General features: G+C 37.3%; 14 protein-coding genes across 31 annotated transcripts; 7 read left to right on the forward strand and 7 right to left on the reverse strand.

The window, feature by feature from the left end:
- Positions 1–3,476: 3,476 nt before the first annotated feature.
- On the reverse strand, positions 3,477–40,731 carry LOC131438460 (uncharacterized). The gene is made up of 2 exons (XM_058608512.1): positions 37,926–40,731; positions 3,477–3,634 (listed from the first exon to the last, which is right to left on the reverse strand). The coding sequence occupies exons 1-2, from the start codon at positions 40,729–40,731 to the stop codon at positions 3,477–3,479; spliced, it is 2,964 nt and encodes a 987-aa protein (XP_058464495.1).
- Positions 40,732–41,109: 378 nt separating this feature from the next.
- LOC131438467 (uncharacterized) lies at positions 41,110–43,167 on the reverse strand. The gene has a single exon (XM_058608521.1). It carries the CDS (start codon positions 43,165–43,167, stop codon positions 41,110–41,112), a length of 2,058 nt encoding a protein of 685 aa, XP_058464504.1.
- A 5,263-nt stretch (positions 43,168–48,430) lies between these two features.
- Positions 48,431–51,282, forward strand: LOC131436707 (uncharacterized). Its single transcript, XM_058605574.1, has 3 exons — positions 48,431–48,772; positions 50,642–50,971; positions 51,038–51,282. The coding sequence occupies exons 1-3, from the start codon at positions 48,716–48,718 to the stop codon at positions 51,209–51,211; spliced, it is 561 nt and encodes a 186-aa protein (XP_058461557.1). The 5' UTR covers positions 48,431–48,715; the 3' UTR covers positions 51,212–51,282.
- A 5,347-nt stretch (positions 51,283–56,629) lies between these two features.
- On the reverse strand, positions 56,630–142,143 carry LOC131434429 (putative leucine-rich repeat-containing protein DDB_G0290503). Its single transcript, XM_058601130.1, has 16 exons — positions 141,855–142,143; positions 141,541–141,799; positions 141,282–141,475; positions 106,463–107,875; positions 106,275–106,390; positions 77,326–77,451; positions 62,993–63,146; positions 62,789–62,895; positions 61,666–62,265; positions 60,857–61,464; positions 60,656–60,766; positions 58,396–58,470; positions 58,143–58,340; positions 57,846–58,088; positions 57,149–57,655; positions 56,630–56,955 (listed from the first exon to the last, which is right to left on the reverse strand). Exons 1-16 carry the CDS (start codon positions 142,023–142,025, stop codon positions 56,711–56,713), a joined length of 5,127 nt encoding a protein of 1,708 aa, XP_058457113.1. The 5' UTR covers positions 142,026–142,143; the 3' UTR covers positions 56,630–56,710.
- Positions 65,210–106,262, forward strand: LOC131434432 (uncharacterized). 8 transcript variants are annotated; one of them, XM_058601135.1, is made up of 5 exons: positions 65,210–65,738; positions 73,077–73,727; positions 104,216–104,608; positions 104,675–104,834; positions 104,897–106,262. In XM_058601135.1, the coding sequence occupies exons 3-5, from the start codon at positions 104,223–104,225 to the stop codon at positions 105,773–105,775; spliced, it is 1,425 nt and encodes a 474-aa protein (XP_058457118.1). In that variant the 5' UTR covers positions 65,210–65,738; positions 73,077–73,727; positions 104,216–104,222; the 3' UTR covers positions 105,776–106,262. The 8 variants fall into 8 exon arrangements, 7 of the variants coding, with proteins under 7 accessions (XP_058457118.1, XP_058457120.1, XP_058457123.1 ...); XR_009230332.1 differs by lacking the exons at positions 65,210–65,738; positions 73,077–73,727 and adding an exon at positions 82,554–83,089 and having other exon boundaries at positions 104,897–105,855; positions 105,926–106,262; XM_058601137.1 differs by lacking the exons at positions 65,210–65,738; positions 73,077–73,727 and adding an exon at positions 82,554–83,089 and having other exon boundaries at positions 104,897–105,705; positions 105,908–106,262.
- LOC131434431 (uncharacterized protein K02A2.6-like) lies at positions 108,174–113,492 on the forward strand. Of its 2 annotated transcripts, XM_058601132.1 has the most exons (3): positions 108,174–108,541; positions 108,757–108,788; positions 108,854–113,492. In XM_058601132.1, the coding sequence occupies exon 3, from the start codon at positions 109,026–109,028 to the stop codon at positions 113,175–113,177; it is 4,152 nt and encodes a 1,383-aa protein (XP_058457115.1). In that variant the 5' UTR covers positions 108,174–108,541; positions 108,757–108,788; positions 108,854–109,025; the 3' UTR covers positions 113,178–113,492. The 2 variants fall into 2 exon arrangements, with proteins under 2 accessions (XP_058457115.1, XP_058457114.1); XM_058601131.1 differs by having other exon boundaries at positions 108,757–113,492.
- On the forward strand, positions 116,189–123,883 carry LOC131434433 (luciferin sulfotransferase-like). The gene is made up of 4 exons (XM_058601141.1): positions 116,189–116,552; positions 116,615–117,069; positions 123,451–123,544; positions 123,604–123,883. Exons 1-4 carry the CDS (start codon positions 116,215–116,217, stop codon positions 123,722–123,724), a joined length of 1,008 nt encoding a protein of 335 aa, XP_058457124.1. The 5' UTR covers positions 116,189–116,214; the 3' UTR covers positions 123,725–123,883.
- Positions 135,105–136,747, forward strand: LOC131434434 (luciferin sulfotransferase-like). Its single transcript, XM_058601142.1, has 5 exons — positions 135,105–135,398; positions 135,524–135,703; positions 135,764–136,109; positions 136,164–136,357; positions 136,427–136,747. The coding sequence occupies exons 1-5, from the start codon at positions 135,241–135,243 to the stop codon at positions 136,548–136,550; spliced, it is 1,002 nt and encodes a 333-aa protein (XP_058457125.1). The 5' UTR covers positions 135,105–135,240; the 3' UTR covers positions 136,551–136,747.
- A 1,749-nt stretch (positions 142,144–143,892) lies between the features above and the next one.
- LOC131436926 (exosome complex component RRP43-like) lies at positions 143,893–144,911 on the reverse strand. The gene is made up of 2 exons (XM_058605922.1): positions 144,791–144,911; positions 143,893–144,732 (listed from the first exon to the last, which is right to left on the reverse strand). Exons 1-2 carry the CDS (start codon positions 144,808–144,810, stop codon positions 143,922–143,924), a joined length of 831 nt encoding a protein of 276 aa, XP_058461905.1. The 5' UTR covers positions 144,811–144,911; the 3' UTR covers positions 143,893–143,921.
- A 5,226-nt stretch (positions 144,912–150,137) lies between these two features.
- On the forward strand, positions 150,138–152,534 carry LOC131436925 (G2/mitotic-specific cyclin-A). Of its 2 annotated transcripts, XM_058605921.1 has the most exons (6): positions 150,138–150,372; positions 150,437–150,711; positions 150,767–151,392; positions 151,478–151,682; positions 151,748–151,995; positions 152,051–152,534. In XM_058605921.1, exons 2-6 carry the CDS (start codon positions 150,526–150,528, stop codon positions 152,244–152,246), a joined length of 1,461 nt encoding a protein of 486 aa, XP_058461904.1. In that variant the 5' UTR covers positions 150,138–150,372; positions 150,437–150,525; the 3' UTR covers positions 152,247–152,534. The 2 variants fall into 2 exon arrangements, with proteins under 2 accessions (XP_058461904.1, XP_058461903.1); XM_058605920.1 differs by having other exon boundaries at positions 150,138–150,711.
- A 31,700-nt stretch (positions 152,535–184,234) lies between these two features.
- Positions 184,235–202,819, reverse strand: LOC131439608 (uncharacterized). The gene is given in 8 exon segments (XM_058610846.1): positions 184,235–192,743; positions 192,804–193,464; positions 193,527–196,934; positions 198,610–198,903; positions 198,965–199,114; positions 199,175–199,924; positions 199,985–200,133; positions 200,638–202,819. Coding segments are annotated over 7 exon segments (5,718 nt in total). The 5' UTR covers positions 200,024–200,133; positions 200,638–202,819; the 3' UTR covers positions 184,235–192,327.
- An 11,653-nt stretch (positions 202,820–214,472) lies between these two features.
- On the forward strand, positions 214,473–229,767 carry LOC131434719 (alanine--glyoxylate aminotransferase 2, mitochondrial). Of its 8 annotated transcripts, XM_058601763.1 has the most exons (9): positions 214,482–214,591; positions 214,651–214,702; positions 220,272–220,388; positions 220,453–220,566; positions 220,623–221,451; positions 221,581–221,694; positions 224,986–225,120; positions 225,965–226,080; positions 226,150–229,767. In XM_058601763.1, exons 3-9 carry the CDS (start codon positions 220,300–220,302, stop codon positions 226,181–226,183), a joined length of 1,431 nt encoding a protein of 476 aa, XP_058457746.1. In that variant the 5' UTR covers positions 214,482–214,591; positions 214,651–214,702; positions 220,272–220,299; the 3' UTR covers positions 226,184–229,767. The 8 variants fall into 8 exon arrangements, 7 of the variants coding, with proteins under 7 accessions (XP_058457741.1, XP_058457745.1, XP_058457740.1 ...); XM_058601758.1 differs by having other exon boundaries at positions 214,473–214,591; positions 220,272–220,566; XM_058601762.1 differs by having other exon boundaries at positions 214,477–214,702.
- On the reverse strand, positions 221,689–223,273 carry LOC131434720 (protein amnionless). Its single transcript, XM_058601765.1, has 2 exons — positions 222,299–223,273; positions 221,689–222,126 (listed from the first exon to the last, which is right to left on the reverse strand). Exons 1-2 carry the CDS (start codon positions 223,269–223,271, stop codon positions 221,729–221,731), a joined length of 1,371 nt encoding a protein of 456 aa, XP_058457748.1. The 5' UTR covers positions 223,272–223,273; the 3' UTR covers positions 221,689–221,728.
- Positions 229,768–250,944: 21,177 nt separating the features above from the next.
- On the reverse strand, positions 250,945–265,184 carry LOC131437631 (transmembrane protein 64). Of its 2 annotated transcripts, none has more exons than XM_058607104.1 (5): positions 264,673–265,184; positions 263,207–263,970; positions 254,830–254,953; positions 252,008–252,175; positions 250,945–251,903 (listed from the first exon to the last, which is right to left on the reverse strand). In XM_058607104.1, exons 2-5 carry the CDS (start codon positions 263,914–263,916, stop codon positions 251,784–251,786), a joined length of 1,122 nt encoding a protein of 373 aa, XP_058463087.1. In that variant the 5' UTR covers positions 263,917–263,970; positions 264,673–265,184; the 3' UTR covers positions 250,945–251,783. The 2 variants fall into 2 exon arrangements, with proteins under 2 accessions (XP_058463087.1, XP_058463086.1); XM_058607103.1 differs by having other exon boundaries at positions 264,505–265,184.
- Positions 265,185–269,647: the final 4,463 nt, after the last annotated feature.

The raw sequence follows: 269,647 nt of genomic DNA on the forward strand, positions 1-269,647 counted from the left end.
TAGCCGAAAATATTTTTTTCGTTCGGCACGTCAGCAAACTTTACGTCTGCTTAGCGGTTGAACTGTTTAAGTTTGCAATAAGCAGTTCAATTTGAACTGCTCTGCACTGACGAGTCTAAGACGAAACGTAAAGAAAAGTATCTTTGAGAAGTTTAGTGATGGGTGATAAGGAATATTAAAGGAATTTGTAAATAAATGATATTTATCAATTTATATGCATGAGGTGCTAAAATTGAGGAGAATGGTCAATTTATAACTTTCAGGAATGCTCCTTTAACAGTATTTATCGCCAGAGTTGGGAAAAATACCGGTTTCGTTACGGTACGGTTTACGAAGTTTCAACACATGTTCTCTTTTGATACAAACCGTATTCGATTTCGCAACCTGTTGTTTAATTGCAATAAAATGAATACCAGATGAATGGTTTTATGAAAATAATCAGATTGGATCGTTATCCAATTGATAATGTTAATTTTACAGTTTTCGCTGTGCAATATCAATACGCAATGCAAAATTAGTAAAAAAAAATATAGCACACCAAATAGTTATCCTAGCGACAAAAGATTTTATTTTACTTCCAGCTGGTTGATATTGATGATGATGTTTATGCATTATCTAGATTAAACCCAATAAAACGCTATTTGACATGAATTTGATTTAAAGAAGTAACTGGATTCAATGGTGTGTTTGGATTGGCGTAGTCAAATCCTGCACCCCTGTTACTTCTGTGTATGATATTCAAGCTAAATAGGCTAATATTAATTAACTGCATAGCACGCTTTGTGATTGGTTCTTATCGTTATAATTGTTATTTATCGCAGCATATATGTTAATATTATTAGCAGATTTTATGGATGATATTATTCCACCACTGAATAAATTTTAAATACATCACGAAACATGGATTTTCGATGCGACCGACGAGATAAACTCACCTAACACTTAAAATTATTGATATCGGAAAATCCATATCCGAGAAAATTGAGCGGTAATCAGTTTTGACGTTAACGTCACTTATACCATTACATCACCGGAACTGTAAGTGACAGCCATTAGAACTTCAAACCTGTTTAATGAACACAGAGCAGCATCAAAACGAACCGATCTTTGTTGAACTGTTGATTCCGAATCAGATAGTAATACGTATAATTTATAAAGACATTTATAAATTCTATCTAAAATCAAAATTTATCTTATCAAAAATCATTCATTGCAGAGTTCATTATAATATCTACAAAAATATGTGATATGAAAAGATTATACTAACTATTTTTATTTACTGTGAATCAAAAACTAGGCTTATTTCGACCCCTGGTTTGTAGTTATCTTGAATTCATACACTCCATTTACTAACTTCAAATAAACTATTAGTTTAGTTTTCTAATTCATATCCTAAGCCGTCGGGATGGTGATGAGTCATTTTTTTCCGCATCTCTTGTCTTCTATTATGGCGATTCGTTAACAATAAAATTGTTACTCTAGAATAATGTGCGTTGTTTTATTGTTCGAGAACACATATCTTCTTACTAAACAAGCTGATTTAATGCTTTGTTTGGTGTTTGTACTACAAACTAGGAGAAATACGAATCATACAGTCTGAGTTGGTCTCGGATGCTTCGAATGACCAAGTCCGAATTCATATTGATTGGTTGTCTTAGATATTTCTAGTTAAAATAGCTTAACTGTCCGGGCGTTTACTGTGACAGCCGGGTATGAGGTAGGAGATCAGGGCAGGACAAGTTCAACATTTGTCTTGGAACAGCTAGGATAGAAGTAGTTACAGAGCATAAAGTTTCACTGGGAGACAAACCGAGGATCACTCAACTAGAGCGATAGTTATTCGTACGAATCGGTTGATTCGAAAATAAACAAATTGTCAAAAGTAAATTCAAGCTAACTATCGTTTTCTTTTATCATTATCATAGCACCTAAGTTTCGAACCTAATAACCGTCAAATATAGTAACTCGACATTGCTCCTCCGGTAACCGACTGCCTAGCGATAGAGGGAAAAAACTATAAGATTTAAAAACAACATTTTGTTAGAAATTTACCTTTTCATATGGATTCTTTCGGAACGGATGTGAACATGAGGTGCCGAAAAATGATGTTTGAGGTTGTCTTCAATTTAATCCGAAATGTTGGCAGTTTCACTACCTTTACATTGTATTTGACAGGTCGTTTACCTGATAGGAACAAATCTGTCATTCCAAACGAACAGCTGTCGTGTAGGCCAGAAATCTTGATTACACCCAAATGTCTAGCGAGTATAGTCAGTGCTACACTACACTGGTGCAGCGCTAAAAACAAAAACGCAAACATTCCTTCTCTTCCTACGTTGACCTACATGGGCGTGGCCACTTACTGTACCAGTCGAAGACCACGCGAGTCTCTGCTGTATACAGGAAACGTCTCCATTCAACTCGATTCATGGCTGTTCGCCGCCAGCCCCAGTAGCTGCGAAGGGTCCGCAGGTCATCCTCAATTTGATCGATCCATCTTGCCCGCTGTGCGCCTTCTCTTCTTATACCGGTCGGATCATTATCGAGGATCATTTTAACCGGGTTGTTCTGTTGTTAATTCGCCTTCTCCACGTACCGTCTTCCATCCGCACTCCGCCGAAGATGGTTCGCAACACCTTCCGTTCAAAAACACCTAGTGCGCGTTGATCCTCCGCAAGCACTGTCTAGGACTCGTGCCCGTAGAGGATAACTTGCGGGTGGTCAACTAAGCTAAGCTAACGATATTCAACATCGAAGCACTCAAACGGTCCTTTTTATTCGTAATCACGTCATCCGGTTGTATCTCCGACATTATCCATCTGCTTTTTCCATTGAAGAAGGGATGTTGACTTCGGAGAAAACTGAAATATTTGAAAAACGAACAAGTCACCACACTTGTGATTATCGATATGAATCGTAATGCACAGCATCCTCGATTCATTGGTGAGGAAGTAATTGACTTAAATTGCATAAAAAAGCTGAAAAGGATAATCTGACAAATTGTTTCACTATTTAAAATCAGGATCAGTTGAAATGAAATGGTTCTCCATTTCCATCTGATATATGAAGTGTGCATAATTTGTACTCGTATTCGATGCATTCAAATCAACGAGAGGATGATGGTATCACCACTTCATTCCATTTGGAGGAAAAAGGATAGCTCAGTGCACCAGATTACACTCTTATTTTTATTGATTGGGTGTCATTATCGTTGAAATTGATGCTAAATTGATGGGATTGGATGAAGCCGTTCGGACTAGTGGGGTAGAAACGGGGGTCATGTTTTTATATATCCGTTCTCGTTCCACCAGGTTATTCTGATAGACATCACAGTTTTTTATGTGGCAAACTGCGCTTCAACAAATTGACAAAATCGTTTTTCCGTTTTAATTTATCGGTTTTTGAATTTCTCCAATAAGCAAAAAAAAAGAGGGATTGACCGCCACCTCGAATGACAGGAGGATAAATCAATTAATTTAGGCTTCGACGGCATTCGACTGACTGGGGCGTGAAATGTGGTGTCCTTTCTGCTGGGCTTTGTCCGTGTCATGCAGCTCGTTGTCCACAGAAGAACGATCAAATCGGTGGTGATGGGATCGGTTTGACTCGAACACGACATTCATCACATCACAGGCTATAAAAATTTGCATCGTCATTCAATTTTAGATCCGGAGAATTTTCGAACAACGGTATCACTTATAAAAAAAAAAGCTCGGAAATGCAATTTTACAGTAAATGAATGCTAGGATTAACTTAAGAGGTTTAATTTGTCAGAAAATTACTATTATGACAGGCTCGAACCATTTTTAGTTAAGAGAAAAAAATAGCAAAATCCGGGAGGGTTTTACGTACTTCTCATTTTCAACTTGCTATCAACACGAGATTTCTATCCAATTAAATTCAACAGTATAATGTGTAACCTGAATTTGTTCCTGGCTTATGAACATACCGGTATTCGATTAATCGTTCATTTTGATAACAACACTTACCGGTATAATCTTTATTCGACTGTTGTCTTTTGTCTGCTCTTGCTCTAGTCGACTTTTTTTGGGCGAGGAGACAGAGAGTCAGAATTTAATTAAACACGGTGCTTGAAACTATGCTAGAAACCTTTGAGAAACAGTTTTCGCTCTTCGTGTTTCATTTGGCCCCTCCATTGACAGTCAATTCAGGTTGGAAGCGTGCCATCGAGTTTAAAATTGAGAGCAAAAAAAAACGAATGTTCAAATCCAATTAATTCAGTAAAGCCGTCGTCGTTTGCCAATAATCCAAGAAAGTATGCTTTATAGATATCGGCACCATAGAAAGCAATAGTTTTTCTTCGAACCGAAAATTCAATTCATTGTTTGCCTTCGACAAAGCAATCGAGAGGAAGAGCGAAAAAAGACCTCTCAAAGTAGAAGCAAACTTTCCGATATTGTTCAGACTACTTACCGCTGCTACCGGCTGTTACTGTCCCTAGGATCGTCCTTAATAGCCTCTCATCCCGTACGAATAACGCGCAGCAATCAATGGATTTTCGATCTCTAATTGTATGTACCACCTTCTCAACCCACACTACCCACACCAGTTGGCAGACGACCGTTCGCACCTGAAGTTTCGTATTCCAACGATTTTTAATTCTACTCGGAAAATCTTCTGGTGTACGCAAGCGTGTGGTGTTGCGAGCGGTTGAGAATTTCAGCAATGCGAATGTTTTCCGGCACGATCCGTTAATCGGTGTGAAAGCAATTAGGTAAGTTCACTAAATGCTTGCTAAGAAGCGAAAGCGTTGTTTGACTTCTATATGCTTTTCAACAGGGGAATTCTAGATAACAGTTTTGCTTTAGTTTTTCGAATTGATTAGCTCGATGCTCACTCAATAAGTACTTATCCAAAACTTCTAAATTACTAATAATACTAACAATCATAAGATATTATTGTTATTATCATTGTTGATTTTCCTATATTTTGAATTCGTGACAGAACTTTCAATACTAATTATGAAGTAAAAATAATATGTAGTATAATGTATAGTTCCGATGTAAAGTATATCATATTTAATACCAAACTTATGAAGTTAGGATTAGCGTGTAGGATGTGCCGTTATGTTACCTGTTTGAAATGTTTGAAAATTTCAAATGAAAGGTCTCATAATCCCATAGCCTGCTATTGAATTTCATTCCGATCCGACTTCCGGTTCCGGAGATATAGGATGATATGTAATAAAAAAGTGAAAAAAATATGCACCTACTTTTTTCAGAGATGGCTGAACCGATTTTCACAAACTAAGATTCAAATAAAAGGTATTATGGTCCCATAGCTTGCTATTGAATTTTATTTGAATGTGACTTCCAGTTCCGGAGTTATATGGTGATATGTGAAAATTTGAGAAAAAGTTTACACTCAACCTAAAAATTTGTGGAACATTTTCTCAGGATCCGACTTCCGGTTTCGAAACTAAAGCGTGATAAGTGGAAAATTACCAATTTTATTAGTATTTTTCCACGAACGATGGTTAAAAACAGGTACAAATCCAATAAAACTGTCCGATAAATTCTTCTAGTTTACAGAGCTTGTTAGTTTGTGGGCATATACACTTAATTCGGCACAACTGGTCCCCTCTTTTCCTGTTCCGAGAGCACCGAAAGTGGAGAAGAAAAACTCCTAAAACTAAATTCACTTCGATTTCTCTGCGATGCTTGAACCGATTTTCACAAACCTTGATTTGAATTAAAGTTCATACTGTCTTCAAACCTACTGTGAAATTTCATCCGGATCCGACTTCCGGTTCCGCAGTTGCAAGGCGATGAGTGTCAAAGTTTTCAAATCGCCATATAGAGTGACAATATGTACAACACCGAAAGAAGAAAACACAAAAACGAACAAGGCGTGCTTTGTTCTATTTCGTACACGTTGTGTAGTGATGTCAATAATAATAATAATAATAATAATAATAAAAATAATAATCCTATTACATATTTTATGCTGTTTAGCTTGACTTACATATGCAGAAGTAACAGAAACGCAGGTTCGTTTCGTTTGTTAGATTTCGTTTAATTGGTTTAATCGGAATAGAGCATGAGATAGTAAGTACAGGTATAACTACATTCAAAACTGTTAAAATTTGTAGGCCATATTTGTTGGTAGTAAACGAACCAACTTCGGCTATTCCGTTTATCTGAATCCTGTTTCGGAAGAATTGGAAATAGTGATCAAAAACTTTAAGAAGGATCTTACTTACTTTTCTTGAAGATGGCTAAATCGATTTTCACAAACTTATAGGTTCAAAAGAAAAGTCTTACAGTTTCACACGGAATTCCTTAATTTGTTGTAGATACTACTTTCGGTTCCGGAACTACAGAAAAAAACAGGCTTTATAGAGTTTGTGAGATTAGATCCGAACAAATTATCCTATTTCTATTCAATAAACAGTTGTTTTTGCGAATTTCATGATTATATTTATGATGTAATGAGTAATATGAGAAAGGCATCATTACACCACTAGGTAAATTAAAATAGGTTTTTATGGTAGTTTTCACACTGACGCTCTGTATTTCAAAAATGCGCTTTTATAGTTCAGTCTAGGTAATCGTTCATACCATAGCACTATGGTTTGAAACGGGAAATTAGCGTGACAAAAATATTTTCACTATTAAATATTTGTTTTTTGTAGTTGGTGTCTTCACAGAAGTTGTTTGTTATCAAATGGCGCTCCTTTTGATATAAAATATTACTAGGGTGGTCCTTATTTAGATTGAAATCAAAATCTAACTTTCTTAATTGAGCTCAAAAATGATTTTATTGTACAATAAAGTTGTAGGAAATTTTATTTTGAGCAACTTTGCTGAAAAAAGCACCTCTCTAGCTTTTCATTTGACCGAGTTACATCAATTGTCCCGGGTATGAGTAGGGTGGCTCTCGAAAAATCGATTTTTTTGTTCTAACTTTTTTGTGAAACGTTCTATGGAAAAGTTGTCTTCAGAAGAGTTGTAGAAATAAATATTGCGCATAATTTTGCTGAGTAAAGCTTTTTCATATGAGCTACCAGTAAAAAGTTATGATTGTTTTTTCATCAAAAACTAGTCAACCTTCAAATATCAAAATTCATTAGATGCCAGATCGATAAAAATATATCCTATGCGGCTACTGAAAGTTCATAATATAAGTAAACATTAAGGAGAAAATTGGGAGGGTGTTTTTCTTTTAACTCATTTAAATTAGTCTTAAAAATACCTTGAAAAAATTCAAAAACATTGCATAACTCTTAAACGCCTTAACGTATCAACATACTTCCTTCAGCAAAATAATAGTATCAAGTTAGCCCTACAAGTATTTCATATATTGTCTATTCGAGAAATGAGACACACAAAAACTACAGCCGAAAATAGATGTTTTGCTGAACAATTTTAATTAATTTATTACCAAAATAAATTTCGATTGATTACCTACCACTTCTTCTTAAATACGATTTCCGTAGAAACTATAGATTGCGAGTTATAATTGTTTAAAAATAATGTGGCTCAAAACATATACGCCCTTTTGCAAAATTAATCTTGTGTGAAAATAATCTCTAAATCAGCGAAAAGTACTTTATTTACTATACCGAACACACCTGCAAAGTTTCCTGCAAATTGAAGGGGGTCATGCCAACAGCCAGCCGATTCCGCATGGAATTGTTCTGTAGGGTGTAACGTTTAAAGTTCAATTTTTAAATTCATTCTCAAACTTCGAGTTTTTATCCGATTATCACCAAATAAGCAAAGTTTTGGTATTATTCATTGAATTTATTCCGCCTTTATATCCGAATTCGCGAACCATAGTCTTAAGCCCAGCCATAAGGATCTGCGTGATGTCAGAATAAATTTTCTGCATAATAACCCATACTTTCTTATACAGTTTTTCATTGAAAAACACTGGTGGCGTGGATTGCTTTGGTTTAGCACTTTCGATCAGAATTGACAATAAAACATCGTCAAAAAATTGCACTTCTGCTCGAAAGTTCAAAACCAGAGCAATCCTCGCCACCAATGTTTTTCAATGAAAAACGGCATTAGTTTCTTCTACATTCATCACTACTTTAGGTTGTTTTAGAAGATGCTCATTAATAATATCCCAGTATTTTTTGGTTGGGTGCAATTTCGAAGTGCTTGGGGTTCTGATCTTTCGACACGAAATCGAAACCATTCGCCTTCGTGAAGTGGCATGATGCCAAAATTAAGAACTTCTTGGCGAACTTTAACATATTTTATGTCCGGAGGCTGTCGGGAACATCACACTTATCCTTGGCAGTCACATACAGGTTTTCAGGAATCTGATTGAAGTCCGCCTTCGCATATGTTTCGTCATCCATTACGTAACAGTGTTGTTTCGAACAGCTGCCGGACACGTCTTTTTGAAACTGTATTCTTTTTCTCGTCATGGTTCGGTTTTCTCGTTTCACATGAAATGAAATGAAATGAAATTTCTACATAGGTAATACCATCGTTTTGTAGGTAGTTGACCTTATTAATAATAAAGTACTTCGTCTTTGTCTGGAAAATGGTTTACTAATTCTCGATTGCGAAAACATCAATAAGTTCACGAACAATCCTAAAAATGATTAGCGGATTCACGAAGGCAATTTATATTTTTTCATTATCCGCTCATCAATTATCACATCATTGCACAGGCGGCATTCCTTTCTGGTTGTATTACACCTCCAATTTCCTACTTCCTTTATTTCTACACATTCTAGAAGCCAATAATCCAACAGATTTATCTATCGTCCAGTCCTTCCACGGCAGACAGTCAGCCGAGTAAATGAAGCGAAAACTAATGAGAATAAGATTGCCCAGCTAGGTGAGACCTCCTCCACAATTGTCTGCTATGGTCTATCAATGATTCCGGATTTCCTTTTTTTTCGCTTTCCTGCCAATGGCGCGATGTGGAAACGAAGCCAGTTGTTGAAGATTACTGTATGTCAGTAAAAAATCTAATTAAGACCTCGCTTCTTCCCCTTAGACTGTGCCGGAGCGACCATTGTTTTACCATAGGTCTTCCTGATTTGTACAGGAGGAAGTGCATATGAAGTTTCATTTTGACGTGATCAGTGCATTCTAGAGTGTTTTTCTTCTGAAAATAAGAATTATGATTATTATTATTAAATTCTTTTCATACGCCAACGCGTCTTATTCACCCAGACTACCGTAGGAAAGTTAGTTTTTGGTTAGGTGTAGGATTTGAAGGCAAGTACGGAAGAATTTACTTTTAATTTAACACGCCCCACAGCATGAATTAAAAGTGTTTTCAATTTTTATACCATACAAATTATAGACTCTTCTAATTATACAAACAAACCGGAGTGCGTTTTCTCCCGGTGGTAAGCATCTGAGTCTACATGTTGATTACGTTCTAACCGAAAACGAGGCTTGGCTCTCGCTTTATGAAGAAACGAAACGAATGTGAGAATTTTTAAGACCAGCTTAACAATACCAGAAAAGTGTAAAAAGAAGATCTCTATTCATTATGATTGATAAGTATCAATAAAACATATTACATATTGTTTTTTTGAATGGGCAAATTTTGAATACGAATGACACATTAGAACGAATAACAAATTAATGATTATAATGATAGCGCAGATCACAACTCAGGTAGTTTCTTTAGACTTCGACGACTGGTGTCCGAGCACACCTCACTTTACGGTGATTCATACTCAGAAAGCATTCGAAATTACTACAAATGCTTGGACGTTAGTTATAAAGTCTAGAAACCAACTAGAGGCATCATGGGATTTTTTCTCCGCCTAAAGCACGTATATGTACATTCTCGTCTGCCTATTTTTACTATGATGGGATTTAGGAAGTGAAACGCTGTAACATGAAAGAGGAAAAATATACGGTATCTGGCTCTAATGAGATACCTGGTCATGTAGATATCTTACGTTACCGTACCGACGCCAAATCTGTCATGTTGTAATATGATTTTTTTGAAGCATTATAACTCACCGTCGCTCCTATAATCTATCTCCGACGGTATCATTAGAGTAATACAGTTTCATCCATTCTTACTCGTGCTGAAAAGCTCACACTTTCTCGAGCACTGAACATGTTCCCGACCCGAAATCCTTCTATAGGATAGAAGAAATGCTAATAAATCTGTCTGAAGTACTTTCTCATTATTTCTCCAATACTGAATCCGTACCATTTCGTTCGCCTTGTGAAACGAAGCGTTACTAAAGGTATAAAAAGTCAAATTGGTTTTCTTACAAGTCAACTCGTTATCCGTTTTCCATTCCTTAAATAGTAATTGGAAGAAATTAATACAAATCTTATTCCTTTGCCTGCCTTCGGTGGGTGGGTACACAATCATTTGCGCGTGAACGTTTCTCGTTATATGCGCTACCACATTTTTAATGATGACGTTACTTTTGTAGGCACCATTCACCTTCCGTTCGTTTTTGTATTCACTGCTTCTAGTCACTAGGTACAGGATGGCCATCAAGATAGGGAATCAACCACTCGGGAGATATAATCGTTCGCAACAGACGACCTGGTGCTGCGATGAATGAGCATCTCCCGACATCCCGCTATCAATTGTCACACCAACGATGCTGCTGTTGATGATTATTATAATTTTGTCAGATCCATACTCCATTCAGAAACGATACCCTCAAAAAACAATGGGAATATAATTATAACAATTATTCAAATTTATTCTTGTATATTAATCAATCTACTTTTTACCCAAATTACTAGCTTTGAACTGTTTTTTTAAGTCTTAAAATTAGAAACTCATGTTTTTTTTTGGACTCAAATCATCCTGATATGTAAAATAACTTTTACTGCAGAGCAATGTTTCTAGTTTGTGGCAAACTCGTTTAAAAATGTCCCAAACTCACTTACCAACTGCTTCAAGTTTCCACCGTCACAGGTACACGGTATTGCATTATCATTCACCATCTTCACACCGACAGTGCAATTTACGTAACTGTCTCCCGAGAAAAAAACAATTTCTCGCTGCAGTTCATTATTCCAAACTCCACATGTGGCAAACTACTAGCGAAAACAAACTGAATTTCAAAGTAGTTTAGCAGAAAAAAATCCCAATTTTCGAACCTTCAAATTTCCATACCGTGTGAATTGCTCTGTTGAGGAAAATGGTAAAATAAAAACCAAACACCAGACACCGCTATCGCAAGTGCAAACCTGTCACCCGCCACGTGGTGGAAAGGCAAAACAACCTGACACCCGACCAAGTTACACCGCTTGCTATGGTCTGATTTTTTTTCCCTTCATGCATTGTCGGAGCGCATCTCGGTTTTCCCACAGCGCTACCAGCTTTTGTCAAATAATAAAAACCCAACTAATTTTTTCTGAACTCTTGACAGTTTCCCCCGGTTACAGGTCATTTCGAAAGCTGACTGGATGTGTGGGTGATGGTGCCGAAGCTACTTCCACCATTCGCGAAGTGCTTCCGATTTCGTTTGAATGGTTTGTTCTTTTATATATATATTCTGTTCGGTCACATTTGCCATTTTTTATTTATATCTTTAGTTTTGCATATAAATCATTTGTATTTTGATAAATCCTTCGCACACCCTGGAAACGGTGTTCTAGCATCGAACCTCTGAACCGTTTAATCGAAACAAGGTTTCACTAAAGTACACTACAAAAACTTTCAGTAGCTTTTTTTCGAGATAGGTTGTGATTCGTTTACATTTACTTTCCTTTGATTGTAAGTACAACCAAATTCAAACTGCAAAGAAAACAAAAATTAAATGAATAATAGCTTTCAATTAGTCTAACAAATGTGAAAATGATTTTTTTTTCATAAATTATAAGCACCGAATAGTGAAATTTTCATTATGCTTGTGGATTTTTTTATCGAAACATGAGGATTGTAACGACAAAACGACCAGACACTCCGAAGAAAAATCAGCATTAAAACTGTTCGCTAACGATTTACCGCCAGTTACCACAAATCTAGGGACCCCTTGTAAATGATAAAAATAATCTTCTCGAGCAACACTGTTTAAGTTGCTATGGACTAGTTACCAAGGAACCCTAAAACAAATAAACATGTTTTGAAATCGGTGGAATAGTTCTATTATTGTTAAACTTTGTCCAAATTAAGCAGAAATGCATGCAACTCGATTTTCGGAATTTAATCGAAACTATGGATGAAACATCATAAATATGCATTTATTGATTAAACTATATGTATAAATACTCAGAATCCAAAGTAATCGGATAGGGAGATACAGAATTGTTGTCGTGATGTTAGGATTCATAACAAATGGTCAATAAATTGCCTGCACCAAATTTCACTTGTAGATCCTCCGTAGTTTCATCAAAAACCACTATTCGATCTTACTTTTCCTCCAGTAACGGAAAACTTGCTGAGATGCAGTTTTTCTCGCTCTTGTGGCCGGTATATGTATGTATTGAAACAATTACCATTACAGTAGTATCGCCCCGATTGAAATGGACGACAGACACTTCTTATGGCCGATGAATCAGATCGGTCGTTTGATCGTTTCCCAACGAACGAGGACAATGAACTGCTTCCAGCGATTCATCCGTACACTTCAACTGCTAGCTTTGCTGGGCAGTAGGATTCGGTGTAATATGCAGGTGTCAAAATTGTTTTGTGTCGGTTGATTGCGCAGCAGTGGAAACAGTATTTTACCTTGTTGGCCACAATTCGAGGATTACTAGTGGAATTCCACAAAGAAATCATTTTACCGTACGTTATGTAGATACCGCAAAGCACTAGCCTCGCACAGCTCGTTGTCGGTCATTTCCATGTCTTCCTCGTTGGTTTGCGCTAACTGTTATCACACAACGGTTTCAAGTCAGCAGTGAGTTATGCATCCCAATGTCCCTAAGACCTTAATTTTGAACTTGGCTTTATTGAAGACATAACTCATACTCCTCAATTTTTACATTCCGCTCGAGGCAGGTAAATCCATGAAAATGTTCCGTAATATAATAACCGATCTGAAATTAATTTTGTTTACATTCATCTTGCAGTAACCAAGGTTATGGTGACTGTTATTCAAAATCAATAATATATCAACTTGTGCTGCCAGTTTAAAAAAATTCACTAGCTTTTTCGATTTAACATTTCCAGTTACTGAGGGGTAGTTAAATTTACGATACAGTTTTGATAGACGAGTGGCAGGTCGTGTCGTCGATTGTAAGGTCCCCACCTCGTTTGCGGAGAGAGTGACAAAAACCAACAGGTGAGTAATTATCAATAAATTTTTTATACTAAAGTTGTAGTCTAACATGTTCTAAAATATTGTCTTAATTGTGTAAGACACAATACCTTATGATCAAAAAAGAACCGGAATTTTCATTTTAAAATTGCCGCGCTTGTCCAATCGGTAAACTTTTATTCTCTCAACGTTGGCAACACTTTTATACACATTCTGTCAAATTTTGACGCATATCGTACGATTAGTTATTGTTTGGCGTCTATACAAAGAAGTTGAAAAATTTTCGTGTGGCGATTTTTATAATGGATGAAAATTTAGAACAACGTGCGTGCATCAAATTTTGTGTTGCAAATGGATTTAAGTGTTCCGAAACGTTGAAAATGTTAGAAAAGGCCTTTGGTGAATCGTTTCTAGGAAAAACACAGGCATACGAGTGGTATAAACGCTTCAAAGGTAGTCGTACAAGCTTGGATCATGATGAGATCCCTGGCCGCCCAACAACATCTGTTACTGAAGAAAACATTGAATCGGCGAAGCAAATCGTGTTGCAAAATCGTTCTGTACCGATTAGAGAGATTTCTGTGTTGTTGGGCATCTCTTATGGATCAGTCGAACACATTTTAACTGATGTTTTGGGTTTGAAACGCGTCGCTTCTCGGCTGGTGCCAAAAAAGCTGAATTTCACGATAATGCTCACACAGCGTTGGTTGTGTCGCAGTTTTTGGCCAAAAACTCAACCAATATCATCAACCAAGCACCGTACTTTCCAGATATGGCCCCGTGTGACTTTTTCCTCGTCTCCAGACTCAAATTGCCATTGCGGGGAACGCGTTTTGAGACCATAGAGACCATAAAAGAGAATTCGCTGCGTGAACTAAAGGCCATACCTTCGACGGCCTATAAAACTTGTATGGAAAATTGGATCAAGCGTTGGCATGCATGTATTGCCGCAGGAGGAGGGTACTTTGAAGGCGATAATAAAGAAATTAATTAAAAATTGAAATTTTGCGTTTTTAATAAAATTCCGGTTCTTTTTGATCATAAGGTATATGTCGAAATTACTTAAAAATGTTTCAGGAAAAAAAATAAACGTAATCATGCTCTCCACAAAAAAAATAAAAAACAAAAAGTCATTTTACGGGGTCAATTATCGAATTGTCATTTTTTTTTAAATAATGAGCCGTTAATTTCAAAACACGGAAAAATCAACATTTGTATTTAAGCATATATTGTAACCCAATCACTAAATTGATTGAATTTGATAGTAAATTTCGGTTTCTTTTTGTCCGAAGTTCAGCGGGTCGGCGGGTCAGAGTATAACAAGTCAGAAATTGTACGTCGAGTCCTGAGTAGAAAAAGCTCTTAGTATTCGTAAGATCGTAGCACCGGTCAAGAACATTCTTTTACACTAACGAGTCGGCTGCAAAGTCTGTTGAACAAAAAGTTCCGCATCGGATTAAGATTAAAACCTCGAGGTGGACGACACTGCCAAAATGTGTTTCAGATTGAACAGGATCACTCGATTTTCACCGTAACACTAGTTCATGCACGCTTTTGTCTGATTTTATCGGTTTGAAATAGATTGACTGTCTTCTGTAGAGTTTTTTTGCTTACTATGAATTTTACTATTTTTTGCATGGTGATATGATGCTTCAATAATATCAATACAAACTGAAACTCAGTTTTCAGAGATGACAAGTAAACAAAAGCTTCGAAATGTTCTTAATTATTTGATACGGAAGACTTTGTGTTCTTTGAAAATTCATCATCATTGTATCTGAGTGATATTTAAAAACCAATAATTTTCAGGAACATCTTTAGGTTGGAATAGAGAAGGAGTTTAAAAAGATTCCATAAAATATTTGGCTGTGCGTACGGTACTGTCAATCAGCCATCTTTCATTGGATAAGAATACTTATTGTCGTCTGATGACATTTGATTATTTGATTGATAATCTCTTTTAGTTTTTGTTGGAGTGAAGATGCAACCAGGATAACGAGAGGAAAAGAAAATCAGTTTTGATAATGGTATTTGTTAATTTGATAACAAACACACAGCTAAAACCTGCCAATTTTTACTAGTCGGGTTTTCAAGTGATTGCATAACCTTTCTATATGAGAAAGGCAAACAAAGAGTCATCTACGGATTCTTTCCGACTTCCGGTTCCGGAACTAAAGCGTGATAAGTGTAAAATTACCAAATTCTATAGTATTGTCGTGAATACGACTTACTTTACTATGGGGTGCCTTTTCAAAAATTAACCTCTGAGAGAGTGATAAGTTTTTGATCGTGAATATCTCTTGTTGTATCTAACGAATCAACATAATTTTTGATACACGCCATCGGAAATATAATCACAATTTTATGATAAAATTATCAGTTGTGTGACATAATCTCAAATAATTCAAAATTAAACTTTTCTGAAATGTTTGGTATAAACGAGTATCAAAGATGATAACTCATAAGGCGCGTTTGCCTTTCTCGTATTTTTAAAGCTCATAGCTCAGTGATCTGTAAAAGGATTTATATAATCTAACTACTAATAGAATCGAAATTTTTTAACTTAAGCGTGTATAGAAAAAGCATTGAAGTATTTCAATAGTACACTATTGAAAAACCTGTCTCATTTGACCCATGTCAACACCAGCCAATCAGAACGCGTTCTGAGGAAGAGAACAAAATATCTGCTGCTGTACAACAAATCGTTCGAGAAAAATGTTCCGAACAGTGTTTAATATAGTAGTGAGTTTCACAATTTGGTCCTTCTGAAAGGCAGGAATGAATCCCGTACAGCATCCGGATAGTTTCTTTCACTGAAATGCAAATCCGAAATGAAATAATCGAAATTAAAATTCTATATGCTGCTATTTTTATAGCCGTTAGGACCGCCCATTAGTGAAAAAGCTACAAACGAAATCAGGTAAAAACACACCTCTCAGCAAAAATTGGATCAGTTTGGATTCTATCGTCACTGCGAGCAGATGTATTTTGTGTCGTTTGCAAAGCTAGTTTCGCTTCCGACAAGAGCGATTACGTCACAGTTGCCAGTCATTTGCATTGGTGAAAAAGCAACGATGGAGAGCATTACACAAAATCAGCCGTTCTAATGGCTCTAAAAGTTTTCTAAAGAACTATTAGGATTTCTTGCTCGCAAATCGAAGGGAAATATCCTCAGTTTAGTGCAAATCTAGAACTGTTTGATTTGATTTTTGCACTTTTTGCTGTGTGAAAGTCACAGTAATCGAGATCAAGTATAGCCTTCTTTGTTTTTGCGAAATATATGGCAAAGGAGAATGCTTGCATAATTCATACAATTGATCAACTAATTGATATTCGGAAGTGTTAAGGAACATGTCAATTGTTTTTGTATTCCTGGTCCCCACTTTTCCTGCTCCGGAAGCACCGAAAGTGGTGAAGAAAAACTCCAAAAATAGAATTCACTTCGAATTCGCTGCGATGCTTAAACCGGTTTTTCACCAATCATGATTTGAATTGAAGCTCATATTATCTTTGAAAATACTGTGAAATTTCATCCGGATCCGACTTCCAGTTCCGCAGCTACAGGGCCATGAGTGTCAAATTTTTCAGATCGTCATATAGAATGACAATATGTACAACACAGAAAGAAGTAGAAAACACAAACTCACTTTCAAGGATCACATTGAATGAATCCAGGCAAAGTGTAATAATTATATTAAATGATTATATCCCCTTATAAACAGAAATTCTAAGCTCTGTCTAAAAAACAAATTGTTAATTTATAAACAAATTTTCAGACCAGCCTTGTTTTATGCAGTACCAATTTGGTCAAGTTGTTGTTCCACTAGGAAGAAAACGCTTCAAAGGATTCAGAATAAAATTCTGAAAATGATTTTGAAGCGTCCTCCCTGGTTTAGTACAAATGAGTTACATAGACTCACAAATATCGAACCATTAGATGTAATGTCACATAATATTATAAGCGAATTCCGACAAAAATCGATGCAATCTTCAATTGAATCGATTCGCTCTCTGTATTAGTTAGTAAGTTAGTATATAAGTTCTTTTTCCCCATTACATAACACAAGTAGGTTTAGAATTTTCCCTATACAAAAATCTCAGAATTGCGGAAGCAAATGATGTCCTCATGGTAATAACCAAATCTTATATATAATAGGGCTGAAAAGTCACCACTTGTGGCTGAACACCCAATTTAAATCCTAATAATTTAATTTTAACTCATATTCCAATTAATAGTAGAAAACACAAAGCGAACGATGCGTGCTTTGTTCTATTTCGTACACGCTATAAAGAAATCGAAACGGCTACGGATGTCTGCTATTGGTGTGTAATATTGGCAAAAGACGATGATGCGGTTGATACAAATTTGAGCTATTCTAAGATAAGAGCGACCGAAAGAATAAACGAATGTCATTGAATTCAAATTGAATTGTGTACAAATGGTGCACAGAACGCGGACTGTCACTGAGAAAGATAGCAAAAAATGGAAGGAGTAAGTGATAAAGTCGTGCGAAATGCAATCAGGAAGTTCGGTGAGGATATACCGAAAACGGGTCGAAAAAAAGGTCCTGCTAACCCTCAGTTGGATAAACGTATAGTGAAGGCGTTCGAGCAAAAGAAGGAGGTTTCAGTTCGGGATGTGGCCAAAAAAGTGGGCACTTCGATGTCAAATGCTCTTCGTGCTAAAGAACGTTTGAATCTTCGAATTTATAAGAACAACCAAAACGTAGTCCGAAACAAGAAGCATCGATCAGGCCGAGGGTTCGAAAGCTGTACAATATGATTCTTGCTGGAAATTTGAACTGCATAATCATGGACGACAAAACCTACGCGAAACTCAATTACAAATCCTTGCCGTGACCACAATATTATACGGTGCGAGAAAGGCAAGTGTTAAACCAGTCCGAGACATCGATTGAAGTCGAAAAATTTGATAACAAAGCTATGGTCTGACAAGCAATTTGTAGCTGCGGTAAGATTTCGAAACCCTTCATCACGACTGCTTCAATGAACTGCGAAATATACATCAAGGAATGTTTACAGAAACGACTTCTACCCATGATTTGAAGCCACAAGGATCCTGTTGTCTTCTGGCCAGAACGGTAGAATGGTATACTACCAAAAATGTCACTTTCGTCCCAAAAGACATGAGTCCACCAAATTGCCTCGGCAGCCGAAACCATTCAACAGTTCGAAAAAGATTGGAAAAAAGTATCGAAACTTGTCGCCAAGAAGTCTGTACGGAATTTAATGAGGAACGTTCGCAAGAAGGTGCGCCAGCTAGTCTACAATGGCTAAGTAGCAAATGTTGAGAATAACATTCTGTTGTTGTAGTCTAATATTATAAGCATATCGAAAAAAAATTTAAATATATAACACTTGTGAATTATTTACAGCGAAATCAAAGTGCGTCCATACTTTCTGGGACAGTCTTTAGTAGAGTTTGTACACCATGTTAATTGGTGGTCGTACGAACCGATTTCGATTATACCGGTACTCGGGTTCCGGTGCTGGAAGTACCTATAACAGTGTTGTTTTCCCACTTTGTCTTCTAATGAATGGCCTAACCGATCAGAGAACTGTTTCATTCTTCATGTTATACTAGTTAATGCACAAACAATCCCTTGGTGTCTTTTAAAAATCGAAGAGAAACATTTTGATTAGAATACCACAATATTATATGTAAATGAGAAAGGCATCATTACACCACTAGGTGGATTAAAGGGCGGGTAGGGTCTAACACTTTTGAAAAATCATTTATTATCTTTTTTGTATTTTCTCATAGTAAAACATCTCAAGAATATTCTGTGAAATTTTCAAGCCTATCGGAGAAAAACTCGGCAAGTTATAGGCCTTTATCTTTGCTTATCTCATACTGCGAAGAAGTAAGAGCTCGGCATACAGATCCAAGATTTCTGCTTCGATCGACTTAAAAACTTGACAAAACATTCTTGAAATGCTTCATTATAAAAGCATACAAAAGAAAAAATATGATTTTGTGAAAATGTTAGACCCTACGGGCTCCCTTGACTAATAAATTGTTTCCATTGATTTTATAGACAAAAAACTTTGAACGCGTTTTTCTCGAAAGCAGGTTTTGAAAGTCCGTGTCCATCGTCATTCAAAAACTACTGAACCAATTTCTTTTTTAAATTTTGCACACACTTTCTACATATGAAAAACCAGACCCCAACGTTTTCCTTTTCCTTGTTTGTTACTTTGGGGAGGTTTTACAGCTACAAAATCGCGAATTTTGAACAACCACCTAAAATTCAAAAAAAAAATTTCAAAAATCGAACAGAAACGTTGGAGCTCAAGAGCTTCAGTCAAAAAACCGGACATTTGGCCGGATAAACTCTTCAGTCACTTCAGTTAATCGTTCAGTCATGACGTCACACACGGGAAACTGTCCAGAAAACTGAACGTGTATGGGCCACTCTACAGTGAACGCCTACTTCGCCAGCATAATAAAACGTCATATCAGATGCAGCAGTTCGAAGCGTACAATTCACCAGGATGAAATCGTTAAACTTCTACCGATCATTAAACGTTTAGCGGTTCATTTCACATTCGCGATTGATTGAAAGCACTTTTCCATTTGGAGTTCAAAAAAGAGCTCCGCTTATGTTGCTGTGGATGTAGGAAATAATTTCCAATTGATGCTGATTTTGTATATTACGTTTTTTGTTGCATGTTCGACAGATTTTGAACGTGTTTGAAAATCAATGGAGGGTAACAATCGAAAACTGGATGAGCTTTTCTCTGATGGAATTGATCGGATCGGCTCGAAACAGTCTGTATTTATGATAATATCAGCGTCAATATATTTTTTGAAACTAACGATTCGATTTAAATAAACTGGAAAATGTTTATCAGCCGGTTCTAAATGTTGAATACTCGTAAAGAAGATCGCATAATTGTAGAGTAGATCCCATTGCATAGGGCATTGCATACGACAAACCAGTGTCGTATGGTCTAGCCCCGACCTAGAAGGATTCTTAGTATTAGTAGACTCGTAGCACCAGCCATGCTATGGTTCTTCTGTATGCTGTGAATCGGCTGCGAAGTCTGTTGAAACAGAAGGTCAAATTCCACAAAAGGATTGTAATACCAAGACTTTGCATTGCTTTGTAACGGTGGTTTTGGCGAATTACCTACTGATTTCTGGTGACTAACTAATAACAGATACTTGGGAGATAGTATTGGAAATTGATACCATTCCAACGCAAACTGAGCATCTCAACAGTATGATAGCCACCATTGCCGGTCGCTCCCTACTCCTTCACCAGAAAGGATAAAAGATAAGACGCAGAGAAAATGTTGATACTTCAGTTGCTTTACGGGACGACGAGTCATCATTTTCTCACATTGGTGTTTGGAGACTAGGGTAGGTATGGGGTCTAGGATTTGCTCTAAGCAAGCTATAGAACCATCAGATAAGATGAAACCAACAATGGAATGTTGGTTTCTATCATAAAGTGCTATAAAATTAAATAAAAATTAGAACAATCTCATGGACTACACCATTACTGTTAAACCGGGAATCTAATCTCCATCATCACTAGTAATCACCAATTTGACACACAGAAAAAAATTCAAAAGCGAATCACCACAACATCACTGTCATGAAGACTTTATTCTTTACATTTTCTATTATGTTTTGCATTGTCCCAGCAAATCTCAAAACCGCATTTTTTTTATATTTCAGCAGAACTGAATCCCCGTTAACCTTTTCCATTTTTCTGAAAACTGCTAATGAAAAATAATTTGGTTTCAGTTTCCTTGCACTACCACACATTCCATCAGTAACTAACACATTTCTATATTTAGAGTAAGTGAAAAAATTTGCAGTTGAAAGTTCTTCTGATTTCGAAACAAATGTATTTAAAAGTATAAGCTTTTGAAATAAAAGTGATGTAACTTTTGAACGAACAAGCAATACTGAATAGTGTGTATTTACACAAAAGTGACTAAATGCCTTTATGCGTACCTTTCGATGTGAAATAATTAGCAAAAAGCGCCTACGGGATTATTATTACTGTCTGTTGAGTGTTTTTGTAATTTCTTGTAGTTAAATAATTATTGATAAGTTATTATTTTTAGTTTTCTATTTCTTCAAGTATTCGATGGAAAATAAATAATATGCAAATAAAGAAGCTTCCAAAACATTCACCATTTTCATTATAAATATTTTGTTTTTATTTGAAATAAAAAAAACTGTTATTTATAAAGCTTTTCAATTTGAAACAAATACAGGTAGCTTTTGTATTAATATGAGAACACTATCATTCTAACAGAAACATTCTCTCAATTGAAAAGAATAGTGTTTCATACTCAATGAAGAACCACTTTCGAAATTTCCTGGCTCTTAAATTGATTAACTCTCTGCAAAAAAAAAACAACGAAAGCTCTCAAATTTACCAACGATTACGAGAGTTTGTGTCCCAGCTCAGGTCTGCGAGAATATGCATCATCTAAAACTTTATTTTGTTTCTTTCTTATGTCAAATCCGGGACCAATATCAGAGGGAGACTCCGCAAAGGAATCACGATCAGATTCAACTGTGATTCATCAAACCAGAGGTGGAAATAAGCCCATTTTGCTCACGAAAATGTGAATCAAGATTTCCTATTGTGAATAAAAAAACCGAACACCGTGAATTAAAAAACAAAACTAAAATTGCGATTTTTTTTAAATGTGGGAACTCTATATTACACCAAAGACATCATATTAAAAAGATATCCAGCTCTCACATTTCCCGAACAAATCATTGGCAACATCCTTTTTTGCGAGCATGTCGCCCCCAGACGAGCCCGCATCGAATCCTATACATAGAAGTAGGGAAGAAAAATGTCAAATTCGTGCGCGCCAAAATAGCAGGGTTGTGCACCCATGCAATTGACATGATATGTTGAATGTGATGCCGGGCGATGGCGTTGCTGAACTGAAGATTGACTTCGCTCCAAGCTGACAGGGTCTGATTACACAGAGTAGCAGCAGACCTTATGCATACGCGCTCTTTTTATTGCGCTGAGACAAATTTGTTCTTATTCTCAGAAGATAACCATGCGCAGGCGAAGAGCTTTAGTTGCTCTCACAAAAACTCGTTCGCGCATTTATGTACCTCTGCATAAATGAATGTACAGCGCTTCGTACGTTCTCAGCTCATTTATCCACGGAACGACCGAAATTAACTCTGCGCCTAATTCGTATTACTGTTTTTGAATTAGTTGATTTTAAGAATTTCCAAAATAACTATAAAATTAGTTAAAATTGAGAATTTACTCTGCTGAAAAAAACTCTTATTTTTAGAGAATGTGTTTAGTTGGCGAATACCCTTGACACAAACCAGCAATATTTCAATCCAACACGAAGTTCTCATTGACAACTAATTTTGTTATTAAAATCAGAAAATTTGTTTTTATTTATCTGTTACCATCATTACTGAAGGACAGCACAAGGAAAACAAAAATGATATGGGTTTTATTAACAAGTTTATTAGCCAAAAACTCATGAGAAGTGTCAAAGCAAAACAATCCATTAAAAAGCTAAAAAGGACAGCCTTGTTGAAACTGCTTGCAAATTGTTAAGATGTTTTTCGCATGTGTTACGATATATCCATATATAAATTCCTAAACCGATATGTAAAAATGACTTAAACTCTCAGTGGAAAGTGTATTTATTCAGAATTTGTGCGCATTTAAAGCGATTGTGCGAAATAATGTTTTTACACGGAGCAGTGAAGTGAGTTTCGAATGTTGCACTCTAATTGTATATGTCAAATGATGTTTTTTGTATCTTCCAACCTTTTCGGCTACGCTGTCCGGTGTACTACTTGTATTCGGTTTTTGTTTCCGAGTGCTCAAAGTTTTCAGTGAGAGAGTCGATTTTACGAAGTCGAATGAAGAAAACAGAGATTTAGAACAAAAATTTTCAAAAAGAAGTTTATGTTTCGCTTATGTCTTTTTCTCCAATACAACATCGTATTTATACCTGCCAATATAGAAAAGATAACCGCGACAGAAAATTTTTTCGGTAGTAGTGTGCCATCTAGTGGCTAGTAGTCATTACGGTGTTAACGTTTTTTCGGTGACAGAGCGCCATATAGCTGCAAATTGCAGAAGCCAATTCAACCATTCACGTTGGTTGAAAACAACGGTTTATTTCTCTAATTCAACTAAAAAATTAGTTGAATGGAAATGAAGTGTGCCATAGCTTAGAAATGACAGCACGTTCAATTGGTGAATTCAACTAAAAAAAATAGCCATTTTAACTTCTCATGAGTTTTTGACTAACAAACTTGTTAATAAAATAAATTTCATTTTTGTTTTCTTTGTGCTGTCCTTCAGTAATGATGGTGATAGATAAATAGAAACAAATGTTCTGATTTTAATAACGAAATTAGTTGTCAATGAGAATTTCGTGTTGGATTGAAATATTGATTTTTAAGAAGTGTCCTCAAAAATACCTCTTCACCGTCTTATTTCTCAATTTTTTTCCACGAAAAACTCACAAAATGGTGTTTGAAGGATGCTTTTTAACATGCAAAACATTTGAATTTATTTTGTTGAACGATAATTCTGCGATGCGATACTTTGTAAAAGTGATGATTTTTTTCATCGTTTAGACCCTACCTAAGTTTTTATCCGGTTATTCAAAGCTTTTTGCCCGGTTCTTGCACTAAAAATGGCTCTAAACGTTTTCTACTCTGGAAAGTTCCAGTCCGATTTTGACACACGAAGTATTAATTTGGTTTCAACGATAAGTTGCACTTATCAGCCGTTCATATAACGCTCAATCATTGTTATGTTTCAAATAGTACCACACGCAGAGATTTTGGTAATAAAAAGTTTGGAAATCAATGTTCCATTCATGTTAACTTGAACATGTGGCCGCAGATTTTTTTCTGAATTAAAAACAAAGTTATTATGAATTGAATTTTATTCAGATTCAACTTCCGATTATGCAATTACAAAATTAGAAGTTACATAACCTCATGGTTATTTAACTCTTCGGATCAGAAACACTCCACACAAAATAATAAAACTGGCATATAAATGAACACAAAAAGGTTATAAATCTTCAAAAGTTTGATTTTTATGCTCATTTGCTAGAACGTTTTGCTAAGAATCTACGAATAGTTTAGGCATCATTTTTTCAAATTTTCGCATCTAGTTAGAATGCGATACCCATATGTAAAAGATCCTGCAGTTGAATTCTTGAACTTTACACGCAGTGAAACTGTTGACTTCGAAGATACTCTTGAATCTGATCTGGAAAAATCAAGATCAAAAAATCATCAAACCATAATCACTAGCGCTTGTGATCTTTCCCAATAAATCTAATCCTTTTAAGATCAGTTGATCAGTGATCTTTGAATCACATCGATCTTCCGTCACACATAATCGATAGTGATTTTGAGCTGCTATTTCACTGATTCCTGTAAGCTCAAAGCCAGTTGTCGTATGTTCAAGCCTCGACTTGGAAGGATTCTTAGTGTCAGTAGCATCGTAGAACTAGCAATGCAATGATTCTGTACGCTATGAGTCGGCTACGAAGTCTGTTGAAACAGAAAGGCTAAATTCCACGGAGGAATGTAATGCCAGGACTTTGATTTTCGATCAGCTTTGAGCATTGTAGAAAATCACATATGAGCAAGATCAGACATGAGTGCCGATTGATTTACGTCTAAAATCCATTTTTAGTCCTTTTTTAGTGGGCGTAGCAAAATCCTGCCCTTCTGTTACTTCTGTGTATGATATTCAAGCTTCAAGCGCTCTGTGATTGGACATGTTTTTCTTATCATAATAATTATTATTCATCGCAGCATGTATGTTAAAATTATTAGCTGCTTTTATTGATGATATAACTCCACCACGACGGTATCACTGAGTAAATTTCAAATACATCATCAATTTCAAATATACACACCGACGAAACAAACTCATCTAACGAGCCTAAAACTATTAATATCGGATAATCCATATCCGAGAAAATTGAGCGGTAATCAGTTTTGACGTTTACGTCACTTATACCATTATATCACCGGAACCGTAAGTGATAGCCATTTGAACTTCAAACCTGTTTAATGAACACAGAGTAGCATTAAACGAGCCTAACTTTGTTGAAATGTTGATTCCGGTTATCAGACAGTGATACCAAAACCAAACTTTATCTTATCAAAAATCATTCGTTTCAAATTCATTATAATATCTACAATAAATGTGTGATATGAAAAGATAATACTGACTTTTTTTATTTACTGTGAATCAAAAAAACTGCTTATTTCCACCCCTGCATCAAACCCTGATTATACAATTGAAAATCAAACAGGAGTCGCGGTGCTTTCCAGTTACAGTCACATTTAATAAACTATCATAACATAAAATAAAGAAAAGTCAGAACCACTTCATTGAGTCTAAGCTATATCAACCAGCTTATCAGCCAGTTTACCACAATTAAATCCCTATCCCTTCCGGACTAGACAATACGGTGTCAAACTCGAAAACAACTCAAAATCAACCCCACTTCGGAAACCGATTTTGCTTACTTCGGTTAAAGTGCGGTTCGTTCCGGTCGGAACGACGCAAAACAAAATTGACCACCGAGAGGGAACCCCTACTAGGCAACGCCTCCAGATCGAACATCCGTGTATAAATAAATATATCACTCATTCTGGAAACTTGCTAACCCAAAATGTGTCCAGTTCATCCTGGAGCCACATGGTGTCCATTCGTTTGGGTTCAAGCCTGCCTGGAGTTGCCAGTAAATTTAACAAGTATAGCTTATTCCAGCCCCCTGCTATGACGTCATGAAACTGTGGCCAGCATCATTCTGCAAAAACCAAAACAATGAAGAAGAATGGCTAACAAAAAATTGGATATTACCAACTACTTGTTTATTCAGTACCCTTTACCGCACTTCCCCGCGAATTATCGATCAGAATATCATCACTACGATAAGGAAATTAAGATTTTACTCGATTTGAAATGCTCGAATGTTTGTTTACCATACTCTGAGCGCTCTGATTGCCCACCAAATGCCCCAGATGTTGGCAACGATAGCACTTGCTGGAGCGCCCTATCCTTGCCACCGGGCTGGCTTATTCTGTGTATTGTTCTGTATCGGTCGGAATGGTTGTCCGACAATGCTTCAATCCGCTGGAGGTGCGGTTTTCAACCGTTTTTACTCGTCGAATGAGAACAAAATTATTTAGATAAATATAATGTAACATCTGGTTCGGCAGGCAATTCTAATTGAAAATTTCACAATTTATTGTTTAGGAAATTTAATTTATTCTCTGGTGAAGCTCGTTATCAACTTGCTCACTGTTGCATGTCTTCTGACTGACGGCGAGACCACATTTCGACTTTTCAGCTAGTCAATATTGGAGATGGCGAGGGAAGCTTATTCGGATTCGACACAATAGAGAGTGGTCCTGTTCGCTTTGAATGTATCCAAACTAAGTCGACTGATTGAGAGTTTACTTCTCGTTTTCCCTGAGGTTTCAAACAAAAGTTTCCCTATTGGGTGATACTCTGCCAGTAGAGCTTCGTATACAACAACCGATGTGCATTTATTAACACCGTTCTGTAGCTAGCAGCGAGTCTCAACTGCAAATGCCAAGTTCGCTGGAAAACCGCAGATCAAGCGGACTTTCATTCATCCCACTTAGTTGTAAATTCCCGCTGGGAGTGTGGTAACGAAAATGTTCAATTGTCTCATTTTCAATTGCGAAATGCTGATCTATTGAATTGTCTAACTGCGCAACCACTCGCAATCTTCAAAGTCCTCGGAAGCAAACGGTGGGGACGCTCGGTCCCTATCTCCATCCAATTGATGATACGGAAGTGGTCTTGCTCGTTTGTCATGGAACAGTTAGTTATAAGGTCGATTCCATACTGCTGCTGCTTGAGTGCAATTTATATGCATTAGAGCGTTAAATTCCGCAAAGTGGTTCCGTGCTCCGTTTCTCTCTTGATTTAATCAGACTCGATCATAAATTGGGTTCCAAAGGGCGCTGAAATGTGCAATTTAATAGGGTCTGCAAAGCGATGTGTGAATGAAGTCACATGTAGTTAGGTACAAACAGTGTCCCCGCGGAGATGAAGGGCTATAATTGAGCAAATTGGCGAAGCAGTTCGTTTGGCTTACTGCACTCCAACCGAAATCCCTTTCATCGGTGAAATTTTGCCTTAATAGGCTTCTTGATTTGACATATGATTATTATTTACATAATGATTTCTTCGAATGTGTTTTTCAATGATTGATTGTTGAAGCCCTAATTACAAATTGAACTACCTTGACGAAACAGCACCAGACTACCATTAAAACCCAATTCAATCAACTTCTCATCCTAAAATAATTAGCAACACTAGAACCAAAGTGAAGAAAAACTCGTCACTGGCACCATACGCTACGATATTAATGGAGGATGGTGACTACACTTACCAAAAGGAGTAAATTAAAATTTCCCTATTATGGAAAGGCGCTACTGTGAAACGGACTGAGAAGGGTGCAAATGGAATTTGGTAATCAAGTAGCGCTGTCCTAAGGGTAAAATATCCGTAATGAAAACAGTTGGCCATGCAGTGTCCGAATATTCAAGCTGTCACCTGACCGCAGTAATATATCATGCGATACTTATTTAATTTTTGAGCCATTTATCAAACCGTTTCACAAAAAAATATTGTCAGAGAAAAATGCGCGACAAGTGCTCGCTACAGGCTGACGGCGTATTTCAAATGAAATATACAAGTGATTTACCAACCGCTCAAGTTACTATTAGCCAGACGACACAAGTTTTCATGATACTCAATTAATCAGAACTATTCACTATATATGACTGGTATTTTATCGACTATACATTCCACCAAAAGAGCGTGCTTAATTTGCATACAACGATTTAATTAGAAGACAAAATAAATTACTTTCCTTCCAATAACATGTTGATATAGCCCTTCATCGTAGAATCCCTCAGTTGCTCCGTTATTAGCTTGCATTCATTGTACAAATCACTTTTAAAAAATACATCACTTCTTTATTTGTTCCACCGCTCTCTATCTGAAAACTAAACCTGGTTGAAATTAATACACTCTTGCAGAGAAATAATTGAATGTCTGGCTGTCCAGGATGAAGTCTCCAAAGAGCCGTAGTTTTTTTTTAACAGCATTCAAAATGTGTATTAATTTTCAGTTAAAAAAAGTAAAAATTCAGATTTAGTCTCAGTAGGCCGCCATGAAAACGCATTTAACCCGTTTCAATCTTCGTTCGTCTGAATATATTGCAAATCCAGCAAATTAAACGGCCACCCTCGTTAGCCGATCCCTGTAGGACCGCACGCACAATGTGCAACATTTTTCACGGTTCAACTAATTTTAATAATAACCGACAAATTGCTGACCATCCCAAAATAAAGGCCATAGCATCACAATGAATTTAAAATAATGCCTCTCGTGCGGAAGCATCGAACTTATCTGGGCAGAAACACAGTAAAGCTATCCCTTCTATGTGTGTTGTGCACGACCGGCACTGGAATCCACGTAGTGATGACCAAAATTACATGCACAAAAACCCTTTTTAATCCACCTAGTGGTGTGATAATGCCTTCCTCTTTCTTCAAAATAGTCTCATGATTTTTTTATCTTTTTATAAAATATTTTCTGACACTAATTTGGGCTCATTTTTGTTTTGATTTTTTACTTCGAGAAAAGTGATACTAATCTAAAAAAATCCCTTCTTTGTCCACTTAGTGGAATTTTCATAGATCTTGAAAAATCACCATAGGGAGGCACATGAAATTTCCGAAACCGAAAAAAAATGTTGATGCCAAAAATCTTAGAATTGCATGAAACATCGAGAGTTAGTGTCATCTTGAAAAAAAAAATTCCGGAAAATTGACTTTCTGGGACTTGAGATTTTTGAGATGACACTAAATCTCGACGTTTCATGCAATTTCAAGACGTTTGACATCAAAAAAAAATTTTTAATTTCGGAAATCTCATGTACTCCCCCTATGGTAATTTTTCAAGATCGAAAATTTTCAAACCTTAAGGATCAAGAGTAAACCAAGTTAACTTGTGTTGGTAATTTGTGTATTACGTACATTTTATTTGGTGCGTATGTCATGAATCTATGTATTCATATATGCAGTGCAACCAGTTTATCAAAGTGGCTTGCACGATTGAGTTTCAAACAATCCTTTTAGCAATGATTTATTCTCAAACGAACGTTAATCCAGACTTTTTGGATGAAATATCAGTTTTGATTAATTTTTTACCAACGTTTGATGGAAAATTGCTTACATTTTATGAATGTAGATTTCAATTCCCTAATAAAAAAGTTAGTAACACTGCTTCAATGGGTTTGTATTAGATTGCGCTGCACAAAATAAACAAAACTAAATATTTTCTGTTACAAAAGCAGTTTTCCGGAAAAATTAATAGTTTTACGACAACATTCCATATCCATTACCTTTCGCGTATTAAATTAAAGGTTCCTTTTTTGCCGGATTACTAATAGAAGGTACGTAAATCGTTATATCGAAATAATTTCTGCAAGAGGAAATCCATATAGGAATGTATTTGTTGCTAATCAAGTGTGTCAGTGGAAGTAAGCTGAAACTGAAATAATTTTTCTCGAGCAGTTTTAAGGAAAACGGAAGAGTTTTAGACTGAGATTTTCGCTTTTCTTGAATTGCAATTTTAAGCAGTTTGAACCGATTGGTTTATTTTTCAACCATATGGAAAATTTATTGAGCAAAATCAAGAAAAGAAGCGCCGGAATTTGTTTTTACGCACACATTGTTGGCATTACTCATACGCTTGCAAAGAGTCTTGCTCCTTAACCGCTGGGTAGCACTTTTTACCTATGTACGATTTAGCCTCAAATTCTGCATGGGGACTTTTTTCGAGGTACTTAAACTTTTGAACAATAGCGCTTAACTAAATTAGAGGTGATCCCAAAATATTGGCACCCTTCTCAAGTAACAATTTTTGTTACGCTAGCTTGTTTGTGACTAGTTTGCAACCAGATATTTGAGTGATTGTTACTAACATCTAACCAGTTGCATGACTCAAAAAGCGCAGTTTCTACTAGTTTTTAAATCGGCTTTTAAAACATTGCTGTCATCATCTTTTAACCAGTATAACATATGTCGTTTTCGTTTTTAAATTGCACTACACTGGTGTAGCGTAAGCTGCACTGAAACCGTTCGTTTTTACCAATTGCACTACACCAGTGCTACACTTTTTCTGCACCGATACCACTGGTGTAGCACTCATCAAAAGTTTGGTGTAGCTCTGTGCAATGGAATCGTTTATTGTAGTCAATGGTTACTGTTTATGTTTTCATCATTTTTGTTCGTTTATTCATGCCATGGTGTAGCACTGCACCGGTGTAGTGCAAATTAAAAACGAAAACGCCAATAAAAAACATATTCGTGCTCTTGTTGCAACATAGTTTGGACTTTGTCGTATTAGAACTAGTTGCGGATTGCTGCTTGGGTTATATACATTAGAGCGATAAAAAACAACGTGTTTTGTCGGTTACGTCACTTATACCATTATATCTCCGGAGAGAAAAGTCACAGCCATTTGATATTCGAACTTGATCAATGGTCTAGTAGTAGCCTTCAAACGAGCCTAAGCGTGTAAAAATCGGTTCAGCCATCTCTAAGAAAATTGAGCGGTAAACATATTTTCGAAAAGTGCATACACATACACATACACACACCGACATTTTCCGATCTCGTTGAACTGAGCTGAATGGCATAGAACACTATGGATCTCCAATGCTCCGTTCGAAATTCGGGTTTTCCAGCAATTCTAATACTTTTCTATAGAGAAAGACAAATGATTCGAGGAAATGCCAAAAGCGATTATCGGCTAGAATACTCCTCTTCGGACACAGCCGAGGTCTACACGCAGTATGCCATGATGCAAATCCATTTTTCCATTCATTTATCAGAGTTGTATGTTTTTTTTATTCACTCGCATTTTCGGATCACCGCCTACTACTGTATACATTTGCTGTGCTGGATCAGAGCAATCGGCGAAGTACACGCAATTTGGGGTTAACTGGGCGTCGTTCATCATCCTCTATCAGATGTCCTGACTGGGCGATGCGCATCCAATCGACTTGGATTAGAAAAGCGAACCAAGAAGCATTTGAATGCAGTTTGATCCGAGTCGGAAGGATGAGCCTATGATGCAACACGCACATATTCTGGAGTAGGAGCAGAAGCTGCTCGCTCGCATTATTCAATTAATATGTAAATTTTTGCCAACGTTTTCAAATTAATACCCCGTCCGTAGGTTTCGATAGGAGTGGGTCCTCAGCGAGATAAAATTTTGATGGCCGTAGTTAAGACTTTAGCTGCTTCAGCAATTGCTTTGATAATTTTTTAATCATAGCATGTAGCGGACTGTACAGATGTACTCGGAATTACCAACGCGGAACCACCGATGCTACAAACGGACAACGGAAATTTATGAAAAAACCCGTAGTATCACAAAACACGTTTTATTCGAATTGCGTCTCAGTTCTAACTATTGCGTAGTTACATTTTTCTCTCAACTGTCAAATCCACGGTGAATAATAAATGGTAGAAAGATTTACATGATGTAATATATGCAAACATCCTCCCCCGCCTTGAGGCAACACGCCTCAATCGACTGGTAACAAACATATCTTCTTTTTTTTTATTCAATATTATAATACAATTTTAAGGCACACTGCTTAAGCTCTAAGATGCCAAGGGTATTTACTAATCTTAATTACGACTATATTAAAACTAGAATAGTATCATTATGTAATGCCGGTGAATTGGATATTGCATGAGGGTCTCCCATATGGCGTTTGCAAATGTCCATGTTGGCCGCATCCTTCGGTCCGTGTGGGTCCGCGGGAAACACCCCCAGGCTACGAAGGCCCGGCGGGTGGCCCGCATGCTGGTCATCGTCTGGAGCGTAGGACCGTAGGCGGTGATGGTGATGTTACGAAGAGATGAGAAAATAAAAAAAGTAAATATTGTGAAAACCGAGGTAAATAGGGGGTATGGAAACAAAATGTCTGAAAACTACAGAGATCTAATTAGTTGCCATCGAGATGGTGAAGAGACATGGAAGGGGGGAACGAAAAGTTAATGACAAAAAAAGATCTTGTTAGTTACAATGAAGATGGTGGACAGGGACGGTGATCGAGAGAATCGAGCGGATGTTAGTGTCGAACCTGTAGGTGGAGATTATACTTTCTGAGCGAGGTATAACAGATTACACTTGGATATTAATGTGTTTGAGGTACTGGTATATAAGAAGCATATAAGAGATATCCCGACTAGCCAACACATCTCGGACCGGAACTTCAGGTGGTCTACCTCGGGCCCTTAGGGAGTCCTTTAATAAAGACCTGGCGTCACGATACTCCGTACACGTCCATACGACATGCTCGATGTCCTGATAACCGTCACCACAAGCGCAGAGACCGCTCTCCACGATTCCAATACGCCGGAGATGCGCGTTAAAGGTGTAATGGTTTGACATGAGCCGAGACATCACACGAATGAAGTCACGACTCACGTTCATCCCCCTGAACCAAGGTTTCGTCGATACCCTAGGGATAATGGAATGCAGCCATCGTCCCAGTTCGCCATTGCTCCATGAAGTTTGCCAACTTTCGAGAGTTTTCTGACGAGAGATACTGAAAAATTCATTGAAGCAGATTGGTCTTTCATAAATATCACCTTCTAATGCGCCCACCTTAGCCAATGAGTCTGCCTTTTCATTGCCCGGAATGGAACAATGCGAAGGGACCCAGACTAACGATATTAAATAAGACCGTTCAGATAAAGTTCTCAAATGTTCCCGTATTTTCCCCAGGAAATATGGGGGATACTTTCCTGGCTTCACTGCGCGGAGAGCTTCTATTGAACTTAGACTGTCCGTGACAATGAAGTAATGGTCTTTGGGCAAGGTTTCAATGATCTCGAGGGTGTACTGAATAGCAGCTAATTCTGCGACGTAGACTGAAGCCGGATCACTGAGTTTGTACGAAGCGGTGATGTTCTGATTGAAGATTCCGAAGCCTGTGGACCTGTTGATGTTTGATCCGTCAGTGTAAAACACCTTTTCACAGTTGACTGTTCTAAATTTATTATAAAAAATATTCGGGGCCACTTGAGGGCGCACGTGATCCGGAATTCCACGAATTTCTTCTCTCATGGATGTGTCGAAAAACACAGTAGAATTAGTAGTATCCAAGAAATGAGCACGGTTGGAAACAAACGAAGAAGGATTAATATTCTGAGCCATGTAATCAAAATACAAGGACATAAAACGGGTCTGAGAATTGAGTTCGACAAGCCTTTCGAAGTTTTCAATCACCATCGGATTCAAGATATCGCATCGGATTAGCAATCGATATGAGAGATCCCAGAATCGGTTTTTCAACGGTAAGACGCCCGCGAGCACTTCGAGACTCATCGTATGAGTCGACTGCATGCAACCTAAGGCAATACGCAAACAACGATACTGAATTCTTTCCAGTTTAATGAAATGGGTGTTCGCGACGGATCGGAAGCAGAAGCATCCATATTCCATTACGGACAATATCGTTGTTTGGTACTGCCTGATCAGGTCTCCTGGGTTTGCACCCCACCAAGTTCCGGTTATTGTGCGAAGAAAATTGATTCTCTGCTGGCATTTTTGTTTCAGATATCTAATGTGACATCCCCAGGTGCCTTTGGAGTCGAACCAGACCCCGAGATATTTAAATGTGAAGGCCTGAGCTATGGTTTCACCCCCTAGTTGAAGCTGTAATTGTGCTGGTTCTCGCTTTCTTGAAAATACGACCAGCTCAGTTTTCTCCGTAGAGAACTCGATACCCATTTGAAGAGCCCATGTCGACAAGTTGTCGAGGGTATCTTGTAATGGTCCTTGGAGATCGGCAGCTTTGGGTCCTATAATGGACACAACGCTGTCGTCGGCAAGTTGTCTTAGCGTGCAAGATGTGTTGATACATTCATCAATGTTGTTTACGTAAAAGTTGTATAAAAGGGGGCTTAAGCATGAGCCCTGAGGAAGACCCATGTAACTGAATCGTATTGTCGACAAATCACCATGTGCAAAATACATGTGTTTCTCGGACAATAGATTATGTAAAAAGGTGTTCAAAACCGGCGAAAGACCATGCTGGTGCAGCTTCTTAGATAGGATATTTATAGAAACTGAATCAAAAGCCCCCTTGATATCTAGAAATACTGATGCCATTTGTTCTTTACGAGCAAATGCCATTTGAATTTCGGTTGAGAGCAACGCAAGACAATCGTTCGTTCCTTTACCCCTGCGGAAGCCGAATTGTGTATCTGAAAGTAAACCATTAGTCTCGACCCAATTGTCTAGACGGAAGAGAATCATTTTTTCGAACAACTTCCGGATACAGGAAAGCATAGCAATCGGCCGATACGAATTGTGATCGGAGGCTGGTTTCCCAGGTTTTTGAATGGCGATAACTCTCACTTGTCTCCAGTCGTGTGGAACAATATTACCCTCGAGGAACTTGTTAAACAAATTCAGCAAGCGCCTTTTGGCAGAGTCAGGAAGATTTTTCAACAAGTTGAATTTAATTCTGTCTAACCCCGGGGCCTTATTGTTACACGACAAGAGCGCAAGTGAGAACTCTACCATCGAAAACGGTGTTTCGTTTGTATTCGAAGTCGCGGCGCGGGATATCTTCTGTTCCGGAACAGAATCAGGACATACTTTTTTAGCGAAATCGAATATCCAGCGGTTAGAATATTCCTCGCTTTCGTTCGTTGTGTTTTGGTTGCGCATTCGTCGGGCTGTGTTCCAAAGAGTGCTCATCGATGTTTCTTTTGTTAATCCGTCAACAAACCGTCGCCAGTAACCTAGTTTCTTTGCTTTAACTAAGTTCTTCATTTGCTTATCAAGCGCTGCGTAATTTCTATAATTATCGGTTGTTCCATATTTTCTGAACTTTTTGAATGCTAAAGATCTTTCCGCGTTCAGTGATGAGCACTCTTTGTCCCACCACGGGTTGGGAGGACGAATGTTAGTATTCGCGCCGGGTATACGTTTCGTCTGAGCTTGAATCGCAGTGTCGAGAATCAAGCCAGCCATAAACGTATACTCTTCCTCCGGAGGAAGTTCTTGTGTTGTTTGTAGTTTCTCAGATATCGATATTGCGTAGCATTTCCAATCAATATTTCGTGTGAGGTCATACAAAACATTGATTGTTTCCGATGGTCTTAATCCGCTGGCGATTGAAATTACGATAGGCAGATGATCGCTACCGTGGGGATCAGGGATTACCTTCCACGTGCAATCCAACCGTAGCGATGTCGAGCAGAGGGATAAGTCCAGCGCACTTGGTCTTGCTGGTGGTGCGGGAATTCGTGTCATTTCTCCCGTATTCAAGATTGTCATATTGAAGTTGTCGCAAATATCATGGATCATAGCTGATCTGTTATCATCATGAAGACAACCCCATCCCGTACCGTGAGAGTTAAAGTCTCCTAAAACTAACGTCGGTGCGGGAAGAAGTTGCATGATACTGCTGAGCCAGTGGTACCCAACTGAGGCTCTAGGGGGAATATAGATGGAAGCAATACAAAGGTCCTTGCCTTTAATTGTGACATGACATGCGACAACTTCAATACCTGATATCGAGGGGAGGTTAATTCGAAAGAAGGAATAGCACTTTTTGATCCCCAAAAGTACTCCTCCGTAGGGATTATCTCGATCCAGGCGAATAATGTTAAAATCGTGGAAGTTTAGTGATACATCAAAAGTTAACCAAGTTTCGCACAATGCAAATGCGTCACATTTCAGATTATTTACTAAGTATTTAAAAGGATCTATTTTCGGGATGATACTTCTACAGTTCCACTGTAAAACAGTGATCGAATCCTTGACCTCGTTCGAAAAATTAGCCATCGAAGGAAACGATTGCTGAGAGGAGGGGCCATTTTGCAGTCAGCTGCATCAAAAACATTTTAACTTTTGGCAGGAAAGTCATCAAAATACCTTTTAGGGGGTCAGAAATGTTGAAGACGGAAAATATAAAGTCCACAATGTCACTGAATTTTACAAGTCCAGCACTTGATGTGTTTTCTGGTTCCTTGGGGACTTTCGGGGTTTTGGGTGTCCCCGGAAGTGTTGGATATTCTTTCTCCGATTTCAAGTCTCCGGAACTAGGAGCTTTTGGCTTCTTCTTTTCGTTTTTTTTACCAACACTTCCTTCTGCTGTTACTTTTGGAGGGCCTTCAAGAGATATCTTCGAACCCTTTCTAGGGAGTTTAGGAGATGATATATTTTTCCTCTTCCTAAAACTACGAGGGACAGTTGAAGATGTACCTTCTTGAGGATCGTCAGAGTCGCAATCGTCCGCAGACAAACAGGTGTAGGGGTTCTGTTCAGGTGGTGTGGCGATTTTCAGCATTTCTGCGAACGAGCGGTTTGATCGTTGCTTGAGAGATCGTTTCAAATGATCTCCACGCAATTTATACGCAGAACATGCTGTGAGGTCATGCGGGGCCGCCCCACAGTAAAGACACTTTTCAATGTCTCTGTCGCAAACGCCATCCGCATGACTCTCTCCACACTTCGAGCAGCGGGGCCGATTTCCACAATGGGAAGCTGTGTGTCCTAGTTGTTGACAACTAGTGCAATTCATTACCCGTGGTACGAAAAGTCGTACAGGTAGACGAACCCTGGCCAGGAGAACGAATTTCGGCAAAGCCGAGCCGGAGAAGGTCACCCGATACGAGTCCGAGTGGGGATAAGACTTTGTCCCATCCGCGGCGATCGATACTGAATGCAAACGTTTGCAGTCCAGTATCTTGACATTCTTAAGCAAGGGATCTTTAAAACATCCGACCCCATGTTTGAGAATGTCCTCGCATGTCAGACTTGGATCCGTGATCACTCCGTCTATCTCGACTTCGCGAGCTGGTATGTAATCGCGGTAGTCCTGCGTAAAGTGGTCGTTTTGAGCGATCTCATTAGCATGTTTCAGACTGGTCAACGAGACCCTGAGCTTATCGGGACGAATTTTTGAAATAAATTTCAATGTTGCATATTTCGACTCCAAGTCTTTAGATATTTTCAGAATATTAAGCGGTTTATTCTTCTCTTTGGTCCGAAAATAAACCACATAAAGGCCGGCCGAGGGTGAAGGCTCTTCGGGATACTGTTTAACCCGGTGAGTCTTACTATTTGGAGCAGATTTAAAATCTGTTTCCATTTTATCTTCGGGGGGCAGGGGAGGATTTAATGGACTTGCCATAGCGCGGTTGAGGTTCCGCGCAAATTATAGGGGGAGTCAAAATATAAGACGATAAAGGGACACGAAGGAAAAAAATATAATACTTAGCTAATGATCCGTAGCAACTCGGCCGCTGAGGCCAAGCGTTAGTTACAACGGCCTCTGAGAATTAATATGCACAGAGCACCGGTTCACGGCACCACACTGAACGTCGGTTCACTGATCTTATTGTTTTAACACAATAGCACCCGGCACTGTCTAACGGTATTTATTGTTTATACTGTATTGATCTACTGCACAAGCTCACGAACAAAAGATCTGATATTAAATGACCTTGAAACGGATTAGAATGGATTAACGCACAGCTGCTCTAATGCAAACTACCATCCGATCGATACGACGGTCACGAAAGGAATGGAACATATCTTCTGAATGGGGCGAAGATACTCCGTCTGATTACGTCGCAAAGTAACTGTCCGAACGACTCCAGTTGAATCCGGATGTACCTTGACGATACGCGCCATCTCCCATTGGGTAGGAGGTGTGTTTTCATTCTTCACAAGCACGAGTTGATTTTCTCTTACGTTCTCTTCTGTTACACGCCATTTCGTCCTGGGCTGTAAACTAGTTAAATATTCGTCTTGCCATCGCCTCCAAATTTCAGCTGTATGTTGCATAAGCTGCCATTGATCTAAACGGTTTGTAGGAACCTTCCGGACATCAGGTTCGGGAATAAGATTCATCGGATGACCAACAATAAAATGCCCGGGAGTCAGTGCTTCGTAACTGTCAGGATCACTAGAAAGCGGACAAAGAGGCCTGGAATTTAGACAGGCTTCTACTTGCGTCAAAATCGTTGCTAACTCTTCGTAAGTCATCGCTGATGTTCCTAGAACTGCCACCAGATGTTTCTTGGCGCTCTTGACCGCCGCCTCCCAAATTCCTCCACGGTGCGGTGATGATGGAGGGTTGAATATCCATTTGATGCCCAAATTTGACAAAAAATGACTAACCCTTGACGTTCCAGACGAAAGTGCAGCAGACATCTCCTGGAGCCAACGGTCAGCACCAACAAAATTTGTGCCATTATCCGACCAAATCTCATTTGGATATCCACGTCGTGAAATAAATCGCCTTAGTGCTGCAATGAACACACTTGTAGATAAATCACTAGCTGCCTCCAGATGAATGGCTTTTGTTGATAAGCACACGAATACCGCTAAATATCCCTTTGTCGTTTTGACACCACGAACGCACGAAGCATGGATCTTCAACGGCCCTGCGTAGTCTACGCCAACATGAGTGAAAGCACGAGTTGCAATCACACGAGGAACTGGTAAGCTTCCCATCAATTGATTCGCTGTTTTCCCTTTCAACCTTACACAGCGAGCACAACGCTTAACAATTCGTCGAACAGCTGTGTTGTGTCCGACTACCCAATATTGTTGATTTATCGTAGATGTTAGTAAGTTTGATCCTGCATGCATGTTGCGGAGGTGAAGATCTCGCAATAGCAATTCCGTTACACGGCTATCACGTGGAAGTATGATAGGGTGCTTAATATCATAGGAGTAAGGTGCCAGTTGCAGACGACCGCCTACTCGCATCGTTCCAGTTCCATCCAGAAAGGGATGCAAACCAGCCAGTGGTTTGAATGACACTTCCTGGCCGTTTCGAATCAATCGTAGTTCCCGTTCAAAAGATACGTGTTGAGCTGCTTGAGCTAGTTGTACCTTGGCTTGATAGAGTTCACTTGGAGTCAACAATGGTTCTAAGACCGCTCCTTGAAGCGCCCGAATAAAACGATTCACGTACGCCAACACGCGGACAATAAACGTGTAACTTGATCGTCGGTTGATCAACCACCACTCGATGTCAAAGTTGTCTCGTGCGATGCCGACTGCTGCGTGCATTATCTTGATCTTACGAGCTTCCATTAATTGTTCGTCGTCGATAGTCTCTATTGCTGTTACCTTCCAAAGTTCAGGTTCCGTGTTCAACCATCCAGGTCCTTGAAACCAAAGGTTATGTGAGACAAGTTCTTCTGGAGTAAGACCGCGTGATGCACAGTCCGCTGGATTATCATGAGTAGCCACATGATTCCACCGTTCGCGTGGCAGAATGTTCAAAATCAACGAAGTGCGATTTGCTACGTACGTTTTCCATTTTCGTGGATGAGCGGATAACCATTGAAGTACAATGGAACTGTCCGTCCACGCCCACATTTCAACCTCCAGATGTGACAATGCTATTGATATTCGTTCCATCAGTTCAGCTAATAGTACCGCCGCATTCAACTCAAGTCGTGGAAGAGACACCTGTTTAATTGGTGCCACCCTTGTTTTTGCTGCCAAAAGATTGATCACAATATTTCCTTCTGCATCCCTTGCACGTGTGTATACCACTGCGCCGTACGCCACTTCCGACGCATCTGAAAACCCATGTAGTTCCATCTTCCCGTTGTAATTCGATGCGAAACGAGGAACGCGAATGAGCTCAACTTGCCGAAGTTGCCCTTTAATGTCCATCCACTCTGCCTCTATGGCAGGAGGCAGTGGGTCATCCCAGCTGATATCACTAAGCCATAGCTGTTGGAATAAGATTTTGATACGTATAATGACTGGTGCTAGCCAACCGAATGGATCAAATAGCTTCGACGAGTCCGATAGTAACTGCCGTTTTGTATTCACGCTCTCTAACGGAAGGCACACCTTAAACGAAAAGGCGTCTTCCTTTGGTTGCCATTGTATGCCTAATGCCTTCACTGTGTTCGGTTGATCTGTCCATTTTACATCAACAGGAAGCTGTTCGTCAACAGCTAGAGTTTCAAACAGTTCCGGGACGTTTGTAGTCCATTTCCTTAAATTAAATCCTGCCGAATTCATGATTTCCGTAATTTGTCCTATCAGCCTTTTCGCTTCGTGTACATCGCGTGCACCGGAAAGCAAATCGTCGACATATGTGTCGAGTTTGATAATCTCCGCTGCCTCAGGGTAAACTGATTCGTAATTTCGTGCTGCTTGTTTCATCGCTTCAATGGCCAAGAAAGGCGCGGATTTAGTCCCGTACGTCACTGTACACAAACGATAATGTTTAATTGGTTGTTCCAAGCTACTTCGCCACACTATCCGCTGAAAGTCTCTATCCGCCGGGTGTACCAAAACCTGACGGTACATTTTCTCCACATCTGCTGCGTATGCAACCTGGTTCGAACGAAACCGCAGAAACACCGTGAAGAGATCTCGATTAACATTTGGCCCTGCCATTAATCGATCGTTGAGGGATAGACCGTTCGATGACGCGCATGAAGCGTCAAAAACGACCCTTAATTTCGTTGTTGTACTTTCTGCTTTCAATACCGAATGATGAGGAAGGTAAAAACATTTACTACAATCGACGTCAATCTGGTGGTCGGGAACTTGCTCCATATGTCCCAACGCTAAATATTCATCAAGAAAGTCCGAATATTGCCTAGCGAGCTCGAGGTTTTGTTGAAAGCGTCTCTCCAACGATCGCAATCGTTTAATGGCTGAAGTAACTGATTCACCCAGCGCTGGTTTCGAATCGTCGAAAGGAAGTCGAACGATGAAACGTCCCGTTTTGTCGCGTGTAAGCGTCGATCTAAAGAAGTCTAAAGTTGCTTGCTATGTAGTGGTGAGTTCCGGCTGCTTCGGAACCTCCTCCACTTCCCAAAATTGCCGCAAAGTGCGGTTGATATCCACATCGCAATGCAGGTTGATGATTGAATGGTTACTGCGAACTTCCGAAGTATAAATAGCATGATTTCCCGAAATAATCCATCCAAATATGGTGTTCTGGGCCACAGGAATGCCCAAGTTGTCCTTGACTTGCCCCGCTACCAGGAGAGCAAGAAAGACATCCGAACCTAGAATGATGTCGATGTGACCCGGTTGATTGAAGTTTGGATCTGCCAGACACATCCGCACTTGCTCAATATTCGCATTCATTTTGAAATTCTGTGTAGGCAACGTTGAGGTTAGTTTGCCCATCACGAAGGCCTTCGTTTGCAGAAGAATCGTATCACTGAATCGATTAGCTAAAGCAAGACGAACAAGCCCTCGAGTCGTTCCAGCTTGTTGCTGGCCTAACCCAGAAACCAAAAATTTGCCACTGCTGCGCGATAAACCGAGTTTATTGGCGCATGATTCCGAAATTAACGATGCTTCAGAACCAGAATCGAGTAACGCACGTGCATGCTGTAAGTTTCCGTCACTCCCTTGTACACGGACAATGGCAGTCGGAAGTATTGGAACGAACTGTTGCGGTTCCTTTGGCACTTGAGTAACATGCACGTTGATGACTGGTTCAGTAACTTCTGGAGGATTGTTACTCGTTTCACTCTTCTCCGTATGTTTATCTCTCGAACCATCCACTAACGGACATAGTAGTGTATGATGCCGTTTTTTACAATCTGTCGTACGGCACGAAGATTTCGACGAGCAATCTTTAACGATATGCGAAGAACGCAAACAATTATAACACAACTTTGCTTTCTGCACTAAATCACGTTTAGATTGAATGTCTAACTTTTTAAATTCAGAACACTGATAAACGGGATGCTCACTGGAGCATTTCGCGCACTTTTCTACTGCTTTTGCAGTATGCAAAGACTGCAATTTCTTCTCCATCGGCGGCTGCTTTTTTGCTAACTCCTTTCCCCCATCTGGTTTCTTAGAAAACGCAGTACACGTTTCCAAAGCATCACATCGATCATCCAAGAATTTCAAAAACTCTTCGAACGTCGGATTCTCCATGTCAATAATTCTTTGCGCCCACAGCGAACGAGTTTCCTTGTCTATTTTTTCCAATAATAGGTGGATCAGCCACGGATCGCGAGTGTTGAATTCATCTCCAAGCGCGTTAAGTTGACGGACTACGTCATCAGATGTCGTAACTAACCTTCGCAGATTGCTCGAACTGGCAGTATTTATCGCCGATTGATCCACGAACTCTCGCACCAAAGCAAACACAGTGTACTTTTTCTTGTCGTAAAAATTTGTAAGAGTTGAACATGCTTCTCTGTAGTTGGCATCCGAAATCGGGAACGAACTGACCAGTCGCCTCGCGTCGCCTTCCAAATATGACACCAAATACTGCATTTTCATCGAATCTTTCAAATCCATTCGATTATGAATTGTTGTCTCATAGATGTCTTTGAATGACCTCCAATGTTTTCTTTCGCCACTAAACGTTGGTACATTTATCGGGGGAAGTCTAACTACTGACTGGGGTGAACGATTCGATACCTGTTCTCCTCCTGCTGAATCGACATTTCCTCCAAGCTGGTTTGCTAGCATCATCGTTCGCTGAGATTCTAGCAGCATTTTCATCGCTTCCTTCAGGTCCTGGCATGTATTGACAACCGTGTTTTCACTAGTTATGGAAGCTGTGTCTATACTATCCTCCTTCAATTGTGTTAAATAATGCTCCAAACAATCTTTTGCGCGATAATAGTTAGCAGTAAATTCCTCTCGATAATTGTGCACTGACGCAATCGCCTCTGCATCAGGTTGATTTTCTTCTATTTCTCGTTGCGTTTTCCGAAAGTTATCAGCAATCTCTTTCAACTGGTCAAGCCGATCAACTGCTTCACCGATCCGGTCATGAATTTTGTCTGCTTCCGAGCGCTCCCATTTCAACTGCATTAGCAATGCATTTCGTCGGGATACCAGCTTATCCATCGCTGTTTACTGTTTTTATCCGGTGTAGAAGGACCAACTAATGTAGCGGACTGTAAAGATGTACTCGGAATTACCAACGCGGAACCACCGATGCTACAAACGGACAACGGAAATTTATGAAAAAACCCGTAGTATCACAAAACACGTTTTATTCGAATTGCGTCTCAGTTCTAACTATTGCGTAGTTACATTTTTCTCTCAACTGTCAAATCCACGGTGAATAATAAATGGTAGAAAGATTTACATGATGTAATATATGCAAACATAGCATATTATCAGAACTGTATACATTACTAGCATTACTACCCATCTTTGTTATTCGCATTTTCGGTTCGATGAAACTCATATTTTCAAAAGTTGATGAAATGTTGGCTTATAGGACAGATTCCCTTTGCACCGCAATTCATTGAATGTTTGGCATCAGGCGTGACCTGTGGTTGCATGGATCTGAAATTCGAAATGCTTTGAGCCAGGCTCGTGCGCAGAGGGGGTTTTTAGCACCCCCCCCCCCCCCCCCTTCTCTTTCCATGGAAAATGTTTCAACATTAAGTTCCATGAAAGATAGAGTTATATAAAAGTACAGATAACTTGACAATTCATACTTCGTTCTTAGAATTTATTTCACAGTGTCAGTATTGTGGATTTTCCTTCAAATTTTGCGCTTTTCCCACCTTTTGAATTCCCCTCCCTTGAACCCCTCCCTCCCTCCTTAAAGACTCCTGTGTACGGGGCTGCTTTGAGACTGATTTTTTCTGATTTAGGTTATCGCTAAAATTTTGGTTGTCGTCTTGCTCAAGATTAAAATGTCAAAAAAATAGTGACAGACAAAAAAAGCAGTCTAGTTCGCCGAAGAGACAGACAGTTGGTGCTGGATTAACAATTCGTTCGAAGGAAGGAAGAAAACATGACTCCGAATAATCGACAACAGTTTAGGGGACGAAAAAAGGACTAAAATTCAATACTCGGCACATAGAACTGCATATCACTTAGCTTTCCATGCTTGCTATTGTATGCTGTACAAAGAGCTTCAATTTTATTGGGTCTGCACAGTTCAATAGATAGAAATAAGCAAATGAGCTTAACTAACGGATTGTCTTTATTTTGTCCACACACGAGGTTTACATTTATAGATTGATATTGAGAATGAGAAAAAGGAAATGGTCGCATTGGCAACTTGCGAACAATAAAATAAAAGAACATCAAGCAAGAATCAAATGATGAGGGGTTAGACTGTCGTTGTTCACTTCAATAAATTTATCATTTTCGATGTTGTAGCATTGTAGAAACTTTGTTTCACTGGACTGAGAGATATGAGAAATATACACGGTATGACTGATAATTTCTATAAAACAGTTCAATCAGTCGTTATAATACTCAATTATCGATATTTATATTTACTATAAACAATTGCATGCCAGCAAAGCTTGATGGCAAATTTAAATACCCAAATCCAAATGCAAAAGTGTAGATTGCGAATACGAAAAACAGCGGTCACGCGCACCAAGAAAATACACTTGACCATATGTAGTTTGTATTCGTTTTGTATACGATGAAATTATTTCAGCAGCCGAAATGTATGCAACTATATTTATACATAGTGCTTGCGTAAGTGCATGGGATTTGGGTATTTAATTACAACAAATTCGTATTCAAGCTTTGCTGGCATGCATTTATTTTTGAAGCGATGAGTTTAGATTGAGAATGCGATATGCAGTAATTCGAACTCGCACTATGGCTTTATCAGTCTGCGATTTTGATTAAAGCTAGTAAAATATTTCACCAATAAAAGTAAAGTAAAAAAATGGGAACTAATCTTGAGTATTGAAGAGCTATTTCATATTCTTCCAATTCCCAAGCTTATCAAAGTCAACAATCGAATGCGAGTAAATTATGCTTATTTTCGTTTACTAGTACAACGTTTAGAACGACACCAACGCTTTTGTAATATTACATCAAAATTACTGCACACCACTACGCACTACTGATGTGCAGTGATTACGATATAATATCACAGCTCATAATCATATACAGTATTCAATTAAGGTGATTTATTGTACATAATACGTTGTTTCGATGTAATGACCTGTGGTTTATCTGCAATATTTCTAGAAAACAGATATTGCATTTGATGTTTACTACGTCTAAATTTTTCTCACATCGATTGAAAATCACTTCGTGGTTATTACAGTTCTTTTTTGCTGTATATGTACAAGGAAATATGTGACTTTATCCATTTAAATCGATGCATAGAAATTTTCCAATCGGTAGATGAAATAATATTACAAATCGAAACAGTATTGACTGACCTGTAAGTATTTAAAACCGGACAAATTTTCTGTATGTACAGTCTATTACATAAGAGCGCGGTCACTGTTGTGAGAAAATGAAAAGACTCAACACGAAAATACTTGTGAATATTGTTTTATTAGATCAAAAACTTTCATGCAAATACATCAATAGCAAGTCCAATCCACTTCAGTGTTAATGATGGTATGAAACCTTCGAAACATTCTTTGAGCGCATATTCTTCTGAAAACGACGTCCAAATTTTGTGAAGTCGGCGAACTAACCGCTTCAAATTGTGTGGTCGGTTCTTTCCAAAGTCCAAACGTTCTCAATTAGATTGGCATCGGGCGACTGAGAGGGCCAATCCAAGGTCAAGACACCATTTTTATCTCTGGCCCATTCAAGGCGTTTTTGCACATGCTTTTCACTCAACATCGGTTTTCTGCAAAGTACTTCGAAATTTCAAATTATATGCGATCAAATGTCTGCGATGTTGGTCAATTTTGAAACACCTTCGCGCAAAGTTGATGTCGGATTCTTCAACAACAGGTCACAAGTCACTTTTTCGTCTTTTTCCGACAAAACTCCGACAGAAAAGCGATTTGGAAAGTCATTGACATTTTTCACCTCTTTAAAACGATTCACCCACTTACTCACAAACTGTTTCGACTTTTGTATGTATTTCGCCGCGGCAGCTTGGGTCATTTTGGGACCTTTCGGGTGCGAGCACAAAAAACTCATTTTAGACAAATGTGAGATCGAATTGTAAACAATAGTCAGCGGATTTGTTCTCGCATTGCATGAAGGACACTACTGCCTTCTGTGTTAATAAAAAAACACACCATTCCACTTTACTTTTTGAGTTTCTTGCACCCTATATAGAAAACAAAGATGTGTACCACATCAATAAGTATTCAGAAATAAGTGTTATACTAGCGAACCCCTGCACACTTCGTAGCGCAATAATATTAGATTAGATTCAAATGAAACAAAACTGCTTTCAATGATTTTTTTTAAATATTGGATAATAATAACAGAGCTGTATGCAAGACAAAACCGAGCACAATTACATTAAAAATGTAATAATTCAAAGGTTCCCATAATAAATACGTACACACTTAAAACCAACTCTCGAGCTCGGGAAAGTAAAATGCCGAGACAGATCGGCAACACACAATTTTGCTTATTGTTCAGTAATCAATATTATGTTTTCCTAGATTCGTTTAGTAGGTTTACTGATTTTTCGGCAATGTGCATTTTTTCGCCTAAATTTGGAAAAATCTTTTGCTCATTGGTGATTAACAATTGTCCCGAAATCAGCAAATGTGTTTGCGGAAATTTCGAAATATGTGTTAGCTTTTGCCGAAATTTTTGGCAAGGCAACTGTAATTTGCGTTTTATAGTTTTGCTTGGTACTACGAAGTTAATTTTTGACGAAATATTTCGGAGATAGTTTCCAGAATTACTCCAAAAGGAAGGCGTGAGAATCTACGATCTATCCAGTTAGTAAAATAACTACAAATTATTGTTGATTATTTATAGAAAACGAATCCTGCGATCGAAGGCATACACTTATCAATATAGTCGTTCCCTCGCTGGACGAGCTACCAGGTTTGTTCATGCACCGCAGGCAGGCACCGACTGATCATAAAAATGTGACATAGCATATATTTTCCACTTTGTGCTAAGGTTCATACAGCGCAAAACGATGCGTTATTTTTTCATGCATAACACGAAACTCTCCTATATTATCCAAAGCAGAACTGCCACTGAATGAAATGCGAGGTGTGAAGCAACGATCAAAACCGTCCACCATGCTAGCAAATCTAGTGGATGACATCATTATGGCATGCTCCGATTAGTTCGTGAACAACATAGGTCGATTCAAACCATTGAAAAATGGTGTGCTATCGAAATACTGAAACGAGATTGCCGTACATGTTTAAGTTGAATGTTTCCGAATCGATTGATTCTAAATTATCACCCCTATTCTGTACGTCGATCGATTCCAAATATTCCGATCGAATGTGCAATTTCCATTCTGCATTCCGTTCAAGTTGGGTATGAACTCGAATATCATTCGTTCGAGTTGTTAAATTTTGGAACATTACTCGATCAACTTGCGTACGTATTACTTCTGTTCGGTTTAGAATCGTTATAATTTGTTTATACAAGTGTGACGGTTTCGTTTACCAAAAAATGAATAATATAAATAATATAGAACGTGTAAGTAGTGTTCCCGAACGAGAGTCGATCGAATCATACAAGTCGAACGGAATAAAGAATGCAAAATTCGAACTCGAACGAAAGTGTAGATTCGTTCGTATCACAAATCCATCGGATTGCAAAGTCGGGGTGTATATAAATCTGTCAACAAATGACTGCGTTATTATCGTTAAAAATTATGACAGAAAAATATTACGCATTTTTCATTGAGACTCGACCCCGTATGGTAAAGAGTAAAACATTTTTAATGCCAAAATTATTGTAATGTTCTATGATAAACAATATTTTTAGTATGTGTTCTATTTTCGTTAAAAAGTAACCTTCACATATTTGTTAGTTGGTAGGATCAGTTTCCACTAAAATTTTCTTGAGAATGTTTTTAAACAGTTGAATCATGAATGTTCGTTAAGTCTGGGCTCGATTTCCAATCCCGCACACAGTGTCATAAAGTTTTTCTGGCCCAAAGAGGCGTATGAAGTGATGTTGAATTTGGTAATCATTCGTACTACACCTGTGTTGTTTTGTTTCCGATGTAAGAGAAAAATTTCGCAACTATTTATTTATTCCATAACGAAAGTATTTTTCCTCGTCTGAACTATATTTCGATAAGATCTAATATAATAATAATTTATAAATAAATATATAAATAAAGAACAGCACTTTTAAACAAACGATTAGAAAAACATTAAAATTTAAAACACCGATACGATACATTAATACGTGGCATTTAAAAGCCAAGGTTGACATATGACTTATTTTACAGTTCACGAAAACGAAGACTAATCTTTCCATTTTAACTCAAAAATACACTTCAACTGGAATATCCAACTGTTGCGTTTCGGTAGACGCCTGTTACCCGAAAATTTCAGCATGCAATCCTACTTAAACTATTATTTCAAAATATCACTAAACGCTGATAGCTGATAGTCGATCTCAAATAATTTCTCCCAATTACAAAACTCATACAGCGTGAAAAATCTCATCTATAAAAGCCAACGTTTTGTTGGGATTACGAAAGTCCACTTCGCTCATCACAATGACCAACCAGAATCATTTCGGCAGTTTCGTGCTTCTGCTATTCTCGCTTACATTGGTAAGTACCCAAATCTTCGGTTTCTGCTAATTATTCTACACCAACAGGTTGGAAATCTTTCCCAGCGGGAGATGTTTGGTCACATCATTAAACTCATTCACGTCACATGCGTACGAATATCCACCGGGGATGTAGTCTCGTTTCCATTTCAGCCAGTTTATTTTATCGGAAACGTCATCACAAAAGATATAATCGTTCTTAATTTCATCTATCGTTGCATGCGGGTTGTTCACACCAATCAGCGCAATTCCAGCATCATTCTGTTCATCGTGCAGAATTTTGTAGTACACTTTCGGAACGGGAACCCGCCCTCCGTTATTGGGATCTACGTCCATATATATCTTTTGCATATCACCATTTGCATCAGGTAGCTCCAGAATCCCATATGTACCGGTGTACACCGTCACGGGGGTTTTTCGACGAGCAATGAATTCTTTCACACCTGTTTCTATGCGCTGCCAATTGTAGCCGTTAAATTTTTGCCATTGTGGTGCAACGTTAACGAACCAAAAGGTAGCTCTCTGATGAGGACTAAAAACAAAGTCTGCTTTTGCAGCCAGATGACCGCGGGCTAAAAATAGATCCTTCTTTTTGTCCAACACGGCGTCAGCACGATCAGAGGATCCGAGAATTTTTTCAAGATTTTTCCTTTGCGATTCGAAGCTGTAAAGTTTGGACATCTTCAATCCAGGGTAAAAATCTCCCTGAATGAAGGGAGGTCGCTTCGTAGGTTGATGTTTGATATTCCAGGGTGATAGGCTGTGTTTAACGAAATAAGGTTCGAGTGTCTGCTCGTCGAAGCAAACTTCATACATTTGTAGAAACCTAGGTTCCATTTCAAATCCGACCTTTACCAAAGTAGCATTGTTGAAGCAGCGATCTTCGGTTCGTCGGGCTACATGGAACAATGGACCTTTACAGGTAATCTGTGAGATGTCATGAGCTTCGTCGTTGTGAATGAACCCAAGCTTTCCGTCGCACGATGTTATAATTGACTTTTCTTCCGTATCGGCAAACCCTCGAGTACAGAACAGTTCCACCTGTTCACCTTGACGGAACAGTAGGTCTGTAGAGTTCGGCGTAGGTATGTAAAACTTATCCGTTCCCGGAATTAGATACAGTGGCTGCTTAAGATTGAGAGCTTTGTTTAAAGATATCTTGCATTCTGTAAAATATTTCACATTATCGACATTTCACTGATTCGAATAATTTCTCCAGTTCTTACCGCCAGTTCTCATTGTTTGCTCATCCGGAATATAATCGAAATCCACAGTCGAAGACTCAATAACCATTCTAGAGACATATTGCTCAAACTGAGAGAGCACCAGCAGCGGCACTAGAAGATGTTTCCACATTTTTTGACGATCACACTACTGCTTTTTACTTTCACTCTGCGTAAACGAGTCAGGTTCCACCAACGAACCGAAACCCAATGAATATCTTAGCAATAGGTGTGCGCATCTCAACCACGTTTCTTTCTCTTGGCCGTTATTAACAAAGCGCTCCGAACGAGGTGAATAAACGGTACATCGCTGAGCCACTCTGAGAGAATTGATAAGAAAACTTCACCGCTAGACGAGGCTTGGAAATTATGTTTTCGTAGAAAAATCTTATTCTAATAGGAAAGATATGATGAACACGATTAGCTCATTTCATGTGATTAAAATTGAACCAGATGAGATTTAAATGCCAAAAGAAAATTTCCATTCTAAGAACAACTAATTCTCAATCCACATACAATTTTTATGCCGCTATAGCCCATCTTAAGTTTGCCTGGCTGAACGACTTCGTTCATGAATGAATTCAACAAACCTTCTCACCACTGAACGCTAATGGCTAATTTATAAGTCACGTTTTATTCTTCGCCAGCTGGACGCCACGGACATTCTCATTCGTGAGGTAGGCTGCAACAGCAACGCCGACTATGTGAAGGTCTTCATCAAGATCCATAACGGAACCGATAAGGTGCGTAGTTCCGCGGTTGATATAGACGCAACAGTGTTTCAGGATGTTCCCGATAACGTGCTGGTAAGTTTAGATCTAGCGTCGAAAATGGGCAACGAATATCGAACCCTACTCAGCTCAACCGTGGATATGTGCAGCTTGAACGTATCGAAATCGAATGATCCATTGATGCGATTGTTAGTTTCTGAAATGAACAAGTACGGCAATTTGACCGTGGACTGTCCACTTCACTCGGTGAGTTAAGCTTCAGCTGACGCTACAGCCGAACAAAACAAATTAACGCAGATCTTAATCTTACAGGGCAATTATGTAGTGCGCAATTTCCGCATCAATCGTGAGAACTTGCTGATAAAAATGGCGCCACCTGGCCAGTATCGCGTGGGCATCGACGTGAAACATAAAAAGGTTCCAAGCAATCCCGCGATTCCGATCTTTGATATTGAGTTTTATGCCGATTTAATTGCTAATAAATAATAATTATATTTTTGAGTTGTTTCAACAATGTTTTGAAATAATTGTCATAGATGTGAAATATTTTTTTTAATGCTGACAGGAAATAAAATAAAAGTTTTATGAGGTTTACAGTTATATCTTCATACAACATTACCCGTATCCTCCATCCGTTGCACAGCATAATCAACGAACACAAAAATTTACAGGTGATGATATTTTATATGCGACGCAAACATGGATTTTACAAGAATTCTTATACAAATCTCAGCATTCACAATTTGTTTTGTTTGGCTGGATATGTCTTCCACAGTTTTAAGTCACTTTCATAAGATAACCGGCCGGGCAGCTGAAAAGTATAATATTCTGAACTGGGCCCGTTGCGGTATCAATTCTATTCGAGACGAACTAGCCCGTGTCGACCAAATGAACACTGGCTACGTAAAATCAGCCTATCATCAATATGATAGATTCCACGTAAAAATTGTGCATTTCACTTCACCATAAAATTGAGGGCACGTGTATGGATGTATTAGTATTTAAAAGAATGTTTTATGTTGTTGAACGTGTGTATTACTGAAAATATTAAGATTTAATTATTTCTTACACGAGTCCACGTTAAATTTCGGAAACGTTTCTTTCTGATTTCGAAATATTTCGCGGATAACTGAAATGTTTCACTTATATGACAGTTGAAACTCTTCAAATTATTCCGTGGTACAACGTTTTCACATTCTTATTACATTCAGTAAAACGATGTTGAATCAAGTGGACGTGCGCAAACGTATATTGTACGCACGGTAGCAAAATTCGAATTTAACGGTACACGATCTGGGCATAAACCTAATACTACCGAAATGTACCGTGTTTAGTGTTTGCAAATCATTTTACCAGCGCTTAGCAGTGCGAAATGTAGCTTGCAAAGTTGGGAAGTCAAAATCATATATACGGATTGGACGGTGTTATTTAAGAGCTCGAAAACTTTAACATCGTTCGGATCTGGCTTTTTATATCACAATGCAAAGAAACGCTATTACTAAAAGTTTTCTTTCTACCGGAACTATCAACAAAGATGTTTATGAGATTTTTCTGTATGTGAAAGCAGTTGCTACCATTTATCAGTAGCCACGACCAGAGCTGCAAATTGTCAGTCATGTCAAATGACCTTGACAGACTGACTAAAATCATCGTCAACTGTAATCGGTACGGTCAAAGTGTCTGTCAAATGAGATACTCGATAGTTCAATGACCAAGTAGAAGTATACTCAGTCAAAGACAGGTGACGCATTTTGTTCTTTCTCTCATTCTCCTATTCCCTGTTGAAGTAAAAAAAAATCCATGAGAGTACTAACATAAACATAAATTGATTAAGGTAATTGTTATTTGTAAAAAGTCATCGGATTTCGGAGTTTATTGATGTACATGAATTTAATTCAATGTTTATGCTGCTTGATTAATATTTAGTCACATCGTAATCAAGCAGTGACAGGAGAAATGAAGATAATATCAATCGCATCGGCAATCAATGAGCGTCCTGATGAGTATAATATCAAGAGAATTTAAGTTATGACAGATCGGCTCTCAGACACTCAATAAATGATGATTGGTAAAGCCTGGTTGGCAGCAGTCCAGTGACATAAACTTTCCAATCTTCGTCGTGCAAAGTTGCTCGTTGATAGTGACATTTAGCAGCTCTGGCCACGACTCTCCTGCTATGTTTTGGCCTCTTGACACTATGCGAAATTAGGCTCTCTGACAGCTCACTTACATCCACAAATGCTAATGAGATTGGTTTGTTTTCATCAGGAAACGCATGCATTAAACACGATTCAGACGATCAATCAACTTCGATCGACGTCCAGATTAATTTATTAATTTTTTTTAGCCGAATATTGCTCATGTACCCGTACGTTAAAATGTTCCGTGAACTGGACGTAGTGTAGTTTCATATGAATAGCTTATAATTAATGTTGTTGTTCCGTAATCGTTCCATGCAGATGATACTCGCTTGATGCTACGTGTGAATCGCTTTTACTTATTGTTTTGTTTTCATCAGGAAACGTGCTGGCCACCCATTTTACAGTAGGGCTGCCTTTCATTTTTCACCGGGCATAGAAATCTCAATAGTGGATAATGGATTGATTTAAGGTACAATAGATCAAATACATACCAGAAACAGCAAATCCACTAAACTGTCCAGAACATCGCTCAATAGAAAAGTACTATGCTCGAGATAAGCGGAAACTAATAAGAAAGCAAATGGTAGCAAATGATCTCAAACACAACCATTTGTCAGTAGTATCATAAATCAAATAAACATAGATTTCCCATTGTGCGGAGACACTAACAGCGCTTCTAGTGAGAAACGGGTGTAGTTTTACTGCCATGAATATTTATAAAAAAAGTAAAACATCATGTTATTCGTAAAAATGAACAAAATATAATGATGTTTTTGCGTTTTACCTTTTTTTATAAATATAAAAAACAGGTATAGAATTCGCTCAAACTTAAGAAAAATTTTCCGAGGCCCGGAGGGCCGAATGACATATACCAATCGATTCCGCTCGACGAACTAAGAAAATGTCCGTGTGTGTGTGTGTGTGTGTCTCTGTATGTGTGTTGTCAACTAAGAGGTCGAGATCTCAGAGATGGCTGGACCGATTTTGATCAAACTAGTCGCAAATGAAATGTCTCCCCGTCACCCTGAACGCTATTGAATGGTTTTGAGATCGGATGTTTACTTTTTGAGTTATACGAAGTTTTATGTCAAAATTTTCAGTTTTTTGACAGTATCTGTCACAATTGACCTTGAAAACAGAATATGTTTTCAGACTTAGATTCCACATGATAATAGCTATCCAACAAGCCATAGATTGTTGAAATCCGTCCATTTTTAACGGAGATATCGAAATTTTTGTGTAAACGACTTTTTCGCCTATTCCAGCAGTAGAAGTTTTGAGCGCTGTATGACAAAGAAATGCTTGGGAGCAACGGAAAACACGATTTTTTATACTGTGACATACAATTGTTTCTAAGTACCAAAAATACTGTGTACAGCATTCTTTTTCATGACAATTTGCCTTGGACCGATTTTAGCACGGTTCGTTTTTGGCAACATAATCGTTCGAATATGGCATATGTAAACCAGATGATATCAGCATTTTCAAGTTGAAAGTAATTCCATAATTATATTGATTCAAACTACTTACAGCAATAAAAGCTGGAAGAACATAACTTCCATATACCATACGACTCAGTTCGTCGAGATCAGCAAATGCGTGTGTGACAAAAAATTCACTCAATTTTCTCGGAGATGGCTAAACTGTTTTCTACAAACTCAGAACTACACATGAAAAGTAGTATACTCCCAAACAAGGTTCCTGAATTACGTTTGGATCCGACTTCTGATAGCGGAACCACAGGATGATATATGAAACGAAATTAAAATAATGCAATTCATTTTTCTCGTAGATGGCTGAACCGAACTAAGATTCAAATGAAATCTAAGAATCATCTATGATTCAAATAAGAGGTCTTAAAATCCTATAAAATTTAGTCAGATCCGATTTCTGGTTTAGGAGATAGAGGGTGATTAGTATAAAAATGTTCATTTCACATAAATTAATCAGATTTATCGGGTTTGATGATTTGGATAGTCGATTACGAAATAAATTTATTTCAGTTTAAGCGGTATTCGTTTTTGGATTCGGAATGCAAAAATTCAAATTAAAGGACTTAAGGTCCCATACAAAATGAGTGAATTTTATCCGATTCTGGAATTACAGATGATGAGTTTTCAAAATTCATACCGATATAGAAGACGTAAATTGTTTGGCGTATTAATTTATGGCCATTTGAATCATTTTGGTTTATGCTAGTTCCTGAATACCGGCTCTGGAAGTACCATAAATAATGATGAAAAACTCTAAAGTGGAACTTACTTCGACATCTCATGGAATGTTCAATCGATTGTCACACGTTAAGATTGAAATTCGATACGATTTGCAGTTTCGACATTACAGGGTAATGAGTGATTAAAATCTCAATTTGCCGTTTAAAACGACGATAATTATAATAATGTCATGAGAACTAAAACACCTAAGAATATCCATGCAAAAAAACACATGCGGATTGATAAAAAAAAGGTATCATCTCACTGCTAGGTGGATTAATCACGTTTTTCAACAATAACCAGCTGGTTTTCCGAAGATTGTGGATTAGATTAGATGTCGTTTATTTTACCCCGATTAGAAGGATTGTAAATTGGCCCTTAGGGCATGTTCAGGAGTATTCTAGTTCTAGATGCATAATTTATGTCAGTTTTAAAATTTAAATCCGGAAATTAAAACGAAAGAAACTTACAGCCCCCGGAGCGTTTTATTCGTGTTTCAAATAAAGAAAAAATAGAACCGCATCGAATACCAGTTTTAAATTTGACAGTAGAACTATTCGAATAAATAACGTTTGTTTCACTTTACCCTATAACTCCGGAACCGGAAGTCGGCTCCGGATGAAATTCAGGAATTATATATGGGACCACGAGACCTTTCATTTGAATCTAAGTTTGTCAAAATCGGTTCAGCCATTTGCGAGATTGACACATTCGCACACACACACACACACACACACACACACACACACACACACACACACACACACACACACACACACACACACACACACACACACACACACACACACACACACACACACACACACACACACACACACACACACACACACACACACACACACACACACACACACACACACACACACACACACACACACACACACACACACACACACACACACACACACACACACACACACACACACACACACACACACACACACACACACACACACACACACACACACACACACACACACACACACACACACACACACACACACACACACACACACACACACACACACACACACACACACACACACAGACATTGCTCAGCTCGATGAACTGAGTCGAATTGTATATGACACTTTCACTTTCACTAGTCGGTTTTTCAAGTGATTGCATTACCTTTCTATATGAGAAAGGCAAAACGTGCACAATTCTACCAACTTGTTGAATAGATATAATAATTGCATTTCTAATGTTTTGTTAAAAGAGTCAGAATAACCACAATTGGTTCTACGTGTCTAGATGACGAAAAAGTTGTATCTACTTCGGAAAGTGTAAAGAATATTTGGAAATTTCCCATAGCACAGTTTGAGTCAACAAGAGAAAAAACAATAATTACAGGACGTTTCATGTCCAGATTATAATTAGCTGCTCATTGGTAATTTCTTTCGGATCAAATTGTTTCGCAGAATATGACCAACATTCACTAGACTTAGACTCGCTCTCGTTCTTGGAAACATATGTGCCTTGTAACCAAAACTGAATAAAACAAGTGTATAGTATAATGAATAGCAAGTATAAAAATATATTCATTGATGTGAATATGTGCTGTACCTGGGAACCTCTTCGCGAAAGCTTTGTGCGACATAAGCTTAAAATTACCGATTAGGTGCAATTTTCGCTCGTATTTTTTCCTTTCCGTCGTTGTTAGCCGGTACCTTAATCTTAAAGTTGAGCACGTACATCTTGGAATCACCATTGAGCAGTACCTCCGGCGCCAAACCGGCGCCTCCATCGGTAGACGTAATTGGTTGCAACTTGGGAGGCATTCGCCCATTTTGAATCACTTCAACTGCTTCCACGCTACCACTACTGCGCTCCCCGTTTGCGTTAAGTATTTCATCTGAAATTCATTAAATTACATCAACGCACGTGCATACTTTCTGGATCAGAATCAAGGGCGCTGCATAAGAGACGGAATAAAACTGAAGGTTCGCGAAATAATGCAGTCAAGTAGCTTTCCAGGTGAGCTAGAGCTGAGCTACGTGTTATTAGCATCATTTGCACGCTTTCGGCTTTGCAATCATTTAACTTACAATTTATCGTCGTTATCCGGTCGTTAGTTTTTTCCGATAGAAGCGAGAGACGTCTCTCGTTTGTCTCTTTCGTGCTTGAGGGGCTTGGTTTGTGTTGTAAGATTTCTCCCCACTTTCTTTGCTCACACCTACTACTGCTGCTTAGTATAGTTTTGCTGCTCTTATTGTTGCGTCTCCCGACGGGGTTCTGTTGGTTATCCGTTCTCATTCTGGATGCAGAGGATATAGCTTTTCTGCCTGACACTTCGGGTGTCCTAATTGGCGTTTTAGGTCGGCGCAAATCGTCAATTACTATTATACTGCTTCGAGCAGTCCTACAATTATGTCCATTGTCCTGCTGCTGGTGCTGCTGCCACTGATGTTTGTCGTCGGCTAGAATTAACCCATCGTCCAGTGCATTTTTGTAAATGGTAGCTTTTGACCCGCTTCCAACAATTTTACTTGTGGAACTAATGGCCGACTGCTCAGATTTATTCAGCTTTTTTCTTGCTATGCGTGTGCTTGAAGCTAATAAAGACAAAAATATTAGCATCAGATATTAATGGCATCGAATGGTAAGAACTTAGTGCTATTCCACAAGGAAGCAGACACCAGTATATTTCAGTACCTAATTACATTGTACCTAATTACATCGATTACATTGTTAGAAATTTAAATTTATGTATGAAATTTCTTCTAGAATGATTCGTGTTTGTACCTCTATCGATTGGGATTTCACTTCGATGTTCTAAAAACTCTGGTTCAGACTCTGGAAGCAGACCTTGATGATCCGAAAAAGTAGTTACTTGTGATAAGCCTGCTTTAGCATGTTGTCTTTTTTCAAAGAAGCTTCGTCTAAACTCTTCATAACTCTTCTCGCGAGGATTCGACACTAGAGATATCGATGGCTTGTCGGGTTTTTCCAATGTCATGGATGAGTTTAAATTTATCCTCGAATCATCTGCCAAAAAGAGAAATGCAAAAATGGTACGAAACTATTAAATGATAGACATACTCCTACGCATCATAGACCCCGGTTCTATGATTGACAGTAACTCGTCATTTGTACCGTTCTGATGACTGTTTTCGCGCATCACTAAATCGGACGACGTAACATTCATAACACTCACTACACTGGGAACTCTTGACGGCGATGAGATGTGTGAGTTTCTGAATGACCTTTTCTCTCGCTGAACAAATGATGCCTTGAGTTCTAAAAATACAATTGCGATCGATAAATGCTTATGATTTTACCATAAAATCGTTACCCTGCGTTCGTATCGGCCTTTTTGATTCAGAAGTGGGATTGTCAGGCGAACCTTGTACATATTCATAAGATTTTTCTGTGAATGGAAATTAATTTTGTCTTATTATTACATTTGTTCTACAGCGTAATTGTAAAATTACTCATCGAATACTTATACCATGGTTTGGACGTGCATTCAGACCAGTGCCAACCATCTCACTTATCAATATTGTATTGAAATTGTAAAATTTTCTTTTTTAAGTTTGACTATTATTAAACATATTAGTGATGTCAACAATTCTATTACATTTATATTATTATCATTATTATTATTATTATTATAAGATAAAGTAATTTGATAACAATATTTTTGTGAACATATAAGTAGGGGAGAGTGTTCGGTTACCGGCACCCTTTTCTTTTAAGCTTATAACTTCTGACTAAGTGCACATTATGCGGACATATATACATCAATGGAAAGCTAAAGTCCCTAGCTAACAACTGAATAAGAAACTAGGTTGATTCAATCGATTGAAAAAAAATATTATCAATTTAGTGAAGTGATGAATTTTGGCCATTTCAAAAAATGGCGTTCGGTTACTGGCACCGCAAGAAATTTCGCTAAAAATGGAAAAAAAAAATGGTTCAGAATCTGTCAATTTTTATGGCTGCGTCCTGCTGTTTACACTCTTCTTTAACCACTTGTGCTGTTGTTTACTCGTTTGTTTCGAAATGCGTGGACTTTCAGTAGAACAACGTCGAAAAATTGTGTACAAATGGTGCACAGAACGCGGACTGTCACTGAGAAATATAACAAAAATGGAAGGAGTAAGTGAAAAAGCCGTGCGAAATGCAATCAGAAAGTTCGGTGAGGATGACACCTTTGAGGATAAACCGAAAACGGGTCGAAAAAAAGGTTCTGCTAACCCTCAGTTGGATAAACGTATACTGAAGGCGTTCGAGCAAAAGAAGGAGGTTTCAGTTCGGGATGTGGCAAAAAAAGTGGGCACTTCGATGTCAAATATTCTTCGTGCTAAAGAACGTTTGAATCTTCGAACCTATAAGAAGCAGAAACAACCAAAACGTAGTCCGAAACAAGAAGCATCGATCAGGCCGAGGGTTCGAAAGATGAACAATACGATTCTTGCTGGAAATTTGAACTGCATAATCATGGACGACGAAACGTACGTGAAACTCGATTACAAATCCTTGCCGGGACCACAATATTATACGGTGCGAGAAGGGCAAGTGTTAAACCAGTCCGAAACATCGATTGGAGTCGAAAAATTTGGTAAGAAAGCTATGGTCTGGCAAGCAATTTGTAGCTGCGGTAAGATTTCGAAACCCTCCTTCACCACTGCTTCAATGAACAGCGAAATATACATCAAGGAATGTTTACAAAAACGACTTCTACCCATGATTCGAAGCCACAAGGATCCTGTTGTCTTCTGGCCAGATCTTGCTTCTTGCCACTACTCGAAATCAACGGTAGAATGGTATACTACCAAAAATGTCACTTTCGTCCCAAAAGACATGAATCCACCAAATTTCCCACAACTTCGACCAATTGAGGAATTTTGGGCATTAACGAAGGCACATCTTAGGAAACATATCTCGGCAACCGAAACCATTCAACAGTTCGAAAAAGATTGGAAAAAAGTGTCAAAAGTTTTCGCCAAGAAGTCTGTACGGAATTTAATGAGGAACGTTCGCAAGAAGGTACACCAGCCAGTCTACAATGGTTAAGTAGCAAATGTGAAAAATTGTCTGTTGTTGTAGTATAATATTATCAGTATAACGAATAAAATTTGAATATATAACACTTGTGAATTATTTACAGCGAAATCAAAGTGCGTCCATACTTTCTGGGACAGTCTTTATTTCAGGAGTTGTATTGATCCAGTAGTCGATCTGTGCGTACAGTGAACAATGTCCGTAATAATCGTTGCTTGCGTTAAGTGTGATTAAATTTGTGTGTGCATCTTTTACTGAAATTCATCGAGAGTTATACCGAATGTGTGCAAAAGCACATACTGTCATGAATGAAGGAAATATTATGTCATGATCTCAAAATGGAACGAACAAATAATCATTACGAGTTGCGACGTGGTAGAATAAATAATAAATTTCCTCACCTAGAAAAACTTGGGTAACAAATTGGAATTTTGTGCAAGGTGTGCATAAAAAATGCTCATCAACCAGTACAAAAAGAATAGAATGTCTAGTAGACAACTTACCGATAATTTCACCAGACAATTTTACTATTCGCACTATGAACTTACTTCTTAGAGAAACACTTTCCCCGTTATTGCAAAATTCTTGAGCACGTATGGAAGATCTTTTTTTTGTTGGGTACTGTGAAATTTTCCAGCCAACTGGGGCTTTGGATTGCTCTGGAATTATGGGACAATCTCTTAATGGTTAGAAGGATATGTAAAACAACCATATTTCGGCATGAACACAAATAACTTTGAACATCTTACCTTCTGAGTGTTGTGTATGATTATCCTGAGTTTGTTTCGTTTGTATATTCTGTAGTTCTGAGCTAACATCTTTCACCATATCCACAGATGATACTATTTTTTTACGTTCGCTATCTTTTATAGACTTGGTCTCAGTATCAACATTCAAATCCAATTTTATACTTTCAAATGAATGATTGAAATTTGATGTATTGTTTGCAAAAACATTTTTCTCGGATCCATCCACAGGTTTTTCACAGATCACAACAGGGTACAGAACAGATTCCCCTTTATTGGTATGCTCATTTGCCGAAAGTTTTAATTTCACTTCATCGGGAATCACAGTCGGGCTTCCTCGGTAACCTATCTGATATTTATTCTGTATCTCGGTTGTCTCAGGTTCGGAAAAGTATTTACGATCTTGTTTCACAGACTCCCTGTGATTCGGCCTCAAACTTTTCATGCTATTACTTCGATTATTCAGACAAACTGGCTGCATCGTCTTATGACGGTCAGGAGTTTCGGATACAATTGAATTAGAGAAAATTTCAGTAGAAAAATTTTCATCAGTCTTCGACATACTATCAATCTTCAAATTGCTTTCCGTAGAGTCCAAGTAGATCTTGATTCTGATAAAAGAAAATTTATTCATAAACTTATATAAACTAAATATTAGGCAGCAAAATCTATTGTCAAATTTAACCAAGCATAAGCTGAATATTTTTACTACATTCTCACTGTTCGTGTTTCATAAATACTGTACTTTACATCAAACACATATCTAAATGAGTGGTAACTTCAAAAATGACCATCCTTAAAACGTAGAATACCTATTATAGTCGTTGTCCTCCCTTGATTGCACCTGCGCAAAGCGATCATCAGTGATCATACGTCTCATTTCTTGTAGTTGAACGCTGTACTCATTCGCCAGTGCTTCACTTCTCACGGCATTTTCACGTTCTATTGCTAAATTTTTCGTTATATCTTCTAGTCGTCCTTTCAGAGATTTCAGCTCCTGATTCAGTTGACCAATTACCATACGCTGCTGTTCGACTTCAGATCGACTGGCCACTAATAATTCTTGTAACCCATCGACAGCCGCTTTGTCGCCAGTTTTAGCCAACGAAAGTTGTCGTTTCAATGTGTCATTTTCCTTATTCAACTGTTCGCGTATACTCGAATGCTCATTCAGCTCTTCTTGCAATTTTTCTTTCTGGACATCCAATTTACTACAGAGATCCTTAGTGGCATGCAAGTCTTCCCGAATGTTGGCATTTTCTTCCCTAACACATTCGATCTCTTCCTCGAGTGAAACTATGCTCGCCGACAGTTCATTAATCTGTCTCTCACATTTCCTAATTTCAGACTGTCGAAGTTCAAGCTGCTCTTGTAGAGCAGAAATTCGGTCTTCCGCTTCCTGCAGCAGTTTTCTTTATAGTTCAAGTAACGATACAGGAATCCCAGAGGAAATTCGATTCAGTTATTTGTTCGTCAATCATGTGAAATCACATAAAGAAATTTATAGGAGAAAAAGAAAATGAGTATAAAAATAAATTGGCAATAAAACAATAAACGTTGGAAAAACCAATTATCATCAATATCTATTTTTATACCTACAAACATGAGAGGTAACCGTGTGATACGTGGGCGATTCATAACAAACACACGTACGGATCGACCATGCACATGCATTATTAGAGTTGGATGGAGAACGTGTTAAGAACAAATCCAGACAGAAAAGCGAAGAGTGTAAAAGGAAAATGGCAAGGATATTACAACCGAGGGCAAAAGCTAATTTCAGTTATTTTCTAATTTATGGTACTAGAGTGTAAAGTGGAAAACAGTGTATCTAACTATGAGACCAACTATACGTAAGAGAAAATTGATATCATTATATGCACCTTCCCATAGGAAATACTGGGTGTTCAGTGGGATAAGAAAACCGGTACTCACTTGGCTTCTACACTCTCAGCTTCCAAAGTATGGTTGCTAACCTCGAGCATGTTGACCCCCTCAGAAAGTGATTTGTAATGCTCCAGCATTTCTTCACGCTCCCGTTCCTGAGAAGCAAAAGAAAATAATCATTAGTTTAATTTACGACATATTCAACTCTCTATCAAAAGGAGAATTGAAATTTGAATGCAAAACTCTGATTACCTTTACACACAGCAATTCCTCGGCACGTTGAATTTCTTGAACATATTCACGTAATTGAGACTTCATTCGGTCCACCTCATCCTGACAGTCGGCAAGTTTCCGTTTTGTTAGTGTTAGTTCCGAGGCGGCATCGCTCAACTCATTCGACAATCGACTTTGGTTAATGAATCGAAAACAAAATAATAAAAACCTAGTGGTGTAATGATGCCTTGCTCATGTATATTATTGTGGTATTCTATTCAACAAATTTCTCTTGGATTTTTGAAAGAAACCAAGGGATTGCTTGTGCATTAACTAGTATAACATACAGAATGAAACAGTGCTTTGCTCGCACAGGTCATCCTTAAGAAAACAAAGTGGGTTCATTATTATATGCACTTCCGGCACCGGAACCCGTGAACCGGTATGATTGAAGTCGGTTTGTACGACCACCAATTAACATGACGTACAAACTCTACTAGTTTTTATTCAAATTATGAAGATTTTATACAATATTGCCATCGCACTCTAAATGACCATTTTAAATGTTCGTTGTATCCGAAAATATGCAGTAATTTTTGGTAGGACCATAAGACCTTTCATTTGAGCCTAAGATTGGGAATAACGGTTTTGAGTCCAGTTTACAACATTTTTTACGGTTTTTGTTCCGCCGGTTTAAGTGACGGTGTACAATATTCAACACACTTTACCCTATAACTATGAAACCGGAAGTCAGATCTGGATGAAATATAGGAATTCAGTATGGGATCGAAAGACCTTTCATTTGATTCTTAGTTTGTGGAAATCGGTCAAACCATCGCTGAAAAAAGTGAGTGAGATCCATTTTGGTATATATGACCACTATTTCCGGTGCTTCCGGAACCCTATACCGGGAACCAGCATAGCCGGAATCGGTTTGTTTAGTTGCCTACTGATAATGACTATCGATTTGTGTAGTTTAGAGACCAGTTTAGAAATTTTTTTACGTTTTGTGTTTCGCCGGTTTAAGTGACGGTGTACAATATTCAACACACTCTACCCTATAACTCCAGAGCCGGAAGTCAGACCCGGAAGAAATTTAGAAATTCTGTGATCCCAACATGAGACCTTTTATTTGATTCTTAGTTTGTTTAAATCGGTCAAACCATCGCTGAGAAAAGTGAGTGAGATCCATTTTTGTATATATGACCACTATTTCCGGTGCTTCCGGAACCTTATACCGGCAACCAGCATAGCCGGAATCGGTTTGTTTAGTTGCCTACTGATAATGACTATCGATTTGTGTAGTTTAGAGACCAGTTTAGAAATTTTTTTACGTTTTGTGTTTCGCCGGTTTAAGTGACGGTGTACAATATTCAACACACTCTACCCTATAACTCCGGAACCGGAAGTCGGATCCGGATGAAATTCAGGAATTCCGTATGGGACCATGAGACCTTTCATTTGAATCTAATTTTGTCAAAAAATTTCACACACACAAATATCTGTTGATGGTGTTTCATTGTTTATTTGAATTTGTAAAAGAACCCGAGAGTTGGATAACAGACCTCTTAATCACTTCATGTCTATATTTTTAAGCGAATGAGAGATCTGATGAAATAATCATTATTTAATTTAAATAGTTCGATAATAACATTCTGATAATGTTCTTGAAAGCTATATCGAAAAAAATAACGAGTGCTGAGAAAGTCATCTTCTTAATGTTTAATAAACTGTGTTGAGTTGGCGCAAAATAGCAATGTGTAATATTGTTTACGAACATCAGATTCTTTAGATAATTCACATATCCATAGAAAATGCTCTCGTGGGGTACATCTGTTTTATTACAAGCAATTTAATTTAATTGACCAAATTCAAATATTATAGAAAGTCTTTGCGATAGGATTTGGAAAGAAACTATTCTGGTTTTTGTAAATACAGTCTGTTACATAAGAGCGTGGTCACTGTGGCGAGAAAATAAATGAAAAGACTCAACATGAAAATACTTTTAAATATTGTTTTATTAGATAAAAAACTTGAATGCAAGTGCATTAATAGCAAGTCCAATCCCCTTCAGCGTTAATAATGACTTGACACTGTAACGTTTAATTCAATTTAATGAGTAAATTTAAAATCAGTGCGAACGGAGAGGGCTGCAATTAGTGTGTATACAGAAAACTGAGCCAAATGGGCGCACTGCCGTATGAGCGGTTTTGACAGACCGTTTTGATTTCCGGAAAAAAAAGAGAAAAAGTCAGAAGAAAAGTGGAGGTGGACGTGGTTGGTTCGGCGATCGCTTCGCTGACCTCGCGGTGCGGTTTTGGCGTGGAAAAGGTGGCCGAGAAGCCGAAGAAAAGCAAAATATCGGCTACCTTCTCGAGTACGACGGAGCCAAACAAGGCTGGACCGGAACAATCGGCTTTTGGTATCAATTCGACGGCCGGATTTCTACGTCGACAATCACTGGGACAATCTTCCACCATCGTGGAGGCAATGCTTCAAGTGTCTGGAAGTGCATCAGCTGAAACATTTACTGTCGGAAGAATCAGAAGTGCAGGAACGAACTGTGCGGCCTCCATCAGGGTACGCTCTTCGAGCACTGTTCCGGAAATTTTGCTATCACGAAAATTGGAGCTAGGCCGGAAGGAATCTGAAACACGAGACGTGCAAAACGAGGCTCAGCGAAAACCATATGACAAATCGGCTAAGTTGAAAAGGCGACAGGAGATTGAACAATTCAGCGAAGTCCGCCCGCGAACGGCCACGCAGATCTCCAAGTTCAAGTTCGGTAAGTCTGCACAATTAATGCATGCCTTTTCACACCTCCATCGCACTTGTTTGCTCATGTGGTGACGCGAAAGTTATTTAACAATGGCGCCCAACCAAAAAACCCATTTGTTCGGGTTATGAAAATGTACTCTTTTGGCTAGCGTACGTTTTCGGTTAAGCGATACGACGCATGACACACACCCCTTTTTAGACTCAGTTGGCAAAATTAAAAAATAAATAAATCCATATAAAGTAAAGATATTACTAGTTTGCGTTTTGATTTGTTAGTTAGGTTAAATTCTGTTGATTGGCTTTAGTTTAGTTCACTATCTAACGATGGAGATAGATCCATTACATTTAAGTGAAGAGGAGTTAAATTATGAACTCGCTCTTCGTAGTATCACTGGCCTTGGGCAAATCACCCGTAGGGGTAAATGTGCTCGTTTATTGAAGGCTTTTGAAGAAGATTTAAGGCGGAAGCGTTTTTATACGACTTCTAGTCACGTTATGAGTGATGAAAGCAACATTAATGCTTGCGCATCACGTCTGAAATTATTGCTGGCACCAATAGACTCAGCAATCAAGAAACACGACATTGGTTTCTTAGAACATATAAAATCGCGATTACGTCACTATCGAAATCGTTTAATTCGTATCGATCCGCCTCCGGTCGCGCTTCGGGAAGAATTTGCTAGTGTTCAAGCGTTGATAGTCGCTTTATTGGAAGAAGTTTACACCGCGTTAAACATGTCAGACTTGTGTCAAGTGAGTGATCGAAACTGCAGTTCCAAAGAATCAAATAACTCAGTGCACATAATGCAAGGGGCATTTGGCGTAGCGGAAAATCATCAGAGTTCGCAAGCAACGCACGGACAGGAAGGAGGTGCAGGCGCCCTCGCGAAGAAGAAAGCAGAGCAAGTTGCTAGCAACAAGGAAACACAAATGGCTACGTTTGCATGGCAGCAAACGGAAAGTAACGAAGCTACTGGCTCACCCAGAGTATCATCACCTATCGGAAGAGGACGAGGTCGTGGACGTAATTTCGGAAATTGGCAACCGGTGTGGCCTTCAACTCCACACAAGGAAGCGGATAACTTCAATCCAATATCCAATCAAGACCAATATCACCACTACGGAAGAACGGGAAGCACACCGCCATCCCCTCATAGAGAGTATCCGTCACAGGAAGAAAACAGAAGGGACGACTCAGCAGACTACAACCGCATACGAGACGAGCTGCTGACACACCTATTACGGAGAGACAGGCAAGAGAGGCAGGATACTCACAGAAACCCTAAAGCCATTCACAATTGGCCATTCAAGTTTCGCGGTGAGAAAGATACAACATCGCTCAACACATTCTTAGATCGCGTAGAGTGTTTCGCTCGGTCCGAAGACGTTTCGGATGAACTGTTATTGCGATCCATCAAACATCTACTTCTGGATGACGCACTCGATTGGTACGGGCGAGCTTTTGCGGAAGGAACGTTGCATACGTGGCGTGGCTTCAAGGAGCAAATACGACGAGAGTTCCTGCCCAGCAGTTATGCGCAGATTCTGAGAAATGAAGCAAATTCTCGGTATCAAGGTGCAAATGAATCGTTTGCGAAATTCTTCAGGGATATATCAGCACTATTTCGGTTCGTCCAGCCAGCGATGTCACCAGAGGAGAAATTCTTCATCGTGAAGAAGAACATGAATACGGAGTACGCATCGATTGTTGCAGCTGCGAGACCTCAGTCGTTAACCGAAATGGCGGAAGTCTGTAACGAGTTCGACGAGACGCGCATTCTGCTGAGCCGTCATCGCAGGACACCGATCCCACACTACGCGCTGCTTGAGCCGAGCCTAGCAACGCCAACACCTTCACAAAGAGAGAGAACATACGGGAATACAGGACAGTTGCAAAGGTTCAACAGAGTACACGCAGTGGAGTCAGCCGAATTTCGAGAACAACAACTGTATGATGAGCCGTACGACTCGATGTCAGCAGCTGGAGAAGAACAAGATTGGACACAACAACTGGAGATGATATGCCAGCAAGTAAACGCATTAAAGGCTCGCTTTGAGAGGAGAGACCATCGTCAAAAGGCGACGCAAGGGTTTCGTGTACAACAGCCACAACCGTCGAGACAATCTAATCGGTCGGAAGCGAACAATAATCGTAGAGAGCAACAGTCAGCGATCTGCTCCCAAGAAGCACAGGACGAGAACAGATCAGCCCTGCTTCGCTGCTGGAATTGTGATACGGAAGGACACAGATTTATGGACTGTCCAAAACCACAAGCCATACTGTTTTGTTATCGATGTGGTCAGAAGGGCTATTCACTTCGCAGCTGTCCTAGTTGTTCATCGGCAACGGGAAACGAGCAAGCGAGGAGTCAGTAACCGAGGGAATCGCATCCTCGCAAGAATTCTACAGTCCCTCATCATTTCCCGAGCTTCGGCACATCAACTCCATCAGAATCAACACAAACGGAGACAACCGGCCACATGCCGACTTCACAGTTCTTGGCAAACAGTTAACAGGTTTGTTGGATAGCGGAGCAAACTGTACTCTAATCGGAGGAGCCGCGATAAAGATCATCGACGAGCTGAACTTGAAGCGAGGTCGACTGAAAGACGGTATCCAGACAGCAGACGGCACAAAACACACCATATCCGAGTTCGTTTAGCTGCCTATAGCATACAACGGCCGTCATGAAACAATTCCGGTGCTACTAATACCTTCACTGCCCGAGTGTATTATACTCGGCATGAATTTTTGGGAGAAGTTTGGAGTTCGAGCGGTGTGCAACAAGATAGACATGTCATCCGATGAGCAGAATAACAATGATGAGCCCATGAGAAAGCTGTCAGACATGCAGAAAAGACAATTAGACACGGTAATAGGAACGTTTCCAGTGAGTGAAAAGGGACGAATTGGCCGTACAGATAGGTACACGCATCGCATCGACATCGGAGATGCCAAACCGAAGAAGCAGCGCTGTTATCACATGTCGAAGTATGTCTTAGACGAAGTGAACAAGGAAATTGATCGGATGATAGCGTTAGATGTCATCGAGGAGGCAGTGTTTTCGCCATGGAACAATCCGCTCGTTGCCGTAAAGAAAAAGACAGGACAGTACAGAGTATGTCTAGATGCTCGCCACTTGAACTCGATCATGGTTAATGAAGGACATCCGATTCCGCAGATCGCCTCAATCGTCAGCAACCTCAGTGGATGTTTCTACATATCGTCGATTGACTTAAAAGATGCTTTTTGGCAGCTACCGCTGGAAAAAGAATCTCGTCCGTTAACTGCATTCACTGTTCCCGGTCGGGGCCACTTTCAGTTCAAAGTTGTACCATTTGGTCTGTGCACGGCGAGTCAAGCACTAGCACGGTTGATGACACATCTTTTTGCTGATCTGGAACCGCAGGTTTTTCACTATTTGGATGACATTATCATCTGTTCGCGCAGCTTCGAAGAACATCTGGTAACACTGAGGAAGGTAGCAGACAGACTGCGACAGGCAAATCTCACGATATCCCCGGACAAATCCAAATTCTGCCGTCAGGAGCTGAAATATTTAGGCTACGTCTTGAATGAAGACGGATGGAAGGTAGACAACGAAAAGATCAATTGCATCGTGAATTTTCCCTCACCGCAAAGCAGGAAAGAAGTTCAGCGCTTTCTTGGATTGTGCAACTGGTATAGAAGGTTCATCGAGGATTTCGCTCGCATTGCTGTACCACTGACCGAGTTAACGAAAGCTAAAATCAAGTTCCGATGGACACCAGTAGCTGAAGACGCTTTTGTGAAGCTAAAATCGATGCTAGTGTCAGCACCAGTCCTGGCGATGCCCGATTATGCCAGACCGTTCAACATAGCCTGCGACGCCAGTGACGTCGCCATTGGAGCCGTCCTAACGCAAGAAACAGATGGAATCGAACACCCGATAGCGTACTTTTCTCAGAAACTGTCATCCTCCGAACGAAACTACTCGGTTACGGAAAGAGAATGCCTAGCGGTCATTCGAGCAATTGAAAAGTTTCGTGGATACGTGGAAGGCGTCAAGTTCACGGTATTCTGCGATCACGCTGCGTTGTGTTTCTTGAAGTCAATAAAGAACCCTACGGCGTTAATGTGCAGATGGATCCTTCGGTTGAACGCGTTTGATTTCGACATCAAATATCGTAAAGGATCGTGCAATGTAGTTCCGGACGCATTGTCAAGGATAGTAGCAACGATTACGTTCTCCACCAACACTAGTGACGACAATTGGTACATCCGTCTCGCAACAGGCGTAACAAAGCAACCGGAGAAGTTCCCAGACTTCTGTATCATGTCCAACGAACTCTTCAAGAATTGTCGTTACAGGGATGAGCTGGGGCAGATCACGCACAAATGGAAGAAGGTAGTTCCGAGGGACGAACGAGCGGAAATACTAAGAAAATTTCACGACTCGGTCACAGGAGCGCATTTAGGATTCCAGAAGACGCTACAAAAAATCCAGACAAACTTCTATTGGCCGAAGATGCAAGAGGACATCGCTCGTTACGTGCGTAGCTGCAAGGTGTGCAAGGCCAGCAAAGCGCCGAATTATCGCATGATGCCAAATATGGGAAAATTGAAACCTGCTAGAATCCCATGGGAGTTAATTTCTTTAGATTTTGTCGGTCCATTCACCAGATCGAAGAAAGGAAACACAATCATCTTGGTAGTAGTGGATTGGATAACAAAATACGTGATCGCGCACCCCATGCGCAGCGCAGACACTGAGGCAATGATTAACTTTCTGGAGAAGGAAATCTTTCTGCGATTTTCACGTCCAAGGATTGTTCTGACGGACAACGGGAAACAGTTCACATCGTTGGCATTTCGCTCTTTGCTCAAGCGGCACAACACTGAGCACATGACCACAGCGTATTATTGTCCGATGGTGAATAACGCAGAACGCGTGAACCGTGTTTTGATAACCTGCATTAGAGCACTCTTGAACGAAGATCACCGGACATGGGATGAGAATCTGCCTTCAATCGTGGCAGCAATCAACAGTGCAAAGCATGAAGTCACAGGAGTAAGTCCACACTTCGCCAACTTCGGCAGAGAGCTGATTCTACACACCGATCTCTACAGACAGCAGGACCTCAACACCCCGGAGGACTTGAAGCTGGCACAAGATCTTCGGTTATCGAATCTCAAGCGGATCCAAGAATTCATGCTTCAACGAATTAGAAACTCACACGAAAAGGCAAAGCAACGGTACAATTTGCGCACAAGAACGGTGTCGTTCAAAGTCGGCGACTTAGTTTGGAGAAGATCGTTCGGATTATCATCTAAGGCAGACCACATCAATCAGAAGCTAAACCCGAAATTTGTACCAGCAATCATTCGTAAAGTTCTAGGCACCAACCTATACGAACTAGAAGACGTTCCATCCGGCAAGGCAGGGAGATTTCACGCGAAAGACATCAAATCAGATTAAAAGCGATTAGCACAGCTATGTCCACAGGCTACGCCTGTCAACGATGAGCTCTACTCACAAAACACCGTTAACGATCGGGATAAATCGTAGACTGTCAGGGTGTGGTGAACAACAACTCATAGAACTACTTCCCCACCTCGGCACGAACAGGAGACAGCCTTCAGCAGGCTTGCCGTTAGCGAATCGGGAGAAAACGCAGATGAAGTCGCAAACAAAAACCAGCCTTCAGCAGGCTTGCCGTTAGCGAATCGGGAGAAAACGCAGATGAAGTCGCAAACAAAAAACAGCCTTCAGCAGGCTTGCCGTTAGCGAATCGGGAGAAAACGCAGATGAAGTCGCAAACAAAAAACAGCCTTCAGCAGGCTTGCCGTTAGCGAATCGGGAGAAAAACGCAGATGAAGTCGCAAACAAAAACCAGCCTTCAGTAGGCTTACCGTTGGCGTACCGTGAGAAAACGCACCCAAGTCGAGAAAACTTCAGAGCAAAATGCCTTCCACAGGCGCGCCGGTAGCGGACCGTGAGAAAAACGCACAGGGACAGTTCGAGGAGCCGGAAAGCCTTCAGCAGGCCAGCCGTTACCGTATCGAGAGAAAACGGACAGTCGAAACATAGGCTCGCGATTCTGATCAATCCAAACAACAGGATAGAAGAAAGCGAGCCATAAGACGGACAAATTGGTCGAGGAAGGCCCATGACAACTGGCAGTCGCAGCAAGTTGCTGTCGAGACGTCAGGGACGGGATCGGACTTCCTCCTAGAAAAGGCCGAGGATGTCTGTACGTTACCGTTCAGCGAGAAAACGGACTCAAGCTAAGTAATGGCATGAGTTATGTCGACAACACATCTTCAAAACCCATAAAGTACAACGATTGAACAAGGAATTCAAGGGCACGAAACGGGTCGTAAGATCGAGAAACAAGCGAAAATCGCGTTCAACAACTGCGAGTTCCAGGGAATAAGCCTTCTGCAGGCCTGCCGGTAGCGACCCGTGAGAAAAACGCACCCAAGTATCCCGGCTGGTCAGGAAACTAGCCTCCCACGGGCGTGCCGTTGCCGTAGCGAGAGAAAACGGATGAATGAAGGACCGAATCATCTCACCGACGCGACCGGAGTGCATTGAATCGTAGTCGCCTACAAGGATCGAGTAAACCGAGCTATGAGCAGCACCAGCTCCCAGAAAAACAGGTTCACAAAATACCCAAGCGGTAGAAGTTCCCCTAAAAGCCTGAACAGGTGTACAAGGTTCAGTGATACAATAATAGTCTTGTTGGTCGGAGGCGTCACTACGAAGGTCGTCAACCCGAAGGAACGCGAATCAAGGGCGCGGTTATAACCCTTGCTTGGGCTCGTGGTGATAGGAGAGACTAAATCCTCTCAAACCTCAAATTAAACCAACTTCCCTAAGACTGTAAATTCTGTAGTTAAGCCAATCAATTATTTTGCATGCTGCATGCTGTTTTTCTTTGTTATTCGTTGATCTTCTAGTTTAATTTAGCCATTAAGACTAGATAAGATCACTGACTGTTAATACTCAGTGGAAGTTTGAGGAATGCATGCAAGAACTGTGCCGGAGACGTTTTAGCCATATATTGTTGGCGTACGATTACCATTTTGTGCAGAAAAGTTCTGCAGTTTAGTTAATGTTGCGATATAGTAGAAGAGAAGTTTGTATTGAGCTCAAGATTTGAAGAGCAACCGTTAGGCTCTTGTTCATTGGTGTTAGGTTGTGTTGAAGTTTGTAATCGGCACAGTCTCCGGCACACTTCTTAAAGAAGTGAAGATTTTAGAAATTTTTCGTGAACCACTTTCGTGCTTCACGAAAAATTTTTGCCACTGGGTAGGGTTGTGTAACGTTTAATTCAATTTAATGAGTAAATTTAAAATCAGTGCGAACGGAGAGGGCTGCAATTAGTGTGTATACAGAAAACTGAGCCAAATGGGCGCACTGCCGTATGAGCGGTTTTGACAGACCGTTTTGATTTCCGGAAAAAAAAAGAGAAAAAGTCAGAAGAAAAGTGGAGGTGGACGTGGTTGGTTCGGCGATCGCTTCGCTGACCTCGCGGTGCGGTTTTGGCGTGGAAAAGGTGGCCGAGAAGCCGAAGAAAAGCAAAATATCGGCTACCTTCTCGAGTACGACGGAGCCAAACAAGGCTGGACCGGAACAATCGGCTTTTGGTATCAATTCGACGGCCGGATTTCTACGTCGACAATCACTGGGACAATCTTCCACCATCGTGGAGGCAATGCTTCAAGTGTCTGGAAGTGCATCAGCTGAAACATTTACTGTCGGAAGAATCAGAAGTGCAGGAACGAACTGTGCGGCCTCCATCAGGGTACGCTCTTCGAGCACTGTTCCGGAAATTTTGCTATCACGAAAATTGGAGCTAGGCCGGAAGGAATCTGAAACACGAGACGTGCAAAACGAGGCTCAGCGAAAACCATATGACAAATCGGCTAAGTTGAAAAGGCGACAGGAGATTGAACAATTCAGCGAAGTCCGCCCGCGAACGGCCACGCAGATCTCCAAGTTCAAGTTCGGTAAGTCTGCACAATTAATGCATGCCTTTTCACACCTCCATCGCACTTGTTTGCTCATGTGGTGACGCGAAAGTTATTTAACAACACTTCGAGGCATACTTTGAGCGAGATTTTGCGCGTAGGATTATATAACCATCAGATGGAAAAACAACTTATTAAACATCAAATTTATTATTTGTTTATTTGTTTGCTTGTTCCATCTGACAATAAAAGTCTTAATGAATATAAAGTTAAGTTATAAAATCGAGGATTGCGACACTTTCTGAACAAACTTATGCGATGATTCACCAAAATCGAATAAATTTTCAACTAGGGAGAAAGTTCGAACACACGCTGCAATAGGTTCGTTGGCTCCAAACGATGTCCGATGGAATCTTCGTTGTAGCAAACCTGTTGATCGTAGAGTTCGTTGTGAAACCCGGAAGTCGATGAGAGACAGGATTTTTGGAGAGTCGATTTCGCCGTTGATAATCTTCGCCACAAACGCAGCTTGTTGAATCTTCCTTCGTCGTTCCAGTGTCTCAAGACCTAACAGGCGACATCGATCAGGGTACGGTGGCAGATCCAAGGGATTTCGCCAGGGAAGGTCTCTTAGCGCAAGCCGAATAAATCTTTTCTGAACACGCTCAATCCGCAAGTTCCAAACGAGTTGATATGGACTCCATACCAAACTGGCATTTTCCAGCAATGGTCGTACTAAGGAACAGTATAACGCCTTCAAACAATGTGGATCCTTAAAATCTCTGCTGATTTTAGCTACGAATCCGAGTTGTTTCGTTGCCTTAGATATTAAAGCAGAGCGATGCTGATTAAATGTGAGTTTTGCATCCAATACAACACCAAGGTCATTAACACGGTCGACTCTTGTAAGTGTTTGTCCATCAATTTTGTAGTCGAAGATTAATGGACGAAGTATTCGGTGAAATGTAATTACTTGACATTTGGCAATGCTGATCACAAGATGGTTTCGTCGACACCATGCGACAAATTCATCTAGCAGTTCTTGAAGATGGACGCAGTCCTCATAATTACGAATTACTAAGTACAGCTTCAAATCGTCAGCGTAGATCAGCTTGCATCCATAACCAAGCAGCAAAGCGGCATCGTTGAAAAATAGTGCAAACAAAAGGGGACCCATATTACTGCCCTGTGGAACTCCTGATTTATTCGTAAACGGGGATGAAACTGAGGTTCCCAATTGTACGCGTAGGACTCTACCACACAAATAGGAACTCAACCATTCAACGAACTTGTGTGATGCACCAAGTCGCATCAGTTTACATAATAGAATTCGGTGGTCTATACGATCAAAAGCCGCTTTTAGATCGGTGTATACTGCATCAATTTGTACCCTTTCCTCCATACGCGAAAAGCAGGTCGAGGTAAAATCGAGCAAATTTGTACTAACGGATCGTCCTGGCATAAATCCATGCTGATCGGTTGATATATAACTTTTTGTACGAGAAAGAACAACAGAGCTGACAACTATTTCGAATAGCTTGGAGGCAGCAGATAGGCTCGTAATACCACGATAATTTCTCACATCCTTTCGATCACCGTTTTTGTAGACTGGAAACATGAACGACTGCTTCCATATCGTTGGAAATATACCATGCTCGAACGATTTGTTGAACACGTAACATAATGGTTCGAGCAGAGCAGTTGCACAGCGAGTATAAACGACAGAAGGAATTCCATCAGGTCCAGCCGAGTACGAACTCTTCAGTTTCTTTGCTGCAGCACTGATCATTTCGGGAGTGATTATAAATGTACGCAAATCCACCAAGTTTTCAGGAACATATGATGCGGCGACTTCAGCTTCGATGTTGGAGGCCACTTTCTCAGTAAACACGGAAGCGAAGAATTTAGCAAACAACTCACATGAGTCTGATGTTGATGCAGACGTCACACCGTCAAAACAAACGTTCTGAGGAATGATTGAACATTTTCGCTTCGAATTCACAAAGTTCCAAAAATTCCTGGGGTTCCTACGTAGATCCGTTTGAACTCGCATGACGTAAGCTCTATATAAACCGGCATTCATTTTGCGGTACTCATCACTCGATTTTTTGAAATTTTGTTTTGTTTCTAAGCTCCGCCAACGACTGTGTCTGCGCTGCCAAGCATTGCGCTTTCGCTTTAAATCATGTAAACGTGATGTGGCCCACGGGGGAGAAATAGGTCGTTTAACAAATGGTAAATTTGTACTGAGCCAACGGGAGATAGTACTACAAAACGACGATGCCATCTCATCAACATTATCCGTTTCGCGCAGAGTTGTCCAACTATAATTCTGCAAATATTCCATCAGAGCTGAGAAGTCAATTTTTCTATAATTTAACCGTAAATGTGTGTCTCCCGAACTTGCTGCGTGTCGTGAATTATTGTCTTCAATGGGCAACGAAATTACTAAAGGTGGATGGTGCGGGTCAACGGGTAGGAGCGAAGCTACACACTCGTCAACAAACAATGAGCGGTCACAGGAACAAAACACTAGATCGAGTACCCGTCCGAGATGATTTTTATTTTGGTTCGACTGGTGAAGATTCAATAAATCCATGCCATCGATCAGCGCCGTACTCGCAGCGGGCAGCGAAGAAGAGTTAAAACAATGCGTGGTATCCAGTCCATAATCCCATACAATTCGAGGCTGATTAAAATCACCACAAACAAGAATAGTTTCATCAGCAGATGCCTTACAGTTTAGTTCAATAAAAAAATAAATAAAAAAATTCAGATGATTCAAAATATTTTTACATTGAAATTAGAATATCAGGAAACTAAAAAAATCTTTTAACTACTCAGACCCTTCTCAGATTCCTACATTTCCAAGACTTCAAATGAGCAACATTTCAAAAGTACTTAGCAAGATTATTGGCCAAATATATTCTTTCAGTTGAACTTTTCACAACTATTTGGCAGTTTAAGTAGAGCTGTTGTGATGCACTACCAGTTTAGTTTGAACTGCTTGACAATGACGAAACGGAATGCAACCCAGAACTTCAAATGTCTCTTCACGTATGTCACTGTATCATATGTAAATGTGTATATGATTGTTTAATGAATAAAAAAAACTGAAAGAATAAGACACAGAGAAGACTTTGAAAAGATATGCAGGGTGGCAAATGAATTAGCGATCTCATTTTCCCGTTTTTTCGGTTTTCCCGGTGCGCGAGATAAATATTCGCGGTTTTTAGAACTGGCCTACGTTCAGTATTTCCTAAAATATTTCTCTCATTCAAGCTTTAAGTAGAAATCCCATGTCCAAAAAAATGTCGAGAGTTGAGAAATCAAGTATTTTTCGGGTATTTCCTTGAAACTACGTTTAAAATCGCATCCACAGTTTGTCCAAACGTTCATCTTTTGAACTGACAGCAGCACTCAGCTCAATGTATTCCATCTTTATTTTGTCTTTTACTTTGCCAGTAACTTCGATGTAACAATATGATAAAAACAATACTACAATAAAATCCAGATTCACTGGGTTATCCTACTAACAATTCCAATTCCGGGGCTATCTACTACATATTCCAAACTAGAGCTTATGCACACAGATCACGTTAAAATCATGAGTTTGGCATCAGTGAAAAGTACTTACCCATTTTCGGTAACAGCGTTATCATGCGAACGCTTCAGTGTCGCCACCTGTTTTTTCAACGTGTCACTTTCGGAAGTAACGTTTCGCAGTGTGCTCTCTTTTTGGATGTTGTCCACACTAGCATTTCTGCGACAGTCAAACATGAAATGAAAAAATATATTTATAATAAGGGAGCGATAGTTGCGAAAAAAGCTTAATAAACATTAAAATTTTGCATGAATTTTTACAATGATAAAATTCGATTCTATTACAGAATTAACTTTAAACGGCCATAATTAATTTAATTTAGTTTCTAAGGTTTGATTTTGTGCTTGTTTCTCGCAAAGCGAAACACCATGTCTGGTATTTGATTTCAACGAAATTCCATTCCCATGTATATTCCATGTTACAATTAATTTACATGTCGTGTAAATTTCATTATTTCTTTCTGTGTATGGGACAGAAAAAAACCAAAAGATCAAAGTATGGTGTTATCTCGAAAATGTCTCAACATTTAATGAATTTTTAGGACATCCGATGACACTTTTCCAGTTTTGCGTTTTAAAGCGAATTTTCAAAGTTATGCTGTTTTTCATGCAAATTTGCGAAGTAATACGTTTTTTTATCCGGTGCGCATCCCCCTTAATAAGAAATTTAAAGATTTATCATTAAGTATTGAAAATGTCATCTTATAGGATTCGAATCAAGTGTTTGGGAAGAACTGTTTCGTAAAAGTAAAAAAAAACCTCTCATGTGCGATGGCGGTTAGTTAGTTTATTTATTAAAATGATCATAGTCAAAATGAGTAATCTAAATATCCTGAAACACAATTTACAACCTTGGCCATCGTCCAAGTACCATGCGCGCGGGTGGTTTTAGGAAATTTTCGATGGAAATTTTGAACAATTTTCCAAAACCAAAAACATACAGACCTTTGAAATGCTTTTATCTATCTGCAGGGCAAAAATGGTTGAAAAATTCGGAGGATTTTTCGAGTCTTATCAAAAATAGCTCTGGAAAATGAGTGTTTTTGTGATCTTTCACAATTATCTGGAAAAATAATGCGATGACATTTTTTTTTTCAAATAAACCTTATGATGGCTACAAAGATTACATTTGGACACATTTTTGGAAAACCTTTTCACGCTTTTCATAAAAAAATTCACGAATTTCAAAAATTTCAACGAAATCGGTTATATGAAATTCGTTGATTTTCCATGAAAAGCGTGAAAAGGTTGTCTAAAAATGTGTCTGAATGTGATCCTTGTTGCCAGCATAAGGGTCTTTTTGAAATAAAAAAAAAATTTCATGCCATCGAATTATTTTTTCAAATAATTGTGAAAGATCACAAAAAAGCTCATTTTTTCAGTGCTATTTTTGATAAGACTCGGAAAATCCTCCGAATTTTTCAGCCATTTTTGCCCTGCAGATAGATAAAAGCATTTCAAAGGTCTAATTGTTTTTGGGTTTGGCCAATTTTTCAAAATTTCCATCGAAAATTTCCTAAAACCACCCGCGCGCATGGTAATTGGACGATGGCCTTAAGTGCAAAAATGTTGATTACCACGGGATCACTACTTCTAACGAGATTATTTTAACAGCTGATTGAAGTTTTGACCATAAGACATGGAAGAATTTTCTTTCATGAGCTTTTATATTTTTGTCAATCAAAAAATTGAAAAGACTGAAGATAGAAACGCCACAGAGCTCCATAAAATCATCTCCATTTTTATTGCTGTTATAGTTACAGTTTCAAGTGGTTTGGAAACATGACAACCACCACAGCGGTACCCATCATTGAAATTTTATCTGGCAAAAAAGTGATTCGACAATTTACGAAACATGTAAATTTACAAGCCTGCTTGGAAAGCCAAGTATGTTTGACACGCTTGACATATATTTAAGCTATTCTTGTAAAATTAGGTCATTTTACGGTATACGTTCTCTTGATTTGAGTCATATGTGGATTTGCGTCACCTGTAAATTTCCTAATTTTTGATGTTTTAAGACTTATCTCACGCCTAGTATATTTTGTAAAGCTTCCACTTCAGTGGAGAATCAGATCTTACGATTCGAGAGCCATAAATCTTCTCTAATAAGCAGATTATACATAGGCAAAAACATTGTTGTTAATCAAAAAATCATCTCACTTAGACAAAACAATGCGCATCTCCCATTCATTGTTAAATTTCTAGTAATTAGATCTATAGTTAGTTATATACACTTCAAACAAACTGAGAATAATACAGTAATGTAATAAGACGCAAGTATTGCATGATTTCATAAGCCGAAAAATCAAATGAATAAAGAGAGTTCAAGGTGTATTTTTTTTTTCAAATAAGTTGCTACCGGGCATTGGATATATCCGAGATGATAACCGAATGCGTGACAGGTTTCCCTATCATGTCTAACCAAGTGAAGAACATGCCGTTACGTCGTTTGATAGCTAATTTAAAATGCTGCAATTGAGAATGTAAACAAAGACATTTTCATTCTAAATTCATTCATCCCAATGGAATTCATAAAAAATTAAAATTAAAAGGGGAAAATATCAAAGTAGTCATCGTTCCGAATATCTCGAACTTGTTTCTGAATTTTATGAAGTTTTTGCTTTTTAAACACACAGAAAAAAATAATAAAATTTACACGACATGTAAATCAATAGTAACATGTAATAGACATGAGTTGTACCGAAATTTGGATTGAAAACCTTCATCGATGCAAAACTAAATTGGATTGCATTGAATTTCCAATAAATTAACGCTTAGTTTGCCATTAAATTCTATTGAAACCTACAGAATTGTAAAGTAACTATATTTTTAGTTACCTGCTCCAAACATGTGCATGAAAATAGATGTAAATTCACAAAATATTTTTATCTGTGCAGCGCGCTTTTAAGACTAAGGCTACACTAAATTTTTGATGGGTCAGTACCCATGCGAGTATAGGCAGTACACATCGGTGGTATCGGCAAAGATAAACTCAAGATTACAGATGTCCCATACGATTAATCGAAAAATATCGTATCAGTAATCGCGAACCAGTGAACTTAGTAATAGTATAATTTTATTAACCCTTCGTTAGTAAGCAACGATAAACATTTGAAAATGTCGGTAAAACACCATAGCAACAATACAAGTTTGGAAGGAAGTAAACCTATGTAAATATATCACACAAAATATGTTGTTGCTTCCATTCACTTTAATGCTTCGTAAGATAAGAATATGACATTTTAAATATATTCCTAGTAATAATTCAAGATTTTTCAAGTTTCAAGATCTACTCGATATGCAGAAAAATACCGCGATTTCTTTCATATTGCAGCTTAGGAATAATTCTACATAAACAAACATTGTCATTGTTACGATGCATGTAGCGATTCGACGTTTGTTGTTTTGTTTCAAATAATACGGGTAAAGTCGCTAATAATTTTAAACAAACAAACAAACGAAACAAATATATGGAAATTGGTTTTGAATCGTCTTTTTCAACACGACGATTTATCATATGGGACTGATATACTAGTATGGGCAGTATAGTGCAATGTAAAAACGAACGGTTTTAGTACGACCTCTGGTTCATCGATCTAGTGCTATGCGAAAACAAAAACGCCATTAGTGTGTTTGTTTGAAATACCCCCATGAACCATGTATCCAGGATTGTGTATTCTGCACGACACAAAAAATACTACAGTATTTCTCTAACTTATTGATTCTCGGGACTACTAACCTTGATACAGGTCATAAAGAAATCAACGAATAACATTGGAAGACACAAGTAATCGCTACACCCAATTATGGCATGCGTGGAGCCCAAAAGTTCAATATCACTGCCACGACCATCTATTGCGAAACTACTATGAGTAGGAACTCGCTGCCCCGACCTTCAACGGACGCCAACTAGCCAGTATACTCTAACCCACGCGGAATTAACCGGCTAATGACGAATCATCCTACTCGTTGTACAAAGCATACAAATTCATTGAAAAACAACAAAAACAAAATAGTGGCATGTACGATCAAATACGAGGCACCGCACAAAACAGAAATGGGAAATCCAACGAGCTGACGACTATTAGCTGATAGGCACGAATTTGATTTCGCACGAAACATACCGACTAAAATACGAATTGTCACGGCGTCGAAGACATTGTGTCGAGGGCTCATCGATAGTAACGAGCATAACTGATTAAATAATGCAATAAAAAGCATCAGTAGATTGAGTAGAAATATTAGAAAAGTTGAAATCAAACACATCGGTTGTTACTTAGAAGGCCCTTAGAAACTTTGTAGAGAGTTGAACTAGAAACTTTCTAGATAGATTGTAGATGGTAGTATTTATTTCTCTTGACCCTGTAACATAAAACTCCATCATCTTGCTAACGTATCGATATAAATCTTCCGTTACTTCCGAACATAATTGATTACTACTAGTTATTATTTAATAGTATTAAACACATCTCATAACACGGCATCAATATCAGCACAAATATAGCATATGCAATAGCTGTAAAAACTTATTAAAACCCACTAAACGGAAGGAAGCAACAAAAATTAAACGCTTTTAGTCAATATGATTGAAAAAGTTAAAAATGAAAAAAAAACATGAAAGCCGCACGTAAGAAAACTTTAATCGGCAAGTGATGAAATCAAAGCACAGTCAAAACATAAAATGGGACAGAGCATGAATTTACACGATTTGCATCACTGCTATGCCGATGCCGTGAAGGAACTCTGATTGTATGCCATCATCTCACCTAACGCCCCAAATGTTTCAAGGTTTTCATTCCAATCAGTTACTACGTGGTTGTATTGATTACTAAACGCTATATGTTAGTAGTTTCTAACGAAACGCTGAAAACTTCGACTGCTGGGCACCACTCGGCTAGCGTCTAGCGTTCGAAAAGCACCGATCGACAATGCAATATTATACATTATGTAATGGTGCCGTACAAATGCAACTTACTGATGCCTACTACAAGGACATACAGCAGGCCATGACCACAGCGGGCTTTAACCGTAAAACCATCGGAAAGAACCTTCTGAACTTCACCAGGCGGTGCTCATGCTCCGGAATATGTGTAAACAATTTCCAACAAAGGTAGATTATTCGAACTCCTACTCGCAGCAAAGCATTCAGTGTCGTTACCTCTCTATTTTCTCTTTTTTTTCATTTTTCAAACTTGATCAAGTATGAAACTGCCGGTCGACTCACAACAGAGCATTCAGTTTCTTTTCATCGATCGACGCGTTCACAACTTAAGCTCGATGAGGTGCGACTTCGTTCAATTACCGTTCGCTACTACCTGAACATTTCCCAGTCGAATATTCAATATCTAGAAAAGGTCAACGGAGTGAGGCCAGGTGTGAAAGAATTCATTTCAAAGTGTCAAAAATCACTAATCAACTACGATCATTCAATACTGATTGACGAAATACAAAAACTGGTTTTCTTTGTCCGTTCTTTATGCCTTTGCGTCTGGTCTGGGGTACCGAGATCGGTCATTAAAATTGACTATGTATGAGTGAACAAGAAACTGAAGAACCCTGGACTGCTTGATTCTTGGCGCCAAAGTGCATACCCGGATTACTAGCAACACATTGACAGCAACGAAGAAGAATAGTTATGGTGTTGATGCATCGTTGTATGCACTTGCACGGCACTGTACATACTTGGATGGATTAGCAACATAAGCCGGAAACCACAACTCTCATCATAGCACAATTCCGACCCCCAAAACGACGGCAGACTTCTTTTCGTGGAAAATTTATGGTTATTCAAATTGGTAGGTAGCAAGTATAATCAGGAAGAAACTGGAATATTTCCGCGATCTCACGCCATCTAATTAACACAGAATGCTTGATTAATATATAAAAGGGGCATCATCCTTGAAGTTGCGAGAACATCCGGTGGCCTTCATCGTTTTCCGATCGTTGATGAGAACTGTGCGAGACAATGGGATCTAGAATTGCAGAAGCATGCCCCGGTGGTTTGAGCGGTTGTGTTTTGATTTCAATAATCGTGAATATCATGTCGCACTTCCATTTGATTGAAGTAATAGTTTGATCTTAATTCTTCAATATTTCAAATTATCATGACTCTGATGTATAAACACTGCATACCTTCCAAAGAGACTTCCATGCATGTAAAGTGAGGAACGCCCGTCTCTTAGAAATTTGTACGAATTGAGAATGTATTGAGTTGACCCATTTCGCGGAACTGATTTGATCACGAATAAATATCCCTGATTTTTCATAGAAAAAATACTGATCAAGTCCAACGCGAAATTTAATTTGTCCTTGATTTAGCGTTGTGTGAGGTCACTCATAAAATCTTTCACCACGAAAATTGCGCTGCTTTTCACAACTTTCCATTCTGATAAATTTGTGTTTTTAATGCATGTAGCTAATAATGTTAACAAGTTATTTTGGGAATTCCGTTCTGAGGATCACTTTTCAATCTCAAAAAAATATTCAAGAGAGTAATTATGCTGGATTAAACACTAAAAAATGAATTTATCCGTTATTTATGAGATATTTTAGAAATACGATTGTAGGTCAACTAAAGCGGCGTAAACATTATCATCTTTCATTTGTCTTTATTTTGAATCAATTCCAATTACTATATTAAGACAATTCAAGGATTCGGCGAAATGACCCTTTTGGTGATGTGGCTTTCGGCGAAGTGGCTCTCGGCGAAATGGCATTCGACGGAATGACCGTTTCAGCGAAATGACCCTGATCCTGACCCATATGCAATTCTAACAGTACTAACTTTTTAATTCAGTTGTTACTAAGTTTCTGAAAATTTTGACTACAAAAAGTGCACCATATTTTTCGCAGATGCTATTGACCTTACTTCGTCGAGTACGCAAAATGTCTGTGTGTATGTGTGTGTAACAAAAATGTGCACTCTATTCTCTTGCAGATGGTTGGGCAGATTTTCACAAACTTAGATTTTAATGGAAGGTTTCTTAATCACATAGCCTGCAATAGAATTTTAACCGGATCGAACTTCCGGTTCGGGAGTTACGGGGTAGAATGTGCATCAACATAGAACAAATTTAAAAATTAAAGGATTTATACTCCCATAACCTGCTATTGAGTTTTATCTGGACCCGACTTCCGATTCTGGTGGTTCGGGGTAGAATGTGAGAAATGAATTAAAAAGTGCACTCGATTATATCTGAGCCCGCTGATGCAATTTTCACTAGCTTAGGTTCAAATGAAAAGTCTTACAATCCCTTATAACCCTGCCGAATGTCATTCGGATACGACTTCGACGACGATACAATTTCGAAATTAAAGATAAGTATGAAAATTCAATTGTCAGAAACGTGCTTTTATGATTGACACTAAAAAATCGAGCCAAATACTTTCAACTAGTCGATTAATTGTTCAATAGGACAAGCCTGGTTAATTTTTTTTTTTTTTTTTTTTTTTTTTTTTTCCTTTATGGGCTGCTCTGGCCGAGGGGGGTGGTTACAACGATCCACACTTTCCATACCAGACGAACTAGGCTATGGTGCCCAAATGAACACTAGTAACGAAGGAGGAAATCCTCCAGCATGTAACCCAAGCGACAGATTCCTTTGCGGCTATCAATTTGCAACGAAAGATACGAGTATCTTCTATTGCAAGTTCGCCAGAGAATTTGTCACTTGAGCAGGAAGTGTGTGCTTCACCCTGTAACCATTCAATCATTGAGTCGTGCGTCTCTGTCGTATTCGTATTTTGTCATCCTACCAGCTGCTTCTGTGTCTTAAATGTCCTCGTCGATGAAACTTTGCAAATTTCGCATTGTATCCGCTTCGGTCTTGTCCCTGCTTTCCTAAATAGTCTTATATGTCTGAAGCGGTACAAACGATTATTACTTTAAAGTTCCTAAACAGATGTAGATATGTTTGATCTACTAACACTATCCATTCTAATCTGCTCTGATTAATTCTATCTTTGTCGAAGTTACGTTACATTTCCTTTTCCCCATTGCATCGCTTTTTTATTATGCCGGAGAAACCTGTTAATATCTCAATGTGATAATTTATCAAGAATAAAGAAATAAATATTTATAATATTACAATAACAACAACAATAATAATAATGATAATAATAAAAGTAATAATAAAAATAGAAATATTGTGACTTACCAAAAGTTAATATGTCATCACAAGATTTATTACAATAACATACCAATGTTTCGTCGTTTCACTGGGGCTCTTGATTTGTTTTCAATTTCCTTTTGGTATTCCTGTAGCATCCTAGTATATCCATATCGTTTTTGTCTATAATCTTTTATTTTGATATTTTCTCGTGATAAGAATAAAAGAAAATTAGGTGTTAGTAAGCTTGCTAAATTATATAATGTAAGGATGCGCATTTAACACTAGATTGCCCAGGAAAGTCACAATATGTAAACAATGGAAGGACCGCGTGAAATTCTGTGAACTTTTTTAATTCTTTATTTACCGATATATGCACTTAGGAATACTGCACTAGCTTTTATTTATTCTGTCACAGTTTATATTATTGACTTTCTCTCTTTCCATCATTCTGACTGCCTTTGAGCAGTCTAGGTCTAAACTAAGTGTTGGGCCTTCTAGTGTTGAGCACGCATCCAGGAAACAAGAACTACATGTATTTCGTGAAGAAATACTAGGTGTGATTGGATGAAATGGTCCACGTGAACCGCTCTCTTCCAGAAACACACATCTCACACTCTTAGTTAGAAGGTGACATCTGTGTCCAAGTTTGAGAAATCTAAGTACATTCAAACCTTTCCCGATATGAGAGTGTATTCACACTTGATTAATCAGTTTCGTCATCATTGCAATTTGTGAACATTACCGATACCGAGCCGGATCGGAAAGGTTTGAAAGTTCTTAAACGGTTCATAGGATATCAATTTACTCCTATTCCTGATAACAATAGTCCTCCTTTTAGAATTAAATTCACCAAGCTCAGGACGAATATGATATATTAATATTCATCCCAACTGGATCAAAATAATTCAAATTGGTGACCAATTCCAGGCATAAGAATGCTCGAAACCACCTAATGACCTATTGTCAATTTCAAGCATTATTAGTCCTGTCCACTCCGTGATCGATTCAGACAACACAATAATTTTCATCTTTTAAATTTATAAGCTAACGATCGATCTCGGTATGGTCAGACTTTGTAAATACGCGAAGTGTAAATTGACTCCCACCCCCATCCACCAAGCGGGGGTACGCACCCTGTAGCTCATCATCCAAAGCCTAGGGTACTAGTCGATTAATTGTTCAATAGGACAAGCCTGGTTAATTGATGACTAAATACGTTGATTTCGGGTATACTGGATAATCGTTCCTAGTTGCGGCAGTACCGGAAAAGTGGTCGTGTGCTCCAAACTGGAAATCACTCCAATTTCTCACAAACGGCTAGACCAATCTACGAAAACTCAGATTTAAATGAAAAGCATTATGTTTCCATAAGTTGGTCTAGCATTTTATCCAGACTCGGCTTCTCGTTCCGAAAATACAAGGTAGTGTATATGAAATTGCAACCTGTCATATAGAGTGCAAAAAACGTAAGAATTCTTATAAATTTGGCTCAAAGTTGTTTCAATTTATAGGTTATGCTAGTTGCTGGCCAAACGAACCGATTTTAACTATACCGGTTCCAAGCTCCCGGTTCCGGAAGTAGCGGAAATAGTGGTCAAAAACTCTAGACTCAAATAAAAGGGTCTACGTCTATAAAAATAGACTGCTTTTGACTTTTGTTCGGATCTGACTACCGGTTCCTGAGCAACAGGGTAAGATGTGTTTGAAATTTTAAACCCTCATTTAGAGCGAAAATGCAAAAAAAACCTGTTTTAATCCACCTAGTGGTGTAATGATACCTTTCTCATATAGAATACTGTGGTATTCTATTCAAAATGTTTCTGTTCGATTCTTGGAAGAATCCAAGGTTTGTGCATTAACTAGTATAACATATAAAATGAAACAGTTCTCTGATGGATTAGGCCAACTAACATGACGTACTAGTTTTTATTCAAATTTTTAAATCTACTAGTTTTTATTCAAATTTTGAAGATTTTATACGATTTTGTCATCGTACTCTAAACGACGATTTAAATTTTTGTTGTATCCTAAAATATGCAGTAATTTTTGGTAGGACCATAAGGCCTTTCATTTGACCTTAAGATTGGTATTAACGGTTTTGAGTCCAGTTTAGAAAATTTACGGTGACGGTGTGAAATATTGAATACACTTTACACACAACTCCGCAACCTCCCAAGACCTCCTGCACGTCCAAGTGCATTAGATTTATCTCTTTGCTCGACTTCAATTCGACTAGAACCTGCACCTGGAAAGTATTTCCTGATTTCCAGGGTAGTGATCAATTACCAATCATCATCTCAATTAGCAGTAACAAAGGCATTGCTAATTCAGTTAATATTCCATATGATTTGACAAAAAATGTTGACTGGATAAAATACCAAAGTAGTATCTCAAGTACCTTGAACTCAATGGAAGAGCTCCCCGCACTTGAAGAATATGACTTCCTCGTTTGTTCGATTCTGGAGGCCGCAAAACAAACCCAAACCAAACGTTTTCTTGATCCATCGTCTAACAGAAGGCCTCAAAACTTTTTGTGGGACAAAGAGTGCTCAAATGCTAAACACGCGAAACAAAATGCTTTCAAGACGTTTTTAAAACGAGGAGGAGGAACTCCTCAGAATTTTGAAAAATTCTTAATTTTAGAAACCAAGTACAAGAGCATACTTCAGGCCAAGAAATGTAGCTCTAGGGGACATTTTGTCGAAGGTTTGTCATGAGAAACCTCATTGAGCACTCTTTGGAATACGACCAGACGAATGAGAAATCGTAACGTAGGAAATGAGAGTGAGGAATACTCGAACCGATGGATATTTGATTGTGCGAGAAAAGTTTGTCCAGATTCTGTTCCTACGCATAGCATTATTAATGAGTCTTCTTCAAATAATGGTATCCATTTTCAATGATGGAATTTTCCATAGCACTCATGTCTTGTAACAATAACGCTCCTGGGTTGGACAGAATTAAATTCAACTTGGTGAATAATCTGTCCGACCTTGTAAAAAGGCGATTGATGGTATTGTTCAACAAGTTTCTTGAGCAAAATATTGTTCCACCTGACTGGAGGCAAGTGAAAGTTCTCGTCATTCAAAAGCCGGGGAAACCAGCTTCCAATCACAACTCATATAGACCCATTGTTGTTCTACATCAGAAAATTGTTCGAAAAAATTATTCTTCGACATCTCGACACTTGGGTCGAGACGAACGGTTTGTTGTCAGATACTCAGTTTGGCTTCCGTAGAAATAAAGGGACGAATGATTTCCTTGCATTACTTTCGTCTGACATCCAAATCGCCTTCGCTCAAAAACAACAAATGGCATCTGTATTTTTAGACATTAAAGGAACATTTGATTCAGTTTCCATTGACGTTCTTTCAGACAAGCTCCATCAACATGGACTTCCAGCGATTATAAATAATTATTTGCACCTTTTGTCAGAGAAATGCATGTGTTTTTCACATGGCGATTTGGCAACATTCAGAATTAGCTACATGGGTCTCCCGCAAGGCTCATGCCTCAGTCCACTCCTCTATAATTTTTACGTGAATGACATTGACAGCTGTCTAATATCCCCATGTACACTAAGACAATTGGCAGATGATGGCGTGGTTTCAGCTACTGGGCCCAAAGCTATTGATCTGAAAAAAAACCATTGCAAGACACCTTATATAACTTATCCAGGTGGATTTAAACCGCTCAGGTGGCATGATTGTCATCTGCATACAATTGGCTTGAAGCCGAAATTTTTGGTTCTTTGGTTCTAGTTTGCTGTCAAATGCTGTGTTTAAGCAGTGTTCACATCTTTTTTCATACGGTTGCACCAACATCAGGAAACGATTTCGATGGAATATCATTAAACTATAATAAACCATAAATTTCTTTTCTTATTCAAAAAGAATTCAAATTAGTGAAGTGAAAATCAATGATAAAGAAAAAAGTATTGCTGTAAATGACAGTTCAAATAATTTCTAAATTGAAATGTGTTATTGCCTGCTGCGATGCAAATTTTTCGAAACCTGAGTCAAAAGGTGGCGTTTCCAGCCACAGGTAAATATAAACAAACCATTTCTGCTAGCAGAGCGAGTTGGAAAAATGGTTAATCGCCATTCAAATATTTACGGGTCAAACAATACAAAATGTTTCAAAACGAAGGATTTGTGAGAGTCATTTCAGTTCGGGAGAAATAAATGTAGTTGGAAATCAACTACGTTTGGTCATGGTTCCATACCAGTATTTTTTTCTAAAACGAACCCTTGTGAAACATAAGGCGCTTGCTAATCGTTAGAGAACATTTAGGGGAAGATGGGGTAAAATGCACCCCCGAGGCATAATGCACCTTATGCTTTCCTCAAAAGTTACCAATGTTTTTGACTGAAATTTTAATAAAACTGAAAGTCCGCCATAACAACAGATTACTATGAAATTTTGGTAGCGATGGTTCAATCATATCTGGAAAAAATTAAAAAAAAACCAATTATGTCTCTGTTATAAGTAATTTTTGATGTTTGTTCCATAGTAATTTTCTAGGGTAAGGAAGACGATTTTTATTATGTAACCAATGAACTTCTTTGCCAATCATTCGGGTTTTTAAAATTAGTTCTAATACAGACGATGTATTTGCAATTTTATATAAAAATCGTCAAATTTATCGTCTCATATTTTTGGGGGCAAAACGACCCGAATTGTGTGAGGCAAAATGCTCAAGTATTCGCTTACAGAAATTATCCATAAGCTATCAATTTAATCAATAATAGTGAACAATCTTCCACCTGGCAAATATTTCGTCAACGAAAAGTCTAAAGCTTTAAAGAAGAAGAAGAAGATTTATGAGGGTGCACATTGCCCCGTGGTTGTCATAAGCTTTAATCCGTTGTTTTAAGAGATGTTCACCCGTTATTTAAGATCATCCTGCCTCTATGTTCAGATAATCGTCACTTCGTGTAATTTAAAATGTATATTTTTCATGTTTTCCACGATCGGGCGTCATGCCCCGCATATTTTTTTGAATAAACAATTTTTAAAGGTTTTGTAAAATAAGATATTTTATGTATTTTTCAATGCATTCAGTGAGTATTTGTACGTAATTTTGAGAAATAATGATTACGGAAGATAGTCATGCATGAAACTCTTCCATGTTATTCTCTATAGTTAGGATATAACTACATTTCCTTAGGGGGTACGTTTTACCCCATCTACCCCTACAGAGAACAACTCGAGCTTTTATTCCTTAGCTACGGTGATAGTTGCGAAACCGGGTCTCAAGGCTTCAAATAGTTCACATTTTTTGTAAAGTATTGTTTGAAATTAAAATCTCAACAAAATAATCTTTTGAAGGTTTCGTGAAGATGCAAAATTAAAAGATTTGATTCAATGTGCGAACGATGTGAGTCATTTGCCCACACTGATCGTAACTATTTCATCTTGAATCTCTTAAACCATTCTGAGCAACAATAACACAATCCATCTCAGCTTCACTTACCATCTCATCTGTCTCTGTTCAATCCATTGGAGTCAAGAGAAGGATGAAAATAGATGCGTTCGCTTCGAGTTTTTGCAATGCTATAACAGTAGTATTGTACAATTATCGAATTATTTTTGCTATAGTATTATTTCCTAATATTCTTTCCATTCTTTCTATATTTACTTATACTTAATAAAAATACAAACGAAGAACAGCATGAACTTTATTGGAATGGCCGATGATATGAGACATAATTTACTTTATACGATATAAGTGCAACTAAACACTTATTTTTACAACATGTACTAGACAATAAAATAATATGACACAACGGTTGCCGATAACAATTCTTCGACTTTTGATTACTCTGCTCCGTATTGAAAATTTTATGATTTTCAGTATAAGACCGAGTTTCTATAACTATATTCTGAACGCATCAAAATGGTATGAACGTTGCTTAACATATTGTTGACAACAACGCCGTCCCTTCTTTGAAGCTTAGAATCTTTCAAATCTACGATGCCAGTACAGTAAAAAGAATAATGGCTTATTCGAATACGTTGGAAAGTATGTGCTCATACGATTGTTCGATGCGGACGTAACAGTTTCAGAGATATAATCGTATAATCGTGTATTCGACAAACCTTTTAGCGTTTCGCTCATTTTTTCGGATATGACTGATGGCTAGTTCGGATGGCTCATAGCGAACACTTCCGGTTCCGGAGATATAATCCGCCTAATCATTCTGGGTGATTTGAACGAATCCTCCATTTAGAAATTATTGGATGTTATAATGAGACTATTTGAATGACAATAGGAAGACATTTTCACACGGTTTTTATATTCGTCATAATATATTTTGCAATATATTATACTGATTATCGGTGGTGTAAACGAACTATTCATGAGAACAAATTTTCAACTCTGAAATAAATTTATGGAACAGGCGGATGCAAAACACATTTCAAGCGAATTGTGGGAGAATTTCAAATTTCAACGAAAGAGATCCATCTATGCGTAAAGTTAGTGTTAATCTCATTTCCAGTTCAGTTAAAGTTTGTCTTATTTTCAGTTCATCTATTTGGTTAGAGAGTAGATATCGAGCCGAGTTTCGGAAGGAATCTTGTATTTTAGTTGAAAACACATATTAATATAAACACCCAGAGCAATGAACACACGAGAATATTATTCTAAAATTTACTAACAAACAACCCCTTCCAGTGATGCATGTGGAAATGCAGCGGATTCCTCGATTGCTAGTAGCTACATGCATTGAACTAACAATCCTACCTTTCCAAGTAAATCTGCATTCCGTTGTGGCCGGTGTCGGTATTGATCAGCATGCAGGGATCAATGCAGTTTACACAATGTGAAATATCGTGCTATTCCAAAACAAATTGTTTCAGAAAAACATTCTGCAAACTTATTTGGTTCTGATCAATAACGGAGTAGCAACACACTGGCGGTCTCTAATGCTAATGCTTTTCAGTTCATCTACGGCTATTGTACCAATAGTCATCTCATTAGTAGAGTCGCCATATTATTTTGCCGATTAATCGACTTCCAATCAACGGATTCTGACATAATCGGAAACAATAACTCGGCTCTTAGCAGTAATACCGCAATAAAAATTTGAAAGTTATTCAATACTGCTTCTGTAGCGACGCCAAAACTTGAAGCGAATGTACTTATTTTCATCATACCCTTAAAGACAATCTATCGAACAGAGACAGCAGATCTCACTCTAACTAATGGAACTAATGGCCGTTACCCTAATTCTGAGTTTGGTTTAAGAACTTTTTATATAAGTAGCTGAGGTTAGCTACGTGAGCTTTTTTGTTTGCTGTTCATCTAGCTTATACTTGAATGTTATGACTACATCTTTTCACAATATTTCACTACTATTATTACCTAACTGCTTTTATAAAGTTAGAATTTTATCGTGATTGCGCAATGTATTTGAGTTTGTTTAATTTTATTTAGACTATTGATCTCAGACAACCATAGCTGCAACTAGATTTCAACTAGACTCGTTTCGAGATACATAATGTCTCGTGGTTCAAACAAATCAAAAGATTTTCTCCAAACGTATGATAACTTTCTCATTGCGATTTAACATTTAAGCGGATAAATAATTTCGAATTGCCAAGGGTTTGAAAAAAAAATCACGATGTCACAAGCATTAACTTACAAATATAAAATTCGCGAAAAACGACTGGTACTTTGGCCTATTACAAATAGGCCCGGATGGTGGCTTTATTATTCAATCGCTCGCCGAGTGCAACGCCAAAAGAGGCGCGCTGAAAGTAAACTTGCTAACCTACATTTAGATCTTTGGTTTGCTCGCCTGCACGACTAAAATCAGCAGAAAACGAAAGGTATTCAACCACTCTGGTTCATTCACATGTCGACGGATATTGTATATCGTCAGTGATATGTTCTTTTGTTCCATCTCTGTTTGTTGGGCACTGAGCGTGGACCTAAGATGCACAATAACTTAAACAGCACGGATTTTTCGATCACCTCATTGCATCTTATCTAATTTCATCTCGGCCACTGCACCAGCAGAGAACACATTTCAAATATCTCCCACCTCGGTTATCAATTGTGATTCCACTTAATCAATGCGATTAAAACTGCACTTGGTTCGATGCATACCGTTTTTCTGTTACTAAATATTCCTTACGATTGCCAAGACGAGAGTTCTCCGTCAAAGTGAAACCTTTCGTTCAACTCATCGTGGTCACCTGTAGCCTAAACATGATTGTGTATTTTTTCTGTATATTAAAGGTGTCACATTATGAGGAATGAAGCAGGGAAAGAGGCAATTTATTATAAATGTAATTGCATAACAACCTACTTTAGTATCGTTCCTGATGATAGGTCAAAGAACTGTACATAACCTTAATAACATATACGGAACATCGCCACATATCTGGTAAGTGTTCAAGTTACATTAAAGAATCAAGTAGTAGACGAAGAAAAGCGAAAAGGTTAGCACGGTGTAGAATAAATTTCCATTTAATTTGCACGACTCTGATTCATCGGTTAGGCTTGCTAAGTGCTAACGGTAGATTGCGGTGGAATAGCATGTTAGTTCTGCGTGAGTTATCCGAAGGTGCCAATAAACGATTCATTCAACTTTTCGTATGGCCTTTTTTATGATTGGCCAGAGGCGATGGAGAACGTATTGCATTAGTCTCGCAAGACTGTTGTCGTATGTTCGAGGCCCGAAGTAAAGATTTTTCAGTGTCGCAGTAGAATCGTGGCACAAGTCATGCAATTGTGGCCTTCACAACTTCTGATTCGGCTGCGAAGGTTAGGTTCCACTTGGGAATGTAGTACCCTGTTTTTACTTTGCTACAAACTGCAACTCTACACAATGAAAGAAGTATTGAATCAAAGTTTTCACATTTTGTATCTCATTATTCTGTTTCGCTGAAGAGCATTGAGATAAAAAGATAAGTTACACCCACAACAGTTATATTCTTGAAAAGATGAAATTGAAATTGGAATCGCTTACCAGTTCGTACTGATGTTTAGTGTTTTTTTTTTTTTCGCTAAACGATCAATTTCATCGGATTTTCTACCGCTCGGATGAGCAGTTTTACTTTCATCATTTTGCCAACCAACGAAAGCGGTTAGCCTTCTGCTCCGTTAAGCTTTGCAAACAACATGCACACTTCACTAAACACAACGTATTTGAAGATTTAAACTGTGGCGGCTGACATGAGCTCGACTGATGCTGTTTCTTCTCGCCGTGTTCATATTTCTCGGATCTCACTCAAAACCAAAACGCCCATAAACGAGTAATTGGACAGACTTCAGTGCTTATTTTTACTATTAGATGTTTCGCAATTATTTGGTAATACAATGCAAAAGACTAGGCTTTGAAGCGAGAAGCAGTGCTTCGACTACCGAAAACCATTCCCAACACTCGCCGCAGATCGGAGAGTGTTAATGAATTTGACCATCTCAAAACCCCACGGAGATCCATGTTTTGACGGCATACAGCGCAAATATAGCGTTAAAAACCAACCAATGTTAAATGAGCGGTTGGTACTTGGAATTGAGTAATCGGTACAGCGTAACAAACGATTCTGGAAAAGCAAGATGGAAAAATAAAAACAAATACAAATTACTTGGATGGATGCAGTTTGTTATCACAAACAAAGCATTATGTTTCCTATATATTTTTTGCGAATTTTAAACATTATTTGAAAGCAAATTTCAAGATCTCACAATTGCCGATACAAAAAGCAAAAAAATATCGTTCGGAACGTCAGTTTTGATACTACACTTAGGTGTAATATCAAAGAAGTGTTTTGCAAATACCATTAACTTTACGTCTGCCTAGCGGTTTATATTGAACCGTCAGGTCGGAGGTAGCACTACGCACGCACTGATGAGTCTAAGATGAAACGTAAAATCACATGAAAAAAATATCACTTCCTTAACATAAGAGCCGACACTTAGCAGAACTTAGCGAATGAAGTCAGGTAAGACAAACAGACTTCATTCGCTTCATTGGGTGTGTTTACACTAGTAGTTTAGACTTTTGAGTATTCACTTCATGTGAATTTTCTTAGTAACGATATGATAATGGTAATTAATTGATAGCCAATTATCAGACTATTCGAGAAAGTTAATATACTGATTAGAATACAACTTTTTTCGTATACGATTTCGGTTTCAGACTTTTATTAGTCATTGTAGACAAAATTCCTTGCTAGATCATCAGTTTAACGTCAAACGTATCATTTGTCCGAAAATCTGCCCGAAAGACATCTTGACGTACACTATTTTAGTTGGTTGTTACTTTCGGTTCCGAAGATAGATGGTATGATAGGGGGTATTTGAAAAGTCTACGAGTGAGGACGGGAGGAATAAAAAGTACCAGATTTTGGTCTACATGAGTTATGAGACCACAAGACTTCATTTGAATTTAAGATTGTAAAAATAACATAGCCTTTCTACATGATAAAGGCAAAAATAGATAATCAAAGTCTCACTGCAACCGAACTTCTGAAATTCGAATAACGCAATATGCTAACTAACCGCTTAATGTAATGAATTCCACCATCAAATTGGTCACTCCTAATTTATTATTTGTTACAGTACTCAACGTTACTAATAATACGGCCATTCCGCATTTCAGATAAAAACAAAAACTCAGAGGTTCAAATTTCTATTATTATTACTATTTTACCCTGTTGTATATTGTTCGTGGGCACCCAGTGGCGCATATAAAGAAGGGTGGGGGCATTCACCTCGAGCGCAACGTTTTTGGGGCGGAAAATTGATCTTTGGGACCTCTTCTTGTTTTGCTCTCCAAATCAATCCCTTCAGAGCAGAAATTCATGAAATGTATTATTTTGCTCACAAAACCACCGAGGTACGGCAAAGCAAATTTTACCCAAACGCGCAAATTTTGCTAAGCACACCACTGTGGACACCGGTAGCCAACTTAGTAATGGTTTCACTTCATTTTTGACGTAATCGTTTGACAAACATGTTTCGATGATAGATCATGAACTGATCATTTGGATATTTTCAATTGTTCACTTTTCTCTACATTCCGTCATAGGCCAGAATTCAATTGTTGTCGTTACACGACTCTCTCCATTCTGATTTGTTTTTGGCAAACAGTTTCTTACTTCGCACGTCCATATTGTCATGCATACCTACTTACACTGCGGCGGTAAGCCATGAAAATTTACACAGTCAAGTAGCATGACACGTAAAAATTAAACCTTTTGTTGTACAAATAGTTGAATAGAAGAGGTATGTTTGATAGAAACAGCAAGCTGCTACTGCCTATGTAATTTTTAGTCGCAATTGGTATACCTCGGGAGAATTAATTATTTTTCCTTTACTTCTCCAGCTTTAGTGGATCCAACGTAATAATTTATCGCGTGAGCAGTTAGTTCCATAAGCAATTTTCAAGGTTGCTGGCCGCACATGCCGTCGTTGATGAAGTGCAGTAACCTCCGTGCCTCAATAGTTTGTGAGATATCTTATACCGGTATTAGATGATCCCCGAATCGATAAAGTTTCATAAACTTGTCAAACGTGTTTCTTGACACGCTGACCCACTCATCAATCCGACACCCACCCGTCGGAATCACTTGGCGAGCATCATGTAAAACATTTCAACATTAGTCTGGTTTCTCGAAACCTTTTTTCCCTTTTTTGTTATCAAGGTGCATGCTAACATATGTTTTTGAACAGTAAGCTATGCGTGTTCGATTTCATTTAATTGTGTACACCTTTCCTCGGTACAATTTTCATAGTACGCAATTTCATGAATTCGCCAATGACCAGAACATTTCAACTAAGCAAACAAACAAACAAACCAGCAACAATGAGACGCACTTCACCCTGGGTATTTAACGCCAACATTTCAACATTGTACAAACGACGGTTGTTACTCTGTTCCACCATCCGTGAACGAATAAACGCAAAATAAAGCACGAGTCTACCATGCGAAAAACAAAACCTCCAGATGAGGCATCTTCATCAGGCTATGCTTCCACAATCAATTTTCTCATATAATTATCATTAGGGCAGTTCAAACAACTTTGTTCTGCGATTGAGAAATTTGCATCTAATCGTTTGCTGGAGAATGATCCTGCAACGCAGTAATTTGAAGTTCAACCAATTTCCTCCCAACAGTTGCTACAATGAACACATCCAACACAATTACCGCCACCTTCACGCTTGTTTTGGTTGTGGAACCGGTTTTCGCGTTTACTACGTTTAGCTTGCACCACGTGAAATAAGTATTTCATGTATACTTTTGCTCGTCATCTTACTCTATCGCGTGTCGTGTAGCAGATCATTTCGGATTCCGTAATAAGGGGCTCAAACGTCTCCGATTAGCGCTCTCTCGAATGCTAGTGATGTTTTAGCCAGAGTTACAGTGTATTACTGGCACTGATTCAGAAAATTGTGCAATTGAATCTGGTTTAGTGGAAGCTAACTTGAAAAATGGGCTCTATTTTAGTTTTTTTCGTGTGTGTAGTACCAACGACGGTATGTTTCGTAGATGTTCAACCGGTTTCACTGTGAAATTTACTGCTGTTGCTCAGTCATTACGAGAAACACCATTAATTCAATGAAACAGATGTCAAATAAAACATTGAAAGCCGGCCAGGAGGTCGAAACCAAACATCAGAAGCCGATATCTGTTGTTCAAGGACATTTTGTTTTTGTGTAAATTTTTCAAAGTTCATCAATTTTTCAAGGCAGTCTAGATTTACGATTCTGCAGCATTCGCCTCCGATAACTCGGTATGTGCATCAATGCTTCTTCACTCATCTTTCACCACCCTAGTCACCGGATTGACTGGAAGAATTTTATAGTCCAGATAATTTCAAAGAGTCTAAAGTAAACACGAATTTTGGTCACCATATGTCTCTGCTGCATATTGATGGTATCATTGTCGATAGAAAACTCAAATAAACAAAACAAATTCGTCGATCACCTCGATGTCGTTGTCATGTAACGATATTCGTAGTGGAAAGCGGTATGTTATTCATATGAAGTCTCTCCTCTCCTCTCATACATCTATTTTGCATTCGATGTATTAATAGCAAATACGAAACACCGAGTTTAGGTTTTCAGTCCGATGTATGCTTCCACGTCTCAAAGTTACAAGTAAGAATAATGAATAATCTTCGACGAAGCGAAATAGTTAAACAAAATTTCCCGTGACAATACTCGCCATTTCAAATAAATCTTCCAAAGCAATAATAAACAGTTGACTGTTGATTGTAAACAAATTAAACGGAACGTTTACATTCATCTCTCCACGAGACCTTATGAACCTTAAGTTTGACTAAGAAAATCTTCGAACGAAACACATATCAAAACTCCATTTGGATGTGTTTTTCAACATCAACTAATACAACATAAATTATTTTATATCATTTACATTATTAATGGGCCGTAAATAAGACACAAAGACTCTTTAGGAGGAGAAGAGGATTTCATGAAAGTCAATTTTTGTATATAAGGTAAAAAGATGAACGCTAGAACGTAAAACCGTAATCAGTTTAGTTCTACCCACCGAAAAAAGGTAAATTGAATTCGTAGATTAAAATCGCAAAAATAAAAATTTGAGAAATAATACACTCCAGAAGCTTAACTCGAACCTGCAAACATTCTCCACGCCATACAATAGTTTATTTGTAGCTATTTGCTGCTTGTATCTTGAATAACTGAAATAGTGAATTTATCATTATTCCAAAAAATATAGCACAATTTTGGAATTCTCTAAGGATAAATAACATTTAAAAATGCGAAAAGTCTCCTTTCTCAACACAAGTTTTCGGAATTTCAAATTGTCTAATTCAAATCCGTGTAACTTTTAGTTGACTTTGCCATGGCACTTGATTTCAGAATTATGTAGCTTGTACTTCAAACATAACATGACGTTCAAATGAAGTTCTACTTATCAATTAAATTCTCAAAAGTAAACTATACACCATCAATACTGTCCAAACTCGCATATCACTCCCATATCGATTTTCGCCAATTTTGAGTTAGCATGAGAAATGAATATCCTCAATATAGTTTCAGAAATTGTAATAAAAGTTGAGGGTTTGTTCAGTAAAATGTGGAAAAAATATCAACTTATGTCTGTCCCATAAGCAAAGTACCCACATGTCAGCCTCATTCAGTGCAAATTTCAATAATTTCATTTGTTACAATATTGAAATAGCAAAGGTGTATTATCGATATTTTATATAATAATACAATGATTTAGCATTAGACAGCACAATAAGTCAAAAAATTCGAAAATAAAATTTTAATCGTCTTTTTCTCGACATGCCGATTTTCCATATGGGACTGATATGGAAGTATGGTCAGAATACGAAAACTGCATAACCTGAGAATGCACACTTCCCCTTCTGGGACACTGGATGTTATTAACGACACTCAGTAAAGAAGCAGCTTTTTGCTTATTATATTAAACTAATTCAATCGAAAACTCATCGAAGCTGTTTCTTTTGATTGTCCAAGATACAGATCTTCCAAGCTAGGAAGGCGCGTAGGACTCTCAAATAAGTAGTCCATTTATTACAGATATAATATATTTTATTAAAAATATTTATCTCATAATATTCATACCATTCAAAACAGTGTAATTCAGTTGGATTGTCCGCTATTTTTCTTCTCTCGGATTTGGACATTTTTGGATACGTTCAGGCCTGACAGTTTTGTTGGAAATCTCTGAGAACGATAACTGGGTATATTTCCGTTGAATATCTGATAAGCATAAATTTACAGTTATCCTTATTAAGTAAACCTTAGATCCTAGATGTAGCGGTAATATAATCACAAATTCCCTGTAACAGTTGAATCAAATCGGTAGAATTGAACTATGTATGCCACTCGCGGTGATTTAACTAAAAACCTATATTTTCATCACTCAAGCCTCACTTCCACAGATGATGCAACTTTATAATTTTCGTAATTATACCCATCGCCCGCTAGCCCAACACTTAACGCATCTCACGAAGATAGTAGAGCATCAATTGACTCCATTTCCAAATACATTTTGCCCTGCACTTTCAATGTCTGATTCATTGGGCGTATGAGTTATTCATTCGTTTTAATATTTCTCACACCCAAGGCAAGCCTTTTTCGACTAAGCTTGGATAAACATTCGATAAAGTTGATGTCATGTATCTACCAAAATTTATTACTCAAAGTTTTTGCAGAGTAGTCTATACCCGAGGCACAAAATAAAATAACCTTGTATAGTAAGATGCCAGTTGACTGTTTAGAAAGCTGAACAGACACTCCTGTAAACAAAATGAGATGCTACCGAATACATCGAACAATCATGCTATTATATAGTACATAAGGTTAAACTGTGACGATTATTCCACTAATGACGTCTCTTACATTTCAAGCGCTCTATTCCAACCGAATATTTTCAACCGTACTTAATTAAAACAGATGATTAATTTCGAATCCAGAAGAAACGATGATGTGAATGCACATAGAAGTCTTGTTAGTAATCCTTCTTTAGCTTTGTATCCGAAGCTTCGAAGTTAAACTCCGAAGCTTTCCGGAGTTTAACTCCACCCCCCCCGAAGCTTCGAAGTTTAACTCCACCTCCCAGTTCACAATCAATCACTGTCCTGTCGAGTTAAGAGGGTCTCTTTCAGTCGGATAGTTTTTGCATAACATTCGGTTTGGGTGCCTTCTCAGTTTAATAGTTTTTGTTTGTGTAGTGAAAAAAGTATAGTACTGTAATAAGCAAAAAACCAGTTTAAATCCACCTAGTAGTGTAATTATACCTTTACAGAACCGAAGCAAGTTTGTTTGATCCACACTTCAATTGGATTACCGATATCAGCAGTTCAAACCTCGGTAGCTGATTTTTTTAGTAAAAATAACATTTCATCACAACGGTACCATCAGGTACTGCTGTAAACTGTTTATTTGTGCTGATATATCAGTAGAATGAAAATGTTCCGTAGTTCGGCTGTTATAAACTTGTCAAAAGATTAAAAAAATCCGAGCAAAGCTTAGTGTGTTTACAACTACAAGTTGTTCATCAACTATCAAGACCAACATAGTACTAAACTTCACTGACCGGTTTTAAGGAATTTGTTCTATTTCACATCCTCACTCATAAAACTATACTCCAAAAATTAATTTTTATTTCATATATCATCCTGTAATTCCGGTATCCGGATAAAACTCGTGGATTGTTTGTGGAGTCGTTCGAACTTCTATTTGATTTTAGGTTTGCTGAAATCCCATAGAAAAATTAGTGACATAGTTTTCGATTGCATTCAATTACTGTTGACAAAGTCGCTCTTTATTTCCTATAGGTACCATCCCACCTGCTTTCATCGAATAAATATAGAATCTATATTAACTGTAGATTTCCTACATTAGTTTATGATATTCACGATTCCTATACTCTGTCGTTTACTGAGCGCAAGTCGCTCTGATCTCAATAAGTTTCGTATAACAACCACTTTGGATAGGAATATATATTTATCATTAAACAAAATTATTGAAGACAGTACGTACAGATTTGCTGTTATTTGCCGTTGAAGTGAAATAAAAAGAGTGTAGTCATATAAGTGCCAAAAGCATCCTCTCGATTGCTGGTTTCAGATATTTGGATTATGTTTTTGCATAATCCGCGCTTCATATGGAGCATAGTTTGAAGGCCAAGTCCAGTGTTCATGAATAAATATATGAACCGAAACGGGTTGCTTGACATCGGTCTGGTACTTAAGTTTAAGGTGGACGAATGTTGCGAAAAGAAAGAAGCTAATATTTACCGGTTGCCAAAATATCACTGCTGTTACTGCGACGTTGATTGACCCAAACTTTGTCTGCCACTCTGTGTGGTAGACCGGCTTCACAATAGTTTACTGACCTATATTATTTCTCGGCCGAACCAACTGACCGTGACTGGTTGATTACGTAATCGTTTTATGTTGTTTTATTGTAGTAATTTCTATAATATCAACAATTAGTACTATGTTTTCGATTATCACACGAACATTATTAAATTCACAGTACATCTAAAGCAAAATTCCGATTTTCAATTTTGAAATACCATTTACACTAAGGTCTTTTTTATGCGTTTTTTTATGTGATTTTTTTTATGCGAAGTTTCAGAATTACGCGTTTTGTATGCGAATTTTCAGAGTTATGCGGTTTTTTTATGTGTATTTTCAGATTTATGCGGTTTTTTCAGAGCTATGGAAGTTTTGTTAGTTTTTCATGCTAATTTTTAAAGTCATGTGATTTTTAAAGCAAATTATCAGTCTATGACTTTTTAAGTGATTTTCTGAATAACTTTTTTTTCATGCGAAGTTTCAGAGTTATGCGGTTTTTTATGCGAATTTTCAGAGTTATGCGGTTTTTTATGCGGTACGTAAACTCGGATAAAAAAAGACTTCAGTGTACTTTCCTAGTTAAGCTATAAAATAGTTTACAAAAAGTAAAAATTTAAGCCTCGTAGAATCGGTTATTATTCTTTCGACACACCAATTTATATGACGTGCTTAGATGCTAACATTACCGAGCGACATTCTTACACAATTAACGCACACACTACACATTAACGAGTCACATTCATACACAATTGATTGAAAACCTCGCATTCTTACACAATTGATTGAAAACCTACCTACTGATAAACTGAAAGCAACATATCAAACAAATATATCAACACAAAGCAATCGAAATGAGGAACAGATTTGAAAAAAAAATATGGAAAAAATAATAAACGATACAGTGAAAAATTAGTCGGATGACCCTAGATGTCTGTTTGAGCTATTAGAGAATATTTTCACTAATAGTACTGTTGTTGTACCGTTTAATTCTACTATATCACGTCATTACACTCTCACAAAGTCACTATTTTCACAAAAGTGTATCAAACGTTATAATACAAATACGTATTTCGGAATGCTATTTACATCCTTCTTCAGTGTATCGGTTTTATAAGTTTAAGTTCAATAAACATAGTAGACTTAAACGGTACAACAACAGTACTATTAGTAGTCGGATGATTTTTAAAATTATACTGGCATTCGATCGAAGCAATAGCCACACATTGGTTCTATACACTAAGAATCGGCTGGCAAGTCTGTTAAAACAGAAAGATTGACTTTCACAAAAGGTCTTCAAGGTTGTAACTTGGGAAATGGTTTATAGGAAATCAAGAATACACAATGCAAAAAATGGGTTCTTTCCAAGAACTAGAAAATAATCCAAACAAACTAAAGTATGGTACTAAAAAGCAACCGTGTGGGAAAGTTTCAACCAAATCGGACCGAGTCAATCTTAACGATTTTACTACTGTTAATAATGTCAGGGTTTCTACAATTCTGAGACTCTTATAATATTTGGTACATGAGCATTATCACAAGTAGCACAGTCTCTTAATTTAAACACAATTTTTTTGATGTGAGTTATCCAAAAATGATACCTGACCCATTTCTCACCACCGATAATCACCACCCAAAATAATTAGCGAAGCAGCCACAAAATAACGAATGCATTTTTACGTGCAAACTTTAACGACTTTTCTTTTGAAACCCAGCTGCTATACATATTTTAGTCGTTTTGAACGGCAAAGATGAGAAGCGAGGCGCAAAACAATTTGACTTTGTGTTACGCATTCTACGAGATCAAAGTAACAGAGCCGATCACTAGGCCATTCAGTGAAGATATTTCGGCGATATTTCTTCTAAGCCTTTTTTTTTGTTTTACTATGTTCTCAATTTGGAATGAAACTCATAGAAATGTATATTCTTCTATTCGATGACAATTAAAACTTTAACTGTATTTACTCTACTTTACAGATCTGTGATGAGGCATGCATCCGTATGGGTGTGCATCCTGACCTTCTACAATCTACAGCCAACCTCGCTTGCCGCTATAGTTCCCCCACCATGGAGTGATCCAAACAAAAACCCATGCGCCAATCAACCAGGCGGTTGGCAATTGCTGTACTGGCCACCACTGAAAAAATGCTTCAAGATTTTTCAGATGGGATATCCCTGTCCAGACACGATGGAACTAAGCCCAGTCGGAGTGGGTGCCACAAGTACGGGAGCCTCAGCCGAATGCCGTTGTCCCCCTGGAACAGCACAACATCCTCTAACAAGACGGTGTCACCGATTATTTGAACGAGGCCCGTGTGATTTTGGCCAGTATTTCGCTCCGTTTGCGGATTCCGAAGTGAAAAGTGCCATGTAAAATATAGCATCTCGACACAAATGCCGATTATAGCAACCAAAATAATTATTTTTCATTTTTAGTCCAAAACAACGCTGGGGAACTTGTAAGTCAACCGAAATTTGCGATAGCGGTATGATATTTTGGCCACAAGAGAATAAATGCTATCCGTTACACACGAAAGGACCATGCCCAAAAGGAAAATTAGTCAGCCTGGATAACGACGGAATAGCGAAATGCAAGGCAAGATTAGACAATGTCGAAATAACTTACTACAAAGCTTTACAAACTGTATGTCATTTTAGTGCGAAAAAGATGGAGAGGTCGGTAACTACTACTACAATGAAACGGAAACATGCCACGAATTTTTCACGAAAGGACCTTGTCAGCGAACGGGAGAATTATTTTTACCCTCGAAAAAATGCGCGTGTCATCATCGGTTGCCTCATTTTCATAATGAAACAAATCAATGTTACGAGCTAGATACGATAGGGCCTTGCCCTATCGGTCACACGTTTATCATAGCTGACAAACGAGCTCAAAATGAAGTCACTACTATGCGAGCTGAGTGTCGCTGCAAGGAAAACTATGTTCCGTGGAAAGACGGATATTGTTACAAATTGTACACACAGGGACCTTGCGAGTTAGGATCGTTTGTGATAGACACTAACAGTTGTATACCAAATCCTTGCGAAAAGGGACGATTGTACTTTTCTAAAGAAAAAACTTGCTATCGAATAGGATCTCAAGGTCCTTGCACCATAAATCAGGTAGTCATATTTGACTTCACCACAAGACCCTCACTTGACGGTATTTCCTACAATGGGATTTGTGGATGTCCCGGGGTGATTCATAATCTTGACCAAACCTGCTCCGAAGATGATGTTCCTAAGAGTGCTTGTGATAGCACTCCTGACATGATAGAGATAAATAAGCAATGTTTTAAGCTTTACACTCGCGGTCCGTGTGGTCCAGGACAATGGCTTGAACCGAGAAAATCTTCAGCCAAACTACGAACAGCCGCGTGTGTTTGCCGTCCGGGACACACGCCTTACGATGCACCTCTTCAGAACGGGATAATCGGTTGTCAGCCGCCGGCCGTTGGACTTGCAAGGTATTTGAACGGAAAACGACTACTATCCCTTAGGATTGGAAACTTCTCCCTTACCATCCCTCAAGTTTAAATTAGAATAAATAGAAAACCACTAACAACATCCGCTCAGCATGGCATCCGGTTTTAATAGCATGTACCTTTAATATCAATGTTGGTATTTAAATATGACAATTCCGCCAATTTCAGTAATACAACCGGACAGATTTTTTCCTTTTTACAGGTGGTTCATGAGTTTATTAGGATTTGGACCGGCTGAGACCACAGAATATTAGGTTACCAAAAATGAAATTTCAAAATACAAGCAGTCTTATCCTCGTGGCACTCCTCTACAGAACTAAGGTAACACTTATTATTTTCAGTCAAAGAGTTCGTAAAGTTTGTCAACTGCCAAGAAGCGCAAGCAAATAGATAATAAGCACGTTGTATGTATTGTAATTGTGCCATAGTTGTAAAAATGGTTTAGAATGTATGTAGAAGTAAGAAAACTTCGTAAATACCAACGCCGACTGAATAGATTTATGGATTGCAATAAAACCAAACTGATCAAGATAATAAAACATTGTACTTACTCGAACTTTTTCTGAAGTCTTTCGATGGTATCTCGCAGTTCGGATGTGTTTGATTTTACTTTACTTAGTTCTGTTTCCGCCAGATACAGTTTCTCGGTCTTCTTATCCAGCTCCATCTTAGTAAACACAAAAATGATTCGCATTAGTATTTTACTAAAGCAAAAACGTAATAAATGATTTCAACTTACCAGCAGCTTATCCTTCTCTCGTTGCAAAGATGCATTGGAGGCCTTCAAAACACTGATATCGCCTTTTAGTTTCCCAATATCTTTAGTAGCATTTTCGATGGTACCATCAACCTGACTTAATCTTGCTTCAGCACAGTCAAGCTGACTTTCCGAACACATCAATCTATTTTGCTGTTGTGACAGTGTTTTTTCCGTTTGTTCATGTAGCAGCTTCAGTTGTGAATGTGAAATCCTAAGTTTGCTGAAGCCATCTTCTACACCCTTCAACCGGTCCTGTAGTTCTTGGTTCTCCTCGCGCAGCAAATGCAAAGTGGCCTGAGAAGAACTTTGTCCACATAGCAAATCTCGTTTTTCCGTTTCTAATTTAGCAATCTGAGTACTATAACCGATGAGTTTCTCCTCGTGTTTGGTTCGTTCGTCCATCTGACTCTTGGTGGCTAGTTGCAATTTGTTTCTCAAAGAATCCCTTTCGATTTCCAACTGCTGAATTTCTCTCTTAGTTGCATCTCTCTCGCGTTCCACCCGATGGAACGCAGATTGAACCGAAAGTGAAGATTGAGCGGATAGTGCCGAGTCAGACGTCTTTATGCGTCCTGCCGTGGCGATACCAGTTTTTTTGAGCAGATGAATTTCACTTTCCAATTGTGCTAGACGAATATCTTTCTCCGTCGCATCAGATTTCATTTTTGCAATCGTGTCACGTAGCAACGTAAGCTCATTGGTAAGCTGATCTCGTTCAGTTTTTACACTATTGAGAGATTCTTCCAATTTCTGTTTCATTTCCACGAGTTCAGTGTAAGTTTGATTGTTTTCTTGATTCAAAAATTTTAATTTTAATTTAGAATATTTGGTTTTTATCTTCTCGTAGTCATCCAGGAAGGTTTGTTCCCGTTGTTTTAGTTCATTCAACTGCTTATACAATGCGCGCTTTTCCTCACTTGCTTGTCTTAGTGCGTTCTGCAACGTTGAATCGATCGAATTGGCAGAGGCCGTAGAACTACTTGATGTTATTGCTACAGACTTCGCTTCAAGTATCGTTTCCAACTCTTTAACGCGCATATTAGACTGATGTAATTTGATCTGCAAATCGGAATTCTGCCTATTCTTATCCAAAATATGCAAATTTGCTTCAGATTCCACATTCAGGGCCACGTTTTCAATTTCCTTCAACTCCTGTTCAAGTTGCTTATTGCGTTCGGATAGTTTCTGGATTTTCTTACTAGCATTTTGTTGACTTTCCATCGCATCAGTCAACTTGTTTTGTATCGACAACTTCTCCTCCTGTAACTTATCAACATCTTCGGCTAGTGAGTTGACACTTCGGTAACAGCAGTCCTTTGCCAGTGCAGTAGATGGACGACCACCTGCAAACAATGCCCCCAGTCGCTGAATTTCTCGATCCCGACAGTCAATCTGGAATGATAGATAAAATAGCAGGGAAATGAAAGTGTTCGCCATGGATTGTAGAAACTAAGCATACCCAATATGTGTATCATTTATTTAGATACCCAAGAGTATATCACAAAGGCAGAGATCGAATGTGCAAAGTCCAGAGTCTATTGAGTCTTTGCTATTGAGTTTCCTCGGAGATGCGCGGAAACCAATCTACGTATTCTGACTCGCGTACTGCGTGGCATCATATCGCAAATCAATGTGTACACAGCCACCAACCCATTTTTATCTCTATCATTCGTTGGTTAGAGACATTTGAGATTTATATTATTCTACTGTTATATACACAACATGGACTATTTTATGAGTTGATACCCTAATTAATGCGACATAGCTGTAAGAGTAGTTGAACATGAATATACAATATAGACTGACTGGCTCAGTGTTTATAGAACTACCGTAGTTGACGTGTGCTTATGTTTGCAAGAAAAGAACATTCCTTTTAAAAGTGAACATTTAACAGTTGGCGACGAGGATTAAAAACCCTTTGAAAATTTAAAATTATATTGTGAAAATTAATAATTGTGAATACAGTGGTGATATAAGTGGTTATATATTTTGTTGCAAGGATTTGTACAGACTGAAAAGGAGGAGCAACAGTTTTGCTTAGAGGAATCATCAAAATACGTAAGGCACAGCAGTGGTAATTTGTTTACAATTTGATAATTGGTCGCGGTTGGTTAATTTCGCGACAATATTGTGTATATTAATTACATTGTTTAATTTTTAGTGCGTGGATGGGTGAATAATTCACCATTTTGTGAGGTCGATAGCGTGGAGTTTTCTTTGCTTCGCCGTCATTAACGGTGTTTTGTTGTCTGATTCTTTCTCTTTCCCTCTAGATTCAGTGTTCATTCCGCAGTGGTGTATGTTGGTGAGTTCTCTATTCTCTAATTATATTTGGACTCCAACATAAATTAATTAGCACAGTGCTGCCAGTTTTACATTTTTGTATTTTGGGCTGAATAGTTTGCTGAATTCGGATTGCGTTTTGGATTATATTGACGAATATTTGAGTACGGTAAGAAAAACGTATAATTGTTAGAGAGCGTTGAAATATAAAGGTTTTGTTTTGTTTTTGTTTCCATTGCTCTATATAGTATAAAATAATATGGCTGAGGGTAGCATTAACAAGGCTAATGTACTGATTGGTACGATTGAGCCATATGTGGTAGGTACTCCGTTTACTAATTATTCGGAACGTTTGGAGTACTTATTTCAAGTTAATGGAATTGATGATCCAGCAAAACAGAAAGCGCTTTTTGTTACGTTGAGTGGACCAGCAGTTTATGAGGAGCTTAAGCTGTTGTATCCTTCGAAAGATGATTTAAAAAACGTTTCTTATGGAGATATTTCTCAAAAGTTGCGCGAGCGCTTTGACAAAGTCGATTCGGACTTAATTCAGCGCTATAAATTTTATAATCGGGTGCAAGGACCAAATGAGAAGGCAGAAGATTTCGTGCTAGCTGTCAAGTTACAGGCCGAATTCTGCGCATTTGGTGAATTTCGTGAGACGGCCATCCGAGATAAATTAGTGATGGGTGTTTCCGATAAAGCCTTGCAGGAGAAGCTACTAAATGAAGAAAATCCTAGTTTGGCGACTGTGGAAAGGTTTATTGTGAACTGGGAGTTGGCTGGGTCACGGGCTCGAATGATCGGCGATCGACAAAGCAGCCAAGTAGCTTCTGTAAGGCAACGTTTGGGCAGAAGAGAAACGTATGAAAAAAAAATCATTCGTAACAAGAGCAGAAGCAGAAGTCGTAGTGCTGTTTATAAGCAAGGACGAAATAAGAATGATGAGTTTAAGCGACATGGAAGGTATGCGGACAAGATTTGTGACTTTTGTGGAATCAAGGGTCATATCAAACGTACCTGCTATAAGCGCATGAGGCAAGAGCGCCATTCGGTTAAATTTATAGATGAGAGGAACGATTTGAGCTTTGGTGATGAACAAATTGGCGAGCTATTCAACCGATTGGGAACGGATTTGAACAAATCTGAAAGTGATAGCGGTTCAGGTGATTTTTTGTGTATGAAAGTGTCGTCTATAAATAGAATAAGTGAACCATGCTTTTTGAAAATAAAGGTTCAAGATCAGCTGGTTAAAATGGAGGTTGATTGTGGTTCGGCTGTTTCAGTTATTGGTTCTAATTTATATGACAAATTATTTGATTTGCCTTTACAGAGAACTGATAAGGAGTTGATGGTAGTGAATGGTTCAAAGCTTAATATATTGGGTAAAGTTGACGTAATGGTACGTTTTAGGACCATTGATATTTTATTACCTTTGTTTGTATTGAACTGTGATTATGATTTTGTTCCTTTGATGGGTCGCAAATGGCTTGACGTATTTTACCCTGATTGGAAGGAATATTTTACAGGTGTTAATCAAATCAATACTTTGCGTTTACCGAATTCAGCTGAGAGTATCTTATTGGAAATGAAACAGAAGTATTCTCAAGTTTTTTCAAAAGATCTTTCTTCTCCAATTATTGGGTTTGAGGCAGATCTGGTGTTGAAGGACGATACTCCTATCTTCAAACGAGCTTATGAAGTTCCATTTCGCTTAAGGGAAAAGGTAGTAGAGCATTTGAGTAAACTTGAGAAAGAGAATATTATTACTCCTATTAAAACCAGTGAGTGGGCCTCTCCAGTTGTTGTAGTTCCCAAAAAGAATGGTGAGATTAGGTTAGTGATAGACTGCAAGGTGTCAATCAATAAACTAATTATTCCCAATAGTTATCCTTTACCTTTAGCTCAGGATATTTTTGCAGATCTGGCGGGGTGTAAAATCTTTTGTGCCCTTGATTTAGAAGGAGCGTACACACAACTTTTGCTATCAGATAAATCTAGAAAGTTTGTGGTTATAAATACGATTAAGGGACTCTACACTTACAATAGATTACCACAGGGAGCTTCGTCGAGTGCAGCAATATTTCAACAAGTGATGGAACAAGTTTTATCAGGTTTGAAACATATACGCTGTTACTTGGATGATGTGCTTATTGCTGGGAGAGATCTAGAAGACTGTAGTAGGAAAGTTTTTGCTGTTTTAGATAGATTAGCTAAGGTTAACATCAAGGTGAATTGGAGTAAATGTAAGTTCTTTGTATCATCCTTACCTTACTTGGGACATGTTATTTCGGAAAATGGACTGCTCCCTTGCCCTGATAAGTTAGCTACAATTAGGGAGGCTGCTGTTCCGAAGAATGTAACTGAACTGAAGTCATTTCTAGGGCTTGTAAATTATTATGGAAAATTTATTCCCCACTTATCTTCAAAGATTAGTTATTTATATAGATTATTGAAGAAGGACGTGAAGTATGTGTGGGATGAGAATAGTGACAAAGCTTTTGTTAGATGTAAAAATGAGCTGCTAAATGCTAATATTCTTGAATTTTATGACCCTATGAAACCGATTGTTGTTGTTTCGGATGCTTCAGGTATTGGCTTGGGAGGAGTGATTGCACATGAAATTGATGGAGTAGAAAAACCTATTTCATTTACTTCCTTTTCTTTAAACAAAGCTCAAATGAAATATCCAATACTTCATTTAGAGGCTTTAGCACTAGTCTGTACAGTAAAAAAATTTCACAAGTTTTTATATGGTCAAAAATTTGTAATTTACACGGACCATAAACCTTTGGTAGGAATTTTCGGGAAAACTGAAAAAAATGCTATTTTTGTGACTAGGTTACAAAGATATGTTTTGGAAATGGCAATTTATGACTTTGATATAATATATAGGCCATCAGAAAAGATGGGAAACGCTGATTTTTGTTCGCGGTTTCCTTTGAAACAGATAGTTCCGGAACAGCTGGACAAGGATACTATCAAAAGCATCAACTTTAGTCAAGAATTTCCTGTAGATTTTTCTCAAGTAGCAAATGAGACGCGGCTAGACGAATTTTTACAACAAGTTGTTCATTTTATACAGAATGGTTGGCCAGCAAGAATAGACAAACGTTATGCGCACATATTCTCAAATCGTATAGATTTAGAATTTGTTGGAAATTGCTTATTATTTCAGGACAGGGTGTTGATTCCAAAATCCATGCATAGCGGGATTTTGAAATTATTACACGCCAATCATTCTGGAGTTGTAAAAATGAAACAATTAGCGCGGAGGTCAGTATTTTGGTTTGGAATTAACTCAGACATTGAGAAATATGTCGGTGTTTGCGAATCTTGCAGGAGAATGGCTGTTGTTCCCAAACCAAAAGTAGTTTCTGCGTGGATTCCTACTAAAAGACCTTTCAGCAGAATTCATGCCGATTTCTTCCATTTTGAGCACAAAGTATTTTTACTTATAGTTGACAGTTACTCGAAGTGGATAGAAATTGAATGGATGAAACATGGTACAGATTCTAGGAAAGTTTTAAAGAAATTTGTGGGAGTATTTGCTAGATTTGGTTTACCGGATGTAGTTGTTACTGATGGTGGTCCTCCGTTCAATTCCTGCGATTTTATAACTTTTCTAGAGAGGCAAGGAGTTAAGGTTTTGAAAAGTCCTCCATATAATCCGCCTAGCAATGGACAAGCAGAGCGATCTGTCAGGATTGTAAAGGATGTTTTGAAACGGTTCATGTTGGATTACTCAGTTAAGAAATTAGAAATTGAGGACCAAATAAATTTATTTCTTATTAACTATAGAAATACTTGTTTGTCCTTAGATGGCAAATTTCCATCAGAGAATATTTTTTCTTTTAAACCAAAAATGTTGATTGATTTGGTAAACCCTAAGAATCACTACAAACAATATTTAGCTGAACCAAAACTACCAAACAATAGACCAAATATTACTGAACAGTTTCAACCCATTGAACCGATAGATAAATGTAATATGGGAGATTGGATTTTTTATAAAAATCATAACTCACAAGATTTCTCCAGATGGATAAAGGCTCAATTTATAAAAAAATTATCCAACAATTTATTTCAGATTGTGATTGGAAACGTTCGGCTCACAGCTCATCGAAATCAACTAAAGGTGCCCCATAACAAAACAGCTAAGGCGCGTGGAATTTTGATTCCTTACGCTAGCAGAGGTAGGAGAGATGGCGGTACGGAATGTAAAAGCGCCAGTCGGAAGCGAAACTTTCGTGGAACGACGAGCGATGATGAGGAGATTTTCCGTGGTTTTCCAGAAGAGATCATTAAACGTCGGCGGTTATCGTCAGAAATTCAAACTCCCACCCTAAGAAAGTCAAACAGATTAAGAAGAGCAAAAATTGAAAAGAATTTTATATATTCTAAAAGCTAACGTTTTGATCTTTATTGAAATCTTTTATTATATTCAAATTTAATTTTCTGAGTTTATTTTTTCTTGTAAATTAAGGTAAATAAAATGAACTAAATTGTAAAAATAAAAAAATAAATAAAAATAAAAACTAAAAGGGGAAGAATTGTTATATACACAACATGGACTATTTTATGAGTTGATACCCTAATTAATGCGACATAGCTGTAAGAGTAGTTGAACATGAATATACAATATAGACTGACTGGCTCAGTGTTTATAGAACTACCGTAGTTGACGTGTGCTTATGTTTGCAAGAAAAGAACATTCCTTTTAAAAGTGAACATTTAACATCTACCTTTTTCCAAACAAAAGAACTACGTTAAGGACAACATCTATCTTTTATATATATAAAATAAAAGCGGAAAAGTGTGTGTAGCTAATGTTCTCTGGTATGTGTGGACCGATCTACAAATGATTTTTTTTTAGTTTGAAATGTGAGGAATATAAGCAGTTCTCTGGTACTTTGAGAAATATATTGAAATATATTGAGACAATATTACAATCTGTAGAAATGCTAGGTGTTATTCCCAAGTAACAATTTTTGTTACGCTAGCTTGTTTGTGACTAGTTTGCAACCAGATATTTGAGTGATTGTTACTAACATCTAACCACTTGCATGACTCAAAAAGCGCAGTTTCTACTAGTTGTTAAGTTGGCTAAAAATATGTTGTCGTTACGTTGTTATGCCATACTGAAATAACTTATCTTTTCATAACTTGAAAATAACTTGTTTCCAAGTAAACTAGTTGAAACTTAGTCACCATCGACATTATAAACATTGAATGAATCCAGAATACTTTTCTATCATCAACAAAAAAGCAGAAGAGTACTTTAAGTCACAAGCTTGATACAAGGTACAAATTTCACAACGATCCAAAAATTGTCGAGCGGAATTCAATTTTACTTAACTGTTTTTTATGCGCCTTCAATCAAAATCTGTTTATGAAGATATAAAAAATAAACAACAAAATAACCCTATGTTCAGAATGCTCAAAATTATTCCAAGTAGAGTGATTTCTCATCATTTAAAATTCATATATCATGAGAACTATAATATTATCACATTCGATGTTCAATCCCTATATTATTTTCTTCGTGTTTATGACAGTGCATAGAACAAAAATGACTATTCTGCCTTTCACTATTTTCGGCAAAAAGTAGTTTTGAAGAAAGTAATATCCTGGTTTTATTTACGTTTCATACACTTCTTGAGACTTCATATTGTGTTCGCCATATTCAAGCCAACAAAGGCGGTTTTGTTTGCATTTTAGTTATCATAACGTTGGGAAAACTTAACGATAACTACTTGAATTAATGAAGAAATTATATGTTATAATCTTATAATATCTAAGTTATTGCTATATCAATTCACAGTAACGATTCACATATACGTTAACGTATTTATGATGGTTTCGCAACGGAAAATAAACCTTTTTTCAACTAGTAGCTAAAAACATAGCTGTGATTAAATATATGTTAGAATCAAGTAACGATAACTTACAAATGATAGTTAGTTTAATGTTTACGTTATAAAGAAACACTGCTGTCACCTTGTTTTAACCAGTATAACATAAAAAACATGTTCGTGCTCTTGTTGCAACACAGTTGGATTAAGTGGTATCGGGTTGCTACTATTGAAGTCAAATAAACTTATTTTCAACTAGTGGCTAGAAGCATTGTTGTGATTGAAAATATGTTTGGATTAAGTAACGAAAGCTTATAAATTATATTTAATTCAATATGACACAAAGATGTTATGATTGGAAACCTAAATAACTATTTCGTAACTAGTCATGTTATGATGAAACATTGCTGTCACCATGTTTTAACCAGTATAACATAAAACACATATTCGTGCTCTTGTTGCAACATAGTTTGGACTTTGTCGTATCAGAACTAGTTGCGGATTGCTACTTGGGTTGGATGAAATGGTACATGTGAAACATACTATTCCAGAAACATACATCTAGGACTTTCAGTTAGAAGGTAACATCTGTGTCAAAGTTGGATGAATTTAGGTCCATTCAAACTTCCCCCGATCCGAGAGTGCATTTACATCTGCCCGAATCAGTTTCGTCGTCATTGCAATGTGCATAATATCAGTTTTGTTACCGAACGTTTGAAAGTACCTTCACGGTTCATAAGATATCAATTTACTCTTATCCCTGATAATAACAGTCATCCTTTTCGAATTCAATTCACCAGTTCAGGACAAATGTGATATATTCTTATTCATCCCAAATCCATCACGTTAATTTAAATTGGTGACCAATTCCCGGCATAAAACGCGAAAAGCCAAGAGATGAACCAAGAATAGTTCAACGGAAGAAAAACGAAAACAGTTCAATATAGTTTAGTGATACGATACCTCAAAAGGAAACTCGAAAATGCAGATAATAAAAACTATTATGATATTATCTCAAATAATCTTTAAGATAAATCAAATTGAGATCAAAATGATGTACTAACAAATTCGTTTTCGTATTTATTTAAATCAATAGCATCAACGATCTGTTATAAGAATAATAAACTACATGTAATATTGTTAATATAAGTTGAACTAATGACATCGGCCAAAGCACCCGCATTAACTATTCTGTCAGTCCACTCGTTCGTAAACAACGGCGATAAACGAATGACCGATAACCATAACCAATCAATAGAAATCGAACTACTCGATATAGTTTTAACATTGTTTCAGCATACAACCGTTCATTTCCAAGCGGGATTGAATAATACGACGGTCATGGAATGTTGAAATCCTTCACTTCTCATTCTTCAACGATTAGATACTGCGCAGACTTCATCTGCGGATGGGTACAATTGTATATGAAATCAAATGCAGTCATTGCACTTATTATCTGTCCCGGAACGTAACTTTCTAAAGTGCGTCAACGCTTCGACTTACATGTTCATTACAACCGACTATTTTGCAGTTAGTTCGTCAACGTCTGTTGGTGAATGAAAAACGACAGAAACAGAGTCTGACTTCAGAGCGATGTTCCAATTCGAAAAAATTTCAAATGAACTTCTACGCCGAATAGAGTGTCCCGGAACAGAAAAGCATTATAAAGTAACATTGTGCAATGGTTTGCCAAAATTTACCCCAGAAGTTTTGAAAGATAATTCCAGTAGATTCAGTGTAATGATCGAAACCTTTTTACCGATTGCTGAGAGAATAAAAAAAATGGAAGTGTTTAAGGATGATGTGTGGGTTATTACTTTCCCCAAATGTGGTACAACATGGACACAAGAAATGGTTTGGTTGCTAAATAACGAAATGAACTTTGAGCGTGCCAGAAAGTTATCATTGGAAGAAAGATTTCCATTTGTAGAGTAAGTGCACAAATGCTGCAAATTTTACCTCGGTCAGTACATATTGATATTGGCTGTTCCAGGTTAACCGGAGCCTTAAGTTTGATAGGCGGAGATTCCGTAAGCGATATCGTACGCCTGCCCAAACCTCGACATATTAAATCGCATCTACCGGTCATGCTATTGCCAGATCAAATCTGGACTGTGAAACCGAAAATTATTTATGTCTCGCGTAATACAAAGGATGCTGCCACTTCGTTCTATCATCACTACTGTAATATTGTCGGTTATGACGGACCCAAGGAGCACTTTTATGAGGCATTCCTGAGTGATAACCTAATCTATGCACCGTTCAGTGAGCATGTGCTGGACTACTGGAAGCTACGGAACGAAGATAATGTGTTGTTTATAACGTACGAACAAATGAAACGAAATTTAAGACAAGTGATATTAACAGTTTCATCGTTTCTGGAAAAATCGTACAATGATCAAGAAATTGATGCACTGGTAGGGCACTTGTCGGTGGATTCAATGAGAGGTAATCGAGATATTTTTAATCAGAAGAAACTGTACAAAATATGTTTGTTTATACACCTGCTCAGAAGGGGAACACTAAAATATCTAGTCTAAGACGAAACGTAAAGATAGTGAAATTGGTTATGTGCCCTAGCACAAAATAAGGTTAATCCCTAAATGACCATCTGAATCGGCCAGTATTAGTCGAAACTTGTTTTCGTTCGGTACGTCAGGAAAGACTTAGCACTTCTGTGCTTTTACAAGTGTGTTACAAATAGCAATAACTTTACGTCTGCTTAGCGGTTCAAATTGAACTGTTTAAGTTTGTAGTAAGCAGTTCAATTTGAACTGCTCTGCACTGACGAGTCTAAGACGAAACGTAAATATACTAAAATATAAATTGAGATATTTATTCAAAGAAATAGTTAAAAACAATTTTGTTGGTATATTCGTGATAATATGAATATAGTTACAACATTGCATTATTCACTCATGTCACATCTGCAGTGGATATTCTGAATACCTCAAACCACTATTGAAATATTTCTTGCCTTTTTCTATAGAAAGGATATAGAATTGCTGGGAAACCCGCCTTTTGATCAAAACCTCGGAGACCCCTAGTGTTATGTACTATTCGACTCAGATTGACATGATCGGAAAATGTCTTTATGTGTTTCTTTCAACGATTTTGCTCGGAGATTTAAAAAAAATAAAAAAATTAAGGTTTGAAAGAAAAATCAGTTTCGTTCAAACCGGGTAAACTCAAATGCATTATTAAATGAAAATGCTGCTTAATTCAGCAGTGGAGCATTGAATTTCAAGTCATTGTTACTAGATTTAAATACTCATGTTTAGTCTCTTTCGCTGATCCTTTCTGCTTCTACAACATAAAAGGAGATTTCCCGATTTAAATTTTGTAAAATTGCTTATTTTTTACCCGTGTTTTTTAATGAAAAACGTCAATAGATAATGAACTAAAGCACATCAGTTGAATTCCGGTCACAAAATTTCCATTTTTTAACCTAGAGGAAACTATCAAAGCTATCCAGTGGAAAGTCATCGAGCTACATTTTCTCATCGCTCTCAAATATTTTTATCTTTTCTCGTTGATTCCTCGGTATTCGCCAAGTAGAAAAGACAATTTAGTAAAGACTGTTACAGATACAAAAATGAATGCAAGTGACGAAACAACAAAATTTTCTCTTCTGGCGGTACCACTGTTTTTGCCTTTTCTATAGAAAGGTATTAGAATTTCGGAAAAAACGACTATCGAACGGAGCCTCGGGATCCATAGTGTTATGTACCATTCGACTAGTGAAAAAAAAATGCTCTATATCATTCGACACAGTTTATTGAGCTGAGCAATGTCTGTGTGTGTATGTATGTGTGAAATAATGTCACTCATAAAATAAAAAATCTCGTAGTCCCATAGGTTGTTATTGAATTTCATCATGCTTCCATAGGGTAAAATGTGTTTAAAATTAATTGCACATTGGTAAAAAGTGATTTAATGTGTAGGCTATATTAATTACTTACTAACACACCGTCATTTAGAGCGATGATGCAAAAATGTATAAACTGATTTAATTTGTAGGCTTTCTAATTACTCCCTTAACGAATCAACTTCGGCTATACTAGTTCCAATTTCCCGATTCCAGAAGTACCGGAAATAGTGATCAAAAACTCTAAAACGAGACTCACTCAATTTTCTCAGAGATGATTTGATCGATTTCCACAAACTTAGGCCTAAAAAAGTTCCTACAGTCTCATAGATTGCATTAATGTTTAAGCAAGCTTTCGTAAACTACTCGAATCAATCTCAATTAATTGGTATCAAAAAAGAGCCATAATTAGTGTCAGAAATTATTTAATAAAGAAAAAAAAATGCATGATACTGTTTTGAAGAAAGAGAAAGGAATCATCACACCAGTAGGTGGATTGAGAAGGGTTTTGCAGATTATATTGCACAAATAATGCCTCCACCGCTCCTCTGTGTTATTTTTTTTAATACTTTGTTGAATTTTATCACCAAAAGAGTTGTCTTTCTGAATTTCTTTCGTAGAAATGAAGAAAAAACATTTATTTTGTTATCCAAGTGCCGTACAATTTCTTCCTACACTTGACGAGGATTCCCTATTAAGAAAATAAGCGAAATTTATTTGCATTTTCTTTCCTTTCTCAAAATGTTGTGCTGCTGAATTCGCTAAGAGAAAAGACAATCTTATGAAGAGAAAGACGTTTTAAAACTTTCCTCTCAAAAACTTTTAAAAAAGTCAAAGGAATGCTTGAATTTGTACAGCGCTCACACTTCAGTTCTATCTTAGGAGTTTGAACGAAGCATTGATCGGCAAAACTAACTTTTGAGTATTCATACCTCATTTAAACACTGCTGACTATGAATGTAACCAAATGTTCATATTTAGATGTGTAGGTCTGACATCATTATTTGACTCTTCCAAAGCAAACCAGACATAACACTGTCGATAGTAAATACTGATTGTCGTGGAAACTAACTGTGAAAAATAAGAGCTACTCAAATCTTTTTGTTCACTTATAGGCAGAAAAAAATTTCATATCAATTGTCCACTTGCTACCAACACATATCGTTTGAGGTCAATTTCTGGTAGACTCGACGGATTGTAGTGTTCTGGAAGGCGCTCATAATTCCGGTCAACCGAGACGTTTTTACTCAACTATCGCCACGACTGATTCGATTTTTTTTTCATTCGTTTCTGTGAAAAAAACATCCAAATCCGAAAAATCAAATCGTAAGTTGGAAATTAGTGTTGTTTTTTGAAAGAAAACAAGCACACAAAATAATTACCAAACCATTCTATTTACGGTAGTTGTTTGACAATTCAGAAATTACCAAATGATCGGCAATCAATTCAGTTACCGAACTGATTACCGAACGTTCAGCTGTTGAAAATTCGATAAAAAATTGCCGGATTCTGCGAAGTTTTCTAGGTGTGTACCAACTGATTCTGTACATTCGTATTGTATCCGCTTCGATCTTGGCCCTGTTTTGTTATACGAGGTCTGTTCAAAAAGTACCCCGAATTCTCATTTTTCTAAAAAAATATTTATTTATTCGTCTACATCTATATGGTCCCCTTCAAAGTAATCCCCCCTAGATATAATACACTTATGCCAGTGTTTTTTCCAGTCTTCGAAACACCCCTGATAGTCACTTTTTGTAATGCTCTGTAGCACTCTCAGCGATTCTGCCTTTATCTCTTCAATCGATGAAAAACGCTTTTGTTTCGACATCATAACCGTACACCCATGTTTCATCACCAGTTATGACCCTTTCAAGTAAATTTGGATCGTCGTTGACGTCGTTTAACAGCTCCTGAGCGATGTTTCTTTTATCAAAATTCAGCAGTTTTGGAACGAATTTTGCTGCCACTCGTTTCATGCCCAAAACATTTGAAAAAATATGATGGCATGAGCCAACTGATATGCCAACTTCAACAGCAACTTCTCTAATAGTGATTCGGCGATCATCCATAATCATTTTTTCCACTTTTCCCACATTTTCATCGATTATTGACGTGCTGGGTCGACCGGAGCGTTCGTCGTCTTTAACGTCTTCGCGGCCATCTTGGAAACGCTCATACCACTCGTAAACACTTGTTTTTTTCATAGCAGACTCACCGTAGGCTCTCTGTAACATTTCGCACACTTGATTACACTTTATTTCATTTTTCACGCAAAATTTAATACAAATTCTTTGACTCTTCAATTCTTCCATTGTTTAAACTAACAAAAATCGCCGAGCTCAAAAAAACACGTCTACACCAGCCGCTACAAGACAGAATGTAAACAATGAATACAGCTGAAAATTTCACCATACATTAGGGACATATGTACCAACACAATAAAAAAAAAAATTGACCACCGGACTCTCCAGACGCGCACAATTAAAAAATTCCGTGAACTTTTTGAACAGACCTCGTATAGTATTTTATGTCCGAAGCGGTACATATGGATATTACTTTGATTATCAAGAAATGACATCAAAATGATTGGTCTCCTTACACTAACTTTTCTAATTTGCTCTGATTGTTTCTATCTTCGTCGATGTATTTTGTTGTATTTTATTGCATCCGCATAGCGAGATATGAATTATGATTGATGAGTGAGTGTAGCATTATTGAAGAACTGGGTGAAAATAGCGTATGTCAGAGAAACTACCAAGCTTTCTACAACGCAATCTAAGAGATATTTAACATGCAATCAAACTACTAGGTTTGCAGACTTTGGACTATTTTGTCGCACTGTTTGCGGCCCCCAGAGGACATGATTCTATTCTTCTTTCTGAGTGAAAGGACAAGGGAAACAGAAATATTGAGTTAATAGACATTTCAACCTATGTACACATACATACCATCAATCAAATGAGTGGAAGTATTTGTTCTGTCATAATCATTGCAATATGCGGAGGAATATACGCATTTTTTGGTCCTTTGAGAAATATATTGAGTACTTTATTAATCGTAGTTCCGTACTGAGAGTAATGAAGTTAAAATAAGAAAGAAACAAAATATTGTGGAAAGGGAATTATTCGGTAATCTGTAACAAGAATTACATGTATTCTGCATGGAAATACTAGGTGTTATTGGATGAAATGGTCCACAAGAACCGTATTATTCCACAAACACATATCTCACATCGTGTCAAAGTTGGTAAAATTGCTTCAGTTCTACACTGGACACTTGATAAGATTTGCTTCTATGAGCTTCTATTTTAAATTAACACACGGACATTCCTAGGCTATGGTGCCCACATGATCACTGTTTTAGTTCTATAGAACTGTTGTTAGAATTTGTGTCTTACGGATTTAGTTGTAGTTTTTTATGCAATGAAAATTATACATACATACATGTATACATAAACGCATACACACATATACACACACATACATACATTGATACATACATACATACATACACTCCACAAGCAAACATCGTAATTTTAAGTTACTATTTCTATACTAATAGATTTTAACTAGGGAGAATGTACCAATAGCCATCTCATTAGTAGAGTCACCATGTTATTTCACCGATTACTCGATTTTCAATCAATTAATTGTGATAAAATTACAATGTGAAGCAATACTGCAGAAAAAGTCAATATATCGAACATAAACAACAGATTTCACTCTAACTAATGATTTTCGTATATGAGATGACCAATTGAGGTGAGATGAAGGGGGTACCGTTACTTTTATCTCTATTATTAGTCGATCGTTGGTCCTGAGTTGAAACGGTGGCCTTTATTACTGTTCTTGCATGCACTTCCTCTTACACTTCACTCACAGATCATCTCACACATCAGGTCCCACACGAAAACGAAACAACTTCCCAAAATAAACTGAATGAACATCGTTTGGCGGCTATCAGTGGTAAGTTTAAGAGGTAAAGGATTTTTACCCCCTAATTTATACTCGGTGCACTTTTGCAAAACACTTCTTTGATATTACACCTAAGTGTAATATCAAAACTGACCTTCCGAACGAAACGAGTTTCGGCAAAATAGCATTAACTTTATGTCTGTCTAGGGTTTATGTTGAACCGTCAGGTCGGAGGTAGCAGTTCAACGTAAACTGCTACGCACTGATGAGTCCAAGACGAAACGTAAAATCAAGAGCTATCAGTGGTTTGCTCATATGTTCAGTCTTTATTATTTTGGTCTATTCTACAATATTTCATCTCATTCCACAGTATTCCATGGTACACAAACCACCAATAAACGTCAGAGATGAACTTGATTTACCGTTTATTTATTGTCATCGTGTCAAACGATACGTACGTAGGATACATTCACTTCACGTAATTTCCACTTCATTCTGGTAATAAGGGTCGGTAGTATGAAAATGAAACATAAAACAGAGCTCAGTTAAGCCATACTGGCCTCTCCAACCCCGGATGTGTGAGTGTAATGCAATCAACATCTTATTCAAGTCGTTCCATATCTCATTAATTGAATTCAATAATGAAGCTAAAAGCTGTTTATATTAAATTGTAACTATCGGCCATTCGAGTACATCATCTACCGATTTCAAATGTACAGCAGAATTTTTTGCTTCAATTCCACAATACAGTTCAAAACGGATGTGTCTTCAAAGGTACATTGCTTTCAAAGAGAAAAAAACTAACGCTGAGATGACAATGCCGAATTCGTGACGCTATGAAACTAAATTATGCACACTTTATTCAAAATAACTCAATCCCTATTTAAAACCAACTCAACAATTTTTGTGCGACCAAAATGTTACTCTTGCTCATCGCAAAATAGTTTGATATAATTTAAGACTAAGTCAAAATCAAAGGTTATAAAAAATCGAATATCGTAGACTAATGCAGTATAATTTTTATTACACTTGATCTATTCCATTTAGCAAATAAGTCATGCAACATGGATGCATTGGTCGAATGGGCAAGAAACACTAACTATAGCGATGCAAGAAAAAAGAACGACTCGAACGAATTTCGGTTGTTTAAGCTGAAGTGCAATAATAGCTTGAAGGAAACTAAAACGTTGTTTTTTGCAGATTCATTAGAAGTGGAAAAGTTGGATCATACAGGGACGAAATGAACCAGGAATACGTCACACGTTTTGACGATTACGAGAGAAAAATGACCATCGGATATAGTTTTGATTTTAACTTTTAACAACCCACGAGATTTATACTACCATCATGTTCCAGATTCACATAAGTTAATTGTACGAAATAATGTCGAGAAAAGATAAACTAACATATTTTATGAAGCATCAATTAAAAACTGCCTACCTTAGGACGTTGAAAGCAGCCCAATTCGAAAAAAATACTGTAGTGGTTTAATTTAAACATAACATATAAAATAAACAGACTCTTTTTATCCTTAAAGGGGGGTAGAGTCTAAATGATTTTCATTTCAAAATATATACATCATATTTTTTCTTTTATAATTTGTTATAATGAAACTTTTTCAAGAATGTTTTGTTAAGTTTTTATGTCAACCGAAGCAGAAATTTTGGGCCTGTGCGCCAAGCTCTTACTTCTTCGCAGTATGTGATAGGCAAAGGTAAAGGCCAATAACTTGCTGAGTTTTGTTTCGATAGGCTTGAAAATTTCACAGAGTATTGTTGAAATGTTTTACTATAAGAAAATACCAAGAAAAAAATAATTGATTTTTCAAATGTATTAGACCCTACCCGTCCCTTAAACATCCTGAGTGATATCAGATGAATTATCCAGGTATTATCCAGCCCAAGTAACAATTTTTGTTACGCTAGCTTGTTTGTGACTAGTTTGCAACCAGATATTTGAGTGATTGTTACTAACATCTAACCAATTGCATGACTCAAAAAGCGCAGTTTCTGCTAGTTGTTAAGTCAGCTAAAAATAAGTTGTCGTTACGTTGTAATGCCATACTGAAATAACTTATCTTTTCATAACTTGAAAATAACTTGTTTCCAAGTAAACTAGTTGAAACTTAGTCACCATCTACAGTATAAACATTGAATGAATCCAGAATACTTTTCTATCATCAATAAAAAAGCAGAAGAGTACTTTAAATCACAAACTTGATACAAGGTACAAATTTCACAACGATTTTAAAACTGTCGAGCAGAATTCAATTTTACTTAACTGTTTTTCATGCGCCTTCAATCAAAATCTGTTTATAAATATATGTAAAATAAACAACAAAACAACACTTTGTTCAGAATGCTCAAAATTATTCCAAGTAGAGTGATTTCTCATCATTTTAAATTCATAAATCATGAGAATTATTGAATTATCACAATCGATGTTCAATCCCTATATTATTTTCTTCGTGTTTATGAAAGTGCATAGAACAAAAATGACTATTCTGCCTTTCACAATTTTATGCAAAAAGTAGTTTTGAAAAAAGTAATATCCTGGTTTTATTTATGTTTCATACACTTCTTGAGACTCCATATTGTGTTCGCCATATTCAAGCCAACAAAGGTTGTTTTGTTTGCATTTTCGTTATCATAACGTTGGGAAAACCTACCGATAACTATCTGAATCAATGAAGAAATTATATGTTATAATATCATAAAATCTAAGTTATTACTACATCAATTCACATAGTAACGATTTACATATACGCTTACGTATTTATAATGGTTTCGCAACCTTTTTTCAACTAGTAGCTAAAACCAAAACTGTGATTAAAGATATGTTAGAATCAAGTAACGATAACTTACAAATGATAGCTAGTTCAATGTTTATGTTATAATGAAACACTACCGTCACCTTGTTTTAACCAGCATAACGTAAAAAACATGTTCGTGCTCTTGTTGCAACATAGTTTGGCTAAGTGGTATCAGAACTAGTTACGGGATGTCAATATTGGAGTCAAATGAACTTATTTTCAACTAGTAGCTAGAAATAAAGTTGTGATTAAAGATATGTTTGGATTAAGTTACGATAGCTTAAAATTTATATTTAATTCAATATGACCAAAAGATGTGGTGATTTGAAACCTAAATAACTATTTCGTAACTGGTTGTGTTATGAAGAAACATTGCTGTCACCTTGTTTTAGCCAATATAACATAAAAAACATATTCGTGCTCTTGTTGCAACATAGTTTGGACTTAGTCGCATCAGAACTAGTTGCGGATTGCTACTTGGGAGGTAACGTGCCACTTGAGCCAATTAGTTCTGATGTCCAGGTATGAAGTCATTCAAACGCCACGTAGACTCATTAGGAGAATAAAGTCTTGAATTTACATGTTTTTGCCATTCTCATAAAGAAAGGCTATGCAATCGCCCGGAGTGCCGAAAATCAAAATCATATAGCATTCGATTCATGTGCTCATCCGGAAGATCTAATAAAATTGTATCAGACAACGATACTTTCAGTGATGGAATATGGATGCGTTTGCTTTCGTTCCGCTGCAAATTCTCATATTATCAAATTAGAGCGAATTCAATATCGTTGTTTGCGAATTGCTTTAGGCTGCATGCATTCGACACATACAATGAGTCTTGAAGTTCTGGCGGGAGTTCTTCCATTGAAGGATCGTTTTTGGGAGCTTTCGTCGCGACTACTAATAAGATGCGAGGTACTGAATCCCCTAGTTATTAATAACTTCGAAAGGCTAGTTGAGCTTCAATCTCAAACAAGATTCATGACTGTATATTTTAACCATATGTCACAGGAAATCAACCCTTCAAGATATATTCCTATCCGTGTCAGCCTCCTAAATGTCCCTGACTCAACTTTATTTTTCGACACATCCATGCAGCGCGAAGTGCGTGGAATTCCGGAACACCTACGCTCGTTGGAAATCCCAAAAATATTTACAAGTAAGTTCAGGCATATCGACTCTGAGAAAATGTTTTACACGGACGGATCGCGAATTGAAGAAGCGACAGGGTTTGGTATGTTCAACAATAATGTTTCGGTCTCCTTTAGGCTTCAAGAACCTGCATCTGTTTATATAGCAGAGTTAGCAGCAGTTCATTATAGTTTGAGTGTAATCGTCACATTATCTCCAAACCATTATTTTCTTTTCACAGATAGTCTGAGTGCAATTGAAGCCATTCGCTCAAAGGCTGCTGGCAAAAATGAACCTTTTTTCTTGGGCAAAATAAAACAGTGCCTGAACGTCATATTGAATAATAATTATCAAATCACAATAGTTTGGGTCCCGGCTCATTGCTCCATTCCAGGCAATGAAAGAGCCGATATTTTAGCCAAACGTGGTGCTATTGAGGGTGAAATTTATGAGAGTCCGATTGCTTTCAATGAATTCTATAGCGCGTCTCGCCAAAGAACACTTGCCAGCTGGCAAGCTTCTTGGGATAAAGATGATCTGGGTCGGTGGATGCACTCAATTATTCCTAAAATATCGACAAAGGCATGGTTCAGGGGATTGGATGTGAGTAGAGATTTCATTCGTGTGATGTCCAGACTCATGTCCAATCACTACACGTTAGATGCACATCTCCTTCGAATTGGACTTTCCGAGACTAATCATTGTGCTTGTGGCGAAGGTTACCGCGATATTGACCATGTTGTTTGGACATGCGTGGAGTATCGTGATGTCAGATCTCAACTAATAAATTCCTTGCGTACCCAAGGTAGACTATCCAATGTCCCAGTTCGCGACATTCTTGCTTGTCGTGACGTTCCTTACATGAAACTTCTTTATTATTTCATTAAGTCCATTGGAGTTCCAATTTAAATTTTATTTTATGTTAGATTGTTTTCTCTTCCATGAGTTCAACCAATAGCCAGCTATCTTATATTAAATAAAAGTGATGAACTGATACAAACAAACCTGAAATAGTTATAAGATCATGTACAAAATAAATGTATTTCATTTAATGTAATTTATAATAGCAACTCGCTTGATAGAAACAGTGTTTAGATTAACTAATGAATACCAACATACTAATAGGATATTCGAAATGTATTAGGTTTAAAGTACTATGTATTGTAGATGCCACGGCGAAGAAAAACTTATGTATATTGCCTATGAAATAAACGTATTTATGAAAAAAAAAAAAGCATTCGATTCAGTTCGACGAACTGAGCAAATGTCTGTGTGTTTCTGTGAGTATTCTTTCACAAACGATGGTAAAAACAGCTACAAATCCCATAAAGCTGACTGATAAATTCGTCCAGTGTTCGATTTCTGTTCCGGGTGCACCGGAAGTAGTGAAGAAAAGCTCCAAAAGTAAAACTCACTTCGATTTCTCAGCGATGGTTGAAGCGTTTTCCACAAATCTTAATTTAAATTGGAGCTCAAATGTTCTCCAAATCTACTGTTAAATTCCATCTGGAACAGACTTCCAGTTCCGCAACTACAATGCGATGAGTGTCAAAACTTTCAAACCGTCGTCTAAATTGACGACACAAAACCGGTACGCACCGATACGTGCTGGTAAGGAAGAAAACGAAAAGCAACACCGAAGTTAGGATTTGAAAACACAACCGAGTGTTGCGGCTGAGAAAAATTTATTTTACGTTCAGTGTCCGAAATAATAGTAGAATGTCGATGAATTGGTCGAGGCCCTGAGGGCCGAGTGTCACATACCATTCTAATCAGTTCGTTGAGTACGCAAAATATCTGTGTGTATATGTGTATGTTTCGGAAGTATTGGAAATAGTAGATAAAAACTGTAAAACCGATCTCTAGCTTTTTTTTCATGATGGCCAAATCTATTTTCACATACTTATAAATAGAATGGAAAAGTCTTACAGTTTTCCGAAACTTTTAGATTTGGCTAGATTACGCCCGAACAAACTTTCCTGTTTCTATTCAATAAACCGTTTTTCAGAACTCAACAGTAATATTGATGATTGTATGAGTAATAAGAGAAAGGCATCATTACACTACTAGGATTAAATTATTAAAATTGTTATAAAAAGAAAATTAGAAAAGGTTTTTTCAACTTTCAAATGACATTTAACGTTGAGTCCCAATCAAACCAGCTTGATTATTTATGCAGTTTGTGTGTTATTACGAATAACCTGAGTAAAAATTTATCAATAACCTACGACAGAGCGTCCGTATCGACTGTACGACGAACACTTGCTTTCGAACGAATGCGAACAAGCCATTCTTGTTTTCACTCGAATGTGTACGAACGCGATTCCTGTGCAAAAGAAGGATCGGAGCGCAGGTAGTTTTTTTTAGGAAGATTCCAAGCATCAAGGAAGTGACGAATGTTACATAATAAATACATATCGTACTCAGGACCAATTTTATTCAAGTCGGTAAATGAAATTTTAAATTAAACTTCGTGCAAAGTAAGAAAAAGCATTTAAAATAGCAGTCCGATCAGTAGTATCTGCGAAAATTATGTTCCCTTTTGCTTGCAATTTTGTCATGTTTTCGATAGTCTACATATTTATTACATTGGTAAAATCATGCATTCAATATAAAATAAAGCATGTTTACTAATGACGTATTTTCCATAAAGCACCGCGCATACATTCGAAGGCTCGCCAGAAAAAAAACAGCATTTTACTACTTACCTTTATATATATATATATATATATATATATATATATATATATATATATATATATATATATATATATATATATATATATATATATATATATATATATATATATATATATATATATATATATATATATATATATATATATATATATATATATATATATATATATATATATATATATATCTATATATATATATATATATATATATATATATATATATATATATATATATATATCACAGATCGGCTGAAAAGTTCGTATCGTTTCTATGAGAGGTCGCCACAAGAATTAAATCCATACCATTTTCAGTTAGTACCAACCTTCAAAAGATACGTGTATAAATTTGACAGCTGTCTGATTATTAGTTTGTGAGATATTGCATTTTGAGTGAAGCTACTTTTGTTATTGTGAAGAAAATGGAAAAAAGGAATTTCGTGTGTTGATGAAACACTACTTTTTGATGAAAAAAAGTGCCGCCGATACCAAAAAATGGCTTGATGAGTGTTATCCAGACTCTGCACCGGGCGAAGCAACAATTCGTAAGTGGTTTGCAAAATTTCGTACTGGTCATATGAGCACCGAAGACGATGAACGCAGTGGACATCCAAAAGAGGCTGTTACCGATGAAAACGTGAAAAAAATCCACAAAATGATTTTCAATGACCGTAAAGAGAAGTTGATCGAGATAGCTGACACCCTAAAGATATCAAAGGAACGTGTTGGACATTTTATTCACGAATATTTGGATATGAGAAAGCTTTGTGCAAAATGGGTGCCGCGTGAGCTCACAATCGATCAAAAACAACAACGAATTGATGATTCTGAGCAGTGTTTTAAGCTGTTATATCGAAATAAAACCGATTTTTTTTCGTCTATATATAACAATGGACGAAACATGGCTCCATCACTTCACTCTGGAGTCCAATCGACAGCCAGCTGAGTGGACTGCACGCGATGAACCGAACCCAAAGCGTGGAAAGACTCAACAATCGGCCGGTAAGGTTATGGCGTCTGTATTTTGGGATTCGCATGGTATAATTTTCATCGACTACCTTGAAAAGGGAAAAACCATCAACAGTGACTATTATATAGCGTTATTAGAGCGTTTGAAGGACGAAATTTCAAAAAAGGGCCTCATTTGAAGAAGAAAAAAGTTTTGTTTCATCAAGACAATGCACCGTGTCACAAGTCGATGAAAACCATGCTGAGATTGAACGAATTGGGCTTCGAATTGCTCCCTCATCCACCGTATTCTCCAGATTTGGCCCCCAGTGACTTTTTCCTGTTCTCAGACCTCAAGAGAATGCTCGCTGGTAAAAAATTTAGAAGCAATGAAGAGGTAATCGCTGAAACTGAGGCCTATTTTGAGGCAAAGGACAAATCGTACTACAAAAATGGTATCGAAAAGTTGGAAGATCGCTATAATCGCTGTATCGCCTCTGATGGCAATTATGTTGAATAATAAAAACGAATTTTGGCAAAAAATGTGTGTTTCTATTAAACGATTCGAACTTTTCAGCCGAACTGTTATATATATATATATATATATATATATATATATATATATATATATATATATATATATATATATATATATATATATATATATATATATATATATATATATATATATATATATATATATATATATATATATATATATATATATATATATATATATATATATATATATATATATATATATATATATATACACGGAACGACCGAAATCAGTATTTTCGCGAAAAATTTAGTTGATTTGCTGATTTTAGTTAGTTATTTTTTGAGACAACTAAAAAAATCTGACTTTTGCTGATTTAGATTTTTTATTCTCAATCCCTTAATAATAATAAAATATTTGTTGAAATGACTATTTTTTTTAGTTGAATTCACAAACTAAACGTACTGTCATTTCTTAGCTAAGGCACACTTCATATCCAGTCAACTAATTTTTTAGTTGAATTGAAGAAATATAATGTTGCTTTCAACCAATATGAATGGTTGAATTGGCTTCTGCAATCTGCAGCTATATGGCGCCCTGTCACCGAAACGGTAACACCTTAATGACTACTAGCCACTAGATGGCACACTACTGCCGAAAAAAATTCAGACGCGGTTGTCTTTTCTATATTGGCAGGTATAAATACGATGTTGTGTTGGAGAAAAAGACATAAACGAAACGTAAACATCTTTTTGAATTTTTTTTTTCTTCTAAATCACTGTTTTCTTCATTCTCACTGAAAACTTTGAGCACTCGGAAAACAAAAACCGAATACAAGTAGTACACCGGACGGCGCAGCTCGGAAGGTTTGAAGATACAAAAAAACTTCATCACAATTAGAGTGAAACATTCGAAATTCACTTCACTGTTCTGCGTAAAAACATTATTACGCACAATCGCTTCAAGTGCGCACAAATTCTGAATAAATACGATTTCCACTAACAGTTTACGACATTTTTACATATCGGTTTAGAAATTTAAATAAAGATATATCGAACACATGCGAAAAACATCAAAACAATGTTCAAGTAGTTTCAATAAGACTGTCCTTTTTAGCTTTTTAATGGATTGTTTTGCTTTGACACTTCTCATGAGTTTTTGGCTAATAAAGTTGTTAATAATACCCATTTCAGTTTTGGTTTTTTGTGCTGTCCTTCAGTAATGATGGTGATAGATAAATAGAAACAAATTTTCTGATTTTAATAACAAAATTAGTTGTCAATGAGAATTTCGTGTTGGATTGAAATATTGCTGGTTTGAGTCCAGGATATTCACCAACTAAACACATTCTCTACAACTAAGAGTTTTTTCAGCAAAGTAAATTCTCAATTTTAACTAATTTTATAGTTATTTTGGAAATTTTGTTGTTAAAATCAACTAATTCAAAAACAGTAATACGAATTAGGCGCAGAGCTAATTTCGGTCGTTCCGTGTAGGTATAGAATTCGCTCAAACTTTAGAAATTTTTTCCGAGGCCCGGAGGGCCGAATGACATATACCAATCGATTCAGCTCGACGAACTGAGCAAATGTCCGTGTATGTGTGTGTGTGTGTGTGTCTGTATGTGTGTTGTCAACTGAGAGGTCGAGATCTCAGAGATGGCTGGACCGATTTTGATCAAACTAGTCGCAAATGAAAGGTCTCCCCGTCACCCAAAACGCTATTGAATGGTTTTGAGATCGGATGTTTACTTTTTGAGTTATACGAAGTTTTATGTCAAAATTTTCAGTTTTTTGACAGTATCTGTCACAATTGACCTTGAAAACGGAATATGAACTTAGATTCCGCACGGTAATATCTATCCAACAAGCCATAGATTGTTAAAATCCGTCCATTTTTAACGGAGATATCGAAATTTTTGTGTAAACGACTTTTCCCCATATTTCAGCAGTAGGAGTTTTGAGCGCTGTATGACAAAGAAATGCTTGGGAGCAACGGAAAACACGATTTTTTATACTGTTACATACAATTGTTTCTAAGTACCAAAAAGACTGCGTACAGCATCCTTTTTCATGACATTTAGCCTCGGACCGATTTTAGCACGGCTCGTTTTTGGCAACATAATCGTTCGAATATGACATATAAACCAGATGATGGTAGATTTTTTTTAATTATATTGTTTTAAACTACTTACAGCAAAAAAAGCTGGAAGAACATAACATCCATATACCATTCGAATTAGTTCGTCGAGATCAGCAAATGCGTGTGTGACAAATAATTTCACTCAATTTTCTCGAAAAATTTCTTTTCTACAAATTCAGATTCATGCGAAAAGTCGTATGCTCCCAAAAACAAAGTTCCTTAATTATGTTTGGTTCCTACCTCTGGTTCCGGAACTACAGGATGATATTTGAAACGAAATCAAAATTGTGTCTTCTCGTAGATGGCTGAACCGATCTAAGATTCAAATGAAAAGTTTCAAGATTCTATAAAACATCTTGCTCTTCAGTCAGATCCAACGTCCGGTTTCTGGGATACAGGGTGATTGGTATGAAAATATCTATTCCACATAAATTAATCAGGTTTATCGTGTTAGCAGATTTGTATAGTCGATAAAAAAAATAACTTTTTTCAGTTTTAGTGGTATTCAGTTTTCGATTCAGAAGGCACCTAAAAATTGAATTCGTGCTATGATTTCTCAAAGATGTCTTCACTGATTTTCAAATACAAATGTAAACTATGCAGCTACTCAGGTGAATTTATCTAACTTCGGCCATACCGATTTTAGAATTTCGGTTCCAGTATAAAATCGTTTCTTAAAGCTCAATCGTTTTCTCAAGAAAAGCCTAATCAAATTTCAGCAACCAAAATTCAAATTAAAATAAACTTATATATAAAATAATTAATTTTATACATACATACAAAAATTAATTAATTTTATCCAATTATGACTTCCGATTCTAGAATTGTAAGATGATGAATTTTTAAAATTCAAAGCGATATAGACAATGACAATCCCGAAAAGCTTTAAAGTTGGACTCAAAAATATTGCAATTTATTCGTCATATGGCCATATGAATCGGTTTGGGTTACGCTGGTTCCTGAATACCGGCTCTGGAATTACCTTAAATTACACTAAACTCTAAAGTGAAAATTACTTCGACATGTCATGGAATGTTTATCGATTGTTACACTTTTAGATTCAAATTCGATCCGATTTGCAGTTTCGACATTACAGAGTAATGAGTGATTAAAATCTCAAATTGTCGCTTAAAACGACTGTCATTAAAATAATGTCATGAAAACTTAAACACCGAAGAATATTCATACAAAAAACACATGCGGATTGATAAAAAAAAAGGTATCATCTAACTGCTAGGTGGATTAAACACGTTTTTTTATCGAAACCACGGCATTTCGTCTATTCGTCCGTATACGAGAATGGGACTCTTCGTTCGTACGAATGATGTTCGAATACTTGTACCGTTTGAAGCTAAACTGGCATACATTCTAGCGTTTCGCATATGGTTAACTTGGAATTTAGGACTGATTTCATCAAGGCTTAGCATTTATTTAAAGAAGTTTACTGATATTTGAATACTTTGTGGCAAACGAGTCGCGTTTGAATTCATTCGAGTGAATACAAGAATGGCTTATTCGTATTCGTTCCAAAGTACCCATTCGTCGTATGGTCGATACGGACGTAAACAAGAATAATGGTGAATACTTTGTATACTCCAGAAACAGAACTCAAAATGGCATGCTTTCATTATTAATGAAAATGTTCTGAAAATGTATATTTATAATTTCACTTTTATTCAATTATACTACCACTTTTTGTAAATCGATAAGTAGGGTAACGGCACAACCATTCATCTCAGTTCCACTATTCATCTTGTATACTAAAACCATAAGTTGTTGTCCCTGTTCGATCCATTGACTCTGTGAGTAAGATGAAAATAGATGCAATCGCTGCAAGTTTTCGCGTTGCAATAACAGCAGTATAGTGCACAATTGTCAAGATATTATTTCTGCGGTATTGCTTCTTAGAACCAAAGCGAAAATATTGTATAAATATTATATTGTGTGTTGGATATTCCGACAGTAATTCATATACCGAATTTCGACCAAGTTTCACCATAAGATTGTGCTCAAGTGTATTTGTGCATTTGTATATACGAGAGCAATACACACATTTTATTCACAAAATAAGTCCCATTCATTTTATTTTTTTAATGATGACTTGCGACGTATCGACAGGACAACTTAATATAAATTTGCAAATTCCAGCCGTTCCAAGAAATATGATGGAGATAATAATGACATGATTTACGCCATGGAATTATTTCATATAATACACTTTATCCGCTATGAAAATAACAATTTCAAAAATTCTTAAAGCTTTATTGAAATGGCCATGATAACATTTCGATCCAAGAATGAAAATTTTATATCAGCTGCCTAAATATTAGCGATATCTTGTTCGACTAAAATTAAAACTCTCGTTCTTCAAAGTAGTATAGATAACCTTCGAAATCATTCAGTTTACCTAGTCATTTCACTGAATAGAGCTGAACAATGTGCCACCATACCAAGCTGTGGAAATATTCTAATCTAAGATATTGCTTCAATCGTACCCACAATTTTGCTTATCTCTACGATGAAAACATCTATTCATATTGAGATATTACTCAAGCCATGGGGTGTGCCGCATATCTCAATTGCTGGTCGACATCGCACAACGTGAGACAATGAATGTGAATTATTACGAAATTACTGATCCTGTATATAGAACCACTTGGAAAAAACGGAACCAACCAGGGTACGTTTTGGTAGAACCGACGCAATATTGGAAAATTCCAATCCGTGAACAAGGATGGAAACCAACACCATGCTGTCTGACTACGAGGTATCACTATTAAGCATTTACTATATTGTCCCATTTGAATAATAACTTCAATATAAAATGAGATAACCATTCGAGGATGGACAGAAAAACGTGTTTGTTTTTTATTCGTAATCCTATGAACATAGATTCAAGGTAATGGACAACGAATTCAGAAATATGGAAATACACAAAGATGATATATGGTTGGGGTCCTTCCCGAAAAGTGGCACTACGTGGAGCCAGGAAATGGTTTGGCTGATATGCAACAATCTCGATTATGAACAAGCGCGAAAAAACAAACTTATTATGCGTTTCCCATTTGTTGAGTAAGCATACATTTTATTATACACAATCAATATCTTATCATTTTTTTAATTTGAAAACAGAATCAACAGTATCGCGAATGTTCCCTCGGACTTCTTCAAGTTAGCTCGAGAAATGCCGTCTCCGAGATTCATTAAAACTCATTTACCAGTCTCTCTTCTACCGGATCAAATATGGACCGTCAAACCAAAAATTGTGTATGTCTACAGAAAACCCAAATCGGTGATCGTATCTTACTATCATCATTGTGTGACTTTGGCTAACTACAACGGAACCTTGGAAGAATTTACTCGTTCGTTTATGCGAGACTTGCAAGTATACACGCCTTATCATAATCATGTCATAGAGTATCACAAAATTGACCACCTCGATAACGTGCTACTGTTGAACTACGAAGACATGAAAACGGTGCGGTTGAAAGAAGACACACTTTTCAAATCTAACGAATTCGATTACTTTTAGGATCTGGTTGAAGTAATAAGGCGGGTATGCGTTTTCTTCAACAAAAGCTACACCGATGAGCAGATAACGGAATTATGTAACCACCTATCATTTGAATCGATGAAAAACAATCCATCGGTAAATGCACAAGAAATGGTTGATATGGTTTTGGCACAAACTAATCGACTGCAAGAGAAGGACAATATGAATAGACAGTAATTTCTATGGAAATGCATATGTGTTGGTGAATTCTAATTTCTTTGTAAACTTTCAAAACTTCACAGATTTATCCGCAAAGGACAGATTGATGGTTGGAAAACTGATTTGTCTCCAGAACTAGCTGAAGAAATTGACGACTGGACAAGAAGCAACGTAAAAACCGCTACATATCAGAAGCTGTTCCTCTAGGTTAATATATTGAATTACAATAACTTGGTAATGGGCATTTCATTGAATCAAAATAGATACACAACATTTAAGCATGGCTTTGAAGCCTTTTCTTTTTCAAAAGAATACGTTTATTCAGTCGACAACGATTAGGGTGACGGTACCCCCATTCAGTTCAGCTCCAGTCCTCATATCATATACGAAAACTATTAGTTAGAGTGGGATCTAAATAAACTTTCGGTTATTTAAAACATCAAAACGACTCGTTGCAAAATAAACCAAAAAATCAGTTTCACTATGCCAAAGGCAAAACCAAAAACCTATTCTTAATTAACCTACTGGTTTGATAATGCCAAAAAAATTTCGAGATGATACTAAATCTCGACGTTTCATGAAATTCATTTTGCATCCAAATTTTTTTTTCGATTTTGGAAATCTCGAATCCCCGTCCCAGAAAGTCGATTTGGAAAAAAAATTCGAGATGACACTAAATCTCGACCTTTCATTTAATTCTAAGACATTCGGCATCAAAAAGATCTCGATTTCGGAATTTTCATGTACTATGGTTATTTTTCAAGATCGAAAATTTATAGGAGGCGCACCCCTTACCCATATCCGACTTAGCTCAACTTTTGCTTTTGATTTTAAAAAAATCGCAAAAAGGTGCACGCATATACACACACAGACATTTTCCAAACTCGTCGAGCTGAGTCGATTGGTATATGACATTATGGGTCTCCGAAGCTCCATTCTTAAGTCGATTTTTTCAGCAATTCTAATACCTTTCTACAGAGAAAGGTAAAAATAGTTGTTTCAGTGGTTTTCTAGATAAATTTAATGCACTAACATATCAAGTACGCCCATTTGTACTTTAAAAGAGTTTCTTCATATGGCAAGTGTGAGTATCGTCACATTTGATTCTTAAGTGTGGATATGTTGATATCGAATGCTTTGAACATAAGATTAAAGTGTGTAACTTTATGACATAAATCAATGTCATAACAAGTCAATTTGAAGCTATGCATATTTTCTCAATAATCTTTAAATTCTCTGACAATTGCGGGAATATGAACTACATATGTATAAAATGTTTCGAACATAACGGATGCACAAATCTTCGTTGTCGTGATCTGATTGCAACTAATTTCATATGAATTCGAACTACAAATTTTTCGAGACAGTGAAAAGTAAGCATTTTTATAAAACTTCTCGATGGTTTTTTCGAAACCGTATCAGCAAGTGATGGTTTTTTTCTCCATTTACTTATTTCGACGTGAACATTTCAAAAGGGCCTTAAAACAATTGACAGATTCTCTTTGTTTACTTTCTCTTTCGATTATATCTGCGTTATTACGCAATTGTTCGTTACATGTATGATACTATTACAAAGCTGGAGATATTTTTTTTTCATTCTATAAGCAAATTTGGTAAGTGAACGTGAAAATTTAGGTGTTATTAAAAGAAGAGAAAGTAAACAAAGAGAATCTCTCATTGGCTTATGTGCCCTTATGAAATGTTCACGTCGATTTTTGTTTAATTACTAAACATTTTGCACGATCACCTCTCAACTATTCGCAAAAGAAACGAAAATTGAAATTATGGAATATCGATGTTTGTGATCGCATTCTAGCAACGCTGCGGGATAGCGGTTCAATGCATCTTCAAGGGAAATAAAGCCGTCTGTACATTACAACGACAGAGACATGATTGATACCGGTCGAGGAAGGGTCATTTGAAATAGCACCGAGTCAGAATGAAACATTCGAACTAGCCAAGACATACAGTGTAAAATCAGTTGCTATTCTACTCCGCCTCTCAGCAAGAAAGTGGAAGAGAATTCCGAAAAGAATAACCAATCGGCACTACTTTGGGGAATGGAGCTTTGAAAGATAGAACAACCGAGGAAAAACACATCATCGCGTGAGAAAAATTTGCATTCTGCCAAAAAAACTAGAACATCGAATAGAGCTGCAGCAATTGACACTACAATATGCAGATGGCTTAAATAAGAGTGGATCTAGTCAAGATGATTTCGTTTGTTTTTGATCAGAATTTTTTTTTTCAATAAATATGAACAGAAATTAATTATATTGTTTTGTTACTGCTGTACAAATTAACATACTTTGACCTTAGAGTAAAGCCAGAGAGAAAGTAACACGCGACGCGATGTGAAACTTGACAGATCTCCCGGAGTCGCAGGAACAAGCACCGTTCGTTTGATTCTTGAAGTAAAATTACAAGTATGTCCGAGTGAACTTGATGCGTTGCGTAGCGACTAGTAACAGAACGCATCACGACATACATGTCATTTTTCTGCTGAGCTTAAATATATGGTCTGTAAAGTTTCGCTTCGCGTCGTGTGTCACTTTTTTTTTTGGCTTCATCCTTAGAATTAAGCGCTATTCACACTAGGCCGTGACGTACCCGAAACGGGACTGGACCGGATCCCGTCCGGGTTACGCTTCTAATTTGTTTAATGCAGCTCCATGTAAATATTCTCACTAGACCGTGTCGTACCCGTGTCTGTATCGACACACGTCCGAAGCACGGTCAAAGCATGCGTTGACTCAAAATTACTTTTGGCAGGTACTTGAGTTGTCACATGCTTTCCATCCAAGGCTCCAAGACACAGCGGGAAATTCCACAAAATCGTTAGCAATCTTCTTTCACATATCTTCTGTTGGTTTCGGCATCGGCATCGGCATCGTCGATTAATTTTTCGGTGATTACACGACATATCTCGTGAGCAATCTGGTAGACAACCCCAAGTCTGTAACTAAATGCTGTGGTTTTTTGCGTGTCTCCTGTTGCTAAATATCTGAAATCATGAGACGAACACAAACTATAAGCCATCTCAAAGATCGTTATAAAATTTTTAGTTGGAGTTTTCTTGACATTTACAAAGAAATCTTGTTAAAAAATCAATGAAAATATCAACAAACTGCCAGCCTCTCCTGGAGAGTCACTTCTAATCGGAATGTAGTGTCATGCTTTTCAAGACACGGATGAATTTTACTCAACAGCGAGTTGAAACAGGCTTCTGACATTCTGACATATTCCTTGATCTCGTCATTCACAAGCTGCTTAAAACAGCTGGTGAATTCACCCTCAGCTGCTCTTTTTCGCCAAAGCTCGTGACTCTAAATCTTCTTTCTTTTTTTTTTTAACTGCTGATTTTCTTCGTCATTCAGAGCAAATCGAAAATAGATGCATTCGCTTCAAGTTTTCACGTCGTCGTTAACAGCAGTATTGTACAATTTTCGAACTGTTTTTGACATTAAAAATGCTTCACTCTTCACTATACGGGGCCGAGTGTCAATTAAGTTTCAAATCGTTGGTCTACACTTCGAATTTCATTTAGTAGCAGATCTTCTTCGTTCGGCATAGGAAGGCTTTGCGTCATACATAAGAAAATACCGCATCATTCTGCGTAATATAAAGTTTGGTACAAAGAGGAATATATACATTAGAGTGGGACAAAAAATTGATATCAGCTCCACCAAACTTTTCGTGTTCCTTTTGGGTCCCATAAGCATCATGCAAAATTTTAGCCCGATCGGATAAACTATATTTTCGCGCCCACGGTTTAAAGTTTGTATGGGATTTAGTATGGAGAAATTCACTTTTAACAAAAAAAATCGGCTGTTGCATGGTGCTTTAGGGACCCAAAAGGAAAACGAAAAGTTTGGTGGAGCGAGAAAATGAACATTTTCATCTTTTTCCCATACAACCTTGTCCCACCCTAATATACATATATGTCACACAGTCGCTGCTGATTGCTTGTAAAGGAAACACGTAGCTTGTGTAGTGAGTGGATGACAAAATTTAGTTACGTCCATTCGCTAGCTGAAGACTCGCTTTTGTGCTTTGTGTGGATGACGAAAGTCTGCTGCACACCGTGTTCGCTTGAGTATATTGAATACCGATCAGCTGTTGATTTTACGAGAACTAGCCGGCCATGTGATCAGTCTTCAATGTGGCACTGTATGCGAGTATGCCAAATATGTGTTCGTTTATGTGGGTGTTCACTGCACTGCAATTCGCTATTAATTGCAGAAAACGCTGTACTTACTATGTAGAATTACCATAATTTTGAACGCTTCTAACTAGCTGATTTATAGATTAGATGAATTTCTAGTTTTTTTTTAAATATAAATCTGTATTGTATCTGTACTACGACTATTATTCAACGTTACCCAATAACATGCATCAAACATGGCAAAAAAAATCACCGGTGGCACTGGCGGAAGTGCGCAAAGAAACTTTTGTTTTGAATATCATCACAAATACTTTTTCAACGCACTTGACTATGACATATTAGTAATAGAAAGTTCCAACTTCCTAAAAATAGCTTTAGAATCCAAGATAGTGTTTCATAATTATTTGCCTATTTTTCAAATTTAAATCTGTCGATTAGAGAGTTTGAAAATTACAATTTTAATGTCACTGTGATCGATCGTGTCTCGTACACTACACAACCCAGTAATTTTTTTCTGCGATATTGCTTCTTAGAGCCAAAGAGTAAATATCGTATCCAATTTTATCGCGATTCGTTGATTGAAAGTCGAGTAATCCAAAAAATATCATGGGACTCTACTAATGAGATGACTATTGGTACAATATCTTTAATTGTGATAATTATCCTTCGATCCGGAACTAGTAGTATCTATTACTATCTCAATAAAACTCGATTTACAAGTCACTTAAATTAACATCAATCAATACTATTTTTTCATAACAATGAAGTCTTACCTGTTTCTTGTATGCATCAATAACCTCTGTTTGATTTTTTGTTTCAACTTGTAGTCGTTCAATCTCATTCATGATATCCGTCTTACGAGGTTGATTGCAGGGACATTCACATCTAGTTTTAGGCTGCTGAGAATCGCAGCATTTGGGAGTCTGATAATAACCAGGCCTTACCGTTGATATGAATGGCTTCCGCTCTAAAACCACCAAAAATTACAACTCAAGGCAGGCCAACTGAATTAAATTAGAAGCTAACACTTACGCATATTTACACCATCCTTTTTCAATTTACAGTCAGAACTTTGAAGCTCTCGAATTTTCGTCTCAATCTGCAAACATCGTTCCTGCAATTGTTTCTTGTCGGTTTGCAAATTGCGTAATCTACACTTCAGTTCCGTGTTGGCCAGCACAAATTTATCCCGCTGCTTCACTAGTTCCAAATGCAGTCCGTTACATTCAGCCAACAAACGGGAATTGTCGCACTTGTACGGTTCCACTCCGAGCTCCCAGGCAACTTTTTCCTGTGATAAAAATAAACAACTGAAGTTAAAACTCACCGATTGCTATGATTTGTACCTGTTGCAGCTGATAGATTTGATGACGAGCTCCATTTAATTTTTCAGATGTTCTAATTAAGTCGTCGAGAATAGCGGACACGATCCCGATCGCACCTAACGGTAGAGGATGATTAAATCCTAGTACATGCAAACGTTTGCTCAAATCAGAATGTAGCGCATCCAGTTCCATCTCAGCGCAAAATTTACTTTAAGCTATTGTCTCTGAACAATATTTATAAAAATCTCCAGAACATATTTTATTTTTTGCTCCGAAAGTTGCGAGTGAGCGACTAGCAACGGTTTTTTGAATTTGTGTACAAATTTTGACAGAAGGGCGTAAACAAACGGAAAATACACGCCACTTCTGTGAAGTTACCGAACAAAACTCTTCTCTTCTTCAAAAATTATCTTGCAGCGAAAAGCTTAGAGAAAAAGCTCATCTCCATACAAAACACAGACAAACATTAGAAATGGTCCCAAGAGCAAATTACAGTTTCTCTTTGTTTACTTTCTCTTTCGGTTATTTCCAGCTCGGTGACAAGGTTACGGCGCTGCAACAAGTGCTACATTTAAATAAAAATTCACGGTCTATTCACTTGGAAAATTACTTAAAGTGATTTCAAATGTCAAATTGAATATTTCACGTGACGAAAATGAATGTTATACGAACATCCCCTAAAATGAATAGAGTCATCACATAAGGTTTATGTGAATTGACCAAACGTCAAACAATCTACGTGAATTTCCAGTGTGAAAAACTCGATTTTGAAAATGGCGAACAGTGGCCCTCAAAGTGTAAGTAGTGTAAATATTTGCGAGAAATGTTAATTAGTTACAATTTTTCACTACATCGTCCGGACCATTCCAGTATGAAAGTTTCCATGTGTTCAACTGGACCTAGTGCCTGCGTGAGTCCGTAAGTTTGCCCGCTCCTGCCAAATGCTTCAAGCAAGCTATTGGTCCACCGAAAAACGAGTTCAAAATCGGTATGAAACTAGAGACACTGGAACCATGTAATGCGACTTCAACCTGCATCGGTAGTGTTGTGGGAGTTCTCGAATCTCTATGCTAATTTTCTGAAATAAATGTTTTATTTTTCATGGAATTTTTCATTTCATAGATTTATATAAAAATCTGAAATCTCCCTTTTGACTTCAACCAATATATAAAATAGTAATTCTCTGGTATCTAAATTTAATATGAACTGATAGGTAAATGTGATATGAGCAATACATCACATTTTACCTATGAAACACGTAACTTTTACTGGATTATGCATTAAACAGCTTTTAAATACCAGTCCATTAAAACCTACGTGACAAGTAAGGTGGAAAATATTCACATAACTTTTCACGTAACTATAACATGATTATCATTTTGAGTGCACTGAAAAAACAATCATGTAATAGTTGTATATATATGTAGGTGAGCTTTTTCTCACTAAGGTTTGATAAAATTAATCCTATCCAATGATAATAACGAAGCTTAATATGATCACTGTTCTCTCTCTCTTGATTAGTTCGAACTCAGTAACGAATCATGAACTCTATATAAAATGTTCAAAACGACGAATGTAACAATGAGAGATTCTCTTTGTTTACTCTTTCGATTATTACGAAATATTCCTGCTTTTTGGCGCGCACGAATTAGCCATTTATCTCCTCTACTTCAAGTACGAGATTCGATGCGGCCTGACGGCGCCATGCTCGCAAAAAAGGATGTTGCCAATGATTTGTTCGGGAAATGTGAGAGCTGGATATCTTGTTAATATGATGTCTTTGACCCAACGCAATTTCGACCTAACTGTTTAGCAGCATTTCAAATGGGAACTACACTTCGGATTTTAGGCGAAAACGACGTTAGATATAATTCAGGGTTAAGTGCATACAACATACGTTGGTGTGGCAAGGTTAGGAACCCTTGTAAACATACTTCGTACTCATTGGCTTAACCAGAGTTAAATAAATACATATAGTAATAAATATACTTGTCAAACAACGTACACAACCCGATTAGAGATGTATTGTTCATTCAAAATGAAATTGCTTCTCAATAGTTAATTAATGTCGATCAACAACACTCATCACTATATATACGATTTATTTTTCAACATTTTCCGAATCAGAGACCGGACAGATTTTTCTCGTTTCATTGCGTTTTCAATGCACTCATCAAGTAGGTCCTGTTCGAGTGGATCTCCACCGCTCTTGTTAATATAACTCAACGTCGAATCACAAATTGTAATCGTTATAGTGGACGTGGCTAGCTCCTCTTCTTCTGCTGTTGGATCGGCTATGATTGTCCCACGAAACACAGCGAATGTTGTGGTTACCGGTATCGTTTTCAATGTCAGTAGCTTCCGTTCTTCATCGTCCAAAACCTCCCGTTCATCCGTGTCTGGATTGTGATTAATGTTTGGCAATCTTAGGGTGTGTAAAGCAGCCACCAAAGCTATCACTGCAGCATCAAAAACACATCCATCATGATCCAAACAAATCAAATCACAATACAGTGCCCACACAAGCTTTTCTTTAGTAATGCATAGATCCCTTAGATTAACGCATCCGGAATTCAAAATTGCATCAGCAAGCGAACATGTGTACACTTGTGCTTCTTCGCATGGTGGCCCCGGCCGATACTTGGGCGAAGAGAGTGGTGAAATCTCAATGTTCGGTATAAGGAATCCAGTTTCTGGTTCTATTGGTTTTGGTGGAGCTAGTTCTGCCTTTATACCGCACACAACAGTTGTGTTGCCAATTTTTACGATAGCAGAACCATCAGCTGTTTTTATCGAAGCAAAGTTTATTGCCAGAGGGCGTAGGTCACCAATTTCTCGTCCGTCCGGTCGTATTTTGTTTTCCAAATGATCCTTGTAATATTTGACCGGATGAATTTTTCTACGAATATATGAGATTCTTACATTACATCAACAAGAAATCTTTTTTCTTCACTTACTTGTATGTTTTGAGATCCATAGTATTCGGCCTAACTAATCTATTACGAAAACCAGCTCAAAAACGTAGAACGTGTGGAATCGATAGCGGGTAATAAATCTTGTTTATATTTTGATTATAGGTTATGGTTGGGACGGGTTGAATTGTCAAATCTTGTACTAAAATTTAAAAATTTCAAAGAGTTTAGGGCATGCTCAGGAGTGTTCCAGTTCTAGATGCATAATTTACGTTAGTTTTAAAATTTGAATCTGAAGTTTATAAGAGCAAATTCAGCAGATGGAAGTTTTATATGGGCGATCTATAATAGAACTAAAACTGAAACAATTGTATCCCCAACCAGCCGTTCTACTTTTATTTATTCGAACAGTTCTACTGTCAAACTTAAAACTGTTATACATTGCCGTTTAATTTTTTGTATTTTTGAAACACGAGTAAAACGCTGCCGGGCTGCCAGTTTTTCTTGATTCCTCGTAAAGACCGTCTCCGTCGCAGAATAATCAAAAAGAAACGAAAAGTGTTGACTCTGAACCGAAGCAAATTCCACCAGGTTTGGGAAACTATAATAAGGAGTATCCAGCACTTCCAGGGACATCGAAACGCCCTGATAACCCCAAATCACAGTAAGAAAATCAGACAAAATCTGGATAGCTGAGATTCTCTGATATCGTGGACTGGATACTAACAGCCTTCAATATTACTGATCCTCTTAGAAATCTTTTAACTGCTTTGATACCAACAGTAAGAACATTTTTAAAACAGTTGTCTGAACAATGACCCATCCTCTCAGCGATCGTATCATTCGAAGGCTAATTTATCATTAGAAATCGAGGATATTATCACTGTACTCCAGTGGAATTGCAGAAGTATCATTCCGAAACTTGATTCTCTCAAATACCTGCTAAATACTCGTAACTGCGATGCATTTTGCCTGTGTGAAACATGGCTTACTTCTAACATTACCTTAGACTTCCACAATTACAATATTATTCGCCTGGATCGGGACGACTTTTATGGGGGGGGACTTTTAGGAAACAAAATTCTCATTTTATAGAATTAATCTCTCCTCGATACCAGGAATTGAAGTTGTTGCTTGCCAAATCAATATTAAAGGTAAAGATCTATGTATAGCTTCCATCTACATTCCTCCCAGAGTCTCGATAGGGCATCGACTACTCGCAGACATCATGGAACTTCTTCCCAGACCACGGTTAGTTTTAGGAGACTTTAACTCCCATGGTACGAAATGGGGCTGCCTATATGATGATAATCGTTCTTCGTTAATCCAAGATCTGTGTGACAACTTCAATATGACCATTCTTAACACGGGAGAATGACACGGTATCCTAAACCTTCTTACTGCGCAAGCGCGTTGGATTTATCCCTGTGCTCGATTTCGCTACAGTTAGATTGTAAATGGAAGGTAATCTATGATCCTCACGGTAGTGATCACTTACCGATCATGGTTTCAGTCACCAGTGGTCTAAGACCATCGGAGACAATCAATGTTTCGTATGATCTCACGCGAAACACTGATTGGAAAAGTTACGCGAGCTCGATATCTGAGAAACTAGATATAACACATGGATCAATAAGTCCTGAGACTAACAATGGAAAGAACATTTTTTTGCAAAATTTTTTTTATTCATCAACATAATCACCTTTAAGGGTGATACAATGGTTCCAACGTTTTTCCAATTTTTCAATACCATGTTTATAAAAAAATTTATCTTTCGCTTCAAAATAAGCTTCAGTTTCAGCGATGACCTCCTCATTTGAGCCAAATCTTTTTCCCTGGAGCATTTTTTTAAGATCAGCAAAGAGCCAGTAGTCACTGGGGGCTAAATCTGGCGAGTATGGGGGGTGGGGAAGCAGATCAAAGCCCAATTCGTTCAATTTCGCCATTGTTTTCATCGACTTGTGGTAGGGTGTTTTTGTTCCATCGAAAGCAATCGCGGCACCCACTTGGAAAAAAAACCTTTTTCATGCTCAATTTTTCATGAAGGATAGTAAATACACTTCCATATGATATCTGTGTCATCTCAGCAATCTCACGGAGCTTCACTTTACGATCTTTCATTATAATTTTTGGCACTTCACTCACATTTTCCGGTGTAACTACTTCCACAGGTCTACCCGAGCGTTCCGCGTCATTTGTGTCGGTACGACCACGTTTAAACTCGGCGAACCACCGACAAATCGTTGCTTTTGATGGGCAAGAGTCCGGATAACATTTTTCAATCCATTGTTTCGCTTGCACGGTGTTTTTACCCATTAAAAAACAATGTTTTATCAAAACACGAAACTCGGTTTTCTCCATTTTTTAAACAAACTTCAAAACGACTTTACTCCAACCTCGATAACTCAGCTGTTTCTGGTCGAATCGACTTAAAATTTTGACCCGTTTCAAGCAAAGGTTAGTACTCTAGAAAAACGTGGTTACTGGTTTACTACAAGCGCCATCTCTGCTTTAGTCTCGGGACTTATTGATCCATGTGTTATCATAGGAGTTTCCTCCGGAGGAAGAATATACATTTTTGGTTGGTTTGATTCTCGACACCGCAATTCAAGCGCAGACGAAACGTATAATCGGTGCGATAACTAACATTCGTTCTCCCAACCTGTGGGGGGACAAAGAGTGTTCAGAGCTGAGAGAGAAAAAAGCATCAGCTTTCATCGCGTTTAGAACCAACGGAACACCTGAAAATTACAAGAAATACGCAGCGTTAGAACTCAAAGTGTAAAGTTTGTTTAAAACTAAGAAACGCGGTTATTGGCGACGGTTTGTTGACGGATTAACGAGAGAAACAGCAATGAGCACTCTTTGAAATACGGTACGACGCATGCGCAATCGTAATCACGCGAACGTAAGTGAGTAATATTCAAATCTCTGGAATTCGCCAAGAAGGTGTGCCCTGACTCTGTCCCGCAACAGAAGGTATACCAAATCCCGACCACAATTCGTATAGGCCGATTGCTATGCTCTCATGTATTCGGAAATTGATTGAGAAAATGATTCTCTTTCGTCTAGACAATTGAGTCGAAACTAATGGCTTGCTTTCAAATACACAATTTGGGTTCCAAATTGGGGGCAAATGAACGAACGATTGTCTTGCGTTGTTCTCAACAGAAGCTCAAATGGCATTTGCTCTTAAAGAACAAATGGCATCAGTTTTCCTCGACGTCAAGGGAGCATTTGATTCAGTTTCCATTGATATTCTATCTGAGAAGTTGCATCAGCATGGTCTTTCACCTGTCCTAAACAACTTTTTATCTAATCTATTGTCTGAGAAACACATGCATTTCGAGCATGGTGATAAGACAACATTACGATTTAGTTACATGGGTTTTCCACAGGGCTCATGCTTAAGCCCCCTTTTATACAATTTCCACGTAAACAATATTGATGAATGTATCAACACATCCTGCGCGCTAAGACAATTTACCGACGACAGCGTTGTGTCCATTATAGAACCCTCTATGCAAGGGCCGTTACAAGATACTCTTACCAACTTATCAAAATGGGCTCTTCAAATGGGTATCGAGTTCTCTACGGAGAAAACTGAGCTGGTTGTATTTTCAAGGAAGCGAGAACCAGCACAACTACAGCTTCAACTAGGGGGTGAAACCATAGCTCAGGTCTTCACGTTTAAATATCTCGGGGTCTGGTTCGACTCCAAAGGCACCTGGGGATGTCATGTTAGGTATCTGAAACAAAAATGCCAACAGAGAACTAACTTTCTTCGTACAATAACCGGAACTTGGTGGGGTGCCCACCCTGGATCAGGCTGTAACAAACAACGATATTGTCCGTAATGGAATATGGATGCTTCTGCTTCCGATCCGCCGCGAACACCCATTTCATTAAGGTGGAAAGAATTCAGTATCGTTGTTGGCGCGTTGCCTTTGGGATGCATGCAATCAACTCATACGATCAGTAGATGTAGTGCCGCATAATATTATAAGCAAATTTCGACAAAAATCAATGCGATCTTCAATTGAATCGATTCGCTCTCTGTATTAGTTAGTAAGTTAGTATATAAGTTCCTTTCCCCATTACACAATACAGGTTTAGAATTTAGGTTTAGAATTTTCCCTGCTCAAAAATCACAGAATTGCAGAAGCAAATGATGTCTTCATGGTTATAACCAAATCATGTATATAATAGGGCTGAAAAGTCACCACTTGTGGCTGAACACCCAATTTAAATCTTAATAACTGAATGTTAACTCATATTCCAATAAATAGTAATTTAAAAAACAAAAAAAGTGCTTGTGGATGTTTTTCCGTTGAAAAACCGGTTCTGTGATCTCTCATATCGTTTGCTCATCCGATGCGACATCTTGAATCCAATGGTGATTGAAAACTTCGATAGGCTTGTCGAGCTTAATTCTCAAACCCGTTTTATGTCCTTGTATTTTGATTACATGACTCAGAACATAAATCCTTCTTCATTTGTTTTCAACCGTGTTCAACTCTTAGATACTTCTAATCCTACTGTATTTTTCGATACATCCATGAAAGAAGAGATTCGTGAAATTTCGGATCCCATACGCCCTCAAGTGATCCCAAAATTGTTTTACAATAAATTTAGACGACGGATCAAAACTCGATGGGTCCACTGCAGGGTTTGGAATATTCATTCACCGGTGATGAATATATAGTTTCCATTGAATTATGAACGAACAATTCCACCGCTCACAATGAAGATGTCTATCCAGCCAAAAAGTATCACACAAACAAAACGCTAATGGAAGCAAATATATTCCACATATGCACAGATGGTACAGTGTGCTGGTATTAGAGTCTTCGTGAAGCACAGAAGCCGTGAACAGAATTTCAATTACCTAATTTTGGGTGACTTATAGAAGAGCTCGACAATGAGTGGTTTCTCCTCAAAAAATAGGTAAAATTGATTTTCAGTGTAGGGTTGAAACTGAGTTCGGGTTGGCATCAAGCGAAAACGACATAAATTTTCTTCATCATTGTGAAGAGTTTTAGCAGTGTAACCATCCTTCGACATGGTACTAAAAGCCATCGCTGCCAGCTATACCGATTTATCGGTATTTATACCGATTTTTGTACACGATGCCGTAATACAGATGTGTTTTCTCAAGATACCGAGAATACAATTTTTATTCAGATAAATTCCGATTTTCAACTTTTTGTTAAATGGCATAGTGTGGAGTGGTTCTTTTTTTGCTCTCAATACCGGCCTGTCCACTATAGATTTTTATCATATACGTAGTACATTTTGATATTTTCGGCAAATACAAATTAAAAAAAAAATAGGCAGCTCTGCCAAAAGTATTCAAATTTAGTACAATACTCGCCGCAGCGGGCGCTTTCCAGTGCAGCTGTTGGTCTTGAATCCCTCCATTTGAAGTGAAATTGTTCCAACAGAAGGAGCATCGTCTGGTACCGTAAAACATTTTTGGAAATTCGAGTTGCAATAAATTACAATATTTGATGTAGTGCGCACAAAACACCGCATACCAGACCGAGGATGTTGAAGTGATATAAATTGATCTGCATAAGGTAGCGGAATTTGATAAAATATTTGATTGAAAGGATTCGTAACATAAAGTAAGTATTAGAAAGAGACATCTTGTTGGAGCGAGACCCAAAAACTGGTAAAATTCAACGGCAGCACAAACAACGAATTCAATCAAATAGAAGCCAACTGCAGTAGGCTGATAACAATAGATACCTAGCACCAGTGTTAACAGAAATCGAAATATGGCTACCTTTCGGATTCACGAGGATTTGGAGAAGGAGAACCGCATTTTAGCGTCCAAGAATGTTGAAACTGGCGCCGGTGGGCCTAAACAACAGACGCAGCAAATTCAACGTTCCACGTTTAGTGTGTTAAATAATTTGGTCGGCAACAAAAGAACTGAGGGATTAGTAGCTGGAGAAAAAGCAGTAAGATTACAAGGTTTTCAGATACGATCGTTTAATTTCTTATGAATTTTTTCAGATTCTGAAAGATCCTAAACTCAAAATTAAGCATACTGTAAATACCAAAACTAAACCAGATGAAAATTCTATACCCGTGAATCAGGCAAAAATCGTATTCAAACCAGTTGAACCGTTCAAAACGTTCCAAGTGTTTGATGACTCGAAAGAAAACTCAAAAACATCGACGTCGAATAAAGATGACTCAATCATAGAAAATAAACGCGAGCCACTACAAGAGCTGAAAAATGCTGAACTACTGGAAACGCCGATGTCCGTCAGTGAAAACATGTCACCGATGTCGGTTGACAAATCTGTTACCCTTTTGGAGGATTCATCAATGGTCCCTCGGAACGATCGCGAGCGCTTTTTTGAAGTAGAAGAATATCAGTCGGACATTCTGACATATCTTAAGGAAGCGGAAAAACGGCATCGTCCAAAACCAGCTTATATGAAAAAACAACCGGACATAAATCACTCAATGCGTACTATTCTTGTGGATTGGCTCGTCGAAGTTTGCGAAGAGTACCGTCTACAAAGTGAAACACTCTGTCTGGCCATCTCGTACATCGATCGGTTTCTGAGTTTCATGTCGGTCGTCCGTGCCAAACTTCAGCTAGTCGGCACAGCTGCCATGTTCATTGCTGCGTAAGTCATCCGATGCAGTTAATTTCATTGTACTGATCCTTTTTTATCATTTCTTTTTACACACATTCGATTTGACACCCTTCAGCAAGTACGAGGAAATCTACCCACCAGATGTAGGTGAGTTTGTGTACATTACCGATGATACGTACACGAAAACGCAAGTATTGCGCATGGAGCAGCTTATTCTTAAAGTGCTCGGTTTTGATCTATCCGTACCAACCACGTTGGTATTTACTACTGTCTATTGCGTAATGAACGATGTACCAGACAAAGTGAAATACATGTGCATGGTGAGTGTACTTTGTATTAGTGTAGTATATATATAAAAGGTTTAAAATATTTTTTATCATTTTAGTATCTCTGTGAACTCTCACTACTGGACGCTGATCCTTATCTCACGTATTTGCCGTCGAAAATTGCGGCTGGTGCATTAGCTCTTTCTCGCTATGTGCTTGATTTACCCATCTGGTCGCGCATGCTAGAAACGAACACCGATTACCGATTGGAAGATCTTAAGGACATCATTCTCGATCTGAGTAAAACACATCATAAAGCCGAATCACTAGGTCAGCAAGCGATCCAAGAGAAATTTAAAAGCAATAAGTAAGTTTATTTCAGCAGGTTGATGTTCGCATATTGAAGATTGTTTTATTTTTAGATACATGCAAGTTGCTACAATTCCCGCAACGGATCTGTCTGAGGACACTTTTGACAAAATGTGCAAATCGTTGGCAACGATAGTATCTGCTGCTTCAGAAACAGAACCCTCTTCCACAGGACCAATATCGATGAATGCGCCACTGAGCCACAATGATTCAATGCGGGAAATGATGTCATCTTTGTTGTTTGTCTGATAGACACCTCCAGCCTCATTCCTATATTCACCCGCTTTTCTTCCGTAGTACCGTAGAAGTAACGTCTCACTGCAAATGTGGTTTTTGTGTTTTTATAAGTTTATCGTTTCTTTTTTAATTATTTAATCGACGTTTAGATATACTTATTTTTAATTTATTCCTGTCACTCCTGTCGGTCTTCTTGTCCATCCCCATGCCGAAGAAATTTTTATGTTTTTTAATGTATTTTTATAAGCCGAATCAGAAGTAACATAATCGAATTATATGACGACAATATTCATGATAAAACTTTTTTCAATGGCTTACAAGAACTTCATGACCAAAGCTGACCGTCTACGAAGCATACTTTACTTTATTATACTAACCAATATCTGAACAATGGAAAAGACATATTTTTAACCGAAATGTTCATATAAGTAGATAATGTAGCCATTGACGTAATTTAACATAGTATTTACTCAAGTATATGAAAACCGAAAGGCAATAGGATAGGATTCTCGTGGAACTAAGCTGAGAATTGGAATTGAAATCAAAGGAATTTTTAATTGAATAGTTTTCCGCTAACGATTTTCCCTTTCAATTGCCGCTTTGAACACAATTTATTTTTATTCTCTATCCCGTGTGGCATCTCATGTTAGCTTCTTCGCAAACCATCAAATCAAATTCTCGTATATGAGTTTCTCATCCAATTCTCATGTCATGAAAAATGTGAACATTGAATAGAACAGTTTTGTATATTCATTTTTTTATCTATACGTTATTGCGTGAATTTGAACAGTGTTCTCATCATCTTTTATCAACCACCTTAATTTCTTCGGACACTCGATTATAGAATCCACCACTGGACATATATACTATCAATTTTCAGTACGTTGTTCAGAAGGTCGTATCATCAAGTAAGAGCTTCTCTTTTACATTCTCTTCTGTTGATTAAATTAATGTGAAAAATTCTATGTTTAATGATCCGCAACAATGAAAATCAAAACAAAAAAGAACATAAGCTCTTACTTGCTAATATGACTCACTGAGTGGTTTTATAATTCTTATTGACAATAATTCGGCAATTCAAAGAGAACAGCATTTTTGTTCTGAAGATTCTAGGGAAAATGAAAAATCGTGCAAAACCGCAAACCCTTATTTATTTTGTCTTATGTTTTCTCATGTAATTGTTTACAAGAAAAATCTTACAGTTTTCAGCATTACACCAAGAAAGAAGTATTGAGTTTCACAGTTATGTTGGGTGACAACGACGTTTCAGAGAGAAATACGCTTAAACGATTTTACAAGTGATTTTTAACACAAATACCGTATTTACATTGTAAACATTCTTGAGAAATAAAATAGTATGCCGCAAGACCTAAACCATAAGCACCTAGAGCAATTTAGGGTTTTAATAATAAACTTTCACTATACCTTCTCGAACAATGAAGGTTATATCAATAGTTTTTTTACAAATCATGCATTTCAATAAAAATAAATAAACATCTTAACCGTGTAATGTCATCTCCTCTATTCATTCAAGATTTGCTATATATTTAATGTTTTTGTTTAAAATATGGGACCACAAACGGTGCAGTTTTTGCTGCTCCTCTATGAGCCAAATGTGCAATATTGACATGCATACAAACTAGCTCTTATGTATTTATTATCTGTGCGATTACAGTGTTTATATAATAAGTACTCAATAGTTCAAGGAACTTAATGTTAAAAAATCTTCCACGAAAGATGAAAGATGGGGGGGGTGGTACTTTAAATTCGAAGACCCCCCCCCCCCCTCCCCTGCGCACGTGCCTCCATTCTCCTTACGAATTTTAGGCTATGGGAAGCTACAGTTATAATGTAACTGATGTCATCAAAAACTTGTTTTATTAGATTGGACGTTTCAGTAACAAAACGACATGCTTATCGACTCAGTGAAAACGTCACCTTGCCTCACAGGTTCATTGCTCTCTATGTTCACCTACTCACCACTGACTATTGGTTATATTTGATCGTAAAAACTAGCTTAAGAACTATTAGATTTTAACATGAAGTTCAAAAAATTTGCTCTAAGGTTTACATTACATCCTGCATTTTGCTGAGGTACAAATCTACACCAAAGAGCATTCTAGGGTTAAAAAACTAAAACATCCAAGTTCGGTTTCATACTCAAAACATCAATCCGAAAAAATAGTAATAGATTTTATCCGGATTTAGTATATTGCATCTATTTCATTTATACATGAAGTGGGTTGAGAAGAAATAAAGCGTGATAAAAATCGAAATAATAAAATCACTGATGAAAATAATGTTTTACATCCGCACGATCAAATAAATCGATGCTATCTGCATGTTATCGGAAATAAAAAGTTAATGATGCAATTTTCAATAGTATGAAATAACACGAAACTAAAATTTTCTAAAATGTTTTGTTTCAACGAGTTCAAGAGAGAGAAAAACTAATGACGCTTGTTTACCTTTCTCGTGCTCGGACGACGGTTTTAATGCAGTAAGCGACATTGCATTCTCGCGTTACCAACTGGGTAGGTAGGGTAACAGAGGTATTTTGGCCCACCTAACAAACTTTATGGATTTAATCGATGTTAAGTATCTCATGTTACATCAATTTGAAGCTAATCACATTAAATTACCTATTGCGGAAAGGGTTTTCAAAGATATTACAACATTTGGTGTATATTTTTACAAAGTGGGTCAAAATAAAATCAATCCCAAAGATGACCAAAATACCTCTGTTACCTTATAAGATGTAAAAATTTATACGTTTCATTTATTCAAGCCTGTGCATTTGACTTTTGATATCAGTAAACTAACTATGAAAGAGGTTTTAGATATTTTCTTCCATTGAAATTATTCACCTTCTTTTTACGGCCGTATGCGATACGTTCGACAGTGTGTAAAATTCGTATTACCGTTTACAGTCGAATCATTCACACTTTCAAACATCGTACATGCATAAGAACAACGCTAATCCAACTTTAAACTATCAGTTCTGGTACAGACTTAAGTTGTAATGAAAAATGTTTGATATCATTTGTTTGACTTGCTTTTTCGCTACTTTTTTATCACCATGCTTGTTCACGTTCGATTCGACTATTCGACAAACATATACTTTCGGATGTGTACGAACTCGAATGTGTACGAACGCGATACCTGTGCAAAAGGAGGATCGGCATCCCAGGTAGTTTTTAAGGAAGATTTCAAGCATCAAAGAAGTTACGAGTGCTATATAATAATTAGATATCGTGCTCAAGATAATTTTTATTAAAGTCGGTAATTAATTCATGCAGAGTAAATAAAGCATTGAAAATAGCATTCCGATCTGCAGTATCTGCGAAAAATATGTAGCATTTTTGTAAATATTTATTACGTTGCATATATGTCTACATATTTATTACGTTGGTAAAATAATGCATTTTATTTAAAAAAAAGAAAGTTTACCCGTAGCGTACTTTCCATAAAGTACCTAATAAATATGGTAGAATTTGATGTGTAAAAACTTGAAACCGTGCATATATACGATGGCTCTCCAGAAAAAAGCAAGCATTTTACTGCCAGTGCTATACTTTCTAAATGTTTCATTCAAAAAATCAAATTTGTCATTTGATTGCAAATCATCTTTACATTCGTAAAGAAATTTGTTGTAAATCGGTTAAACAATGTATTCGAACGGTTGGTTCGCAACATTTTACTGACAAATCTAAACCACGGCATTTCGTCTATTCGTCTGTACACGAGAATATGACTTTTCGTTTGTACGAATGACGTCCGAATACTAAAACTGTTGAAATCTAAACTGGCATACATTCTAGCGTTTCGCATTCATTCATAAGAATTGGGGTGATTTCATCATGGCTTAGGGCATGTTCAGGAGTGTTTTAGTTCTAGATGCACAATTTATGTCAGTTACAAAATTTAAATCAGAATTTTATAACAAGAAAAACTCGTGTGTTTTACTCGTGTTTCAATATACAAAAAATAGAACGGCATCGTAGACCAGTTTTAAATTTGACAGAAGAACTGGTCGAATAAATAAAATTAGAACGGCTTGCTGGGGAATTATGGATTGGCCAATGAACGTGATAAAAACGACTATCGCTGGCTTCGTTTTTCAGACCTCAACTGCAGTGACAATATCAACTTATGATAACGATTTTAGATATTCAGAAGTGTGAAATTTTATTCGTATTCACGTCAACACATTAACAAGATATCAGACCCTGTCAGCTTGGAGCAAAATCAATCTTCAGTTCAGCAACGACATCGCACGGCACATATCATGTCAATTGTATAGGTGCGCAGCCCTGCTATTTTGGCGCGCACGAATTTGACATTTCTCTCTCCTACTTCTATGTATGAGATTCGATGTGGACTCACCTGAGGGGCGATATGCTCGCAAAAAAGGATGTTGCCAATGATTTGTTCGGTAAATGTGAGAGCTGGATATCTTGTTAATATGATGTTTTTGCAAGATATCCAGCTCTCACATTTCCCGAACAAATCATTGGCAACATCCTTTTTTGCGAACATGGCGCCCTCAGGCGAGTCCGCATCGAATCTCGCACATAAAAGAACACGCTTAAAAAAGTTACTCAGAGTTTGAGTACTAGTTACTCATTTTCAAATAATATATGAAAACGTCAATCAATGATATTGAGTAACTTCTACTCAAATTTTGAGTTTAACTCGTTTTTATGAGATCAGTCAAGATCAGTCAAAAAGTTATAATAACCATTTGTAGCAACATTGTCTATTTTTTGTTAGTGAGGTGGCGAATTCAAGGGTGAGTCGCTTAACACAAACGGTGTTGTGTGTGCAAAAACAGGAATGATAAACTGTGCTCTGTCAATGCAGATATTGTGTCCAGGAGTGCTCCGTATTGTGCTTCAGAATGAAAACGAATTTGTCCAAATGTTATTTATGAGGAATAAGTGTCTGATTGGTGCCTGAGCATTACACGTATGTTAATGTGCGATTGACACACTACTACAAGCGACCGCCACTTGATATGATGTCTCGAAGGTAGAAATCAATTGTAAATGGAATAATAAATAAACACAGTAGTGTTATTTTAAGTATTGAGTGTCAATTACTTAATATTTTAATACAATACACTCAGAAAAGGAGCAACTTTTATGCAAATTTGGTATATCTATCTAACAGATCGGCTGAAAAGTTCGTATCGTTTCTATAATAGGGCGACACTAGAATTAAATCCATACCATTTTCAGTTAGTACCAACCTTCAAAAGATACGTGTATAAATTTGACAGCTGTCTGATTATTAGTTTGTGAGATATTGCATTTTGAGTGAAGCTACTTTTGTTATTGTGAAAAAAATGGAAAAAATGGAATTTCGTGTGTTGATGAAACACTACTTTTTGATGAAAAAAAGTGCCGCCGATACCAAAAAATGGCTTGATGAGTGTTATCCAGACTCTGCACCGGGCGAAGCAACAATTCGTAAGTGGTTTGCAAAATTTCGTACTGGTCATATGAGCACCGAAGACGATGAACGCAATGGACGTCCAAAAGAGGCTGTTGCCGATGAAAACGTGAAAAAAATCCACAAAATGATTTTCAATGACCGTAAAGTGAAGTTGATCGAGATAGCTGACACCCTAAAGATATCAAAGGAACGTGTTGGACATATTATTCACGAATATTTGGATATGAGAAAGCTTTGTGCAAAATGGGTGCCGCGTGAGCTCACAATCGATCAGAAACAACAACGAAAAACCAAGCAGAAATTGAACGAATTGGGCTTCGAATTGTTCCCTCATCCACCGTATTCTCCAGATTTGGCCCCCAGTGACTTTTTCCTGTTCTCAGACCTCAAGAGAATGCTCGCTGGTAAAAAATTTAGAAGCAATGAAGAGGTAATCGTTGAAACTGAGGCCTATTTGGAGGCAAAGGACAAATCGTACTACGAAAATGGTATCGAAAAGTTGGAAGATCGCTATAATCGCTGTATCGCCTCTGATGGCAATTATGTTGAATAAAAAAAACGAATTTTGGCAAAAAAATGTGTGTTTCTATTAAATGATACGAACTTTTCAGCCGAACTGTTATCTATCTATATATATAAAAATGCAAAGATCATTCTTTGTAATCGCATCACGTAAGAACGGATGGACGGATTGAGATGATTTTTTTTGTTTGATCATTTTTTTACCCCCACCGGGTTCGTACATCAAAAAAATTAGGAAAACTTACCGGAAAAGTGGGAAAAACCAATAAAGTTATTTTGTATGGACAATGGAATTTTCCGTTGAAAAGGTTGCCTATGCTTGCTAGATCTACAATTGATGTTTGGCGCGCAAGGAGATGCTCAGTATTTCGCCGTTGAAGAAAAGAATACTAGATCGTTGGAAAATCGTTTGGCGCGCAACGAGTAGTATTGGGTGGAGATTTTACATGCATGATTGATTCGTCATTTGGAAACACGTGCCTAAAAGGGTATCAAAATCATTACTTGCTAAATGACCTTATGGTAGAATACACATGACTGTTTTAGCTATACCATAAAAAGAAGCAAAAGTTCTAATATCTTTTACCAGTAGATGTAGTTAGATGAATAATGTTGGCCATCGTGGGCGTGAGTTGAACAAATCAAATAATGTAACGATTTTTTTACGTATCATTGATAGGATTCTGCTGTTGAAATAATGAATTCTGATGAAAATATTTTCCTAGCATTTAGCATGCTGAAGTTTGTTCAGCCGATTCGGGTAAATTTTCAAGAGTGGTTTACTTCAAAACGGTCTGCTTAGGATGCTATTCATGACATTTCTGTATGAAATGTTCAAAACGACGAGAGATTCTCTTTGTTTACTTTCTCTTTCGATTATTGCGAAACATTCCTGCTTTTTGTCGGCAATTTATTCAGTGCAGATTCAAAGATGATAACTTTAGTTATTATTATCGGTAAACAATTGGAGTGAAGGATTGCTAAAAGTACCGTAATAATCCAAAGATGGTATAATCACTCCACATGTTCACTCCGCTATAACAGAATATTGATTCTCAGGACTGATTACTAAGCAAAACGATGTGATGGCTCAACGAATGAGAGGCCTTTTGATACAATTCTTGAACAAATCCAGCGTTCATGTAAAAGTTAATGGACACAATATTTATTAAAAGGGTAATTTGAACTTTCGAATGTCCAAGAATTTTTCATTTTATTGCTAATTCGTTAATCGAAAATTGATCCTGTCATGCTACGAACATTCATCAAACACGACTAAGTAATATCACTAGCGGTGAAGCAAGTTATGGACAACCTTCAAAACCAATTTATTACTTTCGATAATCCCTAAGCTTTTGCTATTAACTTTAAAAAAATTTAAAGTATTTATCTTGGTCATCTCTTTTCCATCCATCTGTTTATTTATTTAAGAGCAAGGGAAAAGCCCGCTGCAGCTGAGATTTTTATTCTCCTTCTCCAGCAGGCATAAAACATTCTCATCTTTTGTATGAACAGATAACATTTGTCCACATGATACATAACGAAATCTTAGATTACCCTTATTTAAACTACAAAGCTAACTAACAACTATTGATATCGTCTAATTATCCTAATAAATCTAGCGGGAAAAGATTCGAAGAAAACGGGTTTTAATGGAGTTACGAGATAAATTGAAATCAAATTCATCAGAGCAAGTATTGAATACGCGAAACATACTCGAAAACGGTTCATTAAAGCCATAGTTAGTTCAAGCACGAGGAATTCTGAGAGAGGGAATAAACCCCAAATTACGCTGATGAATGTCAAAACTTAGCTGTTGTAGGAGATCTGAACAATCAATTCGAGATTGGATAAGGTCCGCGACAAAAACAGCTTTCAGTGTATCACAGCGGACAGTTAGCAAATCGAGGTGTACGAGTCTACATCGATTTTCATAGCTTGAAAGATTCAATTGATCTCTCCAGGGCTGGTGACGCAAAGCAAAACGAATGAACTTGCGCTGGACAGCTTCAATGCGCAGCTTATCAGTTTGGTAATATGGTGCACAAACAACAACAGAATACTCCAGTGTAGAACGAACTAGAGCGCAATATAACGATTTCAGGCAGTATATGTAATTGAAATTTTTTGAGATGCGAAAGATGAAACCTAGCATCTCTCATGCCTTAGAGAGGGTATATTCTATGTGATCTTTGAAACTAAGTTTTGAATCCAATAACACTCCTAGATCCTAAATTGATGTCTCCCGTTTTAGTACAGCTTGCGAAATAGTGTAATCATATATGGTCGTGGTTCGTTTACGAGAGAAGGAGATAACGGAGCATTTGAAGGCATTCATAACCATTCTGTTGACGTTGCACCAGTTAGAAAATACATTCAACTGTGACTTCAAGAAATTTGAGTCTATCAGATCTTTGATGAGATGAAACAGCTTGAAATCGTCGACGAATGATAGCTTCATACATTGCAATGCGAAATTCAGATAATTTAGACATAGCAGAAATATGAATGGTCCTAGATGGCTTCCCTGAGGAACGCCAGAGCTCACGATGAATGATGGAGTAACGCAGTCGCCAATTTTCACGGTCGCACTGATCTGATTCAATCCAATCCATCATCCCATATGTCAAGCCTTTAGTTTGAGATAGATCTGCAATCTCTGTTCAATACACTGACTCGAAGGATGAGATGGTAATCGGTGCATTTGTTTAGTTTTTGCGTAACAAAAGCATTGAACATATCCACAATAATTCTTGATAATATTTCTTCTCCGGGACGAAGTTAATGTGTTGGATATGAATTTGTCGTAATTCGTTTATAGTAAGTTTTTGCAATGACTGAGCGGAAATATATATTGGAGAAGCCAAGTGAAAGAAAAACTAACAGACAAGATGAATTTTTGGAAAAAGATACGCTCAGAGACAGGACTCGAACCTGCGTTCTTATGCATTCCGTGCATACGCGCTACCATTTCGCCACTCTGATCTTGTTTTAGCCACTGCAAAACTCGAAACAGACACAGTAGTAACGTACATCGAACATGGTCTACATCCTGGCCGTCTCACCCGACCGATATCTCACATCCAAACATCTCCTCTGTTCATCAAACACTAGTCCTCTCGCTTTATACCTATTTCTCCGATCAAGCATTGAGTAGGAGAGTGTATTTATAATCGCTTGTCACCTTCTTAATGGTGCCAGTCGCTGGCTGGACATCGTCAGCGACAGACCCCTATGAAGGTTGTATTGATTGTCTGCCCTTTCCTACCAGAAGCAGATTGTTACGGATTGCTACTCAATGCTTGATCGGAGAAATAGGTATAAAGCGAGAGGACTAGTGTTTGATGAACAGAGGAGATGTTTGGATGTGAGATATCGGTCGGGTGAGACGGCCAGGATGTAGACCATGTTCGATGTACGTTGCTACTGTGTCTGTTTCGAGTTTTGCAGTGGCTAAAACAAGATCAGAGTGGCGAAATGGTAGCGCGTATGCACGGAATGCATAAGAACGCAGGTTCGAGTCCTGTCTCTGAGCGTATCTTTTTCCAAAAATTCATCTTGTCTGTTAGTTTTTCTTTCACTTGGCTTCTCCAATATATATTTCCGCTCAGTCATTGCAAAAACTGAACATAGTCATGGCGGCTTTACGTCAAACTAAAAATTAATAAATCGTTAAAAACAATTGCGGTTTTGTTTTTCCGTAACAATCTGCTTCTGGTAGGAAAGGGCAGACAATCAATACAACCTTCATAGGGGTCTGTCGCTGACGATGTCCAGCCAGCGACTGGCACCATTAAGAAGGTGACAAGCGATTATAAATACACTCTCCTACTCAATGCTTGATCGGAGAAATAGGTATAAAGCGAGAGGACTAGTGTTTGATGAACAGAGGAGATGTTTGGATGTGAGATATCGGTCGAGTGAGACGGCCAGGATGTAGACCATGTTCGATGTACGTTGCTACTGTGTCTGTTTCGAGTTTTGCAGTGGCTAAAACAAGATCAGAGTGGCGAAATGGTAGCGCGTATGCACGGAATGCATAAGAACGCAGGTTCGAGTCCTGTCTCTGAGCGTATCTTTTTCCAAAAATTCATCTTGTCTGTTAGTTTTTCTTTCACTTGGCTTCTCCAATATATATTTCCGCTCAGTCATTGCAAAAACTGAACATAGTCATGGCGGCTTTACGTCAAACTAAAAATTAATAAATCGTTTATAGTAAGCCAAGTAATCAGTAAAATAATAGAAAGAAACATTAACGTTTGACAACTCTGCTGTCCGAAAACATAAATTTAAAAAAACAATTTCAGGCGAGACGAAGTTCGACGGGTCCGCTAGTCTATATATATATAAAAATGCAGAGATCATTCTTTGTAATCGCATCACGTAAGAACGGATGGACGGATTGAGATGCTTTTTTTTTTTTGTTTGATCAATTTTTACCCCCACCGGGTTCGTACATAAAAAAAAATTGGAAAACTTACCGGAAAAGTGGGAAAAACCAATAAAGTTATTTTGTATGAACAATGGAATTTTCCACTGAAAAAGTCGCCAATGATTGCTATATCTACAATTGGTGTTTGGCGCGCAACGAGTTGCATAAGTGTTTGGCCGTCGAAAGAAAGGAATACTAGATCGTTGAAAGAATCTTTTGGCGCGCACCGAGTAGTTTTGTGTGGTGATCTCACATGCATATTTTATTGATGTGATTCGTCATTCCGAGCCACGTGCTTAATTGGGTATCAACATTATTGTTTGAAAAATTATTTAATGATGGAACGCATATGAGTGTTCTAGCTATATCGCAAACAGGATCAAAAGTTCTGATACTGTTTACCAGAAAATGCATTGTGTGTAATGTAATCAGTTAGATGATTAATGTTGGCCATCGTAGTCGTGAGTGGAACAAATCACATTATAGAAAGATTTTCGTACGAATCAATGAAAGAATGCTACTGTTTAAATAATGAGGTTTACCTTGCATTTAGCATGCTGAAGTTCGTTCAATCGCATCGGATAAATTCTGGTGGATTGAAAACCGGGTCAATTCTGGTGGATTGAGAAGCTGAATACTGATACAATCACTCCTCATATTCACTCTGCTATAACAGAAGAATTGCACATTTTTTTCATATAAAACTTTCTGATATAGAGTCTCAGTACCGAACTCCAACATTCGTTAATCGTAGGTGGGGTACTAAACAAAATGATGTGGTGTCGACTATTGATAAAACTATTAAACGAATGTTCATGTAAAAGTTAATGGACACAATATTTAAAAGAAAGCTAACTTGAACTGTCCATGAATTACTCATTTTATCTTTCGGTTTTTTAACAATATCAAACTAACTAGAGATTGTGAGAGAAGAAAGAATATGAAACATGTAGAGCCATAGTACTCAAGGAAGAGTAGGGATTTGCAGATAAAGTGTGGAAAAAATCGATGTAACAAGGTTCATTTAAGTAAGGAGAAGGTTTCTCGCATCTAAACTTTTACCTTCTACCAGAGGAGTCGAACTTAGCGATGCGAATCATCCGAGTCTCTGTTATGTGAAAAATTTACTAAATAATTACTGACCGATCAAACGTCATAAATGAAAACTAAAAATAAAGTTTTATCGCTAAATTGTTAATCGAAATTTTTTCCTGTGATTGTCACGTTACGAACATTCATCAAACACGATTAAATAATATCATTAGACTAGCGAGAAGTGACGAACTACAAGTCGCGAGGGCAGCTTTTGTAAATTTGTGGAATCAATTTAAAGTAGTCATCTTAGTTATTTTTGCTTCACATTTTATTCCATATGTCGAAACCATAGTCTGAGAGAGATCAACAATCGCTATTCGATGCACTGACTCAAAAGATGATTCGCGGTACATTCGCTTTATTTTTGCGTAACAAAAGCTTTTAACATATTCACTTTTTTTGATGAATTCATCGCAGCCAAATAATCAGTAAAATAATGGAAAGATACATTAACAGCATAAGACGATTGACAATTCTACTGTCTGAAAACATAAATTCAAAAAGAACGGGCGAGACGAAGTTCGATGGGTCAGCTAGTATATATATAAAAATGCAGAGATCATTCTTTGTAATCGTATCACGTAAGAACGGATGGACGGATTTACATGATTCTTTTTTTGTTTGATCAGTTTCTACCCCCACCGGGTTCGTACATCAAAAAAATTAGAAAAACTTGCCGGTAAAGTTGGAAAAATCCATGAAGTTGTTTTGTATGGACAATGGAATTTACCGTTGAAAAAGTCCTCTATGCTTGCTAGATCTACGATTGATGTTTGGCGCGCAACGGGTTGCATAAGTGCTTGGCCGTCGACGGAAAGAATACTAGATCGTCGAATAATTTTTTTGGCGCGAAACGAGATGTTTTGTGTGGAGAATTCTCATGCATACATGATTAATTGGGTATCAAAATTATTGCTTGGTAAATAAATTAATGACAGAATGCATATGACTGTATGACCGCTGCAGGTAGAATAAAAATTCTGATATCCAGTTGAAGAACAATGGAAAGATTGTGGTCAAACTAAGCGCTAAGGTCAAACTAAGAGTTTCGAATGTTTTGGATTACACTAAGCACACATAATAAGTGGCGATTAGATCAATGTTCAAGGTGTTTACCATAATGGATTGAGACTGCCATTTTCTGTTTCATATTCTGTGAAGAATGTTGAAATTGGTAAGATCGATATCAAATTAATATTTAAGCGTCTCTCCAAGCAACCAAAAGTTCCACAGTACCTGAAAAGTATCGACTTTATTAGAGCTTTAATCTACGCGTGGTACTTTTTAGCAACTAGAACGTACAGAAAATGTTCCCAGAAAACTTTCTCGCTGCTTTAAAGCTGTACAAGCAAACTTCTGCAAAGTTTGTTCTGTTGCGTCGGGTGAACATTCAAGTTTGAGTAATTCCTTAAAAACGGACTGTTGGGAATGCTTTGTATGCTACTTAAGCCAAATCCTTTTTTACGAACTTTTGGTTACTTGGGCTAAAAACAAATTGTAAATATATCTTACTCTACCGAATGAACAACTCTAGAAGAGAAGCTCTGCAACATTGTGTTAAGTCTATCAATCCAACATTATGGTTATAATCGCATCACGTAAGAACGGATTTACATGATTCTTTTTTTGTTTGATCAGTTTTTACCCCCACCGGGTTCGTACATCAAAAAAATTAGGAAAACTTGCCGGAAAAGTGGGAAAAATCCATAAAGTTGTTTTGTATGGATAATGGAATTTTCCACTGAAAAAGTCGCCAATGACTGCTAGATCGACGAATGATGTTTGGCGCGCAACGAGTTGCATAAGAGCTTGGCCTTCGAAAAAAAGAATACTAGATCGTACACCTTGAATTTTTTGGCGCGCAACGAGTTGTTTTGTGTGAAGTTTTCAAATGCGTACGTGATTCATGTGATTCGTCATTCTGAGCCACGTGCTAAATTGGGTATCAAAATTATTACTTGATTGCTTGCCAAATGATGGCGAAATGCATATGTCTGTTCTAGCTATATAAGCGGCATAAGTTCTGATATCGTTTACCAGTAGATGGATTATGTGCAATGAAGTCAGATGAATAATATATAGAAATTACCTTGAATTTTGCTTTCAAATGATTTAGATTATATTAAGCGAACATAATAAGTGGCAATTTGGTTTAAGATGATAACCATAATGGATAGAGACTGGCATTTTATATTGTATATACTGTGAAGAATGTTCGAATCGATAAGATCAATATCAAATTAAAATTTAAACGAAGTCTCTCCAACCAACCAAAAGTTGAACAGTATCTGAAAAATATTAATTTTCTAACTGCTTTAAAGTACACGTGGCACTTTTTGGCAACTTGAACGTACAGAACAAGTTCTGGGCGAACTCACTACTGAACAATGTGAACAACTCTTTAAAAAAGGGCTGTTTACGATGCTATTCATTAGCTTTGTAAGCTGCTTAAGCCAAATTATTTTCTCTTTACGAGCTTTTGGCTACTTGGGCTGAATATAGAGTGTAAATATAACATACTCTTCTTAACGAGGAACTTTTTCAATAATAAATTTTGGTTGGTGAGCATTTTATCGGTTTGAAGAATCATTCCTGAAAGAGAAAACGTGACACCTTATAGTCATTATGTCGCATTAGAGACTCATATGTTGAAACTATTAGAGAGGGATCTCTGAACAGTGCATTGACTCAAAGGATGAGATGACAATATGTTCATTCGCTTCATTTTAACGTTGCAGAAGTATAGCACATTGTAATTTATTAATTATTGGTGATATTTCTTTTTCGGGTCAAAGCGAATGTGTGTCACATTCCATTGATTGTAGGATAAGTAATCAGTAAAATAATGGTACGAAACATTAACCACATAGTCGTTTGATAATTCTGCCGTCGGAAAACATAAATTTGAACAAATATATTTGGGCGAGACGAGTTGAGTACTAGTTACTCTATTTTTAGCACATGTACAAAACAGCATTACTCAGTAAATACTATTTTTAAGCATGTAGGGGAAAGAAATGTCAAATTCGTGCGCGCCAAAATAGCAGCACTGCGTACCCATACAATTGACATGAGATGTTGAATGTGATGCAGTGCGATGGCGTTGCTGAACTGAAGATTGATTTCGCTCCAAGCTGACAGGGTCTTATTGACGGGTATATATTTGACATTGGTATGGACTGTTCACACCTTTCCGATTAGGTTCAGTACCGACACGAAATGGTGCACAATACATTGGACTTTTTTTTATTTTTCAGCGCGAACTTGGCAATCCTCGATTCGTGTTCCTTTGTGTGGTGTGGTAAATTGCATTGTCTCTCTTGCTCATCTCCAGTTCCTGTACCCTTTTAATACATAGCTGCATTTTTTCTTTCAATTTTACCTGTTGAAGGTTCTGAAGTCAATAACAATTGTCCTTGGTCGAAGATACACTACCACTGCTTTTTGTTGTGAAGAGCACGGGTCGGAAGAGGTGTTAACTTCGTAGGGCAATCAATCGTACGTGTCACTTCTCGTCGTACTTGTAGCACAGACTAACAGACAGGACACTCAAATTAGATTCTTCAATCATTTAAATGGTCATTTCGAATATTCCTTCATTTGGGACAGTACTCGCATATGTCATGATGGCGCCACGTTACCCTATCATAAACATCCAGTATGTCATCTAGACTGTGTTTATTTTTTTTATTTATGAACAGAGTTGCCATTCATACAGATGTCTGTAATGTACTGATTAGAGTGACTATAATCAGAGTGACGACAGCTGTTCGTTTGGAATGACAGCTACCAGTTCCAATCGAGCAAACGACCTGTCAATTCAATGTAAAGCTAATGGAATGTTTTGAATTGTTGCCAACATTACGGATGAGAAGTCGTCACTCTGGTTATAGACACTCTAGTACTGATTTGTATACGTCCATGCGAATTTCATGCAGGATTTAATAAATATTCTCAAAACTAAATACAGAATTGTACTTACTTCTCATCCTCGGGGGGAACCAATTAGTAAAAAAAACGTTCACATAATACAAGGGGTGTACGGATAGTAAATAGTTCGCGCAGTTCAATATAGGTGGAGTTAGTGTCCCACGAAAATTTATTTTTATAAGAATTTACTCATAGTGTTATGTCTGTTAGTCTGTGCTTGTAGCCTAATCAGACGGAGTATACTATAGTAATTCTTTACATCTCACGTGACGAATGTCCACCCCCATTTTGCATTTCGATCGAATGTAAAAGTTTCTTTTTTGCATTTTGATCGTGTAATGCTTTCCTATGGAAAACTCAAACTCGACAGAAATGCAGAATGAAAAATTTGATTGAAATATTTCAATACGAAGCTTGGGTGTCATATCAGAGGGATTTCAGACGAACCATCAACCATGACATCACACTAACAAATTTGGATCGACTTGGCTTTGGCGCAAACGTCCGTCGATAGATGCAATCATAGGTATCTCAGGATTCGTCGTCTTGCAGTAAAAATGACCTTTTATATTTCCGAAGAATGTTGGGTAACATCTTGAAATCGGCAGGAAAGTCATCTCACCTCTTTGATTTCATTACTGTATTTTATTAATGTTAATTTTTCACTGGATGGACCGTAAATCCATGGTTTTACATTCTTTTTGTTAAAGATTTTAATGTCCTTCTCGATAAACTTTTAACTTTTGAACAACATATCAACTACATCACTATTGCTGGTGAACTATTCATCATCAAAGAATACTGTAGAATTTAATGGTAAAAATAATTTAAATCATTAATGGATTTAAGCATAAAAACGTGTTTAATCCACCTAGCAGTGAGATGATACCTATTTTTATCAATCCGCATGTGTTTTTTGCATGAATATTCTTCGGTGTTTAAGTTTTCATGACATTATTTTAATGACCCTCGTTTTAAGCGACAATTTGAGATTTTAATCACTCATTACTCTGTAATGTCGAAACTGCAAATCGGATCGAATTTGAATCTAGAAGTGTGATAATCGATTAAACATGCCATGATATGTAAGTTCCACTCTAGAGTTTACGGTAATTTAAGGTACTTCCAGAGCCGGTATTCAGGAACCAGCATAACCCAAACCGATTCGTATGGCCATATGACGAATAAATTACAACAGTTTTGAGTTCAACTTTGAATGTTTTCGGGATTGTCATCTTCTATATCGGTTTGAATTTTAAAAATTCATCATCATGTAATTCGAGAACCGGAAGTCATAATTGGATAAAATAATTAATTTTTGTATAAAAGTTTGTTTTAATTAAAATTTTTGTTTCTGAAATTTGATTAGGCTTTTTTTGAGAAAACGATTGAGCTTTGAGAAACGATTTTATACTGGAACCGGAATTCTAAAAGCGGTATGGCCGAAGTCAGATAAATTCACCTGAGTAGCTGTACACTTTACATTTGTTTCAAAACATTTGAAAATCAGTTAAGACATCTTTGAGAGATCATAGCACGAATTAAATTTTTAGGTGCCTTCTGATCGACAACTGAATACCACTAAAACTGAAAAAAGTTAATTTTTTTATCGACTATCCAAATCTGCTAACCCGATAAACCTGATTAAATTATGTGGAATAGACATTTTTATACAATCCCCGAAACCGGAAGTTGGATCTGACTGAAAAGCAAGATGTTTTATAGAACTTTGAAACTTTTCATTTGAATCTTAGATGATTCTTAGATTTCATTTGCATCTTAGATCGGTTCAGCCATCTTCAAGAAAAATGAGTTACACAATTTTGATTTCGTTTCACATATCATCCTGTAGTTCCGAAACCAGAGGTCGGAACCAAACATAATGCAGGAACTTTGTTTGGGAGCATACGACTTTTCGTATGAATCTGAATTTGTAGAAAAGAAATTTTCCGAGAAAATTAATTGAAGTTATTTGTCACACACGCATTTACTGATCTCGACGAACTGATTCGAATGGTATATGGATGTTATGTTGTTCCAGCATTTATTGCTGTAAGTAGTTTAAAACAAAATAATTAAAACAAATTCTGCCATCATCTGGTTTATATATGTCATATTCGAACGATTATGTTGCCAAAAACGAGCCGTGCCAAAATCGGTCCGAGGCTAAATGTCATGAAAAAGAATGCTGTACACAATCCTTTTGGTTCTTAGAAACAATTGTATGTAACAGTATAAAAAATCGTGTTTTCCGTTGCTCCCAAGCATTTCTTTGTCATACAGCGCTCAAAACTCCTACTGCTGGAATAAAGGGAAAAGTCGCTTACAGAAAAATTTCGATATCTCCGTTAAAAATGGACGGATTTTAACAATCTATGGCTTGTTGGATAGGTATTACCGTGCGGAATCTAAGTCTGAAAATATATTCTGTTTTCAAGGTCAATTGTGACAGATACTGTCAAAAAACTGAAAATTTTGACATAAAACTTTGTATAACTCAAAAAGTAAACATCCGATCTCAAAACCATTCAATAGCGTTTTGGGTGACGGGGAGACCTTTCATTTGCGACTAGTTTGATGAAAATCGGTCCAGCCATCTCTGAGATCTCGACCTCTTAGTTGACAACACACATACGGACACACACACACATACAAACACACACACACAGACATTTGCTCAGTTCGTCGAGCTGAATCGATTGGTATATGTCATTCGGCCCTCCGGGCCTCGGAAAAATTTTCGAAAGTTTGAGCGAATTCTATACCTATTTTTTATATATATAAAAATAGGTAAAAACAGATTTAGAAGGTTTCACGCTGCTGTAGAATAGATTTTTCAAATAATCTTTTACTACACGGAACGACCGAAATTAGCTCTGCGCCTAATTCGTATTACTGTTTTTGAATTAGTTGATTTTAACAACAAAATTTCCAAAATAACTATAAAATTAGTTAAAATTGAGAATTTACTTTGCTGAAAAAACTCTTATTTTTAGAGAATGTGTTTAGTTGGTGAATATCCTGGACACAAACCAGCAATATTCCAATCCAACACGAAATTCTCATTGACAACTAATTTTGTTATTAAAATCAGAAAGTTTGTTTTGTTTTATCTATCACCATCATTACTGAAGGACAGCACAAAGAAACCAAAGCTGAAATGGGTATTATTAACAACTTTATTAGCCAAAAACTCATGAGAAGTGTCAAAGCAAAACAATCCACTAAAAAGCTAAAAAGGACAGTCTTATTGGAACTGCTTGAAAATTGTTTTGATGTTTTTCGCATGTGTTCGATATATCTTTATTTAAATTTCTAAACCGATATGTAAAAATGTCGTAAACTGTTAGTGGAAATCGTATTTATTCAGAATTTGTGCGCACTTGAAGCGATTCTGCGTAATAATGTTTTTACGCGGAACAGTGATGTGAATTTCGAATGTTTCACTCTAATTGTGATGAAGTTTTTTTGTATCCTCAAACCTTCCGAGCTGCGCCGTCCGGTGTACTACTTGTATTCGGTTTTTGTTTTACGAGTGCTCAAAGTTTTCAGTGAGAATGAAGAAAACAGTGATTTAGAAGAAAAAAATTCAAAAAGATGTTTATGTTTCGTTTATGTCTTTTTCTCCAATACAACATCGTATTTATACCTGCCAATATAGAAAAGACAACCGCGTCTGAAATTTTTTCGGCAGTAGTGTGCCATCTAGTGGCTAGTAGTCATAACGGTGTTAGCGTTTCGGTGACAGGGCGCCATATAGCTGCAGATTGCAGAAACCAATTCAACCATTCATATTGGTTGAAAACAACATTTTATTTCTTTAATTCAACTAAAAAATTAGTTGAATGGAAATGAAATGTGCCTTAGCTAAGAAATGACAGCACGTTTAATTTGTGAATTCAACTAAAAAAAATAGTCATTTCAACAAATATTTTATTATTATTAAGGGAATGAGAATAAAAAATCTAAATTAGCAAAAGTAAGATTTTTTTAGTTGTCTCAAAAAATAACTAACTAAAATCAGCAAATCAACTAAATTTTACGCGAAAATGCTGATTTCGGTCGTTCCGTGTACCAGTCGCTATGATTCATGTTTTTGAGGCAGTTAGAGGTTATGTTTCTTTAAGTGTACGGAATAAGGAAAGTTTCATAATGAATGGGCACTGCACTGAAGCATATTTCTGGGGGTTTTAATTTCCTCCATGGAAAATTCAACATCAAGTTCCATGAACAATAGAGTCTTATTATATATAATTTCAATTAACTTGACAATTTTTACTTCGTTCTCAGAATTTGTTTTACAGGGTCAATACTGTGGATGACGCACTTTTCTTTAAAATTTTTGAACGCCTAACAGCCCTCTCTCCCCCCCTCTCCTCTCTTGAATGATTCCTGCGCACGGGCCTGACTAATACATACCAATGTGAACCAACTCCGTCCGCTTAGAAGTGTCTGACGAATGGTTCAGTTGCTGGTGCAATCATGAACCATGAAGCGAATGAATAATGTTTACTTTTATTCTGTTCATTCGTTTTCCAAGCATTGCTAAGCACTTTACTTATTGTTATTGTATAAAATCCTTATACTTATTAACTACAGAGTCGTAAATTGCTAATTGGTCTTGACATACTGCAAATACGATGCTAGCCGTCGCGTGCTTCAACGATAGCAGATAATCCGTTATCCGCCGTTATCTCCAGCCAACAGTAATTAATTAGACCTAATATCAAAATATGATGACAACTGAGCACAAACCTAAGAATCATCAGCCATGTTTGATTTTAGAGTTTATAACCTTATTATTATTCGTCTTTCGGTCATCATCATTTTTAATCTATGAGCTAGATTGGGAATAAAACCCAGTCAGTCTGCATTAAAGATGATGGACTTACCCATCACGCGATGCTTTTCCTCACCGGCAATATTGTTTTCTGAAACCATGACACCAGCATTCAGAAATTGCGACGAAACAATCCGAAATAGAGATATCAATTCTTTGAGAACGGTATGACTAATTTTCACAAACTTAGATTTAAATGAAAAGTTTGTCGCTTTAGATTTTTGTCGCAATTCGAAATCTGATTACGGTGTAAATGGTCGATTGATGAAATTTTCATTTTAATTTCAAAGACAAAAAAAATTAGAAAAATAGTCAATAAATACAAAGTTCACTGGGCACATTTGTTTTCAATTACCCAATTACCCATTTAGATTATGATTAAATAACTGTTTCTTATTTTTATGAAAGGTCTCATAATAATATAAACTTTTGTCAGAATGGTACCGATAGGAAAATTAAAACATATTTTTTTAGTTTAAATCGTCATAGCTCACGTTCTATTTGTTAGTTTTTCTCGTATAATTTTTACTTTCGCATCCATTATAACTTTAGGTTCGTTACATTCTTCTTCATTAGCTCACCATTTTCTCGTTTCGTTCTATGTTTTATATTATATCTTCAACTTCGAACGATTTTCTTCCTTCTTCCTCTAACATTACACTTTCATTTGCCATGTAGAAGAACAAGTTTTCACATTTCCTGTTGTTCTATTCTTGCCTTATTTAGCAGTAACTTATTGCTAAAATGATTACTGATTTTTTTTTAAATTTTAATCTAGAAATAGTTGATTTTTGTTTCTTAGTAGAAGAAACTGTCATTCTTTAAATCTGGCTATAATACATTAGGAATAAGGGGTTATTTTGAATTATTAACTGCTAAGATATCTGTTTATTCACAAGTTTTTCAGTTTGTTTCTCTCGTTTGTATATGACAGATTTCAACATTTTGTGTAACCTGAAAATTGTATTCACGTTAGTTTAGTTTTCAATTCATCAGCCTTCATAGTAACATTTCGTTTTGCCAAGTCCGTTTGGCAAAAACCTTAACGTATTTTCACGCACTCGTAATCAATGCAAATCAGTACTGCTATTAATATGTTACTCTGGATACTTCAATACTTAAAACTAAAACTTCCGAACGAAGTTCGACAAGTTTGAAAGAATCAAAATTTTTCATACGCCATTCAGATTGCAACGTTCTCTCGAGATCAGATATTACAGATTATGCACGAATTCGATCTCTTGAATAAATTAACGCTGTTGGCTGAAACTATGATTGCTCAAGTGATGAGCTACGTCCTAGAAGTCTGGGACACTCTCGAGTCTCTGGAATGGGGGTTACGGTATGAAGGTGTAATTTCAAGAGCAATGATGGAAATGAAACGGATGGTACTGTTACGCGTAACATCGAGAAGATGATGGAATCATACATCTAACTGAAAGTTGAAGCAAGGCGCATCGAGCGGTTTCCCGAAAATAAAATAGATGCTCCGGATGACACTAAGAATTTAATAATTGATCCTTAGAATCTAGGTTGGAACTTGAACGTGGATGCTCAATATTGTTGTACCGTCTGTAAGAAATACTTCTACTAACAGATTTTAATACACCAATTTGTGCATTGCGAATGCAGTGGCCATTCAAAGCGAAAGTGAAAAAAATAAGCGTAGTTATAACCATAAGCAAAATTATTAAACTTTATTCTAACATGAAACACGTCAGAGTAAGGGTCGTGCGAGAATCAATACAATGAGAATTTAGATAAGCTTCTGAATTAGAACGATTTCAAAATTGTTTTTGATTGTTTCCAATTAATAAGCATCATATCCAGTGTATGCTAATCAAGGGAATTAGACTTAAAAGAAATGCCCCTATTTATCAGCTTCGCATACTAACAAAAGCAAAAAGTACGATTCAGACGGTCCGTCTCCTTCTGTCACCGTCACCGGAACGTCAGCGTCCGTCAAAACTAGTTGAATTTATTTTACTGGAACCAGCGTTGCCAGGTCATTTTTACAAAAATCTTTCCGGTGCAAAAATATGTGTTCATATGTCAGTTTTACAATCTGTTTTCCCCGTTAGATACTGATCATATTAAAAAACTAGCTCAAGACGGCTCTACGACTTAACAAAGACTAAAATCAAATCGTGCCAGGAATATGTCACCGGCAGAGTTACCATTTTAAAATCTGTGTTTAAATTTGAAAATTCTGTGTACCATCTGTGTTTCGACTTTTATTTTCGATCATAATCTGTAAAAATCTGTGAAACATTTTGAAAATCTGCCATTTGTATGAAATATTCATAAAAATCTGTAGAAGTCTGTAAATTTTGATAAAATCTATGTTCTGTGACACAGAATATGTGTGGCAAACTAGGTAAAAAAAATCTGTGGTTTTACAGAAAAATCTGTGAATATGGTAACGCTGGTCACCGGAGTTAATTTAGGTGATCCAAAAAAGGTTGGGGAAATGCGATGTTCAGTGCCGCCGAGAGAAAATTCGAGCCCAGGTGGACTGCAATATTACGGTCCCCTAAACATGAGAATTAAAAAGCTTTGTGATCATGGGAATTTCATCGTATCAAGAGATTTTTAAATACATTAATTCAACAAAATAATTCGCAAGCCAAACTTGTTTCGATTTTAGATATTTTGTTTTGCTGTGAAGAATGAATTCGAATTTTCGGGCCCCCTGAAAAAGTTAGATCTCGGAGGAATTCCTCCCTTTCCCCCTCCACTCTCGGCGTCTATGGCGATGTTACGGGCTTCAATACAGGAGAATGAAAAAAAATGTGATGTGCATGTAGTTACAGGTTTTCACTGAACATTGGACGCCAACCTCTAGCGAAAGCTCGCAACGTTCCAGTTGGAGTTTCGACTTTTAAAAACATGACCTCAACTGTGAATTATTTCACATGCCAAATGTGTTATTCTGGAGGCAGCAGAACAATCCCAAACTAAACGCTTTCCTGGGCCAACGACTAACAGAAGGCCTCCCAACCCCTGGTGGGACAAAGAGTGCTCAGAGGCTAAACTCGCAAAACAAAATGCTTGCAAGACGTTTCTAAAACGGGGAGGAGGAACTCCTCAGAATTTTGAAAAACTTATGGCTTTAGAAACCAAGTACAAGAGCATACTTCGAGCCAAAAAATGTAGCTATTGGAGACATTTTGTCGAAGGTTTGTCAAGAGAAACCTCAATGAGCACTCTTTGGAACACGGCCAGACGAATGAGGAATCGTAACGTGGGCAATGAGAGTGATGAATACTCGAACCGATGGATATTTGACTTTGCTAGGAAAGTTTGCCCAGATTCTGTTCCTACGCAGAGCATTATAAGGGAATCTCCTCCAAATAATGGTTTTATTAATAACCCATTTTCAATGATGGAATTTTCTATAGCACTCTTGTCTTGTAACAATAACGCTCCTGGGTTGGACAGAATTAAATTCAACTTGGTGAAGAATCTGCCCGACCTCGCAAAAAGACGTTTGTTGGAATTGTTCAACAAGTTTCTTGAGCAAAATATTGTTCCACCTGACTGGAGACAAGTGAAAGTTATCGCCATTCAAAAGCCGGGGAAACCAGCTTCCAATCACAACTCATATAGACCCATTGCGATGTTGTCCTGCATCAGAAAATTGTTCGAAAAAATTATTCTACGACGTCTCGACACTTGGGTCGAGACGAACGGTTTGTTGTCAGATACTCAGTTTGGCTTCCGTAGAAATAAAGGGACGAATGATTGCCTTGCATTACTTTCGTCTGACATCCAAATTGCCTTCGCTCAAAAGCAACAAATGGCATCTGTATTTTTAGACATTAAAGGAGCATTTGATTCAGTTTCCATTGATGTTCTTTCAGACAAGCTCCACCAACATGGACTCCCAGCGGTTATAAATAATTATTTGCACAACCTTTTGTCAGAGAAACGCATGCATTTTTCATATGGCGATTTGACAACATTCAGAATTAGCTACATGGGTCTACCGCAAGGCTCATGCCTCAGTCCGCTCCTTTATAATTTTTACGTGAATGACATTGACAGCTGTCTTGTAACCCCATGTACACTAAGACAATTGGCAGATGATGGCGTGGTTTCAGTTACTGGACCCAAAGCTATTGATCTGCATAAACCATTGCAAGATACCTTAGATAACTTGTCCGTTTGGGCTGTTCATCTTGGTATCGAATTCTCTGCGGAGAAAACAGAGTTAGTAGTCTTTTCAAGAAAGCATGATCCCGCGCAGCTTCAGCTCCATATGATGGGAAGAATGATCCAACAGGTTTTAACTTTTAAATACCTCGGGGTGTGGTTCGATTCCAAATGCAAGTGGGGAGGACACATTAGGTATCTGATAACGAAATGCCAACAAAGAGTAAATTTTCTTCGAACAATAACAGGATCTTGGTGGGGTGCTCATCCGCAAGATCTAATGAAATTGTATCAAACAATGATACTTTCAGTGATGGAATATGGATGCGTTTGTTTTCGTTCCGCTGCAAACTCTCATATTATCAAACTTGAGCGAATTCAGTACCGTTGTTTGCGAATTGCCTTAGGCTGCATGCATTCAACACATACAATGAGTCTTGAAGTTCTGGCGGGAGTTCTTCCATTAAAAGATCGATTTTGGGAGCTTTCATCACGCCTGCTAATAAGATGTGAGGTGCTGAATCCCATGGTAATTAATAATTTCGAACGACTAGTCGAGCTTCGATCTCAAACAAAATTCATGACAGTATATTTTAACCATATGTCACAGGAAATCAACCCTTCAAGATATATTCCTATCCATGTCAGCCTCCTAAATGTCCCTGACTCAACTTTATTTTTCGACACATCCATGCAGCGCGAAGTGCGTGGAATCCCGGATCACCTACGCTCGACGGAAATCCCAAAAATATTTTCAAGTAAGTTCAGGCATATTGACTCTGAGAAAATGTTTTACACGGACGGATCGCGAATTGAAGAAGCGACAGGGTTTGGTATGTTCAACAATAATGTTTCGGCCTCATTTAGGCTTCAAGAACCTGCATCTGTTTATATAGCAGAGCTAGCAGCAGTTCATTATAGTTTGAGTGTAATCGTCACATTATCTCCAAACCATTATTTCCTCTTCACAGATAGTCTGAGTGCAATTGAAGCCATTCGCTCAAACATGACTGGCAAGACTGAACCGTTTTTCCTGGGCAAAATAAAACAGTGCCTGAACGACATATTGAACAATAATTATCTAATCACTATAGTCTGGGTCCCGGCTCATTGCTCCATTCCTGGCAATGAAAGAGCCGAAATTTTAGCCAAACGTGGTGCTATTGAGGGTGAAATTTATGAGCGACCGATTGCTTTCAACGAATTCTATAGCTCGTCTCGCCAAAGAACACTTGCCAGCTGGCAAGCTTCTTGGGATAGAGATGATCTGGGTCGGTGGATGCACTCAATTATTCCGAATATATCGACAAAGGCATGGTTCAGGGGACTGGATGTGAGTAGGGATTTCATTCGTGTGATGTCCAGACTCATGTCCAATCACTATACGTTAGATGCACATCTCCTTCGAATTGGGCTCTCAGAGACTAATCATTGTGCTTGCGGAGAAGGTTATCGGGATATTGATCATGTCGTTTGGACATGCGTGGAGTATCGTGATGTCAGATCTCAACTAATAAATTCTTTGCGTACCCAAGGTAGACTATCCAATATCCCAGTTCGAGACATTCTTGCTTGTCGTGACCTCATACATGAAACTTATTTATCATTTCATAAAGAAAATTGGAGTTTCAATTTAATAAAGGCCCCTTTTAAGACTTAGCTCTGATCCCAGCTGCGTCCATGAGTTCAACCAATAGCTAAATTAGAATAAAAATAATGTAATGATACAAACAAACTCGAAACAGTGTATGAAATTATCAACAAAAGTTCTGAAAATAACAGCTTATTTTATAATTTATAGAAGTTAATCATTTGGTTCAAATAATATTTCCGAGTACATTTCATAATTAATGACGAGTTACCTAAGATGATATTTAAGCTATAAGAGAATATGTTTTAATAAATTCAAAACGTTGTGACTATGTTAGAATTAAATTAGGATAAGAATATTATGTAAAAGTGATGCTACGGCGAAGAAAAACTTATGTAAACTGCCTTAAGAAATAAACGTATTTATGAAAAAAAAAAAATGTGTTATTATTTTTTTTATTATGAGTAGTTAATTTAACATCAACTAGAATTCCTGGGCCCCCTGAAAAAAGTTCGGCCCCGGGATGATTGCAACACGCTAGCACAAACCAGAAGACAGTAGGATCCTTGTGGTTTCGAATCATGGGTAGAAGTCGTTTTTGTAAGCATTCCTTGATGTATATTTTGCTGTTCTTCGAAGCAGTTCTGATGAAGCATTGCGAAATCTTGCCGCAGTCAGAATTAGCTTCCCAGACCATAACTCTCGTACAAAATTTTTCGTCTTGAATCGATGTCTCTGACTGATTCAAAACTCGCTCTTCTCGCACCGTATGATATTACAGCTCCTGCAAGGATTTGTGTTTGAATTTTACGGCATGCATTGATTCGTTCAGCTTTCAAACTCTGGTCTTCTTGTTTCGGATTTCGTTTTGTTTATTGATTCGAAGGTTCAAACGTTATTTAGCACAAAGAACATCTACACCGAACTCCCTCATCGCGATTCATATAGCTTTCTCACTTCTTCCATGTTTGCTAATTTCCTTAGTGACAGTCCGACTTTCGTGTACAATTTGTCTTTACATATTGGCAAGTGACATCTAACGCTGAAAATATAATTTCATACATTTTTACTATTTTTACAATACCATGTTTTGTGTTTATTTACACGAATGCGAATGTTTTGCGAATATTCACACGAAAATTGAAACATTTATTTTAAGAAGGATCAATTGAAAGGCATAGCTTATCAAATATTGCATTCGTTCGATCTTCCATGGATAATATTGTATTAAAATAATTCAATAGGGAAAATCGATAACAAAACTATTTTAAACTTCGAATGATTTCTTCCTTAGATCGGGGGTTGATCTTTTCAGTTTTTATATCGTTTATTTTTCCCCGGTTTTAACCTAATTGTTCTTTCTACTTTTTTCGATAGAGACAGGTACCCAAGTGGTGATCGCTAATATCTCAACGCACATGTAGTACTGCCTAGAAGCCAATCAGATTCTTATCTCTCATAAATGAATTAGTTTGAAAGGCAACGTTCTAAACCAGTAAAGATATTTGGTTCCATCGTTTCATGAACCGCCCTGAATGAAAATGTGCAAATAGCTTGCTATTTGTACAAGTAACCGAATTACGAGCACAAAAAAATTGAATAAATCTTATATTGCCACTACTGGAGTTTAGCAGAAATGAATGATTAGTGCTTGTAAAAGAAAAAATCTTACAAATATGGTTGTAACCATGAAAAGAGCTTTAATTCATAGATACGGAATACACTTTACCACGGTTAAGTTGAGCTACTAGGTTACAATACCAGGTCAATTTGAACTGCAAAAGCATTGAAGAGCCGAAGGCAAAAAACGAATATAATTAAAGTTAATGGTTCAGCAAGGCACCTGTAGTTGTGAATGGAGAACTATATGTGCGATACTGAATGGGAAATTTTACATTGAAAATGTCTCCAGGAGAAGGTTTTGTTATTTATTTACTAACAAGAAAAGTGTTGAAACCATTTATACGGGTCGAGATGGCATCGTACAAATTAAATAATATTTGATGGATTGTTACGAAAAATTTCAAATTCAAAACGCGCGAAGTCGAAAACTAAAACGCGCGAAATCCTCGCAAAGTTGAAGACTAAAACGCGCGATATTCGAGCGGAACATTACACCACTATTTTTATGTAGGTGAACTTGAAAATCCACCTAAATATAATTTAAAAATCTGCATAAATTTGTTATATAAACACCATAAATAAGTGCGCATGCAACACGTCACTTTGAGAAACTTCATGAAAACGATTTTATTTTCACTCTCCTTTTTTCGATGTCCTTAGTTATTTTATACTCACTGATGTATGGAACATGTAAAATTGCTTACAATTGTGATTTCGAAAGAAGTTAAACAGATTTCAGCGAAGACAATTTTTTTCCTTTTTCTTCTTCCTCTATTTACTCTTTTTATTTTCAGTTTCAACTATTTATCGCCACCTGATTGGCTTTTGTTTTCTGCGACAGCGCCTTCTCCTGATGTCGTATTTTACTCTGAATGTCTTTCTTTTCCTCCTCACCTTTTATTCTTTTATTTGGAGCAAGGAAAAGCCCACTGATAGTTTCTGTCAAACTTACTCTCCATCAGGCATAAAACCTCCTTATCTTTTGCATCAACAGATTACAACCATTCAAAACATACGTTTCCTTAAATTTAGTGCTTCTATAGTAACGAAATCTAAAGAGACAATAACATGAGGAACGATTTCTTGATAACATAGCGTGAGTAATGGGTTCGTTTTATTCATAATTAGTTCTAACATAGGGAATCCGAACAAAAAATAGAATCGAAGATTACGACGTCGAATGTCTAATTGTAACAATTTCAATAGCTCGGAACAATCCCAAGCAATCAGAAGTTCCACAATTACTTAAAAAATCCACTTTCTTGCTGCTGAAAAGTACATGCGGAACTTTTGAGAACTTGAAAGTACAGATCAAGTTCCACGTGAACTTTCTAGCTGTTTAAGAAAACACGTGGCAATTTTTGACAGTTCGAAGTACAGAACAAGTTCCGCGTGAACTTTCTCGCTGCTTAAGAGTACGCGTGGTACTTTTGGCAACTTGAAAGTACAGAATAAGTTCCGCGTGAACTTTTTTGCTGCATAGAATCTGAACAATGTATTTTATAAGCACTTTGGAAGTTCGTCCGGTTGCGTCGCGCGAACTTTCAAGTGTGGATAATTACTTAAAAAATGGGCTGCTTAGAATGCTATTCATGAACTTTGAGAGCTGCTCAAGCCAAATCAGTCCCTTTTATCCGAACTTTTGGTTAGTTGGTATCTATTCGCGACTGAAGTAGGCTTGCCACAAAACTAGCATTGCGATGGACAAATAATAAATCGAGACCAATCAGTTTGCAGCGATTATGATAACTAGGTAAATTTAAATGCTGTCTCCATGGAAGACGTCGGAGAACAAATCGGACAAATTTGCGTTGAATGGCTTCAATGCGTTGGATATCGTTTTGGTAATAAGGTGGCCAGATAACAGCAGCATATTCGAGTGTTGAGCGAACTAAAACGCAATACAGAGCTTACAAGCAATGTACATCAGAGAATTTTTTAATAACACGGAAAATAAATCCTAAAAAAATAGAGGCTTTGGACTTAAATATGAATTTTATAACAAGAAAAACTGGCAGCCTCAGCAGTGTTTTACTCGTGTTTCAAATATACAAAAAATAGAACGGCATCGTAGACCAGTTTTAAATTTGACAGAAGAACTGGTCGAATGAATAAAACTAGAACGGCTTGCTGGGGATACGTTTGTTCCATTTTCTGCTCTATTATAGATCTTCCATATAGAACTTCTAGCTGCTGAATTTGCTCTTATAGTCGAACTTGAATACAGACTTTTTGTGACTAAAAGAGATGATGGAGCATTTAGTGGCATTTAAAACCATTTTGTTGATATTAAATTATTCAACTGTTCTTGTAATAACTCTGAGTCAGCTGTAGATTTGACTATATGAAATATTTCGGCGAACGATAGTTTCATATACTTCATCGAAAAATTTCGAGATACAATAAAATTATAAATGGTCCAAGTTGACTTCCTTGAGGAACTCTAGAAGTAGTAGCAAATGGTGAGGTTATGTAGTCTCCTATTTTCACTATCATTTCATGACCAGCTGGATATGATCGAAGCGAATTAAAAAATGATCCGTTAAATCCCAGTACACATAACTTGGATATCGTTATGTGATGATTGATTTTGTCGAACGCAGCAGCGAAATCGGTGTATAAAGGATCTACTTGTAGTCGTGCTTGTGAAGAAGATATGATAAAGAAAGTGTAGGTTTCTAAATTTGTGGCAGTTCAACACTTTGGCATGAATCCATGCCTGATGTCTGATATGTAGTCAGAGCAACAATGTGTTATAAAATTCTGAACTATAATTTCAAACAGCTTCGATACAGCTCACAAAGCAAGTTGGATACTATATTCTTGTTCCATATTTCAGGAAAAATTCCAGAACGTAAAGCACAATTAAAAATGTTGGATAGTGGAACTAACAAAATATCAGAACAATTTCTTATCGCCACGGATGAAATACCGTCGGGTCCAGCACATTTCTTTTCTTGTCTAACTTCGTAAGCCGGTAGTGCAAATTTTGCTTTAAGAGTGCGATTTTTATCACACATAAAATTTGTGACCATATTGTTGAAAAATAGCATTTCATTTATTACGTTTTTTTGCATTGTTGAATGTGTTTTCACTGAGACGGTACCTTCCATCAGACATCAACATCTTTGATTGCGAAAATTTTCTTTCGATTTCCGCATTAGAATTGGGAAACGCAAGCACATATATCGAAAAGTTTTTGTAATTCCTGATGATTGCTCTACTGAAATAGCAATTTGTACCACGCGAGATCGGAGATGTCCCGGGTTCAATGCATAGGACGCTGGTCTTACAAGCCAGTTGTCGTATGTTCGAGCCCCGACCTGGAAGGGTTCTTAGTGTCAGTAGAATCCATAGTGCTAGCCATACAATGATTCTGTACGCTTAAGAATCGGCTGCGAAGTCTGTTGAAACAGAAAGGCCAAATTACACAAAAGGAATGTAATGCCAAGACTTTGCTTTGAGATCGGAGATCATAAACTCGAAATTTTGTCCACCGAAGAAAACATTTGCTAGAACAGCCTTCTTGTAAATTTTGGTTTTATCGAGGTAAAAATACACCAATTCGGCCAGCTCGACCAATTGCTGAAACGTTCGCCCATCCTTCATTTTTTGAGGTTTCATAAAACTCAGTATCTTCAAAAATTTACAAAGAATTTTTTTTCGAACAGTTGATTCACAAATGATGAAATGATGTTTTTTGAAATTTACGCAAAATCCGCGTCATAGGATCAAAATCTGTTCCAAATTTTCTAGAGCTCGAAGAAAAATTAAGCTACATTTAAGCAAATAAGCTTGAACAATTTGAAAAAAAAACAATTAAACTAATTGAATGTAATTTAAAGTAGTAGTGAGCCCAATAACTATGACAGTACTACCGTTGAATTTTAAGAGGCATTTAACGAAATTCATTCGGAAAATCAACAAATTCAATGAACGAGTTTTCTAATGTCCATAACATATCTGGAAAATGTATTTAATTGGAAAAGAGAAACCTATTTGAATTGAACTGATTGAAACATAGAGTTGGAGTTCATAAGGCTCACAATTCAGTCAAAACTACGTACTCAATAAGTAGGTTCGTTCACTACTGTAAGCATAATCTTCAGTTCAACACTGTTACCTAGAGTAGCACCATCCTCGAATGATGAATTCCCGCAGACTGTTAAAACTTTGTGGTACTGCTGTGATTCCTATACATGAAACAAAGACATGAATAGGTTTTGACCGATAAACGATGCCTATATTATAACGAGTGCTAATATTTATAGCATTGTAATATTTCGGAAAATCAAACCATTTTTGGCTAGATAAAAACTATAAATAAATAAAGAACATAAATAAAACAACCAAAATACTTTTCGCGCAAATAGATAGCCGGGTCGTGCCGACAGGACTATTTGTTTGATGATTTATTATATTACATGAGTTCTAGTTTTCCATTTTTTCATTCATCAGAAAATTCAAATCTCGTTAATGAAAAGAAAAATTCTGCTAAAACAAGCGTAAAAATGATCTGCTTATGTTGCTTCCCTCAAGCATCTAAAAACTAAACCCTATCAGCGTGAATATTGTTATTTACAAAAACTATGAAAGGAAATGTACATTTAAAACGAGAGAAAATCGGCTGCCGACATTTTGGTTACACACCAGCTGTAAGAAGCAACATCAGAGCATGACGTTCTCCTACGGCTAACTGAGAGCTCGCGCTGACTTATCTAACTAAGAAATTTCAGCAACGTAGACACAAACGAGTTATTAGGTTCGTCTTTTGATCCACGCTTAGTTTTTTCTTGCTTTTGAACACCATGGTTTTTGTGTATTTTTTACTGATAAATCAAACCATAAACAAAATAATCAATAACCTTAACTGTGATTCTTTAAACAATTTCGAAAAGCATCTCTCATTCTTGCGTGCTATTGTCCCGTATGAATTATAGGTACATTGTATGTTCACCTAAAGATCTTTTATTGCTACAGGCAAACCTTCAATCAGTGACCCTACCTTCATTACTTGGTAATGATGAGAGCTCGTGGCGCGTGCAATCTTTACCTGAACAAATTGTGTTGCTTTTTGTTGCGTTTTAGACTGCTTTATAAACATTTCATAACCTTAAGCTTTTCTCTTATTATATGCAAGTTTATCGTATTTTTTAACTGTAAACCACCAGCCGTTTGACAAGAAAGCTCTCCAACTAGATGACTGTCCGCACTTGGTTTTCTTCTACAAAATTAATTAAATATATATATTTTACATGTTACATCCTAATATCAACGAATTCATCTCAATTTATTTGATCCTGACACAATAGAAACTGAACTCTAGAGTTGCACAAACAATTTTTGCTTTTGTGATATCGATTTTTTTTATAAGAGCATTTTATTGATCGACTCACATGTTGTATTACAACGGCACACGAGGCTATCACTCCTAATGCAAATGTTATTTTTTACTCGTTTCAACCAAATCCCTAAACAATCATTCCTTTCATTCCTGTTTGTTTGGCCGTACGCAAATGTCGGGTTACGCACATCGGTATCGTTGAGTCTCTGATTGCTCGTTAACTGGTTCAGACAACTTTATTTTTGTGTCTAAAAGCTTAAGCTCACGTTAACGTGTTGAACATTGAAAATGATTTCCTCGATCATATTTTAATCAATACGCTGCCGATTTAAAAAAAAAGTAATGAATATGTAAGAATAACGACGCAGACGGAAAAATTTTTACCCCAACAAATTATACAGTATTTTTTTTCAAACTTATAAAACCGATACACTGAAGAAGGATGTAAATAACATTCCGAAATACGCGTATCTGTATTGTAACGTTTGTTATGCTTCATTAAAGTATAGTGACTTTGTGAAAGTGTAATAACGTGACAGCGAAATAGTGGAATTAAATGGTACATAAATAGTGCAACTGTTGAAATTATACAGACTTTTAGAATTTCACAATATTTGAAATTTTGTAACTAAATCATCACCCCGGGAGGTTAAAGCCGGAGTTAATTAAATAGAGATAAAAAAAAACTCTAAAACTTGGCCTTCGCGACCATATTCAATCTGTATTAATTTCAACAGCGAACGAAGTTAAAATCTTTCTAGAAGAACGAAATCATATAGATGTAAAAGATGTATATAAAATACAATTCAACAATGCTTGTAGCTCACGTTTAGATGTGAATGAGATAAAATTACATTCGCTTCGATTCACAACTAGGTTCACGGTGCATTACATTCGAGAAAATATGTCGCAGTACGAAGTAATTCTTTCAATAGAAATTTCCCCCATTATCCGAAATGGCGGACAATAACCAATAATAAGAGTTACAATCACTTTGCTTTGTTTTTTCCGTGTAGCGCGTAATAAGGGCCGGTAATAAGGGCCGATATTCGCACTGAATTCTGCATAACCTGACAATCACTCTAAAGGAAAATTGGTCGATTGGAGCAAGAAAATGCTTAAGAAATACAACCGTTGAAGCTCAAAAGATGTATTGAAGATCGTGATTGGTGACGAATCGCATGCGCATGAGCTGGTAGAACGGGTTACATGGCAACTGTACCACTATATTAACGTTAGGACGGTTAATTCTGAGTGGTACACAATCTTTTGTTGACTTCAAGTTGACTTTGGAGAAATTCGCTAAACAAAAGAAGATGACAATGCGAGCTCGCACACATCAGCTCAGAACAGCGCCAATTTGGCCGGTCAAAACATCGAATTGATGAAATGACTTCTTTTTATTTCCACACATCCAGAAAAAATACGTGGTCAACGATTTTCGAAGCCAGAAGATGCTGTTGAAGCAATCAAAAACATGTTTATTTAGCAGGTGTCTCAATCGGATTGGAATCACTCGCATACACAACTGTATCATGGAGAATATTTTGGAAAACAATAATTCCATTTTCCAAGGAGCTAAATTATTTTTCTTACTTTTTGAAATTATATAAAAAGCAACCCTCGTAATGACAATATTATGATGAAATGAGGTAGTTTGCCAATGTGCTTTAAACCGAATAAGAAGAATTAATGAATAATATTAGCAAACATAATAAAAGTCTGGTAATCAATACTCTGGAGATGATACAAACATCTGTTTTAATCCACTTGTGTAATGATACCTTTATTATAAGTGTGTTATTTCTGTGTTATTTTTTGGGTCGGCGGTTTCTGACGCCAGTCTAACAAAGCAGATTTTAACCGCTACTTCTGGAATCGGAAAACGATATAGTCGACTTTAGTTACGAATGAAATCTTCTCGTTTCGACATTGTCATTTAGAAGAATTTGAAGTTTTTTACAATCTGCTTGGAGGGCCGAGTGCCATACACCATTCGACTCAGTTCGTCGAGATCACAAAATGTCTTTGTATGTGTGTATGTATGTATGTATGTATGTTTGTGTGTATGTGACAAATAATGACTCACTTTTCTCAGAGATGGCTGTACCGATTTCCACAAACTCAGATTCAAAAGAAAGGGTGCAGGGTTTCCACATTTAAATCTATATTTTTCAGGAGAAAAATCTTCAATTCTATATCAGGGGATCAAAATTCTGTATTGAAAATCTGTATAGGAAATAAAAGCCGCTGCCGGAAAGGAAATGTTATAAAATCGAATCGAGGGAACGGGTGATGCCTTTCACGCAGCCTAACTGGGTTCGATTTCCAATCCCGAACATAGGAACAGAAAGTTTTTCTGGCCCGAAAAGGTGAATCCCGGTCCGAATTCCGGTTCCGAAACTATAGGGTAAAGTGTGTTTAAAATTTCAAACTGTCATTTGTGCGGCGATGCAATTAAAAAGAATTCTTAATAACTTGGCATAACTGTTCACAAATTGAAAAGGTTATGTTAGTTTATATCCAAAAGAAAGTTTCAAATTTTATTCAAGCTTGAAAAAAAATTCTATTTTTGAAAATGTAAGTAATATGAGAAAGGCATAAGAAAGTCACTACAAACGATACGCGCAGCTACCACAGCAGTCAACACGCATATGACACGATAACAATAATTAGAGCCAGGACACACAAGACACCAATATTTGAAGCAGTTTATTTTTTCGCACTCTCTCCCAGCACTCAAAGCACACCGCTTGCGTTGTGGTACTCAAAATGTTATATTTTCATAACTGGCCTGTCGTATACGCTTTGGCCGCACTGTAGCGAAAACTTGAGTGTGAACTACGGTGTTTACATTACTTTGCTTTACACCGCACTGGTTCAATTTCAGTTTTGAGCAGTGTGTTGGATATTTATTTTGCTCAGAGTATTTAGTACACTCTCTTCGGAACTATGATTCCAACTTGCTCATAACAGACTGCGAAGTAATATAAGAGGTCGCGCATAATTTTCCTAACCAGCATTAAGAACAGGCGGATAAAACAAAAAATCGTAGATAGTAAACTGTTGTACGGCATCGAGCTGACGGGTATATCGACGGACTCTCTCACATCAATCCTATCACCGGTCTACAACAAAGCAATCAACATATCATCGGAACTACTACCTTCCACTTCTTGTACGGCAGCCTGCATCGAAAGTGGCAGATTACCCTTTTCTTTTCGAGTAACAGAAACGTTTCTAGAAAGAACCACCTCAAACTGCGACAGTCCTCCACGACGAGGCGAATCGACTTCTATCAAAAGACACCAATCAAGAGCACCCCCGGTGGCTGAGTTCCATTGGAATGGAGCCAGAGAATGAAACGCACCCCGCATACAGAACGATTCCACTATTAAGAATCATTTTTAAAGCAAGCGATAAACCCTCTGCGGTCACTAAAGCAATCACGAAACTACAACAAACTTGCTACTAGGATTACCACATTAATTTCTCGGACGGCTCAAAAGCAAATGATCGAGTTGGAATCGGTGTCACAGACCGCGTTACCAGTTCTTCTTTCCGTATACCAGATCAATGTTCCGTTTTTTCCACAGCAGCAGTCGCGGCTCTTATCGCTGCGATCACACCCATGTCAGATTCAAAACCGATCGCTATCTTCACAGACTCGGCAAGTGTTACCACTTCTCTCTCTTCAGACACCCGCAATCACCCATGGATCCAGGATAGTCAGTCTCTGACTCCAGCCAACACAGTATTCATATGGGTCTAAGGACATTGTAAGACCTAAAACGTTGGATCTCAACTGAGCTCAGATCAACATGGCCCAATCAAGACCTACATTCACTTTTTATGCGACAAAAACAAAAACGATGTTGAGAGTTGGGAAGATGTTGGTGATAAAAACCAACAAAAAAATCTTACCACGCTTACGAACAGGACACTGTAGATTATCGTACACCATAAGGACCGAGGGTTCCTTCCGGAAACCATGTATCGTCTGTAACCAACATAACTCAGCAAAACACTTGATATGAAACTGTCCACAATATCAAGGAGCCCAAACGCAATGGAACATCTTAGAAAATATCCGAGAAGCCCTAAGTACTTCCTTAACCGCACTTTTAAACTTCCTCAAGGATACAAATCTATATGAACAAATTTAAATTTAAACAGTGACATGTTCCATTCCCGTATACACCCAACTGTTCACATCACCTAGCTTCTAAACATAGACGAACCAACCTCCGGTTGAAAATCTCTATCTAACACAGTGTTGAATATACTTCATGCGAAAATATGTATTTATTACTGTTACCGTGCTCACTTCCACTTTCACTTGCATATCATATCACTTGATTTTGCCCATTACCAGTATCACGCACATTGTAGCGATCACTGTAGTGAAAAAAAAATTCCAACAAAAGGTTGGACACGTGATGTTCATAATAACATCAAGCTCATCCCAGTAATTACCTTTTTCTCTGAAGCGGCTTTCGTAATCAGGATCTACATTCACTTCACTTGATTTCCACTGTGAAGTGATACCGATAATAAAAACCAATTTGAATCTATTTGATCTTTTTATAAGATTGCGATAAAAATTACACATGAGCATGATCAGCCTTTATAACATAAAATTTATAGTGACAATAATTGTCATGGTAAAAATTTAATCACAAAGCATGTTCCATGCAGCTGTTTCTAAAATATTAAAACTATTTAGTTGAATTTCATACACAAAAGTAACAGGAATGCAGGATTTCGCTTGTCTGGTATGAAACATGAACAATCAACAACGAACAATCAATCTAGAGCTGCTGTTGCTTCTACAATTCAAATTCAAGCTAAATGGTGTAAATAAAACAAAACTACCCGAACAGCAATAATTTTTTCTATTGCCCGAGTCAAATCTGTATGTAAACTGATACTTTCAAATTTCATCCGAGATGTTCAAGTATATAGGACAGTTTTGAATCATACGTTTGATAAGGTAAGGTAAGGTTCATTTCCATTTGTTCTAACTCAAATTAATTAAAGAAGTCATCCACTTTTTTCCCAAATACATGGGATATATCAAAAGAATCATCTTCATGCTATCTCGCGGTGTTCACTCTTAATGGATTCTTAAATACCGCATGAAAATCGACATGAATCGAATTACAGAGATGAGCCTTGTTGGTAACTATCACTCAAAAGCTGTAGGATTTTGGAATTGACAACTGACATACGCGTACATTCACGAGAGAAAATGTCATGAGATCTATAACATTTGTCGTCCACTGCAGTCACTGCGAAATGCAGTCGACGGCTATTGCCATTTGTGCGTTTTGACTATCTGCTGTTTCGTGTCATTCTCCTGTACCGTTCGCAACCCTGAATCGGACTATAAGGCGAATTACTTTGGTCCACCCATCTATGAGAAAATTGATTGCACATTAGTTTCTTTTTAACACATATCACTCTGTAGTTCCGGAACCGAAAGTCGGATAGGAATGTAATTCGATAAGACCAGCCTATAAGACTAGATTTTCTTCCAATTGTATCTATGTTTGTTGAAAATGGTTCAGTCATTTTTAAGAAAGGTGAATGAACATTTCTAGTTTTTGCACAAAGGGTAACTGCCCTCTTATCATCTCAGCTCCACAATCAATATCATAAAGGAAAACAATTACTTAGAGAGTTCTCTGTTAAACACATTGGCTCAAATGATAAGATGAAAATAGGCTCAAACGCATCAAACTAACGCGTCCCATAACAGAAGTATTGCACATTTTTCTGTTTATCTTTCCAGTAATATTACTTCTTAGAACCGAAGCCAATATACATCGACCGATTACAACACAATCCGTTGATTGTAGCCCGAGTAATAAACAAAATAATTTGCTGACTCGATTGATGAGATGACTATTGATGCAATTTACCTACCACTCTGTTATTCCGAAACCAGACGTGAAATCCAAACAAAATATAATAGTATGGGTTCACAAGACCTTCCATTTGAGTTTGTAAACACGTCGTTTTTGTTTGATGCCAAACCTAACTCATTTTCCATCCTAACTTCTGTTAGACAATTTGTTTGAAGCCAGGTTCAAACCTCAAATTGATTTTAAATTCGAGTCTGATTCATACATCGGATTTTCTAACACTTCCGTTGCTAAGTGCGAATCTAACGCAGTTTCGTGAAAAGTGTGTTCGATGACAATACCCTACGATTTTAAAATCAACCAAGAGCGTTTTCTGATTTCGATAAACTGAGTGGCATGCTATATGACATTCATCATCTATCTAAGGAAAACAAAAAGCAGGCAAATCTGTTCAACACGTTAATGGTAGATAAATATAGCATTTATTACAAAAGGGAAACCCGAGGTTGGCGCTGGTCTTACAAGCCAGTTGTCATATGTTCGAGCCTCGACCTGGAAGGATTCATAGTGTCAGTAGGATCGTAGTACTAGCCATGCAATGATTCTGTACGCTAAGAATCGACTGCGAAGTCTGTTGAAACAGAAAGGCCAAATTCCACAAAAGGAATGTAATGCCGAGACTTTGCTTTACGAAAGGGAATGTCTCGTCAACTGTATTGTATCCAAGATGGCAACACAATCGCAATGCAGAGTACATAAATTGAATTGACTTTCGAGACACGGTAATGTTCAAATAAACTGTACTGATAAAAAAGTACAGTGTGATGTAAATTGCCTAGTATAATAGACTTCAATCTCGATAGTATTTTAGACAATTAAAGATTAGTTGTTTAGATTATCTCTTCCAGCCGCTACGAGCGAATCAACACAACTATTCTAACCGAACCGAACCGCAGACAACGACATTCTTCTTCTTGCTCTAAATGGTAGAGTAATTTTATTGTTTTGAATAAAAAAAAACTTTGTTTATTCCTTGATCAAATAAACTCTGCTCGATAGTGTCGTCCCACCATTCTGGGAGAGACTGCGCTAATTTGTTCTTAAATCTAAAGTGACTAAAACGAGCTGTTGTCGTGAGTGGATTCCCGTGTTTACCGTGTGCATTGCATACGTATGACTGCTTCGGCAGTAGAGTTGCGGAGGCAGAAACAAGAACAGTTTTTGGGGATGAATTCGCTTACTTATTAATGTCGGCCGCGGATCTTCGCCGATTTTTACCTGCTAGAGTATTGACCACGCTTTGATGGTGCGTGACAGATTGCTGTGCTGGCGGAGGCGTGATGGTTGGCAGAGGAAGTGGCGATACGACGCTATTGTTAATGATACTGATTTGCTGTGTCTGCTGATTGGCATGCACTTGCTGCAGCTGATGTTGGGCTTGCGACAGTTGCTGATGTTGTTGTATGTGAATCTGTGTGGCGGCGGGCTGGTTGGAAGTAGTTATTATCTGTTGGGTTTGTTGCTGTTGTTGGACCTGATGTTGCTGCTGTTGAAGTTTGAGCTGTAGTTGTTTGGTAGTCATGACCAACTGATTTGGTGCAGCACTGGTAGTCACATTTAACGTTTGACCCAGTTGCTGGCCATGATGTGTAGCTGGTTAAATGTGAAAACTATTAGACGCAATTCATTTGCTTAAATCGATCGAGAAAGTACCCGTAATAGGATTTGTAATCTTCAACGTTGATCCGGACATAGCTCGCTGCTGTGCTACACGAGCAGCGATTTGTTTGGTAATGGGTGTAGCAACCGATGTAACCACTGGAAGCTGACCGCTTCGGGGTCGTTGGCTAATATTAAGCAGTTGAATTTGCTGACCTGGTTGACCTGTGTTGACTGTTAGAGGCGTTCCGGCACGTATACTTTGCTGTCCTAGGCCTTTCATTCCGGAGGTAACAATTTGAGCTAAAAATTGAAACACATTAGTTCGGTTCGGATGTATACGCTACAGACAGATCACGGCTATCTTACCAATTGGCAAAGAGAGCAGACTAGACCCACCACCACTCGTTTGAGGATTAGCGAGTACCACCGTTTGCGTGGTGGCTTGAGAATTTGCATTAAGCATGTTGGCTGTTCCGCCGCCAGTCACATTGTTAGTGGTATTTCCAGCAGTGTTCAGCGCATTCAACTGGGCAGCACCAGCACTGCCAGAATTAGACACCGGAACGGATACCAGTAAACTAGTTGTTTGATGATGACCGGTGTTACCGCCTGCGGCACCATTGTTAGCTGCGTTTAGTACACCGGTCGCACCGGAGGACGGAGCGGATGAAAGAGATAAGGAGATTGGTTGCGCGAGACCGGGGATCTGAACCTGTAATGAAAGTATGGAAATATTTATTGAGAAATAGTGACTTAATCTTTTCTAGAACTCACCTGAACATTCTGTAGTCCTGGAATCGACGCCATTGCACCGTGCAGACTAGCAAAGTTCAGACCCTGCAAGTTGACGGTCGTTTGCTGGGGATGATGGTGGTGCTGTATCTGTTGCTGCTGTTGGATTTGCTGAACTTGTTGTTGTTGCTGTTGTGGATGAAGCGAAACCGATGGCGGAGGACTAGATAGTGGTGATATCGACGACGATGGGGACTGTATCTGCAAATGCTGCTGCTGAGATTGCTGCTGCTGGGGAGTTTTAGGCGATGGTATCGTAAATTGCAGCCCAGGGCTCGCATTCGGAAGATTATTGGTTAGGTTTATATTACTAGATGAAGTCAGTCTTTCAATTAATGCTGAATTATTATTACTAGTGTTGCTACTACTATTATTACTGCTTAGATTAGAGGTGTTTGTCACGGTGAGTGCAGAACCGTTGTCCACCACTGCAGTAGAAACCGCTTGTTGAGGAGATGGTGAAGTGGTGGTCGCTAGTAAAGCACTTAGGCCTGACATGTTGTTAAATATGATGTTTCCAGTGGTACCTGTTCCGGTGCCAGCCCCACTGGTTCCACTTCCCGCAGCATTTACAGAGGTTGACGAAGAAGCATTCGAATGATCCGAACCGGGTGACGATATTCCTTGAATTTGGAGTTGAATATCATTTCCATTACCAGTTGTAATTCTCCGGATCCCATCGGTGCCCTGAATCTGCAAATGAATACCTCCACTTCCATCATTACCAGTTCCACTAACTCGACGAATTGTCCCTCCTAAAGCAGCAGCGACTGCGCTGCTCGTATTGATGTTCAGTATTCGTTGATTTGTACTGTTGATTATTAATTTGCTAGTGCCATTGTTGTTCGTGTTGTTGAAATTTTGGCCTGTAGAATTACCGGTAGCAGCAACTACATTAAAGCTTTGTGGAAGATTTGATGTGGTGAGAATGGCAGGAGGCGACGCAAGTTGGGAAGCCAGGGCAGACATTGTTACACGAATGTTAGATGGCTGCATATGCTGTTGCACCTGTTGTTGTTGTTGTTGTTGTTGTTGCTGCTGCTGCTGATCAGCTACACTATTTGGAGCCGATTGAATATTGATTAACTGCGTTTGTCCCATTCCACCATTGGCTGGATTACTACTAACGGCAATCAGATTTGTGTGATTCAGTATCCTTTGCCCAGCGGGTTGTTGTATTTGAATTTTACGCCCTCCAACGCTATTGAACAAAGCAGCTGCCGCACTGCCCGATATTGTTGTCGTGCCGGTAGCCTGGTGGTGATGTATCGTGTGCTGTTGCTGCTGTTGAGCTGTTTGTTGTTGATGTAATTCAGTGCCAGTTTTTCCGACTGGCAAGGTCAAACTACTGCTTAACACAGAAGAATTTGTCATAGCAGCTGGAGCGCTGTTTAGTAAACTTATGATAGCGGCATTCGAATTTGACTTCACAGCATGCTGCTGCTGTTGTTGTTGTTGTTGCTGTTGTTGTTGTTGCTGCTGCTGTTGTTGTTGTTGTTGTTGTTGCTGCTGCTGTTGCTGTTGTTGTTGACGGAATTGATTGGCAGAGTTCATTATACTAAGAGCGATGGCGTTAATCTCTGGATTGTTTGTGTGGATTGTGGTGGGAGTGTTTTGATTTTGCTGTTGGGATTGAACATGCTGAACTGGCTGCTGTTGTTGTTGTTGTTGTTGTTGTTGCAATTGCTGTGAAGTCTTGTTCTCTAGCCTGACCAGCAATGGAACACGATTTCCTGCCGAACTTGTAGTACCCTGATTGATGATAGTGGCAGTTTGTGGAGTTGATGTAAAAGTAAAACCTTGTATGTTTTGTGTTCCGACTGGGTTATTACCCACACCAGTCTGATGGCTGCCACTAGCTGTCGCCGTCAAATTCGAGATTTGGCCTGTCGGTTGAACCAGTAATAACGATCCATTGCTAAGACTAAGCGTTTGCTGTTGGGGTTGATGTGTATGCGCTTGTAGTTGTTGCACTTGTTGCTGCTGCTGTTGATGTTGCTGGTGTAAAGTGATCGTGGTACCTGCTGTTTGCTGTTGATTGGAACTGGTGGAAGTATCACAGGTGTTAAAAATTTGTTGATGTCCAGTTGCAGTCGTTGCTATCAGCTGCTGTTGAGTTGGGGGTTGCTGTTGCTGTAGATGAATTTGCTGGTGCTGTTGGTGTTGTTGCAGCGATGCCCCACCAATAGTAATTATGTTGGTGGACGGGCCAGTGGTTATGATTTGTGGTTGAGTAAGCTGTTGCTGAACGATTTGCGCTTGTTGTGGTTGTTGCTGATGGTTGTTACCCGGGAGAGCATTAGAACTCGTAGCATTAATCGTTATATTTCCACCAGCTGAAGCAATTTGTGATACCAACGCTGGGTTAGTTGCTTGCAGTCTAGTTATTAAAGCATGCGTAGGATGAGACTGAAGTTGCTGTTGAATTTGCGAAATTTGTTGCTGCATTTGAACTTTCTGTTGTTGAATATGAGCCTGCTGTTGATGAATTGCTTGTTGTTGCAGCTGCTGTTGTTGTTGTTGTTGTTGCTGCTGCTGCTGTTGTTGTTGTTGTTGCTGCTGCTGTTGGACGCTTTGTTCTCGCATTCCTGCAGTATGAAGCACCTTTGGCATCTGACCTGGAACTAAGTGGGTGATCTTGACCGACTTTCTGCCTTCTTCCGTGAAGATTTCTGTAAATTGCTGTATGTAGCGGTGTGCATGCGCTCGGGTTCCTAAAGTAAATTGACACGCTTCTCCATTTCGTTCGTTCTCCCGGTAGTCCCGATCAACGTACAGTTCTCCCAAATACTCCGAATTGGACGGTCGTTGAAAAATCGATAGCTTTATATGGTACGTTCGGGTATCACCTCTACTAACCACCCGATCTGTTTCTAGAATGTATTCTTCTATAAGCTGCGGTATACAGTCCCGACTTTCCTTTGGTCCATCATATTTCCGGGCAAATTTCTCCACGTTTACATCCGTCGGAGCAGCTAATTCCGGCAGTTCAAGATTTGGTACGTTCACCGTTGGACTGACATCCGAGGGTTTTTTCGGCAGTGTAAAACTAACCACGCTTCGTTTGGTGGCCGCATACTGGCGAGGTTTCGCTCGGTACTTTGTCATAAAGTCGCTCAGCTCCAGACCGAAGTTGTGAGTGAACTGATCTGTTTTCCTTTTGCGATTGATGGCGACTTGGGAGAATTTTTTCGCCTGTCGCCGAATCGGAGCCGTATTGAAAATGTAACGACGATGCTGTTGGTTGATAGCCATTATACCAACTTCCGGGTTGGGATCCAAGCAGAGCGGTTCAGCCGTTGCCAAAACCAACTGACTCTCCAGTGCGAGTTTCTCCTCTGGACTCCAGTCACCATCTGCCGTGAGCAGATTGACGTCGGCCAATAAGCTCTGATAAAAATGATAACAATTATATGTTTATTATGTAGCAACAGTATGTTGGCAAAATGTTTAAGTAACGGCATAAAGACTGTCCCAGAAGGTATGGACGCAACCAAAAACCGCTGCCATTTCGCAATGGTTCAGAATCTGTAAATTTTGATGGCTACGTCCTGTTGTTTACACTCTTCTTCTCGTTTTCATTAGTTTGTTTCAAAATGCGTGGACTTTCAGCAGAACAACGTCGAAAAATTGTGTACAAATGGTGCACAGAACGCAGACTGTCACTGAGAAAAATAGCAAAAATGGAAGGAGTAAGTGAAAAAAAAACGTGCGAAATGCAATCAGAAAGTTCGGTGAGGATAACACCTTTGAGGAAAAACCGAAAACGGGTAGAAAAAAAGGTCCTGCTAACCGTCAGTTGGATAAACGTATACTGAAGGCGTTCGAGTAAAAGAAGGAGGTTTCAGTTCGGGATGTGGCCAAAAAAGTGGGCACTTCGAAGTCAAATGTTCTTCGTGCTAAAGAACGTTTGAATCTTCGAACCTATAAGAGGCAAAAACAACCAAAACGTAGTCCGAAACAAGAAGCATCGATCAGGCCGAGGGTTCGAAAGCTGTACAATACGATTCTTGCTGGAAATTTGAACTGCATAATCATGGACGACGAAACCTACATGAAACTCGATTACAAATCCTTGCCGGGGCCACAATATTATACGGTGCAAGAAGGGCAAGTGTTAAACCAGTCCGAGACATCGAGTGAAGTCGAAAAACTTGCTTCTTGCCAATACTCGAAATCAACGATAGAATGGTATACTACCAAAAATGTCACTTTCGTCCCAAAAGACATAAATCCACCAAATTGTCCACAACTTCGACTAATTGAGGAATTTTGGGCCTTAAGGAAGGCACATCTTAGGAAACATGCCTCGGCAGCCGAGACCATTCAACAGTTCGAAAAAGATTGGAAAAAAGTGTCAAAACTTGTCGCCAAGAAGTCTGTACGGAATTTAATGAGGAAGTGAAGTCGAAAAATTTGGTAAGAAAGCTATGGTCTGGCAAACAATTTGTAGCTGCGGTAAAGTTTCGAAACCCTTCATCACCACTGCTTCAATGAACAGCGAAATATACATCAAGGAATGTTTACAAAAACGACTTCTACCCATGATTCGAAGCCACAAGGATCCTGTTGTCTTCTGGCCAGATCTTGCTTCTTGCCACTACTCGAAATCAACGGTAGAATGGTATACTACCAAAAATGTCACTTTCGTCCCAAAAGACATGAATCCACCAAATTGCCCACAACTTCGACCAATTGAAGATTTTTGGGCAGTAACGAAGGCACATCTTAGGAAACATGTCTCGACAGCCGAAACCATTCAACAGTTTGAAAAGATTGAAAAAAGTGTCAAAACTTGTCGCCAAGAAGTCTGTACGGAATTTAATAAGGAACGTTCGCAAGAAGGTGCGCCAGCTAGTCTACAATGGCTAAATAGCAAATGTTGAGAATAATATTTTGTTGTTGTAATTTGAATACCACTTGTGAATTATTTACAGCGAAATCAAAGTGCGTCCATACTTTCTGGGACAGTCTTTATATGGGATATTCAGTTGAATATTGTTCTATCAGTAAAACTACTTAACCAACTCACAAATCCTGAAACAAACGTCAAACAAACACTCACCTGGTTGGTTGGTTTTAGCAACACGTAGTACGTATCACAGGTGAAGATAGGAAATGACTGTCGATAATCACGAATTTCAGCAATCACACATCCCGAGTAGAACAAACCGGGACATTTCGTCTCGAACATATCGACAAGTACGAGCGGAAGTTCCTCGCGGTCAATGCACTCGAGCAGTTCCTCTTCCTCGTACGGCCAACGGATAGTCTCCTGGAGCTGTTCTGTGTTGATATCTACTGTGCTCGCCAATGGAGAACCAGCACGTTCCGACAATATAGCACCACTTTTTGAGATCTAAAAATACATTCATGAATGCGATATACAAAAAATAACAGCGATAATCAACAAGTCTTACATTTCGCCCTCCATCACATGATTGTTCAGTTCCTCTTCTAAATGCTAATGAATATCCTTTATTACCGGGATAGAGATTTAGGATTAAAGTGTTGAGATTTTCTCGCAACACCAGTTTCTCCAGAAGAAACGACGTATTCCTTAAATTAAGCTGCTGGAAATAAAAGTTCATACAATTTCTAATCACCTCAAAATTTCTTCCATTACTTACCTTATTAGTTGCAGTATTGTCCTCAGCTAGTAATTCAATATACAATTCCCTAAGTTTGTCATGAATGTTAAATTTTCCGTTAGCGTGAGTGTTTCCCCCAGTCGATGAATGTCCAGTGACAATTCCGTGACTGGCGGATGAGGGAGAAGCCGAGGATCCATAAGGATGACTACTACCGCTGCTTCCACTGCCATGATGCTGAGTATGATGATGATGGTGATTGTTGCTGCTACTACCAACAAAACCAGAAGTGCCGGTGGAAGAACTGTTGATTGACGAAGACCCAGACGCATTTGATGTCAATGATCCTGCCGAGGATGATAATTTCGACTTTTTTGACGGGGAGCTACTGACATAGCCGGAGTCAGTCGCTCCCCTCTTGTCGATGTGATGGTGATTGCTGAGTGATAAACTGCTGGTCGTAACACTGCTATTCGCGGACAATTTCAACAACTGGGAAGTCGAACTGGCGCTACCAGAAGCCAGACAAGCAGAGGATAGCGACGTAGACGGTGTTGCGAGAAGTGTTTCAGGAGGTGAAGTAGACTGTATACCACTTAGCGTTGCATATGATGATGACGATGGCAGAGGACTGGTGGCACTGCTGCTGCTGCTGGTGTTGAACAGTGGGGTACTGTCATTCAGAATAGGACTAGGTAGACTCGGATACTGAGGCGGTGGATCGATTAACAACGTTTGTTGACGTGAGGGAGATTTTCTTAGTTTACAGTACGCATCATTCAACATGTACTGTGGAGAAACAGATGCATTACAACGGTTGTAACAGACTTAACAATCATTAATACTTACATCAGCTTCTTGACATGATGCAGGTTCCAAACTTTGCATTGTGGTTCGTACAGATATGCTATTGATGTATACATTCACAATAGAATATACAGTTTCCAAAACTGTTTGACAGGACTCAATTGACTACACTTTTATTCTGCATCTAATGACTGTAAAATTAAAAAAGAAGAGAAATAAATTAAACCCACAGTAGCAGTTCACTAATACTTTTTTGTGCCATTTTCAATAAATAGTATCCTAAATAAACAATATAGTTTTCATCATAAATAAACTTAGCATTTCAGTGTCAATTTGCAACTCCTGCTCTGAACAGTTCCAATGTTGACATCTACCGATTAGTCAAATACTCACGTTGGTGAAAAAATATGAAAAACCTATAAGTTTGGCACGTTCAAGTGTGAAAATACTACATCAACAGCAAAAAACTATTATACAATTATTTCTCTATAATCAAATCGCAATATGGTAATATATTTGCAATGTCCTAGATAGCCCGATTTGAAATAGAAAATCACAAGAGTGTAGCATATCAACACAAGCTTTTGTATTTATCGTACTGCATACTTTTCCACTGTATAAATCTGTTATCTCAGTTATGCTTATTGCTTCTGCACTCGATAATCCGTTAAGATTCTAGGAGGAAGGTGTCTTACTGGCTTATGTTTGCTGGTTGATTAATATTTGAGTTTTACTGTCAAATTATCAGGCTCTTCTTGTTATGATAAATACATTTCTTTTCGAGGTTTCTCACAACCTCACCTAGGCCCTTCTCACTAATCACATTCGTGTTGGGTTTGTCAGTCATAGTTCCCAGTAAAAACGATAGAATTGGAATTGACAATATACAATCACTTCATCCGTTTATAAAATATTACATCAACAATTAACTTGACTTCAAGTATTGAATATTTAAGATATGTATCTTGAAGCATTTCAGAGAGTTTCTCTACAATGTTTTTTTTAAATATAATTTAAAGCATGATTTTTTAAGTTCAATTGATCGAAAGTCTTTAGAAACTGATACCTCATTTGGTGGTCTTTATCAATGTATTTTCTTGGTGACTTTCGTTTCTCTATGCCAATGCATGAGAGACAATTATAACAGGGGAATTTCTGCGGTGCGATAATGAAAAGTTTTGGCATTACATTCCTTTTGTGGAATTTGGCCTTTCTGTTTCAACAGACTTCGCTGCCAATTCTTAGTGTACAGAATCATTGCATGGCTAGTACTATGGATTAGAGATGGGCAATTCGTTCGCGAACGGTTCAAAAGAACTAGCTCTTTTGAAAGAATGAATGAGCAGCAGTTCTTTTTTCGAGAACGGTAGTTCCTCAGTTCAAAGTCGTGGGACCTTTTTTTGCTCGCTTAACCTTTTTTCGAGAACGGTTGTTCTGTAATAAAAAAGCTGCATCACGAAAGCTCAGTTCTAATTCGTGGGACCTTTTTTTTGCTCGCCTAACCTAACAACACTAAGTTCTCATTTAGTCATTGCTGTTGTATTCAATTGAATTGATTCATTGAGCCTCTTTATCATTGAGGATTTTCTGTGTTTCGGGTTAGCGATTACAGAGAATTGGTGATCATGGTGATTGGGTTTCCGATTTAATAAAACCTTTCTTACATTTCACAACGACAACCAGCTGAGTTCGTGTATAACACTAGTCGCGTAAGGTTGAATTTTTCTCTTGCTTGATATTTCGATTTCGATTACTTTCGTGAAATAATGTGAAAACAGTAAAGAAACGCATTATACCATTTCTTCACTGTTTCCTGTTTTTTTTTGTCCACAATTTACGGTGAGTTCGTTCATGTTTCCATATTTTAATTTTGTTGTTGATTATTGGACAAGTTATTAAATAGCAGCATGATTCTTTCTTCGAATAGAATTATTCCCATGCCTAATTCGATTTTCATTTTTAAAATGATTTTTAATGATTACCAATATTTATCTAGCATAAAACCCGATCATACGAGTTCAAGGAACATCCGTGAATGAAGAGATTTTGTTTAATAGATAACGGAATTTGTATTCGTTGTTGTAAAAATAAGTTGCGTAAAACTAAATTCATTAATGGGTTTCCACCGTTCTCTCGATTGTTAGCTTTCAGGAGTTCCACAAATTTCGGAAATTCGTTCTGTGCTTCGTATTTTCACCACAAAGTACAATTGACACAAAACATGATAAAACTTCTATTAGGGCATTTTTTTCACGAACTATCCAAAATCAAAATAGATCAAGAGTCGTATGCTTCGAAGAACCAGCTCGCAATACTGGCTCATGAGTTGGAATGGGGAGCTAGCTCGTGAGCTGACTCATGTGCTAACTCACGAGCTGAGTTGAGTGTCCGTATTTTTTTTATTTAATTTTACCTTTTTCTTTATTTCATTTTACTAATGGTTTTTGTATGAGATGATTATTGGAAGTGATAAGAATGAGGATACCGTTACCCTATTTTGTTTAAAATCTATTAACAAATTTAGATTCATTTTTTTGTATTCATTATCACTGGCAACACGGTTAGTTGAAAAGCGACATTGAAACCAATTCAGGAACATGTGATGACCTACTATTACTTTCTCATTCACAAAAAAATGAGCACCCAACATAAAGGCACAAAGTAACAGCCGACTACATACATATTAGCCTGCAATGTGAATATGTACGTAACAACCGTGCCTTATTATGATCTACGCCTAGACGTCATCTCCTTCTCACTGACAAACGTTCATTGTGGAGAGATTATCTCACCGATTTTTGTCAACAGTGTCTCGTCAATATTGAGACTTAGGCATTTAAACAAAACTAATGAATTTCCCAATGAGCGTATTGAAAACAGCACTATCTAGATATCTAATTTGACAGCCGTGTGAAAGACTGAGTGGAATTTACTCACCAGTCAACAGACTGCACAGAGAAGATGAATTCGAGGAGAAATCTTCCATGCCTTCCAAGCTCAATACATCTATTCAGAACAGCAAGAAAACTTTAAATAGAATTAAATTCCTACCTTTTGACAATGATTTTGTTATCCTTTTCAATAAATTTAGTTAGCTCGTTCATTTCGTCTTTGAGTGGGTAATGTTTTAAGAATCACTGAATTTTCACTTACGCTTAAAGAACTCACGTTTCTTGTTTTGCGTAAAAGAAAAATACGAAAAAAGATCTTCGAATAACATACCTACATTTTACAACTACGTCTATAAGACGACTTCAATGAGTGAGAGACATCCTCTTTTTACATACGCTATACTCTCAGAGCCTCTTCCTTCGGATTATTGCTTCTGGTTGTCAATGCAATTCACTTTTTTTTGCTTTTGGGTAGGAAATCAACACTAACAGTACCCGATCATTTCACTATTGCATTCATCAATTTGGATTTTGTTGATAAAACAGTAATCACATGTAAGGCCAGAATCAATCATTATTTCTTCCAAATCAGCCATCTACGAATGTTTCAAAATTTTCTTCATACAAGATACGATAAATTAACGATCAACGTTGCACCTTATATCTTCTAATTCTACTATAGCATAGCAATAGCACTGTGTGCTGGTGAGAATAGAAAAATCTTCACGAGACGAATCCTTGTCATTCAAAACCGAACCACAGCCGAAATTTGTTGCATATTACACAGTTTATAGAACGAAAATTATACTCGTTCATTAGTTTCTTATTTCACAGCGAAACGGATTCGAAAACCATATAGTTTTCGTGCATTTTCACATTGAAACTTTGTCTGTAGCGAGCACACAATAAAAATGAGACTTTTTCGTTTTCACACTTCTCATATTCATATTAAATTTTGACAACTAAATGACAGCTGCCCGTGCAAATCGACTGTGAGGTATATACAGCGATTGAACGCTCAGGTTATATCGCATCAGTAATCTGATGACGTACTCAATACTATCCTTTTCTAACACTACAGAGAACTATTGGCAACCGTGACATAATTTAACTACCACAATGACATCCACCTAATGGAATAGACCTACTATTATTGCACTTCGTTCAATGAAGGATTCAATAAAATCTGCATCTGTATAAGTCTCACATGTGGTTCTCTAGTGAATTGGTATATGTAGAAAAAGCTGGCGGCCGAGATATTTTATGAATGAACACTAAACGGCGCGGCTGCGATAAAATGTACGCACAGTGGGTGCTATGGATTATTAATACCAAAAATATGGGAAGATATATGGACACTGTATCACATGTACATTTGTTTTTGATAAGGTTTTCGTTCGCGGTTTTAAATGAAAGCTTTCGAATCAATACGGATTTTTATGCAACATACAATTTCTTTCTCGACATACAATTTCATTGCAAAAAAGTCGACATTGATTCCCAGAGCAAATTTAGACATTGATTCCCAGAGTAGACTTCTTCATTTTTTTCCACCATACCATACCTCTACGATTCTCGCATTTTTAGGACATCATCAGTTTTTATTTCGGTAGCTGTTTTTTGTTGTGAATTTTTGAAATTATACGGTTTTTATGTGAACTTTTGAAGTTATGGTGTTTTATCCTAAAAACATCATGCCGATACGAGTCCTCCGCTTGAAAAAAGACTTCAGTGTACTACAAAATTACAACTCTTCGACATTCTTACGCCCTTTTATTATAACATTCTTGAACCTTTTATAATATATTCATGTAGAAGGTAATTTATGTTAATAGTTTTGCGACGAAAGCAATCGTGTTATTTATTAAGCCATAGTTTGTATAGCCAATTGGGATTCGATTCTCGCATATACAGAAAGAAAATTATTCTGATCCGAGAGGCGAATGACTTCAAGATTAAAAGTCAAGCAATATTAAAAGGATCACTCTATGTTAATTTAATTGATTTGCATTGTGTCGAAAAGTATTTTATATTTAGAAAACATAGCTTGACCAAATTAGTTCCTGGGTTCGATTTTTAAAACTAACAAAACTGCAAGAATGATCCAAACGTATTATTTGAATAAGGTTTCTGTGATTAAACTGATCTCCAGCTTAACAAATGCACAGTCCGAGTCGCTAGGTCAGGATTCATGGTTTGGAAAGATCATCCTTGTTAGTATGATTGTTACACTAGCTTTGCAATTGCTTTGTATGCTAAGAATCGATTGTGAAATTTGTGGTTCCAATTCACAATGTAAGTACCCTAATATTACTTTTAATTTCTCAAAGATTTTAACATACGGTTATTTGAAGGAAGATGCCACTCTGAACCATACCGAAAATGGATTGAACTTAATGCTAGTGATGCTGTGCAAAATATGCAATGTTTGTTATAGTTGCACTAAAGTTCGAAGCAAATACACTCATTTACAACCTAAACTTTTAGCCAATACATGGAACAAAGATGACAGGCACGTTTAACCTAAAGGGTACTGTTATTCTATGCCCAGATAAATAACAAGTGCTTAAAACAACAAAACGATTAGTTGTATATCAAAGCACAAAAAAAATGTTTTTCAATTCAATGCACGATAGTTTCAAATCGATTTATCGTAGATTCAGGCTTGAATGCGATTGTTTCAAAGTAACACTAACAAACCAAATATTGTTGAAATTTTCATGAATTAAACCATTTTTATAATTTATTATCTGTGTATACATACGATCGGTGGATCGATATGTATTTTTAGAATTTTGATTTTGATTTCTGATTGAACAAATGCTAATGACGGTTTCAAACAGACTTTTCGACATATATACCATTTCAAAGCGCAATGTTAATGTAGCAATGATTACGAAATCAGTCACAAATTACCATTGTAATCAAATTATAGTTAAATAATTAAGTATTATTTGATCTGATTCTATGCACTGTTGCCTAATTTATCTTCTGCTTACTACTACGGGCCCGGGTTGGCGGTTCAATGCATAGGGCGCTGGTCTTACAAACCAGTTGTCGTATGTTCGAGCCCCGACCTGAAAGGATTCGTAGTGTCAGTAGAATCGTAGCACTAGCCATGCAATGGTTCTGTACACTCTGAATCGGCTGCGAAGTCTGTTGAAACAGAAGGTCAAATTCCACTACAGGAATGTAATACCAAGGCTTTTTTTACTACTACGGTGATGATTAACATCTTATGCAAAAGCTGCCACTCAGAATACATAAATAAAATATTATCGGTTTTCTTTCAGTGGCTGTATACAAAGGTTTAAAATATGCCTGACTGTTGTCGTTGTTCAATATGCCTAACTATTGTCGTTGTTCAAATAGAATAACCATCGCTTTTCACGCAGCTTACCTGTGTTTAGTTCCTAACTTCCCAAATCGGAAGACCATAAGGTTAGGACCACTATTCAAAAAAATTGGAAACGCATATGTAAGTATTTTAACCAAATACGAATTTGCACATTCCCGTTGTTCAAGACGGCTGAATTCGATACCAAATACAATATGAGAGGCATCTCATTTTCTGTGAGAAAGAGCGAATAAAAAGGAAATCGTGGAAAAGCAAAAATGAAATTTGCAAAATTATTCGCCAAATAAAGATCATTCAACATAAAACATACATGTTTTCATTATATTATCAAAGATCTATCTACCTTCTATGCAACATCCAGCGACATCAAACTTCCTAGTAGATTGACTCAATACGATTCCAGTTTTACTTATATGAACATTGTAGCTTTCCTTACTCATTCAAATACGATGGTAGCGAGTTTATGCTTCAACATAGGAATGTCAGTTTTATTCGAAATCGCACTCAAACACAATAACAAAAGAGTAGAAACGATTAGCTGCACTATTGTTTGTGCATTAAATGTCCCATATTTGAAGAACACTGCTATAATCTCTTTGAGTTAAATCTGCAAATAAGACAAAAAATTGCACCATCCAACACTTGCGTTTATAAACACATTTGACGGACACAACAGGATTTGACAGCAATGTCAGAAAACTCACGAAATATTTAATTTTCTTTATTGGGGATGACAAGAACAGCAAGATGAACTAACTTCATTCGCGTAAACTCATCTTATGTGAAATAATTCACACCTCACATCTCACTGATCGTCAATCAGCATATGTAACTGTAAAAACCCAGTGGATTTCGTGATTACGATTAAAATTTGCTGAAATATTTCACACAATAATATAAAACAGCTATGTTTGAAGAAGGGCGAAACTTACAGCAGAGAAAAACTGATGAATGTACTGAATTTTATTTCAAATCCATTTCCGAAAATATTGCATATTTTTCAATCAATATTTAATGAAACAATGAACTGTTGTTTAAACTTCACAGCATATAAACATTTTTCAACGTTCTTTCGATTGCCACTGAATAAATCACGCGTTTTTTGATAACGGCCGATTCATCAACATTCACTTTGAAGAGTAATTTCGAATGACTCGCACTCGCTGAGAGTAAGTCATAATAGTAAACGGCGGAGAAAAGTTTTCTCTTTTGTCTGGTGTTGAATTTTTTATACTCTATTTTTCATAGCTCGCCTGCAATTTCTTTCGAAAGTGGAAGTGGACAGTGTAGCACAGACTAACAGACAGTAAACGCATATGTCATGATGTCGCCACGTTACCCTATCAAAAACATCCGGCCTGTCATCTAGACTGTGTTTATTTTTTTCATTTACCAACAGAATTGCCATTTATACAGAATTACCTATAATGTATTGATTGGTATACGTCCATGCGAATTTCAAGCAGGATATAGATTTAATACATATTGCCAAAACTATATACATAATTGTGCTACTTCTCATCCTCCAACGCAATACAAAATCGAACCCGTTGTGTTACAATATTTACTTGCTTCTAGTCTACCGCCACTTAAATTCGGATGAAAATTACCTACACAATAAAAAATAATCTAGATGAGCAACGTTGACAAAAATAAATGGTTACCTTCCAACATCGCAAAAAAAGTTAAATATATTATCAACGTAATCCAATAATTTATTGTGATGATTCATTTTCAAATATTATGATGAAATCAGGCATCCCTGCAAGCAGCTGATCGGTGTTGACAAACGAGGGGAAACCAACTAGTAAAAAAACTTTCACATAACACAAGGGGTGTACCGATAGTAAATAGTTCGCGCAGTACAATATAGATGCAAGTAGTGCATCACGAAAAATTATTTTTATAAGAATTTACTCATACTGTCATGTCTGTTAGTCTGTGAGTGTAGTGTATATCAGAATGATTATAAAAATTATAAGAATGAATGTGGAATGCTTCCCACATATGCATGGCTGCCAGATAGCCTACTAAACGCTGCCAGCGCGAAAAACATGGCAGGCAGACATTCTGGTGATCGACTGCCTCACCGCTGCCAGATATACTACTCAAACGATACAACCGTATCCACCAGGATTCTTCCACATCGAAAACTTTGACATTTTCAGCGAAGGTGAAAAGATCAAAACGCTCGGCTAACTAATGGCGTTTTCGTTTTTAATTTGCACTACACCGGTGCAGTGCTACACTGAGGCATGAATAAACGAACAAAAATGACGAAAACATAAACAGTAACCATTGACTACAATAAACGATTCCATTGCACAGAGCTACACCAAACTTTTGATGAGTGCTACACCAGTGGTATCGGTGCAGAAAAAGTGTAGCACTGGTGTGGTGCAATTGGTAAAAACGAACGGTTTCAGTGCAGCTTTCGCTACACCGGTGTAGTGCAATTTAAAAACGAAAACGACATAAGATATAGGCGACTATATTTTGCCAAATTGTATTTGACAGCAGTCACTGAATCGATTTTGGTAGCCGTTTGGTGGCCATGGCTGCCCAGGTAACCAAAAAGCCGTGCGAGTTAGTATGCTTATGATCGAGAAAACTTGACAGCTTGACTATGTTCGACTGAGAGAATCGAGGTAAGCTATACTTGGAAACAATGACAGAGAGATTAGAAATAAGGGAAATAAAAATCAAGAAGTGATTCAAGAACAGTTGCCGAATAAAGATGTCATCAAAATAAAAGTTGCGGTCTATTTCAATTTGTGCAATTCTATGATCAATGCATAGAATCATGCAGTGATGCCCTAATGTATTTTTCGAAAAACTTTATTCTTTTTACGGTTGATTTTGCATGGAATTCTCATTACGAACTAATTGCAAATGACAGATTCTCTTTGTTAACTTTCTCTTTTCAATAGTTTCTATAGTTATGTTTTTATCGATTAGTTGAATTTTAATAAACTTACTGCCCAATTCAAAGTTTGACGAATGGAAAGTTATATAATAATTGCAATACCGAGAACGTAAGAAAAAATTACTTCGTTTGACAATGTATTGAAACTTTTTATTGGGATATTTTATCTTACTGAAAGTAGAAAAGGAAGATACACAGAAGTAATTTTTACTACAGGTCTGAAGATAGATTTCCTTGCAAGATTTTTTGTCGGTGTCGTAAGCTAACTATCGAAATGTCAAAAATAACCAGGCTCTCGAGCAGGGTTATTTTCAATAACGCCTTAGCAATCCTTCTCTTTAACTGAAACTGAACTGAACAAATATCTACAGAACTATTCCGTAATAGTGGAAAGAGAAACTAAGCAGAATGAATCCGTCATTTGCATTTAGGTCGTAATGAACATTCTATACAGAGCTCTTTGGTCGCATGTATTATTTCTAGTTTAAAAAACTCGGGAATCGTTCGAAATTGCGAAAACGTAATCCATAAAAAAGGAAATATTGACCCTGTCGATATAGAACAGGGGTTCTCAAAGTGGTCGATATAGACCCCTTGGTGTCGATACCCTTTTTGCGTAAATGAAAACTGACTATGGGGGTCAACGAGGTCTAGAAATCGACTTCCTATTGTGTGATGTAAGTTGTTATTTGAAATATTTTTATTTGACCATCCGCAGAAATTGGTAAGTATGTTACATCAATATTAAAAACCTGTTTTCATCCACCTAGTGGTGTAATGATGCTTTTCTCATATCAATCATACTATCATATATAATACTGTGGTATTCTTCAAACTAATTTTCTTCGATTCTTAAAAGAATAACCGAAATCGGTTTGTTTGACCGTCTACTGATAAAAACTATAAATTGGAAAAGATTTGAGTTCGATTTAGAATTTTTTTAAAGGTTTTTCCTCATTTTAAGTGATGGTATACAATTTTTAACACACTTTACGCTATATTTCCGGATACGGAAATCGTATCCGCATGAAATTCAGGAATTACGCATGGGACCACAGGACCTTTCATTTGAACCTAAGTTTTTTTTGCACATTTTACCCCATAACTCCCGAACCGGAAGTCGGATCCAAATAATGTTCAGGAATTTTTTATGGGACCACAAGACCTTTAATTAGAATTTAAGTTTGTGAAAAATTTTTCTCCGAGAAAAGTTAGTGCAAAAAAACGTTACATACACACATATGCACATACACACACAGACATTTTGCGTACTCGACGAACTGAGTCGAATGGTATATGACACTCGGCCCTCCGGGCCTCGGTTCACAGTGATTGCATAACCTTTCTATATGAGAAAGGCTAAAAGCAAGAAATTTAATTTTCAAAGGAATTCGTTGATGGGGGTCTGAGGCCTAAGTTAATTTGATTAAAGGGGTCCATGTCCCAAAATAGTTTGGGAACCCCTGATATAGAACATGAAGGGTAAAACTCACGAAGACAATTGGAATGATAGTTTCGTCTTCATTAGTTTTTTGCATTACGGAAAATGAGATATTGCAGATACGAAATTTCTATACTAAACGGGTTTTTAAGCTTTTATTTCAAGGAAAGAAATACTCGATTTGTTCACTTGTATAATACATAGCAATAGGGATGTCCGATACCGAGTCGATACTTTAAGGTATCGATACTTTTTTTCAAGAATCGGGTATTATCGGTATCAATATCATATTAGAGCGATACTTTTGGTCTCGCTTAAAGCAGTTCAACTAGTTGATTTTCAACCATATCACCAAGACAAAAAATATTATTTTTGAGCTCTGTTGTTTTGTGGGTTTTCTAATAATGAGGTATATTTGATATTCTTTGGATAACATTGACAAACTTAACCGCTATCTGATTACGAAACGTTACAGAACAATATATTATGACCATACAATTTATAGCAGCTGTTTACTCTCAGTGGCCATAATTGGCGTTTTTCAATATTGTTAATTAAATAATGATAAGTTTATTCATGATTATCTTTGTATAGCAGGCGGGGGTCTATATTGATTTTGGTTGAGTATTATGTCACCCGTGTTCCGACGTAATTTCAGATGTTTTTGTGTTGTCGTTTGTACGGGAGCAAGTTTGTTCTTTTTTCGGGGATGGTGAGTAAATTTTAGTTTTGTGAAGAAATACGTGTAATGCAGATCAATTAACATCCGATTTACAAAAACGTGGAAAGAACATTCAAAACCCTGCAAAATGGTATAACGGTTTCCGGTATAATCTTATTTTCTGTAAATGGTAATTATTCTCGAAAACATCCATTGGGGTAGGTTGGCCGAATTTTGTGCGGGATTGCACAGTGGGGAAAAATGGACCAAAAACGCGATTTTTTTGGAGGAATGATACAGCTGACCACAAAGCACTTTTTTGGTGTAAAATGGTCAGTAAAATCAATTCCATGTATTTAGAAGGACCGCACGAAACGCTATCATGTTCATTTTACCCCAAGTTCCCTTTTTATACTGCATTGTATTCAAGCTTAACTATATAACATGAAATCGAAGAACTTTCAGAAGAGCGAATAGAGTGTTTCCGATGTAAAAAGTCTAACAAATCGATTGCATGTAGTTTTATTGACAGCAGAAAACTCGTTGCACCGTTTTACCCCATTTCTTTTCTAGTTATAATATTCAGTTGAAATATGATCTACAATCCAATAGCAGATCCAATGCGATCTATCAATATTGGTTCATAATACGTGCAAAACATCTGTGATCCAATTAAACACAATGAGAATGACATTACTATCCTGTTTAACCCGTTTCACCCCAATTTATATCAAAAGTCGTATTTCTGGTTAAACTTTCTCTCGCATACCGAAAGCAGGCTGATTGCGGTTGATGAAAATCGATTAATATTACGAAGAAAGGCCTGAAAATAGGATTACAAATGAATTCAATGACCGCACGAATCTTGCTATACCGTTTTACCCCAATTTATTTCATAGGTCGTATTTCTGGTTAAACTTTCTTTCGCATACCGAAAGCAGACTGATTGCGGTTGATGAAAATCGATTAATATTACGAAGAAAGACCTGAAAATAGGATTACAAATGAATTCAATGACCGCACGAATCTTGTTATACCGTTTTACCCCAATTTATCCTTTAACTGAGATTTTGCTCCACATTGAATTCATTTGTAATCCAATTTTCAGGTCTTTCTTCGTCATTGAATTCATTTGTATTCCTATTTTCGGGTCTTTCTTCGTAATAACAATCGATTTTTATTAACCGCAATCAGCCTGCTTTCGGTATGCGAAAGAAAGTTTAACCAGAAATACGACTTATGAAATAAATTGGGGTAAAATGGTATAACAAGATTCGTGCGGTCATTGAATTCATTTGTAATCCTAATTTCAGGTCTTTCTTCGTAATATCAATCGATCTTCATCTACGGCAATCAGCCTGCTTTTGGTATGCAAAAGAAAGTTTAACCAGAAATACGACTTATGAATTAAATTGGGGTAAAACGGGTTAAACAGGCTAGTACTGTCATTCTCATTGTGTTTAATTGGATCATAGATGTTTTGCACGTAATATGAACCAGTATTGGTTGGTCATATTGGATCTGCTTTGGGATTGTAAATTTGAATTCAACATAAAATTATATTTGTCGGAAAATTGGGGTAAAACGATGTAGCACGAAGCGTGCGATCATGAACACTATCTGTAAATTATTATTTGAGGTTATATTCGAAACATAGAACTGTCTTGTTTAACCAAAATTGGTCCAAACACCGATCAGTAGAACTTTTTTTCTGTAAATTCACGGAAGAAGATGACTGGGGGTAAAACAGGATACAGTTGTTTGCGGTCAATCTTATTAAAAACAATCCATTTATCTAACTTATGAGCATGTCAGGAATACCTTCCGATTGGTGGAATTGAATTTTTTCCTGAGTTTCACAGTTAGTTTTCAAAGTAAAGTCAGAAAAAGGAGGAATTGGAGCAAAACGGGCATGATAGTGAATTTTGCGGATCTTCTAACTATCATAAATCGATTCTACAGAAAAATTTGCATAAGAAATACTAATTTTGAAAATATTTGCTCATGTTTTTATAAAATTATTGAGCAAAGTCGCGTTTTTGATCGTTTTTACCCTACTGTGGATTGGTTGACCGAGTTGTGAATTTAGTTTAGAGCAATGTGCTCTTGGATATTCGTGAAATGTTGACCTTTTTTGAACGGAATGTTGCGATGTTGCGCTAATATTAATTATTATAAAAGAAAAAAAATACATGAGAAATAAGTATTGAAAATAAATTAACAAATAGAATTTACAAGTTTAGTAAAATTGAACATTTTTTCAAAAAACTCAATTCAACAAGATTTTGTGTATATGATTTTAAACGAAAAATAATGCTAGGAATATTGAAGAAAAATTTTGCAAACATGTGAATACATAAATTATAAAATTATTGCAAAAACGTTTCGTCCTCACATCATCAGTGGGATAGCAGTTCATCAATGAATTTAGGGGCTAGGGAAATCGTTGTAAGTTCATTGTAACAGTTATCGGCTCCAATTTTATGTCTACAAACAATTTTCAACTAACAAGCATGAAACCAATAGAACATTGAGTTTTTATGTGGTGAACTATATTTACGATATAGGTATTGGTGATGAATAAGGTTGTGTTAAGTATTTGTTTTCTTCGCAGTGACATTGTTGGCATATGCAGCACAAAGCTTTACATTAAAATAACATTTAAACGCCCTTATTCTGAATAACGTCGTATCGTTTTTTCGCTCGTATTTCATTTGTATTCCCCATAACGCTAGCAAAAGCAAAGGTAGCTATGATTCGATCGAACCATATTTGATCGAAAAATCAATACGTCGTTATTCAGAATAAGGGCGAAAGAGAGAGTATGTTTAGCGACTCGATATTGGATTAAAATGTAGTTCATTCAAAATAAAAATGAAGCATAACCTGCATTTTAAAGCATTATTTATATCCCTAGAAAAAAAAATACACTTTACTATAAAAATGATCACACCTCTACTCGGATATTTTACTCAATAAATGTTTTGATTAGTATGGCATTCGTTGGACTGCTCGTACATATTAGTTTTGGATACATCTTACATTGACATTCCACGGCGGAATACATATGAACTGTAGAAACCAATGATTTATATGAATATTAAAATGTATTACAATTTTTAATACATTAAAGGGCCTTGACCACTATCAGTCAAATAATCGAAAAACAGTTCGTAGTTCGTTATTCTAGTAGGAATACAGGCACACGGAAAGACAATCAAAGCTGAACTTCTGTTGGCATTAGTATATTTCATTCGCGCTTTGGTGATGACGAACAGTCTCCTTCGGGCAGTGTAGTAGAAAAGATCGGACCTAATTGAACGAAAATCGTCGTAATCGACATTGCCAGGCTTGCGTGTTGTGTTTCTAGTGGTAGTTTCTTGAACAAAATTTTTTGGTTGTCGTGGAATAACTACGTGTTCTCGTTATAGAAGGAGAACCAAAGAACGGAAAAAATGTTGCTGAAAAAATTGTCTCTAACGGGTTGGTGTCAGTTAGAATTTAATGAATCAAGATCAGATTAGTGACAATGTTATCATGATTCGATTTTTGAAAAAAGGCTAATAATCATATGTAATATGATCGGTCACGTTTGACTATCACTCCTTGCTGCAAGCATGGCTGTAACTATGCTCCAATAAAGGAACATCTGAGAGCATACAGCAAATACATTATGGAAATTGTGAATCGTTAATCGAGAAAATACTCATCTGTGATTTAGAGTAGACGACAACGGTTTTGGGTAAAACCCCAATCAACGTTAAAAGGGCTATGGTACGATGGCGCGGTACAGAGTTAAGCTCATTTTGAATAAAAATGCACTCAACGACGATAACCGGCCCTTGTCACCAAAGTTGTGTGTTTCATGTTTTCATGCGTACACCACTCAATCGAGCAGTGGAATGCTGTTCCAGACTTCCAGTTTTATGAAACAAATGCAATATGACTACAGTTACATATCATTAGTTATTAGAATGTAGAAAGGCAGAGCTTACCATCAATGATTTCACTGTTTCTCTCTTTCGTCGCTTACAGCACCAACGCTGGGTACATTAGGACAATTCTCAATTGAGAAGAATGAATCAAAACAACGCAAAAATGACCTTTGATACCTTACAATCGAGGATCAACAATTTAGTGCTGAGTTCCGTTTACAGTCAGTTCACCTATAGTACTGTAATCGATTATATCAGTAAACAAAAGAATGCAGTAATCGGTCTTAGACATTACAAATTCTTTGTGAGATACATTTTAGCTTGAATTCAATATGTTTAGATGCCATGCTGTTCACGTTATTGACACTCGTATCGCCATACCCCACCAAGCATTAATTGGTTGCACATTCCCGAACTATACCTATTTGGAAAAGTTCCGCTATGAATATGCAGATAGAGCGTTAATATTAGGAGCTATTTAATGAATTTCAACCTTTTGACCAAGTACCGATTAAGTCTACTCTGGCTGCGCGAAGGAGGTAGATACTTCATATATACGATCATCGTGATCGCATACAAGTTTGTAAATAAAAAAATGTGTCTCAAATTACCGTGTGGTCTAGATACCACTCTATATATAAATAAGCCTTTTGAAGCATGCGAATTGATGTACGTTGATAAGCACTATTCAGCAGGGCAGGGGCAATCAGCGTTATGAGTGTCAGATCAACATCTATAAATAGCATACTAATAATACAAGTCACTAACTCGTTTCACTCTCTCAATTTCTCGGTACAACAGTCACCGATAAAACGAAAGTTGCTCTTTTTCAAAAAATTCAATTGTTGTAAAGTTGTTTTTTTTTCATTTACCTTCTCGCCTTATTTGTTCGGACTCATCGCATTTTAAAAATGCATACCGATGTAAATACACTTGACCTCTGCAGGGTGTGCACAATAATGATGAGACGGAGTATTCCAGTCAGAAACAAACATGCAAACAAAATGCAAATGAAATACCAGTTTTTATACTGTATCAACACGCATTTCGAATCATTCAACGGCATATAGGCTGCAATACTAAACGCATTGATTCCTATAAAGAAATGAATCAATTATTTATAGCTTGCCTTTTTTTTTTGGTATCATTCTGGCAAAGAACAAATATAGTTGGATAAGCTATACTGATTCCACCTTTTTGTACTTCCGTAGTTGTAAAATAGGGATCATGTTCATTTCGCCGAAAGCCGTTTCGCCTAATGACATTTCGTCGAAAGGCATTTCGCCGAAAGGGTCATTTCGCCGATTCCTGCAATTGTCTTAATATTATAATTGAAATGCATTTAAAATAAAAACAAATGAATGATAATATGTTAACGCCCGTTTTGTTGACCTACAATTGTACTTCTTGAATAAATATTGATTCTTGTACTCTTGAATAAAGATTGATTCATGAACTTCAGAGCGGAGTTCCCAAGGAAATTTGTTGACTATTGACCACTAAGCATCAAAGCAATTGTATAGGTGTATCTACCAAGCAAATGTATGTGGTATTTTCCGTTTACTAAGTGAAAAAATATCTACTGCGGCTTCGCCACATCGATTTGATTCGTGTGCTGTCAGACCTCGCTACCGCTCGTTCGGACCTAACTAAAGCAAAGAAACCTAGCTTTGAGTAGACCGGGCAATCGAGGCGGTTATAGGTTTGCTTGCAAGAGGCCGCCGCTTCCGACGGCGGGTCTTTCTGACTTTCAACGAAATGACCTATTCGGCGAAATAACTTTCGGCGAAATGGCGTTCGGCGAAATGACTTTCGGCAAAATGGCTTTCGGCGAAGTGACCCGCTCCCGTAAAATAGTACGATCTTTGTTGTCGAGGTGGGTTTAATTTTTTTCATGACCCTCCACACTCCCTCGAACCAAAAAACATACAGACCTTCACACTCCTCCGAACCAAAGCACACACAGACTTCAGCTTGAAGAAAAGAAAATACTAAATCAAAAAGTAAAGTAAAGCAAAACGCGGTTTTTGGAAGCTAAGGTTTTCGCAACCTAACCTAGTACAAATTTTTTATACTAAACAAGAGTTCCCAATGAAATTTAAGATTCCTTTTCAAAGACTATTGTATAATTTCATTTTTCCACTCCGTATTTACGGAAACTTGTTCACGAATAATCTATATTTACTTGGCGCACAACTTTGAAAGTTTTGCTATACAACTTCCTAACAAGACAAATTTCGAACGAAAAACGGGGTCAAAAATGCATTTATTTTAAAATAAAAAGAATTGAAATATTAATCAAAGTATCGTTCATCGCTAGTTACCACTCCCAACTCTCAGGCAAATTTCAAATTCCATCTCGAAAAAATGACTCGTCTTTTGATGTGATCCAAGTTTGAAACCAATTTTCAATTTCTGCGAAAGAAATAAACCGATGACCTGCTAGGTCGTGCTGCATCCATCGGAACAATTGTAATGCAGGAGAATAACTTTATCATGCTTTTGCTTGTATTCCGGCCGTTCCTCTAGTAATGCTCGGCTCAAACACATCAATTGCAGCCTATACTGATCGCCCGCTATAGTATCGCCTGGTTGTAGTAGCTCATAGTACACAACACCCTTTTGGTGCCACCAGATGCACAACATGACCTTCGAACCATGAATATTCGGCTTTGGTGTTGATGTTAAGGTCGATGGCAACAATTGGTCGGGCACGGAAGTAGGTCGTTTCGCCCAAACTATTACGCCGAATGCCATTTCTCTGAAAGTCATTTCGTCGAATGGGTCATTTCGCCGAAAGTCGTTTCACCGAAGAGGTCATTTCGTCGAAAGGGTAAAGGGTTATTTCGCGGTGGCCTCTTGCATACAAACCTGTAACCGTCTCGTTTACCCGTTCTATTAAAAGCTAAGTTTCTTCAGTTAGGTTCGAACGAGCGATAGCGAGGTCGGATAGCAAAATTATTGTTACCTTTGAATCAGCTGCTCTCAAGTGAAAAATCGCCTTTCAATGTATCTCGGTTTTAGTTCAAAAGGCACCCAACTGCAAGCTCCTGATTTGTAGTAATAGTAGTATATCCATGGAACAAAACGAGCTTTAAATTATTGATTCAATACCACAAACTGTAAAATAATAGCTATCAATGTTCATATACGCTAAAGTTTGAAAAAATTTATATCAACTGGTGTGATTTATTTAAAAAAATTATTCCCAGTGTATTTTTCATGTACTAGAAAACAGTTATTATCGGCCCAGAGTTGTTTTAGGAGGATTGAGTATCGATCCCTTAATGCAGTTGTCATGCTTCAAATCGTCAGTCATATAAATTTAGAGCCGACCAAAACATCGTAATTTTGATTGAATAAAGCAGCATGGTACTCAAGCTATTATGATGCCAATTAAAACAATTTATTCGCAATCACTATCTTATCGTAATTCTAATTATGAAGCTATAAGGTTCGTTTACAAAACACTTGCTAACTTCTCACTTTCTCTTTACAAAAAGCAACAACAAATGACGCTATTCACTTACCGGTCTCCCATGAAGTATTCCAAAAAATCATACATCACCTCTTTACGGTCAAATCAAGAAAAAGTGTGATAACCTTTTGACCAGCGTTGTTTTCGTTGAATACCGAATCGAGTTGATTTACAAATATGCTGGGACAGATGTCAACTGCACGTGGGTAACTATGCTTGGATATTACGATCAAATTATTTTTGGTTCGCTAGAAAACAACTAATGTTTTTAATATTAATATAAATGTGTATTGATTCAATCAGTTTTGTAAGATTCCTCTACGCAAAATTTTAAAAACCTTCAAAAAAATTTCAGAAGCGTACACAATTAGTACAGTCTGACCGCTAATTTTTAGAACGTTGGCATGAAATATTGAAAACTATTGTCTTCCAGAAATGAATATAGCAGTCGGTTTTGAAATTTGCAGATTTTTAAAGTTCTATGGTACGAATTTCAATCTTTCATTAAATTTCCGAATGTGAAATGTGAAATGTGAAATCATGATTCGTGGTGATTCATGAGATGTTTGAATACTATAGGGAACAACTGTACAGCAATGTCATTAAAAGCTGTAACTTTAAACTGCAATTGAAGCGATCACTTTAAACTTGCAGTCTCAGAGAGTCGATTTTATTCAAAATCTTGTTCTCGAAATAACATAATATCAACATTTCATGACTTAGCTCAAATTTTCCATAGAGATATTGAGGTGCTAAATCTTTTAGCAACTATCTTATTGCGAAAAGTGATAGTCACTAATTCCTCATAGAACCCATTGGTAGCCTAGAGAACATTTTAACCATGTGTTCTGTATAGCAATGATATAGATATGATATAGAATTATTAGAAAACCGAGTTTTATCGGAGTCCCTAGTGTTATATACTATTCGACTCAGTGCAACGAAATCCACAAATATGTGTGTGAAAGATTTGTACGTTTTTTTTTGTCTGCTTGTTTTTTTCAGATTGCTTATCCAATTCTAACAATCTTAGGCTCGTTGGAAAGTTACTATAAGTTCAATGATCCAATTCAAAGAGAAAATAGCAGACACTTTCAGTTTCGAAGATATGATCGTATATTAAATCTGAAACACAACACATTAGTTGACGACATTGTCTTACCCCTCGGATCGTCGAACGCACTTTCCGAAAATCATTGAAGACTCGATTCAAAAAGAAAAATTATTTGTTTTATTTCCACTATTTTTGAAAAAATCTTTACTATTTCGTCACTAATGTCAATGTATGCTATTTGCAACCTTCTTCAGCGTATCAGTTGTAGTAATTTTTAACATAAAAGTAATTTTCCAGCAGATTTTATATTAATAATTTTTGGAATAATTTTTCTTTTTAAATCGATTTAGCTTATTCCATTAACCATTCAAAAAAGTGATCTTTCTTTAAACTAGCGTCAGATTGATTGATGATATGGAATATTTTTTCATGTTTCGTTTGGTGTTGAATCTATATGGTTTCAGAGCGCTTCGCATATTTTTGACCATAATTTCCGGTACTTACGGAACCGGGAAGGGTCATTGTATCGTTTTTCTATGTGAGCAAATAGTAAACAAATAATTTAAAAGACCACTTTTTTATCAGGTACCGCAACCAGTAACACTCTACGAAAATGCCTCACCACTCAAACCAGTGCCGGTTTGTTAGAATCACAAGAACTATCAAAAAACAACGCCGAATTCCAAGTGTACAAGAAACAGAGTTATGACCAACTGATAAACATGCGAAAACAATATCTAACGCCAAATATCACTTCGCACTTTAGGCAGCCTCTACTCATTCACAAAGGTAGCATGCAGTGGTTGTTTGATAACGAGGGTCGTCGCTATTTGGACATGTTTGCTGGAATCGTAACTGTTTCCGTAGGACACTGTCATCCGTGAGCGTTTATTAATCATTCAAAATATTCAAGCTGATTGACGATTTGTTTTTCAGGAAAGTTAATGCTGCCTTGCAGGAACAAATGAATACTCTTTGGCACACGACAAACATTTATATGCATCCATCGATCCAGGAGTACGCGGAAAAACTTGTGTCCAAATTTCCAGGGGATCTAAAAAATGTGTACTTCGTCAACTCTGGGTCGGAAGCCAATGATCTGGCAATGATGATTGCCCGTCTGCATACAGGCAATCAAGAAGTTATTAGTTTTAGAAATGCATTTCACGGTGCATCTCCATACACAATGGGACTGACGGCACATTCCACTTGGCGGTATCCACTTCCTGGCATTAGCAATGGAATTATTCACGCTATGAATCCTGATCCATACAGTGGTATTTGGGGAGGAAATAACTGCCGGGATTCACCTGTTCAAACCACACGCCATTGCGATTGCCCAGCGAACAAATGTCTGGCATCAGATCAATACTATGATCAGTTAGAGCAAATCTTCAAGTATTCATTGCCCAGAGGTAAAGTAGCTGCCATGTTTGCTGAATCTATTCAAGGTGTCGGCGGTACAGTACAATATCCGAAAGGATACATCAAACGAGCAGCTGAATTGGTCAGAGCCAACGGGGGTCTGTTTATAGCGGATGAGGTACAATCTGGTTTCGGAAGAACCGGAGAGCACTACTGGGCTTTTGAGGCACACGACATAGTGCCCGATATTGTAACGATGGCGAAGGGAATCGGTAATGGTTTCCCCATTGGAGCCGTGGTAACCTCTAGAAAGGTGGCGGAGACTTTGTCACAGGCACTTCATTTTAATACCTTTGGGGGAAGCCCGTTGGCTAGTGTTGTGGGTATGGCTGTTCTAGACGTGAGTAGTGCTTCTATAGACTTAACTTATTTATTTTGGTCATCAGGATAAGATGGATAAGATAATCTTTGTTCTACAGCAACACTTTTTTTTTCTTATTAAAAATAAGTAACTAATTATACATTCCAGGTAATCGAGGAGGAAGAGCTGCAGAAAAATGCACTTGAAGTTGGCACATATATGCTTAAAGGCTTGGAAAAGCTACGCGACAAGCATGAGATAGTCGGTGATGTAAGAGGAAAGGTAAGTCAAATAGATCGTGTTCAAACAAACTTGGTCAGTTGTGACTCTTCAGTTCGACATCGACGTACGATTCCTCCTCATTCGTCTTACTTACCTCCCCGGAAGATGACACCACTTTTGCACTTTCCTCGAACATAGGATTGTTGAAAGATGAGTTGAAGTGTTCCACTCCTGACGGATTAAAGCTGATATCCACAGTAGATCCTTCGTTGTCATTGCTAGGATCAAATCTCGCAAAAACGAAAGGCGATAAGAAGAAATGTCGATTACGGATCATGGCTGTGACCCGTGGAACCATATTATCATCGTAGTAGTATACGTAGATGAATGTAAAGAATATTGATATCATTAGCAGGGATAAGAACACAACTGAGAACAATTGACCGCTTTCGTATGGGACATAAGGGCGTCCAGAATGTACGATTTTGTGACCTGTAAAGTGAGTTGAACGTTAAAAATAGGACAGAACCTGAATCTTATGAATGCATTTTGCATACATAGTAATTCAAAAGGAACGTCACACAAGTGTGTTGTTCATATTGTGTAATTAGAGCCAGATTTATATCAATGGTTAACACTTTAGACAGATATAAGATATACTTACCATTCAAGAATTGTTTTGCGAAAAACGGCTCTAAACTTTGCATCAACAGAATACTTTTGCCGTCATAGTCGTTGACATCGACAATCACCAGCTGCAGCGCATCGTTATAAACACTGACATGATAATCTACCAAAGAGTTATCAATATCGGATGCTGCAATTTTACGATCAAGTTTCCTGGAGAAATCTCTCAACTCAAATTTTTCGCCGAAATTGATTAAATCCATGATCAGTATGCTGCCGCATATTGCGCAACAGTGTCCTGCCGGCACCACAGGTTGCAGACAATGTGGGATCTCGCACAGCTCATTGGCACAGACTGCTGATTTGACCCATTCCGGTTGGCAGGGGCATTTCTCAGGACTACCGCATTTTCCTTCCTTTACTAACGTTTCCTCAGCATTGTAAAATGCAAATTGACCAAGCTCCGTAGACAGAAAACTTCTAAACTCATCTAAACCCTTTGTGTTGGAATAATTGATGTTTTTCACTATAATCGCTTCGTGATATTGTAAGTCAACCGGACTAGATTTTTTAGGAAAAACAACTGTTTCGTATTGGCAAGGAATTCTCTCCGTATGTGGCATTGCACTATTTGGGTATACGACAGTGTTCGTACTGTCATCTATGATTAGCCAATTACTCGTACGGTAGTACGGGCTTCGAACGGGAGTCTTAAAACCAGCCGGTTTACGATTTTTCTTTTCATTGTCAAAAATCAATGAGAAATCGTTGCCAGGAATTAGCAGCGCTCCGGTTTGGGGAAGTATCAAGAACTCGGTATTAACTGTGACTGGAAGACTGACTATAGCATTCAATTTAGCCGGAAAATGAATTGATTGTCCTGTAGTGGGGAGATCTTCAGAAACCCAATTGTATGGGTTATCGAATTCAAGAGTGTGTCGCCAAAACTTATAAGCACTGATTATTTGACAAATCGGAATTAGCACGATAAATGTTTTAAAACTGATCATTTTGAATGTTTGATTACTACTGAACTCATGAATTTCTAGCAAGAGCTAAAAATGGGCGTTTCCAGATAGATACACGAATGTGGATAACACGATAATCTTGGAACTGTGTTCATGACATATGCTTATTTTCATGCACGTCTCATTCAAGAAATTTTACACCAGAGCTCTATGAGAATTAATAAGCTTACATACATACATAATTGCATTAAACGAGGTTAAAATCCATTGCCGGTACCATGATTAAGAAATTCTGAAAATCATGAAATATTCTCATGATATCATACCTGTTATTAATAACATTATGAGCAAAATGGTTTAAATCTATTGCTGATGATATGAATCATTTTGATCGTAAAATCAACAGTAATAGGCATGACCCCAGGAGAGTGATGTTTCGTGATTTTCATGATTTCCTCATCATGGTACCGGCAATGGATATATATTTTAACTCCGTATATATTTTAACTCAAATTTTATTTCGAAGTTTTAAAAAGTGTAGCATGTATTTTCAAAGCTTCTAGGAAGTTTCATATGTCCACAAGACAGAATTGACCATCGTAAAAAAATGTGTTATACAATGCTGTGCAGTTTCCAGTATTATTTCGAGAATCATTACATTCGGTTGAATTGTTTTAAAGTGAAGAACATTTACCTATAAAATGCAATTGAAATTAAAATTATGCAATTCGTACAAACTTACCAAACTTGGTAAGTTCTTGGTCAGAAGAAACAGATACTGTCCATTGAAACAATTTGTTTGGTTGTGACGGTAAACAAATAAGATTCTAGATAAAATAAACTACATTATTGGTTGATCTGAAAGATTCAAAGTATTGAATCAACACAGAAGTCGCTTATAATATTTCAACTTATTTATTCTGGCAATAAAATCACATCACTCAAAGTGTTACCAATGTTGTAGCTTGAAATAAACATAAATCAAGATTAAAAATTTACTAACAATGAAGCAATTGTTTTAAACAAGCTCCATTTTTCGGTGCACATGGCAATGAGTGTTTTTTTTATGTATTTTTATTGTGATGTGAACTAAATTCAAGTGGTGACTTTTTAGCCTCATTATTAATAGGACATCATTTGCTTAGTGTTGAGTGTTTAAAATCTCAACCGTCATCTTCAAATTTTGACTTTTCAAAGCTATATCAAATTATAGACTATGTTAGCTGATGGTCAAACAGATCGACTTCATCTATATCGGTCTCCAGTTCCCGGAATCACCGATCAAAAACTTCAAAATAGCTGCACCGACTCAACTTCGTTTTCTCAGCGATGGCTGTTACGATTTTCACAAAGTCTAGATCCAAATGATAGGTCTTATGGCTCCATAGATTGCTATTGAATTTTATCCGGATCCAACTCCTGACTCATGAGTGTTTAAGATTTCCTGTTTCCAGAAGTACCAGCTAGCAAGAATTTTGGTAAAAAGTTAGCTGGACTGACTTCCACAATATATGATTTCAATGCAAAGTCTTGTGATCAGGATAATTCGCGCCAGGGAAAAAGAATGGTTAGCACCTACTCGTTTTGGCACATAATTTAAACCAACAACCAACAACAAAACGTCAATGTTCGCTTGTTCAATGTTCTTCGAATTTTTATACGAAATATAAAAGCTTTATGCTCATCGATCAAATGAGGAATTGTTATGTTATTGCATAATCCCATTTATAGAAAAATCTGCGTTGCTTATTTTTAGGGTCTGATGATCGGTGTCGAATTGGTTGCAAACAAGGAAACACGCCAGCACCTCAGTGCTCCACATTTTGTCGAGATATGGGAGATGTGCAGAGACATGGGTGTTCTGTTAGGCCGAGGCGGTCTGAATGCAAACGTGAGTGTAGCAAAATTACCTATGAAATCATTTACATTAGTTTAACTGTCATCTGGTGTTAACGATTACTATACTGCCAGTATTACACGGTTACGAATCGCATTTCTCAAACACATATATTTCTCCCGTCCTGACTTGTATTCAACAGGTATTTAGAATTAAACCTCCGATGTGTATAACCAAAGAAGATGTCGACTTTGCCTTGAATGTGCTAGACGCGGCACTCGAGCGTCACTCAGAAAGTGTTCAAAAACTAATCTGAAACTACAAGATAAAAGGGATTATCGTGACTGATGCCAAAATGAGTCCAAGAAACAAAATTGACTAACACTAAAGTTTTCGAAAATGTAAATTACCTTCAAAATTTTTATGGCTTTTTTATCACAGCGAAAGAAAAAGTTTTATTACCAGTAGTGTAACCAAAATTCACAACCCCAGCAAAAAACATACTACGGTGGTATCTCAAATATATTTTTGTGTGTGCTATCACGGGTGTTTATTGATCAATGTGCTAGAACCAGGTGGAGCAAACACAACTCTTTTGTGTTAGTGAAATTAACTTTGCTTCAGTAAGCCAAGTAAAACTAAAAACCACGTGCTTGCACATCGTTCGGGCTAGTTGGCATTGAATCAAAGCAAGTTTATTTTTAATGTATGTCGTCATACCGAACTATTTATAAATTTTGAGTTACCAACGCAAGCATGCCATGTGGTCTGCCCCACCTGTTTATATCACATTGTCCATTGATCACAGCTCTAACACATATGTCATATTATATTTAATCCTTAAACAGAACTAGACGGTCGAAATAATAAGTAATCGTTTGTATTGTTTTCTTAACAGGTTCTTCGATTGAAACCTCCACTTTGCGTAAGCCAAGCTGATGCAGACTATACACTGACCGTAATAGATTATGCTTGCTTGGCTCATCAGAAGAAACGAAAGCGCGGATGCAGAAAGTAGTTATAATCTATTTATTTACAATTCAAACACTAATTTACTATGTAATCTGTGATTTAATTTACTAGACAAAAAACAGTGGACAGTGTTAGCACTGCGTAGTTCATAAGAAATTAGGATTACCACCGAGGGAACATCTCTCGCCCGGTTGCAATTTTGTTTGCGAAATGAAATGATCCTTCAATTCTCTGGCCTGTCGATATATACAATAATTGTAAAGTAGTACCTGATACAGAAAAAAAGTACGGATGTGTAATGTCAGAGACATAACCGGATGTTATGAATACGAATAAAACTGACACTCTTTCTTTACACTTCCGAATATCAATAAGTTCAATGGTGGTTCTGAAAAGAACCTTATATGAAGACGTTCATTTCTTCTAGTGCTTCAGACGGAACTGGATGTCGAGGTGAAGTTCCCCCACCAACATCAGTAAGAACAAACCAGGTATAAAGCATAAAACGCTCAGGTTAAAGAGAAAAGGAAGATCCTGCTGCTGGTCGTTTGCATTGGAGGAAAATACAACGAAAAATGGACAACAATGAGGAACATGCAAAATCTGCCCTTCTAATTGCTCCAAATTTTATCTAAAGAACTATAAAGATTCCTTATTCGCAAATCGGAAATTAAATCCATCAGTGTGATGCAAATCTAGGATAATTTGATTAGTTTGGTGCAAATTCGCAAAAGTGTTTAATATCTTAGAGAATTACATAATTTGGCCCTTCTGAATGCCAGAAATTAATCCCGTACAGCCTTTTGATACTTTCTTTCACTGAAATATTCAAATCCAAAATAAATTAATCAACATAAAAATACTGTATGGTGCTATTTAAAGTCATAATTGTATACCCAAAGAATTATGCGAAATTTTCCTTCACTATACTGTGTACGGTCCATTTTTCAACCAGTTGTAATTTGTAGTAGAACCTAAATAAATAAAATAAAATACACTGACTCAGAATAGATACGAACTCAACTCGCCATCACAAACGTCTTCATATAAGGTTCTTTTCAGAACCACCATTATTTATCATAAAGAACTATGCTGGTTATATCGTAATATTTAATTGTATGACAGAATGTTTACTGTAACTAATCTGTACTTTTGTTTAGGTGTATCGTTTCAAATTCTAGTAGTGAAAAAGGGGAAAGCTTGTACAATTTACACAATCGGTCCACTTATTGATGTTCGGAAGTATAAAGCAAGAGTGGCAGTTTTATTCGTATTCATAACACCCAGTTATGTCTCTGACATTACACATCCGTACTTTTTTATCTAAGTTTACCCTTCATACTCATCCAGTAGATAATCGGAACTGAAATGTGCTTGACTACCTCAAAACCGACGTCCGGGTGCGAAAAAGGCAAGCAAGCGTGATGAAATTTCCTCATTATTTCCAAAAGTTTCAGAAAATTTTGTTTTTTAGTTATTTATGGTTATCTTACGCTGTTGAAAATTTGATCACAAATTCCTGATCATATTTCAGATAGCTTGTAGAAAAAATCATGTTGTTGGGTTAAGTACATCAAGAGATATTCGTGATAAAGTTTTGCCCTTTCTTGTACAGGGTAAATTTTGAAAAGGCGTCCCATAGTAAAGTAAATCGTATTCACGACAAAAATTACTTTAAGATGTATGTAACTTACTAACGATCTTATCGACAGAATGCGTGAGAGATGTTTGTCAAGTCAAGTTACATTCATCCTTGTTCAATGCCTTTCATACTAAAAGGAAAAAAATATGAGAACATTATTACCAACAGCTGACAAGAGTGAGCCTAGATGCAATGTGAAAAACGATAGTCGAATCGGTCGAAAGCTTATTTCGATTAATCATAGACCCACGATCACAACCTAGTCTCAATAGTGAAAGAACTAGAATAGTTTGAGCTATGTTAAGAGGCGATGTCTAGAAGTCGACAGTCATATAGATGACAACCCTATGAAAAGCTCACCATTTCCAGTCATTCCGGTATGGATCAAGTTCTACTGATCTGTATGTACAGAGATGAATAAGCACAGCTTTAGTGGAAACCGGGGAGACTTGTTCCTGTTGTTGATATTTCAATCCAGCACATGGAAAAAAGAACCAATTCCGATTGAGACACTGAAGAAGCCTACAAGTATGTACTAGACAAAAAACATATCAGTCCGAAAAACGGGGAAAAGTTAGTAGGAATAAAGGAAAGAATTTATCGAATTTGAGCTTAAAAATAGACAATTATCTCTAAAAATAGCAGTTCCAAATATGTCATGCTTTCTTTCGTAAGCCGTGTAAAAGTATAACATGGCCACGCGCGAGTATTTCTGGACGGTAAAAAACATGATTATTTCTCATCCTATATTGGGTGACATCAAATTCGTGTCTTCTATATAAATACATCACTCGATCAAAATACAGTTCGGAAAGTTCACATTCGATCGAAGTATTCCGATTTGATCGAAATATGAAATCGGAATGAATAGCCTAAATAAAATAACTATACAAATCGCCGTTTTGTCGAGGAATGTTGTTTTTTTTTCTTCAAGAACAACAATTTTTGTGATTAACATTTTGCAGTACTTTTGAAATTGTTGTCCAGATATAATTTTTAGAAACAGTCTTTTGTGATAGCAATTTGTTGGATGAAAAGTTTCTCTATCTGCTTACGTAATAGAAGTAATGAATAATAGAAGAAATAAAACACAGACTTGAAGAGTTGTATACTTTATGATTTATATCTTAAGAATAACTTATGTTTTAGGACACAAGATACATACTTTCTTCACTTATTAAATTGATATAATATTGATGAAATGTAGTGACAGTAAAGTTACCTATTGGTGTAACGAAATAGTTAAGTCCTGCAATGACAAGTACAAGTTTCTTTTACCGTTTATGCCAGCCATCACTAGATGTCACTGTTGATATCAATATTTTTCATACTGGCTATCGGATACGTTTTAGCTAGCAACAATTACGTCCTCAAAGTTTACAATCTACTTTTATTCAGATTCTATAGTCTTTTAGTACCATAATTATTGTTGTAATTACAACGTACTGTTTATATCTAAACATTGTACATGAACAGAATATAAATAACAGATAATAAAGGAACATGCAAAATGCACCTCCGACATGACCAGTACTTCATGTCGCGATTAGGACAGTTTGCCCTACTCTAACTATTCACTAGACAGAACCATGCTTTTATCACAACAAATGTTTATACATAAGAAGCAGTTGAAGAATGAACGCTTGATAAAATGAAATGCAATTGAATTTTATTGAGTTCGTTTCTATACTGACGGTTTTAAAATGTGTTTGATATCAAAAATAAAAGCTTGCTCTGATATGGAATTCAAGTTTATTATTTTTTATTATGCAGGGTCCTACTGCAAAAGAGAGCCTCTCTATGTTCACCTCTCCTCCGTGTTTTAGAGAGCTGTTTTGAAAGTTTCTAATAGTATTAAATCGTAAGTTTATGATTTTGACTTGAAGTAATGCGTAGAGTTGAACTATAAACGTAAAAGTAATACAGTAGTTTGTTAGTGAAGTATACTACCGCTCCAAACATAATTGTATATATATATATATATATATATATATATATATATATATATATATATATATATATATATATATATATATATATATATATATATATATATATATATATATATATATATATATATATATATATATATATATATATATATACCACAAATCTGCGACGCCAACAATTGTGACTGTTGATCGAGTCTACCACACCAACACCTGCTATACGATATGCCACGACATCGAACCCGCCTAATTCTAAGTCAGCACTTCGACGCATAGAAACTTGGAACCAACGACCATCAGGGCGGACAACGTGACCAGCGGACCATCGGCGTCAAATGCAGGATCAACAGTTTTAGGGAAAGCCAGGGCCATCGTGCAATCGATATAAAATCAATAAATCAGTCTAGTTCATACCTCCGTAGTGTTCAGCCTATTATTATGTTATTATTTTTTTTAATCCGAATTCCCCAAGTGGGATATTAATTGGCGCAATCGGTAGGATAGTTGCTTCAAGTGTTCGCGAAGTAGGAATCGGTTCCGGGACTTAGTCGTTCGCGAGTGTATATCGCGGATTAGAAGACCACCTGCAGCCGAACACAGCAAGGACCATAACATACGTTACAACAAGCTAGAGAGAACATCGACAATTATAGGTAATTTTACATTTTTAATTAACATTTAAAGACGAATAAGAGCTTTCTAGAAAAAAATTATAGCCTTGTCTCGATACAAAAAACATAATCCTTACTAATTCAGAGAGTGGATCCCGGGCCACTAGGGTGGAACCGTAAGAGAAACTCTAAATATCACAAAAGTGTTTAAACTAACATATAAAAAAAAGTAAATAATATCTAAATAAACTCAATTTAAACAACACAAATTTAACATACAGGAAGTGAAAGTGAAAAAACTGTAGCACCTACAAGCTCTCTGCGAAATTTATTGCAGGACAAAGAAGAACAAATTGAGTGGATGCATTTGGAAGCCATAGGTGCTGCGGAGGCGGTGCAGGCAGCTCAGGCTTCTGCCAAAGCCGCGCGCATTCAAGCTACTAATAATGTGACTGGAGTCGAGGGTATTTTGAAAACCCTGCAGACTCCACAATTATTAAGCATTTGCCATCCTTTGATGGCAATCCAATCAAATTGCATAGTTTTATTAAAAGTATAGATAATCTGATGCCGATACTCGAAAACGCGAGAGGAACAGCTGTTTATAGCGTTTGGATACAAGCAATTCGCGCAAAGATCCACGGAGACGCCGATAATGTGCTAGAACTCTCGAGTGGGAAGAAATAAAAAATAATCTCATTACCCACTACAGTGACAGGCGAGACGAGGTTTGTCTAACCAGAGACTTGTTTCGTTTTGAATTTAAGCAATAATAATAGTGAAGTGAGAGAAGCAAAGAACAGATTGTGCCAAGAAATGGGTTTGAAAGTCTTCCTAGGAGGTCTAAGAGAACCCCTCGGGCCGATCATCAGAGCATAAGCCCCAACAAATACAAAATAGGCTTTGAGATTATGTCTCGAAGAAGCGAACTATAATCGTGGAAGAAACATAAACAAGTCAAACACATTTACTCCACCACCTTCACCAAGAGCACCGGCGCTAATACCGAGAATACCCATGAGACAACCTCCTGTACTCACAGTTTCGACCCCCACAGTTTTTCCCCCAATATAGAACACCCAACATGCAACATTTCAAACCTCTACCGCCACAACCGACAAGACAATTCTGGCCATCTCAATTCAACCAACAAACTTCAAAACCTGTCCCCATGGAAGTCGACCCTTCCATTCGAAGTCACCAAGTAAATTACATGAATCGTACACACCCACCAAGACCAAACTATCAGTTACAAGTAGACGAAGAACAAAATTTAATTAACCAAGATCAACCTTATGACTATTCATATGACCTCGATCATTATAACATACCGGACAACCAGCAACAAGCTATCGAACCGGATATGCAGAACTATACTGAACCTCAACAACAGATAGATAAGAACACCGATGAACCTATTTCTGACGAGTTAAATTTTCGTTTAACAGAAAAAACTTTGCATCCGACCTAAACAACTTTATTCCATATGTAAAACTCCGGCCATCATCTTATTGATACCGGAACAAGTAAAAATTATTTAGACCCGAAACATTCAAACTACGACAAATGCCGATTTACACAGCCGAGGAAAGTGCGAAATATTAACGGAACACACACAGTAGATAAATTTGTAGTTTTCAACCATTTTCCGAACATACCCAATACCAAACCACTAACATTTTTCCTGTTCAAATTCCACCCATTTTTCGATGGACTAATAAGATATCAGTCTCTGAAAGATATGAAAGCAGAAATTATCACCTCTTCGAAGGAACTACGCCTTCCAGCTGGAATTATACAAATGGCAGGGAAATATCCTAATACCTCTTGCATAAACCTTAACGCGCACGAGAGCAAGATAATTAACCTGCCAGTCAACACCACAGAAGGCGATTTTCTTCTGGAAAATGATATTAAAATAAACCAAGACCTAGTTATTAACTCTGGGCTATACTATGCCTCAGATAATAGAGCATTCTTCCGAGTCTAAAACCTTACAGATACACCAACTAAATGTTCAGTCACACACCCAATCCAAATCCAGTTAAATAATTTCGAAACAGGAAACCCATCCTTTCCGAAAAATAGACCGAAAAACCAGTTATTTGAACAGTTATTCGTACCGATCATCTCAATCTAGAGGAAAAAACTGAACTTTTAAAAGTGATTGCGGATCACTGTGACGTGTTTCACTTGGAAGGACAAAGTCTCTCTTTCACAAATGCAATTGTTCAGCGCATCACTGTGTGCCTAGGAAAATACAGCCTCGCCAACCGGAACCCGGCGACCGATCTACACCCATCCGATACAAGACACCACCCTTACGGACCATCCGTCAGCTGATGTCCCACTGGAATGCCGACCAGGACCTCCCCGCGGCCGATGCGGAAACCGACCAGGACCGAACTACAAGAATACCCCTCACGAAATGTATACAAAATTGTAAATTGTAATGTACCACTGTAAACACCCTACTCCCCCCAACATAACCAGCCTTTGCTATCCACCCCCCACCCCCCCCCCCCTCCACCCCTAAAACCCCAAAAGATATACAAAAAACCGCCTTTACAGTAGAAAATGGTCATTACGAATTCCTAAGAAAGCCTTTTGGCTTGAGGAATGCTCCATCTACCTTTCAACGGGTAATGGACAACATTTTTAGAAAACATATTGGAATCCGTTTCCTCGTGTATATTGAAAGGCGAAGCCGTCAAACACTCGGATGAGTTCGTAAAAGCGTTTGAAAAACTAAAAGCTATCCTCACAAGTAGTAACATACTCAAATATCCTGAATTCGATAAGCCATCTATTCTCTCCACTGATGCATCAAACTATGCAGTAGGTGCAGTGCTATCTCAAGGTGCAGTTGGTAGTGACCGACCAATTGATTTTGCCTCAAGAACGCTGAATTAATCCGAAGAGAATTATTCAGCACTCGAGAAAGAACTTCTAGCCATTGTCTATCTATATCGACGTATATTTATCTTATACACGGACCACAAACCACTCACGTATAGTATGAATTTGAAAGATAGCAACAGTAGGCTCGTTCACTGGCGACTATACCTGGAACTATTCAATTTTGAAATTAGATACAAACAAAATGTAGTTGCAGACGGGCTGTCAAGAGTGCATCACGAATTAAACGTGAATGAAGTAGAAAACTTCTCCGATGACGCAACTGTACACTCCGCCGACACGAAATTCATATCATGCACGGAAATTCCTTTGAATCACTACTCAAATCAAAAAGTCTTGAATTTTGGTCCAGAAGACTCAGAAGCATACGAAGAAATCTTCCATAGACGAACCATTACCAAAATATCGTACGGAATATCCCATACCTTCTAATACTTTTTAAGGACTGTATAGACCCCAAACGATCCAACTGCATTATGTGCCCCGAGAGACTGATCGGGACAATACAAACGGTTTATCATAATTATTTCAGCCGAGGTAAACCATTTGAAATTTATATTACACAGAAAATCCTAGACGATCTAAGGACTCCAGAGGGGCCAAATTTATAGATAGAACAAACCCACAATTCCGCTCATCGCGGAGTCTGGGAAAACAATAAGCAAATTTCAAAACGATTTTATTTCCCAAGAATGAAACGTAAAATCTAACAATTTGTAAAACTATGCATCATCTGCAACAAGGCCAAATACGAAAGGCACCCATACCAGATTCACCTGACCAAAACTCCAGAATCAAATAAACCTTGGGAAATAATCCATGTAGACCTTTTCATCTCTCAACCAACAATCTTCATTTCTGCGGTTGATAAGTTTTTAAGATTTGCTTCTATTATCCCCATAAAATCTAGAACTATAGTTGACATAAAAAGGGCTTAACGAAATTATTTTCTTTGTACGGTACTCCTAATAGTATGGTTTGTGGTAATGAACCTGCACTAAAGTCTATAGAAATTCGCGGCTAAACATTGCAATACATTTTGTTCCCCCTAATCATAGTTTGAGCAACGGAATATTCGAAACCCTAGCCGAAATATTCCGATGCATTAAATAACACGACCTGGGAAAGAAAGAATGTTTCAGAATAGCCTGCACTTTATACAACAACACTATCTACTCTGCTATAGGAATCGAATCGCGTGAGGCGTTCTTCGGGTTAAAAGATGGAGAACTCGACATGGAGAAAATGCTCGAGAACAGAAACAAATTCTCCGAAGAAATTATTACAGCTCAGACCAAAACTAATACAAAAAACCTAAAATACCACAATCATTCCAGAGAACCAGCCTCTAACCCGGAACAAGAACAAACAGTTTTTGTTCGCACACCAGGAATAAAGGACAAAACGAGGAACTGTTTTGCATCAGCCGTAGTAACTGAAAACCAAACCAAAACCTTGGTGGATAACACGGGAAAATTAATACATAAAGAAAACCTCAAAAGGATTTTTATTGTCTATCGATTCAGGAAAAAGTGGAAAATGCGAACTTTTAACTGGGTAATAATCACGTATCTAATTATCGGTACCTCTTCACAAACAATCCAAATCCATGACATAAGCAATAATCCAGGGACACTAATACTAAAGAACGGAGACAGGCTAGAATAAGGCTGACACAAAAGATTTCTTCACATAATAGACCTAACAGAACTCGAAATCTTTTTAAAATTTCTAGAAAGCATGACAGAAGAAACTAACGACAATAATCTCTCGAGACTCATTAGAATCAAATCCACATCAACAAAATCCCTGTTAGAAACAAAGTAAAGCTTTAGAAATACTTGGAACCACAATAAAATTTATAACTGGTAATCTCGATGCAAACGATTTAAAAGTCATTAAAGAAAATTTTCACAAAATTCAGGAATCAAATAGCGAGCTAATAACACAAAACAATGTTCGAATAAAAATTAATAAAAAATTCGAAAACAGATTACAGATTCTCTTGAACGAAATTAAAACCCAACAAAATTATTTAATCATAATGTCTGAATAAAAAAACCATCTAGCTAAAGAAACCATTAGGACAGTAACCTTGTTTCAAATAGATTCATTTTACAAGATATTAACATTGATCGAAAACACATTAGCACTAGCACAATTGAATGTTATGAATCGCCAAATATTGAGTCACAACGAAATCGTTTTGATAGGTGAAGATTTTAGAAGAGAGGGACTAGAATTCAATAGTCTTGACGAGGTCTGCAACCTTCTTTCAACTACAACCTTCTACAGAGGACACCATCTAGTAATCAGCATCGATATCCCACTAATATAACCAGAACACTATCAGGAGATAAAACTCGTACCGATACCCATAGGGAACAAAATGTTGGCCGTCGAGTACACAACACTGCTGGTACATCGCAACCAAACGCTAGCAATATTATCAAAATGCTCAGAATTAATACACACGCCCAAATGTAAACCAATGCAGGTGCAAGACATCAGCGAAAACGAATGCATTGCACCACTTGTTCGAGAAAGCAGAGGCAAATGCCCGTTTCAAGGAAACCACACAAATGACAGAATTCAAACTGTTAACCCCTGGAACAATGCAGACAATAGTAACCCATGGATTTGTCACGATGAGTAGCACATGCGGAATTGATGAAAAGGACATCCATGGAATTGCCCTAATTACTTTTTTCCAACTGTTCCGTTTTGATCCAAAATAAACTATTCGAAAACTACGAAGTCGAAGTCAAACTAGCAATCATATCACTGTTAAATCAACTACAAATTGATAAAGCATCTCTGGAACCCTTTGTCAACCTTTCGGAACTACAGACACTACACATAAAAAAACAGGGAGCAGCTAAAAGCTGCTGAATTTAAATACAATTCATCCACCATTATAATCATTATCATATTCGCCACAATGTCGATAATTACGATAACACTTTCTTGTATGAGGAAGAAAAAACAAAGCCTTTGCAAATCTTGAGGATGCAAATCTTGAGGTTGGAGCAATAAACGACAAATCTGCGACGCAAACAATTGTGACCAAAGGGTCATCGATCGAGTCTACCACACCAACACCCGCTATACGATATGCCACGACATCGAACCAGCCTAATTTTAAGTCAGCACTTTCGGCGCATAGAAACTTGGAACCACCGACCATCAGGGCGGACAACGTGACCAGCAGACCATCGGCGTCAAATGCAGGATCAGCAGTTTTATGGAAAGCCAGGGCCATCGTGCAATCGATATAAAATCAATAAATCAGTCTAGCTCATACCTCCGTAGGGTTCAGCTTAGTTATTATTTTTTTTAAATCCGAATTCCCCACGTAGGATATTAATTGGCGCAGTCGGTAGGATAGTTGCTTAAAGTGTTCGCGAAGTAGGAATCGGTTCCGGGACTTAGTCGTTCGCTAGTGTATATCGCGAATTAGAATACCACCTGCAGCCGAACACAGCAAGGACCATACGTTACAACAAGCTCGAGAGAACATCGACAATTGTAAGTAATTAGTAATTATTATGCCTCCGTAGTGTTCAGTTATCTTCAGGATCCAGGTGCAATAAAATCGTTGCCAACCTTTGACGGCAAGAAAAAAAAACAAGCATTAGCCTGGGTTCAAACAGTAAGAAGAACCTTGGATCTTTTTAGAAATCGCGTTTCAGAGGAAACACTACTGATGTATGAAAAATGCATCATCAATAAAATTGTTGGGGAAGCCAGAGACACCTTATGTTCTAATGGCAATCCTCAAAAATTCGAGGAAACAGCAAATGTACTGCTTGGCAGTTCCGATGATAGAAACACTATTGCAACCTACCAAACCCAAATTTGGAATATCAAAATGACGGAATCGCTCCATGGGTATTACAAAAAGGCGAAAGAAATTACGATCAACATAAAATCTCTTGCCAAAGAAAATGAAATTTACGCTACCAGCTGGCAAGCCATCAATTCATTTATAGAGCAAGAATGTTTAGCCGCATTTATAAACGGCCTACACAAACCGTATTTTGGTTACGCGCAGACCGCACAACAGGCAGCCTATGCCTTCCTCTGTCGCTTCCAATGCGCAGAGATTACAAAAAACAAACTAACATAACACTAAATCCTTTGAACTCTTTTCAATCAAATAAAGCACAAAATTTCAAGCAAAACATACCCTTCACCAACTATCAATCGAAATCTGATAGATCCAAAGTAAAACCAATAGAGGTTGATCAATCCATTAGATCAAACCGGGCGAAATTATTCAACCATGTTTCCGAAACTATAGAATAAAATACAGAGAATTACGATCAAGACGATTCTGACTCCAAATCAGAGTGTGAGACAAATTTTCTAATAGATCCTCCCAACGAATCACAGAAATAAATACGAATAATGGTCTTCCTTTTATTCGATTGAGACTAGAAAATGGTAAACAAGCAAAAATTCTTAATGATAGCGGATCAAACAAAATTTTCATCTCCCCAGATCTTGTACCAAATCCCTTAAGAACTCCATGCAAACCAATTAGCATCATTAACCAGAAAGGGAAACATCGAACAAATACGAAATTTGTAACAGAGCTTTTTCATTTGAAAGACATTTTACTTGTTCAAATTTCATAATTTCTTCGATGGAATTGTTATTGATGTTAACAATTCTGAAATAATTCTTCCAAATGAAACCATAAATATGGAAATCCGAAAGTTAGACTCTTCTAAGATTACTCTCAATTCAAATACAGTGACAAAAATTAAAGTTCCAGTATCTCAAAACAGCGGTAACGTTTATCTACCGACTTACATAAAAATAGTTATTGCCATAATCCCAGCTGGTTTGTGCCAGTCGAAAGACGGATTTATTAACGCCTCAGCAAAACATTCTGGACGAACTGTTTGTTTTAGTTGGACGAAACCCGCGTAGACTCTGAATATCAACAACACCACCACTAAACTCGACCAGCAAAAAACCCATAGAAATAACACAGACTTAGACAAACTCATTCGAACTCAACACCTCAATCAAGAAGAAAAGTCTGCTCTAATGAAAACCCTTTCCAAGAATTCTACAATTTTTCACAACGAATTCGTACAGTTGTTCTGCACTGGCGCGTTGTCATAGACTACCGCAAATTAAATGAAAAGACCGTGGATGATACATTTCATATCCCACTCATTGAACAAATCCTTGACAGAGTTGGTCGTAACAACCATTTCACTTCATTGGATTTGATTTCAGGTGCGTCCAAAAGACAGGCAAAACCCGTTTTTAGCACCGACAAAGGGCACTTTGATTTTTTTCGAATGCTTTTCGGACGCGTGCCGGCAGTATTTCAGCGCGTCATGAACAATATCCTCGGAAACTTAATCGTACATTGCTGTTTAGTTTACTTGGATAATATGATTGTATTCGGAAACTCATTGCAACAGCACCTTGATAACTTACACAAAGTTCTCCAAAGACTAGCTCAAGCTAACTTAAAAATTCAAATTGACAAATGCGAATTCCTGAAAAAAAAAACAATACAAATTTCTAGGCCATATTGTGCCCAAGACAGTATCAAACTTAATCCCAACAAAATTGAAAAAAATCTAAATTGGCCGATCCCGAAAACAACAACTCAAATTAAAGGTTTTCTAGGACTATTAGGTTATTATAGGAAATTTATACGTGATTTCACGCAAAACTAACAAAACCTTTGACAAAATGCTTGAAAAAGGATACAAGAATTGTTCATAGTGAAGAGTTCGTAAATTGTTTTAATGATTGTAAACATCTATTAACAACAGACTCTATTTTGAAATACCCCGATTTCAACAAAAAAATTATCCTTACATTAATATTATCTAGCTTGCAAATCATTTACAACAACTACTTCTCGAGAGCGAAATCTTTCAAAATATCATGGACCAAAAAATTATTACATAGACATAACTGACGAATTGGAATAAGAACAAATGATCCAAAGACAGAATAACGCTAACCACAGAGGAATAAACGAAACCAAAGATCACATCTCTAGAACATACTTTTTCCCAAATATGAAGAGTAAAAGTACAAAATTCATTAACATATGTAAACTTTGCCAGAAAGCTAAATACGAAAGACACCCATATAAACAAAAATATCAGCTTACCAAAACACCAGAAAAACCACTTCAAATCGTCCATATTGATATATATACATATATATTTCCCTACCCTCGGTAAACCTTCCCTTCTCGTGATGGATCAAGAAGCTTCTTTCACGTCTACAACTCTTAAAGAATTCCTGGAAGAATACCACTACACGAGTGTTGGACAATCCTCTTCTAATGGAACTGTAGAAATCGTTCATAGAACATAGAGAGAATTGAACAACATTTTGGCCAACAAAGAATCTACGAAGGATCTGGCAGAAACAACTAAGTCAATCTAGCAGTATCAATTTTTAACGACTCTATTCATTCTCAGACCGACATAACGCCAACAGAACTATATTTCGGAGTCAAAAACGATGATACCATACCGGAAGATCTCGAAGAAAGAATCAGGAGAAAAGAAACATTATTTAACATACTCGCTACTAAACTAAAACAGAAAAAGCAAACAGATTTAGAAAAAATAACCAAAACAAAATTTAATGCCTAAGCTTCCCAGAAGAACCAAAAGTGCATTAGAAGCTACTAGGAATTTCCTTAAACCCCCAACACGAGCGAATTCGGACACTAACGAATCCGACGCTAGCTCTGAGGAATCATGTGAATTTTCACACATTCCTTTAAAAATTCAAATACCGTTACTGTCGAGCATATCACTCGAAGAAAAGAACAATATGGATGAACAAACAGCAAACGCGCTGGCTCAAATTGCTGACCAGCTCATAAAACTTAATGAAAAACAAGCCGACCACGATCGGCAACTCTACGCTTCGCAAAATCAGCAAACAATTAACGAGTCTCCCATCCTTTTTAATGATGAAAGACAAATGCACAGCAGAAGCCTTATGGATTCCTTGTTTAGGATATCAGATCCGATTAAAACTATTTCCGCCTTTGATGGAAACAAAAAACAATTAAATGCGTGAATTAACACAGTTGAAAAAACCCTTGCCAGATTTAATCCTTTAGTGACGGATGATGTGTTTTCAATATACGAGCAGGCAATAATTGATAAGTTAGAAGGTCGTGCAAAAGACGCGATTTGTCTAACATGCGACATCAACAGTTTCGAAGAAGCGAAAGAAATTCTTATCAATACACTAGGAGATAAATTTGACCTTTCAACATAAACCAAGCAAGGAAAACCAAGCAGAGCGCAGGCATGTCCGTCCATAAATATTACCAAACAACTAAATTAATTGTACAAAACAAACTCTTGCAAAACAGAATCAAACGTATGCCTCAAGCTGGAACGCGATCGCCAAGTTCACCGACGAAGACGCTTTGACAGCTTTTCTCAGTGGACTAAGCGAAAATTACTTCGGATTCGCACAAGCTGCAAAACCAGAATCTTCATATGATGCTTATGCATTCCTTTGCAAATTTAATTCAAAAGAAAAAAATATTTCGGAAAACAACCAGAAGAACAAACAATAAGTTTAAACAACAAAAACATCTCAAACATGACACCCCGACTAAAAATGACGAACCGATGGAAGTCGACCCATCTTTAAGAAGCCGATTCACTCTAAATAAACGTAACGTCAATAATCACGAAATCCCAGACTCAGAAGAAGACTCCAGTAACAGTGAAAACGAACTAAATTTTCACCAAGTCCAATCGGAGAAAAGTCTAACTTAAACTATTTACATTACTTCAGTATAAGTATCCCCCAGGTCAAGAGACGTTTAAGATTCCTCATTGACACATGGGCAAATGAAAACCTTATCTCCCCTAATATAATGAGCAATGTAACAACCACAAAGAAAACCATGTACCTAGATGACGTAATCGTCTTCGGCAGGGACCTAAAAGACCATTTAAAAAATCTGAAAAACGTGTTGGAAAGATTGGAGAACTTTCCAAGTTCACTCTCATAACGGACCATAAACCTTTGATTTTTATACAAAATTCGACCAAAAACCAGAAAATAATCCGCTGGAGATTAGACCTAGAAAACTACGACTACGACGTAGTATACAGAACAGGTGAAACAAACGTAGTTGCCGACGCGTTAAGCCGAATGATCGACGTCAATGCAAACGAAACAGACGAAACCTCAAGCCTCTCAGACTCCCAAATCAACAACCAATCCTGTTCCGTGCCAGACACCTCACACTCCGCTGATACGTCCGACGACTTCTACATCCACTGTACTGAAAGACCCATCAATAACTTCAGAAACTAATTAATATTCCGAGAAGCTACCTTCAATTCAGACATCACCGAACAATTTTTTCCAAACTATAGGAGAACAATTACCTGCCGTGATTCTTTCAACCATTAAACCATTACAGACGCTCTGAAAACATACCATAACGGAAGGCAGACAGCCATCCTTACCCCAGAAAATATGTTGCAAATGATTCAGGACGTGTATAGAGAACACTTCTCAAACTCTAACTCCCACTTTGTCATAACACAAAATACAGTAGAGGACGTGACCGTGGAAGAGAGACAAGATCAAATTATAAAAAGAGTACACGAGCGTGCCCACCGTGGCATACAAGAAGTAGAGAACCAGATAAAACGGTCTTTCTTTTTCCCAAATATAACAAAAAAAATCGGAAATTCATAAATTCATGCATAATCTGCGCGCAACACAAATACGAAAGACGACCATACAACATCAAAATATCACCCAGGCCAATAGAAACAGCAACTTTCCATAGGGTTCATATGGATATCTTTGGCATTGACAAGCACAACTACTTATCCTTAATATGCGCTTTCTCGAAACAACTCTACTTTATCGAAATCCCAACTCGAAACGTTATAGACCTCCAAAACGCACCATCCCAATATTTCCTACATTTTGACACATCTAAACTGTTAATTTGTGATCATGAAGCCTCATTTACGAGCATCCAAATCAAAACTTATCTAGGTGAACTCGGAATTCAAATACAATTTGCCTCTAGAAAGAAAACTGACCCCAGATTTACAGAATCAAAATGTTTAGGAAACAACGAAACAATTGCAATTAAACGAAACGTTAAAAGGAACAAAAGCAAATAAAAACGGACAAGAAACAAGAGATAACTCCACTAACATTTTTCTTTCTCGTTTTAGGAAAAAAAATATAGAAAATAAAGAGACGTACTACGAAACCGGCCACTAAAAGCAGCCTACACTACCCAAAATACCAGCATTCTCTTCTTTTCAGCTCAACAAAAAGAAACAACAAACCAATTTTTTCTCCCTTCATTCAATACCAAGATGCAAATTATAAATAGGAATCACAGACTTGAACGAGAAGCCTATCTTGATGATGAAACTAAGCAAATGCAGGATCCAAATAGGGAACACTTAAATTATACATCCTAGAAATTTAACAAATCTAGACAGTACTATTCAAACATTGACCAACATAGCATACAAAAAGATCTCGGATAACAACACTCTGAAAAACATAGCAAAACATAAGATTAGGCATACATATAGTAATTTCTATCAGATCAGACCAGAAACAAACCGCAGATTCAAGAGATGGGACACACTAGGGAGTACGCGGAAATGGATCGCCGGTAACCCGGATGCAGAGGATTTAAGGATAATCAACACAGCACTGAACAAACTAATAGACGAAAAGAATAGGCAGTACACGGGCAACGAGCAACTGGGTCAAGGAATTCAACAATTAAGAAACGCTTTAAATAGCATAGCAGAAAACTACCACTCCAACCAGCTAGTTCCCACCGAATTAGATACAATTACGCTCATCTTGAACGTAGACACAATAAACAAAATATTACTAGAGATCCAGGAGGCGATGCTACTATCGAAAACTGCAACAGCCAACAGTAAAATGTTATCATTCAAAGAAGTTAACACCATCAAACAAATACTACAAAACCAAGGAGTCACAGTAGACATCCCTGACGAAGTGCTTACCTATGTTACACCCAAAATAGCTACAAGCAAGGACACACTCTTGTACATTCTACATGTTCCAAAACTACAGGAAAAGGAATCGGACATAATCCGTATTTTCGCTCTAAGCAACAGCAACAAGCAAACCAGAAGACTATGTTCAACGAAGCATATTCATCGAAAAGTTCCACGACAATTGCATTTATCCCATTATCAACGGAATGCAAAGCCACTGTATAACCAAAACCGAAGCAAAACGCATCGGAAACAACCAGCTTCTAATTACGAATGCTAAAATCAATGAGCTAAAATCCAACTGTGGTATACCGACCAAAGCAGCCAGGAAAATGCTGACACGGGGTAAACCCGACATAGCAACCGTTTCAGCCGCCAACCACACGACATCGAAGACAACGTAGCCGATCGACGATATCGAACTTTGCTGAATTGTCAAATCCAAATTAACAAAAGGTTTAGCGATAGGAATTTTGAGTGAGATATGTAAGCGAATCCATGTAACCGAAAATTAAGTGAAATATAGTTTTTTTATTCAAACCGCGATAGTACACGGCATAATTGGCGCAGTCGGTAAGCCAAGTGGTAAAAATGAAACAGAAAGTGTTAGTGAAGTGAATATTCAACAACATCTTTTATCGTGAAAAAGGTGGTACGATTCGACGTCCAACGGAGAACACGGAGGATACCGACATTCCAGCGATAGCTATTTCGGAGAGTACATCCGGAATTTGAGATATCGGAAGGGATCGATCCCGCCACCTGGAACCATCCCATAATCGCTACACACTCAAAGAGCAGATTCCCTGATGAAACGAATCATCTTGTAAGTAACCTTCACCTTATTATTATTATTATTAAGTGAAAACGAGTGCCTAAGAAAAAAATGGCTTAAAAACAGTGAAAACTAGAAACGAGGTAGTAGGCAAATAGTGAGGGTATATCATTAATAGCTGAACTCCATGTGACTAGAAGTTTAAAATTCACAAAATGAACTGCAGAACATATCACTGGCAATTAAAGACTGTGATAATCAAAAATTGAAAATCCCAAAAACTAGTGCAAGTTTCGACGCAAAAAGAATTATGGTGGAACCAATTGACACGCAAGAGCTGATAGAACAAGTCAAGCGACTGACCGAAAACCAAGCTCAACTAATCCAAACGATAAATTCTTTAAAGAGCAAAGAGATTGACCCACTTCTTAGCCACAGTACACCTGACCCGATCAGGAATATTCCAAATTTTAACGGTAATAAGAAGGAAGTCTTAGCCTGGGTGCAAGACACCGAACAAACGCTACAACTTTTCGAACAATACAAAAATTATATATGTTATGGACAAATAGTCCGTAGTGTAAAAAATAAAATCACGGGAGAAGCAAGAGAAATCTGGACAGTTTCCGGTAACCCCACAACGTGGGAGGAAATTAAAGAAGCGCTGCTTACTGCGTACGGTGACCGTCGCTATATAACAAGTTATATCCAGTCACTCCTTTATGTCCAGCAGGGCAAGAAAAACTTGTCTGAATACTATAATAAAATCCGAGCAATAGATACTGCTATTAAATCAGCAGCCGCCAATATGGATGACTACAAACCATCCACAAAAGCAATCAATTCTTTCATAAACCTCATAACACTAACACGGTTCATTGACGGGTTGAACGAAGAAATATCAATGCACGTGAGAAGTTGCAGACCTGAAACATTAGAACATGCTTTCGAAATTATGCAACAGTAATCTAATGCGGCATATAGATTTAGACTAGACGAAGAAGCACATAATCCGACACCTTATTCCACATTCCAACAGAATAGCGGACAAAATAAATACACAAAACTAAATGCAGGGAATTCAAAAGTGTAGTAACCTTACTAGTGCGTTAGTAGCCTATACATAAACAACTTGTAAAGATGGCAGAAAGAATTCAATTTGATTCGTTAGAGATGGTGAGGAATGAAGCTAATCAGATGATAGACACCATCTCTGCAGCAAATTTCACTAATGAACTGCAAACTACTCTACAAGATTTCGAATATCAAGGATTAAACGTGTTGGGAATAATGAACAAACTATACGAGAGAGGAACATCTGCTGGAAAAGATAGACCCACCATTCAGAAGGATTTAATAACACTGATCATCTTGTTCATTAGTCAAGGCAACAATATTGACAAAATGATTCAAAGAGCCAGTGATACAGGGAAAGGCAGAATCTCAAACCTGAAGCAGACTTACGACATGGCCAATAACGTAGGGACGAAGGGAAGCAACATTATAACATTATCCAGAATTGCTTCTGTTATGCCGGTGTTAACAGTTAAATTACTTTCTCATGGCAGTGTCAGCATGCCTAGAGCTGTGTCACTGCCAACGAAAGATTTTGGGCAGAGCTTCCCTAAAGGAATGCAAACTGTCATAGCTGCAGCTTTGTTTCCACATTCTGAGCTTGGTGAATCTTTAATGAAGGCCTTGTTGTTATACCTGATTGAGAAAAACAGATTATTAAGCAATACTGGTTCAATTTCAGGAGATGACCTTCTTAAGGAAATAATGCCGTATGCTAGAGCCTCTTTTGTGTCTTCAATAATACTTAAAGGAGACAGGTTGAAGCTTTGTAAGAGCTTGGGATTCATATCTGGTTCAGAAGTTGCAGGGTCTATCGCTCATGCAGTAAATGCGTTCAGTACAAAGTTCCCTAATGAAACCATCCCGTTTATGTAAATCATGAAGTGGTTAATAAATTTTAACACAATATTTCCAAATCGTCGACGTATTACAATCCTCAAACCAAATTATACCGAAATAGATATAGTACAAATATTCAGAAAACCAACCCCAGAGGAATAAATTGCTTACGCGTACCCATAGAATTGAGACAACTGGTTCAGGAAACTTACAAAAAACATTTCGAATCTAATCACATCTACAAAGTTCTCATTTCAGAAATTTTACTGGAGGACGTCAGACTGGAAGCAGAACAGTATAAACTAGTAAGAGTTACACACGAATACGCGCATCGCATAAAAGAAAACAAAGCCCAAATCCTACAAAGGTATTACTTTCCCCAACTCGATCGAAAGGTTAGAGCCCTAATAGATAGTTGCGGCGTTTGCAAGAAAAGCAAATATGATAGAAACCCGCCACATTTAATACAGGAAAGCATTTTCGGGGAGAAACCCTTCGAATGAGTTCACATCGATGTTTTTTTCATGAAAGGACTAAAGTGGTTGACGATAGTGGACTCCTTCTCAAAATTCGCTAACATAATTCCTTTAGAAACTAGAACAATAGTTGACTTAAAAAGAGCACTTAGTGAACATATCAGAATATTTGGCAGACCACTAACTATCGTCAGCGACCAGGAACCAGCATGCATATCCATAGACTTTACAGGGTTTCTGAATGACCTTGGCATTTCCATCCACCATGCCAGTAACTCTCAATCAAACGGAATAATCGAGAGCTTTCATTCTAACATCGAACTAAACATCAACCATATTGAGAAAATAACCCTATCCCTCAAAACTAGAGATCACTTTCACGAAACACTATCAAGAAAAATTATAATTGCTAGAGAGAAACTTAAAAGCCTTAACCCCCACAGACAGAAACGCGGATTAATCAACGCATTAGAATCAATGGTTAAATACATAGCAGGTAATCCCGATGAAGAAGATTTAAAAACCATACAAGTAAGCCTGGAAATGTTACAAGATCAAGAAAACAAAATTGTAAATAACCAAATGAAAAAAATCAATATCAATACTAGTTTCCAAAACAGAATAAATAATGTCACAAATATCATTAGGAAAATCAGTTCTCAAATAACATTAATAAACAACACACTTAGAGAAGATACTATTACAGAACACATTAACTTAATATTCAGCATAGATTCTCTCATCCATACACAAGAAGACATAGAAGAGCAAGTTGAATTTTCTAAACAAGATCTATTGAATAAAAATATACTATCGTTAGAAGAGAAAGACTACATCTCCCATAGACTATTACAGCAGGACATGAACCTTAAATTCATAGCCGAGATTTTTCAATTCAGTTCAGTAAGTTCAACAATCATCAAAGACAACATCGTTATTCTGACAAAGATACCAATACTGGACAACAACCCCTACGAGCTACTAGAACTACAGGCTACCAGCATAAATCAAACAAGAATCAGCACAAAAATCCAGTTTGCAACTAAAAGACAGAACCACATATTGCCACAACCACTAAAATGTAAAATTTGCGACAATTCAACACCGCTGGAAGACGAATGCATCTAGAGAATTCTAACACACCAGAAACCAAGATGTCCTATAAGAAAAAGAAATAAAAGAAATCAGAAGAGGCACCATGTTCATCGATACAAACATTCATCTAAAAGTCTCTAGCTCCTGCGGCGACTCCACCGTCATAACGGAACCCATCGAGACAGAGAACTGCACCATAAACGTACTAAACTATACTTTCCACAAAGAAGACGAATTCTCAGCAAAAGAAGAATACCTGGTGCCAACTGACAACAAACACCCAGAAACAACCAATAACATACAAGAGAAAAATGAAGACCTTAATATACAAAATCTGGAACTCCTAGAAGAGATCAACCTAAAATCTTACCAACACAGAAAAACCATCATCTTCGGAAGTACAATCGTCACCATAGTAATCATTAGCCTTCTCATCCTGGTAATCGCTATCATGAAGAACAGGAAACGCAGTGAAGATAAATACACCACAAGAAAATCTGCGGATCCCGAAATTTCGGAGATCAGAATCGAGAAAACCAAACCGAAGACGATACATTTCAAAAAGCTTCCAACAGTACAGCATCCAAACAGTCGACCGAGGACGATCGACGCTCTTAGAGGGGAGGTGTTACGAAATACCGGATCCGGAACAGCAACGCCAACAGTAAAGAACCTATAGTTCAACATAGCGACAGCCGAAAGTCCTCCGACCAACGCAGCAAGGAAAATGCTGACACGGGGTAAACCCGACATAGCAACCGTTCCGGCCGCCAACCACACGACATCGAAGACAACGTGGCCGATCGACGATATCGAACTTTGCTGAATTGTCAAATCCAAATTAACAAAAGGTTTAGCGATAGGAATTTTTAGTCAGTCTTGAGTGAGATATGTAAGCGAATCCATGTAACCGAGAATTAAGTGAAATAAAGTTTTTTTTATTCGAACCGCGATAGTACACGGCATAATTTATATATATATATATATATATATATATATATATATATATATATATATATATATATATATATATATATATATATATATATATATATATATATATATATATATATATATATATATATATATATATATATATATATATTAAGTTACCGAACGGACTCAACCATTATCATGTGCAAATAACTTAGTCGCCACACCAACGGCTAAGAATCCAGCAAACATAAGCATTTCACCGTCATCGACCGCATCGAGCCCGAAGCCCTTGGCAACACCGAGAACGACGAAGACTTCCACCACGCGATCAACCGGTGTAGTTCATAAGTACCTTTGAAACATTATTTCTTGACGTATAAAGATCAGATTCAATTGTGCCTTCAGCCGAGACAGTTCGTATTTTTTTTAAAAACCTTAATCAGATAATCCGTGAGTTAACTGGCGCAGTCGGTAGGATCTGCGTAGTCAATAAACGTGTAAGTGAATTCCGCCCGTGGAAGCTTCATTGAGAGGACATCGTTTGAAGCCGATACATCACCAAGAGAATATTGGCGAGTTGAGACGGATCCAGCACTTTCATCACGAGAAGCAGATAATTCATAGTCGAGAGCAGATCGGCAAACTAACTGTAAGTCATAGATATTAATCAAGTAAAAATCATTGATTTAGTGAAGAAAAAAAATAGAAACTAAGAAGTGATTAGAATTAAGGAGTGAAGTGATAGAAGATTAAGAAGTGATTTTAGTTTTTTTTTCTCTCAAGGAATAAAAATTAACAAAAGGCGGTAGAACATTTTTTTCTCTTTCATTAAATTTTAATTTGGGAGTTTCTGGTAGTTATTGAAACGCCGTCATCCCATAGACAGCCATTATTACATTATTACACTTAACTACTGAATTCTGATTACTTTTTTATGAGTAAAGGTCTCAGATCTAAGAAAGGCATGGACGAAAATCGTATCGCCGAATTAGAGCGGCAAATAGAATTGCTCAACAGAAACTTACAAGATCGCGATGATCAAATCGCGGAACTGCAAGAAAGCCGAGATGCAGTTCCAGTTGTACCATTGGCACCGTAACATAATGCTATAGTTAATATTGATATGTTATAGAGTGTCAGAGAGGCAAAGTCCCCGACCTCATAAAAAACTTACCAATCTTTTCCGGTAATTCAAAGCAAATGAATCATTGAATTAATTGCGCAGATCGCGTCATTAAACAATATGACCATCTTGCTGGTACGGACGTATATGAGCTCTGGCTTATGAAAATCCGGAACAAAATTATTGGAGAAGCTGGAGACCTTCTGGCCTCTAGTGGAACTCCCATGGAATGGGAGAAAATTAAAACACAGGTAAAAATTATATATGGAGACAAACGAGAATTATCAACCCTTCTGCAGAGACTTTTCTCACTCAAACAAAATAGAAATAATGTAAAAAATTTTTACACTGCAATTAGTGACTGCTATACGGGAATTTCTACCCACATTCAAATGGATGTGGAATGGAAACTTCCAGATGAATTAGTGAAATTTGTCGAAAAACTTTGTTTAGAAAAATGTGTTGATGGATTAGACGAACCCTACCAGTATGCCAATGACGAAGCCAACAAAATCGCCCGAAAGAATGGAGATTATGACCTAGACACTCGTGCAAATCTTAAACCTGACCAGAATGCTCACTCTACAAGGAACAATTGCGTTCCGAAGCCCCCATCTCCGAACTACTCTCATCTGGCTACAGTTCCAAATAGACAATTCCATAACAACAATCCAATTACACCTCAGAGCAGACCATTCTACAACACAGGTTTTACCAGAACTTACAATAACTTTCAACAAAGTCCTAGTAGACCTTTGAATTTCCAGAATATTGGCGAGACACCAGCCCCAATACATCCATTAAATCTTAACAGATCTGCTAATCTCATAAATATGAGACCAAATTATAACAAACCAACGAACACTCCGGTACCCGGAAAAGCATTCTCTCAACAGGCACGTGTGTTCCCTAGGCAGAACCATGAGCTGTCTACCCAGGACGTAGATCAGGAACAAAATTATTTCGAGAGCGAATACGGCTACCAGAATGAAGATTACCAGGAATCTCATCTTTTATTAGCCCCCGCCATAGTAACTTAGGAACCGTTCGTCAACTATTTGAACCGACGACGGTCAGAAATGTGATGGTGCCCCGCCGCTGACATCGCGTTAATTTGAACCGAGCACCTGGATACCTAGAAAGCAGTGTTGTTCATAAGTACCTTTGAAACATTATTTCTTGACGTATAAAAATCAGATTCAATTGTGCCTTCAGCCGAGACAGTTCGTATTTTTTCTAAAAACCTAAATCAGATAATCCGTGAGTTAACTTATATATATATATATATATATATATATATATATATATATATATATATATATATATATATATATATATATATATATATATATATATATATATATATATATATATATATATATATATATATATATATATATATATATATACATAATTACGGCAGTGTACACAATAATTAATTAATAATTAACATTAAAGAAAGTAAACAAAGAGAGGATCTCAAGCAAATTATTATGCAAATTTAATCGGAAATTGTCCGGTTATATTGATTGACTTACGCACATCTTAAGCGTGATGTAACGAAAATACTTTAATGGGATTATCCCATTTCTTCCTTATCCTGAGTTATATGGTCGGACAGTACCTAATTATTTTCTTTTTGCGAAATTTCCAGCTTACTTCTACATTTGCTTTAAAAATTGGTCTCGAGTGGAGCATAATGCATGCCTTGAGATTACAACAGAGACGAAGCTTAATGCGTATAAATACGATATAAATCCTCACGCGCATGCTCGTTTCGTCCGGTGACGTCAATTTATGGCGAACTGCTCGAACAATGACTTATCATGCTTTTCGATTTATTTCAAGTATTTCCAGGTTCTAAGTTGCACATCACTAATGAAAAGTTTTTTTTTGGCTTTTGGAAAACATGTAAATATTTAAAATATTTCTAGTATAAAAGTAATCTGGACGGTTTAGCATTATCAACGAAAAAACACATCGAAGAGTGTTTGATAGGTCGGTCAACTGAGTTTTACAGCTCAGTGCAAATCGGAGCCCGATTGGATTTTATCGCAGGAACAAAAATATACTAACCTATGATATTTCTCAGATATATACACCTCAATAAATCACCTCAATCATAAAATATTCGACTTAATTCGTTCTTGGTTTGCTATCCTTACCTACTAAAACATGTAAATCTAGTTATCAAACAAGTTTACACAATTTACAGCCGAAACGGTTACGAAAAGACTAATTCCATGCATCGTTTCACAACTCTCACGCTTCGATTTCGATAAGTATCTTCTCGTCTGCTTCTATATCAGTCAGTAAAGCGGCGGACAGTTCTGTACGCGCTTTCTGTATTACCCAAACCATAAGGGCCGCGCCGACAATTACCTGTTTGCGATAAGTGTTGATTCAGCAAATAGCGAAGAACGGTGGTTATGACAAACAAAAACAATTATTATTGCTATTCTGTGTCGGATGTTTGGCAGACTTACCTCAACTACAAACACACCGTACCCAGCGAGACCAAGCGCAGCGTTGTGGTCGTTGAGCACTTCATGAATCGAGCGCAACTTCGAACCCAAATACACGTTGATAGTTTGCGCAGGGAGTAGTCCTATCACCGTTCCGGTATGGTAGCTGCGCGAATTTACTGCACTGAGCTGGAAAAAAACGAGCATGTACATTACGTTTGATAAATACCAAGTTTTAAACGATAAATATTTGAAGTTTACAATTAAGGTCTGAGGACAGAGCGCCACGTGTTGAGTTTTAAATCGACCACGTGGCTCGCTCAATTCCCTTTGCGCATCGTATTTCTCTTGTACTCTCTCGTATATGAGCAAACTGTACCGGGTTGCCAGCATACATTTTATTATTTTGATGAGAAGTTTTATCACATTAATCTATCGTATGGGTTGGACATTACATGGATTCCAATGGATAATGAAAAAATATTCAACGTTCACAAAGATTGAATGTCTGTGTGTTTGGCAGCCTTGTCGAGCCAATTTTATTTCTCTCTCCTTTTTCAGAATGCTATCAGGAAACCAAAGCGAAAAAAAATGGTGGATGCATTGAAACTGACTTTGTTTCACAGAAAAATGCAAGACTTTATTTTCATCGCGATAACATATATGTTTTTATGTACTAATCACATTTAAACTAAATTATCTAGACTTTGTCACGGTGGATTTATGATACAAGCCTTCAAAGCCGAGATATTCGATGAGCAAGTAGAGGTATGCTTTTTTGAGCGTTCCAATTTTCAGCAGTTCTTCGGTCAGAAAAAAATACAACACGACCGCTGAACTCAATGAATCATTCTGAAAATTTCACAGAATATTCTCAACTAAATTTCGAAGACATTGTCAGGTGGGTTTTTTATATTCTGCACCGTTTCCAAGAAAATTTAATTTGAAACGGGAAAATAGCAAAAAACCTACCACTTTACGGTACTGTCCTCAGCCCTTTAAACAAATAAAATATCTAAGCATGTGAACGAATAATCGATCGATGGATTACATAATTTATATCAACAGCATTATTCCGTTCTTAAGAAATAGAATACAAAAACAAAACTGGAGTCGGAAGCACACTTTTCCTCCTTTTCCATTGAATAAAAATAGAATTATTTTCCAATCAATGGCTTTGAACGACTAGAACGGCAATTTTTATCCTAGCGACAACCATGCCAATTACTAATATATTCATTGCATTGAAACAATAATTTAGAGAATTAGGTTTCTAAAAAGAATCGTTAACCTTGTGGTCATTCGTCATTCGAGACGATGTTCTTACCCATCACGCTACGTCCCAAGAGAATTTTGTTTATGTAATGAAATACGGCAACGTCATTTTTTTCTCATCAGTAGGCGTAACAGTTGCAACAATCAGTGATCATTGGCGCCAATTTTGCTTTACATACGACCGTGAACTAAGAATAATATTTGACTTCGATTGATACACCAAACGCAGAGTATTTACGTCTGCTTTGCATTTCGTAGAAGTCAGCAAAATTTATTTATAATCTTCTCATGTAAACTTTATCGCTTTAATTGATTGCAGAACTCATACACACATGTGCGCAGCAGTAAATAGCAGTTTACTGCTAGAAATTTGACATTAAAAATATTTCTTATACTCCCACGAGATTATCTGACAGTCGTGATCGATATCCGCAAATTCAATTATTTTCGTTTCGGCGATGAACAAGAAACATATAAAGTGCTTACCATAGCTTGCATAGAAATTGGGAGATAATTCATAGAATTCGTTAGCGTTCATAGAAATTGGGAGATAATTTAAATTCAGCAAAAATCTGAGTTCATTGAATTTCCTGTTCCTAAATTTCTTGGAGAAAGATCACTATGGTAAAATATATTGAAAATAGAAAATCGAAGTAGGCGTGTACGCCGGACGAGAAAAATTTTCACATCCGTTGCTCGATTTCATAGAAAATGTAATAAATGAAGTCTTCATGTTTATAATTATGTGGGGATTCTATGTTACTGAGTTTTCATATGTTTTTCGTATGGTGGCAATCATGCTGTTGAGATGTTCTGTTTGAATTGGAAGTACGAAACTTTTTTCCGACGCATATATATATATATATATATATATATATATATATATATATATATATATATATATATATATATATATATATATATATATATATATATATATATATATATTATATATATATATATAAAAATTAGAGTGATGTATCGGTTAACTAACACTGGGACCAATCAGGAAATTTGAAAAGCAAAACAAAAAAGTTTCAAATTCCAGCCATATATTAAGTTCTTTGGTTGCATTAGTTATATGGCACAAACGAAAATCGTACACTTTAATTTCTGCCAAACAGGACAGACGGTCTTTTCGCAGTGAATACCTAAACTTTTTTTATCTGTCGAGAATCTTCTTTTAGACTTCAAATTGGAACGCAAGACATATTGATATAAATCTGTAGTAAAAATGTATCAACATATTTTTCTCAAGTGTGTTTGTTACAAAACATCATTATCACCGCTAGAAATTTCCTCTTACTTTGTGGAAAAGTTTCAGTAATATACTGTGAGAAATTAAACATTCTGTATATCGATTCCCGTCGTTACACGACTGAGAACTAAGGGAAAAATAAATAACAGCTTCCTAAACATTCAGTACTACGTTATTTGAAAATAACCTAATGAATTTGTTTCATTTGCAATATAAAATGTTTCAGATTAACTTTTACAATAGAATTTATTACTAAAGCTGCGTTCAAGTAAGCGGTAGTGAATAACACATTTTTGAAAAGATGTCTTACCCCAAAGATTGTGTTCTGGAGCCCGAATGGTATGGGTGTCAGTCTAGCAAACAGCACTATTTTAAATGCACGGGGACCTGATATCACTCGCAGAATGGCACGGGCGGTCTCATTCTTGATTAACCTAAGAAAAAGGAAATAGGAAACAAAGTTTCAATATGTATGATATTCGGTCTGTCCATGATTTATGCTATTACTCAACATACTAAGAATTTATTTTGAAATAAAATCAACATTGTATGATTTGTATCTAGTTTCGTTAAACGCCAGACATTCTACGCTAGTTGAAGACACAATTGAATGCGTAAAAATTTTGTAAATGATATACAACGATATATTCTTTTTTTACCCAACGGAAAACGGATCGGAAGGAAAATTTTATTTTGCGAAAAAGTAGAGTAGCAGGGTAGGACTCTAACCTACAATCTTCTCTGAGTCACCTACTCTGGACGAAACAAATTCCTGAAAGCCAATCGACGGAATAGCGCTAAACACACACCTAATACTTTGTACAGCCGGTAGAAGTTTAACTTATTATACTTCCTGTTAGCTACCCTCATTCCACAAACAATACTATAACACCCATCTAACCCTATTCCTCACAGCGCTTAGTGCAGCTCCACGGTTAGTAACAGGTTGTAGGGTGAAGTACATCCTCTTGAAGGTAATACTTCACAAAATTTTAGTTTTGGTTGTTTCATTCGTCGATATTTTCTCTCGAGTCATTTTGCGTTAGGCAGAGATTTCATTAATTTTAAGTGTGTAGAATCCAAAGGTCAAAAATCAGGTTCAAAAATTTTCTGATTTCCGTCTTTATAGAAATACAAGAAAATTTTAGCCTATTACTGTGGAGTATAAACGTACCTATTAAATTGGGTTCGATGATATTTAGATGTATTCGCGCGGCGTCATCGCCATTTCGACCACTGACAAGCATGATTATAGGAAATATTTTCTCCCAACCTATGCGAGATTTCGTTTTTTGTGCTAGAGATCAAATAAATAAATGAGTCCTTAGTTAATCACAAAAAATTCCAAAGTGAATTTTGTTCATAACACACGTTAGAACCGAAAAGATACATAAAAGTTAAGAATATGAACTGAATTCCTTGATTGAGATGTACAGCAATTCCCGAAATGGGGGACATCTCATCAGACTTCGTACACTTAGGATGAAATTTTCCCCACGTTTCTAGTATGGTAGGCCAAACATACATTCATCGTTGTCAAAAATCAGTCTTGAGTCGAACTGGTTTCTCCATCCGTAGAAAAGACTGAAAACATGTACAACGTTTGAATCAAATCGGAGCTTGTCGATGCCACTATTTCCGTTGTTAATTTATGGAATTACTCAGTAACATTTAAAGAGGTTTTGTTTTTGATTGACCTCAATCAAACATTAGTGCATCACAGTTCTTCAACTCACGCTTACAAACAGAAACAAAATGATTTCATTGCAGGTGTACCACCACTTACCCAAAATTATGCAAAGGAAATTTTTGAGGTGCTTAATGATTTGGGCACTATCCCTTCGCGAAATTAGAGATGACCTTTTTTATTTATAATCAGGTTTTAATATTGAATCGAGATAAAAGAGGATACTACTATTGTTATGATCCAGTAAAAACGATCACAAACATATATAATCGCAATACGCAAAATACAATTCTCTGCTGAACTTGTGAATTTATACCGTTCAACCTATTTACGTAATACGGAATCTCGTTTTTTATTTGCTGTCTGTGTTATGAAGCATCACCCCGTGTAGTCAGAACAAAACGTGTCTGACGATCAGCGCTTAACTGATCAGTGCAGAATACGTTTGCTACTATCTCATCGTTAGTTCACCTTCCTTTTCATGTGTATGATTTCAAAATATGCTTGTTTTAATCAGAATATGGTTGTTCTAAACGATTTTTTTTATTCAATCTGTCTATCTATCTATCTATATATATATAAAAATGCAGAGATTATTCTTTGTAATCGCATCACGTAAGAACGGATGGACGGATTTACATGATTCTTTTTTTGTTTGAGCAGTTTTTACCCCCACCGGGTTCGTACATCAAAAAAATTAGGAAAACTTGCCGGAAAAGTTGGAAAAATCCATAAAGTTGTTTTGTATGGACAATGAAATTTTCCACTGAAAAAGTCGTCAATGATTGCTAGATCTACGATTGATGTTTGGCGCGCAACGAGTTACATAAGTGCTTGGCCGTCGAAGGAAACAATACTAGATCGTCGAATAAATTTCTTTGACGCGCAACGAGACGTTTTGTGTGGAGATTTCACATGCATACGTGATTAATTGGGTGTCAAAATTATTGCTTGGTAAATAAATTAATGACAGAATGCATCTGACTGTATAACCGCTGCAGGTAGAAGAAAATTTCTGATATCGTTTACCAGTTGAAGAATTGTGTGTAATGAAATCAGATGAATAATATTGATCATTGTGAGCGCGAGTTTAAAAAATCAGAAAATTTTTTAATGAATCAATGAAAAGACTGTGCTGTAGAAACGCTAAGGTCAAACTAAGATATCTTCCTTACATTCTACTTTCGAATGTTTTAGATTACACTGAGTACACGTGATAAGTGACAATTAGATCAATGTTCAAGATGATTACCATAATGGATAGAGACTGCCATTTTCTATTTCATATTCTGTAAAGAATGTTGAAATTGGTAAGATAAACATCAAATTAAAATTTAAGCGTCGTGTCTCCAAGCAACCAAAAGTTCCACAGTACCTGAAAACTATCAACTTTATTAGAGCTTTAATGTAAGCGTGGTACTTTTTAGCAACTAGAATGTACAGGAAATGTTCCCAGAAAACTTTCTCGCTGCTTAAAAGCTGTACAAGGAACTTCTACAAAGTTTGTTCTGTTGCATCGGGTGAACATTCAAGTTTGAGTAATTCCTTAAAAACGGACTGATGGGAACTTAAGCCAAATCCTTTTTCAAGAACTTTTGGTTACTTGGACTAAAAACAAATTGTAAATATATCCTACTCTACCGAATGAACAACTCTAGAAGAGAAACTCTGCAACATTGTGTTAAGTTTATCAATCCAACATTATGGTTAGTGAGCATTTTTATCGATTACCGGAAGTAAGAGTCACATAAAACGTGGACCCTTATATCCATTCCGTCGAAACCGTTAGAGAACAATCTCTGCTCAGTTCATTGACTCAAAGAATAAGATGACAATCTGTGCATTTGCTCAATTTTAATATAAGTATTTCACATTTTCACATAAATTTTTTGTGATACTTCTTTTTTTAGCTAAAGCGTGTGTGTGTCGCATTCCGTTGATTGTAAAACAATGGAGGCATATGTGAAGCACTTAGTCATTTGACAATTCTGCTGTCCGAAAACATAAATTCGAACAAAAACTTTTTGGGCGAAACGGAATGGGAACGAAAAAGTTAGTGACAAAAGAAGATCTTGTTAGTTCCAAAGAAGATGGTGGACAGAGTCGAACCTGTAGGTGGAGATTATACTTCCTGAGCGATGTATAACAGATTACACTTGTACATTAATGTGTTTGAGGTAACGGTATATGAGAAGCATATATGGACTATCCCGACTCGCCAACACAGCCCGAACCGGAACCTCAGGCGGTCTACCTCGGGCCCTAAGGGATTCCAGTAGCTTCGACCTGGCGTCACGATACTCTACGCACGACCACACGACATGCTCGATGTCCTGATAACCGTCGCCACAGGTGCAGAGACCGTTCTCCACGAGCCCAACACACCAAAGATGTGCGTTGAAAGTGTAGTGATTCGTCATGAGCCGCGACATAACACGAATGAAATCGCGACTTACGTTCATCCCCCTGAACCAAGGTTTCATCGATAGCCTAGGGATAATGGAATGTAGCCATCGTCCCAGTTCGCCATTGCTTCATGAAGTTTGCCAACTTTCGAGAATTTTCTGACGAGAGATACTGAAAAATTCATTGAATTAGATTGGTCTTTCATAAATATCACCTTCTAATGCTTCTAAAGCTCAATAGAAGCTCTCCGGGCAATGAAGCCAGGAAAGTATCCCCCATATTTCCTGGGGAAAATACGGGAACATTTGAGAACTTTATCTGAACGGTCTTATACAATATCGTTAGTCTAGGTCCCTTCGCATTGTTCCATTCCGGGCAATGAAAAGGCAGACTCAACCTTAGCCAATGAGTCTGCCTTTTCATTGCCCGGAATGGAACAATGCGAAGGGACCCAGACTAACGACTAAGACCGTTCAGATAAAGTTCTCAAATGTTCCCGTATTTTCCCCAGGAAATATGGGGGATACTTTCCTGGCTTCATTGCCCGGAGATCTTCTATTGAGCTTATACTGTCCGTGACAATGAAGTAATGGTCTTTGGGTAAGGTTTCAATGATCTCGATGGTGTACTGAATAGCAGCTAATTCTGCGACGTAGACTGAAGCCGGATCACTGAGTTTGTAAGAAGCGGTGGTGTTATGATTGAAGATGCCGAAGCCTGTGGACCTGTTGATGTTTGATCTGTCAGTGTAAAACACCTTTTCACAGTTGACTGTTCTAAATTTATTATGAAAGGTATTAGGGGCCACTTGTGGGCGTATGTGAACCAGAATTCCACGAATCTCTTCTCTCATGGATGTGTCGAAAAACACAGTAGAATCAGATTTATCCAAGAAATGAGCACGGTTGGTAACAAACGAAGAAGGATTAATATTCTTGGCCATGTAATTAAAATACTAGGACATAGCACGGGTCTGAGAATTGAGCTCGATGCGTAAATAGGAAATATTCATTGTTGAATTTGATAGTAAATCGAGATGTTTCTGTAGTAATACCAGTAAAACGATAAGTTGCCATAAACATTGTATTCCATTTTCAGCTGTTCCGCACATACACTGTTACTCGAGTTAGATACTTAGTAGGTAAATTAATTGTGTTCGATTGGAATAAAGTTTATTAGTATTTTGGCCGTCAAGCGGTGAACATCGTCTCGATATATGAAAATTCCTTATTCTGCTGAAGTGGATCGGTGAATCGATAGGAGAAAACACAACGTAGGGTCGATTGCGCGATCATTCATTATTACTAGTGCATAGAAGAAATACATAAAGCCTTTTTCTAGTTTTTGATATACATATGACTGAAAACAAATCAATAAGTAAAATAAATCAATAAGGAACAATCCCTAAAATTGACACTTGCCACTCTGGAAAACCTACAACAATCTATACCTGATGCATTGTCATTCTCTGATTGTGATGGACACAACAAAACGAATTATTAACAATGTCCTATCAGACAAAAAATTTAAATTCTTATAAAATAAAATTAAATTTAAAATCATTAGATGTGATTAGATGCATTACCTAAGGTTTGGCAAAACTATTCGGTTGCCAAGACTTGCTCTTCTAAAACACTAACTTATGCCTATCTACATAGAAAGGTAAATCTCGACGTTTCATGCCTTTCTAAGACTTTTGGAATTAAAAAAAATGTTTCGATTTGGGAAATCTCACGTAACTTCCCATATCATCGACCAATAACATTCAGGGTTTCAATTTAAGCAATAATTAGTTCAATTAGTTATATATTCTACCACCTTCGACCTCATATCGAAAACAATGTAAAGCCTGAAATTGTTCCAACGGAATGTTCAACATAGAACCTGTATGGGACAATAAGTTGTTTCAACACTTTTACTGAACATCTCGCTCAAGCGCAAAATTGAGTATTGTCTCCTACTTTTCACTTGTTGAAAAAAAAAATCATGATGCTATTTGAGCTTGTCATATTTGTCCCGATTTTTTACTAAAATACCCGGCTTTTTCCCGGTTTTCCCGATCACTTGTCACCCTACTTACTTCGCCGATAAATCCATAGCTAGATATGTTAAGCCCGAACAATTGGAAGCCATATTGGATCGGAAAAATTTCCCTAGTTGATATGCCGACACAAAATGAACCTGAACCTTCCTCTAATTGTTACTTTCGTTTAAGTTCCTACTGTCTTGTCACAGAACATTACTGTCGTATGAGTGATTTTATAATGCGAAAATACTGTAAAGTTTGAAAATCATCTGTCATTGACGTCGAAGAATTGTGAACAAACTCCTACTCGTCACAAGTTATTTGCAATTGATCCAACAAATCGTTCGAATCGGTATCGAAATTATATTTCGTATCAATCAAGCAAGGCTGCTAAAGACTGTATAAAAGGACATAACCCTTATAAAGAAAATTACAGCTGCAAATTTTTCCCTCATTTCAATCAAAATTCACTGAAAATACCAGGCTTAAGAAAATTCTCTGTTTTTCGGGAATGATTAATGAAACATAAAATAAAATTTTCACTTGGAATTTGAATGGAATTTCCACATGAAACCAAGTGCGACCAACCAAAATATATTTCTTCATGATGAACGAATTGGAAATTCTTTCGAAAACGGTTTTCTTGAAAGAATTTGGGAAAAGAAGTTCTGTTTTAAAGAGTGATAGTTCCCAAACAACAGTTTTCAGGAATATGATTGGAATAAGTTGTATGAATTCACAACCATTATAAATTTCCACAGTTAGAAAAGTGAGTAAGATCCATTTTGGAACACATGACCACTATCTCCGTTGCTCCCGGAACCGTGAACCGGGAACCAGGATAGCCGAATTCGACTAGCGATTTGTGCTCACGATCATTACACTCAGAATCAAGAAGCTTACGTTCAACAAGTTTGATACGATTTGAAACCGGTAGTAAGACTCAACTGATTCAACACGCTGCTACGGTCTAAAGCACATGTCCATCAGCGAATGTTGGCATATTGGCAAGCGTTCAATTCAGCGTGGAACTGCTAGAGCATTTTGCACCATTCATAATTTAGCATAATCAATCATTCTGAATGCTTCATCAAATGTTTTCTATCGTCACATGTATGAGTTCCAATGCGAGAATGTTTCTTGATCATATAATTGCTTTGCATTCCAAGAACGAACATGTTTAAAACGAAATACATACACTATATCAACTTATATATGAACTTATATGAAATAAAAATAAAAACTCAATTTCTGAAATAGAAAATAAGTTCGCATGTTTTTTCGCATGAATTAGGGAGCTTCAAATGGTACGTATTTTGTTATGTCGTAATATGTGGTAAAGTATATGATACTTGCCTCGAAACACTTTTTTGTAATCACAAAAAAGTCTTATCGAATAATTTAAAAAATTAGGATGATGTTTCAAATTCCAATAGGTAGTTTATTATTTTTTGGTTGACTGGAAATGTTTACATTTTTTCCCCGGCTAAAAAATTTCCTCGATCCTCGAGTTTTCTCGAGAAATCGACACACTACGAAGCTACAAATCGAAACACGTCCAAAATGGCTTCATTTTTAGTTTCTGGGCCGATCTAAAGGAAAAGCCAACGAACGTTCAGACATATAATTGCCATACTTCTGACGCGAACGGTTCCATGCTCTGTACGATGTTTGCATATGATGTTATTGTTCGTTTCTTTTCAATTGCCTTCGGCGATAGTCAAAGTAAACGGAGTCTTCCGATTTAGCCGAGGAAGGTACTGCGACAACTAGTAACGTCTGCTGGTCGAAGGTCGAGGTCATTCATTGATTGGCAACACGAATACTTGGTCTTGCCAGACAAAACCAGTCTCGTCTACACACATTCGGTTTTGAGAAATGGTTCGCCAAAATTCCGAAAAAGAAAGTCATTAGATTTATGCGATAAATAGAAAATGGGATTGTACAAGATAACGTACTTGTTTCGGTTTGATCGATGAACGCGCAGCTTATAATTTTTTTTAAACGGTGACATATAATATATTGGGTATGTAAGTAATGAATAAGACTGCGATTCAGTCACAAATAGGTGTACATCCCTGTGTTATATGCCAGAGCTCGCGCTATACAGACCTACGTATATTTGCATTCGCAAACGTGCCGAAGATATACGTGTTGGGTATTTACACAATTCGCGCCATAGGTGTAAACGAAATAAGTTTAACGAAATGGGAAGCTATAAATTGTCGGTTACGTAGCCTAAACTGACAAACTTGTATGTGTCAATAGAGAAGGTTATTTTGTACTTAAATGATAAAGCAATTTATACGTTGAATTGCAAATGATGGAAGCTTGTTTTTGCTGAAATACGATTAGTTGAATGAAACCTGAAATTCTACCGCAACGGGTTGTATTCTGTTCATTTCGATAAATGTTTTTTAAACATGTATTTGAAATAATCCATTGCTCGAGAACATATAAATGAAATAGACTTAACTCACTTAATTGGTGCAATGAATTCCTTGTAGATTAAATGGAAAGTACTATGACTGTTGGGAATGCCCTCTTGATTATGAATTTTGTACTTACTTGTGCAGTGGCAGTTTCGACTGTAGCCCTTTAATGGTGTTATGCGCAATCGCCACGCCCAGATTTGCACCGATGATCACTGTCAGGAGACCTTTGATAAAACCAAAAAGATAACCGCTACTAATGATCAACACCAGATAACCAACTGTCACAGGAAAGCTGACGATTGTAAATAAGGTCAGAACAATGCAGAATATAATCCAGGAATTTTGAGTTTCAATCCAGTACAGAAGCGTTTTAGCATAATCCCGGAAGGCATAGATCACGAAAACTAGCACAGTTATCACACAAAGTGGCAGCAGGTAGTTGAGCAACGGATTTCGTGCGATAAAACGTTGTAACCGGTAGAAGCAGTAGTTGTCTCGCATGTCGACACTGTTGGCGATGGGAGATGTATTGATACTAGCGGAGGCCCGTTTCAGTTGAAAGTTGTTAAGTTTGTGGTGCTGGTGATGCTGCACAAACAAATGGTGATGATAGGGACGATCTTTCCCACCGGCAACCGATGATTTTAAATCTAGGTCACAAACAAACGCCGCTTTCGCTCTCGTTGAGCGGACGGTTTCGACTGGCACGGACGGATTGCCGTCCTTGTTGGTAACAGAACAAGTGGCCGGTAGAAATGAAAACGTGGGTGACGATGCTTCAAGATATTTTCCGATGTCTTTCGATACAGTTTCATCATCTGCGTCATGAATGCTAATATCCATACTTTTTTCGGAATTTGTCTCGCTAGTGGAGACCGATCAGGTAGTGCACATCGACTGAAAGTTGTTGAAGGTAGTAAGAGCGTGAAAAGATTATAAAAGGAAATAATCGTATCGAAAAGCAAACTCCAGCATAAAGATATATAAAGCACTTCAAAAAGATGCTATCATAAAAAATAGAGGTTAAATGGAACAAAACAAAAATGTATGAAATAGGATGGATCCCACAAAATCACTAGAAATGCAGTAGAAAAAAGTAATGTACTATTGATGAATAAAAATAAAGATCCGTATGTTGATCACAACAGTTATAATACAAAAGCGAATTTCCAATGAAAGACATTTAAACCAACAATCGAACAATATCACAATAACTCAACTAAACATGGAATAAGTGATAGAACTATTCAGTAGCAGCTTATCATTCGCATGCACAAGGTCGATTAGTATAAGTAGTATTGGTAGGTGAAGGTCTAAAGAAAGAGATACATAGCTAGGTATATAAAAACAAAAAACAATGCTGCCAGAAGTATGATGAGGAGTTTAACTACATGCACTGGAAATCAATAAGATAGGAACAACGCCACCAACTTTTCCAGTTCTCCGCAGATGATATTATATCATGAACAATATATGTTGCGAATTCTGCACTTTCTCTGATGATATATTTTCCCACTACTTCAACCACCAGCACAATTTGCTTTCTATGCTAAATCACCATATGATTTGTATTTTTTCATAGAGCAAAACGACACGCACTGCTGATGTTGCAACCTCTCGTTCCATGTTGAATTACTGATGAAATCCCTTAATTTCTGCTGTAGCCTAGCACACCGGCGTCAAGCCACATAGGTGGCGCCTTAGGCGCTAAAAATCAGGTACCAAAAAAAATTGTTTCCTGGAATTTGGTTCCTGCCTTGATACAAGCGCCTAGCACGACTCTGCGAAATATGTTCCTCCTCCTACATTCACAACACAAACGAAGCAAGCAAATACGGTTCACGCCGACTGGTCACACGTCGAACATCACGACTATATACGGGATAGCAAACTCAATTTAATTGACATATTTACTAATTTTCACACTTGTTAGCTGTCGACTATTCAATAGAATTCAATATTCAATGACGACAAGGTAAACCAGAAAACGATTTGCGTGTAATTTTCTTTAGTTCCCTTGGGAGAAGAATTATTTATATTAATTTGTACCGACTATAGATCGAAAACATTAAACTATAAACTTTCACAAACGAAACATCGTACTGTCGAAGTGGAACTGCTGAATGTGGAGAAAACATCAACGAGAACCAGTTGTGGGCAAACAATGCACTCTATGCTGTCTCTCTATTCAGAGCAGAGCGAATCCATAAGTTTCAATGCTGGCACCAGAGATGCCAGATATTTTCAGAGAAAATCTGTATTACCCTGTATAAAAATCCGTATTTATCTGTATTCGCTAATAAAATGAAGTTTCTACAATGAAATGATGTTGAAAACTATCTCAACAGATTATGGTTACAGAATGAGAGTTTCGATGAGCATTTTTTTTTATTTTTGTTGTTCACAACAAAATGTAAAGACGAAATTTAATATGAATGGTTTTTTAACCACAATCAATTTTCAATTCCATATACTTTTCTATATTTAAAAGTTGACTTAATATGACAGTCAGGTGATACGACTCTTAGGCCGCAGACAGAATAAACGCAAGAAGCTGAACCGAGCTGGTGGATGACATTAGCAGACCAAAAGAGGGAAGCATATAAAGACAAACACGAGAAAAGGTCCTAAGTGCAAATAACAGTTTCTCTTTGTTTACTTTCTCTTCCGAGTATTACGGTCCAATCAGCAATCTTTCCATCTAACACTCCACATAGGATAATAGCAAAAACCATCAACTTTCGATATGCACTGTAGAATTATTGGAAATTACTGCAATTTGCCGAAATATTTGAAAGAGAAAGTGAACCAAGAGCAACTGTCATTTGCACTTGGGACTTTTTCTAATGTTCATCGAGATATTTTCAGTAAGCCAAAGGTGCCCTATTAGAGTGCAAGCGATAAATCTACTTAGCTTTCCCTCTGACAAGGTCCTATTAATTTATTGTAAGTGCATTACTCGCTTTGATTAGTACGAAGTTTTGCTCTGCTTTCTCGTGCTCACTCTATTTACGGCCTTAGCCTAACAATAAAGCTTCAAATTGCAATATAAATGTTGGTTTTTTTTGTTGATCATGAAATATCTGCACACAAATTTTTACTTTAATTTGTGATTTGTCCGTTGATTAATAAACGTTCATCTCGTCACTGCAATCAAATACTAAAAGATAGCTTAGACGAAAAAAGTTTAATTTGTCTTTATTACTTTTTGTGAAATCTGTATAAATCTGTATTAAATTTAGGGAATCTGTATAAAATCTTTATTTTGTATTAGATCTGTATGAGGATGTAAAAATCTGTTTTACACAGATAGGCTGGCACTTTGATGATAATGGAAGAGAGTCTTGCAGTGCGTCCAGTCCCACGCTCAGAAATATTTTTTTAGTGTGTATAATTCACGCGTTTTTTTTTTAAACGGCCAATATCCATCAACATTCACTTTGAAAAGTAATTTCCAATGACTCGGTACTCACTGAGAGTAAGTCATAGTAGTAAACGGCAGAGAAAAGTTTTCTCTTTCGTCTAGTGTTAAATTTAATACTCTATCTTTCATAGCTCGCTTGCAATTTTTTTTCGAAAAAAATGTTTTAAAATTAGAATAGTTCTAATGTTAGAATAGCAAATTTGTTGTTATTCTATGTGAAGTAGAAGTATTGTAAAAAAATAAGTGAAAAATTCCAGAATTCTCCAGTAAAACTAGTTCAACGGGGCTCCAACATTGGAGTTCGTTCAACGGGAGGCCGATTCGGGACTTTCGTTTGCCGATTTTAAAACAGACCATTGAACCGACGATACAACCAGGCACTCCGAAGGAAAATCGGATTAAAATGTATTCGTGAGCGATTTACCGCCAGTTACTGCAAATGTAGCGACCCCTTGTTTATGATAAAAATGAAATTCTTAAGCAACACTGTTCTGGTTGCTACAACATAGTTACCAAGGTACCCTAGAAATAAAAACAAACCAATAAATTGAGAAAGTTCGTCTGGATTCGAATATCGCTAGATTGCTTCTGGGAAGTTTTGAAGATTATTTAAAATATTTTTCATACCAGATTTGTAATTTCAGTTTGACCAGATGGTGGTGTTTTAGAAGAGCCTACAATCTATTTAATTTAGTAAGCTTTCAAATATGAATCTCCTGAAAATGTAAATTTGATTGTTCCCTGATAAGAAATGAAGAGAGTGTGTATAGAACAGCCCAGGAATACGGCCGCGTACTCACTCAAATTGTTATCTGTCCATAGAATAAATATCGATTCTAGCATGACACGACCGACCGCAGTAAAATGCCTATTCATTTATTTCTCAATGAAAAATTAAAAACAGTTGTGCCATTACCATTGGAAAGGTATTTTACTTTACATCTCGTTCATGGATGTTCTGTTTGTACAAGTACCGAGTGTTTGAATACGGGTGGACTATCTTTAGTATGACTCGCAAAACTTTTAGAGGTACGAAGGATGTCATATCAAAAATACTTCTTCACTTAGAGTATATCTTGGTGAAGTTAATCTAAGTCTTCTCAATCGTTTAAATTTGTCGTCATATTTTTCTCGTATGAGTTTTTATAAATATTTTGCCGAATTTGTAACCATATTCGATAGTATCAATTTCGAGTGTAGGGAAGAAAAAGATGCTTTGATTACACCCAAATTGGAGCAAATATAGCCACAGCTACACCGACGACACGACCAGGCACTCCAAAGAAAATTCGGAATAAAAAGCGTTCGTGATCGATTTACCGCCAGTTTCCACAAATATAGCGACCCCTTGAAAATGATAAAAATTACATTCTAACGCAACACTGTTTAAGTTGCTATGAACCAAGGAGTCCCAAAATAAATAAATAAACCATAATGTCGAATAAAACCGAAACGATTTTCTCTAGTGATTCGCTATTGACACGCATTGCATGATCTTTGTAAGTGCCTGGGTATAATAGTCGTTTAAAGATAATGATTTAGAAACTCCTACAACCGACGAGGACCGGCCCTCGTTCAACAACCCTTCAAACAGATGCTCATGTTTGCAACGCTAGACGGAAATGAACAAAATACGACGAAGTTAGACGTTTTCGAAATACGCTAGGTCCAAGGAATTCAAATAAACTTCTCAAGTTGGCTAGGTTTCAATACATTATTTTTCATTTGAAAATAACTTTATTCACGTCAGCCTAAACGAAAGCCGTGATGATGCTAGAGAACTTGCAACTCACCCCGAAATAAAGATCTCCCACTCAAGGCAGTTTGTTTACATTTCTCAAGTCTTCAATGTTCAGTAACCAAGGTTATGGTAACTGTTATTCAAAATCAATAACTCATCACATTTGTTGCCAGTTTTAATAGTTATCTAGGTGATTTCGGTTCGACATTACCAGTTACTGAGGGGTAGTTAGATTTGCGATACAGTTTTGATGGACGAGTGGCAGGTCGTGTCGTCGGCTACACTACACCGGTGCAGCGCTAAAAACAAAAACGGCATTATATTTCCTCTCCACGTTCCGTTTTCCATCTGCACTCCGCCATAGATGGTTCTCAGTACCTTTCTTTCAAAAACACTGAGGGTGCGATGGTCCTCTGCCAACATAGTCCAGGTCTCGTGGCCATAGAGAACAACCGGTCTAATGAGCGTTTTGTAGATGGTCAATTTCGTGCGTTGGTGTACTTTTCTCGATCGAAGGGTTTTTCTGAGTCCAAAGTACGCACGATTCTCTGCCAAAATACGTCTCTGTATTTCTCTGCTAGTGTCATTGTCAGCGGTCACCAGTGAGCCCAAATACACAAACTCGTCAACCACCTCGATATCGTCACCGTCTATCAATATTCGTGGTGGGAGGCGTAGTGTTTCTTCTCTAGAGCCTCTTCCTCTCATGAATTTTGTTTTCGACGTATTTATGACCAGCCCGATACGCCTATCTTCAGCTTTCAGTCCGATGTAGGTTTCCGTTATCTTCTCAAGGTTACGTGTCACAATATCAATAGCGTCAGCGAAGCCAAAAAATTGTATGGACTTTTGGAAAATCGTGCCACTCGTGTCGATCCTCGCTCTTCGAATCACACCTTCCAAAGCAATATTGAACAAGATACAAGAGAGTCCATCACCTTGCCGTAGCCCTCTCCGAGATTCGAAGGGACTCGAGAGTGTCCCAGATACTCGGACGTAGCACATTACTCTATCCATCGTTGCTTTGACCAATCGCGTTAGTTTATCCTTATTCGTGCATGATCTGCCATAGCTGTTCTCGATCGATTGTGTCGTATTCCGCTTTGAAGTCAATGAATAGGTGATGCGTGGGTACGTTGTATTCACGACACCTGAGTACTTGTCTTATCGCGAATATGTGATCCGTAGTGGTGCGGCCTCCAGTAAATCCCGCTTGGTATGGCCCTACGAATTCCTTAACTATTGGTGATAGACGACGGCAAAGGATTTGGGAGAGTACCTTGTAGGCGGCGTTCAGCAATGTGATTGCGCGGAAATTGCAAAAATCTAGCTCATCGCCCTTTTTGTAAACGGGACATACCACTCCATCCATCCATTCCTGCGATAGAATCTCCTCCTCCCAACTCTTA

This window comes from Malaya genurostris, chromosome 3, assembly GCF_030247185.1.
Source record: "Malaya genurostris strain Urasoe2022 chromosome 3, Malgen_1.1, whole genome shotgun sequence".
In the NCBI taxonomy this organism is placed as follows: Eukaryota; Metazoa; Arthropoda; class Insecta; order Diptera; family Culicidae; genus Malaya; species Malaya genurostris.

Bases quoted from the DNA above. Each gene is read 5' to 3' on its own strand.
- LOC131437631 (XM_058607104.1), bottom strand. From the start codon at position 263,916: ATGGATATTAGCATTCATGACGCAGATGATGAAACTGTATCGAAAGAC. The intron at 254,954-263,206 runs GTAAGTACAAAA...CCTTTTTCTTAG, and splicing joins TCGAAACTGCCACTGCACAA to GTTAATCAAGAATGAGACCG. The intron at 252,176-254,829 runs GTAAGACATCTT...GTTTTTTTCCAG, and splicing joins TCCAGAACACAATCTTTGGG to CTCAGTGCAGTAAATTCGCG.
- LOC131434434 (XM_058601142.1), top strand. From the start codon at position 135,241: ATGAATGTGAATTATTACGAAATTACTGATCCTGTATATAGAACCACT. The intron at 135,704-135,763 runs GTAAGCATACAT...ATTTGAAAACAG, and splicing joins ATGCGTTTCCCATTTGTTGA to AATCAACAGTATCGCGAATG. The intron at 136,110-136,163 runs GTGCGGTTGAAA...GATTACTTTTAG, and splicing joins ACTACGAAGACATGAAAACG to GATCTGGTTGAAGTAATAAG.
- LOC131438460 (XM_058608512.1), bottom strand. From the start codon at position 40,731: ATGGCAGGGCCAAATGTTAATCGAGATCTCTTCACGGTGTTTCTGCGG. The intron at 3,635-37,925 runs GTAATCAGACGG...AAATTTTTATAG, and splicing joins TCGGACAGTTACTTTGCGAC to CCTGTGATGTGATGAATGTC.
- LOC131434432 (XM_058601135.1), top strand. From the start codon at position 104,223: ATGAGGCATGCATCCGTATGGGTGTGCATCCTGACCTTCTACAATCTA. The intron at 104,609-104,674 runs GTAAAATATAGC...TTTCATTTTTAG, and splicing joins TCCGAAGTGAAAAGTGCCAT to TCCAAAACAACGCTGGGGAA. The intron at 104,835-104,896 runs GCAAGATTAGAC...ATGTCATTTTAG, and splicing joins ACGGAATAGCGAAATGCAAG to TGCGAAAAAGATGGAGAGGT.
- LOC131436707 (XM_058605574.1), top strand. From the start codon at position 48,716: ATGACCAACCAGAATCATTTCGGCAGTTTCGTGCTTCTGCTATTCTCG. The intron at 48,773-50,641 runs GTAAGTACCCAA...ATTCTTCGCCAG, and splicing joins TGCTATTCTCGCTTACATTG to CTGGACGCCACGGACATTCT. The intron at 50,972-51,037 runs GTGAGTTAAGCT...TTAATCTTACAG, and splicing joins TGGACTGTCCACTTCACTCG to GGCAATTATGTAGTGCGCAA.
- LOC131436926 (XM_058605922.1), bottom strand. From the start codon at position 144,810: ATGGATCTCAAAACATACAA. The intron at 144,733-144,790 runs GTAAGTGAAGAA...ATATATTCGTAG, and splicing joins ATGGATCTCAAAACATACAA to AAAAATTCATCCGGTCAAAT.
- LOC131436925 (XM_058605920.1), top strand. From the start codon at position 150,526: ATGGCTACCTTTCGGATTCACGAGGATTTGGAGAAGGAGAACCGCATT. The intron at 151,683-151,747 runs GTGAGTGTACTT...TTATCATTTTAG, and splicing joins AAGTGAAATACATGTGCATG to TATCTCTGTGAACTCTCACT. The intron at 151,996-152,050 runs GTAAGTTTATTT...TTTTATTTTTAG, and splicing joins GAGAAATTTAAAAGCAATAA to ATACATGCAAGTTGCTACAA.
- LOC131434429 (XM_058601130.1), bottom strand. From the start codon at position 142,025: ATGGAACTGGATGCGCTACATTCTGATTTGAGCAAACGTTTGCATGTA. The intron at 62,896-62,992 runs GTAATCAGAGTT...TTTGCTTCTCAG, and splicing joins AGGAATTGCTGTGTGTAAAG to GAACGGGAGCGTGAAGAAAT. The intron at 60,767-60,856 runs GTAAGATGTTCA...CCATAATTCCAG, and splicing joins TCATACACAACACTCAGAAG to AGCAATCCAAAGCCCCAGTT.
- LOC131434719 (XM_058601758.1), top strand. From the start codon at position 214,675: ATGTTGCTGAAAAAATTGTCTCTAACGG. The intron at 220,567-220,622 runs GTGAGCGTTTAT...TTTGTTTTTCAG, and splicing joins TCCGTAGGACACTGTCATCC to GAAAGTTAATGCTGCCTTGC. The intron at 221,452-221,580 runs GTGAGTAGTGCT...TATACATTCCAG, and splicing joins TGGGTATGGCTGTTCTAGAC to GTAATCGAGGAGGAAGAGCT.
- LOC131434433 (XM_058601141.1), top strand. From the start codon at position 116,215: ATGTTCCAATTCGAAAAAATTTCAAATGAACTTCTACGCCGAATAGAG. The intron at 116,553-116,614 runs GTAAGTGCACAA...TGGCTGTTCCAG, and splicing joins GAAAGATTTCCATTTGTAGA to GTTAACCGGAGCCTTAAGTT. The intron at 123,545-123,603 runs GTTGTTTAAGCT...TGTTTTTTGCAG, and splicing joins AACGACTCGAACGAATTTCG to ATTCATTAGAAGTGGAAAAG.
- LOC131438467 (XM_058608521.1), bottom strand. From the start codon at position 43,167: ATGGATAAGCTGGTATCCCGACGAAATGCATTGCTAATGCAGTTGAAA.
- LOC131434431 (XM_058601131.1), top strand. From the start codon at position 109,026: ATGGCTGAGGGTAGCATTAACAAGGCTAATGTACTGATTGGTACGATT.
- LOC131434720 (XM_058601765.1), bottom strand. From the start codon at position 223,271: ATGATCAGTTTTAAAACATTTATCGTGCTAATTCCGATTTGTCAAATA. The intron at 222,127-222,298 runs GTAAGTATATCT...CTCACTTTACAG, and splicing joins CGCAAAACAATTCTTGAATG to GTCACAAAATCGTACATTCT.